Here is a 288,358-nt window from a genome sequence, read left to right on the forward strand (position 1 = left end):
CTGGGTTCACAGAAACTGTCCATGAAGGTTACTAGAAGAATATTTGTTAAAATAGATCTGATATCAGAGCAGTCTCATGTACCCAGCATTTGCTCTTAAAAATAAAGGACTTTTCAGAGATTTAAGGGATGATGATAAAGTTCAAGAGCAGTTAGGTCAGAAGACTTCAGGCTGTTGGAGATGCTACCAAGGAAACAAGACCAATATTAAGTGTCCATTCTCATGAACTGGGCAATAGTATTGAAAAAGAAAAGAAAAATAAAAGGTTTAACTGAGTAATTGAAGAACTGTCTCTGAAACCAGATGGTTTCCCAGAGATGTTTTGGAAGTTGAATTCAGCAACAGATTAACTTCCATGTAAGTGGTTTAATAACCAGCTGAGACCTATCTCTCCCAGGATGACCCTTCCCTGACAGTATAGCATAGATAACACACTTCTGCACACAGGGAGAATGAAGAGGGGGAAAAAAGAAAGAAAAAAATCAACTTGCAAGAGCTGGTTAAGCCTTTAGGCTGACTGAGATCCTTAGGCATAACTGAAAAGTCATGACAGATCTCACAGTGTGGAGACTCACACCTGCACTTTGCTACACTTGTGAGGAAGGAATTTAGGAGCCAGCATAAACAAACAAAACCCAAACGATTTGTGGGCAAAGAATGAAATCTCTGGGAGCTAGTCTATGATGAAACCAACATTTTCTAGCTAATGACAGCCTTTGGAGCACCTCAGCAACTATAAAATGGCCATATTATTCACATCCACATCCCATCTGTGCTACAGCTCACCTTCAGGTTGTTGTCTTTAATCACAAGGTCCAAAGGCCAAGTGAACCCAGGACATCCTCAAGCGGGGCATTCTCTGGACTCAGCCAGCCCATTTGAACCAGGCAAGAGGAGCTCTGGCTCCAGGCAGGAGAGGGGTAGAGGCCAGGACAGTGTATGAGCATCCTGCCTATTGCTGAACACCCACCACCTTCAGCTGCCTGCCTCTGCTCACTCCCATGGGCAGGACCTGGCTGCCAAGAACAGGCATAAAATTATGCTGGATGAAAATCCCATTTTTCAGACGAAATTTAAGGCAAATCCATCTTGTTGGCTATCTGCAGAGGGCGCCAGACAGTTTCAGATCTGCTGGTGGAGCCAGAGGTGGGGATGCTGTACCTGGTGTTTGCAGCTGTCAGTCAGAAAGGTGCTTGCTCTCTAATGGCCAATGCTCTGCACGGAGGATTAAGTAGGAGTTGTTTTTTTCTTTCATGCATGTATAAATCCCTTAGTTCTCTTTTCTTTTCTTGACACTGAAATAGCAAGAGATACTTCACTGAGCTGCAACATACTGGCAACAAACCTGCACTGGCCCCAGCAGACAATAGCAGATGAGAAAACTCCCTGCTTTTAATCATCAGTAGAGCTAGAACCAGCAATGTACTGATGCCGATTTTTCCTTTCAGAAAAAACTGCTTGATGTCTGCAAGACTTGGAGCTCACTTTCTCATAAAGAAGAGCAGCCTGTGACTGACAAAAAACTCACTATAAATGCAGACTTTCTTATGTTTCTACTTGTAAAAGTGACTAAAAGTCCTGCTTGATTCCAACCCATGTGCACAGCAACAACTTGGAAGGACTTTTTCTTTTCTTTTTCCTCTTCTTTTTTCTTCTGTTTTTTGTTTTGTTTCGGTTTTTATCCTGTGCTCTGTCAGGTCTGTAATCTCTTGTGAATTCAAGTCCTTTGCTGACAATGAATACCACACACTTTGCATTTTCATTTCAGCCTGCGCTGCTTAATGCCACCGAAGACTTCAATGACACGATGCTGAACAACAGAAGTGGCGATGGATTTTGTGAGCAGGTCTTCATAAAAGCTGAGGTCTTCTTGACTTTAGGGATCATCAGCCTCATGGAAAACGTCCTTGTCATTCTTGCAGTGCTGAAGAATGGAAACCTACATTCTCCCATGTATTTCTTCCTTTGTAGCTTGGCTGTGGCAGATATGTTAGTGAGCATGTCAAATGCCTTGGAGACTATCATGATTGCAATCCTGAGCAACGGCTATTTAATCATTGATGACCACTTTATTCAGCATATGGACAATGTTTTTGACTCAATGATTTGTATTTCTTTGGTAGCCTCAATTTGCAACCTGTTGGTTATAGCCATTGACAGGTATATAACTATTTTCTATGCTCTCCGTTACCACAGCATCATGACTGTGAAGAAAGCTTTAACCCTGATTGTGGTCATTTGGATTGCTTGCATCATCTGTGGCATCATATTCATTGCCTACTCAGAAAGCAAAACTGTCATTGTCTGTCTCATCACCATGTTCTTTACCATGCTCTTTCTCATGGCCTCCCTTTATGTTCACATGTTCTTGTTTGCACGCCTGCATGTTAAGCGGATTGCAGCCCTCCCCGTGGATGGGGTGCCCTACCAGCGCACCTGCATGAAGGGAGCTGTCACCATCACTATATTACTTGGTGTCTTCATTGTTTGCTGGGCACCTTTCTTCCTTCACCTCATTCTCATCATTTCTTGCCCAATGAATCCATACTGCGTCTGCTACACTTCACACTTCAATACCTATCTGGTCTTGATAATGTGTAACTCAGTAATTGATCCACTCATTTATGCTTTCCGGAGTCTGGAGATGAGAAAGACTTTCAAAGAAATAGTGTGTTGCTGTTACGGCATGAGCGTGGGACAGTGCATGCTGTAAACATCTAGCTTTGTGTCGAGAATAGAGAAAGGATACACACAATAGGTGTGTAAATATATATATGTATCTAGATACATAGCAGCTCCACTTTAAAAGCAGTGCTTGAAGGAAGGGCACGGGAAAGAAAATACAACCTTCTACTTGGTGTCTTGATTCATACTTTTCAAAATGAAAATCAGATTCAACTAAATTATTTGGAATTATTTAAATAGTTGCAACAGAAGGAAATCCAGAGTGGCTTGCACAGCAGCTTAAGAAACTTAATGGAAAAATGAATCCGGAAAGGGAATGCTACCTTACAGAAACTGAAATGATCTCTCTACCATTCATTGCTACCTGTTGCTTTATCTCTATGCCACTATCAACAAGTCAGTGTTTTCTAAAAGATTCCATTAGTAACTTCTGTGGAAAGCTATTCTCTTGCATGACAAATGAAAACACTAACAGTTAACAGCATTGCTCTACACTTACTCCCATGCCTCCACCTTCTTTTAAAAGAATAGATTGACATTTATGCTGCTTGCTATAAAGCACCCTGAATAAAGTTTTTGAAGGGTGAAAGTAAACATTCCTCTTACACTGAAATATTCTTTCAGTAGAAATCTGTTAAGTGAAAAGGAACAGCTACTGTATCAGTGATAGTGTGACTTAGCTGTCTGATAGAAGTGATTCATATGAAGAAGGCATTTACATTACTTATTGTGATATAAGAGTATATCCTCAAATTTTTATTTTATTTTTTAAAAGTTGGAATGCACTGATCAATGTACTATTTGGTATGTTAACAAAATAAGCCACAGAAATCTCCTTTTGATAAATTGTCACCAATGAGACCCATTCCTAGAAAATTTGAAAGATTACACAGATCTGAACATAAGGAATAACCAAAATGCAAAATAGTTATATCCTTGTGTAAAAGCTGCATGGAGTTTTTAAAGATATCCATTTGGCTAAGTTAGGTACCTGGAAGAAATAAGATGTATATGGCAAATATGACTTCTATGCATTGAGAAATATGTGTCATGGGTCAGTCTCTTTTTACTTAAAGAGCTATACACTGAGTTTAGTGGATGTACACTCCTGAACTGGAAACAAGAAAGCAACCTGCTGTTCGCAATCATTTTCAAAGCCTGTGTGCAAGTTAGTGGCATGTAAAGCACGCAACTTCAGCTACAATAATTCAGTCTTTGCCTCTGCTTTTTATAGGACTAAACCATGTAAGTGGCCTTCGAATAGCATACTGTGAGCAAAGGCTGCTGCAATGTGTATATAATACAGCATACAGGCAGTATCACAGACAGTGCCAGACTAAGAAAATGCTAAGCCATTCTGAAGTCTACTTAGCACCTTTCTGGTACCTTACTGTTAGGAGGAGCAGTAACCTGAAACCCGCTGGGTTGTCTGTTGCTTTCAAACATCTAAAAGATCTCATTGGATTTAAGACTTTTTTTTTTTTTTTTTTCTCATTTGAGTGGAGTTGCTAGGTTGTTGTTATTTCTGGGGCTCTCCCCTGTCAGATTAGGAACAGTTATAGAGACGAGACCTTCCCAATCTACTTTGTCTCCAGTTCTGCATTCACACACTAGTCCTGGTACAACACAGACTGATGGTGTTTCACTGCTACTGGCTCCAGAACCCAGCTCTGTCTGTCCATGAGGAAGACATGTCCCAGAGTTTGCAAATACTGGCCCATGTTTGACTGTATTTTATTTTCAACATCCTACAAGTTATATAGGGAGCAACCTAACTTCCCAATCCTATGGAATGTATAAATTTCATGGGGCCAAGAACCATCTCTCCCTGTGCTCTGGCTATACTCTGCCCAACAGCTCAAACCAACCTCATGTTCCCTGTTTCCCTTGCCCTCTGATCACTCCAGAAAGTCCCTAATCAAGTTCTGATTTCCTCCTATAATCCTATCCACCAGACTTCCACCTTCCCAACACACCCACTGTTTCAACACTTACCTAATCTCATAATCCTTAATTTTAAGAGAAACTAAACTAAAAAAAATCCAATATTACTGTGGAGCACATGGCAGAACAGGCAAAAATGAAAATTCTCCCACATTTCGGGTAGAGACTAGAGAAAATACCAAAAACTAGCAAGTAAGCTAAACTTGAATGCTTTCAGCCTTATTTGTGTTTCACAAATTACAGCTCAGAAGTATTAAGATCTGTTCTGTTATCTCAGCCTGTCTTACTTCTGCAACACCTGAAGTGGCACATTAAGATTAACTGAAACAAATCAGCATAGGAAACCACATAACTGGCCTTTCATGGTATAGAAAGACTGTTCCTACCTGTAAAAAACTCTACTTGCTGTCAGTGTTATGTACTTTTATACTCCGGAGCACGGTTTGCCATGACATTCTGCCTCAGGTTATTGTGTATTTAGTTTTTATTGCAGCCGATGTCCTACTTATTTCTCTTTTTAAAAGCAATTTTAGATGAGACTGACTCATACTGCGCTTTGCCTTTAAGCAAAACATACATCTGTTAAATAAAACAATCAGAAGACATCACTTAGAATTGTGTTTGCTTCTATCAAACCACAGTCCTGGTGGTCTGGTTCACAGAACTAGAAATAGAGTCCAACACTGGGCAAAAATCTCCTAATTCTACACGTTGTCCACAAAGCTACACAAAAACAGGCAAAATAAACCAGACTTCTCCATCCTACCTGCAAACATGATGGAAAGAGAATCCATAAAATCCCTCAAAGATCTCTCACACTTTCTCCATCCATGGAGAATAGATGGTGGGTTCGTTCAGCCCCAGTTCCAGATTCCCAGCTCTAACTCATACTTTTGAAATCTATGGTGCAATCTTCTGCACGGATCCAGGATGGTAGCCATCACAAGCCTGTTTGAGATAGGAAAGGAAAGAAAGAAACAGCCTCCATGGGACTGAACCCCACAATAGGAGGCAGTGAATGAATACAGCTATAGCTCCAGGTGGGAAATGGAAGCTAAGGGAAGAACAGGACTGCACTCTAAGGAAATACCACTGCAATCGGTTGCTGTGGGACAGATCTTAATGCTTCAGTGAGAGGGGAGTCCTGGAACTGGTGTGCAGCCATCCTCAGCAACAGAGCTGAGGCTCAAGTCAGGACTCATCTAAGAGACACACAAGGAATGGAACATCAGCAGAAGCCCCCCAAAACAGTATAATTTCCCAGCAGTGCACCCTATAGCTATGTACATACAGCAGAACAAATACACCACAGCAACACATGCTAGTACAGGGCAGCAGTCCTTAACATGTGCTAGCAACCAGAGCAACATTTCTATTTGCTGAGAATCTGCCAGTTTATAATGGCAGTGAAATTTGAACACTTCCACAGCTGTTACTATTAAGACTAATGTATAATCTGTTCATAAGAAGAAATGTTTCTTCCTTGGTAAGAGTGCTGGGCTGAAGAAAACATAGACAGGTTCTCCCTAGATGGTATGAAAAATGGCAGACTGGGCAAATATCCTTTTCATCTAAAGGTGCCACTTATATGGATTTATTGATTCAGTTTTTCTGCAAGAAAATCAGGCAGTTCACAAGCACTGTAGGATTATCATTTGCCCAAAGACTGGTTAGAAAACCCTCATATATTCAGACAAATATTTGAATTCACAGGAGCATGAGTTACCCCACTAAGTCAACTCAACACAGCATATTCTACAAATTACAGAGAGACTTGCTTCTTTCATATAAAATTCCACATTATGCATGCAATTTTCCCATCAATAAGTGTCTAAATATTTTATAATTTAAAGCATTTCGCCTAATGGATAAATAACAAAGCCCAGGCACAGAATTATGCAGTCAGTCAAGGTCATCAGTAGGGCCATTAGTACAAATACCTTGATTACCTCTTCACTGAAATAAGATGCTTCCATTTACTGAAGCCTGGTTTGGGAGCAGGGTTAGCTGTTTGCTTTGGCAGCCATACCTAAACCATTAAGGTGATTTTAATGCTCGTTCACAAAGGAATACTGGTTCACAACATACCCTTTGCTGAGCAACCCAGCCCAACCTCAGTTCCTTTCCTGGGTTTGAGTGAGTGGTGTGTTTTTTGGTAGCACCTCTGAGATAGTATGAGAACCAGGTAACCCGGGCACTGAGACACCCAGCATGGGTACAGCAGATACAACTGTTCCAGAACAGCTTGCTCCTTCCTGTCCCCACCATCCAAGAGCAGAGGCGAGCTGCACTCAAACCAATTGATATAAGATGATCCCTTCTGACTAAGGCATAGAAATTTGGACAGCATTCAGTGGGCTACAGGTGAAGGGCAGGGGCAGGAGGATTTGCATAGCTTCTATTAGCAATCTGAATGTCAGGTCCAGATATCACTGTAAATGTTTCTATCAAGTCACAACAGGGCTCTCTGGTGTTCCCTCTTCAGAAGAGCTCTGGGTACAGGCATGGATCTAACCTTTTATCACAACTATAACACAATGTCCTTGTTCAGGACACTTTCAGGTAGAAGGCAGAGGAAAGCAACAACTTTCAAAGAACACTACTGTCTATACATATCTCTGTGAAGAACACTCATATGGCACTGTTCTGCTCAATTTTGAAGGTTAAAACTTAAAGGGTTCAAATGCAGCCTTGTTTTTAAGTGGTTCAATTATTAATGTATATTAAGTGGACAGAGGCATTGAAGAAGGAAAATAAAGCAGATTCTTATGGCCAAAGTTATGGATGAAGCCTGTTTGCACAGGGGAAGCTCACTGAACTGGGAGCCTTGCAGCATCAGCTGCACATTTCATTGTGTTCTTTCCTAGGCTGCCACGTAATGAGGTCACAGCTCGTCTGACTCTACACTGATGAATGAAAACAAGCTCTATCAGATTCACTGCAAAGACAAAAAAAAACAGCTTTTGAGGCTTTAAATCTGCTTGAAATATAAGCATTTTTTATTCTTCTTGTTTACAGTTAATTTTTCCATAAATAACATAGGGAAGCTTGCTCCAAATCTACTTTTCATAACAATCCACCATCTTAACATCATCATAAACATTATATATTTCATAAGCAATTTAAATTGTAGCACAGGACTATGCTCATTCACCACTCTCATAATATATACCTGTTAGAGTCAACCTAAATTCACTGGGTAAGGTACCAAGACAGGACCTTGCTGCTGACACCAGTGCTGATTTGAGCAAAAGGCCTATTTCCATCACACTCATTGATTCAGTGCTATGCAATATAGCCCTAAACCTGACTGATATGGGGAAGTTTGTATATCACAGACAAGTTAGCAATGTCTCTGAAACAGAAACCATAAAAATTGAAACACAGTAAATCTGGTGTTTGTGCAATGTTGTATTGGTCAATGGGCCAGAAGTACATACTTTATCAGGAAGACTTAAACCAGGACTTTTAAGAGTTAAAATAAATTTACATAATACTCTCATCATTCTGAAAACACTAATAGCAAAAGTAGGTCTCACTATTCATACCCATTTAAATGAGTGTGAACAAGAAGAGGACATACCTCCTTGTTCTTGGGGTGATGATGGAAATCTATTTATCTGCTATTTTGCTGGTATGAATGTTCATAGTACCACAGCTAAGTCTCTGCTCTAAGCAGTTATGAATTTCCAAGGGTTTTTTTTCTTGTTTTACAGTTTTTATTTCTTTGTTTATGGAAAAACACAAGGCTTTTATTTCAGTCTATTCCTCTCTTGGGATTACAAACAAAGAAGGCACTGCTGAAGTAAGATTTACTTAGAAAATCCATAAATCTACAATTCTATTGCTCAAGTTGTCTCCGTTAGTAATAAACACAGTCAGTATCCATCTTTGAACCTAGCTGATGCAATTTTGGTTTGTTCTATATCTATTACTGATTCAAGGTCAGAAATGAACATTCTAGAAAAAAAAAAAAAAAAAAAAAAAAGAGAGCAATCCTCATTCACTGTAATGGGTATAATAAGCAGCACAACAAACACTTTCAACGCATTACCAGTATAATCACTACAGTTGTAAGGACAGACATTGGGGGTAAGCTGCAACTGAACTACAAAGCCAGAGGCCAAACATGATGAACTTGAGACTACTCTGTATTAACTTATAAACATTATAACCAGGTATTAATTGATATAACAATGAATATAGTTTCAATGAACAGGATGAAGTCTTGGGCTCTTAGAATATTCGCCCACACAATGAATCGAAAACACTTCCAGCTATTCAAGTTCACTAACTTAACTTGAATTAATATTTAAGCACAGATAAACCTACAAACATCCTGAAAAATTAACATTTCTTTAGACTTATATATTCACAGAAGTACAAGAAACCGTGGGTGAAGCAAAACAACTGCAAGCCTCCTACCTATGCACACCTACTCTTATACACGTTCCAATTCAAGTTTGCTCATTCAACACAATCCCATTTTACACAAGCAGCCGGGTAGCAATTGCAGTGCCTCTCAACCTTCAAAAGCTGCACTGCTGAAACAACCTATCCCAAAGGGGCCATTATACCGAATGAGTTAATAATCAAAGCAGTGAAAAGGTGCAGCTGGGAGAATCAGTGTAAAGAGTTATTTCCTGTGATGAGAAAAGGCAGTGAGGGCCTATTAGGGCTCATTTCATTAAGGGTTCATATTACACCTTAACAGAGTTTTTCATGAGTGTTGGTATGTATGGCTTAAAGCTGCTCGAGTACGCTCTAAGAAAAGCACCCAAGTGTGATTCAGAATAAGTGCATTAAGAAAGAGCACTTCCCCTTCCATTAGCATACAGCTGTGTGAGGGTCGTCTCAGGACTTCTTCAGCTCTAAGTGTATTTAACTCTTTTTTTTCCTTTTTATAATATCTTATTGCACGGTGGCAAGTATTCCCAAAGGCTAATGTTGCAGGTAAGGAAGTTCCTCTTCAGCAGTCACTAAAGAGGATAAGACTCTTTTACTCACTGTGTAGAAAAGTCAAAGTAGGCCATTGCTTCATCATATCTATGCTAGGAACAACTTTCTTCTTTGGCTGCAGGGAGCTGACAGGGACTGTTAAGACTTAGCACACTAAAGGTTTTTACCTAATTGCTAGTTTTGTCAAGTTAAGCAGTCACACAAGACTCTGTATTCAGGAAAAAACACAGGAGCATGATTTTTAAAAATAACTTGCTTGGGGAACTAAGGAGTCTTCTTATCTCTACCTCAGTGAAAGATGGTGAATTTCCATCCAACCCTGTAGATCTTGGCCTTCCCAAATTTGAAATGAAATAGTGAAAAATTTACAAAGTTGCATTTTTATGAAATGTCTATACGATGGAAACAGTCAGGCAGAGACATCTCTGTCCCTTCCAGCTATGCCATCACCTCTGAGATCATAGAGAAAATCTAGTCCTGAGGTTGCCCAAGCACTGGGAGACCTGGAGCTGTAGCATTGCCAGCAGGCAGGAGTCCCACCATGCAATGAGCTAATTCCATGAGTCACTGTAATTCAGACTTTCATCACCACTGGATCAACACCCCTAAGAAAATATTAGGCAAAAAAGAGAGGCAAGAGAAAGCTGGATGAGAAATTAAAGTGTGAACAGCTGTGCAAAACAGCTACTGGAGTCATGTAGTAACATTCAAGATGCGGGAGAGGGCAAGATCTGAGGATGGATGTCTTTGGTGCCTATCAGCAGATAAGAACCATTAACTGTGAGATCAAGAGTCTGCAGCTAATTAGTACAGACTTCATCTGTATCATTGTTACTGTCTTAATTCACAAAGCCTACATGCTATTCCTGTCTTCAGCCTTTAAGAACAAAACACCTCTTCACAAAACATTTGTCTCACAAAATGAGGCTGAACTTATTCTTCATTTTGGCAAAAGACCAGACCAGCCCTTGTAGCCTTTTATTGCCTGCTTCTTCATTGCAGTCAATTACGTGACACCTGTGAAAAGATCTGGCTTTGGTAATCTTAAAATTGTACAGCATGTACTTGGAAATGTGCTCTAACTCAAGGACTTGTAATTTAAAGCCCTTAAGTGGTATAAGGACGGTAAATAAAGATAATCTTTTGTTTTCAGATTTCTCTGCATGAAAGCAATTTAGGTAGACTTGGGAATTCAAAACTTCTGGTAAGACAAATCAGAAGGCAGGACTAAAGATGAGGCATGCAGTAAACTTATCTTCATACATAAGAAAACAATGGATTTGCATATACAACTTGATATATAAAAATTAAACCAAACACTGTACTACTGTCATAGTAAAGTAATTCATTTATTAAAAAAATATATAATAGACAATCTATTTAATCAGAAAGGCACGTTATTTAACACAAAGATTGTTTTTTAACATATAAAGATGCTCCTAAACTTAAAAGAGAGTGTTGTTACATAGACTCTGTTATTGTTTGTAAGTTTGCAGCCAGGTATGAGGCGAGCCTTACCTCTTGCCTTTGTGACTATACAGCTTTTCATTTCCTTCTGAGTCAAGAATGTGTAATCAGTATCTGAGACCATGTATTCCACAAAAGCTATCACAGGCACCATTAACCACCTCCATATCCCTCATTTGAGAAACCAGCTTTCACAACTCTAGTACAGTTCCAGTAATGAAAAGCATTTGCATAAAGTTATGAAGGTCTAATGCTTAAACAAGCTTTAAAAGATATTAATCATCCAGTTTTTCTAAAAGATCATGGGCAAAGTAAATCAATGTATGATTTAATTTATGGTGATGAGACGTGTAAATTGCATAAAGTTGTGCGGGTGTAAAGAAGAAAGTTTGGGTAGGCCTGGCACAAGATTTTGAAAGTCCAAACAGATTGGGTATGTGTTAATAGGTGATTGGGTTTTATTTTTTTTTTTTTTTCTGAGGTGGGAAGTGTTTGGGTTTTGGTGGTGGTGGTTAGTTTCGTTTTGATTCACAAGCAAAAACTGTTTATCTTAGAAAAAGATAGGGGTTTTAAGAAAAAGGTATTCCCTGACCTCGTTGGTCATGGCATTTTTCATTCAGGAGTCAGGGTATACCACAAAGATAGTCATGGGACAGAGGGCAGAGGTCTTCCCATTTTAAACAGATATCCATGAGCCTAGCCTGTTTCTTCTGAAAGACACAAGTGCCTTCCTCGGTACCAAATCATGATCGCAGGTGCTACTTAAAAGCACAAAACAAGGGAGAATACCAACTTCTGCATTATGCAATGACCTGGACATTCAGTTCCAGGGGAGCAGAATAGCAAAGAGGGGCAGAACATTCATTATCAGGCACCAGAGCAGTCTTAAAATGGATCTTTTTTAAGCAGAATCAACTAAAATTCTCTAAAATCAACTTTCCTCTCACAAGTTTGTTTAAGCTTATGAGAACACTACACTGCTCCCTGTAACATCTATCTCAGCAGGCAGCCACAAACAAAATCTGACTAGAAGATGCTCTTTTGGTTATTTGATTGCTGTTCTGTGCCTCCTTGCCAGCCATGCCACAGTGTTTTCAGCGCCGTGCATCCAAAGCCGTCTCTCAGCTATTACCCTTCTCCTCTGTACTGATGTCTATTGTTACTCAAATGATAGTTCAACAGGTAAATAATTCACCCTATTTCCTAAGTACTATTTGACACTACTTCCCCTTTTAATGCCATGCGTAACAAATGAGAACTTCACAGGATAAGGTCTAAACAAAAAAAGACAATAATCCACATATACAACTGGTGCAAACCTGCCATTTCTATAAATAAACCTATGACTGTGTGACTAGAATTCATATGCTGGTGTGTCATTACTATTCATGCAAAAAAAAAAGCAGGTGTGTGCACAGGAGTAACTCTGAGAAACTTCATAGAGGCTAATATACCTTGGAGAGTACAAAAGTAAACATTTAAAATCAACTTAGGTAAATGCAATCAGTCAATAAAACACCATATTGGATTATTTATGAAATCAAAGCAGTTTCCATTGATTAAAATCAGACTAGATGAAGCATAAAGAAGTGAACAGAGAATGTTAAATTTGGAACCATGTGTGTATTTGTATACAAAGTGACAGTTGGATATTTCAATATTAAAATGTTTTACTAACGAGCAATTGTTCTTTTCTGCTAACCGCATTTAGATCAGAAAACATGGGCTTTTTTCTTTCAACTATGCAAACTAAGTTGAAACTGAAATCATATACAACTGAGAGCATAAACAAGTTGACTTGTGGCTGTAACAACAACACAAACATTGTTTCCACCATTGATTCATATAACTTAGCCTCATTATGGGTGATCTGGCATGCGATTTGATAATTCTATCATATTATTATTGCCTAAAATGCATGTATTCTGTTGTTACAAAACATATCTTCAAATTATAAACCATATATGTCATAATTTCTATTACAAAATTAATAACTATGAAAACCTAAATTTTAAATCAGAGGCTAGAAGAAATGGGAATGACATTGAAAACAAAGGCAAATTTTCATAGGGCAGTGACTTTCTATGAAGAGAAAAAATATTGTATTTCTCTTCTTTTTTTCAGAATTTCTACAAGTAGGTAGTAATTAGTTACAAAATCTATTGAAATGAAATCACACATACATGGAATCAGATGGTGCACACATAAGTTAATAAATATTCTTTTAAAAAATTAATTCACCAAGTAAAAAAACATAATATTCCCAGAGTGTCAATTTATTGTTTTCTTAAACTGGTTAAGGTTAGATTTCTAGCACCTCTGATTATTGTGTAGTGTCTCTAGGAGCTGACATGTCACTATGACTTCATGTTGTAAAGATTTTTATTTCTTGTATTAAAATACCTTCTCTGCTGGCTTCCAAAAAAAGCCATGCCAGATGCACTTAGCAGGTTCATATATTTCCAAAGGCAATCATATAAATGAGACAAGGGAACACTTGCCTCCACCCAGCTCTGCTAGCAATAAAACTTTTAGATTATTTTATCCAGGAACAAGAGGTTATAGCTGGTTTGATGGGAATTAGTCCTAACCTCTGCTGACTCCCAAAGTGACAGAAGGAGAAAACCTCCAAGACACATGGGAAAATTTTGCCCTGCAGCTTTAGCCCCTATACAGCTGTTCTTAATCTGTGTTAGCTAAAAACATACTGTACTTGTAAGGTCTAAATCACAATTAAGCTAATAAAATACTTTAAAACTTAAAGCATACAAAATACAGACATTTAAGGCAACCAAGACCAAATAACAATGTTACTTAGAGTGCAAGATCCACAATCTAAATTCCGTATGATAACAGAAGTACATTGAAAATCAATGCTCTCTCTGTTAATGAGACAGGATAATCAAAATGGAACTAATTATTTCTCAGATATGCTGGATTTTAAATATCATTTTTTGACCTAAGTGCAGCTCCTTACCAGAATCTAAGAGTAGTGAAATTACAGACAGTCAGAATGTACGAGAAATAACCCAAACCAGCTCAATTATTATCTGTAAAGCAATATGTGAAGAGGTACTGAATATTGCACTGGACACTTCTGGTTTGCTTTGTTTAAGGAAAACTAGAGTACGAGGCTTTGTTTTTCCCTTGTTTCTGGCTTACAGACCAGAATACTACTTAATTAGTACCATGGGCAGGAGCATCTTTCGCATTCTTCCCTGCTGTTGCCCCCTCCTAAATGAACAGGATTTCTTATTTAGCCACCAAAACATGCTGCTTGTAAGTTTTCATCTTTGAAGGTTCTGTAAATCTTAGGGAAGAGATCAGAAAAGATGCAGGGGACCATTTCTTAATGTCAAAGACTGAAGCTACCAAAATTGGCAGGGAGGATATTTAGTTCAGGGAATGGTATTTTCCAGATTGAAACAGCCAAGAGACAGCTCAGGGAACAGAATTTTCTGGGATAGCTGGTGTTATGCGACAGTTTTGTGTTTTGTTTTCTTAAATACTGCCCCTCTGGTAGTTCTCCTTAATTATAAATTATTCTGATGTACTGAAGTAATACTTTACTTCTAATGTGACAGTTACTCCTAATTTTGTTGTATAATTACTAATCAGAAAATGCAGATAGCTTCCTAGGCATATGCACAAATATTGCTATTTAGAAAATTAATTCACTTATATACTACCCAATTTCTTGGGGTTTTGGAAGCTGTTAAGAGCAGAACATGTAACACGTGGTTTTAACATTACGCTTCCTGAAGAGATAAGTACATTAAGACAGCTCTGTAAATGGTGAGTGAAAGCTCTCCATGATCAAAACCACCACATCAAAGAACTTCGAGCAATCAGGTTTTCTGAATAAAGGGAAAAACAGAATTAGCTAAGAATACAGTTCCCACATTGATATAGCAATGAATACAAGATCATTAAGCCATCTACATAATGAGTGAGCATGTGTTAAAAGCAAAAAGTAATTTCTGTAGGGGAGGGAAAGCCTAGAAACAAGCCATATCTTAAAGAAAAATTATCATTACAAAATATATATTTGTTTAAAAAATATTGCTTAGCATGATCATGTTAATGTTGTAATAAATTCATTTTCAAAAATATTTTGTTTACATTGTGAATCCAACAGCGCTTTGCTCATTGTGTCAGCACCTATGTAATCAGACCCACATTGGCTGTACATTCATGGTGTCTAAGTAGCTACAATGTGTACTTTCACATCCTACAGTTAGTAGCTCACAGTAAAAAATAGCAGTTTGTTAAGAACTTTCCCATCATCATGAATTATATATGCATATTATCTCTGCATTTATACTTGTATATGTACAAGCCACAGATTAATTTTCCTTATAAAGGCACACTTGGAATCATTCAATGACAATTCATAAACAATCTGGAATTAACTGGGTTTTGCAGTCACATTTGTTATTTGCATGTATGAAAGTGCTGTGTTAATTCAGTAAGAATTTAAGCATCCCCAGTTCTGATGCCTGTCTTACATCTAGCTAGTTTGAATTAAAATGTGAAAAACAAATGAGATCCACAGAGTTACAATGGTCATTTTAAGACAAACTGGCACAAAGCAATCTACAATTTACTTTGAAAGATTAACACTACCTACTTCTTGTAGGAAGCTTAAATCTCAACAATTCTCTTCTAGATCCTCTGTCAACTTAATCCAAATGCTGTTTCAATTTTTATTCTTATTTTGTGGAACTACAAAGTACTACAAAACACAATGGAGAAATTAGAAAACAAAAGAAATTGCTTTTTTTATCTTTTCTCCCTTTTAGTTCCTCAGTGTATTTAAAGGCATGCTGGGGCCAAATTTGTCTAGAGAGCTGGGAACACTGAATTCTGGAAGAGCATAGGACCATAAACACCACAAAATCTGAACTGCTGAGTGTCCCCTGTGCAAATCCAGCTGAAGTTTGATTGCAAATCTAACTCAGCAGGTCAGCATTTCTGAAGAGCTCAACATCCTGCTTTGGAATAACAAAAAAAGTGACAAGCCTTTCGAGCTGCTTGGCACTGCTCCACGGCAGAGCACGAACCTGCAGTTTAAGCTCAGCAGGGTGACTTGTGCAAGCCAGAGAAGGATGATCTGGCTTTCTGTACGCACTACATCTGCAGAAGGTTTGCACATCTTTTCCCCAGATTGTCACAAATCAGGCCATTCACAGATGGCCACCACAAGCAGGCTGATGCTGTGAGCAGCTTGCTGTGCCACACCACGGGCAGGATCAGAGGCACTCAGCAAAAGCGCTATCTTGCAGGAGTGCCTGAATTCAAACAGATCTAATCAGCAGTTCAGGCAGGGCTGCCTTCTCCACCTGGCCAGAAGTGTTTACAGACAAAAAAACAATATGCTAGTGTTTCCCTGGCATTCATGCTAATAAACTGTGGATGGAAATCAGCATTAGGAAGCAAAACAACATATAATTGCCATAGACAAGTACTACAAAACAGTCAATTTGTCTGTGATTCAAATGAAAAATTACTATTACTCTGCCTTCATTTGCCATGTTCTGTATCAGAACCTGTTATTAATCATATTCCCAGTCCAGACTCAAGGAATAATACAGTTTAATACCCAGCAGGAAGTGAGTATGTTGACATAATAACCAAAGTGTATATATTTTGATTGAATAATTACTTTCTTACAAGGGAGGAAGGTTATGAAGCCATCATGCATGAATCTAGCTTTGACAAAAAATTGAGTTTTAAACAGTTAGACACCACCACGGAAAGAGTCACTCAAGTGGAAAAAGATAATCATTGGATGCAACAGTGTACATTAACCGACAATTAGAGAAGTTTCTTATTAAAAAAAAATAATAATCCAATACAAATTACAAATCAATTACCTCTTACTGTCAAGCACGTGAAAACTAAGGCTTTCTTGACATTGTATTGTGAGACACTGGCAGGGTTTTCTTCTATTCTGTATAAGCAAATGCTTCAAGCCCTGACTCATTACACTGGCCAGCTTCTGCCCTCCAAATAACCTTCAACAACAGTAACAAAAATGCTTGTGAATGTCACCTAATCCCAATAGGTTGAATAATCCATCAAGGGGAAAATAATAATGATCAAAAACCCTCTCCAGAACAATTATCATGGTCAATACTCTTGTACCTCACTGTCAGGGACCTTTCCATCCAGTTGCCAAAGAATCTTGTTCAAGAAGGTGTTTCTGCAAATTCAATCTGTTGCTGCTCTTTTGCCTGAATTTGGGAATGACCTGCACTGCTACAGAGCGAGGCAGGCAGCTGCCTGCCTTCTCACTCTGCCCTCACAGAGCAGCACAGCGAGTTCCATGGAGAAAAGGAATCTCTACCTACGAACAAGTTAGAGTCTAGTGGTGACATGGACTTACATCATTTAACCACCCGTGACTGTCAAACTCTCAGAGAGCAAAAGACTGGAGCAAGAGTTTAGAGAGACACATAAAACTAGGCTGCCATGGTTCAAACCTGGTGACACTCCAGTATCGGGAGTCTTGCCATTTAGACTTTGCTGAGCCAGATTTTTCAAAAGAGATCAGTTCCCATCTAAGCATCTAAACAGCAAGTTCACTACGGAAAATGCCACCACTCCCAAAAACTGTCAGTATGCTTTCCAGAGGACTCAGTCTGCTGAGTGCTTCTGGAAACCTCACTGGGAAAAGAGCCCTCTCAGAAACACTGACCAGTGGGAGTAGGACCAGCTAGAAGACACTACAGCAGTACAGGTGGCCCATTTCCCTATAGACTCTCCTGAATTTGGCTGATAAAATGCAGGTATCTACAACTGCTTTCTCAGAATAAAACTAAACTGCTTGCAGTTGATTGCCAAGTATGTTGAAGGAATTGTCCATTGAGAATGAATGAGAGCAAAGACATTTTCAGTGCATCAGCATTTCTTATACTCATCAGTAATTTGTTTTCGTGAATCTTTTACTCTCTTGGTTGATACCAATTGTACCTTTCATGTACTTTCTTCAGGAAGCAAAGATTTGTGCATTGGTTGTCTCTTGGCTGCTCTTGTTTATAACATGCTGCCGTAATTCCAGATTCGTGCTTCTAATTCTACTGTTCTTGTTAGAAAAAGGTGTTACTTTTTGACAACAGATGATCATCTTCTCTCTGGGGTGCTCCTGCAAAGCAAAAAAACAGATGCTGTGAGGCTCACGGTGTTGTTTCTGAACAACAGGGAGAGGTCATCCAAGCACACTCCAATTTATTCAAACTGTGCCAACCTTATAACACTCTCATCTCAGAGATGCTGTCACTGAAAGGTTTGCCATAATGCACCTGAAAGGGAGTTTTTTCTCCAGATAATTAAAGGAAGAAAGACTGGAAAAATATTGCCATTTCTGTAGGCAAAAGCAGACTTTGTATACTGTTTCCTAAATTATACGACACTTTTAAAAATAAACAAGCAGAAGGACTTTGTGATTACTGCAACCAATCAGTAATGTCTGAGAACAGTGCAGAATGGGGAGACCAGCAGAACTGTCAAGTGGACATGCAGGATCTGACCTTCAGGAAACTGCTAATTTAAAAGAGGAAAGCCTGTGTCATAGACGGTGAATATTTCATGCTGAATTTGTTCTGAGACCTGTTTTCCTCAATATCTTGTTCCAACTGCCATTACAGAACAAAGGCAAGAGCTACAATGCATTTAGGGGTTTGGAGGGGGGAGGTGGTTTTTATGGTTTTTGTGGTTTTGGTCGGTTGGTTGGTTGCACATGTCAAAGACCAGCAGTTTCATATCAGGACTGAATACAGTTATAACATAGGTAGGGACAGTAGCAGGCCACAGTGAGCATGAGAAGCACATACACACTCTTGTAATAGAATTTTTAATGCTTTCCTTTCTTCTCATTCTGTTTCTTCTCACCCAGAAGATAAATTAATGTTTTATGAAGATATTTCTATGCTACAGGGATAAGGACATAACTACAGAGTAAAATAGTCAAGAGAGGCCAAAAATTCAAAGAATCGTGAAGACGTGATTACCTTCTTTTCTAGGACCTATAGAAACAAAATCCTGGAGCATCTGTTTGATTTTAGCACCTCTACTATCAGTGGCAAAGATCTTTCTCCCAGTGGTTTCAGCAGTAGGAGGTAATTGAAGGACATAATACAGCACAGAGTTTTCACGGAAAACTTGTTTTCAGATACCTGCTGAGCACCATAAATACATTCATACTCGTTACGCTGAGGCAGTCTGTCAAGCACAGACCTCCAACAGGGACTGCTCTGCTCACTGACAGGTGCTGAGGATGCTTTTATCATCTGAATATAACTCACTAGCAAATATTTCTGGTTTGCTGCTGCAGTCCCAGAAAAACTTGGTTTGGAGCGTCCACCTGGTGCCACATTATGTAGTTCATTACCACAATGTAGGAAATAGAAACAAGTGAAGAAAAATCATTTGGATCGATTGTTTTTCATTACAGTGAAAACGTGATTATTCATGGCAGCTTCAATTCAAGCACTACTTAAATAATCATGGAAAATTAAAGAGGGGTAAATATTTGCAGCCATTTAGTTCTGTTGCACAGCACAAATAATTGACCTCCACAATAAGAAAATCAGGTGGGTACTTATGGTGTCAGGCACAAGTAAAATGTATTGAAGATATTCCAGCCTGACCGACTCTGGCTGACCTCATTCAGACTGTTCCAGAGCTCGGTTTTGGTGGAGCTTTGGAATGTGTCCAGACCTATTTTGTCGATTGCACCTAGGCTGTATGTGTGTCATTCTCTACCAAAGAAAAGGAGAGATGGTTATATGTTTCCTATTGCTCTGCAAACCTTCCAGTTTCTCTTGCATCAGCAGAGACCTCAACATAAAAATACCTTTGTGACTTTATCACTTACGTGAGTCCCCTCCTTTGAGGACTTAGGGAGGGGCAGAAAGGAGTCCTTGTCCTTGTACTCTTCCAGTGACAAGCCTTTTCTCCATGAAGTGACACTATAGTGTATCACTTTACTGTATCAAGACATAGCCATCAAAACTGAGGAGTTTTTGTTATTTTGCTCAGGCTTTTACTATCTAACCTACAATCATTAAGTACAGCTTTCTGATGTCTTTCAGAATGACAAGTACATTCTAAGAAAATTCCCTTTTTCTGTTTTGTAACATCTAAAGATAAAGAATTTTTCATTTAAAAGTCAAGTGCTAGGCCTTCCCGATGTCTTTTAGATGAATGGAAACATTTCAGGCAATAACACTTTTTGTTTCCTGTGCAGATGACGTAGATGTTATGGCAGACTGCAATCTAGGCCACTTGTAGTAACCATTTAATGCTTTAATTTTTTCCATTATATGTAATTTGGGACTCCTGGGCAGGGAAGTAGGGAGTGTATGGACAACCAACACAGCTAAAAGCTTTGCAATTAGCCCACTACGTAGTTCAGTGCAATTAACATTAGAATGAGTTGGGATTTATAGTTTTTTAAGGCAGCTTCTGAAACAGCATGCAGTATTTCACTTTTTAAATAATTTAAGCATTACAATAGTCCCAAAATTCCCATTGCAATGGGGAAAATCTGAAGTAGGTTTCTTTCCACTAGCATCAGTGCAATTATAGTTGCCCTGATACTGCCACAGAAAGTGTGGGGAGAAGAATATGGACCTTTGATTTTCTATTTGAAACCAAAGTCAAGTTATGAAGTCCTTTCTCCCTTTAAAAGCCTCAGGGAATTAGGAAGTTTTATAAGAGAAGTGAAGTAATAAAATGGAGACTTGTTAATCCTCTGACCCACTACCTTCTGCCACACACAGAGATAAAAATCTTAAGAAGAAAAGAGGTTAATACATGCCAAGGTGGAACATATGTACACAACTTCTGGGCACTCCTACCTGAGGTTTCCTTCAAGGTAGCTCTGCATCCAGGATGCTGGACACTGCTGGCAAGATTATGAAAGCTCCTTGTACAACATCTTGGAAAATTAGGTCCCTAAACAGGACTGTTGGTTCTTCTGCAGGAACCCTGCAGTTTCTAAACTCACATAAAAATGATCAGACCATCCATTTTCTCCTACTGAGGCTAACCAGTCCTGCAACGAGCAACAAAAGTTATCAGAAAAGCCTCTAAAAACAATGCTAGACACTGTTCAAATATTTCGCATTATTAATTAGGGGAAAAAAAGCCACGGGTTCATTAAATGTCATAGCCCAATTAGAAAAACTGAAGCAATACACAAAGATACAACACTTACACTGTCTGCTGCAATAGCTCATAAAAAATATGTCGTCTCCTGATCCTGAGCATAACATGGAATCCATGTGAGTTTGTATAAACTGCCTTTTTTCTAACTTGTCACAGTATCTGTTATTCTTTTTGCAATAGAATTGATCATTTAGCTGCAGCTGATGCTCTACTTTTATGTTCTGTCCCCTGGCTGCCGCAGCCTTCTCTTTTCCCCACGGAGCATCCTTAATTAAATTACTCTGCAAAGTGACGGTGAGCTAGAGCTAGTGCACAGCTTGCATTCAAACAAGGAGGAAGCCAGAAATAAAGACTGGCTTGTCTGGAGAAAGGTGCAACCCCCGTGCAGTAGACACAGGCCTTCCTGCGGGAGAAGATAGCCTACAGCCACAGAATACCTGACTATAACTAACCTGGGAGCAGGAGTAACTCGAGATATCCAGACAAACCAAAAAACTCTTTGCTTATCTGAAACATTTTTTTCATAGACAAGCAGTGCAGTATTCAATCCATGTATTGGTTATTTAACATGTTATTGTTGCTGGTAGTTAACGCTTAAGCTAGTGGTTCACTGAGAATGGAGAAGTTAATTGCTAAACACATTTCTCCTTCTTTTCTCCTACTTCATGTGAAACAGTTAGACATGGAGTGTAGAAGGGAAAGCCAGTGTAGCTGTGTCACTTTTCTGTAGTATGTTTCTAGTGGGTGCTCCAGACATCACAGCCAGAAAGAAAAGAGCTCTGGCAAAGCTCAGAAGCTATCAGCAACGTTTGAAGCATTTTGTTGGTGTTACGAAGCAGAGTAGCAACAACCTGGTACAACAGTAACACATAAAGCCCCTGTCCTTTAAATCTGCAGTACTATCACAGGTTGACCACCCAGCATCATCTCTGGTGACCTGCATCCAGTTAATAACACTCAAAGCTCTATATGGCCCAAACAGCAGTTATGTACAAGACCTGTCCTTTACCCATAACTATGTCTGCAAAGCTTTAGTTTAACAACTACAATCATAGTACTTACAGTCTAACTAGATGTGCAATATGGGGAAGTGATTTGGTACAGTCCAAGCAAGTGACCAAGTGAGCTCTAATGCTCAGCCACAATTCTCATAATTCCTTATTTGTCCTTTTGATTGTTGTACTTCCATGGTTTTATTATTATTGAGTAAACACAGTGTTAATGAGCCTTATAAATGGATCTGGAAATTAAAAGCCAAGTCACCCCTTTAGATAAAACAAACACACTATGTGTTGGATTGGAGAGTCTACTGGCACTTAGCTTCATTCTTTGATCCCTACTGATCAGATGGAGCCCTTATTCCTGTGATGGGGAGAGAATAAGAACCAGCAGGAGAGCTCTGTCAGCCACGCTGCTTCTGTGGCAAGAGCCCACCACTCAGAGCTCTAGTTAATTCTGAAAGAACTTGTGCAATCTTTCCCATTATTTAGGAAATGGCCTCGCGAGTATGTCAGGTGCCTCCTTCAGGCAAGACAGCGGTTACCAACTAACAGAACATCAGCCTCAGGAAATGACACACATGATGGAAAACAAAAATCCTTGGAAAATAATTTTTCCAAACTTGCTAAGTACATGCTGGAAAAAGACAGCTAATCAGTGACTGTTAACATAAGTAAGTTCAAGTCTGCTAGTTCAACCCATTTATTTGGCTTCTAGATACAAAGCTGAACTGATTTGTATTGATTTGCATTAATTTAAACATCTTGAGTTGCCCAGATTAACTCAGGAAGTTTCAGTCCTATGACTTAAAATATCCTATTCCATTTTCCTCCTTCCAGTTTCCAATAACTCTGCCCTTGTGAAGAATAGCACTGTATTACTTAAACTTTAGTGGAAGGCTTCTCAGAGTGGGGCAGCTATGTAGATTTAAAAGGTTTCTGAATGAAATCAGTCAGAATGAAGGAGATAAATGAGAATGAACTCATCAGCTTAATCAGAATAATAATTTAGCCATATTACGATTCAGACAGAAATAATGCCCAATATGTGAAGCAGTATACAATTAGGTCTATGTGCAACTAATATTGATGTTTCTAACCAACTGTTTAACATAACTGCTTAGTCATCAATGCATGTAAATTTAATGGTTCTATTCTCATTAATGAATTTTTAGAGGAAATGACAAAATATGTTAAAATTAATGATATACAAGGTAAAATATATAGCATTGGCTGCAATTCTACCAGCATAAATCAGAGCAGACACACAGATTCGAGCAAGATCAGTCAACTTTTGCACATCTCAGCAGCAGAGCTTTAGGACTCTTGTCTAACCTAGGAAAATTAATGGGGTTTAGCCCTCCTCTGCAGAGTGGTGTCTGAACTACATGTTAATGGTTTAAGATTCCTGCTGAATCCTGAATAGGGTCACCAAACAACCCTTGCTTGTTTTCAGGGAAAATGGGATTAGATCCACAGAATATGATGTTTACAGAAGGTGTTCTAAAAAATAATAAAAGAAATCCTGCATATTTTTAAAGAGCACGAGAGACTAGAGGAGAAATAAATTAATCAGGACTCAAATGACTTTATCATACACATAAAATAAACTGCACAATCTGATCATCATATAAGAGTCATCACAATGGGAAAAAAAAAAAAAAACACATAAAAAATAATTAAGCCGATGCGCATATCAGATCAAGCAATTTTGCTGGACTAAGCCTAGAATTGAAATGATCTTGTCTGTGTATGACTAACGGTTACTGCTCTTATAATTCAAATGGAAAAATGTATTCATCAAAAATATATCTATTAGCTGCACAATAGTAAGCACTCTGTGAATCCGAAGAAGTTTCTTAGGAATAGGTAATACTGAAGGCTTACACAGAAACTAGATAGCTGCCAATTTTCAGAAACAATTACTCAATTTGCTAGCAAACATCTCTTCCTTCAGTGCTTTGGAAGGAGAGGCTTGGTTGCACTCACACACTAATGTTTATGTTTGTAACTCTATATACTTAGGTATTTTTAATTTTCTGGTAACTTGTCTTGATATAATTTTAGAGATTCTATTAAATATTTTATATAACAACCCATTGTAAGTCAACCTCTAACATAATGTACTATTATTCCACATACATATTTTTCTTCAGCTCAAAAGCATTTCAATAAAGCTCTAAAAGCACTGGCAATGACAATACACTGTGTTGTGCATCACCATGGTAATGCTTCAGAAAATAGCTTTGATTTGGGATCAGAAAGATCAAACATTATAATAGATTGAAAGTACAGAGTTCATCTTGATACAGCCTAAAACTATCGTGCTCTATCATGTTCTCAGTTCTTGAGATTTGCACAGAACGTAAAATTCAGACAAGAAGAATGCTGATAGATACTAAAGGGATTCAGACCTTCAGTAAACAGGACACATTCTGAAAGTCTAGGAGTAGGGTTAAGGTCCAGTTTCCCAGAGCCAGGCTTTCAAAGTTTGAGTCAGCCTATATCAAAAGGCAGGATTATACTTCAAAATAATAAATTCTTATGGATCATCTGTTGCTTCATGTATCTCTTAATCCTTCACTTAAGCCTTAGACTGTCCAGCTGGACTATAGTAAGTGGTTATATTAAAGTCTATCCTACAGCTAAGTAAACTGAGATAACTGAGGTCAAGCTTTTCTCTCCAGACAGTGAAACCTGGAAGAGAATTTTGATTCATAAACCTGTAAACTCCCTGTGGAGAGCACGGCCCTGAGCCCTGAGGATCTGCCATACTGCAAGGGGGCAACTCACAGAGATGCTGTATGTATGGAACTGGCACAGCAGTCTCACTAGCTTCATGCTGTGTTTTAGCTAATAAGACCTGACCCTGGGCTAGGATACCTCAGTCACCCAGCATTCAGGCAGCTTCATGTCCTGCCAGCTCAGAACAGCCTGTGCAAATGATCCTGCACTTGCAATTGGAGGGTTAACATAACCAGAGATACCTCACATCTGTCTGCTCCTGCCAAAGTTGATATGTCTTCAGTCAAGCTTCCAGAAACCCACACTTGCACATGCAGAATAGCTTTAGGATTGGATCTTCTGTAAGGCTGCCCTGTCCAACACACAGCCTCAACAACATAGACAAGCCTTTTTCCCTTAATTTTAATAAGCTTTCAGCCCCCACCTGGTTTATCAGACAACTTGACAAAGTTTTCAGAGAATGTTCTTTCAGTGGGTACAATCTCTGCCCACAATTCAAACATCAAGAGCAAATATGTACTGTCACCTAATTAGGGATCAAATTAGGCATCTCAGTTCGAGGAGTGCTCATGACACATATTTTCACTCACTGTAAATCCATACAGGATTATGATTTATTTTGTCAGTTTTCTTGTGCTGGTGTTTCCAGTCTCATTAGCTGCAACTCGAAATGGGGTGATTCACTGTCTTTACTACAGATCTATAGTGTATCTCAAGACAGCTGCTTAGCCTTTATTTGCTTCTCTGTCTATAAAAGAGGGTTAAAGATTTTACTGGTCTTTGAAAAGTGCTTTCAGAATTATATGTGGGAAAGGCTATTCAGTGTTGGTAATAAGCAATGCTACTTTGGGAGAGGGCTGCAAAATGGTGCTTGCTTTGGATGTGAAAGTCATCTTCCTACTTTAGAAAATAACATGTTATATTTGAAACTTTTGTTGATCAATTCATTTTTCTTTTTTAAAAGAAAAAAAAAAGGGCAGGTTTGGGATCAAAATAAAATAAAGGGTTTCTTCATCAGGAGAAGTCTTGTTTTGCACAGTTTGCTTAGCACCTGTCTCCCTTTCCTCTCAGTTGCACTGGTGAGCTTCTCCACCTGCTGGAACAGTAGAGAGTGACGACTGTGTCTGGCTGCAGTACAGGAAAGCTGGGCTCTTTCTTCCTAGTATTCAAGATCTGATGGAGAACAATTACACCATTATTATCACACCTTGCTTATCTGGCTACCTTTCAGATTAATTGAGGGAAACACAACATAAAAGACTAGTGTATCTTGCAGACCTCTACATTAAGGAATTAATTTCATCTTGTTGCCAAATTAGCTATGCAATATATGGTAATACATCATACTATTAGAGGACTGATGAGTTATTTGTATGACTGAAATGACACGGTGCCCGATGTTCTGTGCGCACACTGATGGCAGCACTGCCATTTAGCAGCGATATTTTCATTCCCCCCTACCCGCTCCTGTCACCTCTTGACTCAAACCTCTCTGGGTAGCCCCTGGCTGCTGTAAACAGCCCTGGTGTGGCCTGGGCAGAGACTGAATGTGGTTTCTGGTCCCTCGAGTGCACTCTCCAGAGCAGATTCCGGTCTGAATGCTGCTTCAATTCAGCCCTCCAAATTCCCAAACCCACACAGATGTCCCTCAAATTTTCAGCTGCACCATTAATCTCAGCCCTAGAAAGGCATAAGTGCAAGAAAGTAGGTGTTTTAGTAATAAGGGTTAGTTGAGAAGTTTGGTATGTTGTTTCATTGTGGGTTGTTGGAGTTTTTTTAATCACTGATACTTTCTATAAAAGAAAATACCAAAAAAAACTCTGTTGGTGGGGTCAGGATGGGTGGAAGAAATCCAGACTTTATTTCTTTTTTCTTTCCTCCTCTTCTCTTAGGGTAAATTCATCCCTTGATTCAAAGACACAGTCATCATTTCAAGTTTAGTGAAATTCCTTCCTGCCTTCTCTCCCCATGGCCATAGACTTGACTCTCTTCAGGAGAAGGATCCCTCTTCAAAATCTCTTCTGATTCTTCCCTGCCACATCCAGGGCACCAAACCTCAGCGTGCCCGACTATTAGGAGGTTGTTGTTCTGTGCAGACAGGCCAGTAATCAAGGAGTCACTGGCGTAAATTTCTCTCCAGTTACACACAAGTGATTTTTAAGCACTTTTCCAGAACTAGCAACCTGCTGAGGTCAGTTCTGTCATCACAGGGTACAAAAGTACAGGCAGCACAGAAAATGGAGGAAGGGTACAAAAAATGGTTGTGAAGGAGGCAGGTAGTCATCATTTGACAGTTATATCCCACTTGTGTGTTCTTTTACAGCTGCTAAAATTTAAAAAATGGCGAATCTGTGGAGTGAGAAGAATTCTTTGTTTGTGTTAGTTTGGTACTGGGGTAAACACCCTTAGAGAGCTAGTGCAAGTTTTCACCAATGCAAGATGAAAATCAAACACTATAGACAAAGAAACAAATGATCTACCAGTGATACAAAGGAGAATTCTTCAGTAATATTTAACTTCAGACTGAGGGTGATTCATATCCAGAATACGTAAAAGAGAGATGTCAAGTTCCTGGAAAAAGACATTACATTAAAATAATCACTTTGGTTTTTCCAAAAGCTTATAAAGTTCCTCATCAATGTATTCCTTTATAAATACAAAACTAACAAAGATTATAAGAATTACCTTCAGCAGTATGTAAAGCTAGAAAGTATAAATAGTTTTGAGGGTACTTTCCAGGCTACATTCTCATACAGATACATCAGGTGAGACACGAAACTTCTCATCCATTAATGTCAGCTCTGTAAGACAGAGATGATTTATTTATTAATACTCTGTAAGACTATGACTTCTTTATGGAACAGCTAGGACTTAATACGAGCTTTGCTGTGAAGAGAGTTGCAGGATCAGACACTCGTTTCCTCTCTCAAGATATTTTAGGTGCACAGAATATCAATACATAAACCATTTCTTCACCTTACTTTTTCCATTATAAATGAGTGGCTGTTTGTCTGATTTCTGACAGGATGGGAAAGCTGGAAAATCCATTAAAGAAAACATCTCTATCTAAAGACAAAAGGGAAAGAAAGGAAAAACCTTATTAGTGAGAAATCCTTGAAAATAAATGTTAGGGTCGAAAGCCACGTATAGTCTAGTTATTTCCAATTAAAGCTGTTGCGCCAGTCCACAGATTGTGCAAACTGATCTCAGCACTCAGGCTACTAGCTCTTTCTGCTTTTTGGTTTACTGGATGTTAAAACCCAAGAGATTTTCCAAAACTTAAGTTCTAACATCAAACATCAGAAGATGGTCCATGACATTTTAATCAGGATACAACTGGTGAATCAGAAACAAAATTTAAAATCAATAGATATCAAGCCATATTAAGTGAGCGTCTGCTCACTTTAAACACTAAAACAAGTCCAAGAAATGCTCATTGCATAATTATTATTTTTGAAGACAAAAAAGAGGAAAAGTTAGGTTAAAACTAATGGCCAGATATACCAGCCTCAGCCTGCTACTTTGCACTCTGTTAATAAAGCAGATGGAAAGCCCATCTAAATGCATGGTAAATCAGATTTCCTTCTGCTTTGCTTCCACTGAGCAGTTCAAAGCAGACAGATTTTTTTAATTTTGGAAGTGTTCAATTAACTTAAAATACTTTTATCTTTTCTACGTGAAGTTCTTTCTGTTCTAGGAGATTTTTGTCTTCAACTCACTGTACTTAAATAATTTCAGCTAAAGGCAGATTATCTGATAATGGATGAATCACTTCTAGGACATTAGCAACTGTATCTCCTAAAGTTCACATTGAACTCCAACTGAATTTTAAAGGAAATTGATGTTTTTCTTCACCTTCTGGGCCTGGTGGTAACAAGAGAGTGCATGTACTAAGCCAGGACCTCAACAGGTAAAACACAGCATGAAAGCGACAGCTGCTTTCCACGGAGGTTTGAGTCAAAAGCCTAAAGGTACAGTCAGGCTTCTGATGCTCAGCCACTACCAGATAATTAGTCTTTCATTAAAGTTCAGGATCTGCATATTGAATTAATTCTCTGAAGCAGCTGGCCAGCAAGAAACTGTCCCACATCTCAGTGTTAAAGCAGCAGGTTGGAAGTAACTCAGCATTATAAACAACCCAGAGTGCACATGATAAACCCAACTTGTTTTTTTTAAATAAGAATAAAACTTCATATGAATGAGGAAGCAATTTAGTTCAAAATATTTTACAATGGTGGACAAGTGTTATTTTTTTACAGAGCCCCAAATACTGCTATAAAGTATTGCTCACCAATATTCTTCTTTTGTCTTACACTCTCTAAGAAATGTGCAAAAAGGCACTAAATTCTTCTGAGCTACAATGAAATATCTGACTGAGAGCACACAGTAGTCTTACACTATAGTTTAAGAAAGAAAGTGAATAAGAAATCTGAATCCTTTTGAAATCAGAAGGGAAATCTGTTAATCAGACTTTTTCCCATAGTCACAAAACAAAACAAACAAACAAAAAAATAGCATTCCTTACAGGCTATTGATCTAGTTTTGCTTTCTAGTTGACAAGGATCCTAACCTTTGAGCATGAAAATGTTCAGCCTTCAGGTCCTTCCATATTAAGGCAGATAGGGGAATGGTAATGTTACAAATTCTCTAATATTTATTAAATGCACAAATATATGTTTAGAAGAGAAAAATATTTGGCAGTGTTCCGTGATCTGCAACAAATTTCCAGAAAGTTGAAGATCTTCCCTGCTGGACATTCTTGTACCCTACTAATATACAAATGTTCCAACTGCAGAAGAAAAATATGAAGAGCTGGTAGTCTACAGCAGGAAATAACAAGCTGGACAAGGTGGGGTTTATTAATTATCATTAAGTATTTTTCCTAATAACAAAGGTTCCTTCCTTCATTTGGAGCATTTCTAACTACTAAAATAAAAGCATGCAATACAGGTCCTAATTCGTGAGCATATGTGGCTGCTGCCTCAGAAATGTAATTCATATGTTGATAACAACAAGTGAAAAGTAATGTAGGTTTTGGGGGAAATTATTTCAAATTTTATCTTCAGTCAGTTCCATTTAGAAGATTTCAGGAAATTATTTTTAAGCAGGTTTTTAAGCTCCAGTGGCTTATGCAAGAGCTCCTATTGTTAGCCTAGATGGAAACCATTTTTCTAGCTAGCATTTTACATAATTTGGAAAAAAAAAAATCTACTGCCAAGCATGAATGTACAGCTTAGAATTTCAATTTGATTGGTATTATCCACTGATTATCTCATCATTCCTCTAAATGAAGATCTGAAAAGCCCCAATGTTTTTTAAGCATCTCTTGCAGTAGATGCTGAGTTTGCCACACGGTCAGGCCCTCTTTGGCAACCCATACCGAGGCAAACGCTAGCATGTGCTTCAAGGGTCACATTTTTATATCTCTTCCATTGTAAAAGGGAAACTTTCTGGAAGGAGTGTGTTTTCCCTGGCCCAGTTCCAGCCCGACGGGGGGTGCTCGCTGCAGAGCGGTTCAAAGGATCGGGCGGGAGATACCCTGGGTGGCTGGGCCCGGGGAAGCTGGGCCCAGCCCAAGCTGCTCCCCTGCACAGGCGGTCCCGGACCTGCACCCTCCAATGCCCACGGAGAACATCCTATTCCCGGGGAAATAGCCCTGTGACAGTGGGGTATCATAAACTCAAGACTATTTTTTTCCAATCTCACATGTGTAAAATTCCTTGTAGGTGGCTCAGAAAATGTATGAGGTAAATTATTGATCTGGGGTCTATCAGTTCCTAAAAATCAGTGTCTGCCAGTAGCGTGTGAGGAAGTCTATTCAGGTATCGCAGCTGGATGACACTGTCACTAATAGTAAAAGATGGCTGACCTGATTCATAATTAACAGTTTCTATTGGTTTCATCATATCCAGCACTGATGACGATACTGCACTGGAGCAACAGTGACCCAATTCAAAATGACACTGACAAGGCATTTTTCAGATCTTGTTGAATTAATCATTTACATTTTCTGTTAGTCCCTGTTCCCTGGCAGCCTGTAACGAAATTCTGCTTCTCTGATTGATTCTGCGCCCTGTTCCCACCCTCTTCTTTCCCTTCCTTGCACCCCACGGTCACCCACTGTAAAAGCAGAGTTACTCAAGGACTGCACAGGTTGCTTTTCCCCCTTTTTGTTCACTGTCAGTTTACATGCTGGTTTATTATTCTAGGGTACCTGTGAGTGCTGAATGCCCTGGTTTGTTACTCCAGTGCCATCTCCTCAACTTCTTTTCTTTTCCTCCTAAATTCCTGACTTTATTCTGATAACAAAAAAAGAAGGAAATAATCTGAACTAAGCCCGAGTTCTTTCTGTTCACTGAGGATTAAATAATAATATTAAACATTGGCTTAGGAATCACTACAGTGTTCATCAATACAGTTCTTCTGCACATAAAGTGAAGATAGAGCAGAATTATAAATGTTCATATAACTTCTGTCTGCATAGTGTTCACCTGTCAGAAGTACTTGTGAATACCTCACCCCTAACAAAAGGAGAATTAAACATCTCTGTGAACCATTGTGTCAATGTGTGTACTGCTTCACACTAGCTTTTAGGATAAATTATTTTGGCATAAAAATCTAAAAAAGATATGTTAATTTTTCTTTCATTCTTGAAATAGCTTTTAATGCTATTCCCATGGAAACCGCTTACAACCACATGCCTAATGTTTGTGGGTTCAAGCATTATCCAGGAACAACTCCAAATCCTAAAGGCTGCATTAAAAAGTTTAATTCATATGGACCATTACCAGCAATTGATAAACACTGATGTTTATTTACTTCATGAGTCAGTGCAAAACAACTGCTTAACCTAGTGAAGTTCTTAGCAGACAATGTATATTGTTAGATCTTTCTCTCCATTACAATTACTTTACTTGCAGTCCTCTCACAGGCAGCTGAAGGCTTTTCTGGTAATAGGCAAAATATTTTTTAACCCCAAAGATGAGAAATACCTTATTTTCAAGGCAGCAAATTTCAGTTTCACCTTGGAAGCAGAGCTGCTTCCCCAAAACCACTTTCTTGGCTATGTCTGGTGCATGTTGCTTCCATTAAAAATCTGACACTTCACAACTAAGAACAAAGCAGGTAGCACCATGGAATGCTGATTGTTTCTGATTGTTAGCAAAACCTTCAGATTTTCAAGGGTTCAATATGTCTGACCCTCAATTAGAAGCAAAATCATCTACCAATTCATCAAATATCTATTTTTCTTAATTATCTTTAAAGTATTTCTAGAAGGCAAGTGACCTATTAGTATGTGGGGGATGATGTACCATGGAAAACATTTGGGGTTTCCATAGGACTGAATCTGCTGTTATGGCAGACTGGTAATTAAGACATAGATCACTCTTTGATTTATGTCAGTCTTATACTATTGCAACACTACTAATTTCACTTTACAGCATCCAGCTAAACAAAGAGTGTTATCAAGCTGAGTTTCTTTAGGAGGTTTTGGAATCAGGTTATTTTTTAAAACTCATCCAGACTTCTGGAGTAGAGGATCTGTTCATAGACAGCTCTTCTTCTAACCATCCCTTTTCATTTTTTTTCTGTTTCTTCTTTTCTTTGAATGCTTAATAACCTTTGTACCACATCCAAGATGCATATTGTTTTCCATTTTTCAGCTCTCCTTTCTGATTCCCCATTTAAATTCACGTTGCTGTGTCTCCTTGTTCTTCTCTCCCATTTTACAAACTTGGGGTTTACAACACTGTAGTGAAGATTTTGCCTCAGTAAGCTCAACTGAGAAGTAGCCCATAATAAATAGATAAATTTGCTAAATCCATGAATAATAAGTGAATTCTCAAGCACTATCCCACAGGATAACAACTAATGAAGAATGTTTTATTCATTATTAATAAGAGATAATGAATAATGGGAAGTAATACAGCAGAATGGCTTTCCTCCCTCTTTCCCTAGTGCTGAGAATACATTCTAAACCCTCCTTACTCCAGACTTGCTAGTGTAGATTTTATACAATGATTGTTCAAAGCATATTTTGGCAACCAAGTGCACATCTGAAGAACAAGTAAAGAACCTTCTGCAGCACTAAAAAAAACATTCAGCAATTTTGTCGGTATCTGTCCATATTCACAGATATGCTCATACTTGGCAGCAGCTCCAAGTTTTATTAGAAGTCAGGTAAACACATTAGTATGGCATCAGGCCTGAAATAATACAGCTTTTTCTCAGCAGAGGTCATTACCTCAGCACAGCACAGAACAATTAGATGACTTCTGGTGATCTCAAATCTTAAGCAGATTGAGCTCCTATCAGTAAAAGTGCTGTAGGCCTTCTCAATAAAAAAAAAGTCCTGCTCTGTTTTCTATACCCACACAGGATTAAGCACAGCAAGCCTTTTTCCTAATGAGAACTAGGGAGTGATAAATGAAAACTGGCTGGGGACTCAGTTACGTTTCCCTAATAGAGCTCCTCAATGGCCCACAACATCTACTCCCTCTTCGTTCCAGGGGAGTTGACTGCATGACTACTATTGAAGTAAACACTTTGCAATAGCAACTTTTCAGACATGGTTTAAACTGAACAATGAGTCATAAATGTATTGCACAAGCCAGCTCCCAAAACTAGTCCAGCTGTGAAAAGTCAGCAGTGCCATCCATTGACTAAATTTTGTAAGGCATGTGCTTGGCAGGGGAGAAATGTCTATCAGTGAACAAGCAACATCCCTCCATTCTGCCTTCTTGCTATTGAAGATATTTAGCTGAAGAAAGTCTTTATACATTGGACGCTGGTCCCAAACAAGTTCCTACAGTGCCTGCTCTCAATCAACAGCTGCCAGACATGTTAAAAGACTTCACTCATACAGACAGAATATCTGCATTCACACTCATTGACTCGTGATGGATGGGTGTTTGTGCCAGCTAACTAGTGTCACAAGAAGAACGTGACAAGTTACAGGGTGATCACATGCCCAGAGTCAAAGAACAGGCTCTTTTCTCCTATTGAGACCATATAACAAGCACCATCATAACACAAGATCAGAACCAGGTACAGTAACACAACATTAGTAATATAGCTTGTAACAGGGTGATCACATGCCCAGAGCCCAAGAAGAGGATCCTTATTTTGTCAGAACTCAAAGCTGACAACCCTATCCAAAATGACTCTTCATTTACCAGATCACACTTGAAAATACGATGTAAATCTTTTATAAGTGATTGGATAGATGCTTTAAAATAATATTCCTCATTGTTATGGAGTGTTAGAAACGTCACCAGACCTGCTTAAAACCGTGATTTGTAATCTACAATGCTCTCTCGCTATGGGCTCATATTATAAGCTACTTGCATCTTGTACCAATGCAAGTAATACTATTATTATTTAAGGTCTGGTCATTCAAAGTAGTTATAATTTCAGGTGTATGTCAAATTCTGGCTGAAAAAAAAAAGAGCAGAAGACATCAAATGAAGGCACACTATCCTCCTGCACCTGCTCCTCTTATGATCTCAGGAAACTTGTTAATGCAATTCTTCCTATGCAAGAACAGAGATAAAGTTCAAGCATGGGGACCCACCCTTCTGCAGAAGGCTCTCTTGTTGCGCTGCTCTTGAGTGCTGGCTCTGTAGGGCAGGCAGGAGTTAAGGACCACCTTGGCTCCTTTACCCATGCCTTTAAGGAGAATCACAAATGTTTTTTTTTTCCTTATGGCGAGTCACATCAGAATCTCGTCAGCAAACTAAGGGTGTATATTCAAAAGTTGCAAGATAAACTAGCATATATTAGAGTACAAACCAGTGCATCACTCACTTTGCAAGGATGTGTCCCAGTGCAGCAACATAACCAGCTGAAAGATGTGGGAACAATTTCCAGTAACCTCATACAAATAGGGGCTAATGACTGTGTTTAGTAATTCACATCAGCCTTTTCTGAGTACGTTTCAGATTGAATATTGCATTGCACTGAGTTGTTTGGCCAGAATTTCATTATAGCACTATGCAGTGAAAGGTAGAAAAGAAGGAATCTGGCCTTGACTGTTACTTGTTTCATCTAAATAGGCTGACAATTTGCTTTATAACAATATTGGTAGGGAGTAAAGGGCAGGAAAATTTGCACTTGAGAATCTGAATCATGGGCGGCTACAACAGAATGTTATCAACTATTTACATAGCTTTTAAACCTGTAGGGGAAGAGGACAACTGGCTTTTTTATTTGTGTAAACTATTTGAAAGTGCTGAACATTTAGAAAAACAAACACAAAGCAGGTCTCTTGCCTAATTTTTCCTAAATTCTCGTGAAGTTAAATTGTGATCAGTACAGTATTGAGACAGAACAAAAATAAATCTAAAGGATTCTGTACAGATTTCAAAGTCCATGGGAATCAGAAGAGGTATAAAACAGCTTGAGGAGGCAAAGCAGTTTGAACATTCAGCTTCCAAATTTGGCCCCACAATTTTTCAGTTCACAAAATACTTTACCCATTTTAATAGCAGTTGGCATTTATAAGAATTCACTAAACAGCATCATTTTGCATCTCTCTCTGTGTTATATTCATCAGCACAAGACACTGCACATTCACTGGGCAGACTGACTTCATCTGTGTTAAAAGTTTGATAGCTCTTTTCCAGAGGTACAAGTCTAAAGCAGACACCTTTCCTCAGAGTGGGTTGCACTGAATGATAAATTAAACAGTCATCTTAAATCCTATCAAAATGCCATACTCCAGGTATCTGAATGAACTGTTTGCACTTTGCTGCAAAATAAATATCAGTCTAAGGGTAGAAGATGGTAACTTCTTCACGGACATGAGAAATGGAAACTTTGCAGGATACCAAAAAAGGTGACGAGTTAAATGTTAGAGCCTGTCTTCCAAACTGTGAATAGGTACATGATAATCTGTCTCAAGGAACTAGCAGTGGGTACAGCAGGTATTGCTGCTTCAAATGTAAGCCAGTTTATTAGTTACTGAAAAGTGAGAACAGCTGGTGACTTCTATGAAGTTGTGTGTGTCCTCAGTGCAGCATTATTACACAGAGATTAGGCAAAAAGGCCAAGAGCAGTTTGGACATGGAGACTAAGTTACCCTCCACATTAGGGTGAAACACATTAGAGGGTGCCAAGGAAGTTGCTTCTGCTGCCACTCCCTTTAGTTCATCTGTTCTGTGAAAAAATAACTTTCTTGTTTTGCTAGGGCTATCAATCCCGCACCTAGCAGGAGACATTGGATGTGATTCTCACTCACACATCCAAATGGCTATACATCACACCATCCAAATGGAAAAACACTTCATCAGAAGATTACTGAAGAGGACTCTTGTGGAGACTAGAATTAATGCTGCTGACTTGTTGTATCAACTAAGGCACAAAGATCCTGAAAAAATTTTGCTTCTTCCATGACAGAGGGACCTTCACAGCCCAACAGTGACAGTCTGCTCACTCGCATGCCAAGCATGGGCACATGAAATCAGCAGCAGGTCACATAAATACAAGCAATACGGATGTTTTCACTTCTATTTTCTTCTATTTTTATGTTACACCCCTTTTTGCTCAACAGGACTAGGGGGCCAAAGAGCAAGATCTGCTTAGTAGGTGAAATTAATCTTTGTGCAGAGGCTCCCACAAGTCATCACATAAATTGCCAGATTGGCTTTTAGAAGGATTTGGGCTGAAGCCATAGTTCCTCTTGCTTGGACAACCAGAGCCCTGCAGTGGGAGTTCCCACATATCTCCAGAGCACTGAAATGAAACACAGCCACACAGCCCCATTCTTCAAGGAACAGCAGGTAAATAAAGCAAATAATTCCTTCTTTGCTGTCCTGTTTGGAGATTTTTCTCACTCTAAATTCCTCCCACAGGCAAAATATCGGTGCTTGCTCTGTTTGGATTTAGCTATCCTAGTAGTGCGGTATTCTCCCATTTGAACAGGAGATACCAAGTTTTAATCATTTTCCACTGTTCTTGCTTGAGAAGGAATATGTCCCTGAAAGCTAACTGTATGTACTCGAGCATTCATGACACAGAAATTTCCTACTAAATATGTTTATAAACTGCATATGGATTCCTCAAATAATAAACAGGCACTGTGTTATACTTTACACAGATATAAATTTTAATTTCAAGGAAATAGCATTTCCCTCTATTCCTTTCCTGATATCATTTTAATTCATGTTCATCTCATCAACTACACACATTATCTCATCTTCATAATTTAAGTACCCTTGGAACATGATGTGAAAAAGCCAATATACTAACAAACTAGACCACTTAAACCTAGTTCACATGACCAGCCCTTAATTTACTATAATATTAAAAAAAAAATTACCTTAGCTTCTTTTCTGAATGAGGTTCATGATCAGTTCCCAGTTTCTCTCATTATAACTATGTAAATGGCATTACTACATTTGTAATAATACTAAGTAATACAGTGTGATGGTGTGCTCCCCCCACAACCTGACTTTTATTTCCCATAACCCTGCTCAAGTGATAACCACCAGTGGCGGTCGTAATGGCTGTGTCTGGTTGTGATAGCTACAGCTGGCTCAAAGTGGACAGATAACAACACGATAGCTGAGGGCTAGTTGAACATGTGCCAATCGAAATACGGCTGGTATGCAAATATGACTATAAGTCAGTCATCTTATTCCATTAATAGTGGACAGCCCAGGGACCGCTGCACTCTCCTGCACAGCAGCGGGCTGCACACCAGGATCACCCCTTGAGTAGGGATGCCTCTCAAGGTTACTCCTCGAGGTTGAGAGAATCCTTATCACATCAGACACTCAGTAAATGAATTGGGAATAAGAGCACTGAAACTTTGAAATCTTAGCTAAGTGATATATAGGATTAATTACATATATACAATCCTTTAGACATAAACGATTGACCAAGTCTAGGACTAAGTCTGGATCCAGCTGTACCTGAACTCCCCTTTGAGAAGCAGTTCTGAATGCAAGGTCTTTTCTGAACCCCATGACTCAACTAGAGGGTCTCCCTGACAGTTTTGTCTGACCCTGTCCTCTGTGCAGTAAATAATCAAGTGTACCTTGCCATCAAATGTTGCTAAACCACTGTCACATTTAGCACTGAACTTTGTTAACTCACTAGTTTATATTAATAAACTGTATTGTTGCTTCTCTGTTGTAAGTGAAATTAACGACTCCATCCATGACTTCCATCAAACATAAGCAATTGCTTCCCACTCTCATACAGGAACCAATTCCTGCTTGCCCATTAGAAGGCACCATACTCTGGCATTACTACATTCACAATCCATGAATTATTTGTAGCTTAAATGATTTGAAAAACATGCAATGAATTTGCTCTCATGCAATTTATAAAACTTAGAAGACTTCTAAGATTCCTTCATCATCAAAACATCGTCATTTGACTAAGAAATTACTAAAAGTAATCTGTAACTGAATTACTAATCACATCTATCCTTATAAATTAACTTAGCTCCTGAGCTAGCTCATTGCAGGGTCCCACAAGCATCCATGGCAGTACTAAGCTTGCACAGTTGGGCAAACCACATATTGAACAATTCTGCAACATGGATTCCTAGTTACAGAAACTGCATGTTACAGCATACTTTTCAGTTCTATCAGTGCTCCTGCAACGCTGTAAAACCAAGAGAGATTTTGACTTCAAAACATTGAATTATGGAAGGAAAAGTGTTATGTAAGGGGTTTATAATAAATATTTTGATGAAGGGTATCCCCTATGCTACTTTATTATAAATGTTTTGATAAAAGCATGACAAACATTTCTGATAAATGAAACAAGAATGGTCATTTTGGAAAAGTATTTGCCTCACGGGAATCCAAATGCATCTTCTGGTGACATTTTACTTACTGCCTCCTTGGCAATCTCTCATCTTAATTCCTGGGTTTACTCTTGCTGACAATAAACAGTAACTATGCAATAATAACATGAATAACACAAAACCAGAGCAGCACTATCTGGCTGTTGGAAAATTACAAAAGGAAAATAACAGTAAATCTGCATAGCAACAGGCTGAGAGATAAAGCAGTGATTCAGACGGGACACAAATGCAGTAGATCAAATGCATCATCAATCTTAAGTCTATTTTAAAATAATAGATCCCTAAGCCACCTTGATTTGGGGTTCACATCTCAACACAATGTGCTCTTGTTTCAAGACTGCTGAACACACTTTTGAGATCTGTGAATATTTTAGTTTCTTGTAGCATCAATTTTTTCAGTTTATCTTATATTTAGTATAAATAACAAAACATTTTGATACGTGTGATTTTGAGAAAATGAATGACAGAGAAAGACACACATTTATATAAGATAAATTATTAAAGTATTGCTTGAATAATGGACATATTGTAAAGACTGATTTTCTGATTATCAAAGACCAGTAGAACAATTTGAGTTAATTTTAGAAAAATGGAAATGTCTAGGCAGTCCTGCTCACTAACAGTAACAATCATCTCCATTTACATGAAAGATAAATGCACTGTATGAATGTAATAGAGAAATTTAGTAACCAAAAAGTGAATCTCTCCTTCACATTGAACTGCTATTGCGCTAACTCTGGTGGACACATTGTCACATCCTCCCATGGGATCTAGCATGTTAACAGCTAGTAAATACAAGTTCAAGGCAGCACTTTGTTAGGCCTAAAGTTTTGTTCTCCCACTCAACCCGCAAATTAGGTTAGCAAATGTGATGTCCATCTACAAGGAGGGCCGGAAGCAGGATCCAGGGAACAACAGGCCTGCCAGCCTGACCTTGGTGCTGGGGAAGGTTTTGGAGCCGGTCATCCTGAGTGCCATCATGTAGCACATACTAGACAACCAGGTGATCGGGCCCACTCAACATGGGTTTATGAAAGGCAGGTCCTGCTTGACTAACCTGATCTCCTGTTATGACAAGGTGACCCGTTTAGTGGATGAGGGAAAGGCTGTGGATGTTGTCTACCTGGACTTTAGTAAAGATTTTGACACCGTTTCCCACAGCATTCTCCTGGAAAAACTAGCTGCTCATGGCTTGCATGGGTGTACTGTTTGCTGAGTGAAAAATTAGCTGGATGTCTGGGCCCAAAGAGTTCAATGGAAGTTCAGTCCAGTCCAACCAAAAAAAGAGTGAATGGAGTTCAATCCAGTTGGTGTCCAGTCACAAGTGGTGTTCCCCATGGATCAGTACCAGAGTCAGATGTTTAATGTCTTTATCAATGATCTAGACAAGGGGATTGAGTGCACCCTCAGTAAGTTTGCTGATGACACCAAGTTGGGTAGGAGTGTTGATCTGCTTGAGGGTAGAAGGGGTCTACAGGGGGATCTGGACAGGCTGGATCAATGGGCTGAGGCCAACTGTATGAGGTTCAACAAGGCTGAGTGCCGGGTCTTGCATGTGGGTCACAACAACCCCATACAGTGTTATAGGCTTGGGGCAGAGTGGCTGGAAAGCTGCCCAGAGGAAAAGGACCTGGGGGTGGTGGTCGACAGCCAGATGAATAGGAGCCAGCAGTGTGCCCAGGTGGCCAAGGAGGCCAATGGCATCCTGGCTTGTATCAGAAATAGTGTGGCCAGCAGTACTAGGGGAGGGAGTGTCCCCCTGTACCCGGCACTGGTGAGGCTGCACCTCGAATACTGTGTTCAGTTTTGGGCCCCTCGCTGCAAGAAAGACATTGAGGTGCTGGAGCGTGTCCAGAGAAGGGCAATGGAGCTGGTGAAGGGTCTGGAGCACAAGTCTGATGAGGAGCAGCTGAGGGAACTGGGGGTGCTTAGCCTGGAGAAAAGGAGGCTCAGGGGAGACCTAATCGCTCTCTACAACTACTTGAGGAGGGTGTAGCGAGGTGGGGGTCAGTCTCTTCTCCCAAGTAACAAGCAATAGGACAAGAGGAAATGGCATCAAGCTGTGCCAGGGGAAAGTTTAGGTTGGATATTAGGAAAAATTTCGTCACCAAAAGGGTTATCAAATGTTGGAACAGGCTGCCCAGGGAGGTGGTTGAGTCATCATCCCTGGAGGTATTTAAAAGACCTGTAAATGTGGTGCTTAGGGGTGTGGTTCAGTTGTGGAATTAGTAGTTGTAAGCTAATACTTGGACTCAATGATCTTAAGGGTCTTTTCCAAACTAAACAATTTTATGATTCTATGAATTACAAGTGAATTCTCAGGCTCATCAGTCTTCCATTTAATTTCTTACTTGTCAAATTGCCTTTCAGCTGTACCATCAGGATTACTTGTACTTCCAGGTTTATAGGTAAGATTCTAGATGTCCTGGCAACACCTGAAGATTTCAGGCAGTAAATAACAACTTGCTAGAACCTGCAAATGGAAGATGGCCCCAAATCCTACTACTGCAGGCAGAGAGAAGTGAATATAGTGACATGGAAGGAGTAAATGTTGTTGTCCATATTGCAGAGGGACCTGCATATCCAGGATAACACAAATGTGTGTCCATGCGGAAGCATTTCTTGAGCTGTCTTTGAAAAATGTACCTTTGCCTTAGTTACAGTGAGCAGGATAGAGCTAATGTGTTTTTCCCTGCACTTGTAAACTATCTTCACATTAAAGTATCTTAAGCCTGGGTGTTTGCTTGTTTTTCAATGAGCATATATCATCATTTGATGTTTATCATATTGTTCCTTCCTGCTTCTCAGCAAAATCTCCCTCTGAGATTTTGGAGACAACAGACAGCCAGACTGTACACAAAAAACTGCCAACCCTAATGCTTTCATGCCTCATTAACTGACCTCCTGCTCTTTTCTTCACTTGCCCAGGATTTCTAGATGTCCAGCAGCAGCATAACACATATGCCACAGGAGAGCACCAATGTGTTCTCTACCGTGCAGTGGCTCGAATGGGTCTGCCAGACAAACAAATGGAAGCGTCCAGTGTTTGTGTGCAGAGCCCAGTGATGGTCCACACCAGTGGAACTTGACTGACATCTCCTTTACTGAGATCAGAATTAACTCCTGGGTTTTTTCATAATTCAGGAAAAAAAATGACAAAATTGTAGTGTGCTATGATTAGAACACTGCCATGTTAATATCATCTGACCACTCAGGTGGTGCTGGTGTATAAATAGTCACAGAAAACACATTAGCAAATTGCTTTGGAACAGTAATAAACATAATAAATACTTCAACATAATAGATATGTGAAATTGTGTTCCAATAAATTATTTTTCTACAAAGCATCCAGAGAGAGACTAGATTTATGAAGTAAGAACAAAAGGAAGTGTAAAACTCTAGAATGGGCAGTGCTGCTTATTATGCCCAGAGCAGACTCTATTTTAATGCATGCAAAGCTCCCTCCCACTCTTCCTCCAAGATGCTCCTTGAAACCCATCTGTTCTGTGGTGCATTGCACTTAACAAGAGCCACCCAACATGCCGTTTCAGCATTGTACCATTCACTGTTGTCCTGTGCAGTTCCAGCTTGTGCTCCTAAACTGCAAGCTCTTCTGGAAGGAAAACCTCCTATTTATCTGACACAGTTCTCCTATTGTACTCAGCCCTGTATGCTTACATCACTGGAGAAAAACAACAATATGCCTGAAGAGGAAAGACTTTGCAATTAGGAAGAGAGAAGCATTTTATTGCTGGAGCTTAGCATTCAGATGCATTGTTTCAGTACATTAATATAGTTATGCAATATTTACCCATTCGGGCAATAAGCAGCCTTGTCTGTAATGGCAAGAAGCCACCATTTCAGAAAACCACAGTGACTGCAGTTATGAAAAGCCTTGGCACTATCCAGAATAGTGGTCAACTTGCAGATATTAAACGATGTTCGGTAACATTAGCATTGAATGGTTGAAACACAACAAAAGGTCTGGAAATCACCACGGTTATGCACTGATCCTGAAAATTATCCAATGTGGACAGATTTTTCCCATCAACCAAAGCCCTTCTGGTGGAAATAGAGTTCCCCAAGGCACTGGGATTCACCTGCCAGGAGTAACTCCCCACTTCCACAGCATCTACAATTCTCCCACAGTGACGTTATACTTCAATGGCATTTTTAATGCCTACTTTTTCTATTGTGGTTTTAATATAAAAACAAGGCTGTAAATGTGAGACCTTCTCACTGTTTGAAGGCTTCTTGTCTCAGAGATGCTATGAACCTTTTGGGTCTGGAAAAGCTCTGCATTTGCACTCTGCCCTGCACCATGAAGTATTGGCAAATTACTAGAGCTCTTCAAGGTGAAGTCAGGAATTACGTAAACCACCTGCACTGCAAGCCCATGCACCAGAACTGCAGCGGTGATAACACTTTAACCACCTCTCCACTCTAACATACGTGCAGACTTTGGGAGCACACTTGTATTAGGTTTGTACGGCAAGGTTTTGGCAGTGGGGGCTACAGGGGGGCTTTTGTGAGAAGCTGCTAGAAGCTTCCCCTAAGTCCGATAGAATCAATGCCAGACAGCTCCAAGACAGACCTGTTGCTGGCCAAGGCCAAGCCCGTCAACAATGGCCGTAGCACCTCTACAATAACATATTTAAGAAGGGGGGAAAAAAAACCCTGCACAATGGAAACTGCAGCCAGAGGAGTGACAATACATGAGAGAAACAATTCTGCAGTCACCACAGTCAGTGAAGAAGGAGGAATGCTCCAGGCACCAGAGCAGATTCCCCTGCAGCCCATGGTGAAGATCATGTTGAGGCAGGCTGTGCCCTGCAGCCCGTGGAGGTTAATGGTGGAGCAGATCTCCACCTGCAGCCCGTGGAGGACCCCATGCTGGAGCAGGTGGGTGCCTGAAGGAGGTTGTCACCCTGTGCTGGAGCAGGGTCCTGGCAGGACCTGTGGCCCTGGAGAGAGAGGAGCCCACACTGCAGCAGGTTTGCTGGCAGGATTTGTGACCCTGCAGAAGACCAGCGCTGGAGCAGACTATTCCTGAAGGATTGCACCCTGTGGGAGGGAACCATGCTGGAACCATTCGTGAAGAGCTGCAGTCTGGGAAGGACCCACGTTGGAGAAGTTCATGGTGAACTGTCTCCTATGGGAGAGACCCCATGGTGAAGCAGAGAAAGTGTGAGCCATCATCCCTTTGAGGAGGAAGGAGCAGCATAAACAGGTGGCGAACATCCTGTACCCTCCATCCCCTGTCCCCTTGTGCCGCTGGCAGGGAGGAGGTAGGGAAAGTCAGTACATTTGAACCCAGAAAGAAGAGAGGTTATGCTTTAAGATTTGGGTTTATTTCTCATTATCCTACCCTGATTTGACTAGTAATAAATGACTATTTTTTTTTTTTTTTTAATCCCCTCAAGTCAAGTCTGTCTTGCCCATCATGGTAATTGTGATCTCCTTATCCTTATCTCAACCCATGTTACATTTTCTCTCCCTTGTCCAGCTTCGGAGGAGGAGTGATATAGTGGCTTTGATGGACACCTGGAATCCAACCAGGGTTAACCCACAACTCTGAAAAACGATAGGCATCACTTTCCCTCCAGCTTAAGAAACACCGCCGAGGGGACTGAAAAGACAATTCTCCCCTTTAACGAGCTACTCGGAAGGCCCCATCGGAGAGCTGCTGTGCTCACGCTCCCACAGCTCCCTCCAGAAGGGCGCTGAAGGGGGTTTACCCAGCCAAGACGGGGCCGGGAGCGGCCTCACACCGCCCTCAGAAACTTTCCCCCCTCAGAGACTTCTTCCCCTCAGCCCACAAGCGCGCAGCGCTCGCTGGCTTCCCGCCGGCGGGCGGCACCACCCGCGACCGCCCGGCGGCGGGCGCCCTCCTCCTTAAAGGGGCCGCTCACCCCCTGCAGCTGCCGTCTTGCAGCTCACCCCTGGCAGCTCCTGTCTTGCCCCTTTAAGAAGGAGGGCGCCCGCCGCTGGCGGGCGGGGGCGGGGTTCGCCAGGCCTGGCCGCACAGAGCCGGGGCCGCGCCGTTGCAATGTTCCGGCTGGGCCCGCTCGCCGTGCGCTGCGGTCCCCGCCTGGCCCGGGCCGGCCTCGGCCCGCCGCGCCCCCTGCTAACGCTGCGATCCGCCGCCGGCAGCTCTGCCAAGGTACGTGCGGGGGGGGCGGAGAACGGTCTGGAAACAACACACACACACAGACACACAGACACAAACACACACACACACACACACACACGGGGGGGGGGGGGGGGGGGGGGTGAGGGGGCAGCGCGGCCGCAGGGCCCGCCTCTGGAGGGAGAGATCTAGGTGTGGGGAGCGGGTCGTAGCTATGATTAAAGCACAAGCTGTCCTGGCCTGGAAGTGTTTTCCAGCTTGTGGGGGTGTCCTCAAGATTAGGAATTTAGCCGACACCTCGGGGGGGCGTGTGTGTGTTTTTCCATGGGGGCTGCAGGTTTAAGCACTTCAGATGAGTCATGAAGGATGAAAAAAAAAAAAAAAAAAAAAAGGGGGGGAGAGGGGGTGTGTTCAGTAATTCGCACAAATACAGAAGCCCAGGTGAGCGTGGTGGTGATGGCTGAAAGGGTTTTCTGAAAGTGCCTTGTGTTGCAGCCCCAAGAATGGCAGTGGGGGGCGAGGGGGCGGCCCGTGCCCGGCTGCGCCTTGTGCTTAGCTGGGAGAGAAAACACGGACGTGCACCCGGTTAATTAATGTGTTTCACTGCTTTCACCGTTCAGTTGGTTTTTTTTTTTTTGGAGATGACGGGGAGGGGGAGTTTTTATGAATTTGTAACATTCATTGTTCCGTTTCTAAATTTTAATTGACTCGGGGAGCAAAGCAAATGAAGGCCTCGTGTGTAACTGTTTTTTTACACTGCAGTAGACTTTTAAATCATGTTTATGCTGGGCTTCTGCAGGAGATGGGGATCTGCTTTAAACCAGTTTGTGCCGAAATTGTGAATGTGAGCTTTCCATACAAAGCTTCGTTTACAGTTTTATTTCTATAGCTTAAATTTCAGGTTAATTTCTGTAGTCTCATTACAAAACATAACATGATGTTTCAGATTTGTTGTCATGCCTTAGTTCATCAAGAAGCTGAATCTTTGCCTAAATGATGAGAATAAAATTGGCTTTCTAGCAGAAATATTGTAGCAGAATTATATGGAAAATAGGTAGCTTTGCTTGCTAAGTTGTGCCTTATTCAGGACATGACCATACTGTGTAGTCCCAATAATATGTGTTGAAGTGGTACTTTTCTAACATCTAGCATCAATGCCATTCAGAAATTGTCTGGCATGTGAGCCTGAGAACATGAGTGGATGATGAGAACAAGCTATTTCTCAGTCCTTATGATCCATCTTGCAAGCATGTAGCTGTAATACCTAGAGTTCCTCTGAGGCTTATGTATCTCTGTAGATTCTTAGCTCCTGTTTTCACTGCAGCTATCTGAAGAAACTCTTCATGTTTGGCTCCTTAAATAGATAATGATCGTATTTGGATGAAAAAATCAATATAAACTATTAAATCTTAAATTACCATTCAAACCGTGCTTGGCTTTTAAGAAAATTATGGTTGAATAAATAAGTATTCTTGACTAAGCATGTGATGTTGATTGAATTGTTAGGACAGTTTTTGGCAGAAGGTATTAATGGACTATTTTGTTCAGTTTATTCAGCCAGTTCTATTCAATAACTCAGTATTTCAGTTTTACAGACTGAGAGATAAAACAGCATTCTTCCCTCCTCCCCCCAGTCCCCCTTTTCCTATAAGAAAACTAAAGAGTAAAAGAATGAGTTCTGAAACATGGTGAGGTAGTAGCCATGTACAGAATCTAATTATTTTCAGTGGCTGAAAGTAATTAGATTATCTAACAATGAATCCATTCTTTTGCTTAATGAGGTTGCTTAAAAAAATACATATTTGAACATTTTTTTTCCTTATTTACCTTCTGGTAGTAAAACTGCTTGCTTTAAGCACTAAAGGATTTATTTTTCTACTGGGCATTTTTCTTTCTTAGTCAAGTTTCAGATTGTAGTCAAATATCGCTTTGGCTCATGAGCCAAAAAAAAAAAATCTAAAATTATCCATTACATTTGAAATTTTTTTAAATATAAGAATCAGAATAAGTTGAGCTACACTAGTGCCTAAGTATATCTTTATGGATAAATGTGATTTCCTGTTGAAATGAAATACAAAGTAACACAAATTACAATTGAAAAAACAGCAACAAACAGTCTCTTGGGGAGTTGGGAGGAGATGGTGTGGTTGGTATGGCTAAAATCACTGATTAAAGCGAGTTCATCATACCATAAGTGTTGTAAGAGGAGCCTGTCTTGTATCCTAATTTACAATCTCGCCAAATCCAAGGATTAATCAAAAGTGTTCTACTTTGTGTGCCTTGAAACTGATCTATGGTAGGACAGAGTGGTGCCAGGCACTTAGTAGCTGTACCTGTCCTGTGGGCAGCACTGGCCTTTAGTCTGGCTGTTATATTGTCATGACTGCTATTGAATTCAGCTGAAAAGAAAGGGCTCTTCTAATCTTTCCTGACAATTGCTCGCTAATTAGAGAAAAATCCTGAGGTCTTTGTGGAAACGTTTTTTTTTTTTCTCCAGTTAGTATTTCTTCTATGGCAAGTATGAGGAGGTATCCAAGGGCTGTCTTACTACTAGCAGCATATCTGCCCTTCTTTGTCTGCATCGCGCTATCATATTGCTTTGGGGTATTTTAGTATGAAGTTCTGCACTTTACATTTACTCAAATAAAAAGCTATCAATAAATTTACTATGACAAACATTTTCAGCTAACTTCTGCTACTTACACCAGCACTGGCAGGTGTGTGTAGCTATTCTCTACATCATGGCAACAGTATTACTTGTTGCTGTCAACAGTAGCAGTTCCCTGGTTCTTCCTTTTTTCAGCTGATCTACAGAGCTTGATTTATAGGAACTTAAATGTTGGACCTCTTCTGTCAGTAAGTTGTTAGTAAGCCAGCATCAGAGTGGTATCATGTCGTCTTCCAGTGCCATCAGCTGCTTAGCCCTTTAACAAAAAGCTTTGTGACAAGAATTCACTGCACAAAGCCGAGCAGTGGATGTAAGCAAAGATCTCTTTGGCACCTCAGTCTCATCTCAAGCAGCTGTGTCTGCGTGCCTTGGCACACATTTGGATCAAGTGGAAGACTGGGATTATAATAACTTTTTAATTATGAAACTTGCACTGTGTAAGAATTTACACCAAGATCGGTGCAGCCCTTTGATATGAACAGATGGGAAGAGGGAGCTTGCGTGGGTGCTGCCACAGGCATCTGCCATCCTGATGTGAAAGAGCAAAAGTGTGTTACTATCTTCCCAAAGCATTCTGAACAGCACTGTATGCAAGCCACTTCCTTCATTATTTCAGACTAGTTCAACTGACTGGAATATATATATGGTGCTTAATCCTAATCAGTACTCCTGGTTGTTTTCTTTTTAGCATGCAGGTGGATCCCCTGAAAAGACAGCCACAGATCCCAGTGGTGAAAATAAGAAACTCAACAAAACCCAGCAGCTGAAACAAGTTTTTAAAGAATATGGTGCTATAGGGGTTTCATTCCATGTTGGAATTTCATTAGTATCTCTAGGAATCTTCTACCTGGCTGTGTCAAGGTGAGGTTTGTACAGTTGTCTGTAGCCTCTAGGTGTTGTTTTAGCCAAGGAAAGTATCTTACAGTCGTGCTTATTTCTGGAAGGAGACATGTACTCTATGCCTATTTGGTCTATACACAGTAATCTTCGGAATTTTGACTATAGATTGATCCATAAATGTGTCATCTCCTACCAGGCATGAAGGAAGATAGATGTACACGGTCTTTTTGCATATGTTCATGATCCATGGTGGGCAAGTGAAAACAACAGAGTAGAGACTGCACTAGAGTGAGTCACCAGTTGAGAGAATTTATTTTTATTCTGCAGAAATATCTTTTGTTCTCAAACAGTAGTATGGTCTGTAGAGATAAAGCGATACAAAAGTGCTGGAGCCTAGAGATACATTTATCATGCTGGGTGTTGAACTCAGTTTCTGCAGTCGAACTGCAGAAGGCAACGGCCACTAAAACAGGATTAGACTGAAAAAGAGAATACTAGATAACCATACGGGAGTCAGGTGGGAAATTGTATATGTGGCTTCTGGTGGGAATGCATCATTTATAAATATGTCTGTTGAGCATGAGGTATTTCAACTGAGGAGTTAGGGAAACACATTGTTTCTCAAAACATTCCCTGCCACTTACTCTCGACTTCAGTGGGAATATGTGAATGCCTGATTTCTCTTGTTTACTATGTCGTGGCACAGGTGACATTGAAAATTTTTTCCTTCAGTTATGATTTAACTCCCAGTTACAAGATACTATACTGGCAAGTGAAGGGAGGAAAAAACTACAGTAACAACTTCTTTTGGAAAATTGCTCCAAATGTAGGAACTTTGAAAGCTGTTATGTCTGTAGAGAATTAATATATTAATGGATTTAGTGGATAATGCTTATTTGAGATCTGTAATGCTTCCTTCACTTGATAGATTTTTAGATACTTGTCTTTTTAACAGCTTTGTACTCTGTTAGAACACTGAGCCTAGCAATGGGTACCTTATTTGGTTTGGGTTGATCTATATTTAGGTGATACATTTTATCAAGACACAGAATAGGATTTATTGGAAATTCATCTTCCCAACATTTACAGCAGATTCACAAATTTCTAACTTTTTTAAAATTCAAAAGTAGAGATACAGATTATTTTATCTCTGAAGGCTGAGCATGTGGCAGAGTATTCTCCATGTACATGTTGTAGCTATGCAGTTGTAAAACTAAGAACATACTTGATTTCACAGGGAACTTCTCAATTTAAGAAAAATGCATCTGAAAATACTGCACGTGTTGTTGCTACAGAAGTAACTTAAGCTGTTACTGATGAAATAATTAATTGTTTTTATTATTTAACAACATACAATTTGAACATAATTTCCAGAGTTGGAAGTGTGCTAGGTTAAATTCCCTGAAAAAATAGCACTTTATTTTTTAGCGTGCAACCTTAAAATAAACTACAGAAATCTTGTTTTCTTTTTCCCTAGTGGTGTCGATATGACTGCAGTTCTCCTCAAACTTGGTTTCAGTGAATCATCGTTGCAATCTAAAATGGCTGCTGGTACAAGCACATTTGTGCTGGCATATGCTATTCACAAATTGTTTGCTCCAGTACGAATCAGCATTACTATAGTTTCTGTGCCATTTATTGTCCGATACTGCCGGAAGATTGGTTTCTTCAAACCTCCTGCCTCAAATCCATGATGAGGATTCTTCACTGGTTTTTACTGTTTTTTTGAAATGCTCTATATCCATGTAGCTTTTTAGATTGCTAAATTTCTTTAAAAGACTTATTTGGATTCATGTTAATGCTGACCTCCTCTTGAATTTCTTACTTGTTCTTTCAGGTAAATGTTACACTGTGAAAAGTGCTGTCCTTACCTTCTTTCCCTTCTGCCACCTCTTCTCTAGAAAAACCTGTTAAAATGGTATCTGATTTGCACTGCAAATGGTAATATAAATGCTTGATGATGAGCAGTCTCTTTAGAACACACAGTTCTGGGTCTTTATAATCTAGCTTTTTGGGCCTTAATTTTTTCTTGTCAAAATAGACTGGCAGCATTAGTTTATTACTGTGTAGCTGAGAAGCAGATAATCTCTTGCTAATAGTCTGTGGAATAAACAATATCCTACTATATGAATAGTTCTTTTGGTAAATGTATATATTGGAATCTAAGGTGGTAGGTGGGTATGTCTTTTATAACAAAAGGCGTATATTATGACCCCAATCTTGCAGTACAACACACATGCTGAACTAACTTAAGTGGGAATACCCAGATGCTTAAGTATTGCACAGTGATAATTGTTTTAGCCAGAATAGGTGTTGCACTGTTCTGAAACTACAGCTCCTTTGTGGTGCTTCCATGTTTCAAGATTTTATTTTTTGAAAATGTGCTTTATTTATAGGTTAGGAACTGACTTTACTGAAGTCTTTTTTTTGTGTGTTTTATACTTGTAGACTCAGAAGGAATCCTGAGCCTACTGAAATCAGTGTAACCAGAATTACCTCTTATTTGAACAAATTCCAAAGATAATCAAGTCAGAGGCAAGGTATCTGTGGGTTTTTAATGTATTGCTTTGTACTGGATAAACTTTTTTTTTCTGAAAACTAACCCTAGCAGCTTTCTGCTTCTGTGGATGAAAGTCAAATCTGCACCTGAAATCTGGACATTACAATTCATAACTTCTCAAGAGCAATTCCTGTGCCTCTGGCAGACTGTTGAATGTACCAGCTAAAGGTGCTTTTCATTTCTTTATTGGGACACTATTCCTATTAGAATGTAGTTGCACATGCATATATATGCATACCACCTTTCAGTTAACCTTAAGACTGGATCCCAAAACTAGGTAGTCAGTGTGACATTCTGTGCCAAACCTGGGTTTCAGGCTTAAGAATGTGCTTCTGCAAGGCAGCTCAAGCCAGATTTATCAGTCTTTTGGACCTAGTTCTCATTCCAGGCCTGTTCTTTTTACATTACCTTTCTCTGCTTACACTTACCCCAAGGTGTCTCAGACAGATCTGTTCATACAGGAATTTGATTAATTTAAATAGCAGGAAGGTACCCTGCTGATCAGTTGGGTGTTTGTTTTGGTGGGTTGGTTTATTCGTTTTTTTTTGCTAAAATTTAGTGAATTGAGGAAGGACTCATGGGGTTAGGTTGAAAGTTGGCTGAGGGAGGGAAGGAAGAGCAATTAATTTCTTTTTGTTATGAGCAACCTATGAACTCCATTCAGCCATAACATTAAATTGTACCCTAACTCCTTTCCCAGTCAGACAGTCCAACCCATAGGCTGAGGGGGAGGCACTGAGGATTCTCAGGCTCACAAGTGAGCAAGCAGCATTTGTGCTCTAGGAATAGGAGTCATGGCCACATCTGTTCTTATACCTCTGTTATTGCTACCTCTTGGTTAATCAGAGGTTTTCTCTCAGAGGGAAGACTGGGAGAGGTATTTTCCTTCATCTGCCCTGTGCAAGGAAGCTGATATTAGAGACTGCCACCTGGAAACCTTGACAAGGGCTTGGTCTCAGCAGGGCTGTGCTGTTAGCCTAAGTGAGGGTTTGGCATCTTCAGCTGGAAACAGTTGCAGCAGTGAGCAGGTACCCCTGCTAGAGGGTTGATGTACAATACAAATGTAACCATACATGACATATGTAAAGATGCATTACATAGTTAAACAGTGCCCGAAATACCAGCCTTAGGAGCAGGGTGTACAGAGAACTTGCCTTGCTGTAAGCTGTTACTGACAGAACTTACCATGCACAGCTGCTTGGCTTGCTTGTAAGAACATGGAGCCAATGGTCTCCTGTTCCCTGTACCCATGAGTGCTACAAGAATGGCTGTCAAGTTCATTTTGACTAGCTGCTTATTTAAAAAAAAGACTGGATTTTTTCCTGTTTCATGCTTGCTTTGCAGTATGGCTGGAGAAGCTGGCAGTTTGTCCAACTTGCTGCTATCTGAGCCAGCTCTAGAGCTTAAGTTTCAATGAAGCTCTGCCTTTCCCATTGCCTAACCTGTGTGATTATTATACCTGTTATGTAGATGGAAGCTTACTACCCACTGTTTAACAGGTAACAACTGTACTATTGTCACAGCAGTTGAAGGGTTACTATGGTATGACAACATAGAACCAGCACTGCTGGAGCTTTCTATGAACTACTACATTCCAGAACAGCTAGAGTTAATTTCAAGTGAGCAGTCAATATTTCTTAAGCTTTATTTCAGCTTTCTTTCCTGTTCAGAGAAGCATGTGTTTTTTTATTACATGCCCTCTCCATAGCAGTTCAGGTCAATGCTCTATTACTACAGATAATAGAAGAGTTCCAGAATAGTTATTTTCTTCATTTAAACATCAGTTCTGATAATTAAGTTCTATCCTTAAATTGCTAAAAAAAAAAAAGGAATATTCAAGCTTTTTCTTTCAAAAAAACTTTTCATAAAGCAGGAATAATTTAAAGCTAATGCACCTAAAAGTTAATAAAAGTCACCAGCACTAACTAGACATTTTCTTGCAGTAAAGAAACACAGCTTCATTTAAATTATGACCAGAAATCAGATTACCTATTAAGATAAATATGGTTGTATAAACTACTGGCAATGTTAGATGAAGTTTTTTTGCAAGGTACATTTTGAGAATATATTTTGAATTCTAGAATCCTTGACTTGTAAAATGATCATTTTTTTAAATGGTTTGTAAAATAGTAAAGATGACCTTAAAGTCTTATAATGAAAATATAATAAATTGCTTTCTCTTAGTTTGCTTGAAGTGTTTTATTGGAAAAGAGTTGGCTTGGATTTTCGATGCTACATTTTGGGGAATAACATCTTATAACACAAGATGTTAAGATTAGTCCCTGTTACACATCTTATTTGATAACAATACTTTCCCGACTTCTATCTTAGAAGTGCTTTCAGACCACTTTCCCGACTTCTATCTTAGAAGTGCTTTCAGACCATGTTGTCTTTGAATAACTGCATTAAAAAAGGAATAAGCAGACCTCTTTCAATGGTTGTAGAAAACCCACAAGGTCAATAGCAACACATTTGGTACTTACCTTGTAAACTTGTGCTGTGATTGTAGAATAGTAAATAATCACACTTAGTTTGTGGTACCAGCACTTTGAGCAGGAACTTTATACCAACTTCCTTTGACAGAAGTGGGAAATAAACTTATTTTGTTATCATAGACAAGGAGTCAAGCTGTACCAGTGGTAAAGATAAGCAGTTAGAGACAGCCAGTGGAAGTGATAATGCCATAAGGAACCTTACCATGCTGGTGGCAATATATAACAAGTCTTTATTTTAAAAGTATTTAAGACAAAATTGAGACAAAAATAATGCACACATCATTTTTAGGACACATGGAGAAATTCACCTCACTCAGTTCAGATTACACCACAGTTATGATACCCTCAGCAGCCCAATAAATTAGGGGGCAGGTATCTCCAGGATATTGCACTGTGTAGCACGCTAGAACAACCACCACCTTGTTGTTGGCACACGAACCATTACCAGGACAGACCACATCATAGGAGCCTTGAACAGCTTAATACTTACATCAACAATGTAACTGTATTTCAAGTATATGAAGTATTCCCCAACTTCCAGCTAAAACAGCCATTAATTTTACATTGCAATTAGAGTTTAGGACAGCAGACCCCAAGATTTGCATTCCAATTGCCATTAGATTCCACGAACTGCTTTTTCTATTGTAAGCATTACAGTAGTCACAGTACAAGACTCCTCTTGTTGATCCTATGAGGTTAGCCCCTGCTAAGACTATGTTCTGGATGGGGCAGCAACATCACTCTTTCTGCTGTTGGGCATCTTTGTTGAGTTTGCTGTGATCCAGGGATGAAGAAGTACATCCTTCAGAGGCAGTCGTTGGAATGGGTTATGCTTCAGAAGCTTTGAAATTAAATCTCTTGCACCTTCTGTTACAAATGGAGGAAACCTGAATTCCACCTAAGGAAAACAAAGGACACTAAAGATGATGCAAAAGTTCTTCCACAATAACCAAACTAGAGACAAAAGGCTCTACCCTCCAAGGTAGATCTAGAAAGGAGAGCTGTATGAGCCTTATGCCTGTTGAGATGAAGTAAATGCATCCTAATCCTGAAGAAAACAAGGTTCTCACTGCTTGTAGAAGTTAAGCTAGTGTATTTTTCAATGTACTTCAAACAAGATTAGTTTGCTGGAACCTTTCTAGGGTATGCAACAGGAAAAGTTAAGCTTACGTGTTTTTAGTAAAATCTTAAATGTTAAATATTCATTTTATAAATTAGAAAAGGAGAGATGTGGAAAAGATTAGTTATTTTATGAAGAGGTAGAAGTTCAGATGCAGGCAGAAACAGGGTAGACCCAAGGAAATAAGGCAAGGTATCTCACAGTCTCTTCTAGTCATTCTACTGAAGACAGTTTTAGTGATCTAGTTTTATGCATATCATTATGTCTTGCTACAGTTCTAGATATAATACATGCCCTTCAAAATGACCATTTGTTAAGCTTCAATAAGACAATAAGAACTGAAAGGCAACACATTCCAGCTAGTCTAAAGTGTTGGCACATACCCTGGAAATAGCTCTGTAGGTTTCCTGGTATGTTGCTGCTTCAAAAGGTGGTTTCCCTACAAGGAATTCATAGCACAGAACTCCCAGACTCCAAATATCCACTTTTTCATCATGTGTTCTTCCCTCAATCATTTCAGGAGGCAGATAGTCAAGTGTCCCACAGAGAGTTGTTCTCCTGAAATAGTCCAAGTTAATCATTTACTGATTATGGCAATTACAAGATCCATTACAAGATCCATTTCAAGCTGGCAATCATCTGTACCTTGGTGCAGTCAGACCTGGATAGACTCAGCAGCACCAGAATACCTGGTAAAGAACAGCCAGCAGTAAATTTTCTATTTGTGCTTTAAAGCATCTCAGTCAACTGCCTTCAGTCTCATATTTCCATTTCATCCCACTTGCTAGGCCAAATAGAGTCTTTTGTCAGGTGCAATTCAGACTAACTGAAGAAATGTCTCAAGTATATTGCTAGCGTGATATTTGAACACAAGTGCTGGTCTGTCATCTCAGGGACCACTATAACCTTACAAACTTCAAACTTCACTTGTTTCAGGTTGAGCAAGTTTTCAACTATACAAAGTTAAAAAAAAAAGGGATAACAACATTCCTCTCCACCATACCAGTTGCCTATTAAGACCTTTGCTGCAGTGGCCCAGTGCTTAAATAATTTTTTTTTCCACAGTATTTTAGGTAGTTCACATTTACTTCCATTCCACAACTATAAGTGTGACAAGAAAGATAACATTTTGACTACAGAATTATTTCATTGCATAAGATATATATTGCATTCTTACCTAGAAGATGGAGCATGTACAGACCATCCAAAGTCAGCAATTTTTAATTCTCCATTTGAGCCAAGCAGCAAATTTTCTGGCTTGATGTCTCGGTGAATCACACTCTTTGAATGACAGTATGATAAGGCATCTGCTAGTTCTGTGATATACTGTATTGAGAAAGAAAACAAATCTTTAAAGTATAAAGACATTGTTGCTTTATCTTAACCTGGCTACAGTATAGCCTTTTCTAGGCATAATTGGTAGTTTTAAGTTAGAGCAATTATTTCTTAAACCCTTGAAGTCTGGCAATACAGGCTCCGCCTGAAGTGACCAAGCACTTCCAGTATTAAGCAATGCTGAACGTAGTAGCATCTGAAGAATCTCAGTTTCACACAACAGAACACAGAACTTTATCTGAAGATCTAGCTTTATGCTGCACGTATTCCAGATATGAGGAACAAGTAATGTATAAGAAGCTAGAACAACCTACAGTAGCAGTTCTTTGTTCATCAAACTTGGTAAGCTTCTGAAGTTCTTTGTAGACTTCTCCACGAGGTGCATACTCTAGAATAAGGTAGACTCTTGTAACATCATGGAAGTAGCCATATAATCTGAGAATGTTGGGGTGCCTGCAAAGAGATTTAAGTATTCTTCTGAACAAGGTATTTGTCCATATAACTAGTTTCCCTTTACTGCCTCCCCGCTTTCAAGGCAAGCATAGGAACTTCAACATCTTTTAAGCGTTCCTTCATCTCATACAACATATCCATTAAGAGAACTTCATACCAGATAGATGGTGTTTTAATCAAAGCAGCAGTTTAGACTCCCTACCAGCAAGCAGCTAGCCAAGACTTTGGCTAATTCCTATCTTCTTGAACATACTTTTCTACAGCAGCTGGAAGAGTAGATCACCATTGAAGGTGCCAGTTCCTATGAGTTTGGGAAGTTAAGCTTAAACACTTTAAACACTTTCTGTGAAAACTAATTTCTTCAGCAAATTTGGCTTATTTTCCAGGAAGCAAAATACCAGAAACAAGTTCTGACTCTTGAGAAATTGCCGTTACCCACCAAGCAGCAGACAAGAGGTTGTTGTTGTGCTTTTTTTGTAATAGGAAGATTTGTCACTGGAGGTTACCTCATCGCAAGGTAGACAAAGGTAAATCTTGGTGCAAAAAGACAAGAATTCTAACTAGCAATTTCAAGGTACTGTGTTTAAAAAGAAACTTCCATTTTCTTCAACAGGGTACGTTATCATAAACAAGGTTATTTTGTTTATTTGCACACAAAGCAAAGAGTGTAACTGGTCACTAAACTTTACCTAAGGTGAGACTGGATTTCAACTTCTCTTCGTAGTTGATGTTCTACACCAGCTTCCTCAAGTTGTGTTTTAAAGAGCACTTTCAATGCAAGGATAAATTTACTCTGCTTTTCACGTGCCAGGTACACATTTCCAAATTTTCCTTTCCCCAGAGGACGACCAATTTCAAAGTCATCAAGAGACCATTGCCTTCTGCAAGAGGAAAGAGAAAGTTACAAGAGCTAGATATTTGTGTGGGCTTTGACTCCTAGGTTTACAATCTGTAATGTTCCTGTTCAGTAGATACTTAGTAGTGATCCAAACTAGATTTTTTTAGTCTTTAAGATAAGATCAAGAGGATAAAATATTCATTGAAGCTTTCTTTTCAAAAGTTCTGAAAGCTCTTCTCTTCCTTCCTAGAGCTTAGGCACAGAAATACTAACATCAACCACACTACTACAAAATCAAGACTATACATACCAAGCCAGGCTCGTTTCAATACACTTAAAGACATATCACTAGCGCATGTCAGAATTGTTTAAGGTAGCCATACTATAAGTCTAACTTCATCCTTAGGCTCATCTCTTATACATATGAAGGAGGCTTTGTTTTCAACTGCACACCTTGTGATTGAAGCAGTGCCTACCAGTGTTCTCTCATGGAAAGAACTATTACTCATTTAGCCAAATGTTTTCTTTAGATTACAGGAAGTCCCTGTTCCTGAGAATTATCAGGTCAAGGGAAGCTTTCCTAGAGTTTTATGTTGTCTTTGTGAAGCATAGGGCCACTACACAGACAAGGGGCTCAAGTAGCCTTCAGCTTAGCTGTAACTTAGTTTCAGCATGAAGTCCTAGAAGAACAAGCCTAATCCAACAAGAGTCAGTTAGCTAGAACAATGTAGGCATAAAACTCACTTTTTAGTCTCTTCATTTTTCTTTTTAGTAGTCTCTTCAGTTTTCTGTTTAGAGGTGCTTTCTGCTTCAGAATTTTTGGCTACATATAGAGAAGTAGATCAACTTTATGAACCAGGCCCATGAACACAATACAAAAATTCACAAGGGAACAAATTTAACCTCTGTGCAGTATCTGAAACAGTTCTTTGAATATATTCAATGACGTTTTAAATAGCCTAACAACTTATTGGCAAAGCAGCATAGCAGTCAGTGTTATCAAAATGAGATTTTATAAGCTTCCTTAAAATAAAAAAATACCAAGATTCCCCCGCCCCCCCCCGCCCCCCAAAATACAGTATTCTTGTGTATATGAGATTAACATGAATACTGAAAAAACTGATGTACAGGTGCTGATTACATTAGCTCACAGCTGAGTGGTGAGCATCTTGAAATTTTTAAATACCGATATTGGCTCTAGATGGGTAATCCTGTCAACAAGGATAGTGCAGTAACATCAAAGCTGAAATATGTGCTGCTATTCTGTTGCAGGGCACAACCAATTACTTCCTGACAGGATCAGCTTTAGGTTTTCTGCACTGCACTCTGCCCCACAGAAGTATCTCAAGTGTCACAACTGTATAAATACAGGTACATCATCTTCAGAATTACCAGGTACTGGAGCCTGCTGAGGTTTTTCATTGTTCTTGCTTGCAGCTTGAGGCCTAGCATTTGGTTGGACCAGAAATTTTGGTCGGGGCTGCTGCGTTGTCTGGTTATTAGACAGTTTTTGGTTTGACAGTACAGATTTTTGTGATTGCACAAGAACTCGCTGGGTAGAGTTTGAAGGACACAGAACACGTTGTGCTTGAACTCCACTGTTCAGTAACCGGCTCTGGGCAGAATGCTGAGACACAGGGACACGTTTCGGGCCATCCCCAATGGGATTACTGATCTTCAGAAAGAAAAGATTGTGTATTAATTGTAGAAGAGCATACTATAACCTTCCTGGCCCCATTTAGCAGAGAAGGAAGAAACACAGAACACATTAGCAGGAGATGTCAGGGTAGTCTGATCTTATGTTCTATGAATTAAAACATTCTTAAATTTCTACATTGACAATAAAAAGTTAGCAGTTTTCTACAACAGCATACTTCTTTACAGCTAGCAGAAGAACTTTTCCACACACATCTGAAAAGCATCAGCCAAAGGTATTAAGATGGCAGATCCTTACTAAAAAAACATACACTGCTTTGAGTCTTTGCTTCCTTTAATACTGTTCATCTTAATATACCTTGCTTTGTTTTGATGAACCCCTATTGCAGTGCAAGTTTATTTAGTAAGGTTCAGCTATCTGCTTTTAATATTTTATTTCCATTAAGGGAAGGTTGCTTAGGCTTATATTTAAGAAATTCTTAGTTACTCTAGGATACTTTGACTACAGTTAAGTTCAAATGCTAATGATTAGCTTCTCACATTTTTGACCCTCTAATGATACCTATGTGACAATCTGTACTTTTTTTCCCCTAGATAACATTTAGTCTTCTGGTTCAGTTCACTAAAGAATATGTTGTCAGCTTGATTGAAAAGAAGCTTTGCATATGCTATTCTGAAACCTTACCAGGACCTACTTGGTTTTAAGTTAAAACAGTGAGAAAGTGCCTGTGTTTCTATAGAGAAAAAAGTATGTAATCAGGGTGATCTTGAGTACTGCTGCACAGGCATACCAATAGTGACGTTAACACAGGGCTTGCTTTCGGAAGCCATATCTGGAATAAGTTGACTACACACCTACGCACTCTCTTTAAAGGATCTTATATTATACTTAAAATATGAATATGATTCCCCAAGTCAAGTATGACATACCAATATTAACGTTAGAAAGAAAAAAAAAAAGCCAGCCCTGGGCATTGTTCTCTCCAAGAGAGAGGTACTGAAAGACCAAAGTGGCAGTTTTTTCCAGCACATTAAAAACATTGTTTCAAGAGTTTTTCCCCTTCTTTTTGCTATTTAGTACCGCTAATAAGTACCACAGACGGTTTGAAACCTGCAGTTCAGCTAGCAGACAGTTTGCAACCTGTAGCTCTTGTGTGATCTGGAGAAACGCACCCACCAGCCCAGTGACTCTTTTACCTTTGTAGCACGACCGGGGTACCCAGAATGGTTCTCTTTCATATTCTTCTCCATAGCACCCGGAAAGAGGAACCTCATATAGCTCAGCCTACAGACGAGATGTGGCGGCCAACAGCGGTCAGTTCCACAGGAAACACCACTCCTGGGGTCCCTTGGCCAAAACACCCCCCCCACACACACACACGCCCCCCAGAGGTCCCGGGCGGCCCAGCTCGCCGCAGCCCCCACTCGCAGCCTCCCACCTCCCAGGCCCGGCACCTCCACCGGGCAAGACCCCCGCCGCCCCGCCAAGCGAGCCTGCCCGCCCGCTCACCGCCGAGCCCCGCTCCCTCCGGCCGCCGCGGCTGTTTGAATTCAAACCGCCCTCCCTTAAATACCCTTTAAACTACCGCCGCTCGCCATTGGCCCCTCTCCCGCCGCCCCGCGCCCGCTGATTGGCTCCTTTTCAATCGGCCCGGTCGCCCATTGGCTCTCCGCACGCTCCACTCGTTGCGCGGCCGAGCCTCGCCGCCGCGAGTCCCTGGGGCGCATGCGCAACGGCGGCCCGCTGCGTATCCCGAGCCGGTCCAGCCCGCCCGCCCCCAGGGCGGTGTTTGCGCTACATGCGTATTTTACGTACCGTCGCTCCGCCGCTGGCTCCTCCCGTACTCTAACTGCGTGGATCGGCGCCCCGCTTACACACTTTTCTCCGCAAAGTCTCTGCCTGGCCGGGTCCTCCGCTACGCAAACCGCGTACGCCCAGACCACCCACCTGTGGCAACGCTACAACTCCCGTCCCCGCCGCGCAGCCACCGAGGCCTGGGAGCCGCCGCCGCCGCCGGTGGGGGGAAGGGCGCCAGGTTAGTCCCGCACCCTGCGAGGAACCAGCCGCTTCCCCTCCCTTCCACGCGCGCACCCACCGACCCGGGCCGGTGCTGCCACCTCGCGTGGGGCCGGGGGCCATTGTGTCCAGCCGGGCGAGGTAAGGTGCCCCGGGTGGGGCGGCTCGCAGCCCCGAGCGGCGGGAGGACGGGGCGGAGGGGGTGAAGCAGGCCTCGGCCTCGCCGGGACGCGTGGCCCAGGGCAGCGCTCCACGTGCCGTCACCTCTTGAGGACAAGCGCGAAGGGGACGCCTCGTCTCGCCTCACCGCGGGACGCCTGGCCTGAGGGACCCCCGCCAGCCCGCACACCCCTCGCCTCACACCGGCGGCGACCCCAGCCCCTTGGCAGCTGCCAAAACCGCCCGGGTGTTCTTGAGGAGACGCTGAGCGGCGGCAAACGGGCGGTGAGCGTGGTTGGCGAGTGGCAGCGTAAAAGGAGCGCGGGGCTGCGGTGGTGTCTCGGCGGCCCGGGCGGTCCTGCTCACGCCTGTGAGGGGGGTCTCGGCCGCTGCGCGACCAGCAGCAGCCAAAACTCGGTTCAGTACTTCGGGCCTTTGAAGAACTGTGATTGAAGGCAACTTTTAGCTGTCTCTGCGGTGCTGAAAAGAAGTGCAAAGGCGACCCTGGTGTGTGTGTTGGTGTTTACAAGCGGTACAGGATAGGTAAAAAGAAGATGTCAGGTCGTCGTGTCGCTGCAGCGTGTGATAGACGTCAGCTGCCACGGGGCATGGGTAGCATGGCATCCCCCCTCCTTGACCCGCGCCCGCTTCGACTGCCGTTTCTCGAGGCTGACGTGAGTAGGGCTTTGGGGAGGGTGGCGGGGCGCTCTCGGGACAGGCTCTCTGCCGGCGGCGGGACCGTGCCGCTTGTCAGCGGGGGTGCCGGCGGCTGCACTGCCCGAGTGGCCGAAAGCACAGCAGAGGCCTGCGGAGCTGAGCAGCAGCAGCGCCCGCCGCTTGATATTTCACAGCCAGTTCGCTTCCCGGCGCCCCGGCGGAAGCAGCGTTGGGGAGCTTTGCAGCCGGGACACAAAACAACCCCGGGCCCCCCCCTCTGACCCCCCCGCCTCACCCTCCGGTTAGGAGCCGGTGTTTCCCACCCCCCCGCCCCTCCCGCAGTTTCCCGGGCCGCCTGCCCTCAGCGCGGCTCTGCCGGGCCCGGCCAAGGCCGCGGCCGCCCCGGAAGGGTGCAGAGGGACCCCCGGAGGCCGCGGCGGGCGGGCGGCCATACCGCACCGGGGGCCCCCCCATCATCCCCCCCCCCCCCCATCCCCCCCCTCCCCCGGCGCTCGGGGGCTCCCTGGGCGCGTCGCCCGTCACGTGACAAGCAGCGGGGGGGCCTGCCCGGGCGCGCGTGCGTGACGTCACGGTCACGTGACTCCGCCATCTCTTCCCTTCCAAGAGTCGCCTACAATCGATTTGCGGGCGCTCGATGCAGCAGCCTTCGCGGAGGAGCATCCTGCGGTCCCGGCCGCCGCCGCCGCCTCCTCCCCTGCCGCCGCCGCCGATCGATGCGCTCAGGGCTCCGGTCGCCATTTTAGGGGGAGAGCGAGGGAGGCAGAAGGAAGGGTCGGTAGGTACCGGGGCCGCTCCGCGCTGTCCCCTCGCTTTCGGCCCCGCAGCTGGCACCGAGTCTCGCCCACCGCAGCTCCCGCCCGAAGCCGCCTGTTCCCCCCTCCCCGCCCCCGGCGCGGGAAGCCCGCTTTCTGTGGCCGCGGTGCGCCGGCTAAGCACTCCCCGCCCTCATTCAGCCCCTTTCCCCCACGCCCCCTCCCTGCCCGGGTATTGGTCCCCAGACCCGGCTGCTGGCCTCGCAGCCCGCGGCTGGGAGAGGGTGTGCGGGCGGGTGACCGGCATCTGCGGGGCGGGAGGAGGTGCGGGGAGGATGCGGTATCCCGGGATGAAAGGGAGGGAGCGGGTCGGGGCTGGGTGAGGGTGGCCAGCCGCTTGACTTCCCCGCACCTTTTATGTTAAATCGCCTCCCTGGTGCCCAGGTCCGCCGGTGCTAGCGAGGCTGAGAGAGAAATACTGACAGAAATAATTTTGCTAACTAATGCCGCATTATTTCTGTCTTCTCTGTTGCTCCTTAATACTGCTCATGTTCTGTTTATCAGCAAGATTTCAATTTCTGCACCAAACAAGTGCAACAGGTTTTTCCTTCAGGGTTTGTTTTTTGTTCTGTTTTTTTTTGGTGGTTTTTTGTTTGTTTGGGTTTTTTTTGCCTTTCATTTCTATGTGTCTGATTCTTACTTAATATATGGTAATATTTGGTGTTTGCACTGAAATTCAGCAGGATGTGCTTTATTTAAAGGTTGTGGTTGTTTCGTGCAACTCTCTTGTATCTGATTTTTCTTCTTTATTTATTTCAGGCCCCTCCAAGGCATTCCTTGCTCACAATGTATAGAACAAAAGTCAGTTTGAAAGACCGTCAGCAACTTTATAAACTGATAATTAGTCAGCTGCTATATGATGGATACATAAATATTGCCAATGGCTTGATAAATGAGATAAAACCACAATCAGTCTGTGCACCATCTGAACAACTGCTGCACCTAATTAAGTTAGGTAAGCTGGAATAAAAGGCTAACATAAAAATCCAGTTTCTAGATCCCTAGTTTAAATCCTTGTGAATTAAGAGGTTAGTGTTACTGAAAAGACATCTTTTATGCAAAGGTTATGTCTACTAATAGCATAACACTTCGTATATTTAGATACAGCCTTTGCCTCTGTGGCTTTTCTTAAAGGGCATTCTATCTCCATGTTTCATCCTTTAGTATGCATTAAAAGCAAAACAGATCACTGAGTGTTGCCAAAATCTGTTTGTTTGAATTTCTGTAACACATAAGAATACCTGCTCAGGGTCTTGGGTGACTGGCAGCCTTCTAAAAATACGCTCCAGTAAATGGGATCACTGAGTCCACAGGCCTAATAGAAAATTGACCCACACTGTTCTCTGCCAACTTTGGAAATATTTTCTATATGATTCTTACTGACAGCATTGGAAAGGGAGCAAGCAGTTCCGTTGGCAATCTTTGCTAGCATTTATATATCAGTCTCAAGAAAATAAGCTTCAGAGTCTAGGGTCTCAGCAACGGTATTGCCTATTCTCTGTATATCTTTCTCTCTGAAAGTACATCTGTGCTGCAGCGTGTAGTCAAAATACCTGAGCTGCTGTTGAAACAAGCCGACTAAGTTACTGGAAGAGGTCTAGCCATAACATCATGTCTTCTCTGTATTGCAACTGAACTGGTTCTGCTGCCTGAACTAGTTGAGTTCCAAGGCTATAAATATGTGAAGCCTTGTGTCTGTCTGAAATAAGAATACTGGATTCGCAATTTACAGATGAAAGCAACAGAAACTTCTCTAGTGCATTTGATCGGTTCATGGTCACAGTTGAGCACATAGCTGAAAAATTCTTGTGTCTGCCCTGTTACCACTTCTAGTGCTGAACTGTCTTTGTTCTGTAGATGCATCCTGGAAATAAAAATAAATAAATAAAAATGGAAATCTGTAGCGTGGGTGTGATGAGAAGTCTAAAATTTTATTTGCAATGCTGGGATAGTTGTTTGTGGACTAGTTTTTTTTCCTTCAATGCAATAAAACAGAAAAGAAAAGAATTGGTAAATTCTTCAGTTAAATATCATGTAATAGTGTTGGGGCTTGTTTCTCCCTTTGTGAAAAGCTGACTAGAGGCCTGTCAGTGGCTTCAGTGATTGTCAGTGCATTTATCAGTACTTAACATTCTACAATATTTGCTGGTTGTATTTCCACAGTTAATTTTGAGCACTGTGTTCTGCTCTAGTGTAGCCAATGTACCTCTCATTTCTCATGAGAAGTACTGCTGTATAGCTAAACCTGCTCTGCTAGCTTAGCTTTGTTCCACAGGGGCTGCCTCTCTTAAAACCTGACTCGTAGCTGCTACAAAAGTCTGTAGCATAGATCTAACCACAGCCTATCTGTCTAAGGAGAAGGTTAACCTGGTTTAAGTGCATCAACTTCTCTCTTTTCAGGGATGGAGAATGATGACAGTGCTGTTCAATATGCAATTGGACGGTCAGATACAGTAGCTCCAGGCACAGGAATTGACTTGGAATTTGATGCAGATGTACAGACCATGTCTCCTGAGGCTTCTGAATATGAGACTTGTTATGTCACATCTCATAAAGGACCGTGTCGTGTAGCTACATATAGCAGAGATGGACAGTTAATAGCTACAGGATCTGCTGATGCCTCAATAAAAATTCTTGATACAGAGAGAATGTTGGCCAAAAGTGCTATGCCTATTGAGGTAAAATATGACTTGAATCGTAACCACTTTGTGAATTCTTGAGGTGCTGTCTGTTTCATGCCATGGCTGTGCCTTGTGGCTGGCTCAGTCGTTTGGACTAAATATCTGTCTCACCATATTTCCTACTCCAACAGCAGCTCATAAAGTACCCTTGAAGAAAAGGAAGAAGAAATAGGGCAAGTATACCTGTATAACTTCTGGCAGCAGTCTAGAGAACTGAGCCAGAAATTCCTTCAAGTAGTTACTGATAATTCTATATTGTATGAACACAGTTAATTTGTGAACTCACCTATGTCTCTGGCTTCTACAGCCTCCAGTGGCTGTGTGTTTCAGAACTGTTTCACAGAATACATATTTATTTGCTTAATTTTCTTCGATACGGTTATCAGGTAGCAATTTAAAAGTGGTGGGTTTTTTTGCACAGATTGCACACCAAAATCTCAGCAATATCCTGCATGAGTAAATGTTGCAGTTGGTACAGCTTCCTCTAAGCCTTATGGCAATACATTATTTAGATTTGAACTGTTTATGAAGGTGGTATGTTTTCTTGCACCAGTTCTCTGCTATGGAAACTTGTTTGTCCTTGAGCAAGTCAGCTGACCTTTGTAAAGATACTGGGATCTTATAACAATATATAATGGGCTTTCAAATAATTACGATAATAGTGACTGTGTGCCTAGTCATGTGTCAGAAACATAGCTGTTGTTTGGCTGCTCTGGCAAGCATAAAACCTACTTTTCCTGTCAAAAGCATGTTCTGCTTTCTAATACTAATTTGTTGAATGTTCTTTGTAGGTCATGATGAATGAGACAGCACAACAAAACATGGAAAACCATCCCGTTATTCGGACTCTCTATGATCATGTGGATGAAGTTACATGTTTAGCTTTTCATCCAACAGAACAGATCCTAGCATCTGGTTCAAGGGACTACACACTTAAATTGTTTGATTATTCAAAACCTTCTGCCAAAAGAGCCTTCAAATATATACAGGTTAGATACAATACCAGTTCGGAGCAACTAAAGCTTGAATGTAAAAGTACTGAGGCATCAGTGAGCTGAATTGTGTCTGAGTTCATAAGTGATTAGGTTTGTAGGAGTATGCAGCTGCAAAATTTGCAGACATTATGGTAACTACATGTTAAGAGTTTGTACAGAATGGTTACCTATATTCTTTAAATCCAGTGCCTGTCTGCTTTTTGTTAGTCTAGACCAAATCTAATGGGGGTGACTTTGAAGTCAATTACATTATCTTTGTTTTGGAGGAGAGTTTGGGATTATGTGGTGGTGGGCTTTGGGGTGTGTGACTGGCTGACAAAGCCTCCTGTCACTTTTGTGCAATATTCCAAAAATGAGTGGGCACTGCAGACTGCTTTAGGACAAAAACTGCAATACATTTAAAGGTAGTCTGTTACTTTAATCCTATAGGAAGCATTTTCTATTTTGCAAAAACAACATTGTGCTAACTGACAATTTAACTAGTTTTTTAGCACTATAATGCCACCAGAATTGACACTTCCATTTCAGATTTTTTTTTTTCTTTCTTACACCAATTATGTATTTTTGATCAAACAGGAAGCAGAGATGTTGCGCTCAATTTCTTTTCACCCTTCTGGAGATTTCATACTTGTTGGTACCCAGCACCCTACTTTACGACTGTATGATATCAATACTTTCCAGTGTTTTGTGTCTTGCAATCCTCAAGATCAGCACACTGATGCTATATGTTCAGTAAATTACAACGCAAGTGCAAACATGTATGTGACAGGAAGTAAGGATGGATGCATCAAACTATGGGATGGTGTTTCAAATCGCTGTATCACTACTTTTGAGAAGGCACACGATGGAGCTGAAGTCTGTTCTGCTATTTTTTCCAAAAATTCAAAGTATATCTTGTCAAGTGGAAAAGACTCTGTAGCTAAACTATGGGAGATATCCACTGGTCGAACACTGGTCAAGTACACAGGTATGTGGCAGGTGACCTTCCGAGTACCAGCTTTAGCAGGTATCAACCCATGGCAGAGGTGGTAATATTGACAGAATAGTGGTTCATAAAGGCAATGGGAGACTACTGCTTTGAGGGTAAATTGCCCCAAATTTTTGAAAACAATGTGGACTAATTCCAGAAGAGAAGCTGTGATTCTTGTGTCAGTGTAAATGCGTATAGTCAGAGTAGTTTTTTGGAGTCTTTTCACATCATTACTCCATTGCTTTGGAGGGAAGTTATGACTAAATTAGGGAAAAGTAAAATGGAACACTGTCCTAAGGACTAGGACATTTGTGCAGAGGGTTTTGTTCTCTAGTTTTTCTTCAGTGTGTTTTAGAAACAGTAATTATTACAACAGCATCACCAGTTTTCTTGCTGGTGATCATTTTGATTTTGTGACTTTTATTGCTAGACATGGGTCACAGTTTAAACTGGAAGGGTCAAAATTAACACCTAAGCCATTTCTGGCTAGAGTCAGTTGCTTTCCAGCAGAGTACCCACCCAGACAGGGGGAACTGAACCTGCTTTGGGCCAGTTGTTTTAACCATTAGACTCTCATGCAAAAGATGGCTCTAGTAAACCATGACAGTACTCTGAAAAATAGCTACAGCTGGTTTGTTTCTTTTTTTAAAATATTTTTTTCAAGGATGCGGTTGTGTGCAAGGTAGTCATATTTGGAGCATGCTGACAATACCATGCTTTGATCTCAGCAGGACTTAAGGTGAAGGATCTAGAAGCTTTGCGTATGATAGCAGCTATGTGACAGGGGAAGCTTTGGCATCAAGCAGTGATGTGCTTAAGCATTAGGAGTCGTAGTATAAAAGTGGAGAGGATGTTGAAAATTTTGTATATTGGCTTTTGGGATGTGTGTGGTCCTTTTTTGTATGCTAGCTCTATTTTGCTGTCAACCAGCAGGGTGCAGCACCTTCTTGATAAACTGCAGAATATCAGGTAAGATGCAGGTTGGTGCATTGCAATGTAAATGTCTATATACGAAACACACGTTTTATTTGAAGGGTATGGAGAGAAGGTATGGCAAAGGTGGGCCATACAATGTGCCATACGATATGTACATTAAAACCAGAAATGGTCATTGACAATGAGAATCCGTATGCTACTATCTGTGGTCTTTCCCCTCAGATACAGCTGTAAGCCTCATACAAGAAAGTAGAAGGCAAAAGCGCCCTTAAAGTTAAGTAGTTGCACTCTTACTGGGTGGTTGGACTTGACTGACACAGTTGGAGTAGTTAATCTTTGTCCTCTAAGAATATTTAGAATATACCATGTATATGACTACAAAAGAACATTCATTATTGATTCACCTGTTGTACATAGAAGTGGTAGACTAACTGAGAAAATAAGGCTCTTTTGTAGACTGCATAAACTTACGGGAGGTGTATTCTTTAGAAACTTCCTAAAACTGATCCTATTTCGGTTAATATTTTGCTGCATATTTTTAGGAGCTGGTCTGAGCGGACGACAAGTGCACAGGACACAAGCTGTCTTCAACCACACAGAAGATTATGTGCTGCTTCCAGATGAAAGGACCATCAGTCTCTGCTGCTGGGATTCAAGAACTGCTGAACGGAGAAATCTTCTTTCTCTTGGGCACAACAGCATTGTCCGTTGTATTGTCCATTCTCCTACCAATCCCGGCTTCATGACCTGCAGCGACGACTACAGGGCTAGATTTTGGTACAGAAGGTCAACAACAGACTAAGGACAGCTTTATAAAACAGTGATTATCCAGATTCACTATATCATCTCGTATTGATTGTACTGCCAACAGATGCCTAGATGAAAGCTGTGCTGTGTCTGTTTTTTAATTCTGTCAAACATGGCAGGTAAATATCAAAATACTAAGACTAAGTTTTGCCCCATGCTAATTTTTTTATTAGTGTGTGTGGCATTAATTTTTGTAAGTCCTCTCTAATTGTACTCCAGGAGTGAGGAGGGAGGGAGAATAAAATGATCCTTGCAGGAAGGATTACACTTTTTCTCCTGTCTTTCTAAATCCTGTGAAAGATAATGTGACTGTATCTTGCTCAAACTGGGCAGTATGAGCCAGTTTTGTTCTGCATTGTATCTGTGCAATCCCACTGAAGAGTGTTTAAAGAATGGATTACACAAGTAACAGCAGAACTTGGCAAATACTTTAATGAAGCCTTAAGCTGCCTTCAGTTCTGATTTATTCTTTGTAAAGCTCTGTTTTGTATCTTCTAGTCTTCTGGGGGGGTTTGGGTGGATTTTTTTTTTTTTTATTGGCCAAGTGGACCTTCAGTTCTGAGCCAGTCTTGTGCCATAAGAATTTGAAACAGGATTTTAAACTGTTTAGATGAATTCAAGAAATGGTGTTCTAGTTCTGGTATTAAAGCTCAGACTTGAAATCTTGTCTTCTTTTGAATTTATCTTAACGAGTGAGACCTCAAAGTAAATTCATAGTATTTTCAAGGAATATCCACATTGCAACTGTAAAACATGACAGTGCTGCATCATGTGAATATGAGAATAATTTTGTCATAGAGACCCTTAGTATACCCTCAAAGAAAGAAACTGTTGTGCATATTAATTTACATATATGTACCTCAGAAATGTCACTTTGTTTCTTTTTATGGAGAAATTTTCATTGTCTGTCTGTTACACAGCACTTGAATTACATTCTTTCTTTTAATTATTCAAAAATCCAGACTCACTGTTTCTTCCTGTTCTCTCTAATAATCCAAGTTTCCCAGGCCTCATCCCATTCAACAGAAGTACAGATCATAAAGAAACTCTGTGCTTAAGCCTCCTGTAAGTTTGAAAATTCACTGCTTATTTTTACAGATAGTTGCCTGTGTATCATTCAAACATCCCTGTACAGTGCTCTTGGGCTTCACATTTGGGAGGCTTCATTTAGCCAAAAATTCAGCACTTGCTTTCATGAGGATTTTTAAATGTAAGATTGTTCTTACTTCTGGATTAACTTTCTGCTACCACTGATGAAGTGTCTTGTGAAGGGCTCATGAGGGTGCGGGTTTTGTCTGTATTTAAATAAAGGTTACCTTTTAAAGAGTTATTTAATACATAAAGAAGGAAATTTATTAGTTTTCTATATAGCAAAGGAGAAATTAATTGAATATTGGAAGGCTGTGTCTTTGGGGTCATGTTAAAGCTGGATGAATTTGTTTATTGTGTCACATCTGAATCAGATACAACTATAGATTTACAGTACAGAATGTGGGATTTTTTTTTTTTAAAGAGGTAGAGAATGCGTTTTATTTTCTCTTAAAAGCTACTGCTATGCAAAGCATTTCTTAGGCTTAGCAATCCTCTTCTGCCTCCCTTTAGGTTTCTAGAGCTTCAGAAACATGGGAGGTATGAGGTAGCAGTTCTGGTGACTTTTTTGGTGCAGAAATGAGGAGAACCAGAGCTTGGTGGGGGTGAAAAGGGAAGTCCTGACACTCAGTTGTTAATGCATGCTGTACTCTGGGCAACAGCAGCCCTCTGCTGTTACAGCCAGCTTGCTAAACTGATAGTGGCAATTTTTTTTGGAGTGCCATAATTGTTTCAATTCTGTTAAGGAAGCTGTAAGTTAACACATTTGCTCCTGGTATTTAGACTCTTGTATTTTTAAGACACTATTTTGGTGTTTTATCTGTTAAGCCACTGCTGTGGTTGACAAGTTCACACCATGCTGGCCTCACTTCAAGCTTCCTTAATTCTGTGGTCTTTTAACTTGCAGTGTAGAAATAGAGTTTTATTGTGTTAACACAAAAACATCCTGACATTGGCACCTTTCTTTCTTTTCATGCTGTGTATTATCTTGCTTGAGGCCAGAAGTTTGGGAGGGTTCTGTTTAAGAAATAGGAGCTGGAAGAAAAGTAACTCATCCTATTTAGGGAGATAATGGAACCCTGGAGTGAAATAGTTTAGTTTAGTACTACACCATCCCAGTGGTACTCTGGTAGCTGAAGGTGGGCGGTTGGGGATGAGAATGAGAGAGGGCAAGGCTGCTACACAGCCTTCAGAGCGGGCAGGCATGGAAGTACAGTGGTGAGAAGCCAGAGCTGCGTCCGCCAGAACACGGTTGTGCACACATACAGTCATCCTGTTAGATCTGTGTTTGACTGGAGGGGAATATGTCTTCTCACTGTGCAAGTCTGGAAGTACCTAAGCAAATATTCCACATGATCACGCTTACTGCTACAGTCAGAGAAGCTTCACACCTAGAAGCTGTATTTGATCAATCAAAATTCTCGTGCAGTTTTGCAGTCTCTACCTCTTGGTAGCTACATGTCAGCAAGCTGTTCCACTCCGAGAAGCACTGTCATGCTCAGGATTTACCACCTCCTCAGGAAAGTCCATCGGTCCGTCACCTGTCTACAGGTCCATTGTATCCATCTGGCATGTAACCTACTCCTGCCTCTCGGAAGCAGCTATCATAGAACCACGGCAAGGTGATGCCACAGCTAACGCATGAGGCCGACCAGCCATGCTGACATGAAAGCAAAAACATGAAATTGGAGACAACTCATAATTACGATTTTGTATCTTTTGGCCTTCAGCATTCCTCGGCACGCTGACTTGGTAGCCAGTAACTGGCACGTGGCTCTAGGGAAAGCTTCCTAAAAGGCTACTTACAGAATTAGGCTTGCTTGCCACCCATTGAAACAAATTTAAAACTTTCTACTTAAGAGGGAGTACTGGCCTGGGATAAGTATTTCTTATTTTCTGGACAGCAAGGCTGTCTTTCTGCCAGAGCTGCCCTGTGAGACAATCCTAGGGAAAAACTGAAGTACAATAAAGGAAAATAAGATAATAGTAGTTCAGGTTAGGAATTTCTCAGCGTGGCTGTAGGGGACCTTTCAAACATGCTGCCGCACAGCTGTTCTACTCGTGGAGCAGGATACTGCGGGACAGGAGCAGAAGCCCACGCATCTCCTTGTGTACGCGCTTAAGCCTTGGTGCAGCCAGGAGTCCTCTTTCACAGAGCATTCACCCCCAGGTATGGATGGTAACACGTAAGGTTTTTGCAAAGCCCCTTTTTAACAAGAAATTGTATTGGCGCCTTAAAAGTTGAGACAACTTTGAAAGGCATGAAAAACATAAAACATTGGTGTCGAAATCCTGAATTGATATGATTGTGGCAGTCTTCTGTCAAGCACTGTGCAGCCCCTTGTGGTACGTAGTATTCTTGTATTCATTGCATTTCTAAAAGAGGAAATACAGGAACATGTAGCAAAACAGAAGGGTAAGACTTATGACTGTGGTTAATTGCGACAAGTTGGTGACAGAGAGATCAAGGAAAATTCCACTTGCAGGCAGACTTTGTTCTCCTCACTTTCAGACGCTAACAGGGTTTTTCTGTTTTCCATTCTGTTCTTTTTAATCCTACCTGTTACAGAAATTACCTTTCATGAGAATCTCTTCTACAAATTCCTAAATGCTTTTAGGGGTAGAGCTGTCGACGTGCTTTCTTGAGACATAGTTCCTAGCACACAGAGAGTGTGCAAAGCTGAAGTCTCTTCATCCTGCCATAATCATCTATTGCTCAAAGCGACGTTGCTGGTGAATGGCAACAATGGATAAAAACGGAAGAATCAACAGAACCACCAAGGTATGTCTGTTTTTTTGAGTACAGCATATAAACAATTAAGAAAAAAGGGTCCTAGAGTAGATTTTAATGTTTGAATTCTGCACGATGCTTGATGACGTTGCAAACGTTTGGTGTTCTCATCTCGAGATAGACAGAAGGCTCTTCACAATGCTCGTGTACCTAATGTCTCTCTGTGCTTTTTGTTGTGACAAAACTATTAACTGGAAGAAATTACTTCTTTGGGAGGACTTTGAACAAAGCAGGATTCCCAATAGCAAATACCTGTGACTAAACACATTTGTGAAATAATAATATATAACGTCGAGGTTCCACCTGTCTTACTGCTATCCTGTAGTAACATTAGAGACATGGTTATATTGTCAGAGACTCAGTGACAGACCAGATGATCAGCCGCATGACAGATCTAATTCCCCCGTGTTAAACACAAAACAGAAGAATGTTTGAAGTGCTGTATTTGTTTATTTTGAAAGGCTGGAACTAGTTTATAAGGGTTTTTACATTTGTTTGTGTATTCATATTGCATCTAGTATAATTTTATATATTTACATAGATAAAATATCCTGCTGTAGCTATAAGGTTAGAGAATGCTGAAATCTTGATTCCAAGTCAGTGCCTTAATTGTCCTACTGTCTGCAAGTCTAATAAGCAGTGTAATGGGATTATTATTTTCATTGTGGATTATGATCTTGGTGTTTACTGTAAATAAACTGCCTCCTGGAAATTTGATACAAAATATAGTGGGGGAAATAAGTTTAGTACTAGCTTGATTAGTCATTCTTTTGCATTCAAAATTTTCCAGGCATGTAAAGATAAGAGGACTATTTTTCATGTTAAGTCATCAGAAATTGATGCAGACATTTCTAATTTAATTTCTAAGAGAAATTTAATGTATAAGATACTTTCTATTTCTAGGTAAGGTATTTTCAGTTTTTTTAAATGGATTGCCAGTGGCTAAATAAATGTAATGGTAGCAAGCTGATTCCCTGTTCTACTGTGAGATCACTAGGCACGGCCATAGCACACCCAGTCAAATTCAGCTGAGTAACAACCGAAAGTCAAATTTATCTCTGCTATATAATTTATGAACTGTTTATAAGGTTCCTATTACCTTAGCAGTACTGTTTATTGTAATATTTGGATGTTATACTAATACAGAAATACTAAGAGCGTGTTTTTTCTACTATCTGGACTTCTTGAAGCACCGTGTGCCAACCACCAGCAGCTTTACTGTGACAGGTAACGCTCTGCAGTTACAGCTGTGCCCCAACTATTCCACCCTGACAAGACAAACTTTCTGAAAATGAATGCAGAATACGAGCACAGCCAGAGAAATGATGTTATTTCTTTCTTGTTGCATATACACCTGTGACATCGTCTGCACAGGAAATGTTGCACCTCTTGGTGCAATTTAAAACACGGTTAGCATGACAGGCTGCACTTGGGAAATAGTTCTCATACTGTTTCACAGCGTTTTCTGTGCTGTTGCCACAGGAAAAGTAAGACTGTTTTTTAAACACACATTAAGTTGATCTGAAGTTTATCTCTCCTCCAGAAATGCCCAGTTCACATATTCCCATCTTGTCCACAAACAAGCGCGGGGAGAACGATGTGAGTTTTGTTCCTGTGAGCTCCTCCGCACCCGGGATGCGTGCACCTACAGCCCCGGGGCTTGAGGGTGCCTGCTGACACACCCCCGTCGCCATCTCAAACACCGGAGCAGACGTGTTTCAAAATTTGCCAGAGCTAATATATCAGGCAAGGAGTTACTTAAATAGCCAAGAGGAAATACTGGAGAGAATGGTGAAGTCTCTGTTTTCCTGGGCTTCAAAGAATAAATTTGGGGCTATTCTCAGGGCTGCAGTTGGGTGGAAGTGAACTCGATGCCCAGCTTTCCTGGGGAAATACCAGAGGTAGAACTTTAGTTCTGTCATGGACAAAGCAGTCTTGACCCAGGGAATTTTCATCTGATCTAATTTATTGCTAGTTAACACAAACTTATGATCACCGATTCAGGTGACTGTGAAAGGAATAAACTAAGCAAACACTTAAGTAAACAGCTTCTCTCCTCCTTCCTAGTCTCAGCTTGCTTTATTTCTGTGCAGGGTAGACCCAGTCTGCCTCAGTTCCTTCAAGGAGGTGATGATGGCACAGGAGGTTGGGGCTGGGGGAAAAGCTCTCTGGCTGCTGCTGCTTCGCGATTATTGCCCATTTTCTTCCACTCCTCCCCGCCTCTGTCCCTGTCCCGGTGTGGGACACCAGTGGCCACAGTCTCTTGGGGTGTCCCTGCCGCAGCGTGGGTCACCCGGGGCCTGCGAGGGCGCCCCTGCCGCAGCAGAGCAGGGATCCTGTCTGGGATTCATTTAAGAGAACATTTAATTGTATTTGAAAGTAGTTTTATGGCCACAAGTTGTGGCTTTGTTACTCGTGTTTCTGGATCATTTCAAATGCTGGTAGCACCTGAGAAATTCCAGGGTAGTAAGCGAATGGCTGCTCTTTATCTTCTGCGTGGAGTGTTTCATCTAATAAAACTGGTTTTATTATTAAAAAAATAATAATAATAAACACAAACCCCGAAGGCATTCAAATGAGCTGCTTTGTGCCAGGAATTCTTTCCCATTTAGAGAACTGCATTAGCTGCTTGTCTGCTCCTAGTCCCAGCCCAGAGGTGTAGATTTTGTTGAGAAAGCACTTTCAATTCAGCATTTTATATTCAAAATGCATTGCTTTTCTAGTTACATGATTGTGGGTTTGGGAGTGAGTGTCTAATTTCGTCTTAAAGCTACCGTGGAAAGAGGAAGGAAAAGACTTTTGCCAGAGAAAAGGCAGAGCTTACAAAGAAGTTTTCAAACCCCAAGATATTCACAAGTACAAAGCTGTAAAACCTGTGCATTTGCATAAGCATAACCTGGGCAGAGCTGTTGCTGAGCAAATAGCAACTATTAATAATTTCAAATAACACAATTATTTAATAATACTAAAGATTTTTTTTTTAAATAATATAAGAAACAGAACCCTTCAGCTGCAGTTAATGTTTAACTTTCCTCCTCAGGTTTTCTGCCTCTGAAGAGTGAAATTATTTTGCAGGGATTACTGTAACTACAAAGGAGAGCTCTTTCTAGAGACCTGAACGTGAAAATTTCAAATAATACCAAATCACCTTTAAGTACACCAAAAAAAAAAAAATCAATATTAAAAGATGATGCTGCAAAAGGTGAAAAAGCACTTCAAAATCCAATCCTCACTTTCTGGTTCAGCCCCACTGCCCGGTGTTTTCCTGTTACGAGGCAGTTGCACAGCAGAAAAGGCATTTCCCTGGGGGTGTCTGCAGGAGGGACATCTGTGTGTCCTGCACCAGGCCCTCATTAGCATCAGCAGCTGCAGGCCAATTGCACCCTGGAGATAATTTTGCTATGTAATTAGCTCTCTTCGCTCCCAATAGCTGCTCTGGGGCTCCCAGCAAAGGCAGAGGGAGGTGGGGGCAGGCTGGGCGTTTGGCTTGCAGGCTTCCAGCCAGCCCCTCCAGTGCTCTTGCCTCATCTGCTGTGCGGGGCTGGGAGAGATCACATCCTCCTCCTTAGGTGATGGAGTAACAGGGAAACAGGAGGCAACAAAATGAAGGTCAATGTAAGTAGTAGGTCATTTTATTTCTGTTGCAGTTTATTTAATGGCTTTACGTTTTTCATTTGTAGTGGAAGTGTGGGTAGTGTAAAAATCTGTATCTGTCAGGATCTCTTTTTAAAGCATGCTGTTGATCTTATTTGCATATTACTAACAGAACGCGTGGTCTTAATTTTTAAAATACAATCCAAGTTAAGCTGAAAAGAATTACTTTATCAAGGACAATAGTGTGGTTAAGAAGGGTAAGGTTTTGTACCATGTGTATTAGGCAGTAACATGCCTTATTAAAAAAGTTACCATAAATGGTCCTGACGGGCCCTTAGGATACCCCTTGCTTTCCACATTTTCTTGGAAATAAAGAGCTTAAATGATTAAACAGCTGAGCTATACATTATCTCAAAAAAGATGATGTTTTTTGCACTGACTACTAGAAAATGAGTAATGGAAATGTTTCAACATCTTGAGTCACTCTTTGAAGAAAATGTTAAGTAATGTCAGTATGAGTTACATGAGCCTGGGAAAGTCCATGCACTCTAGGATAACGATTGACCACGTCCTGCAGTGCTCCTTGCAAAGAGAACTGTCATTCAGAAGAGGAAAGGAATGGTGGCAGTGGTCATTTTTAGGAAATACAGCTCTGCTCTGGGAGGAGGAGGGAGGAATAAGCAGATGGATCAAATATATTGTATAGTCATATGTTAATGTTTCTGCACAGGCAGACACCTAATATTAATTTGCTTTGTGCTAAGTAGAATTTCTTTGGCTGTGAAATTAGCTGAATCTTTCAGCCTGACATTACAGCTGATCTCTGGCAGCTGGGACGCGGGGCTGGGTCTCTGTGGTCACCGTGGGCCCTGATTTAATGATGGGAAGGGGCCACGCACAGCCACCCCACGGGAGCGGTGATGCTCGCTAGCGATTAGGGTGGGTGAAAAACCATCCCCTGCTCTTCCCAGAGAAATATGAACATTTCAGATGAATGCAACTTGGGCCAAAAGGGTGATCTTAAAAAAGAATTAGTGTTTGGGGGCAGGTAACTGCAGTGAGAGAGCTGGAAGAGGCAGCAGGCTTTGGGAGTCGTGGTGCCAATTCCTTGTGAATCAGAGCGCACCCACGGCCGAGCCTCTGCCGGGGCACCGGCCGGCACGCGGCTGCGGGTCGGATGGGATGCAGGGACAGCATCTTCTCACACTCGTGCACCCGGGAGGATGAGTATGCAGAAGTCACTGCAAGTGAAAAATTTGCTATCTGCTCCTGACAACCTGTCCTTGGAATTTCTTGCCTGTTCCCCAGGCTGGCGGAGGGAGGAGGGCAAGGACCCTGCCCTCATGACTCACTGTGAGGCGTCTATTGTTTAGGATGCATAAGGAGAATGATTGTTCTCATCACATTTTTATGTATCTTTAAATCCATGTTTGGAAATAAATGTTGTAGTAAAATACAGGTAAGATACTAAAACTTTCAGAAAAAACAAAAAAATAATTTGCATACGGGGAAAAAACCTTTGGATAGTAGGAGGAACCAAACCCCAGAAATACATACATATTCATTTTTAAATATCAAGAAATGGCAGTTTATTTTTCCTTTAACTTGGGCATGAGACCACACATGTGAAAATGTTATGAATGGGAGTAAAATCCTGATCACACTGAAAACAGTGGGGGGTTCTGTTGGTTTTATCACAGCGAGAATTTGATTAACTACATTTGTGGATAAAAGAGAGTTTGGAGAAAAATAACAGAACCAGGTTGTAATTCCCACCGCTACATCACTGACTAATGTGAAGCAGCACAATTTCTATCTAAGTGGTTCTGCCTGAAGTTTAAAAACTGGTTGTTCATTATTTTATCAAAACCTGATTTGACCATTCAGAATTTAAAACCTAAATGATTAGCACCCAGTTCCACCTTCCAAAAATCAATTAACCTTTTGAATAGACAATAAAAGCAAGTCCTGATATCCATTCCTTGTTGAAGCTTGTACAAAAAGATCTGAAACTTCTGTGTGACCAGAACACTTATTTTCCAAAATATTCAAACAAAAAATACAGTAGCAGGACCTTCTGCAAGTCACAGAAAATGTTGCACATGAAGTGGGATGTGCAAGCCCCATGGCTAGAAGGAGCTCATATGCATGTAGATGAAAGATCTGAACATTTAAGGTAAATTCTTTCTTCTGTGTATGTTGACCATGTGAACTGTGTCTACAATTAACTGAATTGGGCAAAACTTAAATTGACTCAACTTGGTCTTCTATTTAAAAGGGACTTCTCTGGGAAGTGTGTTCCCAGCTAATGGGGCAATGGTGAATGTTTATTTCTTCAGCTTTGTTCAGAGGTGAAGAGATTAACTGGAAACAGTTCTGTAAACATGTCAGAGGGTGTCACTGATGCATGAACGTAACTGTTTAGCAAACACAACCCACTGCCTTTAGTTATATCTTTTCCTTCTCAAATACTTTGTCTCATTTTCCTGCAGTAATAGTAGTGCTTACAGATATTTATGTGCAAAATGCAGCTGAGAAATATTTATCTTAAAAACTCCTATCATTAAAACTATTTTTTAAATTATTTCAGTAGGTTTTTTTAAGAAGTAAATTTAAGACAAAAGATTTTTTAATTTGAAATGCTGTGAAATACTACAGTACCTATGTATCATGTGCAATAGTATGTAGTAGTGAAATGACATTTACAAATACAAACTGAGTGGGAAGGGAGGGTAGAGAAATGATTTTGTCAGACTTGCAGACAAGATGGTCAACTTGTCACTTGAAAATTGTGAATCATTTTTCTAGCAACATTTAAATATATTTTTTAAGTCAGGGTTTTTCGTGTTCCATAGTACTATAGGCTGAGGATAGGCGTTGGGATAGGAGAGGGATCAGGAGATCTTAGTAATAGTTGGGAGTGTTTTGCCTTAGCACAGATATTTATTGAGTGTATAGAGCACAGATGTCAGTCTGAGTACTCCCATTATGAGGTTATAGACTCTTATATTATAGAATTGTGCAAGTATCAGCTTTACTGACTCTTAATTAAAATTTTCCCTCACTTCATTAATAAACATGAGTTAACAGCTTTCATTCTGAAGACTCCCAAGGGCTGTTAGGTTTTATAGTGGGAGTGTTGCTGGAAAAACATACGCAAACAGTAAAGATGTAAAAAGTCCAATTTGCAGGGAGAGTTACTATCTTAACATCTGATCTACAATCCAATATAAGGAGGCACGCTTCCAGCTACACAAGAACTTGTCTTCATACCTATATTAACTGAACCTGTGTCACCAGAGGTTTTAGACTGTAAATCCATTCAGTATGGTTGTCTTGGTATATGCAAGTAATTTGCATTGCTCTAATGAGGTCATGGACTCAAGGTATGAGGGAAAACTGTCTCTGGAAGAGGTTGCAGACGATGCAACCTCTGTTTTCTAGGTCTGTGCTCTGTCATCATCTTTTCAAAAATCTGCTCAGTGAGAGAGGAGCAACAGCATTAGCTGCCAAGGTGCTTTCTCATGGAGCGATGAACTAGCTTTTAAGATGTTCTCTTCCTTGGGAGATTTTTTTTCAGGGCTGCTGGTGAGGAAGAAGCAACAAATGTCAAAGAAGAAAAAACACTTTGTTACATGTTGGTTATTGTAAGGATGCATTAACGAGATTGCATGAAACAACAAAGAACTATACACAGCTGGCCCTAGATGGCATTTTGTGGATGATAGTGTTAGACAGCCAGTTTCCGCTCCTCTGGTAATAAAGAAAAAATGCAGATCCCATTAGCCCCAAAGCACAGCTTCCTCCCAGCAAAGCATCCCGTAAGGTCTCTGCGATCCTGGGAATGCAGTACTTGTTTATAGTTAATGCCAGGTCAGAAATGCTTCTGCTTACATGATAGGAAGGGGCTGCCACAGTGATTCTTTACATATGTCCTAGACAGCTGAAAGTGCAGATAGGGCCCGATTTCTGACAAACAGCCCCATGTCAGATGAGCCACATCTAATTGTTCATCTACAGATGCACTACAAATAACCTCACTCCATGTAACTGGAGATAGACTTGGTAGACCTTAGCTATCTGTGCTGTCGGATCAAGCACTCACCTGCCATAAACCTCCTGTAACTTTTATCTGTAAAATTGCTCCAACTGTTATTGGGATCACAAGATCAAATGGCTGGGATGAGTTCTCTTAAAGGGTCTCAAAAAATGAGATTTCTCTGGAAAGCAAATTGGAACAGATTTGGCATCCAGTGGCTTCTCAGGAGCCGTTGTTTCTTAACGCGAGCAGATGGAGCCTGTGGGATGCTGAGCTGTGGAGCTGGCTGGGGGCTGGATGTCAGTGCGGGAGAGTGGCGGTTCCTTACCCAGCCTCACAGTGTTTACTCAGCACGGCCATACCCTCCTCATGGGTGCTTTGCTAGGGGTTTCATTTCAGTAGGATGTGGATATAACCGATCTAGCTTTGACCCAGCTCAGTGGCTCCAGCAGGTTTTTTTCTAGGGCCGTGGGATTCAGTACCACCCCAAACTCTACTAGAAAACCAGCTACCCTATAGCAAGCTCTCTGCTGCCAGAACTACGGCACCTTCCAGTTCCAAAGCTAGCTAGCTCAACACTTGCTTGTGTGTATATCCTATAAAACAGCTAAACACGTCAGCACCTGCGATGCTAGGCCTTGCTGTGAGTTTGTTACGATTTATCAGCATTAAACCGGTCTTCATCTGCTTCAGCATCCTGGGCTGATACTGAATCCACAGCTGGGACTCCTAAAAGCTAATGAAGCGTATACAAACAGTGTTGCCTACATTCCTGTGGCAATAACACTGCAAAATTAAATGCTTCATAGTTTCTTCTGCACCAGCCCTGGTGCTGCCAAGTCCTGAGAGGCTGGGTGAGCAGCCAGAATGCTTGGAAAGGAAGCATGAAATAAAGGGGACACTAGTTCTGTAAATAGAGGAGCAAAGGAGAACACAGAATAAAATATAAAGGCAGGCCTGTTTGACCTTTTGTTTTTATGCCTTGTGAAAATGTTTCTTCTGTGTTTTTGGGGAGATTAGATTGAGCAGAAATTGGTTACTTTGGTAACTTTTTTTTTTTTTTTTTTGTCCTCATACTGCAGTGCAGAAAGAGTTTTGCCTGGGACCTTCCTGTAGCTTGCTAGTTACAAATTACTGATATAGTCTGTTACATGTTTCTACCTCTTACAAATTCCTTCAGAGACTATTTCCAAGTCAAAAGGATGAGGAATCTTCATTAAAACACCTTCCTAAGTTTCTCTACCTTTTTTAAAATGCACTGAAAAATGCCACCAAGCCAGTTAGATCACTAATACCTTTCTGTCACCTGGAACTGTGTCTGTACCAGTGGCTGGCCTGTTGCGACAGTGATGGGCTGGTACTCCTGAAAAACAATCATGAAGAATGGAATTATGTTCCTGTGCAGTTAGGCAATATTGAAACAAAAAGTGGATGGAAAAGATTTGCTCTCCAACTCTATAGTACTGACCATGTGTCCTGAAATTTGAAATTTAATTTTGCACTGCATTAGATGGAAGAACCTTTTATTTTCTTTCTTTTTTTTTCTTTTTTTCCTTCTCCTGTTTGAGAGCTCTGCTGACTTGCAGAGATCTGACATCTTTTAATTCATTCATGTTTCTAGTTTGGATGTTAGGGTCTGTCTCCATCACTTCTCTATTTAAGGTCTTAAATTTTTCAGTTTCAGCCCTGTGGATAGGATATAAGATGATCTATGAGCAGGTTTGTTCTAGCTGGGTCAGGTTTCCCGAAGTGTCTTTTTTTTTTTTTTTTTTTTTTTTTTTTAATCCCCTGCTTGGCTTGCAATTGAGATAATTTCAGAGGTTCCAGAGGTTCCTGGGTATTGTTGTTGCCTACAGATGTGAGTCCACATGCCCTAATCTGAGCTTCACAAATTGGAGACCACCTTTCAGAATCTGAACCACTGTGTTTTGTTTCGAATTGGTATCTTGCTGTAGGGTACTTGCCCTTGGATGTTTGCACAGATTTATTGGCAAAACCAAAAGAATGTGTGCTGTGCTTCAAGCAAAGAGACCCCTCTGTTGAAAAGGTTTGTGACTTTAATGGTGTAAGTTTAAATTTTAACTTTTGATTCAGTGTGAGTGTCCGTGAACATATTCATCTGACTTTGCCAAATGAAGCATTGGTCAGTTGAGTTTTGAAAACCTTCCTGTGGAATAGTTTGGCTATTGAATTGAGCTTAGATGTCCCTGTTGCTTTCAATGGCCTGGCTGTTCTCTCGCTTCAGTCATTTTGCAGCAAAACAGATCTAGCAATATCTAAGAAAAGAGATGAAAGAATAGTTAGAATTATTTCTCCTGCTAATACCTGCTGCAGTCATGTTTGAATTTTGCTGAATGGGAAGAGTAGCTCCTCACTCTGCATAACTTTGGTTGTAGTCTGCAGTTATGATTTGCAGAAATTCTCACTGATGTGTACAGGACAAATTCTGACTGAGTGAAAATCAGCATATTTACTCTAAAACAAATGAGATTTGAAAATAGATTTGTGTAGCTTTGTACATTGGTTGATTAAAGAATTGGGTCCAACCATGTGTTTGATTTCCACAAGAAATGCTTAGGTGGGGAAATGCTGACATTTAGATGACTTTTAAAACCATACTGTGAACCAAATTTTCCTCTTATTTGTGTTTGTGCAACTAGGAAGGACAGTCATCTTGTCTAATGCACTAGGCAGGGGCTCAGTTCCGGAGTTCAGGCTTCCTGGCTCTGCCACCAATTTCCTGCATGTGCCTGGATAAGGCTCTTCACATTTCAGTTGCCTGCTTACAAAACGGAGAGAGTGTTCCTCTGCCCATCCTCTTCAGGTCTGAAGAAGAGGGTTTGTCCTTCAGTGTGTCTGTACAGCATCCAGCAACAAGGGATCAAATGTAAAGTCAGACCCAGAAGTGTTGCTGGTAAATAACTGGAAGAGTTGGCTGCTGTTTTTTGTGGGTGTGGGTTTTGTTTTTGTTTTTGTTTTTTTTACAATTGCAACAACATGTGAAGCCCATGCCCATTCCAGGCTGCACTCTGTGGTGGGATTCCTGAAGATCTGCCTTCAACACAGGTGGTTTGGAGCATTTGGCATTGTCTGAATAGAAAGTGGACTCCCATGTTCAAGGCAAGGAGACTATTTTAACCAGGCTAGGACATGAGGTAAATGGGACTGTTGTCAGTCTCTGACAGCTGCTGATAGACAAGCCCGTGTATCATAAAAAGGCCATTGTTCATGGCCACCCTGACAAAGAAATGCATGCTGCTAACAACAGGCCATTTTCATCAGCTGAGCTGACAAATTGGTTTTCTTCTGCTGCAACTTCAAGCCAGCTGTTGCTTTACAGCAAATGTTCTGGGCCAAAATACAGGGCATCATGTTTCCTATTTGGGTACTATCTCTTTGGACATTACTTGTACTTTCTGATAAGAAACTAATGCTAAAGCACAGCCAGTGTCCCCCTGAATGGGAAGTAGTCAGTCTCATTTTAAAGCTGAAAGCAAATTGTATCTTGTACTGAGAAACACTACGTGCACAGCACACTACCTTTGTACAAATGATGAATAAAGCTACCTGCTGCCACTACTTTTCATTCTTTTGACAGTCATCTTTTAATGAGTAAGCAAATACCCAAAATAAATATGCAAAAAATAAAATGTGGCAACCTATACACTCCTGATTGCCAGAAATTTACAGACTTCAGCCAACACGGGTAGGACTGCCCTGTGGTGAGGAAGCTGGCAAATATGAATATTTGCTACCTCACAGATTTTCTGTGATCTTAGCAAAGTCGCTTGTTCTGTTCTTCTTGGTTTCCTGCCTAAAAAAAAAAAAAAATACAATAAGGGCATTCTATGAAAATGCTGAAAGATATACTGGACACAGAAGTATTTGGATACAGGTGATGTCTGTGATGGAGAGAAACAGACACTGTTGCAGGTGTGCTTACCTGAAGATAAGCTCACGAATGAACTGACTGGCTGTGAAGGCTTACCAGCCAGGGGAGCTATTTGTTTGGTGTCACTGTGCACATAATTAGATTTCCCACCCCCGAGCTAATGCGTCACATATATCATTAACCTGGGATGATCTGAATCAGTAGGATCCAGCTCTCCAGTTTGGGGTAGACGTGGACACAGCTAGCTGGACTTTGAGTCTTCACAAGCACTGCTGCTCCTCAGCAGTATTTCTGCCACTGGTGCTACCACTGGGTACTTACTAATTCCCTTAGCATTGACATTACTGAGAGGTTTGTCTTCATAAGGCTCTGAGACAGGAAAATAAGCAAGGTCGGATGGATTGGTTGTGTTTTTTTTCTGATAAGAAATAGCCTTTTTCGTGTGCATTTGAAGTCCTCTGATAAATTGGGTAGCAGGCAGAAAGACCTGAGTTTTATTTTTAGATGGTTGATGCATTTTCTCTGCAGCTTCCGACAAAGAATTCACAGAATGCCAATGGGAAAAACACCTATTTTTCATATAGGGGTGTTCATAAGTAATAAGTCTAAGTAATGAATGTTAGCAGTGCTCTTCAAGAGCCTCAGGAGGAAAAGGTGGTGAAGAAATATATTGCAGTACTATTATTATCTATTTCTTTACTGCACTGAACATAGATCCAGGCTGCAAACGTTTAACTCTCTGAAACCAATGCTCATAAGTGTTGCTTAATATGAAAATGGATAGACTTGAATGAAACTGAAATTAAGGTGGAGATAAATACCACCCTGGAAACGAATTAATGCTTTTGTTGGTGTAACAGTGCAATGCCGGTGTGTTTTCTCTCTCCAGAATACCTTGGCGAAGGCACTATACGACAACAAGGCAGAGTGCTCAGATGAGCTGGCCTTCCGCAAAGGAGACATCCTGACGGTTCTGGACCAAAACGTCATTGGCAGCGAGGGCTGGTGGAAATGCTCCCTCCACGGCAGGCAGGGCCTGGCCCCCGCTAACCGCCTCCAGCTCCTCTCCGCCTCTCAGGCTGTCCTGCTGCCTCCTTCCACCCAGAGCGACCCCCCAGAGTCCCCAGCAGGCCCACAAAGCATCTACCAGGTTCCCTCTACCCCCAAGCCTACTGTGTCGTCGTCTACCTACGAGAAGATGGAGGGGTGGGTTAAATCTCCAGCCAGGGTCTCTACCCTGCCTGCCCAAAGAATGTATCAGGTACCAGCCTTGGCTGCACAGCTGCTCAGTGAAAGGACCCAAAGCTCAACAAACCAGGTAAGAATATAAGCAGCTGTAAAAGTAACAAATGGTATTATTAAAACAGTGATTTGGAGCAGGAAAATAATAAAGGCCATTGGCCTGAGTATTCCGGCGGAGTTTGCAGCAAAGCCATTCAAATAAATGGTGTTTAGGAAACTCCCATCAATTCTTCAACAGTTTATAGCACTGTGTGAGAAATGCTGCTCTGGGCAACAGATGAGAGTCTCTATATTCTGTAGTCCCTCACTGGCTTTGACATTTTAAAGCAGCTGTAAAATAGAGCAGGAAGTAAAGAATATACCATTTGTTTAGAAGAATCTAGAAATGATTTACAAACCTACCCCAAAGTTAAAATAACAAGACACAGAACTTTCTCCTCTGATGGTCTACAGCATACGTCTATCCAGAGTCCTCTGGGCACATGTGGGGTCTTTACATCCATATGCACAGGAATATGATTCATAATTTTTAAAAATTTATAAAAAACCCACCGTTTGCCATGTGATTTCTGCCTTTGGTCTAGTATCTATTATTTCCAGCCCCTCAGCAAGCTCAGAGTGCTGCTGCTTCTCTCTTCTGCTACTCGGGGTTATCACTACGCTTGCACAGATTAGTAGCACATACTTTAGACATGCTGGAGGGCACAGGGTTTGGGTGTGTGGACTGAATCAACTTCTCTCCCAGCCTGTTGCCGCTGCTGCGACAGTGACCAGGGTGTGTAGGATAAGAGCAGTCACCAGTCCCCCCAGTTATGGAGGGGAGTTGCAAACCTGGCTTGCTAGGGGTTTCATTGCAGCTGCCTGGCCTGGCCTCTTCTTTCTCCCCGCTCCTTGCATTGGGTGTTCAAATGGACCATGTATGTGAAAGGTATAATTTGACTAAAGGTTGCACCAAATCCCTTAACATCAAAAACTTGTGCTTTCTTCAGCATAAAATGAATGGGGAATCTTCTTATTATAAAGGGTAAACCAGGTAAAGAGGGAGTTCAAGTGCAAGTTTTGTTCAGTCCCATGAGCTCTTCAGCCCTGGGTGGCTCTTTATTCCGTGTATGAAAATCATGTTAGAAATGTTAATTGGAAAAGGAAAAAGAAAGAAATTCAGCCCTGATCTATGTAGCCTTTTAGGCTGACTTAATGGCCCTTTGATTTATGGGGCTCAGTCAGCCACCTTTCCTCTCACTGTGTTGAAAGGCAAGTTATGGAAACTGAGGTGCTGATTCCTCCTGTGTGGCAAACAGATGCTGGAAAACAAACTTGGTGCATCTCTGGTGACTGAAACCTAATTTTCAGCACTGCAGCTGCACATTCAGCCTTTGTGAACAGTTACCATAACTGCAAGCTCAAACTGAGTAACACCTACAAAAGACCCTTTTGCATTTGCTGTGGTCTGATTTCTCCATATTCCTAACCCTAACGAAGGCGTTTGCAAATTGAATATGAGATTGATACAAATTTTCTATGTTATGCCAGCAAATCAGGCTGACAATGTCATCTGTTATTCTTTATGTGAATGAATGGCCCAACAGAAATGCTCCTTGGATATTCCTGTGTCTCTGTTATTTCATGAGTTTATATACCTAAGCCTTGCTTACTCTAACGGAGAAAGAAAAACAAATGTCCTAGCCTGCTCCTGTTATTTAGAAGTTGAGATTTGCCTGAGCTGCCTCTTGCACGTCACAGCTGTTACTGCACCAACTGTACCGTGGCGGTCGCCGGCCGTACGCAGGTGCACGGGGAGGCTGGGGGGAGCAGCCTGTGCGAGTGCAGAACAGCCCCCAGTGCGCCCGACCGCCCCGTGTAGATCCTGTGGGACAACTGGCAGGGATCCGGGCATACTCAGCTGTCCTCTGAGCAGCTGGGTAAAGCCACTGTAAGTCTTTGAGGGAGCGGATTGAAAGCAATAAAACAAAACGAAATCCCTCAAAACCTGTGTGCTTTCACCCTGTAGAAAAGCCTCGTCAATTCTGCCTAACATACAGGGCACGTTCTTGCTGTACTGTGACTGAAAGTGCTTTAAAAAACAGTGAGATGTAATGTTCAGTGAGTTTCCTTTTTGCTATATACTAAGTAAGATTTGTCTCTCTGAAAACAGACCTGGGCTAAGCATGGCTTTCTTGATACCACTTGTCTTTTACCCTTTCTGCTCAGGAAGGTCTCCTCTGCCTCTGTTAGCGAGCAAGATGGCTCATCACAGAGCGCTGAGGGGATTTCTGTCCACTTCTTATTCTCTTTCTTCAGATGAGAGCTAAAAGCTTTCACAAAGAGTCGTTGTAAAGCTGAAGTCTTGCTCCTCTACCGTATTTCCCCTGAATTTAGTCACTACAACACTCGTATGATGGAGAACACTATCTCCAATTTTAAATAATTTACTCTAATACAGTGGTGTTTCTGTGGGTCAGTAGTTTACAATATTCCATTTATAAACCAGCTGTGGAGAGCCAGGCTGAAACCATGCTAAATGAACAAAGCTCCATGTTTTTGCAGTTGCCTTTAAAGAAGTCCTTTCCCAACATTCATATTTTGGTATCTTAACAAATTGTTCCACAGATCTGGTCATAGCTCTTAAAATGATGTTTTAAGAAAACAGGAGGATTAGTTTATAATTAACCTAAATAATGTAATTCCCATATCAGTTTTCTCTGTTTACAGACCAGGACTGTTTACTCCTTTTACCAAATGAGTCAGTCTTTCATAGCTACAGAATAATGCACCTCAGCCTGTACCTTTTTGCTGCTCTTATACCTACTAAATATGGCTTGATCTAATTGCTCTATTAGACTGCAGAAGTAGAAATTCCCCTGCTCTCATTTTTTAGTGGTTCTGCTTTTGGGTAGTCTAAAGATTTAAGTGATAACTGAAGCTGGATTTTCTCCAAATCTTTTTCCCTCCCTTGGTTAGTAAGGCAGATCATTTTTGATTTGTATGTGCCAATTCTTATCTGAAATAAAGCAGAAATGCAGGTGAGGGAGAATTACAGGGAAAAAATACCATGCCTGCTTGTAAGGTTAGTTCCAGTCTCTCACCATCAGTGAAAAGCTGAAAGGTTTTTCATCACTTGAGTGATTACTCTAACAGTGGCCTATTCAGCTAACTGAGTTTTCAAAGACGTTCTGAGCTTACTGCTCACTGCAGCTTTCTCATTACTGTTTTTTTTCCTCTCCCTATAAGCACCTCTTTACTCTCCCAAGAGCATGCCGGGCTTCAGTCCCAAATATCAGGAGTGAGGTGTACGATGTCCCATCCACACAGCGCCGGGAGTCCTTGCTCACACAGGTGAGTCCTGCCATGGTCCACCCCCCTGCAGCTGGGACCCTGTGGGGCTTCAAAATAGATTCTAAGGTAAATTCTAGTGTTTCCTTCTTTGCTTTTTGTATGATTTGGCAGAAAATAATATCTTTTTAGGGAAGTTCAAAACCTAAGGTAGTTCTCTTTTGAATTTGTTAGACATTTAGAGAACTGTGTCTAAAATTTAGTACGTTTCTAATACACATTTTCAGTTTTACCATTACTGAGTTCCAGGGCATAGATGACCTCTTAGTATCAGAGTGTCAACAACTCTGCCTTGGTTTATCCATGAGGAAATGCGCTTTGTCTCTGTGTCATTTGATCATGAAGATTTCAAGATGTTTACAGAAGAGTTGCTACTGCATGTACAAAAAGAAACTTAAATGTCACCCACACCACCTGCCTCCTGGGCAACAAAATGCAAGGGATTAGATCATGTAGCCATGACGCACTCCGGGTCAGGGCAACATGTGGATTGCATCTCCTGCTGAAGCGTCCTGTTACATGATCTTGCTCTTGATACCATGCTTCCCTGGGGAAAGTGAATGTCACCAACTTTCCTCTACGTCTCACTGCAGCCTGTGCAGGTCACCAGGGTGGGACAGACACCAAGCCCCAGCCTGTCACCTAACACACAACGGAGCGCATGGGATGGGAGCACGTCCATGGAGCCTCCTGCACACCTTACGCTCCCTGGCAGTGCTGGGTTGAGCCCACTCTAATTAATTTATTACCAAGTTATCTACAAACATCTTTTTGTTACCCGCTTTATCCCAGATCCCTGCTTAGACCACAGCCAGGCATGTAGGCAGCAGCTGCCTCCCCTTGCCTAGTGCCCACCGCCCCCCTGCAGCACTGCGGGCAGGCACTCAGCAGTTCTCAGCAGGTTGAGTTTGACCCAACACTGTCCAAACTAGGACCTACACAGTCTGTGACCCAAAAGCCTTTGATTCCACCACTGTCTTCAGTGGGCTCTAAAAAAGATTGAAGTTGACCTGTTTTTTCTTCCCTTTGACCAGAGCGGTGCCACTCCACCCACTGCAAGAAAGGGCTCTGTGCTGGTCAGATCCACCGAGTGTTTGCAGGGAGAGCAGAAGCAGCTTTACAACATCCCATCCAGCTCAGAAAAAGCAGGAGCTGTTATCCATAAAGACTCACCAGTAGGCAATGTAAGTAAGATTTGGTGGATAGAAGAGAATAATCTCTCATTACTGTGATGTTGGGCATGTGTGCTGAGCCTCCCTCCAGGTGGTTGTGGGGATAAGACCAGTACATCTTCAGTGCAGTACTCTGTCCTTCACATTAAAGAGACAAATACTACTTGGCTTCTGGATAGTCAGGGTACTGACTAGGACTAGGACTACCACTGTGTTTGCATTTGCTTTTGAGACTGCAGGCAACAAGATCTCTTGCTTTAACTTGTTATGACAGTGTGAAAAGCAAATTCAATACTCTATGTTCTTGAATGTCTGTGTGTAATATTTAAGCAGATAGAAACTAACTGTCCCCATTCCATGCAGCAGCACTCCTGCTGCCTTTTTTTGGAAGTGAAGCACACCTGGCTTTGGCGGGGGGTTCAGGCTTCCCATCTCTTCCCCACTGTTTGACAAGTACCATCCTTGAAGAAAGGGTTGATCTGAAATTTCACACCAAAGAAAATGCCTTGGTGGAAACTCTTTATTAGTTGAGTGCCAGATATTTCAGATTTCTTGAATGGTTTTAGGATTCAGGAGACTTTTGACAGGCTCCTTGGCACACATGCCCAGGACTGAGGTTCAGGATCTCAGAGCAGGCCATCCCAGCACAGGCAATCTGAGGCTTCCTGATTTTGTGGATTTAAAGAAAAGTGCTGTAGGTTCACGACTGCCTCATGACTGGGAAGGCAGACTTGCGCAGAGCCTGTTCAGCAGTGACAGTAGGACTGGTGCTACCCAGAACTGGGATGCTGGCATATGAGCAATTGCTCATTGAAGCCGGCATTCCTGACATTGCCATGGCTGTTAGCAATTGTACCGACCAGCTGCAACAGCCTGGGAGCAGATTTCCTTTCAGAGACATGGTTTATCGTTGCTTCCAAAATCAAACGTTCTTAGAATTCTTTGTTCTTGGGCAATTTGGAAAATTCTGGCTTTGGTCTGAAACACCCTTGTCTGGGCCCCCTTCTCATGCACACTTTCTGCAAATGAGGAGCCTGACCTGCCCAGTTCTTTCTCAAATATTTATTACGTAGCAGCACCTTCAGTTGTTTCTTGTTGCTGCACACTCCTGTAGTTCCTTGCACTCCCTTGTGCTTGTGCTTTGAGCTTGTAAGGCATCCAGAGACAATCTCTCCTGAAGTGCCTATTGGTATTATTCTGCATTTTCTTACACAAGAAGTGATCCTTCCTGCCTTCACATTTTCCAGCTTAGACTTCAGCTGTACACAAAAATATTTTTAAGGCATTGGGCAAGATCTGTATCCATCTTAGCAAACCTGTATCAAGTAAAAATTTAATCTCATTGCAGTTATTTGAGAAAAGTCAGTGGTGTTTGCTGGTGATTTTTTTTTTTTCAGGGGTCATTTTGTCATATGAATGGGGGTGGAGATAATGGAAAATCAAGTGTTTTCTTATGCAGAGGCTAATAAAATCTTATCTCCTTCATTCTGTAAAACTGAATGTGTTTAATGTTGTCTCCTAATAAACTGGCATTTCACTTTTCTTGTAGCCATACCAGAAAACTATGAGTTTCCCACCCCAAAGGAGCCAGGGAAGGGCCTACAGGTTTCACTCACTGGCTGGGGACACTGCTGTATGATTTAATCACCTGTGCTCAAATTATTTTAACCTTCATATGTGCAGCTTGTGCATTTTAGAAAGAAAATAAAAAATACAGGCTTTTTGTGGTGTTGCTGGAGTAGTATGCATTTACACACTGAGAATTCAGTTTTATTTCTCATTTCTTGTTTAAAAACACAGTTTATAAATCCTGTGTGCTCTGTTGCAGTTATATGATGTCCCTCCCAAGAGAGGAATTGATGTTTTGGAAAATGAATCTCAGAAAAAGTGCTGGGGCCATTACAATACCTTACCAAATCCTCGAAAGTCAGAATGGATTTATGATATTCCAGTATCACCTGAAAAAACAGGACTAAAACAAAACCCTTCTGGCCATTCCTTGGAGAACCAGGTGCTGTACGATGTACCACCAGCCAGGTACAAGGCGCTAACAACAAATACTGAAGCCAAAGTTGCAAATCCACAATTATATGATACTCCACCAACACAACGGAAATTAACTTTTCCAGATATCCATCTTTATGATGTTCCATCCTCCCGGGACATGCTCCTTTTGCCACAAAACGGTAGCTGTGATATACCCTCAAGTCTCCTGGCTCCAAAGGCTGAGACTCAGATTTCTGAGGAGAATGTGTATGATATTCCAAAAGGTTTGCCCACTGCTGTGCCATCCAAGAAAGAGATGGAAAAAAACAGTGATATTTCTGGAGAACAAGCATACAGTGCTCCTCCACAGATCTCAAAAGATGCCAAATTAGAGCAAGACAGATTATCTGTTTCTAGTGTGGATAGCAGAAGCAGCACGCTCTCTACATCCTCAAACTCTTCTGCTGAGTCTTTTTCTTTGTTGTCATCAGAAGAGCCTGTCAAAGAAATTAAACTGGACCTTGGTGTGGCCATAGAGACGCTGACTAGATTGCAGCACAGTGTATCCAGCTCGGTTGCAAGTTTAATGATCTTTGTGAGTAGTAAATGGAGATTACAAGAACACCTAGAGAGAAGCATTGAAGAAATCCATAGAGCAGTCGATCACATAAAAGTATCACTGGGAGAATTCTTGGCCTTTTCTCAAGGCATAAAAGTAAATGCCTCTTACCTCACTGATAACAACCTTCAGACTAGAATTAAAAAACAGCTAGAAATCCTCCTGAACTCATTCAAAATTTTAACAGAAACAAGAGAAGCTCTAAACAGCAGCAACTGGTCACTAGAGGCTTTGGTCCTTAGGAAACCTCAGAACAACCCAGATGATCTTGATCGCTTTGTTATGGTAGCCCGCACGATTCCAGATGATATTAAGAGGTTTGTATCCATCATCATTGCCAACGGAAAGCTTCTCTTCAGAAAGAATGAGAAGGAACAAGAAATGAACCAATCCAAAGTGAACCCAGAATACAAAATGACAAAACAAATCACAGTGCCAAGAAGAACAGAAATAGATTCACTTCAGAGAAATACTCCTGATAAACCCAACCAAACTCAGGTCACTTCTGAGAAACCAAAAGAAAATGCCACCGAGGACAGTGATTACGTTCAGTTACAGGTTAGTATAACTGGATTTTACTATCTATAGTCTTGATTGTTTGCAGATATTAAGCTATTAGCACTATTTTATCTTTGCACTAGTGCCAAATTCAGTTTGCGCTACTGCTTGTTTTCCAGACTTTATGCGAATTCAAGATCTTGTTAAAGAGAGCTAGGTGGTACATGTAGAATGATCAGTGATTTTAAGTAACAGAGAGAACTGGCATTTGAGAATTTATCCAGGCAGCTAGCCAGCACTGAGGAAAAAAAAAAAACTTTAGCTTGCCAGTTTAAATTCATTTGAGACACAGCTTTTAGCTGGAAGTTAGCAATTTGTTTCTTCTCTTTTGACTAGTAGCTCTCTTCTTGCCAGTATATTTTATTTGTTTGACTCTGGCACAACTATTCAAGGAATGTTAACTTTCTAACTTGAGGTGTATTGGAAAGCGTGCTTTCATAGAAAATTTTGATTTAACAAACTCTTAATGTGAATGATCAAATTTATTTGTTAAAATAATTTTGGATGTTTGTTTGATTCACTCTCCTTAGAATTACTGAAAAGTCTACCAAGAATATAACTCCTGGTTTCACAAAGAAATGCTGGCTTGTCCTTAGGATTTAGGAAATGTTACGTTTTTTTGATGTTGGTTTCAGTCTTAGATCTTGCAGGATCAGACAGTAAATTTCTAGTAGGTAAAAACTACAGTTGTTTTTACTAAATATATCATTGTTGCCTGTAACATGAAGGCTGCATAGCAAGGAGTTGTTTCCCCCTGAAATAAGAGAAAACACATTTATATTTAAATATTTTATGTAAATCGTTTCAGCTTTGTTTTCATTTTGATTTGTAACAGTCACAGAAAATCATTTCAGGTAAAGAAGTAGCAAAGAAGAGTACAGATTCAAATTCAAAGGTATTTCTGATTTTGAAAACTATTACTTATGAGGACTTCTAATACTTGATTTCTGTGCTTGCTAAAATTCAAAATAATTTGCATTTGGACACACATATCTATACTTAGAAATCTATTTGTTTTCTCATAGTTCATTTTCCCAGAACTAGTTCTTAGAATTACTGCTGAAAACCTGTGCAAAACATTTATTTTCCTCAAATGTATCGAACCACTCTAGTTTAAAGTCATACTACTTATTTGCTTGCCTTAGCTTATCATTTGGAATCATTTGTGAGAGTTAGTATTTCAAAATATCTTGTCATGCACTGGTATAAGGATTGACTCTCTTGTTACTGTACAGTTTTAATCATTTATAACCCTCATGAAGTCAGCACCATTAAAGATCAAGCCTGAATGTTTTGTACTATCTGAAAGCTTGAAGTCCAGCCTGTATAAATGATTGATGTTGAGCTACAGCACTTTGTGTGCTATCCATTATTGAAATTGTGTTCAGAGAAATTTGTTTAGGGAAAAAGGCAAACAGGAGAAAATACCATTTTGAAGCCCAGTACTTTATGGAAGGAGAAATGACTGTAAAAGACTCAGGGGTTGAGGCAATTTGGAGACTATTAACTAACAAAACTCAAGAATATAGGGTAGAGCAAATAAAGAAACAATCAGTGTGCCACCAACCCAAGTCTATTTTTTTTAACCTTTTTACAGGTTCTGCCATCTGCAAAAAAGACTGTAATTCAAAGCAAGCAGGACTCTGCAAAGAAAATCACTCTCCCAGAACACTGTAAGCTGTGTTTTAGTGCACTTCACAAGGCAATTGGTGTATTCACTAATAGTCTGAGCAACAACCAGCCACCGGAAGTCTTCATATCCCACAGCAAATTGATCATTATGGTGGGGCAAAAGTTAGTGGATTCTCTCTGCCAGGAAACTCAAGAGAGGGATGCTCGGAACGACATTCTCCACAGCAGCAGCCGCTTTTGCAGCCTCTTGAAGAATCTGGCTCTCGCCACCAAAAATGCTGCAATCCAGTATCCAAACGCAGATGCCATGAGGGAACTTCAGGATCAAACTGAGGAGCTGTCTAAGTACACACAGCAGTTTAGAGCAATGATGGAATGAAAGACATTTTGCTGTTTTTACAAATACTCTGTTGTTGCTCCTTTGGCACGTGGCAGCCAAGGAGGACAAAATCAGCTCCGTGACACCAGTCAGTCACCTCTAAGAACTTCCAGGCAGTTCCCTGAGTGCTGGAGCACTTTCAGCAGATGAAGATCCATACAACAGCAGATGCAGAAGACAATTTGTAGAATTAAATCAGTACTACTTCATTGTTCAGATCCTGCCTGGAAATGTTGTCATCTTAGTGGCTGGGAAGGAATGTTTGCTGTGTATTAGAGCAAAATTATTTTATTATCTGGCTGATTTCTTATTTTTTAATTTCTATATAGGTCCGATTATTTTTTTTCCCCCTATTCAGCTATGTAAAGTCTGTCTTTAAATTTTGCTGCACAGTGTTCTGTAACTTATGATATCCCATCATCGTTTCCTGAGGACTTTACTCAAAATTTGTAATAATTTTTTTTAAACAGCTACAAAGCTTTTTTTTATATATATATACAAATGTGATGAATATTATGGGACAAAATTTAGCAGGTACTGCATGTAGCCTGGATGTTAATGGGAAATGCTCCAGCTGGTATCTGAGCACAGAGGAAAACTGACTTGGCAGAGTCCTGGCTCACGATAAATCTACGGGGAGCATGCCTCAGTCATCCTCTGTCACAGCCTGAAGCTGTCAGAGCATTGCTCCAACTGAAACAGACTTTATTTTAGTCACTCACTCCGCAGAGGCTTTGGACAAGCTCTTCCTACAAACCAGAAAGGTGACGTTATTTCTTGCTGGGCACTCAGAGCACCAGCGCTGGTGAGGCTGCCCAGGGCTTCTCAGAGTGGCCCTTACTGTGTTGGTCTGTGTAGCTCATTAACTTATCCCCCAATTTGCTGGATCTGAAATACAATGATGAAGGCCCTGTAACCATGCAGGTAGATTGTTTGTGTGCCTGTGTTACTTGTATTTTTCCTAATTAATTTATTTTAGAGTTTTTGTCTGAAATTTCAAAGACTGGCCTTTCTTGGCAATGCTGTACCCGTGCCTTTGCCCTGAAAATGGACAATTAGCTTCATGAGTAGTTACAGCTAATTCGCACTGCACCAGTGCACATGCTCATGTTGCCTGTGATAAAACCAGCCCCTTCATCTTCCTCAGTTTTATTTTGACTCGTCGGTCACCACGTTTTATATTGTTATTTAAGCGTCGGCATTTGTAAATATTATTGTTTGCACGGTTAAATGCAGTAATTGCATTTCAGGTTGGCTTTGTACGTTTTGTATTAAACTCACTCCTGGCACTGCCCAGTGTTTGCCGCTCGCCCCCGCCGCCTCCTGCCTCAGCTGCTCGGGGAAGGGCGGGAGGCGTCGCCTCCGCGGGGGACAGCCCGCGGCCCAGACTCTGCCAACCCGGGAACACCTCCTTTGGCCATAAATCCCTCCAAAGTGGGTGTCCTGTCGGGGGGGGTGCTCACATAATAAAAGAGGAGGTCGGGTGGAGGTGCACCGGGGCCGGGGGCGGTGCAGGGGAGGGGAGGTACCGGCTGCCCCCCGCTCCCCCCCACACGCACACACCCGCCGCCGGAAGGGGGCGCTGCGGAGCCGCCTGCGCTCAGTGGTACGTTCCGCGCCCCTCCGGCACCGGCCCGATGGATGCGCCCGCTTCGCCCCGCCCAAGGGTTGTAGCCACGCCCCCAGCCCTGTGGTTGCTAGGGAGCAGCTATGACGCGCGAGGGCGCCGCCGGAAGTGCTTCCTGACCCCGGAGTCGCGTAACCCGCGACGGCAGCGGACCCGGAAGCGCAGCGCGGAGGGGAGAGAGATGGGGTGCGATGGCGGCACCATCCCCAAGCGGCACGAGCTGGTGAAGGGGCCCCGCAAAGTCGAGAAGGTCGGAGGGGGCGGCGGGAGGCTCGGCCGCGGGCTGGGGGACCGGCTTTGGGAGCCTGGGCCCCCCGCCCCGTGAGGCCGCGGCCCGGCGGGAGGCACCGAGGGAGGGACGCGCGCGGGGAGGCCCGACGGAGGGAGGGAGGCCGGCCCCACGGGGGTCTGGGTCGTGATGCCCGTCCCCGAGCGCCTGAGAGCCGGGCACGGGGTGACTGTATCTGTGGCGCTGGTGGCAGCTACAGGGGAGGTGCCTTTGCCTTCTGGAGGGCTTCTTGGACATAAGTCGTTCTCCTGAACGCGTGAGGTGTGGGGGCTCCTTCACCTCGGGATAAGGTGTCTGCCCGCAACGCTTTTCGTGGGTTGTTTTAGTAGGGTGACCAAACAGTGGTCCGTTTCTGCGTTCCATCTGCTTGCATTCTGGATGTTGCTTGGGCTCTCTTTTTAGGATGTTTTAGGGTAATGGATGTACAGTGGCATCCCACGTGTGGATAGGTGGATGAAGGTTGGGAAAAATCTCATGGAAATTGGCAGGAAACTTAAGCAAATTACACTTGCTGATGTAAAATAAGTAAATAAAATCATTTTCTTCTCCACATCTGACTATCAAAGTAATTGCAAATCTCAGCCTTTCTTTTATAGCCTAATGTGTCATAAAATTAATGTTTTTAGACTGGAAGTTCAGACAGCATCCTGTTATCCCCAGATTTGCTTTTCTTGTTATCTTGTTCGTTACAGGGAGTGGAACTGGTAGTTGACCCAGGCAGGGGTGAGATGTAGAGCCAGAGAGGAGAGGTTCATGGAGAACATATAAAGAGAAAAAAAAAAAAAAAGAATAAAGAATGGATGGGCACAGGTGGAAGTGGCAAAAACTAAGAAAACTGAGTTAGAGATGGGAAGGCAGGTCCCATGTCCAGTGATGTAGAAATCTGTTCAATAGATAGAGATAGACCCTGGAAAACTGGTCATGAATTTTGCTAAAAGGTTTTGCTAAAGTGGGTGTGATGCAGAAAGTAGGTTTGGTAAGATATCTGGGGATTTGATTAATGTTCAAGGATTACTTTATTTTATGTTTAAATAATTTGTAAATATAAAAGCTATTTTTAAATGAGTATTTTTTTTCTTCAGGTTGACAGAAATGCTGAGTTGGTGGCAAGATGGTACTACTGTGCTCTGAGTCAAGAGAAGTTGTGTCGGCCAATTGTGGCCTGTGAATTAGGCAGGTATGAATACTCCCACATAGACCACTATGTTAAAAGGTACTAATGTATAAAAGAATGTTACGAGAATCAAAGATGGCTACTAAAAATTTTATGTTACAGGTTGTACAATAAAGATGCCATCATTGAATTTTTGCTGGACAAGTCAGCTGATAAAACTCCCATGGAAGCTGCATCACATATCAAGAGCATTAAGGTAACTAGGTTGTGTCTAATGTTAAAAAGTGCCATGAAAGTTAAAACATGTTACAAAACCTCAATTGACTTCTGCTCTCAGTATATACTAAAAATGTTAAAAATAATAAACCACAGTGAAAAAAATATTAGGGAATGTTGTGTGGATCAAAAATCATTAGTAAACAGCTTCAGGCTTGCATTTTTATTTTGCAGAACGTAACAGAACTAAACCTTGCAGATAATCCAGCTTGGAGTGGTGATAAAGAGAGTATAAAAGGTGACAAATATGATGACCTCCAGTCTGCACGTTTTATATGCCCTGTGGTGGGACTGGAAATGAATGGAAGACATAGGTCAGTATGTTTCTGGATTTTGTTTTTTGAAGTGAGTACTATGCTAAACTGAACATAGAGCAGGTAAAAATGTTTGAATCAATGGTGTTGCAATTCATGTGCTTACTCAAGCTTTTGTGCGGAACATTTGTCCTGTCAGAAGGAGGGAGTTCGGGAGGCTACTAAGTGTCCTTTCATTTCATGGTTCAAGAGGAAAGATAAAAAGTTAATCCTTTCCTAAATGAATTTATAGCTATAATAAAGGAGGAGAGGGCAATGTTTGCAGAGAAAAGTGACTAAAAATTGTTTGGGTGCTAAACCATGGGAGTTTGATATGGGTAAGCAGAGGGAGATTGAATTAGACCTCCCTTTGTATCACGTCAAACAATTCTACCTCTCCCTGTGTTAGGATCAGAATTGAGTTGGATTGTATGTCTGTTCTAATCCTGCAATAGTATCTGTATTTATTGGGCTGAGGAAGGACATTTCTTTTCATTCTGGTTTGAGCAAATTAGCAATTTCTTTTTCTGTACATGTTAACCATGATGAGTGAGAAGAGGCCGGGTTCACAGCTTGATAGTTGCAAAGTATTTCTTCCTCCAGAGAGTGATTAGCCAGGAGATGCTCAGGTGGAATTAAAGAGAGAACCTGAAAAGTAAATCCATTTTTACTAGAGCCACCTTAGTATTTTTTAATTCAGTTGAGGGTGATAGAGAGGAAGGGTTTAACAGTGGCTCTCAGGAAAGGGAGATCACATGAACCACATGCATAATTGCTTCACATAGTCTTGCAAGAATCTGCCCTGTGGACAGCAGAGACAAGGGAGACCAGACCCTGGCTAGCAACACGTTACAGCTTTGCTGGAGAGCTTGAGCCAGAGTAAAGTGAAACCAGTGAGCTTGGTGGAAGACGGAACCATTCAAATAATATAACTTTGTACAAAAACAGATTGTGGTGGTGATTCCAGAGAAGCCTGTGTAGACCTATAGCAGATGTACAAAAACATCTCAAGAGCTTCTGTTTTGCTCAGGTCCCCTTGAAACATTGTCAAAAACCTATCCTGAATTATACGGAGAACGAAGTAACGAGATATACATTGTGGTTTAGTGTACCCAATATTTTTCATTCAATTCTTACGTTGTACAAATTAATGTGTCTACTTAAAGGTGCTGATATCTTGCTTAGCTTCAAGAATTATAAAGAGAAAGTTAGCTGTGCCCTGCTAGCCCATGGCAGTGTTGCTTCTGTGTTAAATCAGAACTGCAAATATATCCTTTAGACACAGGGTTTCTTAAAAATGATTGTATGTCTTGTCTTTTCTGTTAAGGTTTTGCTTCTTGAGAAACTGTGGCTGTGTGTTCTCTGAACGTGCTCTCAAAGAAATTAAATCAGAAGTTTGTCACAAGGTGAGTTTTTCTTCAGCTTTAGTAGCAGTGGGGTCATATATGACCTCCACAGATAGATATAGGTACATCCCTGTGTGTATATATATACAATTGCATTCACATCCACTATCGTGAAGTGGTTTTTAATCCAAATGTGCAGATTGAAATGGAACTTGTAGAAGTTATGTTTTATGATGGCCTGAAGTATTTCTATATGGCCTATTTTAATAAAAATGTGTTTCTAAGTAGTTGTAAAAATGAACATTTTTGTTCTCAGAGACAATTTGATTTTTGCAGTAACTACTTTAGAAATTTCGTTTTATTCAAATATTTAGTTATTAAAAAGGGTGATTGTTTTTGGTTTGGGCTTTTGAGGTTTTGGTTTCGTTGGGGTTTTTTTCTTGATTGCATGTTGTTTATGTTTCCTCAGTGCCCACTTTATGTGTTTGAACTGATTACGTTTTCAGGTTAAGTTTTGATCACTGTATTTTTAAAGGACATTTACTGTTGTCTTTTTGGGCAACTCTTCATAGAATTTTCAGCAATTACATGAATTATTGTACAAAATACTGACTGCATTTCATTTTACAGACCTGGTTTGAGCTCATTATATCAGTCTCTTTGTAGCTAGGGGCAATGATAAAAGTTGCACATGCTCTTATTTTTCCTATCACTACTTTTATTATCAGTGATATTTGTGGCGATAGTTGCCACATTTAGACAGGGTTATGTTTCAGCAAACACCCTGATATTTGATAAAACATACTGTATATTTGTATTAAACAAGATCTGTAAAGGAAAAACTTTCTTGGTAAGTTGTTGCAGCTGATGTGGAATATTGTTTCTTAGGTTTAGTGTCGTTTTGCTGCATTCAGTGCTAATTTTGTTCTATAAAATACTGCTTCAGTCCTAATGGCTCTGCTTTCCTGTTGGCAGATACTAATTTATTTTTAATGAAGTTTTTTGTTTGCGTCTAAATTTTTGTTGATAGATGGATGTAACTTGATAATTAAGTGCAGGAATGAGATGTTTTGTCCATGGTTTGACCAGTCTCATAATCTTATAAAAACTAAATGAATCCTACTTTTTCTGGATTTTTTTATTAATCAGTATTTATCATAGCCTCATATTTACATGCAACTGTTTTCACATACATCTGAATTCTTCACGATATTCAGAAGGATGCTTCTAGAAATAATGAAGTGAATATAATATAATCTAGTCTGTCATCTTTTCGTTGTTGGATTTTAGTGCACAAAGACAATGGTAACCAGCTGGGAGGACGTGTTTTAGTCCACATGTCATTTGATTAAGGTGAAAGAGCGATTGGGTATATTTTTGGTTATATACTGATCATGTTCTCATTCTATATTCAGAATCAAGAAGGGGACCAGAGCTCTTCTAAATAAGATCATAGAGAACTGGTTGCCATGCTTTCTGGTAGCTAACAGTTTGTTTATATCCAGAGCATTAATTAGCAGCATTCCCCCAGCACATTCTGTCTTTATGCAGCAATGGCACATATAGTAAAATGAACTAGAACTAATGAAGGAAGAATAAAATTGTGTTGTGTATTGTACATATGCTATGATTAGAAATTGTTTATTAATAAATAGAATCCTCTTATGGTACGCATTATTTCAAAATGCAAAAAATTTTCTGAAGTACAGAATGTTTGAATGTTGTGGATTGCAATACGTATGTTTCTACTGGTACTAACTGCTGCATTTTAAGAATTAAAATATGCTTTTTGAACCTAAATCCAACTGATGGGATCCAAGTGGGCCACAGCATTTTTTTTTTTCATGGCATTGCCACCTTCTGTCTGCCAGTATGTGCCCAGATGCCCAACCCTGTGTGCCCCTGCCACATCTGTGCAGGGGCATTGTAATGTGACTTTGGAGAATGACATGATGAGAGTAGTTAAAAAAGAATAATCCTGTATTTACTTGTTTACACTGTGTATTTAGTCTCTCTTTTCAGCTAGAAGAAACTGTGTTTCCACTTCATCCCAGGGAACTAGGTTTATGGCACAGATGTAAACTGGAGAAGTGTCCATCTAGGAGCTGTGTGGCAGTTCTCTTTTCCCCTACTGTGAAATTCAAGAAAGCTCTTTCAAAACAAGCTATTCTTATCCATTAATTTTGCCTGTGAGCCTACAGAGCATTCTTGATAGTCTGCTAAATTGTAAACAGCAGCAGTTTCCCAAAGGATTTTGTCAAACAGATGCTGTAATGATGCAGTGAAAACATTCACCAGAGAGTAGATACCCAGCAGACCAAACAACAGTTCTGCAGTCCTCACTTTCATGCTCATATACTTTAAACTAGATCATCTGAACTAGATAATGAATGTGTATTTACATGCTACAAGATGCATATCACAAAATGTTGTGCTTCATGAAACTGTAGGAAATTACTCTGCTGTGCTCAGAGCAGAGGTTTGCTTCCTTTCCAGGCCTTCTAGCATGGCTCATGGGAGTGCTTACCACTTAGTGGTAAGTCCCACAGACAGTTGCCTCACTGCTCAGTTTTCTTCTCAGGTTTTTCTGTGGCAGCTCATACAATAAATAGAGCAGCTTGCCCAATGATATGCAGATCATGAAATAAGTGTTTTGGAAAAAAACAAATGCATATGCAGATTTTGTCTAATTTGGGGAAATGGAGAACACAGAGATGAGGAATTCAGCGTTCCTTGGTTTATCTCAACAGTGTTTGCTGTAGTACTAGATTCAAAAGGCTTTATGGAGTCTATGTACAGGGAGGAGGAAGCAAAATGTATTTTGCTTCAATAGAAACTTTACATGAAGAGCTGACAATATTAAACACACGTATTTATATGCTTTTACTAAAATTGTTAAAAAGACTGTATTGGTGCTAGGGAAGGGCACAAGAATGTGAGAGGAAACTGTCATGGATGGAGGACTAGTAAGGCAACTGTAAAGTGACTTACCTCAGAAGTAAAATGTTGTTTCTTGCTTCACATCTTAAGTAGCAGTACACTGAAGGATGCAAGTTAAAAAATAACATTAAAATGTGAAAACTCTTAAGGCAAACAGTCAGACACTGTAGCAGTGTTGAGAGAGAGAGAGAGAGAGAGATTGTCTCTTACTGCCTGAATGGTAAATGCTTTGAACTGTCTTGCCAAAATATAAAACTCCCTGGCCAAAGATGTTTTTTGAAAGAGCAATGAGAATTATTAAGTGGTGGTTTATGATGGAGAGCAGGCTTGTTAGATGAAGTGCTTGGGACAAATTTTGAATATTCTAACTATTTAGACTGAAAAGAATTGAAAACCAGCTTTGTCTAAAAGAGAGCAATTTAGGAATACAAATAAAACTTACAGTACCTTTTTACACTAAAGTGCATTTGTTTGAGCCATATTTTTGAGGTTTTATAAACTGAGAAGAGAAAATTTAAACTATCAGTACTAAGCCACATGCTAAAATGTTCAGGATAGGACTCAAATCAGCAGGAAAAGAAACAACTTTGCTTTCGGTTAATGAGGTTTGGTGATTTGTGTTCTGTAGCAGAAGCCCTGAAGATCTGGAGGTTTCTGCTGCCTTCTGCTTCCTGTTCTTCAGGAAGAATTATATGTGACATGGAAATTGTCAATTTAAAATTTGCACTTTTGAATAGGATGTTCTTGCCCATTGTTATGTTTGATTCTTCAACAGACAACTAAAATTAAAAGAACAAACAAGACTGTTTCTACTCACTCTTCTTGTATTTGATGGGATCTTGAAGATTGTAAATTAGTGCTAATCTGTGTTGGTCAGTAGATTTCGGTGGGGCCCAAAGTGATTAAGTGTTTTGAAGCTTCTGTTCTGGCTTCCCGATTCTTGCATGAGCAATCTTTGGTGCCTACTTGTTCGGAAGTCTGATAAAGATGATACTTTTCAAAATGATGGAATAAAATAGTTGCCTAGCAGTGTATAGGATCTCTTTAACCTCACTTTTGGGGGATTGGAGAAGGCACCATTACCAATTTTTGATGTTGGCTCTCCTGTCTAAGAAGTTACTATTGGTGTAATAGTATGCTAGAGGTAGTTTGGAGATAGAGTAGTGGTTATTGAATCTGTGGCGGAAGTCCTTCTGGGAGTTCAGGTAGTCACTCTGGAAGTTGAGGACAAGATTACATTTTAAAATGTAATTTCTTGTATTCCTTTAAACTTTATTTTGCAGTTGTTTTCAGTCAACAGATTCCAGTACACCCTAGAAATAGTACCTAATTAGTGTAGTCTGCACCATATAAAACACTTAATCAAATGTTTAACTTAGATATAGAGCTATTGAACAAGTGCCTCAGGCTTTTTGAAACAGAAATTATGCATACATCTTTCAGATACAGAGTTAATGTGTATGCAGTGTGTTACAGAGCAAAGTGTGTTCTTGAACAAGGTCACATTGACACTATATGCTCTTAGATCAGCAGTCACCAAAAGCTGGTAAACTGGTTGCTGAGACCTAAAAGTTGTGCTCAATCTACTCAAAACATGATAATGCATACAGAATTTAACAAATGCTTTTTATGTATGTTTAAATGCTCTCAGGCTTTTTATTACTTATTTTTTTACCATTGTTAGAAGTAAAAAAAAAAAAGTCAAGAATATAATGTGGTTATGGTCACTCAGAATAATGGCTAGAATACTGTTTCTTAATGATTGAGAATGGGATGATTTAATTACAATTTTCCTGGGAGTTTTATATATGTAACATTTTGTTTAAAATACAAAATCCTTTAAGGAAGGAGGATCACACTTAAATGATTTTCCTGGATTGACATGGGTAAAGTCATACCCAGATTATATTTTAAGAGGGCTTTTTGTGCAAATACTTTTTTTCCCATTTTGACTAGTTCAGTTTCTGTAAAACAAACCGATGTTATATACTGCCTTGCTAATAAATATATTGGTTTAATTCAATTCAGAAATGATACACAACAATTACTCTGTGTGATGGTGTCAAAAAATGAAAGCTAGATACTGGATTTGCTGCAGTGAGGGTAATGAGATATATTCCATTTACGTTTTAAAAAACAACATGGAGTGGATAAGTGCTGGCAGTGCCCTACAGTGGATTGGGCATGGTTAGGAGAGAAATTAATTATGAATTTTGCAATGATTAATACATGCCAGAGACCCATTAGCTTCAGTAATGGTTTTCAGAGGGTCTCTCAACAAGCTCAGTGTGAACATGCTGCATGGCTGCTTTTTTTTTGTTGCTTTTGTCTATGTTTACCTCCATAAAAAAACATCTCCAGCAATATTTAGCCACAAGATAAATCCTTGATTATACATGAAACTGAGTACAGATCTTCAGGTTGAGTCTGTAAGTTTCTGTAAATAAATAGGGACCAGATGTTTTTTCTTTAGGTTAAAGTTCATTTGAAAGAAATTATGTTTCCAAGAAACTTCTGTGGGAAAATGGGCGGTACAGTTTCAGGAACTTGGGAATAAGTTTGTAATAAGAAACTTTCATGTTCTATTGTTGGGTCATTTTGTTGATTCATTTGATTTTTTGGAAAAACACTTAATCTTTAAATCATTTTTCTTATAAAAAATGAGTGATAATTTGGGTGCATATTGAAGCTTAAATCTATATTACTCCTAGACATTTATTTATAATTTGTAGTTACTAAACAAGTGATCTTATAAATTTAAGAGTCCTAAAGAGGAAGGAGCAACTCTTGCCTGGAAAAGGGCTGGATCCTTGTTCTTATTTTATTACTGTTCCCTGGTTTTGCCTGTGGTATGTGTCGAAAGCCACTTCCCTACCATAGACCAACGAGTGCTGCATTTGGTCTGCAAAGGGTTTGGGAAATGAGGTGCTTGTCCTGGTTGCTGCTAGGTGTTATCTCCAACTGCTGCACACTGTTGCAAGGTTCAGGGAAGTTTTGTTTCCCTCGGTCAGATACACTGGGATTGAAAGATAGCTTTTCACTCAGTTTTCCTTTGGTCCCTGGCCTCAAATTTCCCACATGTCCTTGCCCTAAACTCCTGCAGAGACTCAGAAACAGGGACTTAAAGGTAAACATGCATTGTAGGATCTCTACTACTATTACTGGCACAGACACCCTTTTCATTAGGAGCAAAGCCTGAGTTGTGCACGAGTGATGTTGCCATGCTACACGTTGAAATTAGAGATGCAGATGGCCATGGGGGAAAAAAAAAAAAAAAAAAAAAAAACAACCAAACAAACCGATAAAATGGACTGTATCTGAAACTGGGTTTCACTTGCTTATCTACAAGCTCTGAAATTTTAGGGTGAACCTCATTATTCAATATAATCTATTTCATAAGACAGCAGACATGACTTTAACTCGTGCTCTTCGTATTTTATCTTTGTTCAATCATTGCTTCCATTTTATTATTTTCATACCAGTCAGTACTTTTTTTGGCTGCAGATATGAGTATGTATTTTTCCAGTTAACTAAGTCACTTAAAGGGTTATGAACTTCCCCCTTATCTTTAGTAAGTTATAGGTTTAAATGTGTAATTTTCTTTGAGAATTAACCCATTAGCAGTTGTTGCTCTTTATTTTACTGTAATAAATAAAAACTGTTTATTTCACTGGCAGACTGGTAGTACAGTATTGTGCTTACCCTCATGCTGTAATGCACAGAGTGAAGTCTATAGCTAGAAATGTTAATGGCTTCCATCAGTATTTTGACCATTTGTTTAGATGTTAGTTAAGCTCAAATATTCAGCTTCATGTTGAAGTAGTTATCTTCCTGAAAACGCCAGTGGTCTTCAATTGGGACTTCTGCCTGGTGCAGTACTTTGAGCCTGTAGCGTCTCTCTAGGCAGTCCATAACAAGTGGATATGTTGCAGGCTCAAATTTGTTGGCAAACAAATGAGGTGACTCAATAATCCACTGCAAATCCCCTAGTCCATAGACACAAATGTCTCTGATGTAATGACCTGCAAAGACAAATTGAAGGTATCTGAAAACAGCAGAAAGCTGAGCTGGCTAATTTTAAAAAAATTGTTTCATTCTGTAGCGTTACTAATAAAAATTACCTTTTGATTTCACCTAGAGCATCACTGAAATACATCTGGAGGATAATGCTAGATTTTAAACATAGAAGCGAGGATTTTGTTTTTGTAGTTTACACAAATGCATACATGTTGCCTTCAGTTGCTTCATTGATATGATCTGGTTCATATTGTGACTTGTAGTTGGGCATGCTGAAGTTCTGATCTCCTGCTTGTACTTTGGATACCAGTTTAATCAGGCAGTACTTCACACTGCTGAGTTTACACAGTTACATATTTTAATTTTTTTTTGCATGCTTTCCATGTGATCACCATTATTCTCCTTTTTTATTATTGTTCAAATTGGAGAGATTTAACCCAGTGTTGATTAAAGTATCTGACGAACATGCTTGTCAAGTAATGCCCCCCCGCCACTCTTCACTGAAAACTGATCACTGAAGTTAATGCATTGGTAATGAGAGGTTGAAAGAACAGTTGTCAGTGTATGGATACTGTGATGATCTTTGCAAGAATATATCAGAAGATTTTTAGATGGGATACAGAGGAGTAATTTAGTAGGGTGGCTTTCTGTTTTATTTGATGCTTCCAAAATAAAATATATTTGACCACTGAGGCACAATTAATAGCTAGTTTAAAGTATCATACATAATTTGCAATGAATGCTAGTCAGTGAATCAAATTGGAGTTCATGTTCAAAATTCACATTACCCTTGCAGCCTTTGTGTATGGTTCCATCTTGATCTTTCCATTTAATGGCTCGTATGTTTCCTTCCCAGTCAGCATTGGGTGTAGCCCCTGGAGCATCTTTAAAAACATAAGTAGAAAGAAGTCTTATCAGAACCTTATTACAGGAAAAATTTTCACTGCTGAAGGCTTTTTAAATGTAGCCACATTAAGTATTTATTTACAGATATTTACATCATAAGAACAGACATCATTCTCAGTTTTATTGCTTTTTTTTATTCCTTGAGAGCATGAGCTTTCTTTCATGTAGCAAAAAAAAATTACTCTTTTAATTTAATCACCATTTTTCTGGCCTTGTAGCTAGTGGTCTGTACTGTAAGTAGTACTTTTCTGGGACCAAGCTTTTCTTTCTCAGCCATCAGGAGATGTGACTTTTTGAAAGGGCAACATCAAGGCTGAAGAAATTTCCATATTTATGCAATGCAACTCAAATGGTATTTTTAGGCTCTGAATTGGAAATCACTAGATCTCCATGCCATACTTTGCAATGCTGTTGGTCAAGGGCTTATTCATAGTAGAAATAACATACATCTTACCATTTAAACGGTTCAGTGTGACCCAGTAGTGTTCATCCGGACTGTACGTGTCTCTTGACCATTCAAGCAAATCTTTTGCACGTGCATCAGTCAATGTAAACTCTACAAATTCTTTAGTAAGTATGTAATAGGCACTACCAAAATATATTGTCAAATTATATGGAGGTTTAGCTTTTATATTCTTTGTTGGATACACGTAAGACATTCCAGAATGTGCATATTCTCTGTAACTAACCTGTGTCCTGTGTTTCATATGGAGTGGTTGGACTACCCCAGGAGTCATATTTTTACCATTCCATTTACTTTTGATGTATTGGATAATATCTTTGTTTGTTTTAATGGGATAATCTTGACCACATAGATTAATAACATAATTCCACTGAATTTTGGAATGAACTAGATCTCTCATGCAATTAATATCAGCTTGTAATCTTGAAAATCCTGCATAAACAACATTTTCTCTTTTTGATGAAATAAAAATATTTTCAAAGCAATTAACGATGTTTTGTACAGCAGCTTTATAATCTTTCGGTGACTTTTCATCAACATGTATGCAGTAAATATTCTGAGGCATATAAATAGCTCTTAGCAGCTTTACAAACATTTCTAGCTCCTTGTGAATTGTGATAATGTATGCCAATGAGAAATTTCCTTCTTCATCTGACAGTGGTCTTGTGATAAAATGCAGAGTCTTCAAAACCGTGGAGCAGTTGCATGAAGTCTGAATGCAGCTGAGTGTTTTAGGTTGGTAGGTATTCTGACAAAAGTTTCCAATTTTAAAGGCAGCAGTTTTCCCCACAAAAAGAGCTGAGCAAAGTTCATCTGGGTAAAAACCACACTCTATTATATTTTCATTAAATTTCTGTTCATTTGGCTCTTCAGAAAGCGTCTCCTTTAGGTAGATCAAAGTGTAGATGAACATACAGATGGCAATGCACACTAAAAATCCCGATCTAGTTGCATCAAGTGGGTTCATCTTTTATTTTCCAGATACTGTCATCTCATCATAGTTTAATTAAGCATTCAGATTATCTGAAAGGAAAAAGAGACAGGGAGGCAACCTTTTTTACTTTTTTTTTAATAGGTGACATGCTAGTGATGCATTTATAAATGTTGAGTACTCTCTTTCCAGTTTCTAGGAGGAACTCCATGTGTGCCCATGCTCATGCTGCAGTGTACTTAGCCACTGAAAGTGGTACTTGCAGAGCCACAAAGCAGGCTTTCCACAACAAACAAAATTATCCGAAGAGCCCAAAATGGCTTTGTACACTTCATTGCTTTGAGCAAGAGGGGGCCTAGCCCATCGAATAGAAGTTTCTTCTACTTTGAGGCAATGTACGTGTCAGTAAGGGGTCTGGTGCCATACGTTGGTCAAGGTCTAGCTTTGGAATAGGAAAGGGGTGAGCACTGTGTGCTAAGGGACAGCTGCTGCTGAGATTTTCTAAAACCCTGGGAAACCTTAACTTCTGCCAGAGGACCGGACTTCAGTAAATTAAATCACCAGAAAAATTATTAAATGAGCAAAAGGAAGAGACTAAAACATAATCCACAAAATACACCGTTTTTTATCCTTTTAAAGTCAGCAAATGTTTCTAAGTCTGAGAGATTTTTTTTTTTTTTTCCTCTCTGACATCTTTGTGTTAGTGCTTTGGAAAACAGAACATGCGGACAACACTCATTTCTTATTTTTAGCATATGTGCACATCCTGAGATAAGTACACTACTGCCAGTATTAGGATTCAGAGATAACCGTGTAATTTACATCAGTACTGGCACAGGAGTTTAATTTTTTTTCTTATGTATACCCTGTTGAAAAGCCAGAAGAATGAGAGTGCAGCAGTCCTGAATCCCACAGCAATTACATTAAGTCTTTATGCGTGAAACATATGGTATATAACTTCCTAGAGAAAATACTGGGTGTGGGGGAAGGGTCCATCAACTGCCATTAAGCTTAATAGTTAAATTAGGACAGGTTTTATTTTACAGAGGATTAATTTTTCTCTTAGAAAATTAATTTGTTTTTAACAAAATTTGTATTTCACCTGTAAATAGTTCATGCTTTGCAGCTGTCAACATCACAACATGTTTGCATTTAGATAGGAACAGAGAACAAGCATATTTTTGTAACGGTAGTTTCTTTGTAGGAATGCTATTGTGGTTAGAAGGCTCTAGGTTTTCATTAGAAAGAAGTGGAGAATATTTTTTTTAATGAAAACTCATATATGTGCCTTAGAAGCTTGAAAATAAAGACAGCATTATAGTTAAAGTAGAAATGAGGCATAGAATTTAAAAAGCATTAAGAATACAGAATTTGAACCAAGAGAATGGACACTCTATATTACCACAATTTAAAAATCTTATTAGGCTGTTGGAAAAGAATGTATTTATCTTACTGTCCTTACTGGTATGCACTGGATTTCATTCTGGAAGAATGCCTCTTTTCCACTTAGCATTCCAAAAAGTGGAGTTGTATGTTAGGTGGAGGGTTCATCCATTTTGCTTGTGTTCTGTCAGCAGTGTTCTTCAGTCTGCATTGAATGCATAGGCCAAAGAAAAACATTAAGAAATCAGGTCCCAGAAGAGTATTTTTTCTTCACAGCTCCTGAGGGATACTTTTACTGGGTAAACAAGCTTGATGTGAGTCTTTCATCCATTTGAATGAAAAACTTCAGCAAATCAAATCCACATCAACCTTTCAGTGTTGTGCAAAAAGGAGGAGAAAAGGAACACCGCTGAAAGGTGAAAGCCAGGATTTTTGCACTGAAAAAGAAATATGCCAGTGCTGTAGCCTGCTACCAGGGCTGAGAATAGATTTGCATAAGGGCCATTATGAGCCCAGTGGCAGAAGCTAGGGAGAGGGAGTGTCTGTTAGGGAAGCACTAATTTTTGTGGCTCTAAAGTCAGAAAAACTTTTATTCTGAGTGAATAATTACAAGAGGAGCATTGAGGTTGTTCTGAATCAGTGAATGCGATGAGATCTCTATGGTATGTAACAGGGAAGGGTCATTCTGGACATAAGAATTACACTGAAGACACTGGGCAGCTATAGAAATATTTGGGACTTTATACCTGCTTAGAATAGAGAACATCTGTACAAAATGAGTGTGCTTGTTGGGTTTTTCCCTCAAATACATCTTTGTGAACAGGTTGCAAAGAATAGTTCACTAGGGAACCAAGTTATTACATGTTTGTTTCATATACTTACATTTTTATTACCCTTCAAATAATAGCTTCCAGGGCTGTTTCAGGTTAAGTATTTACTATGGATTTTTCCTATTGAACTGTGTGGCATCTAGAAGCTATATTTTATATGATAGCATAAAAGTACACAAACACCCCATTATCAGGTAAGATAAAACATTTCCTTCTCCCCTGTTGATGTGTTTCTGGGGAATGACTAAATGATGAAGCCTTGTCTAGAAGAAGAGAATTTGACATCATTCAGCCTCGGGGTATATTATAGAATGAAAGCATTGACTTTTGGTTAGTGTTTTACCAGATTTAGAGCTAGAATTGCAGCTGTTAGTCCCATCCGGTATGAAATTTGCCACGTAGAAGAATCCTCTATTCTCTATGCAATTATCTGCTGCCAAAGACTATGCTATCATAGTCTCTTCTGCCCTTGAAGAGCAGGATGTCATACTGTTGAGAAGATCCACTGTCCAGGCATACCCCAGTCTGTAACTATCTTGGCTTTTGGTTTTATGATGCAAGAGTGCCATTACAGGTATTTATTGTTACCAGAATGTCTCTCTGGAACTCAACCTTTTCTATGGGTAGGTTTTCTAAATTTGGAGGATGAAGTTGTCTTAATTTTTAGAAGTGCTGAAAGTAGTGTTTGACATTCTTCAAAAAACATCCTGTTTGCAGGGATTTTCAAGCACCTTTGTGGCTTCTTTTATGGATATTACTTAACAGAAAATTGTTGTTGTAAGCCTGGGCTCCTCCATCTTAATTAAAAAGGTAAACTTGAGAAAAATTGAATTGTGTTTATTCCTGAAAATAAGCTTGTGAAATACCATCTCAGTTCATGAAGACCCCATTAGCTATATACTTTGCTGTGCATTTCATAGTAACAACTCATTTTACAATTCACTGTTCTTTCCTTCTGTGAGGTTTTGGAATGCATCATTGCACCTCTGAATATTCTATTTTGTCTGTGCTCTTTGTATTTGCTTAATATTAAAGTTTAGATAAAATGTACTGTATTTTGTATGACTTCATAAATCAGTGAGACAAATGACTAGAGTACTTCATATTCTAATAAAATGGTTAAAAGGCATTAATTCCTTATTTTCAAATCTTATGTCTGTTTTTTGTCTGAAAGGTGTTTATGCAGGCATTAGTATAGACATTCTATAAACAAGTGAATACTAATTCAGTCTTTTAAAAACTTAATATTAAAATCGGCACTTTTAACTGCATTTTACTTTGCTTTGCTTTTTCCTTAAGCCTGGGTAAGTATGCTGATTCTGCTTCTGTGTTGACACACATAAAGTAAAAGAAAACAATCTTCATCAAACCCAGTTAATACTGCCTTAGAAATTTTAAGTCATTCTTACTTTAAAATATTGCATTGGCATTTGTTGATACATATTCAACAATTTTTTGGAAATTTAGCTGTTCATATTTGCTATTTTTTCTGTTTTCCTGTTATGTTGTTTTCCTTGTGTATTTGACCTCGTAACAATTTACAACAAATACTATGAAAGCTATTTAAATCCTTAAGTTATAGGGCTATAAAAAAATTAAGTTGCTTGCAACAGAGCATAACACATATTCTTAAGTATTGTAATTTTTATAATAAAAACAACAGTAGTAGTAATGACCTCCATTCTACTGTACATCAGTAACAAGGTAAAAAAGAAAAAAAACATTAACCTTATTGCAGATTTGAGTATTTTTTTAAGGTAAATGGTCTTTCCGAAGTTAAAATATTTTGTCACTTTACAAAAATGAAAACATGTTGTGCTTTAATAAAGGAAAAGCAAAAACCTGAGAATCCTACAATCTAATTTATTCAGTCTTACCTTGTACAAAATTAGCCAGGAGACGGCGGCATAATAAAAATAAATAGAGAGTCCCATTGTCCTTCAGCCGTATTCAGTCAGCATTCTTCATTCTGTTGCTAGTGTGGAGATCTTGTGTAAGTGAAAGGGGTTAAACATTAACGTGAATGTTTTCATTTAAGACTTCATCTGACTTCCCGCAATGCTTAGCATATTTATCCTGCAGTAATGCTGTTTGGCTTCAGAAATGTCCTCTGCTTCACAATAATGAGAGAAAACTTGAGCTTTTCCAAATTCTGTTCCCACTCTTTCTGAGACAGCCTTTAAAGGACTGAAATCAGACTTTCAAATATGTAGAGTACATTGCTGATTATAAATAGTATTGCTTTACCTCAGAGGCTTTAACCTCTGCACTGCTAAGGGAGCATGCTGGATGATGAGAACTGGAAAGGAAACTAACCCTCTCCTCCTCCTTCAATTCTTAACTGTTTGCCTGCTGAAACTTTCCAATTTGCAGCAAATAAATATAGCAAAGAATTGCCTCTGGTCATTTCTAGTAGCTGGAAATTTTAAAGAGAGTAAATTAAATATCTCCTTCCAAAACTGAATATTTACTGTGTTACTACTTTTATAAAGGTTCTTGGGTGTTTTAATAAATGGAAAGTTAGCATCTTAAATTTACTGGAATTAGGAAGCTTTGGGGTTCAAAAAATGAGTAAGAAGGCTGGTGTATTTTGGACATGTTTGGATAAAAATAGTATGTTGGTCTGAAATACATAGAAAATCTCAAATTAAATTAAGGCACAGATGCAGGTATGGCAGATACAAAATTATCGCTGACTTTAAGGGAAGCTCTGTAAATAGAGGCTTCTGCTTGGACAGTATTTTTGTAGTAGACACTACAACTTCTGAGTGAAAGTTCACATTCTGTGAAGTAGTATGTAGGAGACTTTTCACTCTTCCCAAGTTAACGTTTACTTTTTGATCCATTGTATATCTGAGTAGGGTGGCAATGTTAAAAATTTTGTTCATCGAATCTTACACTACTGAATAATGAATAAACCTCTGGAAGAGTATCTCTCTTAAAACATGTTTTTAGTTAACTGTTACAAGAGACAATAATCTTTAATATATGAGTTTGTGTGGTTGGTAAATGAACAGTGATATGGTCCTTGGTTGAAGAGGATGTCTGTTTAATCCTCCTTCTAAGTTCTACCCTGTTTGAAGAGGGGCACTCTGGTTGTGGTCATATATGTTCCACAATCCAATGGGAATCACTTTGGAAAAGTATTCATATCTATGAATTTCCTCGTAATGGTCATATTTAGGAGGACTGCAGGAGTTAGGTTACTATTTATAATTTGGAAAAGAGGTTTCAAGTTTCTCATAAGACATTAAACTAACACTGACGTAAACATTTAGATATGAAAACATATTTGCCTGTTGTTTATTTGTATTATGTTAAGGCTGGAGTAGTCATGGATGGAACTACATCTTAGATGCTGTACAAAAAATCACTGTTAAAAGCCATTTATAGTAAGAAATAAGGTACAACCATTGTCTTATATAGCTGAAATTTAAGAAGAAACTGTAAACTTTAGAATTAAGGCAATCACAGTAAACTAAGACTTCATTATTACTAAAAAAAAAAACCCAAACCCTCTTGTATTTTATTCTCCAAGAAAGATAAGAAAATATCCTAACATCTTAAAATGACTTGAAATTTAGAAGGTCTTTATGATTTGAAAAAGTAATTTCACTATTTCTTTTTCTAGTTTAAGTTTAAAATATATTTAGGCCTAAACTACTACATCTTTTACAGCTCATAATACCTTTATTGTTCTTATCATTTTAAGTCTTCAGATTGGTTTTGGTTTTTTGTAAAGTTGCTTTGTGTGTGTGTGTGTGTGTCTATGTGTATGTATGTACACTTGGGATATGTAGGTGTAGGGTATGTAAATTTACAATTATCAGACTTGTTTGATCATACCTGCACACCGTTTAAATAATTCCTTCACACAAGCATGTTAAGCCATTCAGATATAAACAGTTTTAAATATGCTTTTATAATTGGACCCTGAAAGGGCTTTTAGACAAAAATCATGCTGCTTGTCCAGCATCTTCTTCAGTTAATGTCTCACTGTTCTTCAGTTACAGATTGATTCTTGCATTCAGATCTGCAAGCTGCTGTCCTAATGCTTTTGTCCATTCCAGAATAGTTTTCAAGTTCAATCTCATTTAGGAATGTCTTTTATTCAGGGTTCTGCAAAAACATCAAGAAGCTGCAGCAAGTACCTTCATATGTATTTAAAGTCACAATATAAACACAGTACAGCAAGGGAGACCCTGTGATTTCATAAAACAAACATCTGCTCCAGAAGACCTTAATCTGAAGGAACAATAGTTCTGAATTTGCAAGGCTGAAGTTTCTTTCTGCTTTTTATCTCAGCATTTCAAAATTTTTCCCTTTTTTGCATGAAGGGATAGTGAGCTTTTTAAAAAAATCAGACTTAAAGCTGTGCATCCAGTGGTACTAACAATTAAAAAATGTTTGATGCACATGTATGATGCAATAACCGTACCTACTGGAGTTAGTAAAACCTGGGAAGGTGGAGTTGGTTCTGTGCCTATAACTTGCTGTACTTAAAGTATGTTTGGAAGGGTATGGTCTCTGTAATATAATCTGGCTGTTGTCATGGCTAAAAATTATGTTTCAGTGAATGGAAAGAGGACGCTGTATTTTGTTTCCCCATTTCTTCTAAATACTTTTCATTTTACAGCAGTTCCACCTATGTTTTCCAGATGGGAACCTGGATTTGCTTGCTTTTTCAAATTCAACAATTTATTGAAATTAGAGTCCTTTGAAATTAACTTTTACTTGGAAGAAATATCCACTTATTTTTGTATGCTTAACAGAATATGTTTTTTAAAATTATTGCAGAAATTACTTTTTAAATCACTAACCTGTAGGAGGGTGTTGGTCTTTCATGCTGTATTCAGAAAACACTCCACTAAAAATTAATGCACAGGGCTTCTTTAGAATCAAGACAGCTGCCAGTCGCTCCTACCTCAATATGAAGACTGATTGTCCTGGTTTTCTAGACTTCTCACTCCCAAGTGTCTGAGATCATACTGAGCTGGTATTTCTAACACTAGCTCATTGAGTAGCAATGGAAAAATTTGGGCTGCTCACCCATTTCTTGTGTGTGACTTCTTATTCTGCCTGATTTACTTAATATGCATCTCTCTAACCCTTGCTTCTCCTTCGTAATCTCTCTGACCACTTGTGTTCAGATTCATTTTTAAACTGCGTTCATCACTTAAGCAGACTCTAGTCAAAGTACTGTCCTGTAGGTCCTTTAATTTCTTTAATTCCTACTGCAAATACGTCAGTAGCCTTTCTAAACCTTTGTTTAGAAAACAAGAGCAATGACAGAGGCAGGATTATAAATGAATCTTGCAGATTAACAGAAAGGCTCTGGATTTAACAAAATAACAAAAAAAATGGAAATTGAGATCTTAGAAAAGAAAATATCATAGTCAGTGTGCTGGCTTCACCAAATGATTGAAAAAGTACACAGTGAAACATCTGTGTCTTCAACCAGAAAACAAATGTGGAATTACATGAAGCACATTCCATGCATTATCCAGATTAATTTATAAATATACTTTTAAACTTTAGTAAATCAGATGAAGGACAATGAGACGGCAAGTCTGGGTTAGTGAATAATGCTGCTTTTATGACCCCTTTTTATCCCTATAGTAATGTACAAAAAATAAAAACCAAAACATTTTCCTGTCTAGCTGTTGGAGAGAAATTTCCTGATGCTGTCTGTTCTGCATGTAGAGGAATAACACCTTTGGTGGTGTGCCTAGTTAGTGTAAAGGAACTGCTCCTATCAATTGTTTCTTGTATTATTAAGTTGAAAGACAGATTCTAGAGCAGAATGACATAATGCTTCGATCTTAATCAAGTGCATTCATAACTAACAAAAAAAAAAATCAGTACTTTAATGTTTTGGGTTTTAGCTGTGGAGTTCAGAAAAATTAGTAAATTCTAGCTAGGACTACTTTGTTTAATCTAGTCACTGTACATTTTATGCTAGTAAAACAAGGAACCCAAAACAGAAAATATACAATGGGACTTTAAAGAAAAAAAAAAAATTAGTTAAGAGTGTTGTTTATAAGGGACTGACAGTGAAATAAATATGCAACTTCCATAGCCCCGTTGCATGGAGTAGGGCTTTGAAGAAGAACAAAATATTTTAATGTTTCTGAAATTCTTTTAGAATTTGCTGTGCAGATTGATATGGGAAGTGCTTTCAAATGTGGTTATCAAAAGTTCATGATTCACTTGTAAAATGAAAATTTATTCTTTTCATTAAGATGAATGCTGTCAATCAGTATTATGTTGCTCTGTAGTAAAATCAGCTGAGATTTTCCCTTTGACATTTTAAGTGAGAATATGTATTAGACTGTATTAAAACAGAAAGAAAAGATGCAATAGCAAGAGGAAGGATTGGAGAGCTCCTTGGAGAGCTTAAACACGGTATTAATTCTACCAAATGTTTACCAACATAAAGATTTTGAAAAAAACACTACTTCTGTCTTTTTTTTTTTTTTTTCTCTTGAAGTGTGGTGTTCCCTTTCAAGAGGAAGATGTGATTATCATTAATGGAAATAAAGAAGACGTGGAAGTATTGAAGAAAAGGATGGAAGATAGAAGACTTAAAAGTAAATTAGAAAAGGTAATATTTTATACACTGTATAAAACAAAACTGAAAGAATTCTTGTCTGTAATGTAATCTGCTCTTAGATTGCATAGCTTTGTCTGCTAATCTTTATGCAGACAGAAGGATTTACTCAGTAGGCTGTGTTGTACTTCAGTGCTGCTTTTAAATGTAGTGAGATTGTGTGCTATTTTGCTAATAGCATACTGAAGTTGTACGTACTGAAAATTTCTTTTGACTAGCTGGCAGTGCATACTGCTCTGAAAACCACGGAATTCAATACTATGGGTAAAATGGACAGTGTACCAGCTATGCTTTAGGTTTTTCTTAAAAGAAAGAGCTTGTATTATTTAATTCTAGTAATGAGCAGAATCTTTCCTGTATTTCATATGATAGTTTCTGATGGCAGGTTATTAGTTTTTTGATCTCCAAGTATCTTCTACTGGCCACTGTCAGGGACACAATATTGGGATATATAGATTCCTGGTCTCATGCTGTAAGAACATTGTACGGAAACTTTGTCAAAATTTGTGGTTCTTCTAGTCCTGAGTGATCGTTGGTGGTACTAATTCCCACCATATTGTCAAGGTCTTCGCTTTTTTTGCCTTTTTTTTTTGCTTTTTTTCCCTTTTTTTTTTTTTTTTTTTAATCTGACCAGGCAAAATGCCATGGAAATAAAGTCATTGCAGCTCTACTATATACTGTATTGTATACTACTATGTGAAGAAGCAGTAATTCTGTGGTACTGTACTGTCAAATGACAATTCTGCACATGGGACTTTTTTCACAATTGCTATTTTTTTCCAAACTGCCATTGCTATTCTGGAGAATGACAAAGCAAGCAAAAACTTTAGTGTTGAGTCAGTCCAGAGTGCAGACAGATTTAGCTGAATCTCAAGAGCATAAATCATCATTGACACTGAGCAACTGAGACTTTAGATGGAGGTTGATCACCTCACCCCTATTACTGCACTTGATTTTGTCTGCCTGTAGGATTAGATGGTATACAAATGTTTTCCTAGACTGTTTTGAAACAAATACTTGTTTACTTACCAGTAAGCACATGATTTCTTCTCATCATAGGGTCTTTATGCATCAGTGACAATACAGCATCAGTGGGCCAGGGCAATACAATAAAAGGATGGTTATCCATAGAAGTCCTGCTGTTGTGTTTCCTCTCTGATTATATCCTCTGCGCTTAGTGTCCTATAGCTTCTGGCATAAGAGCTATAGAAGTGCTATACTGTAAATCTCATGCTCTTTCTTCAGATGTTTGGGGGGGGAAGAGGTTCAGTACTTTGTAATTAAATGTTTGAAAGAATTGTAGGTAATTTTATGAGTATCTCAGATCTCAGTAGATGAGTCATCAGCCCCAAAAGCGGTGGTTGGTTGCACTCAATTTTCATTGGGAGGGTGGCCCTAACAAAGCATCTATAGCTTTGGTTCAAATAATTTGAAAGAGTCTGAAAGCTGGTGCTGTCCCCAACTTCTGCACAACAGAGAGGTAGTACCTAAGTGTGCTGGGCAATTCTGTCTCTTGTGGTGTCGGCAGAGTCACTCAGGATGGCAGACAGAAGGAAATCATGCTTTGGTCTTTGGGGGTCTATATGCCTTGGATGAATATACAAATATTTATTGTTTGTTTAGAGAAGACTTATATTACAGGCAGGTACAATATTTGCAGATCTCTCAGCAGGCATCTTGCCTTTCATCCTCAAGTTCTGATGTGGTTTTGCAATACTGCCCTGCCCTTCTGAACCAACTGATCTTTTTGAAGCTAGAACCAGACTTCTCTGCTGTCCCTGGCACCATTCACTCCGCTCTGAGATCTGTGATCTCCAGTCTCAGTATCAGAAGACAGTTTCTAGTTTGAGGTCTGTTGGCGCTGGTGTTCAGACCTCTGCCTCAGTTCTTTCTTTCAGCTAGGAGGGCAGTCTAAGTGATCTACTGTATTTGGAGCAGGAAGCACAAATTCCTTTTCTTTATACCCATGAGACAAAACATAAAGACACAGCTAGCACTAGTATAAAAAAATGATTCAAGCTCAACTATGTTGTCTGTGACCATAATGAAATATGTATAATATATATTCATTATGTATAATATATATGCATGCATATATTTATAAACATCTCATAATTCAGGTGCCAGATACTGGGAGGCAACTTTGCTTTGTAAATCTATCCATAATAACAAAAGTGGAAGCACACTGGAAAGTGTTTTTTCATGTACACTGACGGACACCAGGAGAGCCACGTTTGCCTTTAGAATAGTAACCCTCTGCCACCACCTTCTGGCTAAGCTTTGTAGCAACATGTGATATAGCATTTTTTTCTTCAAGCATTAATCATATGCTTGATAGCATGAGTTCTCCTAATTTCTATAACACATTTAAATATATTTATTTTCTTCGAGTTTGTGTAGCTTTCTTGAAATACATACACCATTCTCAATGTATACAGAGTCATCTGTTGTGATAACAACACCAATGACTGTTTTAATATACCTTTCTTTTTCAGCTTGGCATTTATATAATCAAAGCCAGTAGTGGGATTCTTGTTGCTGTTTGTCTTTTTCTGGTTTTTAATCTGGACAAACATAAATTAACTTGGAAAATCTGGTCCACAGATGCTTTTAAAAAATGTAGATTAACTATTTGCATCTTTTCTTCCCAAGCAATCCTGCAACAAAGGGCCCAGTTATTTAAAGTTACCCAGGAGGGATTTTTTATTAACTAAATAAAATTAAGCGGATATGAGGCAGGATTTTTCTGAAATTTTTATTGAAAAATGTCTTTATTGATTACAGTTAACTGTTAAGGTTAAGGTTACCTTAATGATGATAATATATATCCCCCCCTGCAAAGTATGCAAACCAAAATACTGATACTGTATCCATACAGTTTGGTTTTGGCTTGCACAATTTTCTTTAAGGTAACTTCAAGGTTCCCAAGGTTATTTTTCCATATAGAAATAGTACCAAAATTGTGGATCAATATTGTGGAAGGAAGAGTTCTACTGTGTAAGGCATTAAAATGTACTAAATGCAATTGTGTGTCTATCAAATACAAGTTGTGAACTCCATATCCTTTCAGTACATTACCAGATTTCTGCTTGTCTTGTTTCAGAAATCAAAGAAATGTAAATCAGCAGAATCAGCTTCTCAGCAAGATACCGCTGAAGGTAATGTCACAGCTACAAATTGTGTGTAGTCTTCTGAGTCATGAAGCAGACGCGTGATTTCATTTCTTTTTGTCTTTCATAGATTCTCCAGGTCCATCAAAGGCTAAGAATGGAAATGACTGTATGAATTCCAGTTCTGGGGAAAAGAGGCAGATTATCTTCACCAAAAGTTCAGGTTGGTGTTTAGCCTAAATGTGAAAAACGAACAAATATTTCTGCTTTGAAAGATATTGTAGGGGAAATATCTTCTTGGGCTATTTTATACCATAGTTTTCAGAAGCTACCATCTCACTTTTTTTTTACCTTAGTAATAAAAGGTCAACTCATGTCTTCAAGGGAGCCATAATGTCATGGCTCACTTTTTCAAAGAACCCCCCTCTTTCAAAAGTCTGTCCTGAAAGGCTGCCTTTACGAGCTGGAGTAGGAAGCTGCCTCATGAACATGCACAAATCTCATTGTTCAATGGAAACCATAGTCTTCTCAATTTTTTCTTAAGACAGAGCTTTACTTTACAATCTGCAAAATTTACAAAACTGATTCTACTGAAAGTGTGTGAGGGCTTCTGTTTGTCTGTTCATCCTTATTCTGCCCAGTTTGTCTTTGTCCCATCTGCTATCTATTATCCTATTCTCTGAGTAAGAAGTCCATAGAGTAGGGACTGACTTCTTGTTATACTTTAACAAAATATCTAAAACAACAGGGTCTCTGCTCGCGCTTATGACTGGCAAGTGCTGTAGTGGTGCAAATAACTAATAAAAATAAAAAACACTTTTCACCACACTGCATTTTTTTTCATTGTGAAACAAGCCAGGTTTGCTTGGTTATGTAACTCCAATATTGCTTTAAGATGGTGGGAACCACCCTGAACGAATGAGATTAGAGATTATTATTCACACAGTGATATAGTTGAGGGTTTGGTGTATCAGTTTTATTGACCAGGAGGTAGCGTGAGGAGAATTAGTAGTTTTCCTTAAGTACAAGTGGTCAAGAAATCTGTTATGGCAGTTTATTTCAGTGAAGTATATTAAAATATCCCAAGCTGATGACTTGACTTTTAGTCCTCCATTTTAGCTGCTAATTTGCTGTATGTCACTGGGAGCAGTGGAATATAACTTCAGGATGAGCTGATGTACCTACAGTAGTCATGCAGCTATGAGTAAATTTGGCAGTCCTTTAGTCCAAAGGACGGTGCGCTTTCTTTATGTGATATATATTATTTTATTTAATGTCTCCAATTCATACTGATATTTTCATACCAAACTACAATAATAGGTACATTTTTAAAGTCAGTCTCAGGTTTCTGTGTGAAGTATCAATTGTGTACATTACACAGAAAAAGTCAATATAATTTGTTTGAAGAATTTGAGAATAGTTAAATGATGAACTGTTGATAAACCGTGTGAGGAGTCGAGAGAATTTCCATCAGAAATGCCTTACGTGCCCCCTACTGTCTGTTTTTATAAAGGATAGACTTCTAAAAATATTTAATTCCAGATTATTTTAATTGCTCTTGGATGTTTGGGAACCTTGTAATTCTAGTAATGTTTGATGTATTTTTCTTTTCCAAGAGCGTAAAAGAAAAAATATGCCTTTTGAAATGTTGTGTCACTGGTTTCTGTTTCTGGCAGCAGTTATATTGACCAACAAGAGATTAAGAGAGGGAAAATAAAGGAAAATCCATGGACTGAGGAATGCCAGTAGCATAGGAATTAATTTGTGAACATGGCACCCTAAGGTTTCTGGACTTGCAGCATACATATTAATTCTTTCAAATACAGTGTCTGGTAATTCTTTCCAGACGGCTATTGGTGCCATTAAAAGCAGCATTCTCTAAATATAAAAAAGGTCTTATCTATGATGATTTAGGATTGCACATATAATTCCTATGACTACATGCAGAAATCAGTTAAGTACATTTTCAGGCAGGCCCTCTACTAGCTATTTACATGCCATTGTGCTGGAGTTAAATCTAAATATGTAGTTTCTGCAGACTTATATGTATTCATTTATTTGCACAGGAGACTTGGCACATGCTTTTTAAAATACTTTGCTTCAACTTTCGAGAAGATTAAATAGTTGTTAAGAAAGGGGAAGGGGGGTGTTTTGTAGCAGTAGATATAATATACTGAGAGAGATGGTATCAGAAACAGAGGGATGGGCGTTTTCCTGTCCCAAATAGAAAATTATGCAGACTGTTGTTATTGGTCATAAATGATTTTGCAAAGGATAAAGGGAAGAGATAGATTCCCTGGGGACAGAATGTCACAAGTTTAGCTTTTGTCATTTAGTAGCTAATTTCTAAACAATACTTCAGGGTGGTAGAATACTTTCATGATTCTTTCTTAAGGCTGGAGTTCAGAGCCATTTTTCACTTAGAGGAATAAATGTTGTCAATACTGAATTACAGTGCAAGGGATTTACACAAATAGGAAAGAATGCTTCTCTCTCAAGATTTCTAAATGCATTTTGAGCATAAATTCTAAAAGCTAGGAACATGTTTGCTGTTGAGTACAATCATGGGATATATTTGCAATAGCCCTGAAAATATGTATATACTTCATCTCTGTGCACGTTATTTTTTAAATACTTTTTTCTGTCTTTATTTAAATACTTTCATTGATTGTGAACTGTTATGCATGCTTCATTCTATTCCTTTTTCACAATCAGATAACGGAAATTCATCTGTACCAAGAAAAGTCAATAAGGCTTCTTCTGCTACTACGAAGAGATCCATTGCAGACAGTGAGGAGAAATCTGAGGCATACAAATCTATTTTTACATCACACAGCTCAGCAAAACGTTCAAAGGAAGAGTGTTCCAATTGGATTACTCACACAGCATACTATTTCTGAAACAATGATGAGCCTGATTGTAACATTAATTTCTGCTTTCCTTGCCTAAGGCTTTTTCTGTACAACTCTGATACAGAACTTTTATTGTAATCTGATGTTATCTGGAATTATTCAGTTTGTAAGTTGTTTATAAACTTGTGAATAACTAATGAACTTGTGTTAGTTGCAACTTCTGTTAAATGGGAAATAGATCACCAGAAACCATGTTGTATCAGCAGACCTCATTCTAAAATGATGAATTATTTGCACAAAAAGTTTTCTTTTCTTCCAGTTGGATGCTGTCATTCTTAGTCACACTAGCTGGTGTCCTCAGTAGTAGGAGTCAGGGTAGAAGGATCTGCCTGCTGGCCTCTTCTATTCAATTTCAGTTGTCACAACTGTAATTTTAGTTTTCAATGTATTAGTACAGAAATTCAAGCTTTTTGAAACTTTTTGACAGTAAAAAGAGCAATAATGCTTTTATTTTGTACTAGCTAACTAGGCCCTTGGTAGAACTATGTTTCTTTAAAGGTTCTGTAGGTATTTTCAAGTAATTTACCTTTTGATGGAATATATGAAAGCATAATCATGAAAATGTTTGTACAACATTCTTCGTGTACATATTGTTGTAGCCTGGTTTTAATAACAGCGTATTCATTTGTAAGTCATTATCTATAAAGATGAGCCTGTAATTTTAAGGCTGTTTTTTTCCCAAAAAGTTTATGGGGATTTTCTTTGTGGGTATGTGTTTTAAAGTTAGAAGTATCAGGTCTGAGCTTTCTTTCTTTTCTCATAGGATCAGAATACAGTGGAACGAAAGTACAGGTTTCCTTACCTTTCAGTTAAACAGTAAAGTTCTGTGTACATCTCTGAGGAGCAGTTTGCCATTTTGAATTCAGCAGCTTACATGAAAATGCAAGCGTTTGCACAGGGTGAGAAAAAAATGGGTGGTGACAGAATAGGAGCAAGCAGATCTTAACTGGCTTTTTAGGGAGAAAAAATTGGGCACCCAGTGTCCTGGGAGTCAAACCCATTGGTGGCTGATAGAGGGAACCCTGCAAGGCTGGAGTTGGCTTCCGAGAATATTTCTCTTTTACTTTGCAAGCAACTGAATTATGCTGCTTTCACAACATCTGTAGTACACATTGTTTTATTTTCTGACATAAAATTCTTAACAGCATACAACTATTTCACTGTTAGTTGCTTGTTACAGAATGATGCTAAGCATAGTATGTTACTCAGTTTTGCTTTTATATTTATGCTTTTTATCCCTGTGACCTGTGATGTTGATTTAAATAAAACTTGATCTTGTCATATGACCATAACACTTCATGTTCACTTGAACAAATATAAAAGTGCTTATTTTGTCAGTATTGGAACAGAATAACTTTTTATGGGCCTTCCTTTGGCCCCTTTATTCTTAGCTTTTTTCCAAACGTAGGAATCCTTTTAAAAAGTTAACATTCCATAGCAGTGATTTAGTGGCTGAATATTTGAATCCAATAATATCTACATGAAATGACCAGAGGGAGGGATAGAAGCTTTTCACCTTCCTTTCCTCCTCTTTTAAAATTAAAATACACTTTTATAATCTTGGCACAAACTAACTAGAATAGAAATACAGAAAGTAGGAGGCTTTTAAAACCACTGCACGATGTTACATTGTTACCTTTGTATGTGAAAATGATTAATTATCCTCATGACTTATTTTTAAAAGTGTCCCCATTTATAATTGGCAATAGTTAATTTGGGATTCAGATGCTGTGTTTATATTTGCATACGTAGTCTCCATGATTTAAGCATGTTGAATGAAACTGCTAGGGATTTACTATTATTTTGATAGGTATAATTTAAAATTTTCTTCTTGTAGAATTTATATGGTGGTAAGTATTTTTGTTTTCCAAAGATGTGAATGCATATATGCATCACATCAAACTGTTTGAGGTTTACTTGAGCTTCCAGGAAGCACCCAGCCACATTTTGTATGCATGTCTAGTAATCAGCTTTGTTCTCCCTGTTCTGTATTCTTTCCCTCTTCATTATTATCCTTTATTATTTGTTAGTTACAGATAATGAAATTACTGCACTAAAAGATACACTATAATAGGCCCTTTATTTGCAGTCTAATTCTGTTTTGACAGTACATGTTAAAGTCCCATTAGTGTTTTATAGGAGTGCATTTTTCTTCTGTTTAAATCAGTTATAAATCCTAAGGGGAATTAACTTAATGCTTTTGATTTAGCTATTACTTTGCTAAAGAATATGAGAAAACACGAGATGCAGGTTTGCTTCCCTTTTCTTGATCATATGTTGGGTAAAGTCCAGCCTGCTGACTTGCTAACAGGCTTTCCTGCTCATTGGGGCATAACAGTGACATTTTTTTTTTTCAATCTGACACGTTCATCTATTAAAATAAGTTCATAACTACTGTGATTTGGTTAATGTACAGATTCTTCCTATACACTTGGGTTTATTATCTGGAATTGATAGTTCATGCTATGCCACTTTGTTAGGATTTTGTTTGGTAGTTGACCATCCCAACTTTGTGGATGGAGTTCTTTAAATGTTTATGACTTATAGAAGTGTTGTCAGTGACTGGTGAAGTCTTTTCCTTCCCTTTACAAAAAACAGCTGTGAAGGAATGTGATATATTGTTGGCATGTGATGCAATTCATCACCACAATTGACTTTTGTTAATGTAAAATAGAGGAGCAAAAAACTGAGACTTCTGTTGTTGGCAGGCTGGGTTAGGCAGTTGGGACTGGAACGTTGACTTGGCAGGTTTTAATAGATTCAAGCGAATAGTTTGCTGGAGGATGTTTGCTTTGTTGTGGTTTTCTTTTTGTGGGGGAGGGCAATTTAATTTTCCTTTAATGTAGGTGAATTTGAATGTTGGTGAAAGTTGAAGACTGCAGAAGTCTTAGAATCTGAAACCTATATTTTTTGAGATGCCACATAAGTCTCCCACAGCATTGCATCCATGTGTCTCTTCTCGGGAGTTCACAGAACAGTTAGTTCTGTTTCCATGATGTTCAAGCCTTGGCCTCTCTTCTCAAGAGCTTAAAAAAGGATCCAATTAGTGTCAATTGTATAATACAGGGATTTTTTTTTTTTTTTTGGTGATGTGGAACCTGCCCACTGGGAACTGGACTGAAATTCAACAACTTCCTTCACATAGCCCAATAGTCAAATGCTGGTCATGAAACATGGCCCAGAATGCACTAGTGAAAGGGGACTGTAAAGCTGTATATCCTGATTTACAGTCCTGTGAACTGTGTCTTTCCTTGGAGCATTCCATCGTTTTGGTCCCGGCACCTCTGAAACGGAAAACCTGAGGGTGGTCACAGATTCAGACTCAGCAGAGATCAGCCTGGTATCAGTGTTCCATACTGCAGCTTTATTCCCTTGTCACACCAGATTGGATTTGATACTTCATGCTGTTTCCCCTTGTCCCCAGTGATCCGTAACAGCACCGTAGCCTCCGGCGCTTGGAGCAGCTATGATGTGCCGCTGCCGCTGACAAACTGACTTGTGCCCACCCGTGCCACGTGCTGCTCTGAGAGGACCAGGGGTGCTGACGCTGCAGCTTTTTGTCTTTGCAGAGGAGAGTGAACCTTGCACGCCCTGAGCCTTGCACACCTAACATCCTGGAGCTGACAAAGGTGGGTTTGGGGTGGATTGCTCTTTCCTTGCTCCTGCACACCACAGTGTAGAAGGTGACTTCCCTCCTTTACTCCCGAACCTCTAGTACCACCATTCTTTGCACATCTCCTGACCTCACCATATTGCTGGTACCGTTGGCTCCTTCCTGTGTGTTTTTGCCAGCAGTTAGGCTGGAGGTATGTGCTGACCAGCCTCCTGGCAGGTAGCGGCCGAGCTCTGCAGCTTGTTCCTCTGTAAGGGCACTGCTGTTGGAGGTCCTGTCTCTCCAGCCATTTTTTCCACCAGACCCCCCAAGCCAGTGTGTATTCAAGGGTTTTATATCTCTATGAATCTTAGTTGAAATTAAACAATATTTTGTAATGTTACTGGTACAAGTGAGGGTGTAGAAGTCTTGAATCCCTATCAAATTAGACTAAAATCCTTCAGACAAACAGCAGTATCCCCAACAGCCATTGGGAAGGCAGAGTTGAAGAGGAGGAACATGTAGTACCTGTTCTGGGAAGACTGGAATTTAGTGACCTCCTGCTGGTAAATCTAGTTAGTGAATAGAAAGCTTCAAGGGACACAGTTCATTCAGTAAGGGTATGTTAAATTTTATTTCCCTTGACTATTTTTTTAAGAAGTAATTGTAGAATTAGATTCTCTCTATTGGGACTAAAGTTTGAGAGGTGCACAGTGGAAAAAATCATGCAGTTTGCCAAGATGGTTGGGAGATTTTATTGGAATCTTAGAACCTCTCTGCTTCAGTCTCCAACTTCCATGCCATGAGATCATCACATGCCTGTCAAATTGACCAGAAAAAGTTTAAAGTTCCCTTTAAAACATGATGCTTGTTAGATTAAAATATTTCCTATTAATGTCCTATTCTTAGCTAAACTGAACGAACACAATTGTCTTTAAGTGTCCTGTCTTGCTTGCTTTGCAGCCTAGACGCCAGTTGCAGTTGGTATATTTTGCTCCAGATTCAGAACTGCAGTGACCCTGCCAAATAGTTTCTTAGTTGCATTTAAAAATAAAAGGGCTGTTTATACATTACAATTCACAGAGGGTCTGAAATCAGTATGTCCTAAAATGAATACAAATCAGACAAAAAGTGTTTTGTTGGAAGGCTTCACAAATATGGAACTGATTACTGCTAGACAGCGCAGATTTCCTTCTGTAAGATGGAACTGATATAATTCCTTCCTGACAGCTAGAAATTATAATCGAGTTGGGTTTCTTTCTGTGTTTTTTAAACTTCACCAACTTTCAAAATGAGCATGAAGGATGGAATCCTAATCCATCTGCAATTGATGGGAATTCTGCCTCTAAACCAGAATTTTAATCTAAATATCCATCCAACTGCCCAGTTACTCTGGAGGTATTGTTAGCAATTTCAGAGCTGTGTTTTTGCCAAGCGTTTAACTTCATGTGGACTAAGATATCTCTTACAGGTCACTAACAGTATTCAATTTGCAGTTTGCCCGTAGATCTTTTTGGGGGAAGAACCAAATGCATCATGACACTGACTAAAATTAAATTCTCTTTTTAAAATGTTGCCCTACCAGCTCTTTATAGCACATCCAGCAGAACTCAACTTTTGTGTAGCATTCATGACATCTCTAAGAGGTTTTCTCAAAAGTTAAGGGCGTGAGTTGGTGAAAAACAACCCTTCCCCTTGTAGAAGCATTCATGTCAGACTGCACTACCACTTTTTCCACCCACTTCCCTTGTTCCTTCTCATTTGCCTCCTTCTTTCTGCTGCCTATAGAAGTCAGACAGTGCTTTACGTGATGATGATCAGAATGCAGGGAATAGGAGATGATCGGGGTGAACAATGCTCTGGTTTTGCAGCCCTGTTTGCTCTTTAGGGCTGATTTGCATTTGTTGTGCAGCCAAGATAAGCTGCCTCACCCAGCTGAACTTTCTCCACCTTCCAGGCCGTGTCTTGAATTTGATGGCAGTTTGAGTCAGGACAGGTTCATAACTTGTCACTGTACGGATTACTTATTTTGCTCTCTGTGTGGCAATTTTGAAAGACCAAAGTTGTATCCACAGGAGAGAACATCAAGATGTTCAATCACTTTTCCATTTTACTGGTAGGAAGGTGTTTCCCTCTTCCTTCTCTGATCTCGGATGGATGTTCAATCTTTCAAGTCCCTTTTCTCCCATGTAAATTACTTCCTCACTGTATGATGATGTCTTAAGACCTGGTTATTAGGTTTGGAGGATGGAAGATGTCCATATCAGGGTACAGTGTAATTAGTAAACAGAAGACAAGGAATGCTTTTCCGTGGGCTGTCAAAGGCTCGCTTGACTCTGGAAAGAAATATGTTGTTAGCCTAGAATAGAAACAATTTGACAGTGTAAGTTTTCCTAACAGTCATGAATGTCACATTTTTATGCCATGAGTTTCCTCTTTTTTAATTAAAAGTAATTCTGAGGAATCACTTAGTATCCACTTCTATTGGATTAGCATTGAAAGGGCTGCATTGAACGGGATGGGTGTAGCTTTCTTCAACTTGCCTACAAAGCTAAAGAAATGCAAAGCAGCTTATTGCTCAATTATGCTGACTTTAGCAACTATGTAGGACAAATTAAAAAAAGAAAAAGGGAATATCTAGTCTCAACCTAGGTATTTAATGTGTCCCAAAATGTGCTGAACTCTTTAGTCTAAATGGGCTCTTTAGTGTGGTGTCAAATAAGTTAAAAAGCAAGGGAGCTTTACAAAGCTTCCTTCATTGTTTAAACTTGTTTAACTCATGTTAAGGCTAATGTACATTTATTCAGACTGACAAAGTGCTGAATTTACACAACAGGGATAGTAATAATTAGGTCAGATACTTTTTAAATGGCAGTGGGGGGGTGGGAATACTTGACTCTTTTATGCTTATGAATGGAATGATTATTAGCACTGACTGAGGCCAACCACAATACCTGCACATGCTCTTCTCACCCCACAACGATTCCCCTTCCACGTCCAGTGCTGAGAATGCTGTGTCCCAGCTCCCATCCTGTCTGACCGAGCAGTGGCTGCCAGTTAGGTTTTGCATCACGTTACTTGTGAGAACAGGGTATTCCTAATGTCATTACATGTCTTTATAGTGAGCCCATAACAGTCCTTTGAAGCTGGCTTTCCTCTTCCCTGCTGGGATCTGACTGAGATCAATAAATTATACTAACGAAGATAAAAACTCAGTCATTAAAACTGCATTGTCTGTTCAAGACCTAAGACTACCTAGCTCTTACATCTTTATTGTAAATGTTTCTCTTAACTATTAACATCCCTACAGTTCAGCGATGCGATGAGGTGTCTGTATTTTGCACTTTTACCAGAGATATTTGGTGTTAGTGGCTCCTAGGACAGAATCCCGGATTAGTTAGTCCATGGAGCTGATCCAGCACAGCAGGATTTGTTTCTCCAAGGACGTTTTTTCTCGGCTTTCCTAATATTTGAACAAGCACTCTTGTTTAATTCAGTGAAACAGAATCTGCTTGCATTTGAATTGTGGTCAGCAGCGGGCATGCTGGGCTGGTTGGATCTCTTAAACTGTAGCCATTTACTTCCCTATTGAGATTTAAGCTACTCATAGCTCATTTGGTTTGCCTGTTTCCATTCTTTACGGAATCATTAAACAGTCTCAAACGTACCCGTCGGACCGGCTGCAGCGGCTGCCGTCAGCCGCGCCAAGCAAGGTCCATCGGCAGAACCCCGCCAGCGCTCCAAAACCGCCGGGAAGAGCTGGAATTTGGCCGAACGGGCGAAGACTCGGCGTCGCACGCACCAGCTGCCCGCGAACAAGTCGCGGTAACCGGCCAGGAGGGCGAACGCGGGCTCCGAAGCAGCGGCCGTAGCCGCATCCGCAGCGTCCCCGGGCGGGGGCTCCGCTGCTGTAACAGGCACCCGCCGCCCGGGCTGCAGCGCGAGCTGAAGCCGCGGGAGGCTGGGCCGCTTAAACCCTTTTCCTTTCCCGCACCCCTCCCTCCCTCGCCGCGTTCCGCCGCCGCCCGGGCGCACGGCAGCGGCGGCCTCCGGCTGCACTTGGCCGCCGTCTCCATGTGGTGGCACCAGAGGCCCGGCCCAGAGCGGCGGGGCCCGGCCCGCGGCCTGCGGCCCAGCCAGGCCCGGCCCAGCCAGGCCCGGCCCGCAGCCCCCGCTGACACCGTGGCAAAGCCAAAGCTGAGCTTCTTCCCCTCCAAACATTCGCTTTCTCTGCTGCCCAGAGTCTCTAAAACTCCCTAGCTGTGCTGTGTGTCACCTTCAGTTTCCAAGATTAATAACAGGCTGTAGATAGCAACAGCATTGCTAAAGCTTTCCCTTCTGTCACCTACAGAAATGCGCACTAATTCCCCTGTGCAACAGTGAGTAGATGATGCTACAGCATTGCGCAGGGGTCCAGAGTGCAGAAAGAGCTGCTGCACATGATCCGGGTAACGCAGATGTTCGCTGTAGTGTCTGCCCTGAAGACTCTCTGGTCCCAGGATAAATCGGTCATCTCCATTGCCCGTTCCTTCTCTCTTAGTTGTTTTCATACGTATGTAGCTTGTTTGCACTTAATATCAGCAAATGCATCACAATTATGAGTGGAGAATAGTAACAAAGAGATGGACTGCAAAACGAGGGAAAACATCTCTAGAGGGAGAAGACAGTGGAGAGATGGTGCCAGCCTTTTAATAGGATGACTCTCAAGTGAAAACAACAGGATTTATTTGACTGTTTAATCACTGTTTTTTCAAAGAGAGTTGGTCAGAAACTAGAGGTTTCATTCCACAGAAAATTCCAGTGCTTCAGAACTTGTTTCCGTTCCAGATCAGAATGAAAAGTGCAAACTATTCCCCAAAGTAATGTTCTGTAAAATGTTGATTTGCCATACTTGAGCTGGGCCCTTTGCTTGAGTTGTTCCAGCTATGTTCAAATATTTTCTTTCTTAAACACAAGCTACTCACAAAATTAACATTTAATATACCTTAAATTTGAAACGAAATAAAATATTTGGTTCCATCACCCCAAAAAACACTGCAGATAGCTGCACATTTGTGATTTAAATGCTATTTTTCTGGCATCTGTATTACATTGAAACTTTTTTCAGCAACTCTCCTTGCAATGTTTAGTACTCAACATTTGATTTGGAGAGATCCCCAAGTCAAGTTGCCCGTAGTTGGAATTTTAAAAACAAAAGAGGGAAAGAAAAACTTGTCTTCTATTTTAGGGTCTTGCAGTACTGGAAATGCAAACACTGCAGAGTGAATATTTAACTAGTGCATGAGAATCTAAAAAAGTGTAAATCAAATGCAATGCAGCAGTTTATTTGCCTTGTTCAACTAGAGTAGCATTAAGAAATTAAAAATAGATTTACAGATTTCATAATGTGATTGCAACATTCACACAGGTTGGGATTTTTAATTTAACTTTGAACTGGATGATGCAGATTGCATAGAGACCAGAATGGACTATATTCTAATGGGAGAATTTGCCTTATGCAGGATTAACATATCAAAGGCAGAGAAGGATTTTTTGAGAAGATGGCACAATGATTTGGCTTGCTTACTAGATTGACATCCTACTGAAGCTGTTGGCATCAGCGTGTGGTTTCAGACCATTCCTGGCAGTAGGGCATTAGGGAGGCACTTGCTCTGCTTTTATCATGTTCTGTCGTGTTGACCACATGTGATATAACCCGTCATGGTACAATCTGGTAAATATTGCTTCTATTTTCTCTTGGCGTTAGAGATGTGAGCAAACAGGCTTCTGCTAAGCAGCAGCACAACGCAACCCTGTAAGGGCTGCAGTCTAGCAGCATGCTCTCCTGATGGAAGTCTCATTGCCACTGAAAAGTAGATTGCATTTTTGCTGGGCCTGCCCTTACCTCTCTCAAAGTCAGTGGTGATTAGCTCCCATTCCCATAGTTGTAGGTTGTTTTGTGTTCACTCAAACTACAGACATTTGCATCTGGAAGCCATGCTTGATGTGAACCCTCCTGTATTTGAGTACATGTTATCAGTCTGCTTCTGAAATGGGCTTCAGGTGCATTGATTTAGCAGTAAAGTAGGAGTGTGTGTATCTCTTGGAGATGAGGAGCACTTGCACCTCTGGTAGAGGTGCTGCACAGTCAGGGCAGTTCCAGGTCAAATTTGGGGAAGTTTGTAGAATTTGCTGTTATCAGAAGCTGGATTATGTCTGTGAGAGATTCCATCACTCAGCACTGAGTTACTTTAAAAAAATTATATCAAAAAACTAAGAAAAGACTGTGTTCTAGCACTGTTGGCTGGGCAAGTGAGTAGATGTCATCCTCTCATGTTTCTTTCCTAACTGCTGCCATTGTGCTCTGACTCAGGTGTAGTTGATAATGTTGGCTTGAATGCTAATCCAGATAATATTGCTAGAAAAGGAATTCAAGGCAGGCAGGTATTCAAATAATTTGTATCACTAACAAGAGTAGATAGTTGCAGTACATATTTTGGAAGTACAGTGGAAAAGATGAATAGCAGAAAGGATGCAGGCAAGTCCTTAGGAGCAACTGCTGGTGTGATGGAAACAGCCTGTGTTGCTGTCACCTTACCACTGCACTGGACACTTCTCTTGGGGATAACCTTGTCAGTGCAGCTGTGCCAGAGACAGACTGTTTCGCCACTGCCAAACAACCAGAATAATTAAATCTTCTGCTCTTTCACTCCAAAAGGATCAGACAAACTACCACTATGTGTACTTAGGAAGGCAGGACACAAATTCGAACCCCCTACACATGCAAATATGTCATTTTGAAGGTGCTGTATCTGTTACACACTATTTTGCACCCCAGTGCAATGACATCAGATGAGGTTATGCCACCTGCTACCTCCTAGGACAGTATATTAATTGACCCAGCCCCTATCCATGTTGTAGCAGTATGTTTCATTGTGAAAATCCCCCTCTGAGATTTATCTCTTTGATAAAAGGTTCTCCTTGATAGCTGAACTCTCGGTATCACATTAGCTTTTTCCTAGTAGAAGTGGAAGCAGTGTATTTGCAAGCGTCAACAGCTCTATAGCCTTCTGCACAAAGCCACTGCAACCCTCCACTGGTGTGGTAAGCTTTGTGTGCTTTTCTAGGATGGTGGCATTTCATGATCACAAGGATTATCCTTGTTCTTCAACAATGTCAGAAAATGGTCCATATGAAAACAACTGAGTGATGGGATGAACAAAAGAATTATGAAAACTATATAATTTCGTCTGAGAACTCTGATGCCTTCTGGGAAGTATCATATAATACCCAGCATGAAATATCCCATCAAACACGGACAGCACAGACATGGAGTGATGTTGAGCAAGAAGTTTGACCAGAGCACCGATTATTGATTTCAAAACATCCCAGTGCTATGTGGCCACAACAATCCGAGGCAAAATTGGAGTAGTCAGAGAGAATCAAAGTGGTGCAGACATGCTGCTCACACAATGACTGTTGAAGATCACTTAATGCAGATATGCAACAGCTGCAACAAGTTTCATGCAGAGACATGCCTTTATATTTAATTTAAGTACAGGCATCGGCACTCACAGGGGAGGGAATGCTGTCTGAAATAGTGAACTTTCTGCATCTGGAACAAGAATTTGTATGTGTATTGAATCATATCAAAAGTGAAGCAGCTTCAGTACAGCGACTCGTGTTAAAGGTTGCCTATAAACTGGGCTATCTCCTTAGATCTTCAGAAATTAAAAATGAGATTATTTGTAAACTTTCATTGCTGCTGTTGGTGTGATAGTTATCCTGAGGATAAGGATGCCGCAATTTGCCAGAGCACAAATTAAGCCATTGCTTTTGCACTTAGCCTTTTTTTAATCTATGCTGCTGCTTTCCAGCCAGCTGCAGCAGCCTCCGGGGTTCGTGGGCTATTTCCAAGTGACCTGTGCATGATAACAAAGAAAAATAAACTTTTATTCGCTATATGGAGATCCCTAGCATCTGCTGGAAAGTGTCTGGAGATCACCAAATTTAAACATGCTGACTGGCTACCATTAGTAGTTAGATACGCCAAAACCAGCAAATACCTCTGTGTATTCTAGATGGAGTTTGAATGGTTGTTGTCCAAAGGGCACAGATGATTTTCTGGTGTGGCAATTTTTAACACCAAAATGTTGGATTTTGATAGCACAGCAAAACTGTCAAGAAACAGATTATGCCACAAAATACATCTGAAATGTCACTTTGAAAGTCGCTGTGGTTTTATGTGATCTCTTTGCCTTGTTTCTTCTAAACCAGAAGCCATCTGTCTGAGGAATCTGGTCTGTCTTCCTGTGATATTAACTGGGGTTGAGGTCCACCAGTATGTTGGGTAAAATTCCTGGTAATATTTACAACTAAAACTCGCTGATTTTATCTGCTCATCTTTTAAAGTTACACTGTATTTAATGACAGGTCTTTTTTTCTGAAATGAAGTTTCAAGTTTATCTGAAACAAAGCAGCAAGTGCTTGAGAAATAGGTTCATTTCTCTCTATTAGCTCTGGGTTCAAGATTTGGAGATTATTGAGACTATCTTCACTAATTCAGCTTGGAGCATTCCTGTAGGTTTTTTTAACTTCTGAGGATGTTTCCTTTCATCAGCAGGTATTGCAATAGTCTGCAATGATGTTTTCTCCTTTTGGGCAAAAGTTAAATATGAATTTATAACATGATTGCATTCAGTTTTCAGAACTGTGGTGCAAAAAATAATCAATGTTCCTGTGATCTTACTTGCCTTGAGATTACAGGCAAATAACACCCCACTGATATAGTTAAACTTCCCGTAGCAATGATATACTGAGCTCCAGTGTATTTTTATTAAGTTTCTCTGAAATGATTTTCAAAGGATGAAAACCTAGTCTTAGCTAGCTACAGAGTTTAATGGAGCCAAACTGTTACCCATAGTCTTTAAAGAACAAGCTGTAACCTTTTTGCTAAACAATCTGCTCTGCTGTTACCAAGTTTTACCCAATATTCAAATGAAACTTATTCCTTTTCAACCCTTGCCAAGCTGAGGTTATTAAGAAAGAGATACAAATTAAAAGGATTAAAAATGCAGCTCTAATTAAACACATATGAGCAGTTAAGAGTCGGCTCTGCCCTGGTTATCTGTGCACATAGAAATATCACACACAACTTAAAACAGCCATAGTCTCCATTAAGTGCTTGCTAAAGGCACCACCAAACAATGTAATAATATGTTGTGCCTTTCTCTAGAGCTTTTTCTATGTAGGTCCTAAAATGTTTTAAAAAATTAGATGAGCCATTGCTCACTTGCAAAGGAGAAGAAGTTGAAGCAGAGAGCAAGGAGAGGAGTGTTTCTCTGCTTGCATCTTCAACAAACTTGAAGTATGTGGCCTCCTCCATTTAGAAGAGCTCCTGGTTGTCCCCAAAAACTGTGGCAGTGGCATGAGACAGGAGGGGGATGACTTGCCTTTCCAAGCAGACTTGATGTTTCTTTTCAGAAGAATGCAAAGTGCAATGAAAACATATCAAGTGATTTTGGCTTTCTATGACAGAAGTGAGTTGGTATCTCTTAATAAGTATCTAAACAAGCCCTTGAAGACCCATAATCACAAAACAGCATGTGCAATCACAGTTTGGCATTTTAAAGGATTAGAGGGGGATTAGGACGTTTGTAAATTCCTCACCAACCTTTTGTAGAGACAGGATGGAATATTTTTTAAAGAATTCACAAGCAGCAACTGTCTGTTAAAAGCCTTTATTCCTCTGATTTGTGTTGGGTGTGGATCGCTTTGTGATTTTTTTTTTTTTTAAAGGTAGTATAACATAACTCATCAATCTAGGTTGCATATAAATCCTGCTTTGTATGATTTGGAATAGGCTTCAAGGGCTTTATGCTCCTCGTGAAGAATGGGAAAACCTCCTTGCACCAGAATATAACAGGTCCTTTCATTCTCCTGCTGGTGTTGCTGGTTTAACACACCCACCCAAGGGAATAATATCACCCCGTGAAAAAGAATGAATTTTGATCCCCGAGAAGTGTTCCAGAAAAGCCACTCATATTCTAGTACTTCTGAGGCCAACATATCACGATTGGCTTGAAAAATCACAGGAAATAATCAGGGTTCACCAGACAGGATAACAGGACTTACCTGCTTTTTCTAGGAATGGGAGACAAAGCTGGACAGGAAAGGAGAGGAACACCCTGACTCGCGCCTGCATCCAGGTGAGATGATCTGATAAATCATTTGGATATGGTGTGTATTAAACAGGGCATCCCTCAGGCAAAAAGGAATAGGAAATACTATGTAAAAAAAAAAAAAAAAAAAAAGGAATCTGTTTGTCTGTTTGCTTGAATGAGTTAATTTTTCAATATTATTTTTGGCTACTAGTTGATGGGAAATGTTCTAGGGAGAGTTCTCCACTTGTCCACAGGTAAGGAGCAGCTACATTACCCAGTGCTAACCTGCTTGTTTTGTAATGGAGGTGAGACTTTCTCTGTGTTCATCTCTCTTTCTTTGTCCAAGACTGTAGCTTTGTTTGGGAGCATGAAGCTGCAGGCCAAAGCTGACAGTGTTGCAGGATTCACGGGTTGTCATCATCTCACCAAGGCTGCTGAGGAGGAGTTTCTGTGCTGCCCTGTGCTACCTGCTTCTAGCAAGGTGCAGTAATCCTTGCCTATTTGCAGATCTGCCAAGGGTAGGTCAACCAAAAGAAACCTGCAAACTTTGGGCTGATCTTTTAGGTAATTTTACTTTTTTTCCCAAAAAAGTCTGAATGTTCAAATCTCTGAACCTGACAATTTCCTCTATATTATTATCTTACTGCTATTTCTTTAGCCAAAAGCTAATCTGTACCATGAAAGTTACTTTGGGTTAAGGATGTGAATATAAAATATCCTATCTAGTCCCTAATAGCCTGTGTATGACCACTTACTACTACTACTCTGAAGAGGTCTCAGAGCAATCACCCGTGGAGGTCCTCAGGAACGGGCAAACCTTTCTGGCCAACTCCATACGTGAGCAAACAGATGCAGCTGCTCTGCTTTTAACAATTGCACACATTCCCATAAACTTTTCTTACTTCTTTTCTTTTTACTGTCTGCATTTACCAAGGTACAATCATAAGGGGATTTGTTTAGAGAAGTTTGAAGAAATATATGCAGGATTTGGAGGAGGGAGGGAGGGTCACCCAACTGCAGCCTCAGGCTTCTGGCCCTTTGCTGTTGTATGAGCTGGTGACTTGGGTATCGATACAAGCAACTGGGCAACCACCCAGGCAGCAGCATCCTCCTCCCTGCAAGGAAAAGAGGGGGGCTCCCACCCTGTGCCAGTTTGACTGGTTCTTTGCTCTCTTCTGGCTCTTCATCTGCTTCTCAGTATATTTGGAGTGGTATTCATTTGCCAAATTCTGCGTGGATAAGTAGGGCATGGGGATGTTAATTTTTGTTGCTACTTGTCCTTCAGACCTGGCCCAGGGCCAGGCTGAAGAGGTTAATGGTTTGCTGGCAACCCTCTAACCATAGGTAGTTTGCACTTGGGTGCTTCTCTCTGTAGAAACACACACATAATATTTCATATGGTCACCCCTTAGGAAATACAGTAATTCACATTAGTTTAATTAACCCGGAGAAGCCATTGTACTGAAATGCAGCCACCTGTAAGGGAGAGCAGAGAAAGCACCAAGGTTAACTGGGAGAAAGGTCCCAATTTTAAACCAGAAGAGTAGGTGTAAACCTTCCCTTTAGAAGTGGGGAGGGATTAGTACACACAGGCCCAGAAGGAGCCCCAGTTTTATTGCTAATCGTGTCTTCACATTTTAGCTGTATTAAAAAAAAAATAATAATCCTTGAATATTTAATGTCCCATTTCTTCATGACCACGGAGATTAATTGGGAAATGAGAGTGACTGGAAGAGAGGGGCAGAGACCAGAACACCACTGGGAGCTGCAGCCTGAGCCTGGGTGCAGGTAAGGCACAAGTACCTGCCCTTTCCCTGATGGGTTGTGCAATGGAGAAGCACTCACCACCTTAAAAGAAGAAATTTTTGCTCCTCTTGGCCTGCTTTTCTCCTCCTCCTCCGTGTTTTAATAATTCCTGAGTGACTGATACTGACCTCGAGGTCAGGAGTCTCCAGTTAACAGCCAGGAAATGCCCTTCCCATTGGTCATTATTGTCTAATTAACAACTTGAAATATTTCACAATCAATGTCAATGACACAAGATGGCCATTTCGAGGGGCAGGGGCTGCAGCACTTGGCATCATCTGCATATGAAAGCCCTGCAGTGAGATGCAGAGGCCAGTGTGTGCCTGGGCCCCCCTGTCCCGCCAGGCGGCTCTGAGCAGGGCCTCCAGTCCCAGCCACACCGAGAAGAAAGTTTTTTTCACAAACGCAATAGCTAGAAACGGCTGGCTTTAAGGACGGATCTTTCCAAACAGTGCCACGGTGTCAGAAGGAGCTTATAAAAGCTGGGAATGGTGAAAAGGGCTCGGGACAGCCCATTCCCTCCCTGTGACTGGTTCTGGCCTCAAACACTGAATCCTTGGCTTGAATCAACACCAGGCTGGGCCGAGCCAATGTGTCTTCTTGGCCTGGCAGGGGCTGTGAGACAGCAGGAGCAATCCCCAGTCCTTCACCCACCCTCATCTGCCCGTCAGAACAGCCTGCCACCAGTTATGTGCCCTGTATGTGTAAAAATATATACATGTTTTACATGAGGGACACTCCCTATTCCAAGGGGGTTTGCAGTGCTTGTGGCATGTTTGTTAAAAAAGCTGAGTTTTAGAAACAGCCTCCCTCTACCTAAGAAGCAGAAAGTGCATTTTAATGTCCTGGGTGGCTGACTTGGAAAAGCAGTGGAGAAATGCTCTGGAGTAAGAAGACTTGAAGGCTGGAGCTAGCTGCTGGGTGTCTGTTCTCCATGAAAGTCCCCCCCCCCGGCCACTTTAAATCACTAATCTGGCAGAAAATTCACACAACAGAAGCAATGCATGGAGGGGTCCAACAAGTGCCAGGAGCTGGATCATACTGCTGGGAGCCCAAAAAAAGGAGAAGGAAGAGATGAAAGAGAAAGCCCCGGTCTCTTGGCATTGGTGAGCTGTGCTGGTGCATCCTGAGGCCACATTCACTGTGAGCGAATCCAGACACTGCCCCAGCATCATGCACCTGATGAGCATTGGCAGTGCAAGGACACGCTTATCTCTGCTGAGATGGAGCACATGGTGTAACATGATGCTTTGTCCTGCTCCGGTGTGCGCCTCACCACTACTCCAGCCAATTCACCCCTTAAAATTTATAACAAAATTGAACCAACAGAGGGAATTTGCTTCAATGTGGATACAGAATTGCTCATCTGGCACCCAGATGCCTTCAGACTGGACTTGGCATCTTCTGGCAACACAGCCTTCTACAGAGAATTAATATGGAGCAACTAACTTCATAGCATTGTAATTTAAAGTTAACTTCCATCTGCAGGCTCTGAGAGTGTGGTGATGATGTATTAATGGCAGTATAAACGTATCTCATGTGCCTATATAATGACTACAGCTTCTACAGCTGCTCCTCGTGAAACTATTGTGGAGGGACCAGAGCAGATGAGCCCGGTCTGAGAGCTCGATAACTGGCCTGTTCCTTTCTGAGCTGGATGATGAGATGCATAGATGTTCACCACCAAATTAAAGGGGTCAAGCCAAACATGAATACACTGAAAAAGCACTTACTACTATAATTTATGCAAAAAATTAATATGGATGAAATACAGCTGAAGATTTTTTAATGCACTTTGTCATTTTAATTTGGTGCTCTGGGGATGCTTGGGCTGCAGTCAATGTCACCGTTTCCTTTAGAGAACCATAGTCCTTTTATTTATGTTAATCATGCACCTGCAAGAAGAGCAAAAATAAAAGAAATACAGGTAGCCTGTCACTGTAGTGTGGTTAAAGACAGGAAGAACGGTGCAAGGTATCTGAAGTTTTTCTGTTGAGCCTGTGCTTTTAAAGAGTCACAGAGCTGATGAGTGAGGAGCATAACTCGAGTATCCCAACACCCCCGTTCCTGCTCTAGCCATCACAGTGATACCCAAATCCTGAATAAATCCTTGGGTATTCCTGGGTCATGTTTGCTTTTTCTTAGACTAGTTTCCCAGCTAATGCTTTCAGAAACAGCTTTGAAATTACCATTTCCATATTTATGTTCCTATTAACATAGATACATTAAAAAACTTAATAAGCTTATGTAACAAATTGCTACATGACATTGTTAACAATTCAAGAGAGGATCTGTACTTAGGTAGATAAGAATGGCATTTGCAATGGCACCAGCTCTGGTAAAATTACAAGGAGCATCAATTGCATGCTTCAGGTAGACTGTCCTGAGACTGGAGCCTAAAGGTCTCTGGCCTGGTCCAGTCCCGCCGGCGAAGTGTGTGCGTGGGGAGCCGTGTGCCACAACCCACTTGCAGAGCTTAAACAGGGTGATACAGCCAGCAAGCCTCTGTCCAAGGACTTTCCCCGTCCCAGGGATGAGATGAGGTTGTGGTCCTCTGATGCAGAGCCGGCAGCACCTCTTTGCCATCACAGCCTTCCTGTGTTGAGCAAGACCCTTTGGGCATGTCTGCAGAGGCCGGAGCTTTCTCCGTGCCTCCTCTGAGCTGGCTGGATGTGTCAGCGGGTTTGGGAGGCCGCCAGCCGTTGCTCTGCCGGAGCCAGTGTGCCTGCTGCAGTAGGGAATGGGTGTCTCAGGAGCTTCTGGAGCTCCCAGATCACATCTGGCCAGCCTGGGGCAGGGGCAGGGTGAGCTGGAGGTGTTTGTAGCTTGTAGATATGCTTTACATTTCCCTGTTTCCTGCTTCCTCACTATAAACAAGGAAATACTGAGTCCCCAAAGCTTTGGGACAGGAAGACAGCAGGCTGTGTGCGTGTGTAGGTAGTGCAGAGCTGGTGAAGGCCAGCAGAGCATGGCAAATGTTCAGCTCATCTGAAACTGCTGAAGATGTAAATTCTCCCCTGCTGGTGTGCAGACATAGTCCTTACTACTGACCAGGCTCACCGGCACAGCACACTCTCCATAGAAGCTGAGGCATGTTTTTTAGGAAGGCAGGGCTCAGAATTTAAAAACACAAGTGCTCAGATGCTTCCCCTTCCCAGTTAGTGCTAACAGTTTTATATAGACAGGTCAATAGACCGGGCTCTTTTGCCCAGTCTCCTAAGAAGCCACCACTGGCCAACAGCTGTGTCAGCAGAAGCGTGAACTCATCCCCCCCTCCCATTTCTTGTAAAGCCTCCCTGGGATTATTTACATGCCACCCTTACTAAGCAGGGCCAGGTTTGGGCTCCAGAAGGCACTGTGGGCTTGATGAGGTTTGGCTTGATTTGCTGAAAGAAGCCACAGGCATCAGTGGCAACTGGTGCCCTGGGCGTGGACAGGAGCCTGGGCTCTCCAGGGGTGGCTTGGGGGGGCTTTGGCCTCGTGGCCGTGTTCTGCTGGCCACCATAGTGGCTGCGGTGGCTTTATGTGCTGTCTGGGAAAGGGCAGACAATACCTAACCTACCAGAACAACACTGCGCCTCAGAAACGGGGGAACAAACTTGAGCTGGTGAAGAGATTTGTGCTGTTTGTGGTGATGTTGCTCTGAGCGTCTCCTAACCACACTACAACAGATTTACAGTCTCGCTGAAACGCAAGCGAGGATTCCTTTGGCAAAACTATGCTGGGATAAGCTCCGCTGACAGAAGAGCACTTTAGCTGGTGTATTCTGTGTTTACACAAGAGGAGCGCTTTATCGGTCTAGCTATACTGGCAAATCTCCCCTCGGGCTAGTTAGTCTTCTCTCTGCAGCTTTGCTGTGTAGCTGTACGGGCAGAGTCTCCACGGAGAGGTGCATCTGGCACTCGGCGAGGGGACTTGCGAGAGCCTCGCTGTGCCGGCGCGGGGCAGCTTGCCAGGCTCCCCCCGGGGCGAGCATTGCCCGCCAGCCCGGGCCCAGGCCGGGGTTCAGGTCATTCTGGCGGCACACCAGCACACACCCTCGGTGTGGACACGGCAGCTCTGGGGTAACCTGTAATTTGCATGGGTGCAGCTTGACCTGATTTGAGCTCGTGTCTGCCGCTGGATTTGCATCTGTTCAGCTGAGCTGGTTTTGTTTTGCTGCTGTGATTGTTTTCAATTCTAATGCAACCCAGCACAAGGAAGTGGTGGCCTTGTTCCTCTCTTCGCAGCATCAGGGCTGGCTTTGAAAGGCAACCATCCATCTTGCACCAATATGACTCTTGGTTGTAAAAACTGTCTTCCCTGTCCTCCAAGTTCCTTCTCATTCCTCAACAGCCCCTTGCCCCATGGATCCCCAAAGCACAACTTTACTCCCCCAAGTCCTAGAGGGAGGGAACAGCTCTTCTTACATCCCCTCCAAGGCTGTGCTCCCAGGGTCATTAGTCTCAGCTCTCTGGACCACTAAGCTATCTAAAGTAAATTTCATCTGGATCAGGCATGGGCCCACAGTTGCCTTTCTGCTGAGTTACCCAAAGCACATAGTTAGGGTCAGCTTTGGAGTCATCATTTTTGTAAGTTTGTTTTGGTGATGGGATGATGAACCACATCTGGCTACAACGGTCTGTGCAACAGACATCTTATGCAGCATAAAACTGCTGGTACCAAGTTATTGTCAACCTCTGTTTTAATATATCTGCATTGTTAGAGTGAATTATACTGACTTAGTACTTTCCAGTGTCAGATTTTTATACTAGTAGTAGGAGATTTAAAGCTAGTTGAACTGTATTGCCTGGTGCTGCTCTTCCATGAGGCAGGAACTCTGGGCTCTTCCCTGAGACAGCTGTGTCAGAGGTTGGAAATCCAGCAAATACCTTTGATGCACCACTTAAACGTCTCCAGACTGATACGTACTGGACACTTTTCACTGCTCTGGCAGGTAGAAATGTAGCACAGGCAAAGAGAGCTGGGGGTCGGGCGTAGAGAGCTGTAGCTGATGATCACAGTAGTATTCCTGTGCAAAACTGTTAATAACAGCAGTGATGAGAAATTTTGGTGCATAGGTGCATGTGTGCAGGTAGAGGGGGAAAGGGATGATGGAGGACAAGTTGGAAGCCCAAAAATGAAGATTCCTGAAAGGCTGCCTGAATTCAGATTTGAACTGAAGCACCCTGAATCATATTGCCTCAATTTTATTTCTGAATAGTGAAGAGTGCAGGGTTTTAGTAGAAGAAAAATCATCTGCATATCCCAAGTCTGCATTCTTCTGCAATTGTACCTTCATGCCATTAGCTCAACATAGACAAGAGGTTTCTAAGTAGTGTGAATTCTTATACCTCAGAGTATCTCCTTTGTACCTTTGCAGCAGCAGTGCTGCATGAAGTTCTGAAAAAAATTTTTGCATGAAAAAAATAGAGCTATAAAATGAAAAAATCTGACCCTGCATATACTGGGTCCAGTAACCATGCAACATCATGCTGGACTCCTGTCTCTGCAGATACATCTGCAAAATCAAGTCCTTAAGAATGCAGCTTGGAGCAGGTTTGGAATAATTCAAAGGTATTTGCTGGCACCTGATATTTTATAATGCTGACAGCCCCTCACTGATGCCTTATTAGTGTGATTATAAATGACAGAGTGCATTAGGTGTAGAGGTTTGACTGATGTAATTTTTGCCAGCAGTTTAATTCTGCCCCTCCCCCTCACCCCAGCTCTGCTTCATCTTGCCAGGTAATGGTGCTGCAGCTCACCAGCTGTAGTTTCCAGTGCCTCACAATTAAACAAACACCTGTGGGAATATATTAACAGGGACATGGAAGGGAAGAGAGTGTCCTTGGTACTCTTCTCTGCTGCTAAGTGATGCAAAGGCCAAAGAATTTGGCAGTTTTGTATCTGTCTTTAAAGTTGTTGTCCCTCCAAGATTTTCCCCCATCCATGATACATTTCAGATTTTGTCCAACTGAGTTCTAATGGAGGACTCCAGGAAAGACTTAATTTAGAGAGATTAGGAGTTTTCAAGAAATGGACTATGGAACTAAAAGAGTAACTGAATTTGTTTTCTTTACTTATTTAAATTGCCTACAGGGAAAACGCTCAGTTTCAACTCAGGTGACCCATTTCCTTGACTTTGAGGTCAGTTTACTGATTTCATCACCCCTTTAAGATGACTGAAGAGTGAAAGGTAACTACAAATAAGGCATCTGACTCTTCTGTAAATTCGTACTGCATAGGTACTGTCTGCATCCCTTTTGAACTCCTTTATATTCTACAGTGCTTGGATAATTTATCTATTAGGATTTTAAACTCGTGCATGTGTGTGTGTATGTATGTATGTACATGGAGAAGTGGATATTTTAAAAAGCACACTTAACAGACCTGATGAATCCTGAAGGTGCACAGGCTGCAGGACCCCAGGCTGGGGCTGTAAAACACCTTTGGTACCCGGTGTCCATCTCTGCCAGCGGAAGAACCTTCCGCCAACCATCACCATTGTGCCCCAGCAGTTGTTTTATTACAACATGGTGCATCATTTACAGTGTCATATAGTCTGCATATACCATGAGAGCAGAGGAAAGGATAAAGAGAGCATCTCATGGCAGATGTTTCTGCAATGCACATATAGCTCAGTGACAATGCCCATTCCTTTTTCTAAAAGGCCAAAAGGAATGGGAGGCTCATATTGAAGGATATATATTAGCTACAGCCTGAATTGGGCTGAGCAATGTTTTTTCAGCTCATATCGGTATCTGTATTTGAAATATTTGCTCTTCTGCTGTTTTAGTCTGAGATTCTTCCTTTTTGTGGTACTTGGTCTTATTTATTTTTTATGATCATTTTATTGTAGTATAAGCAGTTAGCTGTAGGAATATATGATTCACCAAGGCTTTGTTTTTTAAAGTATGAATTACATATATTGTACCAAGAGCCTGTTTATCTTTTTGCTTTCAGAAAAGAACCTAACTAAATATATGAATCCTAATTTTATGTTTAACATTGCGGTGTTTTGACTGTTTTCTGGTTTTGATCTTTGTTGAGTTTTTTTGTTGTTGTTGTTTTGGAGTCTTCTTCCTGCACTAACGAACTGAGTTCAATTACTCACAGTCCAGCAATGACATCCTTCAGAGCAACACTAGCTAACAGCAATGAAGTTCATGGCACTGCTGCTCCTAATGGACATAAAATGGAGGGAATAAAAAAAAATCAGAGCATCTCTCCAGAATAGAGTGGTCACACCACTGCAGGCAAAATGTCAGAGACCTGAGGAGGTACCTCAGGATCACTGGACAGAGCTGCATGGGTCTTGGGGATCGTGGCTTCCACTTCTCCCTTGATCCCACCTGGTAAGAATTCAGCTCTCGCCAGAACTGAGATTATTACCCTTGTTTTATGAAGGAGGAGACTGAGATAAATGCAGCTGCAGTCACATCTGTGGTCATCCCCTGCCTCAAAAACAGGGACAGGCTGGGAATTTGGGTCTTCTGAGCTGCAGGCAGGCTCTTATGAGTTCCCTCCCTCCCAGGTATCTGTCTCCTGCTGCGAACCATCCAGCTCGACAAAACTTCTTGTGTACAAAAGCCAGAGAAACTCCTTGTAGGAGCCCGAGGCAGCTGCTGAACCTCTGCCACATGCCATGCAGCATCTAACCCAGGGCCCGAAAGCTCCTGGTGTCAAAGTCTGACACTTCTGCCTGCGAATTGCTAAGCACATCGTCTCTGCTGCAGGCTCACGGCAGGCTATGGCCAGGGGACTCGGCTCCTCCAGCCCCATCGGGAAAGAGCAGGAAGAAAACATAGCTGGGATCGTGTTTATTAAGCAAATTAATAGGTTGGAAAAAAACTAGCCGCGGTGTGGGCACACTTTCTTCCCTCCTGCAGAAGCAAGGTCTGGGAGCCGGGCAGGTGATGAGTCCTCGACGGTGCGTCCCCTCTCCGCCCCCGCCCCCTTTGCTTTCTCTGCTGGGGGGCGAGGGCTGGGGCCGGCACACTCCCAGCCCCCGACGGGGCGCCGGCTGCCCCGCAGCACCTCAAGTACTGGTGCAATACTGGTGTGGGTGCCCAGAGCTCCGCCGGAGCCCGGCCTTGCCGGTGCCCGGGAGCCTCGGGGGAGGGGGTGGCAGCCCAGACCGCCGCCGGGGCCGTTCAATTGAGCCGGAGCCTCCCGAGCGGCCGCTGCCCTCCCCGGGGGAGGCAGAGGGCGAGGAAAAGGCTCACGTCGGTCAGGGATGCTCCCGAGGCGAGCAACCACGGGGAAACACGCGCACACACACACCCACACCCCCCTCCCCATATTCCCCAGGGCGCCGTAAAGGGAAGGGAAACAGCGGATCAGCGGCAAAAATCTCCTTAAAATGTCCCGGCTCTGCCGCGGCTCGGTGGGATCCGTCCGGCAGCGGGGAGGATAAAACCGGCGGGGGAAGCCCCGCGGTGGTGGGATCGTCTTTTCGTGTGTGTGTGTGTGGGGGGGGGGGGGGTGCTGCCGGGGCCAGGGTTTGGGAAGGGGGAGGACGGGGCGGGGGGGGGTCGCGGATGCGGTGCGCAGGCGCGGTGCTGCGCGCCCAGGTGTCGGAGGCAGCTGCCGGCGCCGCTCGCCCCATGGCTCTGCCGGGGAGGATCGACTGGCAAGTACGTACCTCCGCACTTGTCCCGGCCCCCCCTCCCCGGCCGAGCAGGGACCCCCTCTGCACCCCGGCTGGGCGGGGAGGGGGGCAGCTCTGCCCTCCCCGGCTTTGGGTTGGTGTGGGGGGGGGGGGTGGAGGGGGGGGGATTCCTGCCCCTCCTCCGGGCTCCGGCAGCCCGGGTGGGCTCCGCTGCGGTGGGGCGAGGGGGTGTGCGTGGCGGGGGGACGACGACGACGACGACGACGACGACGGACGGGACACCCCGCTTTCGGCTCCTCTCCGCGGACTCGGAGTGGAAGTCACACGGAAAGTCTCCCGGAGCCGCGGGGCAGCAGCTCCCTTTGTAAAGCTCTGTGGGAGCCGAGGCGACAATCCGGACAGGTTGCTGCAGTCTCGTTAATGATACAGATATGTGTGTGTTTAAATAATTTTTAGAGGAAGAAGGATGGAACTAATTAGCATCCCCACGCTCTCTTTTAATTGCTGCCAAATAGGAAAACTACTGGATGTGACAGAGGCTCAGCAGTGAGTGGGCTCTGGCTCCCCTCCCGAGAGCGTGTTCACACCTGGGGGGGGTGCTTTATGGTCCCCTATGGGAAACTGCATCCTCGTAAAAAGGGAGGTGTGCCGGGGAACTAAGCCCTAGAAAGCAAGAAACCATTTCTTCTTGGAGACAGGGAATGTCCCCAAAGTAAGAGCACCATTTTTTTTTAATTTATTTAAAAATAAGTAAATAAAGCTGCCACCTGTCAGGAGCCGCCTCCCTGGCTGCTCCTCGGTTCCTGCACAGCTCTGCCCCGTGTCTCGCAGGGAGTGTCCCGGGAGGTACCGTGTCTTTGCGGCAGCCCTGGCTGCCTGCGCCTTTCCCCTGCCCGGGAGTTGCCTGGAAAGGGAGAGTTTCGCCGGGCGTGGGAGGGCACGGCTGGGGGGGGACACACGCGTCCGCGGGTGGGCTCTGCAGGTGGCCCCGGCCCGCCGCCCGCTTCTCTGTCGGTTTGCGTATAAACGGCGGGGCTTGCGGAACGCCACGCTTGGGAGAGGGAGAGTCTCAAAAAGCATTATCCCCCCCCTGCCCCCCCCCCCCCCCCCCCCGAAAAGGCCCGAGCTGCCCAGATGTCGGGGCTGTTTAGTTTAATCAAAGCATCCCTCGACAGAAGCGCCCGGGGCAGGAGCCGCGCTCGGCCCCGCGGGCGGCATCACCTGCGCAGAGGGAGCCGCGCTCGGGTCGGGCATCCCACGCGAGGCGGCGGGCACCCCCCGCCCTCCCCTCGCCCGGCTCTCGGCTCCCCGCGGAGCCCTTGGCCGGTCCCTGGCAGCCGCCGCTGCTGCGAACAGGGACCGAGGAGCGAGGGGGTGTACGGGAAAGTGTCTCAAACTTGCCTCTTCTCTGCTTGGTTTGTTTTCTAGGAAGCCAAGTGTTTTTTTTTTTGGTCGCCTTGTTTAGGTAATTTCTTATAAATCCCCCATCGTCTTCCACGTTTCTATTTGTAAATATTCTTTATGTACATACAACAAATAATAAGAGACTGAATTAACCTTCGTGATTTTGGCCACCAAAAGAAACAAAACGAAGGTATTCAGAGCTTGACAATTCTCAAGAATGAGAAAATCATGATCGCCTCTCAGCGTGACACTTCTGAGAAGAAAATCTGGCTTCTGAGTTTATGGTAAAAATTACCAACGTTGCTACAAGGGTCTCTGGAAGGAAGAAGAACTGATCCCAAACTTGGGAAGCTCGACGGTTCCTTTCCTCGTTTCTTTCTAAATCCATCTTGTCCCTTTAATACAAATGAATTTTAAGCTCCCCCTGTCTTTTATTATTTAGATTCCTAGTCTTAATGACGCCAGGAGCAGCGCAAGCACACTCGCTAATAATCGTCGCGAACTGCATTTCAAAGAAACATCCCTGGAAGAAAAACACCACCGTTTAAAAAAAATAAATAGAGACTCCACCAAAAATGATAATGCGGAGTCCCTGATGATGATGGGCTTAATGCAACTGCTGCAAATCAGCACCTGCGTGCTAGATAAGACAGATAACACCTCCAACAGTTACTTCCAGCACCCCCGTACTCGTCGGTTTTATTTTTAGATCATTCGTTTCGTCGGATGGAGGTTTTTTTGGTTGGTTTTGTGGTGTTTGTTTGGTTTTCTTTGTTGCTTCATTTATTTTTTTTTTAATTATAATTATTGTTATTTTTATTTCCTGATCTTTAGGAAAAAATGGGATGGAAGCCTGAACTGGTTTAAATCTCGAGACGTGGGTCTATCTCGGGCCTTTAATAACAACTCTCAGGCTGCTCATCCCCGGGCACAGAGATAGCCGAGATCTCCCCAGCCAGCACTGTCCAGGGTCATCTTTTGTCCCTGCCACAATAAACAAACACTTGCTCCTCTCATGTAAATGAGCAGTGATCCGGATGCACCTTAAAACACTGGGAGAAGTCGTTGCTTTTGAAAACGATGTTCATTTTGTCTGACACACATAACTGCATGGATCAAATGGCTGCAGAAAGGTAGCAATTTGGCAGGGAAGTATTTTCTAAGCTTAGATGAAAGTACGCTCACGGCGTCCGAAAATGCCTGTCTCGCCTCCCACCTGCTTCCCCAGCCCCAAGTTTGCGCGGAAAGATTAGACAGGCGGGATTTTCGTTAAAAAAAAAATAAAAATAAAAATAAAAATAATAATGCTGCGAGGAACCAGTGTCACAATTCACAGAGCGCCGAATCGGGGACGCTGAATCAGTGCTGCTTTACCTACTAGGGATTCAACACAACTGCAATAATCTTGTCGGATAATTAAGTAAATTATACCTTAAACAGTGGTAGCTTACAAGTTGTAATCAGTAATTCAAACTCTTGACAATTATGCAAATTGAGCTCAGGCTGGCGCTCGGACTTTCTCGCGTTTGCAACGAGGACTTTTTCCGAGTTTACTTCGCCCAGAAGCCGCCGAGTGGGGGGGGGCACCGGCCCTGAACCATCCCACGCGGATTTTAGCAAAATCCTTCCACGCGCGTGCGTGGGGAACACCCGACACTGGTCGCCCCCTTTCCCCCCTCCCCAATCCAACACGTGTGGGGGGGCTTTTGGGGGCAGCCTCGTTGCAGCGTGGGTGCGGGGGGGGGATGTCTCCGCGTGACCCCTTCCCCGCGGGCCACGGCTGCCCCCCCGTGCCCTCAGCGCTCCGTGGGGGGGGTCCGGCACTGCGCTGCCTCCCCACCCCTCCGCGGGCGCGGAAGGAGTGGCCTGAAGCTGCGCGCTCCCTCCTGAATGGCTGGCGGCCGCGGCTCCCAAACCATCCCTGGGGAGGAGTTATGATAATCCTATTGCCATTAAGGGCGTCTGGGCAGGGAAAAAAACCCGAGTGACCATAAGCGCGGAGGTTTAGTCCGTCATCCGCCTTCATGCCTGCCAACTGAGCTCCGTCCGGGGGGCAGCTCCTCTTCCCCAGCGCCGACGTGGATTTACCGCCCGTGGGGGGGGGCTGAGCTCTCGTCTGGTTTCGGCACCACACACCTGGTTTGGACGCTGGACGCCATGTTGTGGAAACTAGCCGATAATGTCAAGTACGAAGAGGACTGCGAGGTGAGAAGCGCGGGGAGGGGGCGCGAGTGGGGAAGGGGGTTCCGGCGTTGGGGCAGCCCCCAGCTCGGCCGCCCCCCGAGCCGCGCTGCCCGCCCTCCCTCCCCGCTCGCTTCCCGGCTCTCCCGCCTCCCCGGATTTGTCCCTTCCTGAAGACCCCCGGGTTACTTTTTTTTTTTTTTTTCCCTCCCTTTGGAGGTGCGATTTTTTTTATTTTTTTTTTTTCCCACGAGTTTTTCGAACTTTTAAATAAAGGACTGCAAGCCCCGGCTGGGAGAAACGAGATCGTACCCCGCTTCTCCCCCCCCCCCCCCCCATCGCTTCCCAGTCCGGCGGAGCCCCACCTTACGGCACCGAGGCGAAGCAAGAGCCGGGGCCGAGGTCGGGCAGCCCCCAGCCCGCCGGCGGAGTGGGAGGGGGGGGGGGGAGCCCCCAGAGGGGCTGCAGCCTCTGCGGGCCCGGCCCGGGTGGGCGAGGGGCGGGGGGGGGGGGGGGGGCGGCCGGCAGGTAGCGGCTGCTGCGGGGACGAGCCGGGCACTGCCCTCCCTCCCCACCTTCCCCTCCTCCGCCGGAGCTTCTCCCACCCTGCCGTGAGGGGCTCCGGGTTTCGATCTCTCTAAAAGGGCTGTGTGTCCCCCCCGTTCTCCCCCCGGCTCCACTGGTCTCGGTCCGCCTGCTTGGCTCCTACAGATTAGCTGCAGTCCCCGCTTCACGCTCCATTGGGACCCCATTCACCTCTTATTAAGTAGCCCTGTTATTTTAATGACCGTGAAGCCAGAAGCTGCTAAATCCCTGGATCAGCTCAATGTAGACATTTAAGCTTTGACTGCTGAGTACTGCAATGGGGGGGGGGGGGGGGGGTGTGGGGTGGGGAAGAAGCCGAGATGGGACGGTTGGAGGGAGAAATGCTGTCCTTCCCTGCCGCGGCAGCAGCCGTCGGGCGAGAGCTGGGCGGCTGCGGGGGGGACACGGGGTGCCGGCGGGTTTGGCCTGCTTAGCCCGGGGGGGACCTTCTCTCCAGGAGTCCCCCGGCCCCGGAGTCTCCTCCCCAGCCGGCGCAGCGCGGCGGAAACGGGGCCGCGTCGCTGATTTGAATTATTTTCTTATTTTAATGATTCTTCTCAATGAGCTGTACGCGCGCGCGGGTTGGCCTGTTGTAGGAGCGCGGTGAGAACTGGTTGGGAAGCTCTTCTCTGGGAGCGGGGCTGGCTTCTCACGCGAAGCGCCTTAAAAAAAGAGAAGACCCCCTGGGCAGGAGCGGGGCGGCTCTCTCCTCTCCTCTCCTTTCCTCTCCTCTCCCCCCGGTGCCAGCGAGTGCCGCCGCTGCCCGCCAGCCCCCCGCTGACGGCCGCCTCCCTTGCCCCCCCCCCCCCTCTGTGCTTTCCAGGACCGGCACGATGGGAGCAGCAACGGGAACCCGCGGCTCCCCCACCTCTCGGCCGTCAGCCAGCACCTCTACAGCCCGGCCCCGCCGCTCTCCCACTCGGGCGCCTCCGACTTCCAGCCCCCCTACTTCCCCCCCCCGTACCAGCCGCTGCCTTACTCCCAGTCCAGCGACCCCTACTCCCACCTCGGGGACCCCTTCTCCATCAACCCCCTCCACCAGCCGCCGCCGCCTCCCCCCAGCCAGCAGCAGAGCGCCTGGCCCAACCGGCAAAGCCAGGACCCGGCCGGGCTCGCCCCCCACGCCCGCCCCGGTCTCGTCCCGCACCTCTCGGCGCTGGAAAGCGGCTCCGCCGGCGGCCGCAGGGAAACGTACCGCCGCTCCGAGCTCCTGCTGCCCCACGGCCACGGGCTGGACGCCTCCGCGCTGGCCGATAACCTGGGTCTCCACGACATGACCCATCAGATGGAGGAGGTGCAGGTAAGCTCCCCCCGGGCCGCCCCACGCATCGTGGGAGGCGGGGGACGGGGGCGCCGCTGCGTCCCTTTCTGCACATCCCGTCTTTCCCGGCCCCATCCCCGGCTTTGAGGCGAAACCCGCCTTTTTTCCCCTTCTGACCTTAAAATGGGGACGCGCGGGGAGAGGGAGGGGTGGTGTCCTAAAAGCCCCCGGCTCGCTCCCTCTCGGCTTTTCAAGGTGCGAAACTTTCTCCCCTTTCTCTTTCCAGAATGTGGAAGATCAACATTTATTAATGCATGACCAGACAGTCATTAGAAAAGGTCAGTAAGGTGGCACTGCAGTTTACTTTCCCTTGTCAATAGTTAAAGTTTAATGATGCACCGGTGGATTGACACCTTATTATCTTTTAAAAGACCGATCCTTTGGGATCGGGAGGGCGGAGGAGTTGTTCTTACATTCTCTCCGCCGCTGGATTTTCCCAACGCCATCCGAGGGCCGAACCCCCGGGACTTATCGGGGGGCTCTCATCGAAACCAGGACCTTGGAATTAATGCCCTAGAATACACGGGTATAAAGTGACACGGGGCTTTTTGTTTTGGTTTGTTTTTTAGTGTTTTTTTTTTTTTTTTTTTTTTGATTATTTTTTGGTTGGGTTTAGTTGTTTGTTGCTAGCACTCGAAGAACAGTTTGGGTTTGTTTTGTTTTGTTTTTTTTTTTTTCCCTCGTTCAACTTCTTTACAAGACTTGAGAACGGAATGAGTTCACTGTCGTAAGCCTGCTCCACTTTATCTTAATCGAAATGGTTTTGTAGCAGAGGTTTTAAGGAAGGAGAAAGCCGTATTGACTCAATTTACAGTCATTTAGGTTTTTTTCCTCCTGCTTTTGTTTTTAAACAAATTTGTGCTTGAAAAAAAAAATCAGTGGAAGTTTCCTCTGAAGACTTCAAACAAATACCTAACTGAGGAAAAGCAGAAGTGTTTGTCAGAGCGCTGATTGCTGCCTGTAGCTCATGGGAGAATAATTTCGCTGTCAGATGCACCACTGAAAAATCTTTCCCCCTCGGGGGAGCGGGGCCGACCTCGGCTCTTTAACCCTTTCTGATCGGTGCTGTGAGCCAGCAGCACACCACTGGGGGTTAACTGGGTGGATTCTCAAGGGGATGGAAAAGCTGGATCTGCTGCTTGCTCCTTGCAAAGCCTTTGTTGTCCCTTTTCACCTAAAGGCTGAAGCCATTAATGAGCAACGTTTTACTTTCAGTTCTCTTCTGGGTTGCATCCCTCTTTGTGTTGTACTGTCTGAATTTGTTGGGATTAAATTCCAAAGGCGGTTTTGTAAATCCACGTGTGCAAGGTGGCAGATGAACCCCCAGGAGGAGCTGGGAGGCTTTTCCCTGCCCTGGCTCGGAAAGGGTTTTTGGCAGTGGCTGAAGGATGCTAATTTGGAGTCTGTAGTTGTATCGGGCTTTTTGTAAGCATGGATTTGCTAATTTGCAGCATGCTGCTTCAGAGATGCGTTTTTTGAGCGTTTTTAAAAAGTATTCCTAGTTGTGTTCAGCAGTTCCTTGAAATTTAGTGTGGCAAAATAAAGTTGTTCAGGAATAGTTGTGGGGACCTTTGGATTGTAGTCGAGCCCCGTGGAGTGAATAGATGCTGGGGAACAGGGGTCAGTGGTATGAGCATTTAAGGCAAAACGAAATCCTCTCTCCTGGGCTTTTTTTGTAGAAAGGAAATTCACTTGCCACTTCCTATTTATTTTTCCCTTTTATAAAATACCTGCTTTCCCTCCTCCTCCTGCAGGTCCCATTTCCTTAACGAAAAACAGTGCTCTGAGTCTCCCCTGCCAAAAGGATGGATTAATTGGAGTGGTCATAAACCCCAATGAAGTATTTTGTTCGGTTCCGGGGAGACTTTCCCTCCTGAGCTCCACGTCGAAATACAAAGTGACAGTAGCAGAGGTGCAGAGGCGGCTCTCGCCCCCCGAGTGCCTCAATGCCTCTTTGCTAGGAGGAGTGCTCAGAAGGTAGGCTCTGACTCCCCTTGCAATCATCCCCATCGGGTCTATTGTTTGTGATTCCCCCCCCCCCCCCCCCCCCTTGTGCTTGTGTGTGTGTATATGTGTGAGCAGCCAGATTAGCATAACGAGAAGCTAAGAAAGTCTTTTAGCAAATTTCTGATTTTTAAGAAGCCCAACAACACTGAATCCTAATAGGCTTTGGAAATAAAAACTTTGCACTTCTGCTACTTCAAGAGAAGTGCAATTAACAGCTCTGACAGCAATTCTCAATCTGTTTAAAGTTGGATTTTTGTTTCAAAAACAGCTCACGGAGCTTTCTTATTCCTGTGACAAACTGTTTCCCCATGGAATGATTTTCGGATTAAATCTTGTGGTCTTGATTAAACATTACAAGGACACTTTATATATCTTTCTTTGCATACACTTAATTCAGCTTGTGATTGTTCTACAGCTGTTGGTTTCAGTGGTGCAGTTGAAACATTTTGATTTTGACTTCTGCTGTGTTTCATCCTGGCTGGTTTGTAGTGGAGCATTTAAAAAGTAGGTCACTTGAAAAGAGCCTGTTTTTTATCTTCCCCCCAGTAGAACCCTATTGAATGTCAGTAACTGGAATTTCTCATCCTTAAAAAGAAGTGTTCTCTGAAGATAAATAAGGCCATTTTTTTTTTTTTTTTCCGTTTAATTACAGAGCCAAATCTAAAAATGGTGGCAGATCATTAAGGGAAAAACTGGATAAAATTGGCTTGAATCTTCCCGCTGGTAGAAGGAAAGCTGCAAATGTGACGCTATTGACATCTCTGGTGGAAGGTCAGTCTTGAATGTGTTTTAACAATAAAGTTTTTTTCCTTTTGCGTACAAGCTTTTAGCCTCTAGGCAAAGCATGGAAAAGCTAGAAAGTCAATGAACATAATAGAGAGGTTTTTTGTTTATTTTAAAGTGAATATGATGGGGACATTGCAGCAACTAACAGCTGTGTTGCCTTTGAGGGACCTCTCTCCTCTTCTCCCTTCAAATTTGGTCACTAAGCCCTTGGCCTCAGAGCCCTGCCCACACAAACCCAGCTAATACTCCTCTTCCTCACGGCTGCATCGCAGGGATGCTGGCAGGGATGCAGCAACTCCTGCGTGCTACAATGTTCAAAATGCACGGTCATCCAGTCTGGGTTTCTTGAGGGAGGTGGGTTGTTTTGGGTTTTGTGAGGTTGTGTGCAGGGACAGGCAGGGAAAGCAAAAGGGCTGAAAGTCACCACATGAGTGGGTTTGGTTCCTTATTGGGAAACTTTAAAAGGCTGGGGCAGCTGATTCCAATGCCTGGCCCTACCTCAGCGGTATCCTCAGAAGCTGTTCTAATAAACAAGCATATAAAGTGAGATTTATAGCTTTTGACTTCCTGATAGGAAACTGGAGGCCCTTTAATCTGTAACATGTTCTGTGGACCCTCTGTCAGTTAAGCTGACTTGAAGGGTGTATATATATATGTATGTGTGTGGTTATGTTTTGCGTTTCTGTTTAGAGCAGCTCCTGGTAGTGGTACAATTTAATAGGAATAGAAGCGGCAATTGAAAAGTGAAAAATGATCTAACAAAATGACCTTGCTGCTATTTCACTTCTACATCAGCTCAAATAATAACAGCCATTTAAAACCTTTCTTTGGGAGTGGGGTTTAAAAGAGTTTATGTGTGTGCACATGCACACTGATTCCGCCAATACATTTTTTTTTTAAAGCCTAATCAAATTACCTTAGTGCAGAAAAAGTGGCCCAGTTACACACAATACAATTTTATTTTCTATATGAAAATGCTTATTAGAAAGTATTTAGAAAATACACTAAACTCAAACCCTTTATTATAGAAGTGGAATTTGGTTGCCAGTTTTTTTTTAAACATCATTGGACAATTTGATTTAGATGGAATTCTAGTCTTTGCTGCACACTTAATCTGGATAGAGATGGGAGTTTTTCTTTCTGCTGTAAAGGCAAGAGAATTATTTTTTGTAGCAGTCATCATGTAGGTCTTTTTGTGATGCAAACTTGTAAAGAAGCACTGATCTATTAGAAAATGGTAATAAACTGGTATAGTGGTGACATAGCAGTGTCTTTTCTAAAACAGGAATACACTTTAAAAATTCACAGCTCTTTCCTTAATATCCCTGATCTCCTAATAAATAGATGTTACTACATTGAATAAGCATTCCCTTTTACCCATGCCAGGTGAAGCTGTACATCTTGCTCGTGACTTTGGTTATGTGTGCGAGACAGAGTTTCCTTCCAAAGCAGTGGCTGAATATTTAACTAGACCACACATGGGCCGCAATGAAATGGCAAACAGGAAGAATATGCTTCTTGCTGCAAAGTAAGTTGTGGGCTTTTTTTTTTTTTTTTCTTCTTTCTTTTTAAAGATGCTTTTGTCTGACCATGAGTATCTGTGACTGTGAACAGTTTGGTATGTTTTCATGTGTACTTTTAATCGGGGAGATGAAGCAATTCTTTTTATTTGGTTTTGGTTTGAATTCAACTATGGCAGCAGTTATTTTAGTCTGAACCAATAATAATAATAATAACAACCACCCTGTATGATAACTCTAAAGCAGTTTGGACCAGTTCTGTTCCTTTTTCATTTAACTGTAGTAAAAACTTCAGAAAAAAGTCCTATACTGGCACAGCTATCTCTTAAGAAAATGCTGTCCCTAGGTCTGACAGGGTTGAGGACCTGGAGGGCAGGTGTGGCTGGGGAATGTGAACCAGTGTTGGGACTGAGAGCAGGAGGGGGTTCACCCGGAGAGGCATCTCCAAGGAGAGTTACTGGGGGGCGTGCAGGGCGCGAGGGAACCTCCGCTGCCCCGTCCTCTGAACCGCTTTTGGCAACAGCGGCACACAGGTTTCCCCCCATGGGACACTAGGAGTCAAGAACTGTGGATAGTCCCTTTTCACAATTATGGCTGAAGATTTTTATAGTTCAGTGAAAGCCAACCTTTGGTAGATGTGAGAAGTCCCCATACTTAACTAAATTCCTATTAAAATACAAACCTTGATGACCAGGGGAAGGAAGGGTAAAGGAGAGGAGCTTTGTTATGGCTGTTCTGCAGACACTTGCACATACTGAACAGGTCTCTGGTAGGAAATACCTGTGTATTTATTGTCTTAAACTGATGGCTGGAGTTCTCGCTGTCCCCTTCCCCCGCCCTGCCCTTTAACAAAGCCTTCAGTTCATGATCCGTTCTGGTCCGAGATGTATTCTGGTTTGGGGTCTGTGTAATTCCTTGCTTTTGAAAGCACTCTTGCTGTGCAGAGGATCTGGGAAAACCCTGCTTAAACTGCTGAGAAGAGTTGCTCTGACTTTGGGCTCAGATCAGGCATGCAAAACACACCCCTCCTGTTGCCGAATTAATCCAGCCTTCCCAAAAAAGAGACTTTCTTTTACAAGAATGTCTCTCTTAGAAATTCATAAATATAGTCACTCTCTCCTACAGCTTGAACTTTGTGCTTTTAAATGAGTGCTACTCCTTCTGCTCTTCAGTATTTTCATTATTGGTATTGTTATTGGCACTAATAACAATAATGGTTTGGAAAATGTTTGTGATTGAGAAACTCCGATAAAGTGATGATTCTGTTGAGATTGCTCAGCTCCTGTGAAATCCCATCAAGGGGACAGATTTGCAAGTAGCAAACAACATATGCTTGACTATTATTAACCATTCATGTTTTGCCAGGCATATGTGTTAACGTTTGCAGGATCAGGGTCTAGGCCTCTCTTTAAAGAGGGCATGTACATATAATGCACAACTAAACTGAGTCTCCTAGTCAGCTGCTTTAGTATTTCTAAATCACTTAACTGCAGCTGTGAAAGTTCTCATGGAAACTAACCCTAAATTCCCACTCCCCCCTTAAAATCTAGAGCAAATGATGCAGAGCCAGCCAGATACCAGAGGTGGAGAGATTATTTTGCAGAGTGTTTGTGTTTTTGTGACAGATATGACAGAAGGTTCATCAGAAACTGGTGCTAAGAAATAGGTTTTAATTTTAGACACTGCTGCTGCTGGAGTAATGAATTTCTGTAAACTCCAGTTCCCACATAACCACCAAATATTTGATGCAGACCTTCTCATTTATTTATTTGCTTTTGCATAAATTCCCACCGTGGTATAAAGTGTGATCACTTTGTGTCTTGCAGGCAGATTTGTAAGGAATTCACAGACCTCCTCACTCAGGACAGAACTCCTCTTGGAAACACGAGACCTAGTCCCATCTTGGACCCTGGCATCCAAGGCTGTTTGACTCATTTTAGCCTGATCACACATGGCTTTGGGAGTGCTGCCATCTGTGCTGCCATGACATCCGTCCAGAACTACCTAAATGAAGCATTAAAAATAGCAGACAAAACATACATGAACGCTGGCGACCAGAGCCCTGCAGAAACCAACAAAACCATTGATAAAATGGATAAGCACAGGAAATAAAAGGAGAAAAAACAGACTTTAAACTTCCTCCTGAACACAGACTGGGATCTTCTTGCCGGGGGGAACACAGAGATTTGGGTTATTTGCTGTTTTTTTTTTTGTTTTGTTTTGTTTTGTTTGTTTTTGTGTTGTTTTTTTCTTTTTGTTTGTTTTGTTTTGTTTGTTTGTTTGTTTTGTTTTTTAAAGAAAGGAGGGGAAAAAATGAAAAAAAAAAGTCATCTTATTCAGGATCTTCACTCCCCCTGGATCCACGAAACAAGTCTTTCTAAAAGCTGCAGTATCCCTTATCTGTGGAAGCAATTGCCAGAAGATAAGTACTTGGTACAAGTGTATTGAAATCCTTTGCTGTAAAAGTGGTGCTATAAGGGGGTTTTGATGGAAATATACAAAGAGATATATTTATATTTCTTTTCAACATCAGAGTATCTAGGGGTGACCAGCTTCATGTATAGTTTTTAAAATGCAGATTATAGATGGAAGCCTATTTGTTATCTGATACACTTCAGGGTTTTATTCTCTCTAAATGCAACGGTAACAATAAAGCAGTATTAAATAATGGTATATAGATTTATGTACATTAAAATTTTTTATAAACACCTGAAAAGAGATTATTCTGTGGGATTTTTTTTTTTGTTTTTTTTTTTTGTTGTTTTTTCCAAATTACCATAGGAGAGTACTAAAATCCTGCTAGATTTAAAGTTATCTAATGGCATTTGACATGCTTATTTTTATGGAAATATTCAGGCTTTTAAAAACTGCAGTAATGTTGGCTGCAGTGAATATTGTCTTGATATTTTTTTAACAGGGACTAGTTCAAAATGAAAATACTATTAGAAATTTCACTTTTTGTGTCTAAGGATATTGCAGCTTTATTCACATATTTATATTGTTTTTAAATTGGGGGGGGTAACTTGAAAGAATAGGCACATAAATTTTTTTTTTTTTTTTTTTTGCCTATTGAGGCCAAAAAATATTTCCAGGGAGGCTTTATGTGTATTAAGGGAAGCAGTGTGTTTGAATGTAAATATTTATTTATGTGTAATTTAATCGGATTTGTAAATAATGGTGAACTTTTTAATACTTTTTTTTTATAAATGGGGTTCAAATTTTAATTTTGGTAAGTATTTCAAAGGTAATGGGTAAGCTAAACATATCTTTAGGTTTATGCACAGGTATGTTATACAGGGTATTTAAGACTTTGTTTTTTGTTTTGTTTTTTGTTTTTTTTATCTCAATTCTTGCCACTGAAGATTAAATTTAATCTGAGGTGTATGTTCACAAAGCAATAATTTTGTGCATCATTCACCTGATAACTGACTAGACATGCAAAATGAGTGTGTGAGTTAGTGTGTATGTGAATAATGGAGGTTCTGAACTATCTTTACATATTTGTAAATGTTCCCAATATAATTCTGATGTATATGATAACCATATAATAAAAGTATTCTGGATAGAAGCATGGAATGTTTTGTTAACTGAAAACAGTTTTGTTTTCTTTCTATACTTGGGAATGTGGGGCAAGTAGCACTAGAGGACATTATGTATTGAGTCATAATTGCAGCACTTTGTTCGGATTAACAGAACAGAAATATGAAGCTGTTCGCCAGTAAAACTAATGGTTTCAATTAAACACATTATGTATCTCCAAGAATCTTTTTGCTTTGTGAGATGTCATTATCAGTCTAGATGCCTATTTAAACAGGCAGCTTAAATACAAACTGCAAGGCTTCCTCTAAATAAAAATCAATCCTACCAGTTTTGTCTTCTAGTGAATCTGACTTTATTAGAATAATCTGTCTCTGATGACAAATATTTGCAAAATCCTGGCCTGTGAAATCTGATAGGTCTACCATCTGGTTTCAGCCTAATTTTACTGATTTGAGGAAGTTTACGGCATTTTGCAGAAAGTCCCCAAAGTACTCTGCAGTAGTGGTGAGGCGGGATCTGAGGCTTTCAGTGGCATTCAGTGTCTCGGACACAAAATAGAGAAACAAACCTTCCTGAAGAGAAACTTTTTTTTTTTTTTTTTTTTTTTTTTTTTTTCCCCAGTGCTATCTGAAAAAGGAACAACAATGGGAACCTGGGCTTTAGTCTGTCCTTGGCATTTCAACACCTGATAAATCCATCAGGCATGTGGCTGGGACAAACATTGTGAGTGATGGCACTGGGCAGAATTGGTTCATACCAGGGCAGTGTGTTTCTTTCACAGATGTAGTGAAGAGGCAATATGTACAATCTCTGAATACTTCATTTATATATTTTTTTTTGTTTGTGTTATTTTTCCTCTAAAAGGGTAAAGGCAAAGTACTGAAGGTCTGCAGGGAGAAGAAAGGAAAGGGGAATGAATGTATCAGTGGTGAGCTGGGAGAAAGCTATTTTTTGAGTTACATTCCAGTCCCCTTCTAAAGAGGTGTGAAATTGCAGTCTTTTCATTTGTTACTCACTGTAGTATTTGAGAAATAAGCATTTTGGACCACCTGTAGACACAAGTGTTGCCAGGACGTGATGATTAACACAACTTCTAAAATATACAAACAATATACCATTCTGATACATTTTTACAGATTATATATACACACAGAAATTTGCTAAGTATGGTAAGAACTCGTTGAAGGAAAATGAGGCTAGACTTCTGGGGTTTTCTTCTGTTTCTGCTGCTGGACTGCTTATACAGCACATACAGTAAGATATTTTAGCTACCAGATGATGGAATCTTGCTTTTTACTAATGCACGAAACCAGGCTCTGAAATAATTGCCCCTTGGGATAGGAAATAAGGATGTTTCCATTTATTCCTGCGTGCAGTCAAGCTAAAGCCAGTCAATTGTTTAATGTACTGTCTTGGGTTCTATTTATATGTTTGGAACATTAGAAATGTTGGGTTTCCACTACCTTAATGCTTTTCCTCTACTGTATGTTTTAGACGGTACGTTATTTTGAGGCTCAACTACCTTATAAGCTGTGCAAATAGTATGAAACGAGCAGTGTCTTCTGCTCCATTCACTGAAAAGAGCAGTCAAACTCTGACCTGAACTTGTCTGTCATCTGAAATTATTCATCTTAAGGAGAATGTAATAGGTTATAACTTATTGCGAAATCTAAAAAGCACAGTTATCTGAACACACAGGAAGGTATTTGCTTTTTACTGATTCTCAAAAGTTCATGCTTTTTACTGCTTTTACATAGGCTATTCCCAGGATGGCTAGAAGAAAAAGTTCTAATGTAAGACTCCTCTGAATTTCTACTTGTCCTTTAAAAATGGAATATTCAGATGACTGTCCCATCTTGTCCCTTACTTCTCCCAGAAAAATAATGGATTTGGCCTTCATATAAGGGAAAATGTTTTTAAATGACTAGGATTTAAAAGTGAAAATTCTGAATCTGAAATGGTCCATTTTAATTATTGCCCTTCTGCAAAAATGTTATATGATATGTACCCTCAAAATAGTTGAATTCATGTCACTCAGTATAAAAATGGCTTGGGAAAAAAGAGTATTTCAACCATGTCTCGCTTGGCGGGCAGCAGGGGATGCCGGGGTCCTCCCAGGCCGCAGTGCTGCTTCCTTCCAGCTGAGGCAGCCCAGGGCATGGCCTTTGCAACCCTCTCACCTGCCAGGCAATCTGATTGTTACAGATTATTAATTGCAAACCTGATGATTATTCAAGACCCTGGCTCATGAAATCACCTGATTTCATGGCAGTGTTACTTCCAGTTTAAAAAGAATTTTTTTTTTACTGTTCGCAGCTTGAGAAATAATGATGCAAAACTAGTAATATATAAGAAAACAAGGAAAATGAATGAACATCTGTCTTAATTTAGTAACTGATTTCAGTTAACTTCACGTTTGACTCTGTTTTTGCTTTACCATTCACTTGTTTCACATTTACAAAGGGTTCATCTCGCCCTGTCTCTTGGCTACAGCCCTACTGCTGTCTGCTCCTCTGCTCCCACAGGCTTTTGCAGTAGGAATAAACCCAGCAATGCAGCTTGAAACAGGTCTAGCTGTGGTGGCCTGGTGTGCTTATTTATTTTAGCCCTTTCCTCTCTTATTTTCTTCCACATGTGATGTTTAGGTACATCCTTGTAGTTATTTTGGCCTAATGATGGGCAGCCTCAGTCCTGGCAGTGGGCTTGGGCTGCCTTGTGGGACACATTCTGCAATAGCATTTGATTTTTAATTTTTATTTTTAAAGAAAAAAAAATAGGGTGCTGTTAAGATTTTGTCCCAAAACTGTTATTTCACTAAAAGAACATTACAAGGTTAGGGACAAAAATGCTTCCCACTCACTAAAAGAAATCCCTGAAGTATAACATGTTTCTGTTCATTGATATTTGCAGGTTTTTGTATGGGGAACCTGGAGCCCATTTTGCCAAGCGCTTTGGGGTCCTGGTGGGATTGTGACCCGAGGCCTGATGGTGAGCCCCAGGAAATGCATACAGAACCGTGCAAATGAGAATTCATTCCTAAACGCTGGCCACAGCCAGAGATACCGTGCCTTTACAAAACCTGTGTGTTATTCAAACCACTTGTGGTCTATCATAACATTTCTATGGTGCCTGGCTATTGCTGCTGCCTATTGCCCAATGTCACATTATCCACATAGCTGCGTGGATGACCATCTGTAGAAATTACATGGGTCCTACACTGGAACCATATTTTAAAACAAATTGCTAAATTCTGTTCTGTATCATTTTCTGCTTTCTCCCTCTTTCATTTTCACTTTCACAGGATTATATAAATAAGATTTCTCTCAGTTTCAGATGCCATTTTGCATTCATTGAATGTTCTTGCATGTCATTGTTGTGTAGGGGCTGGCCACAAATTTTCCATTTTTCCTCTTTTTTGGCTAAGCAGCACTTTTTAACTGGTTCTTGTGAAGGCCTTGGGCACAGGCTACTACTATTCCATGACACATTCCCTGACAAATACTCCATTTGATCTACAGTGTTAACCATAATTTAAAATTAAAAACATGTAATTATACAGACACTTGTTCGTTCTGCCACGAAACTCAAACACATTAATAAATATAGGAGAAAGTTCAGAGGTCTACAACAAACAAAATAACAAAAGTCATCTTTTAGATTAGCTTTAGAGCTTATATTTCCATGTCAACTGGCATAGAACTGAGGAAAAAGTAGCAGTTTAAGAGGAACTGGAAGGTATTGTTCTTCACCTGATCACAGCAATAAAAAATGATTTTTAGTTAATTGAAAGGGGTTTTCAGTAACAAAGTGATTTAAAATGATGTCAGCTTGATTGTTACAGACAGGGATGATAAAGCACAGAGAAGGGAAAATGTTTGATTGCAGCCCTCTGGCAGGATGGTGCCTATCTGGGAGTGAAAACCACCTCTGCCAGGTCACCATCCTGTCCTTTGCATCACATCAACTCCATAGAGAAAGAAAAAAAACCCCAAACCACATCAACGGTGCAGGTTTTGAGGAATGTTAAGTGAAATGCATTATTTTGCCTTCGTAAGGTAGTAAGATGCTCTTTACGTTGCCAGGCTGCTGCACCTCTGCTTGTTGCTGGAAGACCACGGACCTGCAAAAACCACGAGGGATGAAGGAAAAGGCCCGTAGCCGTGAGCTGGGCTGCAAGGGGTGCATCGCCTGCCGGAGGTGGAGGGGCAGCCCCTGCCCTGGTGCAGCCTGGATGATGCTGGAGCTGAGCTGGGTGCTGGACTGTGAGCCGGAGCAGCTGGGATGGAGGCACATGTGGTTTTGGCTGTGCAAGAGGAACAGTAATTAACCTCCAGCAGAGGGGTAGGGCAGGTACCTGGGACCAGTAATTTTCTCCAACTCTTGCAGCAAAATTTACCTGAGCTCATTTGTCAGGCTTTGAATCCTTAAATCTATAAGTCTAATTAATTAAGAATCTCTAATTACCCCAAAACGGTGCTCTATATTTAAGGCAAAGGTGTGGTGAAATCCAGAGAAAACATGAGAGAAGCTGGAGGATGTTCAGAGCTGGAGATGCCAGGAAATTGTGCGTTTTCAGAGATCAAGGTGCATGGAGGTGCAAAGGAAGCCAGATGGCTCAATGTGTCAGTGACACCTAGGGCTGGTCCCAAACTGTCAGAAACTGTCCAGTATTTAGACATCTATCCTTGCATGTCCAAAGAAAGCAATGACCACGAAACCTCTCAGCAGGGGGCTTTCACATTGGAGACCCAGAGACAAGTAACCTTTAGGATTTAAGCCCAAATCTGGATGTTTTCTGTACCAGAAGCACATTGGACAAGGTTCTGGTTCTTTACAACGTTGAACAAGAAAGCCCAGTGGGGACAGTATTGAAAACAGCAGTACACAGATTCTGGCTTTGTCTTCATAAGAGGAAAATTCACAGTTGAGGTCTTATTATATTAAGTTAAAAATTTATAGCTTTTAAATAGGCTGTAACCAGTTAATGCGACTCAGACGAAGATGTAATGTGGACAGAGGCATTACCTAGGCTATTTTTGCCTTACTGCAGAGGTTACTGTTTTCTAGACCTCACACAAGTTTCTCTAGAAGCCCAGCCTAAAGCACATTTAGGAATTAAGCTATGAGGTCATCTGATTAAGTGAGGGGGATCAGCTGGGTTTTTGGCTGATTGACCTCAGCAGTGCAGCAGATATAAGTCTGAAACATTTAATTCTGAACACTGGTGGGTTGGAGCTTTATCCCTGGGGCTGGTCAGCACCCTTGCTGCAGTGACGGTAAGGCATGGTGTAAGGCTGCTTCTTCACCTGCGGTGGGTGTCTGATAACAGTGTGTACAGGGCCTGTAGACAGGGGACATCTGCATCTGTATGAGGTCGTTGTGAAGATGTTAAAGGAGGAGAAAAATTATGCATGCTTCTACGTGAAAGGTAGGGTCTCCACTTCAGAGCCTCAAGTACTGTTTTCTAGCTCCAATAGTAGGAAATCTTTGTATTGTCTGGCAAATAAACACCTGTACTTAGTGGCTTTGTCTGGTGGAAGATAAGAGTTGATAAGATCCTGGTAAGGCTGTTGTGAAGCACTCTTGTTAACTTCCCTGCAGAGTGTTTCCAGAGATTCACTCCAGAAAAACTGCTAGACTGGGGGAAGAATTCAGAGTGATCAGTGATCTTTATTAACGTTTGAAGTAAAAATGACCTCTGTCTGGTATTCTTCAGGACTTTTGTGATTGCAGTGTTAAAAAGAAACATAAATGTAACAGAAATCAATCCTTTTTTTTTTTTTTTTTTTTCATATTTGCTGGCAAAGTATGGCATAGCAAATTGCATCAGAAAGGTAAAGATGAGAATGAGTCGTTGGATGCTAGCTAAAAAGGTGAGAGAAATGTGTTAAATCAATTATGGGATTTCCTTTCCATTAATTTTTCTCAGGTAGCTCAAGATACAGGGTGAGGCGGGGGGGGAAGCATGGTGCCTTGTTTGGATTGCTTCAAGCAGCACGGTTTGTCTGGGTTGGTCAGGACATGACAAATGTTTTCCCTTGCCACCCTCTTGAGAACCCTGAGGTTTTTCCCTTGGAAGCCTTCTCCGCCCTGCGCTGTGCCGTACAGGTGGTGATGCTGCAGGGACGCCCCGACGCCGCTGCCCGTGGGGACCCGGGCTGTAACTCGGCCCCTTCGTGCAGTGCCGCGGGTGGGTCGTGCCCGGGCACCCCGTGGGTGCTGACTCAGAGCGGTGGGGGCCACCTCCGGAACCACCACCCAGCTCTGGCAGCACCTGGCTCCATCCGGAGGTCTCGCAGCCAGCGCCGAGCAGGCCCTGGCCTGTTGGGGCTGGGAGATCTGAGGAGATCACAGCCGGGGCCAGGGGTGATATGGCCCTAGGCCATCATCTTACATAAAACCCACAAATTTGCATAATGTGTTTTACAGGATTAAAACTGAGGAAACTTTTTTTTTTTTTTTCCCTTTTGCATAAAAGGATAGAAAATAGGTGAAAGAGCTTTACAAAAAATGGGATGTCAGAAACCTGTGGTTTCCAAAATGACACTGTCAGTAATTTGGGTTTGAAATTATTTCAAGGGTGACTGTCTAATTTGGAAATCTGTTATAGTGTACTTGGGGAAAACAATCCATAGTATGGTAGGACCATAAACAGAAAGCGAATATTGTACCAGTGATGGGGAAACTCATCCCTTTTGAAGGAGCTGTTTCTCCAAACCTGTTGGATGCTGCACGTAGGAGAAACCCCTCCTTCCACAGCAGGGCTGTGGCGTGGAGAGAGTTGCCAAAGCTTGTCGAGTCACAAAACCAAGGCGTTCTTACATTGCTTAATTACAGTGGGTGACTCGAATGCTAATGTAGAGGTCAGTAAATGGTCTATGATCTCCAGAAATGCACCTTACTGGCAGACTTGGCCAATGTTGGCTTGCTGGGAGTGAGTGGATTTCATGCAAAGGCCACTGTGAGGATCAGGCTGCTGATGACTTGTTGCTCAGCTGTACGTGCCTCCTGCACCACGCTTAGTGCTTCCCATAGGGGCTAATTCTGCAAAAGCTCTTTAGTGAAAAAATATGTGGAAGTGAGGGAAAAAAATTCCAGGAAATTGCAAAGCTTGGATGTTGTCTCTGCTGCGATGCATTAGGAAATACTGGCTGGTGCTTGTGAAAGTCTGATAAATATCCCAGAGTGTAGCTACAGCCATGGACCTCATTAGCTACAGCTGCTTCATCAAAAAAAAAAAAAAAAAAAAAAGAGTAAGCTGAGAAATTTGCTGCTTTGGGGAGAGCAGAAGGCAAAAAATGCCCCTGCTGGCTGGATGTAAATGTGGGCTTGGAAATTCAGTCATCTGCTCCTGTAAAATGTGAATCGTGGGGCACATGGGGCTCCTGGGCCTGTGGTAGGACAGGTGCCCAGCTCCCTCTCTGGGAACGGGGTGGCTGGGCTGGACAGCAGAGCTGGCTGGAAGCTGTTTTCAGCTGTTGCTTAAGGACCTGACTAGGATTTTAATAGCTGGTTTAACTGAACCAACCAAAACGCTTCCTGCACAGCCCTGTACTTGTAGGTGATGAAGAGACTTGAATGAGAGGCAGTATTGGATTTCCTGAGAGGTTTTGTTTTAGCAGGGTTTGGTTTACTAATCCATCGCTCAACCACTCCCTGCGGGACTTCCAAAGTTGTGGTCTACAGCTTTTTCCCCAGGATTTGGCAATGGTCTCCACAGCTGTGCCCATGTCCATGTCTGCATTCATCTGTTTGTGCAGAGGGAAAGGCAGTGGCAGCTGTTTGCTCTGGTAGCAGGAGATGTAAATTTGTGTCTTGTTACATCTGAAGTATCTATGGTCAGATTAGACACGTATTTAGGGCCCCTAACTGTTACTGAAATAAATAGAAGTGAAATACCTAAGTGCTTTGCAGATCAAGGAGAGATGTCTAAAAGGCAAATAGCTGACTGCCATAGGAGAGTTGTGAGGGGTGTGAATGGGCTTGCACTGTGGTCCTGGGGCAAAAAGTACTACAGACAGGAAATCTATACTGTCAGCCCGGCCAATATAAAGTGGTTGTACAAGGAACCAGACTTGTGCCAGGTGAAAAATTTAAAATTTTACAATTTTTTGTTATGTTTCTTTTCCTCCCACTTGCCCTTTCACATCTCTTATGAAGTAGGCCTCATAAAATTAGTAATTGGGAAGGGGAAAATACCCTGCCTTGTACTAGGGTGCAAACTTAAAAATGGGAAAAATGAAATAAACCTGTTGAAAGAGAATTGCATGGAGGAGTAGCTCCATGGAAATATGGCTCATTGAACTTGTAATACTCAGTATCTCTGTATGTTTTTCTGCTTCTTTCCTCCTGTCCTTCCCTTCTTCCCTGGGGTTTATATCCCTGCGTTTTCAAGTGTGTCCTTGCACAGATTCAGGATGGATGACACAGGAAAAGATGACTTTTGTCGCGGTTCCTACACGCAGTTCCCCAACCTCTAAATATGGCCTGGATCAGTGTGTGTTTAGGGGTGTCAACACACCTTCCACTCAGGAAAGGTGGAAATGGTTATTACATGATACATTGGAGCTGGGATGTTGTGGAATATCCTCTCTTGGGAGTTTAATGAGCCACATTACAATAACAAGTCAAGCAAACTAGTCTGTGCTGCTGCTGCTGGATGTGAGAGCTGATTCCTGGAGCTGGTGATTTGATGCCTGGCTGCCAAGAATCTCTTTAGTTGACTCTTGTGTCCTGTACTTATTTCTGAAGCTTGAAAGACCATCATATGCAGGCAACTTTGGGACTGTGTCCCAAGTCCTTTATAGACAACAAAAGTTGTGGCTCCCAGCTTACCCAAAAGAGCAGTTTGAAGGAAAGAAGGGTCTTGTTTCTGAGGAAGAAACCTGAAAACTTATGAAGCCTGAACTGGGCAAATAATAGAAAGAACTAAACTTCTGTCTCTCTTTTTTTCTGTTGTTGCTTTTAGTTACTGCCAAAGGAGAGTGTTCCCTTTGACCTGTGTTAGCTGACCTTTACAATACAAGGGAAAGGTGTTAAAGAATGTATACGCTTCTCAAAGATGTGCACCTTAAAAAACGCCTGAGGCCCAGAGTCTTCCATCAGGGTTAAAATCCAGAGCTAGGAGGCAAGTAGGAAATTGCATCCCTGGGGAAGGAAGAAGCTGAGGGTAAAATGCACCACTTCTCTTCCAGGCTGTGTTGACTGTAGCCTGGCCACAGTGGCAATGTTGCAGGACTTGCTGATGGGAGACTTCTGCAGATTTTTCCAACACGAGGAGCATGTGAGCATTTATGGTGAATCACTGCTGGGCTGAAACACTGCCTAGTGATGTCGCTGTGTTGAACCATTTTGTAAGCCTCTGTAGTATAGAGGTTATTCTTCATGTTACTTCTCTTGGCAGCACTAACTTGTTGTGACAGCAATGTTGTTGGCTGCTGCTGTTAATCCAGCCTTCTTGGAGATGCAAAAATCATACTGCATCTGGGGCGAGATGCACAGTCAGATTAATTCCCATTCTGTAGTTAGCTGTTCTGAGTCATGTCTAAATATGATAGTCCTTGTGTGCAAGGGTTATTAACTGGTGAGGGATGTGACTGGGAGCCCTTCTTCCATTGCATTCCAGTGCTGGACCACATCACCTTATTATACAAGAGGGTCGCTTGTCTCAGTACACCTCTGATTTTTCCATGCAGTCATGCATTTCTGATCCATGCTTCAACTTCCTGCCTCATCAATGCAGCCCTTATCCAACCCTTAGCATCTATGCAGATTTACTAAAACACAGCTTCTCATCCTCAGAGAAATGTGTTGGGTGAAATGCTGGGTTTCTTGGGGTGCTTTGTGTTAAGGGGTAGGGCGAACCAGCCGGAAGCTCATGCCTTGTTCTTGCTCGCCCAGCAATGGTGGAACTGGGGCACTGTTCTCTCTGAACCACACCACTCCGTGCTCTGTCCTCGGCTGAATTTATTCCCTGCCTTTGTTGGGAGAAAGTGGCCATATGTGCAGCAGGCAGGTGTCCTGCCTCTTCTCCTCGAAGCACCGGTGGAGTTTCTCATGTGCCACGATAGGGAGCTCGTTAACGATGGCCCGCATGAGGTCTGTGGAGCAGGGGTATGGGCTGCCTTGCACAGATTGCTCTGCATGGGGTTATTTCCACACACTCCCCGTCAAAACAGCCATGTTTTCCGCATGAACTCCTCTTGCAACTCTCAGCACCAAGGGCAGTCAGGATGGGCACAGGGAGGGGGAAGAACCTCTCCCGTTGCAAGTCTGCATGTATGTACAGCCATGTAGGTGCAGTCTGGTCGTCGGAGTAAAGAGTGGGGAGGAAGTTTTGATAGGTTTCAGCTATAATTTTTCCTTCCAGTTTGAGAGATTTCCTCATTGGAGAGAGCCAGGCTTCCTTTATGGCTTCTCAAAGTCTGTGTTTCGCTCGCTGTATGGGGTGTTTGTGCCCAGGCGCTGGTGGTGGGGCTGCAGAGGCCTCTGTGGGGAGAGGTGAGGAGCTGCCCTGTGCTGGTTCCTCAGTAGCCCCATGCAGCCAGAGCTGAGCCTGGGAGTGAGTCCTTGCAAAAACAGGTGTAAAAAAGGGCAAAATGCTGCCTGAGAATGAAGGGGAAAAGTGTGAGAAACAGCCCTGCCATCCCTGAGGAAGTGCTCAAGGTGCTGGAGCAGAGATCGCCTGTGGAGGCCTCAGCCTAGAGCGGGGGAAAGAGTCGCTGGGAGGAATCCCTGTTCCCCATGCCCTCCCCGCCACTCAGGGAGGGCGGTGGGAGGTAGAGGAAGTGGAAATAAAGGACTGAGGTTGTGGTTTGTCTTTGTTTCTCACCATCCAAATGTATTTGAGTTGGCAATACATCAAATTAGTTTTGCCCAAGTCAAGTCTGTTTTGCTTGTGACAGTAATTGGTAAGGGATCTCTGTTTTATATCTTGACCCGTGAGCTTTTAAATCTTATTTTCTCTCCTGTTGAAGAGGGGGGTGAGAGAGAGCAGCTGGGTGGGTGGCTGGCTGCAGTCCAAGGTCAACCCACCACACTTGCACAACACTCTTCACTCAACGCTTATGCTATATCCTTGTTTCTTTTTATCACAAACTTTCATTCTTTCTCAACCTGATCTGCACAGATCTCTAATTCAGCAGGAACACACTTGATCGATTCCTCAGTCAGTGGGGAGTACCACAGCTGAAATGGGCCAGGTTTCAGGCTCTGGTAATCCCTGTGTGATGAGGATTACAAAGTCTCGTTGTCATCTCTTACGGCCTGACTACTGATTTTCCTCAAAGTTGTGAGTAACGTACTTAGAAATTTTAACAATGGCGAGAATTCTGTGCTTAAAAATATTAATGTTAACTAGGACTTGCGTATGTACTTATGGCTCCATAAGTAACTGCAAAAAACTGTGCAATGAATGCACACTGGACCCCCAGCTCTGTGTGCACAGATCTGAATACTTGGATTCATTCTTAAGATGTGCATAAAACTCCTTCCCATTCGTTTGGTTTTACTGTAACTGACAAAGCTGCCTGACTCAAGCAGTTCTGAGAAGCATTTCAGAAATCTAATGCTTAAGATTTCACTGAGGATTTTTGGCTTCAAAGTGATTTTTGTTATGTCCCCAGAGCCTGGTTAAATCCTTAGTTATAATGATTGCACACTGAAGGGTGCTGTTACATAGAAATGCTGTCCCATAATGGCTTCGTTGCTGTGGAAAATCCGATGTTATTTGGTCATTCGCTATGAGTTCCCTAAGCCATCAAGACATTTGCCTCAAGGCTACAAACACAAAGCTACAGGCAAAACCCTCTGGACATAATGAGTGGGCATTTATGCAGAACTAAAAACTGGAACAGCTGAGCAGTAGATCTATGAATAGCAAGCATGCCTCTAAGCACAAAAGACATCATTCTGGAATAAAGGGGTTTATAATGGTTCTGACATCTTGTATGTCAAGATCATGCTACGTTGTTGTAACTTTTTTTTTTATGTTTGTTTGTTTGAACCACGTTCCTTAAGTAAGGTTTGAGTAATTAAAGGGTGCAAAGGAAACCCTATAGCTTTGGTAAGAACAAAAATTAGGCAACTGACACTTTTGGCAAGATCCATCATCTTGATCATGTTTGCTAGGGAATAAGCTTATTGCTCCTGTGCTGTTAGTATCTCCAGTTCCACCCTTCAGAATTTCTTAGGGGTTTGTCTTGTATCAGCAGTGCTAAACGTCTCAAATCTAACGTTACCTGAGAAGTGTCTTCTGATGGAAAAATGAGGGTTGAACTAACCATAAACTACCGGGTCAGGGAGTCGGGCAATACAAAGTAGGGTAATAAAATTCTGAGTGATTTGGATCAACAGGGAGCTGGGGGAGCTTAATGTTGAGAAATGTACTGCAGCAAATCATCTATAGGTACTTCTAAGTACATGGCAAGAGCAAGATGGAAAGGGATGTGTGGCTCTTACACCAGGAACGTAATGAAAGCCCAAACAGAGCAGAAATTAGAGCCAGAATTAGAATATGGAAACAGCCTAGAGGAAAAACAACAGGGAAAAGGGAATGTAAGAATACCCAATGATGATAAATTGACATTTTATGTGTCTGCATCCACATGTATCTGATCAGTTTTTGAGACACTATTGATTTCCAAGATGGTCTGGCATTTATGGGGGTTCTTTTGGGCTTATTTCCCAGCCCTTGTGCCAACATGCTGTGGGACTGGGGGAGGGGCTGAGCAACCCTTTGTGACTGGGAAAATGTACCAGTTCAAGCGTGTTTTGCAATTCTTGAAAAGTCGTTTGGGCATTGCAAAACTATTGGTTGTAGAGATGAGCAAAACCCTAGTACTGTGAAGTTCCTACAGGGAAACGTGACAAAGGGATTAGGTGCTAATCTCTGACCTGAGATGATGTGTTGAATGTCTACACTGCAGACTCTAATGCAGAACAGAGATACCTGAGCTGGTTGTGACTAGCTTATTTGGCAGAATAACCTAGCTCTGCACTTTGGGGTATGGGAAGCAAATTTCCCTTCTAGCAGGGGAGTAAGTTAACCCATTCAGAGATCAATGCTAGAGAGTCAAGAAAGTATCTTGGCAGAAAACTGTAGCCTGCAATACAGCTGTGTGTCTCACTTCATGTCCAAATGTCTTGCATAGCCACAAGCACGTTATTTCTCCTCTTGGCATGTACCCTTCTCATCATTGAAAACAAGGTACTGTGCCTATTTTGCATGCTCACCCTGAAGAGAGGTAGACTCTGAACTGCAAAATGCTCAGATATGGTTATTTCGTTTGCTTAGAAAGGCAAAGGGATTAATTCTGTTATCCCTCCATCTTCTTCCTCGCAGCTACTGGTGACAGCTTTCCCTGCTTGGGAACAGACTCCTGAGACCCTGTTGAGAGAATGACAGCTCTGCCCTGCCACTAATTGATGGCTCTGTAGCCGCTCTTGGGAGACTAATTGATAGAGCAGCATAGAAGAACAGAGATGGGATGGAACTATTCCCTTTATAAAATGCTAGGTTAAAAGCAAGGAGTTCTACTTGGTCATAGTGATATTGGATGAAGTTGTATGAAGGCAAGACCGTGTTGGAAACATGTCCCTGATGTTTACTGCTGTGAATGGTCCTGCCACACCAAGTATGGCAGTCTGGTCACTGAGTCAGATTTTGTTTTTGTCTGTGTGAGTGCCAATTGCATTTCAGGCAAAGATTTTTTTTTTTTATTTTATTTTTTTTTTTTTTTTTGGCCTGGAAAGTATCTTCTACCCTTGCATATTTTAGTATCATCTCTCTCTCTCTTCTCCCCTGCTCTGTGTGACTGAGTGTTTGGCAGAGAAGAGGTGACTTGGCAAAGAGGAGTCTTGGCTGATGGGAGACTGAAATATACTTGAGTTATTAGGATGTTCAGTCTTTTGTTTGTTTGACTGGAATGTGTATTTTTGGCTGTTAAACATATATGCAGTTATAAAGTGAAAATAGGGCATTAAAATACCTGTGGTTTTGCATGCCAGCAAGTGAATGCTACGACATGAGATGCATAGTGATAGCAAAACTAGAAAAACTGAGACTTGTGCATGCCAGAGGTCCTTCTGTTTCCACCATTGGTCTCCTAATGCACAGAAGAGACACAGAGAGGCTGGTAGTCATCTCCTGCTGTGGGTCCATCACTAGAGGCCCCTTAAAAGCAACTGAAGAAAATGCATGAGCAAGAAGAAATCCCTTCAGGCTTGTGAACTAAGAGACCCTGTAGTCTGGTCTCTGGTTCCACATCTACACCACATTTCTCTTGTCTTCCTGAGACCTGAATCTGCTTTTACCCCTTCAAGCTGGTTTATGTGTAAGAGCTGCTAGAAGCTGCTATCTCCATTGCTTAGAAGGGTATGGGATTTACTCCCTTATCATGTAATGAAACTCTTCCAAGTAGTCAAAGAATTCTCCTGTTCACAAAACATCTCCCTTATCAACTAATTTCTGAAGAAACTGCATAATAACAATGTAGCTTGAACAGCACTACAAGCTTATTTGCTTTGTGATTTGTGGTCGGATCATTGCATTTCAGTGTTTACCAATGAAAGGAAATTACTAACAAGACACTGGTATTTATATTAATTGTGGCTTTGGGGAGATAGTCCAAAGAAAATTATGTTAAAGCCAGTTATTATGTGTCTCCCTAACAATTAGAATGAAACACAAAGTTTATAAAACAAAAGTTGATCTCAAACAGATTTTAGCTGCCACTTGATATTTTCCCTTTCTAGAGGCTGGCGGGGTGGAAAAAGGGGGTTCCCCCCCCTTTTTTTTTTTTCCCCTTCTTTCCTTTTTCTTTCATCTACCTTTTAAAAACAGTGTAAAGAATATGGCATTAAAGATAGCATATATGCTACTGCAAGAGCAACTCGTTATTTACACTTATCAGGATCTCAGCTTCCATGGAGGCCTAGTGGAGTGGGTCAGTTTTCACATTACATGTACGAAATGGCAGGGTTTCCTCAGTTAAAGCTATCGATTTTCATTGTTGTTGTTTCACTTCGATGTAGGTTTGTGTGGCTCTGTAGGTTAAACAGAGGTTTGGCTCCAAAATCTTCAAGCACCTGTCATGTATGTACTACTAGATAGTCTTGTGTGTGTCCTAAGACCATACTTATATTTCAGTTTGAACTATTTCTGGACACTAATTCAATGCTTTTAATAGTGTTATATGTGTGATGAAAAGTAATTGAAGGTTTCTTTGGATGATTCACTTGCCAGCATAGTAGATCCATAGTAAATCACAGATGTGAGATTTAAATTCTTCCTTGGCATAAAATGCTGCCAGGATTCTTCATGCTATAAACCACAAACAATGCCCAGTGGAGACTAGTAACAGTATTCTCTTTTTTTAGCTTCAACTAATCAGGTAGCTTCTGACTTCACAGGTGAGCAGGGATTCATACACCTTGTTCCTTCACTAGATGTCGGTGCTGTTTGTACATCCCCACTAATGGTGGGATTTGTTTCATCAAACTCTAGATGTCCAACCCAAGCTTTTGTGGAGGCTTTATTCATATTGAAGAAATACAAGCACTGCTGAAGTATGATTCATCTGACTTGCTGTCAATGTCTATTTTAGGGACATGCCTAAAGTAAGGTGAAATTAAGTCCTTCTCCAAAAATTCTTCTGTAAGAAGGGGGATTTTGGATGCTGTGGGGAGGCAGTCTGGACTCCCTTTCCTTGGATGACCCTGTTAACAGACTTTACCCTTACATCACTCCACAAGTCCTCATCACATCCAGGCACAGGAATGTGTGTTCTGGCACACACCTGCACGGGGCGGGCACATAGGCATGTTCATGCTGACCTTCTTATGAGGTTATTCCACTCAGCTCTCTGCTCATCAGAGTCAGTGGACAGCATTGTTTGATATGTCTGGCCACCAAAAGGCTGCAGACTAAAAGTGTAGCTCATTTTAATTATTAAGGCATAATTTAGGTCTTCATGTTTATAGGATAATTGTTTCTTTTTTAATATAATTTAAACTTCGCAATTCAAGAAACAGGCCTGAACCTGTGATGGAGTGCTGGAAACTGTCTAAGAAGATTAAGGTCTCTTAATTGATTTAACATAAACAGGTGTGACTGAATTCATCAGAAGAAGGTTAAGACTAAATGTATGCTGCTAATTATGCAAAAATTGCCACAGTGCGTGCTTAGTTGAGCAATTGCCTGCCCTTTGCAAGTGGGATCATTCCTCAACTGTAAGTCAAATGGGAAAATTGACATTTCCTAAGCAAATGAACCAACCTGTCATGCGTTGTGTTTTATTTTGAAAATTTTTTCGCTTGTAGATATGTTGGCAGTGATGGATTTGGCAACAGGACATGGGAATGTCCCTTGTGTGCTGTACTGTAACTGGTAGTGTGGGAGGACAGGTGTCAAAGCAAGGCTGTGTTGTTTTATAAACTTCAGGAATCTGCACTGATGAAAATTCCTGTTTTGGAGAACTGAAGAACTCTGTTTAAAACACTCACTACTTTCTGTGAATGCTTATGTGACCTCTTCAGTCAATTTTTTTCTTGTTTAAACTTAACTCCAGGCTTTGTAGATGTGTAGCATGGGCATTGCAGCAGCACACAGGACACTTTTGTCTTGGGTTTCAAAATAGTAAGTGGAGTATATAACTCTTCATGCAGCTGACAAACATGATTATTTGTTCTGCTTACTCTGCACTCTTTACCATCTGTATTCCAAATCTTACATCTTAAGTGAAAGAGAAAGAATTGACAATGTTGATTGTAGTCGTAGAAAGGACAAAAGTTCTGCTTTTGAGATGTCCATCTCCAAGACCACCTAGGTGTGATAGTAAATTATATGACAAAATACAAGTATCACACCACAGCACCATGAAGGCCCTGCAATTACTCAGTGGTGCTCTTAACAAAACCATGTGCTGATGAAATAGTTCTTTGAGTCTCCAAATTGAAGGATGACTAGTATTTAAGGTGTGCTTTCAGAGGCAAATTTGCATGTACGTGGTCATCTAAAATTAGTTTGGTTGCTTAAATCACTGTTTTGTAATAGCACAGATATTGTAACACTGAAGATTAATCTAGAAAATCATATCCCACTTGTACTACTGTTTTAGGTTTTTTTTAAGTTTGAGATCCAAATGTAGACTTAAATCAACGAACAGTGACTGATGACTTAGTAGCACTCTGTCCATGTGTTTTACTCAAGTTAATGTGAGCAACTGCCAGGTAATGAGGAACGAAATGTTAGTAGTTATGTTCTATATTTAAAACAAAAAAATACCCTTGATTGCATCTATATAGAACACTGGAAACCATCTTTCAAGTGCAGATGTACAGTTTTATTAGTAAAGACACTCACCATCCATTCAGAGTTTCAGCTAAATTTTTGGAGACAAGGCTCAATGAAGCTCAATCTTATTCTTAGGGGATCCCAGCAGGAAAACCTGTCTGTGTCTGCATTTTGAAAAAAGGATGCGGTGGCTGAACCTGCACCTGCTGAACAGAAATTGATGTTATGCTCTTACCAAAAGAAAGAGTTAAACATTATAAATGGACTAAATCATGCACAAGCGATCAGAGGTAATCTTCTGCTCTTCTGAGTACTGGTAAAGCCTTAATAGGAAGATTATATCCAGATTTAGGCATTGCACTTTGGGAAAGATGTGGACCAGGTGAAGAGTGTCTAGAGAGGAAGGAAAAAAGATAAGAAATTTGGGAAAAAGTTTATGAAATAAAGTTTGAACCTTGGGGTTGCTTTGATTGCAGACAAGGCCAGGATGGTATCACAAACCTTCAAAAAGAAGGAAGAGAATTTGTTCTCTATCCATTTATCCACAAGAAGCAATTTCTTGAATATAAAGCTAGACATCAGAAAAAACGTTTTTAGCAGTAATAGATTTGTAAATAGATTTATAATAGATTGAGTTTCAGCTGAAGAGAAATTTAGACAAACATCAGTCTGGAATGAGGAAGGGAATCATCACTGGAAGATTCCTTAAGATTCCTTCCAGCCCTGTTGTTCCAATTTTATGATTATATATGCAATTTTTTTTTAATAACTCCTGTAAGCACTCTTACACCATGAGTTAGGATATGCAATTCTAAAAAGTTGTAACTTCAGTTACTGAAAAATCATTCCGTATTCTAAGCAAGCCTGGCAGCTTAATTTTCCTGTCTCAGATTGCAAGTTTTTCTTCTACAGAAGTGTCTTCCTTTATGAAACATGGTCAAGAAATTCTTTGGCATTTCCCTGCTAACTTCTCCAGAAAACCATCTGTTGGTGAAACAAAAAACATCTAACAGAACATATAGTCCTGAAGGAGAGAAGAAAAAAAAATTAGTTCTTGAATTATGCTGATACAGAAAATAATCATAGTGTCTGTGTCTCACTCAAACTTTATTTTGTAAATGTAAAATCTCTGTCCATCTCCGTTTCAAACATCTCTTTTAGGCTGACTTTTGGCTGCTCTTCATAGAAACTCTTTTCTGTACATCCAGACTTTGTTTGATTTCTGAAGCATATGAATGCTCCAGTGCCTTTGCTTCTCTGAAAACCCAAGCTGTACGTTAATCAAGACAGTCAAGAGCTGGCTGAAAAGGCATTGGAACTGGTAGGATTTAAGCACATGCCTTAATCTTTAGATAAATTAGGCACTTCATGTTTATCTGCTGCCTAACATGAAACTCATTCGATTTTGTCAAAACAAGATAATTTAGGCTCCCACCTCCCTGCTTTTGTGCTGACAGTTATTCAAACTCTAAAATTAGAAACTGCTACATGTTCGTTTTAAGCAGGAAAGCAGTTGTATGAAGGCCGTTTGGAGTGGTAGGCGCCTTTTGTCAAACTGAAGCATGCTGCTGCATGGTGGTGTATGCAAAAGGAATACATGCTTACTCATTTGAATGCAAACCAGTTGTAGGCAAAACATCTTCAGGGCATGGCTGGAAAGGGGGAAATGATTGATTGAAATAGGTTTCCAAGTGATTTATCTAATCCAAGGTTATTTTCCACATCCTCTTCAATTGATGAAAAAACAACACAATACACTGAAACCATTTTGCTCTCCAAGGTGTGAGGTTATACAGGAATTACTGGTACTTTTCAGTGGTTGGAAGCACTTAGCTCTTGGCCCCCTGCCTCATAATACAGCCCAGGCTGGTACAAGCAGTTCTGCAAAACATATAATTTTACTTCACTTGTTTTAATGATCAGAAAACATATACTTTTAAACTGATCTCTACTGTGCAATTACATGTGTTTTGATGGAAATACTTTTTTTTTAATTAGTTTCATTCCCATAATGGCGTTAGCTAGACTGTTCTATTAGTAAGCAAAAGCATTGCATACTTTCGTCAGGCTGCTTAGCTTTCAAAATCCAATTTTGTTTCTATTAAGAAACAAGATCAGAACTGATTATTTTAAAAAGGAGAAAAAAAAAAAAAGAAGTTCCTCAACTTTGGAGAAATTAGATCTATAACCAAGCTCTGTTTTCAGGTCACTTACAATTTGATTGATAAATATATACAAATGTTTCTGTTTAAAACAAAAGAGGTCTGAATCCTGAGTCTGTGGCTTCATATTTATTTTCCCGTGCTGGTATGGTGATGGTGAAAGGAATAAAAATCTCTTTTCCATGTGTGTGGCAGATAAGACTAGAAATAATAGGTTAAAATTGTAGGTGAGACAGGATATTCTTGATACTTAATAAAACTTGATTTATTCCAAATACCTTGTGAAAGAATAGGATAAATCAGGCTGGATTTTGAAACTTTAGGGTCATAAATATTATCACAAACTCTTTTGTTTTTTGTTGGAATCTTTGCTGTAAGGAACATGCAAAGTATTGAGGTTTTGGGGGGAGCTGGCTGTTAAATTGCAGGAATTTAGAGGTGGGATACGTGTTAGTTGTTCCGTGGGAATGTCGCTGGCTGTCTCTGGGACTCCAGATTGAGATATTATTGTGTAAATGAAACATTAAGTATTCAGTTTCCACATAGGAGATTCAGTAATTACTGCACTCACACAGTAGATGACAGCTGTTATCATTCTGATGAAAAGAGCCCTAAATTAAAACCCTGTTGCTTTGCATAGATCCCTGTCAGAAAGAAATGTTAATTTTCTTGGTTGGTCAGCCTCCTTCCTTGAGTCCTCTGACAGGTACAAATAAGGACCAGATCTTTGTTTCTCCTTTCTTTGGTGTTCACTGGTGTGCTGATAGTTTTGCAGCCAAGAGAATAAATCCATGATTAAATCTTAACTAGACTTGTGCATATACCTGGTTTCATACTTCTGATACTGGGGCATTTTGCATATGTGCAAAGACTACCTAGATTTTTTTGTTTTGTTTTGTTTGATTTGTAAAATGTGGTGCACTTGGAAAAGAAAAATGGTTAAATGAATAGGATGTGCTCTTAGCACAGATGTCCACATGGATAGACAGAGCGGGGTCTGTCTGAGAAGCAGACAACTTTGCCCTGCTTTCTGACTGCAGAACAACGGAGTGGCTCACATGGATTAACTTGGTGACATCTGTTTGGGTAATACACATTCAAGATGGGGAGGTGCTATTTGTACACCTTTCTTTTCTTTGGAAACCTTTGCCAATTATAGGAGATTAAAACCTTTAATATGTCATTATTTCAGGCCGGATGTCAACTGCCAAGCACTACTGCACTCTTCAGATAAAGAGTCAAAAAAAGGAGTTAGCTGAAAAGGCATGCTTGACATACAGAATAACTGCTGCCTATTAGCTCCTTATGCAGGAGGGGTTTAAGATATATGGGAAAGTCCTGACATGTGAAGCTAAGGACTTTTTTGTGTTGGTTTAACCACCAATCCACAAGCATCCCACTACTGTTAGAGACTTTAAAATGCCATGTGAATTGTACAGTAAATATATCTAATGCTACATAGCAGTCACTATTGATTTCTGCTACAATTAATAATACCCAGTGGTATGACCTACAGCAGCATCAGTCTGACTGTTACACTTACTTGGAATGATCTTTGTTTTACAAGAACAAAAATCAGGTCTCTAAGAACACAGTCTTTTTGTGTTTTGGTTTGTTTGTTTGTTTGTTGTTTTTTTTTTTTTTTTTTGTGTGTGCAGGGTTTTTTTTTTCTGTGTTTTGTTTTGTTTTTTTTCTTTATTTTTAAAGAGATACAGAATGGAGTTTGTTGTTGTTGTTGATTTCCTTCCAAAGGTGCAAGATAAAAAGAACTTGGATGGGGAAGGACAGATGCAGGTTGAAGCCCTGGATTACATGTGCATTTTGAGGGCCCTTGTTCACTGCAAACTAAGTAGGACACTGCTTGAAGGGCAGAGTAGAGACTTGAAACACTTGAAGATCCTGGGGCTTGTTGGGGAAAATTTGGATTGGCTTTGAGTTCCTAACTTCATTCCCATAATGGAAATTGTCCATACAGCCAATAAAAATCACTGCATTGTCCCCCAGAAACAAAGCAATCTGATCAATTTAAGAATAATAACAAAGGTTCTTTATTTTTTGAAGGCAATGATAAATCATCTCTTCAGAAAAATACAGTACATGTCCCAAAGCAGAACAGCAACAATAAAAGCTCTTTTGAGCAAACATTGCAAAAGAAACTTTTAATGTAGTCAAGCCCTCTATCTGTTTAAGATGGTTTGCTGCGAACTGTACTTTTTCTGCAGTGTAAGTGGCCCACTAGTAAGTGAACCAGACTTCTGGTTTTCCAAGGCAGAGAAATGCCTCCCTCGGATTTTATAGATGAGAATGTTTTGGCACTTAAGAACATTATGATCTTTTTGTTTTTGTTGTTTGTTTGTTTGTTTGGTTCTTTTTTGTTGTTCCCCCCCCCCCCCCCTTCTGTCTAAAGCCGCATGTATAGTGTGAATATTGCCTGTGGATGTCATTATTCCACTGCCTGTATCATTTGCACGCACAAACTCTTTGGATTTTTCCATGTTTTATAGATTCTCCTTGACTACCTGGCCAAGAAAAGAAATGTGAGTATAACAGTTTTTATATGTTTAAAAGCTGGCTGGGCTGGAGATAAATGTCTTGGCTCTGAGGACTTGCAGCTTGTGAGAATCTCACACATCCCTCCTGTGAGGGAGACACGATGGCGTGTTGGTGCCTTTTAACTCAAATGCAGGTCTGAAGCTAACTTGGGTTTCTAAGATTGAAAATTGCCAGAAGCCTTTTTTTTTTTTTTTTTTTTTCATTGTCCTCTTTGGGCGTATGAAACAAGTTAGAACTCTCTCCAAATAGACATGCGTGCAACTTTTCTTAATCAGGCAGCTGTCTTTATTTTATTTAGTTTCTCTTCATGGCTGAGTAGTTTGCATGCTTTTTGAGACTGGTGGTGGGGAGAGAGGAGGCCTGTGCTCACTCAAGGAATCGGCCGTTCACATTGCTGGCCTGGCTGTGATGGGGAGATTTTGTGGAGAAGCAGTACACATTGAGCTGCTGCTTCTCATTGCTGGGCTGTGCCTCGGGCCCTTGTGCAAGCAGTTACAATTTTGTTTTTTGTGAATATTCTAACTTCACAATTTCCTGAATAACTCTGCCATTTATTTATTCCTGCCTTTTATTTATATTAATAGAAGCACATGCAGACACAGAACTGAGGCTTAAAAAATGTTCAAGCCAATGCTTGTAATTTTTTCAGAGATATTTTCACAGCTCTAATATTCAAACACTGCTTTTACTAATTAAATTTTCTTAATTATATGATTTGCAAGATTAAAAGGCCACTGCCAATATAAACCACATATTGCCCCTAAACTGTTAGATTATTAAATTGATTTTTAAAATTAATTTTTACTTGCCATGATTTGTGTTCTGTTTGTTCTGTGCTATTTTAAGCTTGGATAATAAATATCATGTCAGTCTCATATTCATTTGTGGACAATTCCAAGTTTTCAGTGCTACAGGGTAAGGGTTTGAAAGGCAACAGCACAATTTTTTTGTTTTGCTTTAAAGAATTGTTTTCTTAATTCTATTCATCTTATGCTTTACAGAAGACTTTTCTTTTTAAACAAAATAGAAAACTGGGCTAAATATAAGTTGACAGCATCTTTTGAAATTATATTCTTGTTTATGACAGTGTAGAGGAGAGGCACAAAAAGTCAGAGGTCATTTTTTATATGCACTAGATTCTCATATGCAAGAATGTCTGGATGTGTAAAGTGTTTGTATGAGACTGAGTCATCTCTTCTCTGCTGGGATTTCTCAGGGCTATTGCTGTAAAAACTGCTTGTGATAAGAACATTTCCCTGGTAATGTGTTTTGCAACCCTGGCATATCCTATCTGAACCACCTAGCGCCCTGGCGATGGCCACAGCTCATCACAGACTACAGGTGGGTGACTGCACATAGTGAATAAGATCAGTGGGCAAAAGCAGGAGCTAAGTCCCCCTCCATGGGTTGGCAGGGGGCGAGGGGGAGATGGCAGAATTGTACTGGTTTAGGAATAGCACCTGTGTGGCTCAGGCTGCCGCTGGTGAGCTGCTGCGCTGGGCAGGGACTGGGGCGCTCGATGGAGGGCACGTTTGGATGGAGCGGGTGGGAGCAATGGAGTTAGAGCCACACCATGGGAGTCTGACAGAGCATAACGAGGATAACGCAATTTGGTAGTTCTAGTTCATTGGGTTGGCCCTTAAGTCAGTTCTGCCCATTTCTACTGGAAATAAACCCCAGGGAAAGAGCTTAAATAAGGAATTGTGCTTGGGGATTCATTTTTTTGGGGGTAATGGGCTCTACAGGTGGCATGCCAGTATGGTTTGAGAGCAGCTGGAGATTTGGTCCTGAGTGCCTTTATCCCAGTAATGCCACGAGCAGTCGTGCAGGGCCAGGGTGCAGGCAGAGCCTGCTGCAGGTGTTATGGCTCAGGCCTGGCCTTCTCCATGCTGAATGTTAAAGTGCTTGGTTGGTGTGATGTGGAAGCAAAATCCATGGATAAATGCAGGGGTAAAGCAAAGTGTTATCCGCAGATGTAAAGTAGTTTCTCCGATGATACAAAATTCATGTTGAAAGCAGTGGTGATCAGCATAGGGAGCTCAGCCTTTACGTCAAGAGCACAATGTATTAATATAATTTCAGTTTTGGCTTCTGCATGCTTGCAATTTTAGGCAAATTGAAAGCAGCGTACACATCACGGTGAGAAGAAACCTGCCTAACAACTAATTGTTAGTTTGTTGGGCAACGGAGGAAGTTGCTTGTTATATAATTTTTTTGACCTAAATTTCAAATGTTGTGGGTCAAAAGTATGAAGTGCTATAAAGAGTTATATCAGATTTTCAAGTTGTTAAACTGATATAATAAAGTCTGCTGCTCCTACACTACAAAATTATCTTCCTCACAGAAAGGGCAATAAGAAAATATTTGTTGCATGATCTAATAAATAGCTTATGTGATTATTAATTGCATATACTTTTTTGTGATCCACAAAATGTCAACCTTGTTCTGCACCCAGGTTAGAACAGATAGCCTTCAACACCCTCTGACTTTCATGCATACTCAACCAGGTGCAAAGGGCTACTTGCACAAATAAATTGCACAAGAACAATATATACCGCTTTTTTGAAATGCAGATGCCTTTCCTCTCTCCTCAAAAGCTGAAATCTGTTTAAAAGGGAACAGTAGTGCTGAAGAAGTAAAACTGTGAAAAGGGCGAAGTAAATCCTAACAACAGTTGATTGGGGGGAAAGGGATAGGCATGTAAGTATCTTGAATACAGAGTTCACGGAGGAAAACTAAGATTCTGGAAGTTTACTGCTGTGGATGGATTTTTGAGAGAACACAAGGTTCTTGATTATTTGTCTCCTATATAAAATAAAACTGAATGTCTCAAAATGTGTTGAGCATATGCATGTAGCCTTAGGTATTGAGGAAGGAAGGTTTTTCCTTGAAAGAATACAGTCAGTATTTTTGGCATCTGTCAGAAACAAGATGTATTTAACAAAGCTTGAAATGGTGGGATTAGAGGGCATGGAGATAAGCTTTTTTTTAGTTCATGACTTCCTGAAAAATCACACTGAAAAAACCCCTCACATCATGTGTGAACACATGCAGAGGGATGATGGTGCAGACATACCACTGGCTTTAGACACTGTCTTGATAAGGACCTTTTTCAGAGCCAAGACCGAGTCCCTTTCAGAAAGCTGCCTCTGTTATGCTGCTGTCCCAGTTTATGACTTTTTTTTTTTTTTTCCACTGCAAAGTATCTTGGATTGAGGGATTGTCCTGATGATCTGTTCAGTGTTCCAAAGAGGCTGATTAATCTGAAAAACCCAACAAGACAGCTGAAACTGCTGCCAAAAACTGTCATCCGTTCTGCTTTCTCAACTGCCAGCTTTTGCTGCAGAGATGGGTCCACTCTTAAAGATGTAGCTTGACATTTCCTAATACAGTAGCAACAGTGTAAATGATGGAGGTGTGATTTAGGGGTCTATGAGTTTTCCCTTTATTCTGTCACTTCCAAATAGTTGTGTTTACCTCCTGAGGTAGCACAAAGTTTGGTACTGCTATTAATTATTGTCTGTTGAAGGCAAATAATCCAGTGTCAGAGAGGATGGAAATCTTCTGGAGGGGAAGGTAGCCTGTGAAGGTCAACGTGACAAAGTTTGTGTGGCTGCTTGTCTGTGTATCTCACATCACCATTGGTTCACGTCAGTAAGAATGGTGAATTACTCCTGAAGTGGATTTCCTGTGCAGTCACTTAAAGCAATTAATAAGAATGCTTTATTCCTGCTGTGGATGGGAGTGTGAATGGTGATGGTAAGCAAGAGAGAAAGAGGCTCCTTGGTCTTTGAAGGGAGACATTTTGGATCTCTGGAAGGAGGAGGGTGGCCTAACTATCCCTTGTCTGACCCACTTATTGTGTTTATGTAGGGCAGGGTGAGCCTCTGTCCCCCTCTTGTGGCTGGTGCACACTGGGGCTGAAGGCAGGTGAGCAGATGGCCTCCAGCCCCGCAGTAGAGTTGACACCTCCACACCAACGTCCTGGGTTTAGGGCTTTTCAGATGCCAGACCTGGGTGCCTTGCTGTGACTCCCTAAGGATACTCTTAAGCTGTGGAAGCATAAGTCAAAAAAAAAAAAAAAATAAAAGAAAACTGGATAACTGCAATCGAAAGCTTGAGGGAGTGTTTAATGGGGCCATTAATAAATGACTCAGGCAGCCAATGGGACATAGCCTTTGGTCTCATGCCTTGCAGTACTTCAGAGACACACTGTAATGAACCCATAAAACGTGCCCCATCAGGCCTTAGTGCTTTAGTACAAAACACTCCTGAATTTAATGTATGGTGGATGGCAAAGTTGTGCCTCTAGTAAACATCTATGACAGCCAGTGTCAAGAGCCTTATTAGGGGATGGATTTTTTTAATAGGGAAATCTTCAACTAGTCAGAGCTTTTAGGAATACTGAAGTGTTCTGGGTAAAGGAGAGGAACAGCCTTCTGAACTTTAACTTGTCAGCAAACCTCTGTGTTAACCCCTACCACATATGCAAATGGTGAAGAGTATAAATGTCTCCAAGAATGGTTTGCTGTGTTAGCAATATGTTTTGATCCTGGTTACAGCTACAGAAAACAGTGCATTGTAATAGCAATCATTACTGTTCTAGATCCTCAGATAGTATAGTGCAGGGTGCTACAGGAGCCCCTAACTAAAGATTAAATTTGATTAAATACACTCCCAGCAAACTGGCTTGCTTGTGCCAATTAACTTGGAAATGCAGCAGTGTTTTATTGCTTTAGGAATGAATGGTACTTGTTGGCTTCTTATATAACAGTTTGACTTCCTCATCGAGTCAGAAAATTGAGCATCTGTCAGACCATCAACCCATAAATGTCTTCATTAGATCTGATAAACAGACCATGGCAAGCCAGAAAACTGGAAGGTACCACCCTTCTGCCTGGGGGGCTGGACTCACTTAACAGGCTTAAAACGAGGGAGCTATGTAAAACAGGGAGAAACACTCTGGGTGAGCGATACAGAAGAGCTGCTCTGAGACGTGCCCAGGTGCAGCACTGAAATAACCTCTCTTAGGGCCATAAGGGACTCTTCCCCATCCCTGTTACCAAACAAACAAAACCTTGGCAAGTAACCGGTTGAGGAAGCTGTCCCCAGACAAATTGTTGGGTGTGATCCCAATGTAGTTGGACTTGAGCCTGCTGACAGCTGAGATCCCTCTGGAAAGCGCAGGTTGTCATTGATTTGAAGGAACTCTGTGACCCAAAGACTGGGTTTTGTACCAGATTGAGTGGTGTTTGCTATAGGCTCTTTCTGAGCCCTCCTGTTGCCTTGCCTCTGAGTTCTGCTTCTGCTTTTGTGGTCCTGCACAAAGAATCTGTACAAGCAGCCAGAAGCATCATCTACAAAATGTTGCTTCTCTTACCTGAGTTTTGAGACTGTCAGAGCAGCCCTCACCTCAAGTGGTTGCACAGGTTTTCCACCTGACCTCAACACAATAATGTCTGTGTCTGTCTGCAACAGAGATGTTGACAATATTACAGTAGAAGATGGAAGTCCTTAATCACACAGGGATGCGTGGATGTTTTATTATTTCCACTAAAAGCACTAACAAGAATGAAGATGTGGGCATATGAGCTTTTAAATGCTGTACCACCAAGTCTTCCTTCAAAGTGAGAAATTCTTTTTCATCTTCCACAGTGTCATACCTTATGCTCTGCTCTGATAAATCTTTCCCTTTAAACAAAGCTGCTGCTGTTGCACAACCTTTGGTCTTGCAAAATGCAAAGCCATCTGTTACAACCTCAATTATAGGTTAGAGGACACAGAAACTTATTTGATGGACTGCAACAGCAGGATTTACCTTCACTGTATGTCTGAGTGAAAAGAGCCAACCTTTATGACAGAGGCCACATCAAGCATGAAGGATTTTGTCTATCGAAGTAAATTAAAGAGTGGGAAAACCCTAAAAGACAGATTTTTAGGTCATACCTAACTTCTAAATGAAGTCAGAACTGATAATGTATAGCTAGATGTCTCTGTGTAGATAGTGGAACATACAGGCATTTTTTTTCCCACAGTATGCAAATATCACTTAACTGCTGCTCTGCATTTTGAGAATCCATACCCTTGTGAAAGAAAAATCAAAGCAGTGATAGCCAATTGAATTGCTACATATATGTTGCTACTGAGACAAAATAATTTAGTTTCTGTTGCGTTCATTCTTTGCAAACTCAACCTAAACAAAATAAACTTGGTGCCATATGAGATAAAATCAGTAGCCTGTCAACTTCTTTGATTATTACTGGGAGATTGATATTTTGGAGATTTTAATCTTTGTAAAGCTGTAATCACATGATTACCTAAAAAAAAATGCTTTTAATTCAAAAGAGTTTATAAATGTTGTAGTTTGATATTTTTTTTTTTTTTTTTTTTTTTCTTCCCCCCCTGCAAAGAGTGTATGGAAAAAACCTATAAGAAACTCCAAAATGTAGCTTAAAAGTATATCCTCTTTGTTTTAATTTCCTTATGGGTAATTCATGGGATCCTCAGAATGCACAACCAAGATTTATTTTTGATGCTTGGGGTTGTCATTAATGAAGCAGTCACCCTGCCAATTAAACCAAAGTAGTTCTTTTAACATGTGATTTATTTTTCCCTTCCCCCCCTTATGTTGTTGCAATTCCATTGGGAAAAGGAAGACCAGGTGCCCATACTGGCTGTTTCTTGGTTGAGTTCTTGGCTCCAAGGCCTTTTGCTCAGGGGATACACGTTGGCTAGGCTCTGGATCACCTGGGAAACTTTGGACAGTATGTCCTAACCAGAGTAATGCAGCCACGGTTGGGATTCTCTCCTCTTCAAAGTGAGACTAAGCCTAGATCATCAGTAAAGTTTCCCTTCCCCCATCCTGTCCAGCAGACTGTTTGATTTATCTCTGCCCAAGTCTGTTAGAGCAGAGGGAGGTTATTGCTTTGTGTGGGGAAAGAATCTGTGACAAACCCAAATGTGCTCAGTTTAAAAAAAAATAACTAGGTGAAAGCAGTAAATATGGTAACTATGCCAGTCTTTCCTAGTCTGCTTTTCTGTTACATTCTTGTTATACAATAGTAAGAGCTATTGCAGTGAGCACTGTTGAAAGATGGGGGATTTAAGAGAGAGCTGTGATGGTTGTGTTGGATTGCTGCCTATATTTGGACTGTATTTATTATTCTACTTCTATTAAGGTGCTTAAGTTATTCAGAGTTGGGTTTAGACAAGAAATAAATATCTGAGCAGCTGTGACTACATGTCTTTTAGTGATTAGTCATCACTACAACCCTCAGAGTTGGATTTACCAGCAAATTGTTAAAATTCTCACAAATGGAGTGAAAAAAGTGGAGTTTTGTTGTGTTTGGCTGGAAATTTAACCTGAAGCTATTCATCAGGCCAAGAGAAGAGAGATCCTGGCCTGGCATATGAGAATAAGCTGTTAGGATTTTCCTTACTTGCAGGTGCTGTTTCCTGTAGCTCACCTGTCAGGATCCAGGGGAAAATACACAGATAGCAGGAAAAAATATATCAATGGTACTTACTAGTGAGAGCAAAGAGAATTGCTAAAGTCTTGGGAGAGGGGAGCCTGATTCCACCTGCACTGCAGTGACTGGAGTCTGTAAGTGTTCTGCACGTCTTGGGTTTGGCTGTCCATTAACAGAGGCAAGGAAGGATTGAATACTGTCTGATTTCAACCTCAGACAGATACTGCAAGGGAGGCTTCTGCATGTACTGCTTTATTTTCCTTAAACTATTAAGAAAAAAGATCTCAGTATATTCAGTGTTTGATGCAATATATCACAATACAGTTACAACTTCTGTAATACTTGGCTTGGTTTTGTTTTTAAATGCATAAAACACCAACATTTTCTCCCTCTCCTAAAACTGAAGGAAGGATGCTCACAGTTACAGTAGAAAAAATGCCACATTTTTTTTGTCAAAAAAAAAAATAGAAGTTTCAGTGGAAAGCAGAAAGAGAACTCTTAACATCTCTCCTGACCCTTGTTGAAGGAGAGAAGAGGATTATTTTTCTTTTCAAACAAATCCTGCGGCAAGTTTTTGCTTTAGTTCAGGACAGCATTGCTCACTGGGTAGGGGAGGAGGGAAGAAAACACTACAATGAACTGTGGTTCTTGAAATCCATCTCTGATCAGCAAGTAAGTGTTCCCTGAAAACAGTTTGGTGAGGGAAGGTCCATCCAGCAAGGAAGATGCTAATTGGGAGCATGTGGAAATTGGGGTTAGATTTCCTGCCCTGCCCCACACAAACTGGGTAACCTGGGGCATTTTGCTTGCAGGCGGGGCTATTCATGTCCCTTGAGTATCTAGGTTAAGTGCTAAAATTATGTTCCTGGGGAGCCACTCTCCACCAACTGTTGCTCTGATGTTGAAGTTAGACACCTGGAGCTATTAATGGGAATAGCTCTTCCCCTTACCTTGTCTTACGCTCATGCAGAGGTGTTTAAATACATCACCACATACAGAAATTTGACTTGTGTTCAGTGCCCAATTAGAAGAATGCTTATCTGAGAGAACTTGTCTTCATTAGAAATACAGGTTCAGTTAGGCTAGAGGATTAGTAATTGGGGCTGCAGCTAACAGGTGTTGGGGATAGTAAATTCTCAAGTCATGGGAAAAAAAGCTTTGACTGAACCATGTTGTCTGCTATTGCTAATGAACTACCTAGATGAAAACTCTGATTACCTTTTGCATGGTTCTGGATATCATGTAAATCATCTGGATGTTATTCTTCAGTGCTTAGAGCACTGCAGCCAGATGAAGTGAACGGGTGCTAAGTTTTGTGCCATTGACTAGTACAACCTAATTTGATGATGAAATGGGTAAACTCAGTCATTTCTTCAGGTAAAGAAAGGTCCTGTGGAGAAGCTTGTGTAACAGTTGTTGATGCCTTTGTAATTTTTAGATGGGGTGGTGTTACCAAATAATTTATACTATTATTTAATGTTAGGAATAATTTTGACTTCTAAGTTTCATTTCCAGTCTAGTCTTATCACCCACCAGAACTTGCCAAATGAACATAGTGTGATAGGTTACTGGTAAAGCCCCACATTTTTTTTTAGTGCAAATGATAAATCACATTTTTTATTTATAAAGTTGTGATACCCAATTTGTCTATTAGGGAGACTTGTTTGTAAGACATATTTCTTGGTCCAGTTAATCTGCTGTTTCTAATAACACTGTATGAAGGTTAGGAAATACTTTCTGGCCAAAAATTCCATGGATCATAATTTTCCAGGCTTGAACCATTGGGATGAATTTCCCATACCAAGTATCTGCCCTTCTTGTTTAACCCAAAAGTCTCTGTTTTTGACTGTCTCATTTGAGGTCTTGACTTCTCATTTGGGAATTATTGTGTAGGCATGTCTCTGAGTGAAGCCTGCGGAATTACTCACTGGATATATTATATGCCATAAAAATACTGAATGTTCTTTTAAGTAAACTAGGTTTTGGGCATTTCCAGCAGGCCATCCAGAAGATTTCTTGAGAATTTTAGTCTCTTTCTTTGTATTCCAGCTACTATAGAAAAAAAAACAAAAAAACCAAAAAACCAAAACAAAAACAAAAAAAAAAAACCACAAAACAAAACAAAAAAACCCAAAACAACAAAAAAAAACAAAACAACAACAACAAAAAAAAACAAAAAAAACCAAACAAACAAAAAAAAAAAAACAAAAAAAACACCAAAAGGACCCCAGGGAGGAAAAAAAACAAAACAAAACAAAAAAACCCAAAAGATCCAAAAAGCAACTCATCTTATCAAGGTAGTAAAGATAAAGATAAATTTGTTGAAGCCTGTTTTGCCAATACTTTTTTTATGATGGGTGGTAAGCAAGGCTTGGGGCACTCCAAATATGGAGAGGATTCCTGTTTTGCAAACACTATCTGCCCCATGCATTGAGCAGTGAGGTCCCATGGGGACAAAATAACAGTATTTAAGAGGTGGTAGGCTGAATTTCTTCACTCAAGCTTCTTAAAATTAAAAAAATGTTTTAATTCAAGCATCTCCAAGCTTCTGGAGTCCTGATCATGCAACCATAGAACATATTTTTTTTTTTTCCTCTTTTGGTAAATAACTAAATATTTGCACTGTAGTACTCGTGAGGAGGCACAAGGTGCGTTCCAAACACAAAGCAAGGTGTAGTTCCTGCCCTGACTTGTACGTGTTTTTCTGATGAAATCTTTTGCTGATGATAAGACTTCTGCATTCACGTTGTAATTTTTGTTCTTCCGATCAGTCTTAATAGAATTACTATAATTTAAAAAAAAAGAAAAAGTGAATTTGAATCTGTGCAACAGAGTGTTTCAGTGGCCTAGGGAAAGGAAACCCCCAGTTTTGCCTGTATTCTGTGAGTGATATGAGGCAGAGCCGCAGGTAAACTAACTGGACCCAGCAGCAGTCCAGCCTGGCCTTTCTGCAGGGAAAAACGTGGACTGTATTTAAAGTGTTTATGCTTGCCTGAGCTGGTTTGTCAGTACGTAGTACTGTGCTGATATGTCTCAAGAGACTGAATTCTCCAAAGGCAGAAAATGCTACTCAACTTTGAAATATCGTCTGCTATTCCCTGTGATTCTTTAGGAATTGCTTCATCAGTCAAAACACACTCCTCAGTGTGATATCCCAGGTTGGTTTGTTTTTCCTTTTCTGCCCCACTGGAAGCTAGATGGGTGCAGTTATGAATGGGGTGTGGATAAATGCTGCAACCCCATGATCTCACGCCATCACTTGTGGTTTAGCATATACTGGCAAGGCGGTACAACATGCAGCTTGCCTTGTGTCTTGATGAGTTCTCCCAAATTAAGCAACATAGCATCTTAAACTTGTGCAATCCTTCTAATCCACGCATGAAGACATCCTTGGTGTTTACATAACATTTACTGTGCAGCAAGCCTGGAACAGGCATGGTTCAGCTCATGCTGTCATGCAGAAGAGTCACCTTTGAGTGACAGCCTGGTAGATAAGCATTTTTATTCCAGTGGAGAAAACTCAATACAGGAGATCTCCATTGTTGATTTCCTCTTTGAGCGTCCTGGTTTCAGCTGGGTTAGGGTTAGTTTTCTTCCTAGTAACTGGTACAGTGCTGTGTTTGGGATTTAGTGTGAGAATAAGCTTGATAACACACTGATTTATATGTGATGGTAACACACATCTTAGTTGTTGCTAAGAAGTGTTTATCCTAAGTTCAGGATTTTTCAGTTTCCCATGCTCTGCCAGTGCTGGGCTGCCCAAGAATCTGGGAGGGAGTATGGGCAGGAGAGCTGACCTGAACTAGCCAAAGGGCTATTCCACACCGTAGAACATCATGCTCAGTATATAAACTGGTGGGAGTGGGCTGGGAGGGGCAGATCACGGCCTGGGTATCGGTCAGCAGGTGGTGAGCAATTGCACTGTGCATCACTTGTTTTCTCTTGGGTTTTATTTCTTTTTCTTTGTTATATTACTTTTCATTACAAATTTGATTATATTTTATTATTGTTGTTGTTATTTTATTTTAGTTATTAAACTGTTCTTATCTCAATACATGTGTTTTACTTTCCCAGTTCTCCTCCCCATCCCACTGGGAGCAGGGAGGAGCAAGCAAGCGGCTGCATGGTCCTTAGTTGCTGGCTAAGGTTAAACCATGACACCAAGGCTCCGTTCTCCCTCTTCTACCCCAACTTAAACTGGATTTCCTAGGAAAAAACATGAGCAAAGGGCATTTGGGGTATGAATCATGCTTCTTTCAATTTTGCAGACCTGAGAACAAGTTGAGGATTCAGCTGACCCTTGTTAATGCTGAATCTTTCCATTGACCCTTGCAGGGAGCTGAAATGAGGTCTGACCACTGCTATATGGCCTTGATATTCCACCCCCCCCCCCCCTCTTGTTGAGATTCATAGTATTTGCAGCTCCCTATGAAGTCTGGGAGTAAATAAAGGGGTTACAGAAGTCTAAAGGTGACGGCTTTTCTTGAAGCTAAAATTTTAATCTTTCTTTTATCAAAATATCCAGTGTCCTTTCATAATTAATAAAAAATAACACAACAGAGAGGAGGGTTTGGTGTCATTGGATTTACTTTCTCTTGATTTCCCTTTATATAAAATTAACTATAACTAAACAAATACTTAAAGTTACAATAAATTTGTTGGGTTACCATGGTTTTTAAATACAGCATAGAACAGTTTTTGAAACTGTAATATGAACAAAAAGCACTGAACTTTCAAGTGCACAACATGTAAGACCTATCTTCTTTCATTTATTTTGGTAGAAAAAGATCTTTCTCACTTTTCTGAAGACAGATTTGCTCTGCTGTTCAACATGATGGCTGGAAAAATGCTTAGAAGTTCAACACCTATCAAATCCTTGGAACTGACACCTCAGGACAGGGAGGTGTATCTCAGCACAATGAGCGTGACGGGAACTGTAAACATGTATGTAGTCCAGGGAAGGACTGAACTATCTTTGCTCTTTTACTACTATACTTATTGATTTTTCTAGTAAGGATATGCGTGGTTGTGCCTGAATAGATTCTCATATCAGAAGTAAGAGCCACATTCTGTGTTTTCACTGAGTTAGATGCATCTCTGAATATTTTAAAACTCTCTTGTTTTAAACTGTTGAAATAGTTTCCCAACAACATGGTACAAAAATGAATAAGAAGGAAAGTGCTCATTGACAAGGTGTTCTAATACATGTGTGTTGTTTCTGTCTTTGTTAGTTTTTTTTATCATTTTATGACAAGCTGGTATGCAAGATTTTAGCAAGTTCATCTGTGATTTGGGTACCTAGCAGTTTCTGGCTCTGCAGATATTTACTATTGGAAATGACCTTTGGATTTGCCTTACTGGCTTCCCAAGACTGTTGAAACCAGCAGTGATGGCAGGACCTGGCTCTGCTAAATGTACATGAAACAAACATTGTAAGATCATGAAACGTTTTTCAAGCTATAGGATTGCCAATATGCTTTAATCCATATCTCTGCAATGGTCCTCTGGATACTGTAAGTGATCATATTTGTCACATTAAAAATTAACCAAAAAAGGGGAACTTCCTCCTAACAAACCAGTTGGTTTTGTGGAGGGATGTAAATCTTCATGCTCTAGGGCAGAAGTAAAACTTTCCTTAACTGATGAGAATTATTATTTTTTTAATTATTATTTTTTATTTCCCCCTCCTCCCCCCTTTCCCCTGTTGTGGAGAAGTGATTCTGTAGTTAAGTACAGTGAGGTGTCTTTCTGTGCGTAGCCAGAGTTGGGCTGCGTGGGTGTCAGGATACAGAACTGCTGTGATCGCCAGCTGAACTGGTCTGGCAGTTCCTCTATCGGCTAAACTGCAAGGTTAATGTGCTGAACACTGCAAAGGGAGAATTCTGAATCTCTGGTGCTTTGTTTGATTTTTTTTTTTGTTTTGTTTTTGTTCTTTTTTTTTTTTTTTTTTTAATTTTTATTTCCACTCCATCTTGTCCATTAAATGCAGCGTTTGGTAGTGCATGAGCAGTTTTTGCCCTAGATCTAATATTTTTTTTTATTATTATTAAAAAAAAAAAAATAAAAAACAAACCAAAGAAATCCTCAATTTAAGAGAACCACCTCTCTTGTAAGTCTAGCAAGCAAAAATATTTTTGCGGCATCCTCTACAAAGCAAGTGAACTTTCACAAGACTGCATGACTTTAGGCTATGCAGAAGGTATATGTATAACCCTGAGAAAGGAATTTGTAAATGTTGTTGTGAGCAGATGAAAAGCCTGGTAGACATTGGGCATCATATAGGATTGTGATAAAGTAATGGCAGGGTGGTTGGGTTTGACAACTAACAACATTGTAAAGCTTTGACAGAATAAGAACTTACATGTGGTGTCAATCATCCTCCACATGCCACTTCCAATTTGTCTTGCTGCAAGAGGACATCTGTCCCCATTGGCACCTGAAATACAGCTGTCAATGTCACTGTGCCAAGGACGGCGGGCACCAAAGGAGCAGAGCGTGGGGCGGTACACGCGGTGGTTTTGGTGGTGTCTATGAAAAGTGTAAGGCTGAAATTGAGGAGAGAGAGCTCTGAGATGTGTCCTCTACTCTGAAGGATAATCTTCAGGAAAGTGGACTAAGGGGAGAGCACTAGGTGGGAGAGTGGCTGAAGCCATGGCTTGGCTGAGTGAAGAACAAGAGTTTGTCTGAAGCACAATGGTTAGGACATTTGGAATGGGCTTGAGTTTTATTCGTGTTCATGGCTGCTGACTGGGCTCTTATATACTGCTTCTAGCTTAACTTCAGGAGGATGAATATTTCTTCCTCTAAATTTTAATTAAATTTCACTGTCTTAAGAGTAGGATAAATATTTTTACTATTTTTTTTTAAGCTGTAGAAGGTATAGCATTAAGGCTTAGTATTTTCCTGCTTCAACCTTGATGTGTTTTTCCTGTAAATCAATCCTGGAGCCAGATAGAAACTTTGTGTGGTTTGTTTTTGTTTGTTTATTTTGTGTTTAAAACACCTCCATGACACTAGCAAAGTTTGGTTCAACAGGGGTCCTGTGGCTGATGAGCTTTGGTGTTGGAGAAACTCAGAGGTTTAGCTGATTTTCTCTTGTGGCTGAACACTGATCAGGTGTCCGTCTCCCTGTTGATTTTCTGGTACCTTTTAAAGTGTGAGATTGCACTTTGTTTTTTCTCTCTGAGTTAGTTTAACTTGGTCAATAGATTCAAATGATGTTGAAGCAGCAAGGGAACACACACATATGTCCCATGTATTCACAAACCTGGTTTTTATGTGAAATCAAACTAAAAGTAAGTCAGACATACCATTCAGAGGTGGGCTGGCTCATGTACTCTCCTGTCCTGCCCTCACCCACACAGTCATGGGAGAGAAAAGTCTTGATGTGGAACAATGCTTTCAGTATTTCACTGGACAAAATTTTCAGTGTTAAAATCATAAAGAAGAAATGTATTATTGCTTTTGAAGTTACAAGGCAAATTCCCATTTCAGTTTGTTTTTAAGCTGCTTTATGTAATTTTCTGTCCCTATAAGGCTTAATTTTTAAAAACTTTCCACACATTTTCCTTTAATTTTAGTTTCTTGTCTCTTTTTCTTGAAAGAAACAAGGTAAGCAGGATGATATATTTTGTTTCTTTAAAAATAAACTATTCCAAAAGAAAATTTGTTTGAAGTCGGGAAGTTAAAGAGGACCACTCAACACTTTGACCAAAACTGAAGCATATATGATTTATCAACCAACCAGCCTATCCTGTATGCTTGACATGAGAACATTTTAAACAGAAAGATGATGAGAAATATATGAAGAAAGGAGTGAATTTGCTTGGACAAATGTTTATCTTCTAAATGTGCTACTTAAGTTTGGGACAGCTTCCTCCATCAGCTGACCGTGCTGCAGCACAAATGTACTCCTGCTGCGATCTCCTTCTCAGAGAAAAATGAGGATATCTTTGTTTGGTTCCTTCCCACATTAGAAAGTTACAGTTTTTTTTTTTTTTTTTCTTTCTGCAAATCTTTATTAAATGGAATTTTAGATCAAAGCAAACTTTAATAAAGGATTAAGGATGTATTTTGAAGCAGAAATCACTTGAAAGGTGATGGCAAGACCAAAACTCTTGGCTGACATATCTTCATGATAGCTGCTAAACAGAAAATCCAAGGGATCTTTTAGAGTACTGTGGTCCCTGATTTTTATTTATTTTGGTTGGTTGGTTGGTTTTGAGTCATTCTAGACTAATTAACAAATTGTGAGGAGGCTGGTAGTTTGGAGTACACCTGCACAGAGGCTGGGAGGGAGCTCTGTTGGGCTGCTCAGGCGCCCACTGTGCCAGCGACAGGGACGAGAGTGGTGTTGCCAAACCTGCCTGAGACGCCAGCAAAACTAAAGAGCTGAAGTCCACAGTCTGAGGCTGCCGTGACTGTGTCCCCTCCAGCTGCAGTGGCTCGATGCTCTCATTTGTTTGCACAACTGTTTTCAGTGCATGCAAAGTCCTATCTTGCAGCTCTAACTGCATATGGTAGCTTCTGTAATGAAGTTCGAGTTGGGTGCCTATGCTGTCTGTATGTATATGCTCTTAGTGGTGTTTTGATTAAAAAGTTGCACGTGGTGGGGAAGGAAAGCTATTTTTGCAAATCTGCCTAAGCTATAGTTGTATTTCATTTCCATTTTAATCTTCTGAGAAGCATATATACCACTATCTGAATGCCAGTGCAGTCCAGACTAATTCTCCATGTGTATCTTATTTATATTGGGGGGATACACAAGTTGTTCTCTGTCTGCTCTGGCTGTGTCTGTTTGAAGTAAGAGAGTTAGTTACACTGGGGCAGCATCTGAGTGTGTGTGTGGTAGTGACAACTGTTAGTGGAAAGAATGACAGTGCATATGGGGCCAGCATGCCACAATGCAGGAGGCTGTGCTACTGCATGACTCCCACAAATGCAGCCAGTGATCAGAAAAATGAGGGAGGAATTTACAGGTTGGAATTGTAAATCAATTCCACATAGTTTTGGATTGCTGTGAGAAAGAAGCCTTGACATCCACTGATGCTCTTCTACCTCTTCTAAAATGTTCTATTACAAATTTACTGTTTACGATCCTGTTCTGGTGAGAGAAATAGATATATAAGGCCATTTAGGGTTGCCAGTATATACAACACTGTAACTTTATTTAACATGATCTAAATGTACTTGAGGGAAAGGTGGGTGTAGCAGTATAAGACTACTCCAAAATGCATGTCTCCAGTGTATCCTCATAGTTGTGTACTTCTCACTTTACCCTCAGTTATGTGAACAGCAGTAGTAAAAACATGTTCAAGCTGTGTCATCTCTGTGTGTGGATGAGCACAACTGCAAATTCATAGCTGTGAAATTTTGCTATTTTGATCCTTTTTGCTTTGTTTTGAATATTTAGTGATGCAATCAGAACCCTATTGTTGCACAGGCAAAGCTCCAAAAAACCAATCGGCTTGCCTCCTATTTTTATTTGGAGCTTTACAAACTGTAATAAAAGAGCACCCAGACAATGCTCTGGGCACTGTGGATGATCTTATTTTAAAAAGATACTCATAAACAAATGGCTTCATCAACTACCTCAGATCAGATCAAATAAAACTGGCTATATTTATGCTGTTACTAAGTTAAGAGCCATCTGTTGCTATCTATTAACAGACTATTTACATATATACAGATCCAAAATACTCTGGTAATAGGAATTGTCTTTTCTGTCAGCATCCCACATTACTTAGCAACTCTCTCCACCTCCCAGATCCTCACAGTGAAAGGTGAAAAGAGGCTCTGTGGTGAGCTAGGACTAAACTCCTGGTTTGAATTGACTCGGTGTGCAGATATTCCAGAGGTTGGGAGCTCTAAGGGAATTTGTTATGAAAATGTGGTTACCAGGGAGAGAACTATGTGCTGGGCTGGAATAGACTGCGTGAAACCTCTGAATCTAACAAATTGCTTTTTTGTCTTGTTTATGGAACAATAGAGTGAAAAGACATGAATTCTAGTAAGAATAGGCACAAGAGCTATATTTGTTCTTCTAAGATTGCTGAAGAAACTAAGGCTGCCTAAGAAACGGCACTCAACCAAAATTTTTAACCTGATCATCCAGAAACACAAAAATCCCTAAAGTGCAGGGTATACTTGTGACTATTGCTTTTCTCTGACATTGCCTGCTGTTGGTAGGTATGTTGTCTCACATACATCTGGGGTCTGCACCTTACAGAGAATTTCTGGAACGCTCTTAATTTTTTTCTGCCTAGGGAATGCTAGAATAAAATAAAATGAGAGAAGTCAGAAGTGACATGTAGTCCATGTCTGTTATGTCCACTGCTAACAATTGTCAGACATGCATTTTGCAGGGGTTTAATAATGTTGGGGAAACGAAATATATTCAGTCAGAAGTTAAAACCAAGAACCAATAGTCATATCTGTGGAATGGTCACATACAAAATTTTTCTCCAGATATAGTAAATCAGGGGTAAGGTTTTATCTGCTTTTTGATCTGGCCCCTTTTGCATCACTCCCTCCTGAGCAGCTAATTTAATATTTTGCTCAGGTGATGAGATCTTGTAGATCCAAGCTTCGATATCAAAAATGATAGTCTATTTTAAAGGAAAAAATAACAACAATAAATAGGTTCTTAAACTGAGCTCTGGAAGTGACCATGGAGACTTCCAAGGAATATGCCTGTCTGCAGCCGGAGTTCGTGGCCACCTTGGGACCAAGATTTCTATCTAGTTAGCTGCCTGTGGAATAGTAACTTCTCAGTAAGTTGCTGGAGAGCTCTCGGGACCGTTTGGCCAGGAAGATCATTGCAGCCTCCTGCTCGTGCAGGAAAAGCCACTATTAGAAACCCAGCTAACGCTGTTCCCTTCCTGACGGCGTCACGGTCCCTGCAGGTTCTCCCGTGCGCTGGTGGGTGCCTGGGTGCCCCCCACCCCCCCGTGCCCTGCTGCTCCCGCGGTGCTGCAGCACTGGCCCGGGGCCAGGGCGAGCTGCGAGGGCCGTGCTGGCCTCCCCGCCTCCGAGTGCTGGTTTGGGCAGAGTCCCTCTGCCCGGCCGAGGGCTAGTCTGCACACGCACACCTGCACCGACGGAGCAGAAGTTGTGAATGGAAACCAGCGGAGTCGTCTTAGCTTAAGTTTCCATCAGGGTGGTTTTGTCCTGGAGTCAAAATGGTTGAAATTGCTCTTGGCTAAGCATAGTAACTGCTTTGGGTGGCCGAGGAGGTCGCATCTGTGGGAGCCCCTGGCCCCAGTGGAAGGGGAGAATACTGGGTGAAGTGTTTTAGGGAGGACAGAGACAATCATACAGACGCACAGGCCCCCGGCAGGTGCGGTGGGCCTGGAGCTCCTTGAGCTGCCCAGCAGCCTAAGGGTTTCAGTAGCTGTCATTGCTTTGCTTTTCTTTCTTTTTTTTTTTTTTTTTTTTTTTTTTTTTTTTTTTTTTTTCCCCTAAAGTGTTTGCAAAATGTAGAAAAATGCAGCAGGTCCAGAAAAACTGGAACTAATTGGTGCAATTATTCAGGGCAACAGCTTCACATAGACAAACCTACCCTACTAAACCTCTGCCTAAAAAGTGCTGCAAATGCAACAATTAAATAGTAGGAAAAAAATGTGTTTGTATTTCTTAATAACTGTAATCCTCCTTTAAGAGAAACCAGAGCTCAAATATAAGCCTGATTTAAGGTAAGCATGGTATGCGGTTTCTTCATGAAAACTGCAGAGATCCATAGAGAACACACTTCCACTGAATGCAGAGAAATCAGAGGAGACGAGCTAAGTGAGATGCTCCTCCAGGATCACATATATTGTCTGGAAAATTTATAATTGTGCTCTGTACAGCTGAGGTTGGTGTTTGCGTTATTGCCATGCGATGCACTATAACGTAGCACCAGTGTCTGGAAATATCTTTAAGAACACCACGAGTGCAATACCACCCTTTTGAAATTTCCTAAAATTCTTGAATAACGCAGTTTCCAGCCTTTCAGTCACTGTAGAATTGGTCACTCTTCTGCATGCTTTCTATCTTTAAAGCATCAGGCCTGGTATTCAAAAACCTGGTCAGACAATGGCACATACACCAGCAAAATGCACCAAGTTACTGGTTTTGTGTAAGACAGTCCTTAGACCACACAAAAATCTGATATTTGCATGTGTAGATGATCAGTCAGCGCCTCCTGCATTTGAGGGATAACCAGTTGGCAGTGCAGTGAGACACTCAGGAGACACTTTGACTTCCTGCAAACTTCAGATTTCTTGTCTCCCCCACAATAAGACACAAACTGCCTCCTGTATCCTCCTTATGTCAAGCCCACGTGCATTATTGGGGGAACCAGTTATAATATCCAGTTTATTGTAGAAAATTGTGTGCATGTGTGTGCATACTCTATTAACAATCATCATAACTTCTTTCAAGGTTCTTCTTAGCAAGGGCAACTGCTGCTGGCGTTTTGGCTCTCCTTCAAACCAGTCTTGTCAGCAAGAAAAACCATATGAACTTGGAGATTGAAATCAGTTGCCCCAGGGTACCAGGTCCGGTTTCATTTTAACAATAAAAGAATCTGATGCCTTTTAGCAGGCAGGTAGTTATTGCCTAGATGAAGGAAGAGTTGTAATAGTAAATCTAGAATTGCATTCAGATGTGACATCAGCTGATATATAAATACTGTGTGTCTTGCCATATCCACCCACTCTTTCTATATGCAGGGAAATCTGAACCAAGGGAAGAGTCAAATGCTGTGCTGGCTCCCCCAACTCCACAATTATGTGCTAGTAATCCTGACCTTCCTCTACATTTGCAGGTAGCTAGAGGGGCCTGAATCCTAATGCTGTGCTCGATTTCATACACTGTTTACATTAATCTACAAAAGCTTGAGCGTGTCTGTGTTTCCAGACACAGAAGACTTGAAGACAAAATAAATGTTTGAAAGTTCCTGGGAAATTACTGTCATGGAAAGGCTCTCCTTTGTAGACTGCATTGTAGTTGTTGTTATGCCCTGATTTCCTGTAGTCAGGGTGTTCACTGGAGCTAAACATTCAGTTGACTGATTCCTACTAAAATTGGAGATTGGAGGCTTAAATGAGGTATTGATCAATGGGTGCACATTACCTCTTACTCTGACCTATGCAGTAGTTGTAAACTTTGCCCCAGAAAAGAAATGAATTATGGATTATTAAATATTCAAACATCTTATCGTTGTGCCAGGTATACCATAATAGGTATAATGACTTCCAGAGTTTTAACCAGATAGTTCCTTAATGTCCTTGCCACGGCTAAACACTAATGAACTACCAGTAGGAACACCTGAAGGCAAAGGTGGTATCCTTGTCTTTAAAGAGAGTGTGCCAAGCCATTCTTTGCCAAGTACACTATTGCTTAGGCTCGCTGCAACTTATCTTTGTGGCTGTGAAAATGAACCTGTCCAGTGTCTTTTTCTGAGTGTGGCCATAGTTTGTTGATCTGGAAGGGAGCTGCTAGCAGTGTTTTAATTGCAATCTGAGAGCCGTGTTTCAGAGCCCCAGCAGGATGGTGGCTTCTCAATGGTCTGGGAGCAGCTGTTGACGGTGGCTCTAATTGCTGCCCAGCACTCTTGATAAAGTGGAGTGGGGGGGAAGCCCTGCTGGGCTACAGCTTAACAGCTCCCCTTATGAATAACCTTCCCGAAGGTGCCGCTCATTCTTCTAGTCAAGCATGATGGAATTATTCTCACCCATGCAGCTTAATCAGCAAGACGTGTAGTTGGCATGTTGTTGGGAAGGAAACTGCTCTCTGCCATTGAGCACTAACTGGGGTGTAGCTGCCAAGATAAATAGTCAGATTTGTAGATCTAGACATCTCCTTGGGTTGCTGTCTGTATCCCAAATTTAGTATCAGAAAGAATTGGAATTTTTGCTTTTCAGTCATATACCACCTCCAAATTGTAGTATGTCTCATTTTCCAACCAAGTAAGCTGAAAACTCAGGGCACAGATTCATGCAGTTGCTGACATGGTGCACCCCAACCTATGGGAAAGTCTTCTGCTTTTCTGTTAGGTTCTTTAGAGATGCATGTTGCTTTCTTCCATGGTCACAGAGGTAAAATAGCAATGCTTACACCTGCCCACATTGTCTGTTAGTGCAGCGTGGAATACTGTGAAGAACAATTTTGTTAAAAACAAACCACCTGAAAGTAGTTATTTTGACATAATTAAAATTCTTTAAGATACTGTTTCAGTTTCAACTGTTTCAAACTCAATTAAAAAAGCTTCAGAAAAAAAATCTGCTGCAAAAAGAAAAAGTTGTAAAAGTTTAGGTCTAGAAATTGCAAATTGTATTCTTTATTGTGGATATGTTTTAACTGGAAAAAAAAAAAAAAGTTGTCCAAATTCACTAAGAGATTTAATTTTATAGGCAATTTACCACTTTGAAGTAGCTTTATCAACATATCTTGAAACAGTTTCACCATCTATCTCTTATCTATGTGGGTTAATTTTTCTTGATGAAATTGCTTTGTCTTCCTTGTGTCTTCAAATTGATAGCAAGCTGATCCTTTACTCAACCTACTCCCTTTTGATCTGATGCTACATTTGTCTCAGTCATAGAAAATGTTGCTCAACAGGATATCAGTCCCTTTGACCTTTTCCTGGGATACACAGTCCCATGCGATGCAGTACCACACGTGCCTTAAAGTAGGAGTTTTCGATCTTGCAGATTGAGCAAGGTAGAACTGGGGTGCTTTAATCTTTGTACAGCTTTAAGCAATCCAGAGATGACATTACTTCAGTACTGGGTTGCATGTGTTTGCTTCACTGTAGTTGTCAGGATCTATTAAAAAAATGGTAAGTATGTGTTCTGTGCAAAATCTTCAAGAGGAAACATAAATTAAAAAACCCCAACCCAGAGTTGTTTTCTCCAGTGACACAAGAAAACGCATTTTGCATCCAAATAAATCAATCAATCACCTGGCATTTTTCAATAGAAAAATAGGTAGAAGGAGGGGAGGAAAAGGACAATTCTCTTTTGTTTACTCTTCTATTTTGACATAAAAATCTGTTTTGACTGCTTACAGAGCTAATTTTCTTTGCCTTTGGGAACCCCTCTTAAAAATAGTACATAAAAGCTTTGTTCTGTTTGCTTGAGGAATCAGGAAAATTCCCAGCCAGGAGTTTGCTGAGGGATGAAGCTGCCAGATCTTCCTGATATTTGTGTCAGGCCCATAGAAAGAAACGGAGCCCAGAAGCTGAAAGGAGACAGTTGGTCCACCTCTCAGTTTGCCAGTAATTTTGTGTGATCAAAACTTTTAATTTCTGTTATCACCAAGCATTCAGGAATTAATATTATAATATTTCTACCTTTATCATGTTGTTTAAGTAAAACTGCTGTCTCTTCAATTGACATTAAACTGCTTTGACAAAGAGTATATTCCACTGTGACCAATAGCGTACTTAAGTCTGGATTCAAGTTGTATTATATCTAGTGGCTGACACTGGCTACAGCAGTTTTGAAGGCATTTTTTCAGAGGTACTTCGAATTCCCCCCTCTTGGTACAGATTCAGCTGGCTGCAGGAAGTAATTTAGTATAGGATAGGTAAAAGTGCAGGCTGAGAATGCAATTTAATATACCTGACAGCTTTTTCTATTTTTTTTTTTTTTTTTTTTTTTACTTATTCATTTATCAACCTAAAAGCTAACGCAAATAGGGACGCAACCTGGAAAGTTGTTGAATAATTTTAGTGAGTTTAACCACATGTTTAGCCTGAGGAAGAAAGAGTAGTTAATTTTATATCTAAATTTTTTTTTTTTTTCATCCAAAGCAAAGGACCCTCCTTTTTCCTGAAGGCAATTTCAAGCTGTTATCCAAGAATGAAAATTGATAATTGTTATAGCTGTACTCAGTTGATCTTAATTTTAGTGAAGCTCCGGGCTAGCAAATATGAAAATACCATCTTTCTGGCTGATAAACTGGTTAAATGCATTGGTGCAGGATTTTGATGAGATAGCAATAGTTAATATTTGTTGCTTAGCAAAGAGCAGTTATAATCCTGGCTTTGGAACTAATCCAAATAGGGAGGGAGAAACAAAGTCATTCAGCAGCAGTATGAAGTTTTTTTTTTTATATATGCAGACACACACAAACAGTGTTAGACGGCATAAAATGATGTCATAGCAAATTGTTTGCTACAATCTGTTGACAAGCTGAACACAAGGAGGTTCTAGTGCCTGTGCCCATACACTTTCCCATAGAACAGACTTTTCAACCCATGACAATACAATTCTTACAGAAATTTATATAGAAAATACCTTTATCTCACCTGTACTAAGGGCAGGAAGCTGTATGGAAAAGCTCTTAAAGGTGGGTGAGCTGCCCTGTGTTCAAAACACAAACAGGCACCCAGGGCCCTGAGGTCTGTGCCTCATTCCAGTGCAAGTCATGGAAAAAAAGGCCCCATCTATAAACCAAGGATCGTGATATTTACCTGCTCACCATGATTTTACAAATTGTTGCTAATGCTTGTAAAGATTGTATATTCTTTTCACTGAGTATAGTTATAAAAATGCAGAGTAGTGGTACCAGTTTGGACAGCAGTGAGTCCTCTCAGTCCATGTATGAAAACTTAATTTGTAATTGTTAGTGTCTCATCTTTAGAGAGGTACTTTTCTCTTGCTTTCTCCCTCCCATACTTTCTATGGACAGAACAGTGTTCTCTGGGATACCTCGGGAAATGTTGGGTTTAGATCAGCTGAAGGCAGTTTTGACAAGCATTTGAGCTTTAGGCATCAAAAAAGCACTTTCCTGCTTTTCATTACTTGTAATTTTTGGTTCTTGCTGCCATCCGTGCTCCACTACTTAGTGTAAATAGGAGAACAAGGAGTTAGGTATTATATTGGGAAGTCAGAGACTGATGTAGGAGGCTTAGTTCGGGTGAAGAAAGAGGATTTGGCTACATCTTTGTATTTCTGATAATACAGTTTTTTAGTTCTAATGTATATTTTCCTGTGGTGTCAGGATTTACTGCATTTAAAGGTAGAGCAATAAGTAACAAGTCAGTATCTCTATTGTCAGATCTGCACATTGGATGTGAGGGACATTATGGATCATTGCATTCAGTCCTCTGATCTTGAAGGTATTGCATCATGTCAGGTTTCCCTAGAAAATGTAATTTTAAAATTAATTGGGACTTTTTTTTTTTTTTCCCCCTCTAAATGACTCTTTAGTACTCCCATCAGAAACATTGCAAAGATACTAGAAATTCTGCTTCACCACAAGATTAGGAGTATTGGCCAGATGGATGATGAGGAGTTAGAGTAATACCTCCTGAATTTGATCAAGCAGAGTACTGGATCCTTTGCAGGGATATTTAACCTTAAAAGTTATATCTTCTCAGGAGGCAACATAGCTTTCCAACTGTGTACACAACACTAATTCATAGAGATGGCTTCTTTCATTAAAATGAAAATATTTGTAATGTTATTTGCATCGGGATTTTAGATCATCTTAAAGTAGTCTGGTTGAAGTCTACAGTCTTCTTCCATTCCACAGGCAACTGTTTGTTCTGGTGTATACAAGTATTTCTGTTTTAATAAGATGAGAGAAAAAAAAGTAAGCAACTGTGACTATTTCAGCAACTTGAATACAGCTGTGATGAAAGAAACCAGGTATTATGGATTTATTCTAGGACATGAAAATATTTATGAAGTATGAAATTATTAAAAGGCTTAAGTACTTAAAACATCTGCTGTGCATCTTATAGCTACACATGTAAGTTCTATTTGAATATGTATAGCACTATTGCTAACAAAGATTGCAATCAGAAATTAACCTTGAAATGCAGCACAAAGTTCTCTAGAATAACAATATTCAGATAGTAAGTAGAGGGATATTAATTTAAAACACATTCAGTCCACACTCCCTACTCAGCCTGCAGGAAGTAAAAGCGGAAAATTAGGGACATGTTGAGATAATATGGTGATAACTCGATAGAGAGGCAAAGGTGCCAGTTCAGCAGTGTGTCACACTTTGACTGCGATTATGCACGATTATGCGAGCTCATGAGACTAGAAGTCATAGAAGAAGAGTGGGTGAGAAGATAAAATAAGGCCCTTAGAGGCAAAGCAATATAGACTTCTTTCGATGACTTTGCGATAAAGGAGCAATGTCAAATGCTAGAAGCAAGAGCTGAAACTTCACTCATTAAATGTCAATCCCATCATTCCACTCTCTACTTTTCTTTCTTCTAAACTGTAACCCAAAGATGCTTTTACTGCACTCAGTGCTGGTCTCTAACTTCTACGAGTTCACCGTTTTATCTGTGAGATTTCCTAAAAAACATAAAGGAAACAGAAAAGATAAGTAACTTGCCAAGGGCCAAACAAAGCACCTGAGGTGGTCAGGCACAGAACCCAGTTCTCCAGGCTCGTTTGTTTAACTGGTTTTCCTATTTTCCACCTCTTTTCTGTTCCCTGTCAGTCCCCCTATTCTTGTTTGAAGTATAGGGGACTTTATAACCCTGTAATTCTTACAACCATTTGAAAGCTCTACAAGAGTGCAACACTCTTGATTGTTTTTGTTCAAAGATGGGGGCGTTTCTAGACATGTCACATCTGAAAAGTGAATGACTTTTGGCATATAGTCCTTAGTTTTCAGACACAAGGGACACATGCAAGGAATATCAAATACATGGCTGAAGCCAGACTGTGTGTCTCTAAGCATACAAGGTTTTTTTCTATATTGAAGACCTAATATGGGAATTTTCTCTGCCTATCTAGACAGGCGAGCCTCCTTTTAGGTATTATCTGCAATACAAATATTGGCCTACTCCTAAAAGCTAGTTTCATAGAAAGTTGAAGGCAGTCTGAGGAGGAGAACATATCCTTTTATATGTGTTGGATAAGGTGAATGATATAAAATAAAATGAAGGATTAAAACATGCTTGAGCTTGAAGTAATAGATATAAAAAGGACAGGAATTATTGTTTACTTACATTTTTCAGCTGGGTGTGTGCAATCAGTTTTGCTGGGGATTTATGCATCACATCAGTTAATTTACAGTCTGTGCCAACTCCCATAGCGTGCACCACACCAGCAGCCTCTGTTGTGAGCTACTCCACAGCAACGTGCACTTGTCCAGGCACCAGCCACCCTATGCCGCCTTCTCTCTTTACACTTTTCTCTTTACACGCCTCCTCTTTCTCTGGTGCACCCTCCCTTTTTCTTGTCACTTCCCCAATTTTGTAACCTGCAGTGAGGAAAGACCCAAAAAGCTGGAATGCATACCCTGAAATCCAGGTGATTCCAGGCATGAGTCACCTTCAGCTTTGTAGTTGGGATCTACCTGGGGATGTGTTTTGTGGGTTTTTTTGAGTCCATGCCTCTTTCTCTAAAAAGGGCAAGAGCTGGATGACTTATCCATTAGCACAATCTTTTGCTTGTCCTGAAGTATGGATCTTGCCATGGCTTTTTGACTTTAAAATTTTTATGATATTTCACCATGATGCTTCTTCCCAAGATATGTTGTTCATTTCAGAAAAGTATGGCAAGTGTATTTATGTGCCACCTGTAGAAGCCTTTGTTATTTAAGCACATTTCACTAAAACTGAGGTACTCTTAAAAAGCACAAAACACGAAGTGGGAAAAAAAAAACGGCTTCCTGGATGTTTTCATCATGGCTTCTACTTTGTGAAATTGAAATCTAAGCTCTTTAATGAGGGTGGACCTTCATGCTAAGATAAGATAATGACTGAACACCTTGCTTTACATTTTTTAAAAATTTGTTGGGATTCAGAAGCTTTGTTTTCTGCATATCACAGTGTTTCGAAGCATAATACTGCTAAGATCTCTCCTGGAAATCATGTAGAAAGAGCTGGGGCTTTCACCTTTAATGAAGATGAAAGTACATATTGCAGTGATTTATGATCTGCACATGTTTTATACTCCATGTTCCTTATGAGCACTATGGCAGGGTCAAAATCAGTCTTATATACAATACAATAAAATTAATAAAACAAATGAAACAAAAAATTCAGAAAGGTCTTGAGACAAATTCATATAATTATACCTCATGTGAAAAAATGAAAAATTGTGCTTAAAGATCACCCAAAACTTTAGAAGAACAATGGAAAAGAGATAGTAACACAGTTGGAAATGCATATGTATTTACAACTGTTTAACCACAAGTATTTGAAACTATGTAAGAATTTCTATAAAGACTTTAAATAAACAGAAAAGATTTCAGTATATACACTATGCTATGAAGTAAGCTGGCTCAACAGTAGAATTGTTCACCTGCAATAAATCAAACCCTTACAAATTCATTCATGTACATCACTATTTTTAATGGCCAATAAGTAGGAATAACTCTACCAGGTCAAATTTCCTCTGTTTCATCAATAAAACCAGTAGTTGGGTTTGGCTCTTCAAGTGTTTTGTACATGATAGCTGGAAACTTTACGTAAGTTGCTCACGTAACAGGGATTACATTCAGGTTTCCATAGAGAATTCAGACCTCGGTGCTTTGTTTTTCAGAGTCCTTTTGAATTCCTACAGCAGCTGTGAAGCAGAGGTTGGGCTGGGGGTAGGATTAAGGGTACAGTTGGAGTGTGGGCAAGGTTCCAGATGATTTGGACCAGTGAATGGTGATCTCTGGGAACACTTGTCTGGCCTCAGTCTGGATTTGCTTGCCAGTAGCTAAAAGTAGTAATATGGCAGTCTGAGTGCACAGAGGCTAATGAGCAATTATTAAGACCAGAACTGAGGCTTTTTGAGACCTCATAATGCTAAAAGAAACATCCAGAATTATCTCTTCCCCCTAGTTTCTGCTTTGAGCCTGAAAACAAGGTTTTGCTTTAGAAACGGTTTCTGGATTTCCCAGGGTATCAGCTGGCCAAAGGGAAGATCTGCATCTCCTCCCAGGCATTGCTGTGTTTGTGTCCTTGCACGACCAGGGCTTCAGCAGTGACCATCAGCCTCAGGAGGGAGTTTTCCTTCAGCTTAAAACAGGGAGAAGGACAGGTCTCTTGCCTCCTGGCAAAGTGGAGCAGATAGTGCAGAGTCGTGGCCAAACACCGGGTATGTTAGGCTGTGTTGTACCAGTAGTGGTGTCAGGCGGCTTGTAGTGCAGGGCACTGATATCATGGGTAGAGAAGGGCCATAGGGCTGCTGTTTGTTCCACAATTTTTCACTGTAGAGGTGTAATTGCAATGAATCTCATTGGTCTTGCCTTGTATTGATCTTTCTAGAAAAATAAGCCCAAATAATGACAGCAGGCAAGTACACATAGAGGAAATCATGCGATTCACACAGATTTTTCTTAATGTCCTTTGTATTTACGCATGCAAGTAGCTAGCTTAATCCTCCTGTCCTGTGCTTAGGGTATGCAAGGCAGTTGCAGGAAGAGCAGGTGCCCCTGGAGTGCTTTGTGGCAGGAGCTTGGCTCCTTTAGAGGAGCAACAACATGAAGTCCAGAAGTAAAGGCACGCTTTGAGCATTTATTTTGCTTTGTTTCACACCCACTGTTCCTCCTCTTAATCAGATCAAACTTTAACAAGAATTATGCAGAGGCTTGATACACACAAAAATTCTTTCAGAATGAAAAATCTGTTTGCTGGTGGGAAAAGGGTAACATAGCAACTCTTGTGTACTTTGGTAAAAAAACCAATGCATAAAAATTGAATCTCTTTATGTTTCTCTGGGTGATTCAGGCTGTCTGGGTGTGGCAGCTGGAAATTTGATCCACCAACTATTTACATAAACCGAAAGTGTTTGTCTAAGCAGCAGGAGACAAGGGCCTAGCTGGATAGAGTAATGTAAAGAATTCTTTTTGCAGAACAATCCTTATTTGCCATCCAAAGAGGCAGGCAGATGCTTATATAGCAGGATATAAATTTTTGAGGACTAGTTAAAATCCTTCCTCTTACAGCACAGTCAACATTTCTGTTCTCTGCCCCCTGGAGAGATGGGTGCCTGGCTGGAGAAAGAATGGTGGAAGAGTGCCTCCCATCCTCCTCAAATTATCTCTTGATATCTTCCAAAAATAGAGGATACAAATACACTACAAAGTAAAAATTAAATTAGTTGTAAAAATTACTTCCAGTTTGTAGACTATTTACCAGAGCAACTGCAGAAATTTCATAATTACATAATTAACTATTTTGCTTGTCAAGTGGGTCTAGTTTCAGCTAATACTAGCCATGTAAAGCTCTAATATGTAAATGAACTGGCAGAAAGGAGTACAGAATTTAACATTAGGTGCTGATTTCAGTACTGATAAATTGCTTTGATCCATTGAGTCATGCCTTGTTGTCCTTCCAAATGAATGCAAGCACCTTCTCCTGGAAATGAGTCACCCCTGAGATGGGGGCCAGCCTGACCTAGCTGTTGTCCGTGTACAGTATGTATAGGCACATGCGTAACTGCTGTACTCAAGTGTTTTACAACCTGTGATATATTTATCCTCACAATATTACTGTGAGGTAGAGAAATGCTCTTCATTCCATTTTATAGCAATGGAGCCGAGGTGTGAAACTTTCAAATGTGTTGAGGCAGCCAAGTCTTGAAATTAGTGGGAGCTGAGATACCCAAGTGTGACGTAGAAGCCCAGCTCACATTAATTTTTATGGGAGCTAGATGATTTGCCCAAGGTAATTCAGGAAAACTGGAGCAGAGTTAATCCAGATGTGTGTCCTAGGCAGCAAGCTTTCTTGCTTTTGATGGAATTGAGTTTTCAATTATCATTGGTTATTTTAAAAGTCCTAGCCTTAAAATCTAATCAGAATGTATTTATACAATGGAGTTCATGCTTTCTGCATATGCATTTAGTGCGTTTGCAAGCATTTCACTGTAGAAGTCAGTATTTCTGAAGTTTCTGATACAGGAAAAAACAACCTTGAAGCAAAGTAGTGTAAACTTTTAATATTCACCTTGCATTATGAAAACCAGCTCCTCCTTAGCACTTACCCGCCTTGCTCTTTTTGACTTATGCTCTTATGGGTGAGTGGGAACAGGATGAAGGATGATTATTCACGCAGCAAAGACAGGGTTATTTTTAGCAAGGGAGGATCCACTTCTGCAAGAGTAGTGATATATGCACTTCAGCACTTCTGCTGTGATTGTGATGGTGAATCTTAGACTGCATTATCTCATGAAACAGTACATGTCTTGGTTTGTGCTTGCCCTCCAGAACAGACACATGGCAAAGCCAAATCTAAAAGTACAGCTTTTCTGTGAGAGGCTTTGCTAACCGTTAATGCTTTATTACATTCAAATGCATAAAAGAAATAATTTAAAGTAAGACATTTGACAGAGCAGAGGTCTGTGTGCGAGAGGACTGATTTGAAAGGTCAGTGTGTTCAATATAGCTGTACGTGTCTTCCCACAGGTGAGTCTGGGAAAGGATTGAGCACATTTTCCCCAGGACAGCTCCATGCATTTTCTATTCCTGATCAAGATCTATTCATTGGGCAAGTGCTGTTTAATCAAGCAGCAGGAAAAGGGTGTGTGCTGTCTTCAGAAGTACAAAGAAATCTCATTCAAAGACAGTCCCGTTCTTAAAAGGCTGGTGTTTAAATTAGACCTGCCCAGACAGGTCTGGCATGTTTAGTGTGACCCCCTTTTACTGTGGATGTTCCGGTTATAACTATCTTACTGCTTCCATTTTAAAATAAAAACACAACTGCCATAGAAAACCGATCAAACCAAGCTCCAAACAGTTGTCAGCCCCTGTTGTGAGCAATGTTTCATGATACACCACTGCTACTGAAAAGTAGCTACAAGCAAAAAGTTAGAAAACTGCATAAAAGATAAAATTCAGCAGACAAACTTAAGACATGATGTGCTAATTAACAAGGGCAGCATGGGAGAAATGACACGTCTTTTTGTTTTATTCCAGTATTTGGGCTTCATTGGTTTTGATGCCATTCAGACCTAAACGTAGGAATGGCTCTGCGACTACAATCTTTGGTCCTAGGAAACAAGCGGAATGTGTCTTTTTCAGCTGCATTATCATGAGAAGCTGCATACTATCTTTGATAGTAGAAGAGTGGTGTTTTCGGCTTCTCAAGATGTTTTTCCTCTTCTTGGTCCTTTGTGTAGTTCTACTTCACTCTTCCAATATTACATATGATGAAAATAGGTCTTAAAGGTGACCAAGGCTTACGTTAATCTTGTTGCCATGGTATGCTATAGCTTTGCAGGTTATAAACAAGTGAGATTGTGCTGTGATATGTGCAGCTTTTCATTTTTGGTGTGAGGGAAGACCACCCTGGTAGCTACTAGAGTCCATATGTTCAGTTTTTTTCCTGAAAGGCCTCTTGGTGGGTTACAGTCTGCCTCTGTCTTCTTCAATCTACTGGCAGAGGTAGCAGATGCTCAGCATAGGTCTTGCAGTGACTCATGGATGGAGAATGAATGATCCATCTGCACAGGGCACGAGGCGTATCCTCACTGAGGCTCCCTAGGAGCCACTCCCAGGCTGTGCTGCTTGTGAGGATGAGTGTAAGTCCAGCACTCCCTAATTTCACAAGGTATTCACTGTTCCTCTTCAGCCCTGCAGTGTAGAGGTGTCTGCAGATAGGAGCAAGTCATTTGTGGCCTGGGTGATAACTGCTGGCAATGAGGTGCCCCTTGAGGCAGCCTTGCAGAGTTTAGGGCTCCCTTTCTTCTTGTTTCATTGATGAAGTCTAGGAAGCTGTATTATACACAAGAACACCTTGCCTCTGCTTACAGAGCATGAGAGTGAAGGGGAATTTTCTTTTGATTGATGTGAGATGGGATAGGGCAGAAATATAAGTATGACGCTTTCTGGTGAAACCTCACCTCAGATTGTGCTTCCCTTCTTGAGTTATCATAATGAGCTGAAGCCATTTACCAGGATTCGTTACAAATAGGTTTAAGTCTGAATCCCTGTGGACAACAAGAAGATAAGTAGTAGGAGAAATAAGGAACTGTTCCAAAATAGCCATCTATCACAGTCAGTAAAGAGTAAATACTGCTTTATTGGTCAAAACAGTAGGGGTCTTTTGCCCAATTGCTGAGGGGACTGAACCTTGGTGAGATAAACAGTGTACGGGATAATAAGGGTTCTGTTTTCACCCTTTACTATGGATAAAAAAGGAAACAATCCTGTGCATGTGAAGTACTGCAGGGTACAAGTGAAATACCCTATTTATAAAAGGGAGTCTGGCATCACATCTGGAGATTTCAATACAGATCCCTTGCAAAGGAGAGGAGGTCAAAGATTTGTCTTTCCTTGCTTACGTGAACTTGGTGTTGAAATCTTTTGTCACGTGTAGAAATTGCTGCCTTGTGGTTAGATTTTTCCAGATTGCTGCCTTGCATTTGCATTCTGGGCCCTGTGTGTGTGTCTAAGGGACACCTCATTGTTGGGGAATATCTTTGTCACCATCTTTCCTTTATGCCAGTTCCTGCCAGCTTTGAGAGGAAGAAAGGAGGTGGGAGGTCTTGCAGGATACTGGATAGCTGAAGCTCTCAGGAATCTTGTTGCTTTCAGCAGAAAGACCCAAAGGAAGCCAGTTAGGAAGAATTGCTTAGTCTATAATAATTTGAAGATTTGCCACTATAACTCCTTCCTTATAATCCTCTTTAAAAGCTGTATTTGAATTAGATCAGGTGCAAGACAAGACAGTTTCTGTAACTATTGTTTTCTTACTGTTAAAAGTGCATGTAGTACTTTGGTAAGCATAAAAATGTCATGTAAAAATCACCACCTTCTGTTTGACATCCTCAGCTAGCAAAGGCTTCTATTGTAAATGTGAACTTACGCACAGGACTGTGCTGATTTTTTATTTTTGATTTTTTTTAAAAGTGGATTTTGGCAAAATCTGATGCATACTATTTCTTCATCCAAGCTGTAGTTCCTGAGCTGTGATCAGAGTAGAGGTCCTACAGTCATCTCTCAATCAGATCAAAATCTTCTGAAGGCAACAGTGATACTGCTTGGAGATCAAACCTGAGTCTAAGAACTAAATTACACCTTGGTACAATTCCTTTATTCATGCCTTTTTATTATTATTATTAAATACTTGATTATTTTTCCATCACTTATAATCTGTAAATGATGTAAAATGATTGCAGGTTTTCCATAGCACAGCTGGGGTGGGGATTGTAGGCTAAACAGAAGTCCTGGGTGCTAAATGCTGGAATATCTCTTTCTTATTCTGACATCTGAGGCACTTGTGTGTCTCTTTCCACTACTGTACTTCTGTCAGCAGCACAGTTTATGGGGCTTCCAAGGAAACGCTCTTGTCAGAGTGGGAAAAGACCTAATTGTACCTGTGTGGGGCATAAATGCATCCAAATGTTATGTAGGACTGTGAGCCTTTGTGAAGCACAAAAGAATTACTTAATACCATGGAATGGCTAGCTGGTTTTGTTTTGCCTAAAAATGTGTTAGGAATATTTCTGATGCTAAGACTTGTTCATTTCTTAGGGAGCTGTAAAACAGATACATTTACAAGTATGAGTAATGGGAAACAGAAAATTTCTGCACAATGCAGACAATCCTTTCATGTTACATCATTCAAAGCAGTGTATTCACATGGGGATATATTCAGGCAAAACTCCACAGCCAGAAGACCAGGCTCCTCTGCTTGGCTGTGCTTTTAATGTAGGAAACTTTTGGTTAAGATTTGTGGGTATCTTTCACACAATGCATCAAAGAGCTGAAAAGTTGAGGGTAATCATTCCCACACATGAATCTACGTGGGCTAAAGTACAAGCCCTTCTCTGCTTACTGCAATTTAAGCATTATCCCCTACATTTGCTCTTGAAGATCCCCTACTAACAGTGTAGACAGTTTAACAGAAACACTTCTGAGATTACTCTGAATCAAGCCAATGAAGAACTGTAATATCTTAAAATTTGCAGAAATAAATGTAGTACGGAAGTATGTTAAGAATTATATTTATTTCCTATGGATGAATTTCTTCATATCATGGAAGTTAAAACACGCTTTTATAATATAAACACATTTCAAAGCTAGAGGAACCAGGTGAATAGCTAGCTTTGCTGTTTGCATGTTGGAATCAATCCCAATAATTGATTGTTGAACTATATCATGTCACGAAGAGAAGCAGTTGAGACTTTATGATAAATGTTGTTTTGGAGGTGGAGGGAAGAAGAAAAATGCAGATTTCAAGACTTTTTTTTTACAATCGTGTGCTGTTTTAAATAAGGTGTCTGGTTTTGAAATATTAATAAGTCTCTTTGGATTTAACAGTGAGATCCCAAATACTTAGCATCAGGAACTATAGTTTTTAGAAAACATGTAGCACCATGTGAACATACAAATATCTGGAAGCATAAATGAATATGTAAATGTACATAGGGTTTATAGTTAGCCATGTAAACACCTAGCTGTAGACCCAGCTTGTGTATGATGTGTAAGCAGAGGTAAACGTGACGAAAACGTAGCCCTGTGCCTGTCTCTGCCCTGGCTGCTAGCAAGGTGTCTCCATCCTGACATGCAACAATCTTCGCATTCCTGTTCAACCTGAAGCCAGAGTAAATTTAATTAGGAAAACTTTATGCTAAACTGTCCCGCCTCAACACATGCATGCTGAGAGTGAGCTTCAGTTTTGTTAGGTGCTAGGCAAAGCATATAAAGATTATGGAAAGTATGTTTGGAGAAAATCCTTTCTTTGTCCTATTCCTGTTTGAGAGTGAAAGGGTTAGCAGTGAGAAGAGATTTTTGGTAGCTGCTTGGAGAGATGGCCTGACCCACCAGGCCCACAGCAGCTCAGCAGAGTGCTGGCCAGGCCCAGAGTCAGGACCCCCCCCCGTGAGTGCCAAGCGAGGAGCCAGCAATGCAACCAGATGCCACTGCTGGCAACACTGATAACAAAAAGCGTTCAGACTTTTGGCACTTGGATCTTGCATCTGCCAAGCTTTTCCCCTATAAATGGCCCCGTGTACCATTCCAGATAAGGGAGCGTGCTGAGAGAAAGGGTGCTAAGGGGAGTGAGCTCCATGCGGCTGGGAGGAGGAGGCTGTGTGATGTGCCTGAAGCTACCCTCACTCATGGAGTTTCCTTTCCAACCTTATTAGAGTTCAGGGGTTCCCAAATTTACACTCCTTTTGGTTTAATTTTTAAAAGCATAAGAAATTAAGCATTTCAGTGGTATGATTTTGATTTGCTCACTGCTTTACTGACATCTGGGTCCCATCTTGTTTAAATGTTGCCAGCCATCTGGGGCAGTTAGTCCTTACTTGCCAATACTGACTGATACGGCTGCCCATCCTGTTACAAGAACTATGAGTTGTGCCAATCTAGCTGGCAACTATTTTTTTTTAGCAAACAATTGACATTTACACATTTTTCTAGAGGTGCTGATCATTTCCAGGGTGAGAGGGTGTAGCTGAAATTATTTTTCTCTATGAGCTTAATCTGCATTCTGGTTACAGTAAGCAAAATGCCAGCATTCAATTTCATGCACTTAGTTATGAACAAATGCTCCTTTGCAACATCATGAGTTAGTAGATTACTTGATTTTTGAGCACAAAATACAGACTATCAGGAGGTAGCGTATTTTAATTTGCATTTTGTGTGTTGGCCCAGCAAAGCAGGATCATAATGTTGTCTTTGTCCAGCTGTGATTGACATCTGTACTGAACATTTAAAATAACAGATTCTTGCCCTGGCCTTTAGGAATAAGTACTGGTGCTAGCTGGTATGTATCTGATACTTCCCTTTTACTATGATCTATCTTTGCCATATTTACTTCAGCATGCTTCAAACTGAAGGAACTGCTGCTGTAGATAACAAGTGATGACCTGTGGAGGAGAGGTTGCTGAGGACACCGAGCTGTGTGGTGGGTGACACGCGGGAGGGCAGGGATGGCATCCAGAGGGACATGGGCAGGCTGGAGAGGTGGGTCCGTGCAAACCTCATGGAGTTCAGCAAGGCCAAGTGCAAGGTCTTACACATGGGTTGGAGCGACCCTAAGCACAAATCCAGGCTGGGCAAGGAGTGGATCGAGAGCAGCCCTGCAGAGGAGGACTTGGGGATATTAGTGGGTGGAAACGGCCTGTGAGCCAGCACCGTGCGCTCGCAGCCCAGAACCCACCCGTGCCCTGGGCTGCATCCAGAGCAGGGGGGGCAGCAGGGCCAGGGAGGGGATTCTCCCCCTCTGCTCCGCTCTGGGGAGACCCCCCTGCAGTGCTGGGGCCAGCTCGGGGGCCCCCAACAGCAGAAGGACCCGGAGCTGCTCGAGCGGGGCCAGAGGAGGCCACGAAGATGCTGGGGGGGCTGGAGCAGCTCCCCTGGGGGGCCGGGCTGAGAGAGTTGGGGGGGTTCAGCCTGGAGAGGAGAAGGCTCCAGGGAGCCCTTAGAGCGGCCTCCTAGTGCTTAAAGGAAGCCTAGAAGAAGGATAGGGAGGAACTTTTTACAAGGGCTTATAGTGTTAGAACAAGAGGTAATGTCTTTAAATAAAAAGGGTAGATTTAGATTGGATTAGATATAAGGAAGAAATTCTTTCCTGTGGGGCTGGTGAGACCCTGGCCCAGGGTGCCCAGAGCAGCTGTGGCTGCCCCCTCCCTGGAAGGGCTCAAGGCCAGGTTGGACGGGGCTGGGAGCATCCTGGGCTGGGGGAAGGGGGCCCTGCCCATGGCAGGAGGGTTTCAACTGTATGGTCTTTAAGGTGCCTTCCAACCCAAACCATTCTATGATTTGCAATAATTTATTTTCAGACCTATAAAGATACCACAGGGCATTGTGAATTACTTCCTTTTACTCCTTCTTGGCAAGTTTTATGATTAAAAATGTGGAACATTAAGTCAATTTTTGCTGAAAACTTATTGGAAGAGTCTAATTGAATAAATGGGATGCCAAAACTTTAACAAAAGCTTTTTTTCCTTCCCCCATCTGTTTAATCAGGTGTTTTAGTATAGAAGGTGTTTTAACAAAGGATTGTGCAGATGGTAGGGAAAACATTCGACTGTTTGACTAAAAATAATTTCCTCTCTCAAAGAGGGAGTGCTTTCACAGATCTCATTAGTTCAACTGCTATAACTTCCAGGAGCTGCCACAGGGTACAAAATGCCTGTATTCAGTGGCAAAAATTTATAAGCAAGAAAAATAAATGAACACCTAAATAGCTTTAGTTTTGGTGGACGCATCTAAAGGTATCACGTGCTGCCTCATTTTCTCTGCAGAAATTATGTATTCTTTTATTTGCTACACCGTATTAACTCCAATATTGTTTTACCACTTCTGTTGTATAAGCTGTGTGTTAATTGTGACTGTTGTAGCAATGCACAGAGCAAGTGCTGGTTCACAGGGCTCTGAACTGTTGCTCGCTAAGGGCTGCTCTCATTGCCTTGTTATTTTGCTGCAGTGGGCTCAGCTCTGTGATGGGAGCTGGGTGCTGTACAAGCAAAAAGACAGTCTCAGCCTTGAAGAGTTTTGCAGTCTCAGACAGCCTGTGTGTCTTACTCCAAACTGTAATGTCTGTCTGATTTTGTTGAATGAGTCACACAGTTTTGTTTTGCTATATTCAGATGACACCTCCTCCTCTTAGTGAAAACATTCTGGAATAGCCTCCCAGCATAACCAAACAACAAAAGAGTACTGCTGAGGGCTGACAGCTCTGACAGGTGCATTTTAAACTGGATTCAGTTTTGTCATCGTACATATAAAGGAGCATTGATGGTGAAAAAACAAGTAGATTTTTAAAATGTAATTTTGTAACTTTGCCAAATGTGGCTTCATTAAGAACTCCAAACATTGCAATCTTTCAAGCAGGGTGATTCAAATGTAGATATGTTTGTTTTGTGAGGGTGCTTAAATATTTAATACTTTAGCTGAGTTTGCAGAGAATTTGATGTGGCTGTTGGGGAAAGATTTGCCCATTCTGGTTTGAGGAGAACAGGATGACTCTGGGGTTCTTCAGCACTCCGAGCATGCTTCTGTTCCATCCCTGTAATTTTTCACCACAAATTGCCTTGACTGATTCAATGATTTTTGCCATTGTGCAGGTCACTAACATCCAGTCATAGTCCAAAGCAGAATACTTGTGTTAGCCTTTTGCAGACTTTGGGGGATCGTGTTTGTACTTTGGAAGGAAAACAGGAACCCAAAGTCCTGTTAAAAGCAAATGCCTTAGATGCCAATTACTTCATTTCTTTCCTTTTGCCATATCCTTTCTGTAAAAAGGCTTCAGGGTAAGCTCAGGTGGTGACATGAAAGAAATTTAGGAATTCTAAAGGATTAGGATTATGTTCAGAATTTATTCTCAGCAGTCCAGAAAGATTTGGTTAGTGAGGAAGACTTACAGGAACTTTAAGACCTCTTGATTGACTGGGTCTAAGGTGAGCCATCAAGAGACCATCTTTAAACATACATGTGGAAAAACAGAAATGGAGGAAGACCGATTTAGTGTGTTTCATCTGGTGTAATTCTGAGGGATTGGGTAAGTTTAAAACAAACACTGATTATGGAAGGGTCTGTCTGTTGGATTCCTTATGTGCTGAGAAAACATTAAAACATTTTTGGTAGAAAAAGTATCATGTTAGTTTGACAGTGGTTTGGTAGATTGATAACTTCTGTTTCTCCCACAATCAGACATATAAACCCTAGGATCTGTAAACCGTCTGGGTCTCCAAAAGACCCTAAATTTTCTGTTGTTGATAGCTTTCAATTAAGAGACTAAATTAAGAATATTAGCACCAATACGAAGCTTTAGTTGTCATTTTAGGGTGATGTCTTCAAGCATGCTGCCCTCCTCCTTGGAAGTTACATCCCTCCCTTTCTGTTTGTGAAATGGTGGAATTTTATATATATATAAATACATATTCCCCCCCAAGTGTGAATATCTTCTGAGCATGCAAACTAGTTAGCTAAATGCTTAAGGTAGGGACGATAGCATTTTTGTTTGGAAAATTACATCTAGTTCTTTATAACATTGGTTTCATATTTAAAGAAGTCTCTGTGTATATTTTTACATGCACAATTCACATCTGCAGACAGGCCTAACTAGCGTTTGGACTTGACTTTCCTCTTGAAAAAAATCTGACTCTCAAATACATTCTTTTCTTGTGAGTCTTAGGAATACTGATTTAATTTTTTTTTAAATGACTTATGTGTCAGACCACCCTTCATTTCTAGTACTGAAATGATGTGACAGTCTCTGGATGGCTGTGGAATAAGTGATGTCTTGGTAATGGCCCAACACAGATTTCAGGCGCAGCACTTCTGCCTCCATTGCCAGCCTCTGAGGCTAAAAGTCTGCCCCTGTCCCAGTATCTCATCTGCTTTCTCACTTGGACACAAAAAAAAAAGGTCAAGCCTTGACTTTACAGGTCAGTGCAATGAGTGGCAACAAACTGAAGAGTGAGGAGGGAAGTATCAAAAGAAAAAAGCCTTTAAATTTGTGTGTTCTGGACAGAACACAGCCCAAACACAGCTCTCGGTTTGTCCTTTGTGCTATCAGTACAGGGTTGGTTTACCTCCCTGGTCTCTATGCTGCAAGGTGCCCAGCACCTTTTGCTCCCAAATACTTCAGCAGAGCCAATTTCTAGCAGCTTTTCTGATCATCCATTGCCTGAAAACCTCCGCCATGGAGCAGCAGTGTCCTGTATGACAAGGGGCTGCAGAGCAGGTGTTTGTAAGGGAAGAGAATTTTATTCTAGAACATGGTATGATATTTTAAGACCTAGACATCAGTTTCACAGCTTGCTTTATGAAAGCTATGTGTCATTGTTTTACATTTATTTCCATTTGCTTAAAATTCTCTTACCCAGAGCTCTGGACACATATGCGTGTGTGTACTTATTAAAAAAAAAAAAAAATTATATGTACTATGTCAACATACAAAATTCTCATTTCTGTATTTTTAAACTCTGCCAAAAAAAGCAGCTTAAAACTGAACACAGACAAATACTTCATCTGAGCCCAAAAGCAACTGCAGACTCTGATTACACCTTTAATTCTGCTTGCTGGAGCTCAGTAAAATGAGGCACAGCTTGGCTAAATATGTGCTGAAGGTCCCAAAGCAAGTCTGGCAATGCTGAAAATCCCATGTAGGAGTTTAGATTCTCCATACATTCATGTGATAAACTGTTGTCTGTGTTGCTTTAAACTGAGGAAGATCTTTACAGACAAACACTATGAGAACAAACCCAGAATTTTAAACTGTGTTATGCAAAGGTATATCACAAAAAAGTAATATCTGAGAAAGGATACAGTGTTTCTGAGATTTCTCTGGGGAGTAATTCAGAAGCTTTAGTATTTCCTTCAAACTTTACATGGTTTTATCATCTAATTAGCATGGAAATGAACAGAGAAAAATGTCAAATAAGTGGGGAGAAAAAGATCAAGTGTGATCTGAGATGTAAGGAACTGGTTGAGATGGTAAGAGCATTGCCATATTCTTCTAGTTTGAATATTATTCCTCACAAAAATAAAAGGAGAGGGAAGCAGGTGTGAAAAGCACCATGTGATGATTGTCCTGTCCTGTCAAGCAACTAATGGAGACTGTTCTGAGCTGTTTGCTGCTATCCAACCTTGGGATTAGAGAATAAGCATGTCTGGAATTTAGCAGGACTAGTTCCCATACTCTGGTACAGGTGTGCAGTTTGTTGCTCTGGATTGTAACCTGCGAGTAGGGGGTGGGGTGGACAGTCCCTGTCCTGTCCCCTTGGGAAAGCACCGTGGCAGCAGTGCTGGGGTACAGCACTGGGAACCACAGCAGGGGATGGAGGGGACACTCACAAAAGTCCAAGTTACTGCCAAAAATGCCAGAGAAATAAACCCTCAAACATTAGTTCTCCATATTTATTTATCTATTGGTTGTGCACCTGAGTTCTCAGCACAATTTTACACCGGGATGCTGTTCCAGTGAGATATTTGCAATTGTCATTAAGACAGTGAGGAGAACTGATCTAAATTGTTTGGTGGCTCAGGAAGCTGTACTGTTTCCTAGATGCTATCTGTACATGCTGCTTTGGGGGGGTGGTATTAGAAGGTGCTTTCACAACAAAGGTAAAATACAGTTGCGCTATCTGTTTAGAAGAAAAAAAAACACAATCCTTTTTTTTTAGTACAGAAGGTTAATCCTGGAACAGAATGAGTTTAGTGGGGAAATGAGTTACAAGAGGATTTTCCCTACAATATATGGAGAACTTGAGGAAGGGAAATTCACTTTATGTGTCAAGGAAGGTGGGAGGCTGGGGAGTGAGGGCTGCCAGGGGTTGTTTGTCATGTTATTGTTGAGCCAATTTCAATCCCTCCGTGGCCAGATACCAGAAACCTGCATTGTCTTAACTTGCCAGGAGTTCATTCATATTTTGGTGGAGTTCAGGGAGGACTTGTAGGACTAGCAAAGCAGCTCTTTATTAAGCTTATGAAAACTAAGACTTATGATGTATTTTGTAACATCCATACACAGGATCCAAATCTCAGATATCCCATTAATTATAAATTTTTGCTATGAAGGCAGGCTGCAGTGACCTACTAGAGACTAGCACAGGGGCAGAATGTTGCAGTAATTATTTAGCCACAGATGAAGCTTTGGAAAAGGAATTGGGTGCATAACCAAACTTTTTTTTCTCTCAGTAAAGTGTCTAAATACCGAAATTTGAAGGGAATAAAAAAATGTGCTTGAATTAATATAGATTTGGCAGATAATTTATCCTTCAAAATAAGGGAAGGAGTTGGTAAATACCAAAGTGCTTTCTTTTTTTAAATTTAAGGTTTTGATTTTCATTTTAGAATGACAATTTTCTTTGTTAAATAATTGTCATAAATCAAAGTAGTAGATTTATGTAGTGATTAGAGTAAAAAAGAATGTTTGAATCAATTATACAGGCGTGTGTGTGTGTGTACAGATTTTTATTTCAGTAACCAAAAATTGCAATAATTATCTTTTTCAAGAGGCTGTTAATTCATATATAAAAGAAGGTCTTAAAAGAAAAGTAGTAATGTTTTGATTTTTACATATGTTTGTTCTTGTTATTTAGAACTTAATAACAAGAGGCAAATAAATAGTTTCCTGGAAAAAGGGGAAATTGTTTATGATGAAAAAAAAATCTCCATTATGTTGTCTTCTCTAAATGAACTGTCCATTTGGCAGAAAGACATATTAGGCAAACATGAAGGTTTTCTGGCTCTTTTTTTTGTTTGCTTTGTTGCCCCAAATATCTATAGAATGAGTAAACTGCAGGACTTTTTTCTTCTCTTCTGCAAATTACATGTGAGCATATAATTACCTGTTACAGTAATTACTTCGTTTCTACACAGAGGTAGCAACTATATGGAAATGAAGCACACAAATTCCTGAATATTTTGGTATTTGTGTTTCATGTGCATGAAAATATGCATCACAATTTCTATGTAAAGGTAACTGATGATCATCTCATTTCTACTGAAATGCAAATAAGTTCTGAATGGCATATCTCAAGATCTAAATTCAGTTAGACTCGTGTAATGATCTGTCAAGATGGTATTACATGCAAGGTTTTCCAGATATCAAAACCTTTATATCTTGTATCAAACATGAACAAAATAGTTGTGAATTAGGAGTATTAAATAAAGTCTGCCTCGGCATCGTGAGATTTCCTCTCAAGGATGCTCTCACAGATACTACAAAAGAACAACAGAGTATTTAGCATTCTACCAATGACTCCTTCCCCACATAAGGATTAGACAAGGGAAAGCTTAAAATTCACCTTCAGCAAGAGTCGGTGCTTGAATGGGGTTCCCTCTGACCTGGATTATTTAAGTCCTCAGTAATAAAAGTGTGCCTCTTGCTGTATTTTTAGAACAGTATCCCTAAACATTCTTACCTCTTACACCCCAGACAGAAAAGAATGTCACACTTTCTGAAACTCTGCAAGTTTTGATATACTTTATGCCATTTGGTCCAGATTAAATAAAACAAAGAGACCTCAGCCCTAATTGGTGTCACTGGAAGTGGTGGATGTTTAGGATTATTCCTTTTTCCCTGGAAATGCTGAAATCTCCCCAGAATGAAGCCATGGTACAAATATGGAGGGATTATGCACGTCTGATTCAGTCTAGATTGTTTATCTTTTAAACACCATTAACCACAAATTAACTGGCTCTTCTGCTGCCATAAATTAATAGACTCCATTAGTGAGTAGTCAATTACAGGATGATTATTTTTCCCTTCCACCTTGTGAGCTTGGCTATTTGCATCTGCAGTGTTTTTCCTTTGTCCAGGGGGCAGAACAGGCGACGAGGCAGCCAGCCCTGATCCCAGAGGTGCAGGACTCGCACCCCTTCCCAGAGCCTGGTGTGTGTGCAGCCTCTCCCGTCCTCACTTCTCTGATGTTTTTGACATAATCAGCCAGGTCCCTCTGCTTGAAATCTTTGTATTTTCGCTTTCCGGGGCTTCACTTGCTGTTGTTGCATTGCTCGCCACGTATGTGTTTCCTTGTAGATGTGTCTTTAGTTCTTTCCTCTCTTAGTTGCCTCCTCTGTGGTAAAGGCATCATTCACCTATATACAGATCTCTGTATATCGCAGAGACTGTGACAAAATTGTCTAATTCCTGCATGACAGATCTTTCATAGCAGGGCCTTTCATAAATAGCTATGTCTTTTGCAGGCTCTGAGGCATTTTACTGCAAATCCCCTTAGGTAAAGAAACTGTGTCTGTGTTCAGAAGACTGCTGAGAACTCTTGGCCCCAGCATGCTGCTTGGACCACAGCAGCTCTCAGGAGGCATCCCTCCGCTGCCTCCCTGTGCCGCATCTGTTACAACACATTTCCACCTCACGTTCATTGTCGCTGTGCATCAATTCTTGTATGCTTTTCAGAGGAAAGGGTCTGTTTCTTTACCCCTGTGTTTATATATCATCTAGTCCAGTGAAGTGCAGATCAACTGGTAGTCCTAAATGCTCTCTAGAAATACAAATAATAATATAGAGAAATAAATTCATTCAGGATTTCCTCTCCAGGCATAACACATTAAATATATCAGCACAAATTTAATGTGTAGTTAGATATAGAGAATATTTTGTCTGTTATGAAGTGTCCTAGACAGGAACGGGAAATATTAGTTCATTTCTCTAAACCAACGTTATTCCAGTTCTTTAATCCCTCCTTAATGATTTTCTAAATTAAATTCATAACATCTACAGAAAAAAAAGAGAATAATGGCATTGATTTTATGGTTTCATTTTTTTTAATTCTTTTTGGTATTGAACATGTAAATGAAAAGATAATAAAAAAAAAATCTTTTAATTTAGATGAAAGGATAGATAATAGGCAGATTTTAAAACACAGTAAGTTCTGTGCTTTCAGTCATTCATTTCAATAGTTTAGGTATTGCTAGATAGCTGAATTATGGTAAAATGGCCAAACACATCCTTGGAATTTAAGGGAATGACCCAGAGCTGGGGGCAATGCAGGTGAAGGAGGAGTCTCTTGCAAGCTCCTGGTCTCACTCCCCAGTGAAAACTGGTCCAACGGGAGGAATGGATGCTTTTAAAACACCCTATTTCTGGGAGGACTAGTCCCCTAAAGCACCTGCTTTTAGCAGTGCCTTTGAAGAATGCTTTGCAATCTTTGAGTACAATCTTATTCCTGTTCAAACTGCAGATTAGACTGAGGAATGAGATTGGTTGTTTGGTGGCAGTCTTTAAAAGAAATGATTTATAAACACAAACTGTAACTAAATTTTGAAGGGAACTGGATCTCCAGACATCAATGGCATGATTAGAAACACTGTGGGGAGTACATGCATAAAGGTTCTTTTAATTCTCGGCTTTTCAAGCATTTAATAGCTTGACAGCAACATTTTAATAACAGCCGAGTAGGCCCAGTTTTGGCATGCACCGCATACGGAAACAGCTTCTGGAACCTGTCCATGGAACAGTGAATTCCGTTTCTGCAGGCTAGAGCTCATGCGGAGATAGAGCGCTGAGATAGAGCACTTTGAATTCAGGACACTTTTCCATTGCTCGGTGCTTGGGAACGTTACACGTTCTACGTACCAACGCGTTACTCACCACCCCTCAGCAGGGGGTTGCGCTGAATTAATTTTTCAACGCACATTTTCTTTCTAAACTGACTTCACTGAGTAGTGCTGAAGAAAGCTGTCTTTTAGCAATGAAGTTTCAGTTCTGGAATTTTGTGGCGTGCTCTGGGCCTCCATCAGTGACAAGGCAGAATGGGTACCACGTTTGGACACTCTTTGAATAGGACGCCTGAATACTGGAGCTCCTGTCAGTAGTTACTGCCTTCAAAAAAAGAAAAAGATTTGACCCTTCTGTATCTTGGTTTTAACCTTTAGAAGGGAAAGTGCTTTAAAAAAAAAAAAAAAAAAAAAAACAAAACATTTTAAACTCAATTGAGTTTCAAAAGGTTCAATAAATTGTATTTCCTGATAATAGCATATCTTTGATTCTTTCTTGCTTTGCATTTTGTACAGTCCCCTATACCTCTGAATGAAAAATGTAAATATGGTTATGGTTATGCAAAATGGATGCTGATTGCTACAGGAACAGTATGTACCAATAAATATTTTATTCAAGGAAACTGAAAATTAGGGATGTTTACATGATTAAAACTGAACTGCTACTTAGGACTTTGCATGCAGTAAAGCTTCAGTCTTTCATCAGAATCAAGATGTAGGTTTAGACTAAAACAATTACCTTTATAGTACTTTGCTGCTTCTTTGGTTGGTGATTATCTTCGCTTTCTCTTTGTGGGATGTTGCTTTTCTGAAAAAAAAAAAAACAAAACCAAACAACACAAAAGTGGAAACAGAATTAAAAAAAAATTCTATTGGAAGAAACTTCTGTGACTCTTTAGATTTTATAAATTCAGAATCTTGATCAAATTTGATCTTGCTATATCCATTTCCAAAAGATGGAAAAAACCACTATTTGCTAATAAACAGCTAACAAAACACTGCACTGGGAGTTAGATTCACAAGGTATTTCTCAGTATTATATGTTTTTACATTTTAAGACAAAAAGAGAAATAAACTACTTTCATTCATCATGTTTGTATCTTAACGTCGCAGAAATTGCATACCACTCACCCAAATTTATCCACTGACCTTGTTAAATATATGTCGGCTTTTGCAGGCAAGTATCCTAAATACAGAAGCAAATTGCAAATGTTGTTTGACCAAATGGTCTTACAGTGGCTGGGAAATTCTGCTCATGCAGGATGCACCCAAGTGCTGGAAAATGAATTCATTTACCTGTTATTTGAGCGTATTAGCTCCTAATGTGAAGCAACACACACAAGCAGAGATACCCAAATACACAGGGTATTAAGCAATTCAAGTTTGGTCCAACCTATACCATGGCAATACTTGTATACTTTAATTTTGTTACGTAGATGTTTCTCATTCTTTTGGCTAGTTTCCTCCTCTGTCTGAGCCCAGACGTAGCTCATCTGTTTCCCAGGGCTGTTCTGGCTCGGGGGTGGCGCAGCTGCCGTGGGCGACGTTGCACCCCGGCAGCAAGCGGGCCCTGCCAGCTCGAATTCCCAGGGACTCAGCATGGCATTTCCTCAACAAGTTCAGTCACCAGGTTAGGCATCTTTTAATCTAAAACATCAGGAAGAGCAATTGGAGACAAAGAACGACACTGTCCCTGTAACCCTGTGTTGCCTCTCAAAGCAAGTAAAATAAATTGTTTGATAAACTTTAAAAAATATGGATGTGGTGAATAATTGCACAATAAAATGGCAGTGGAGAAAGGGAGGTTCCTTTCATTGGATTATGAGTTTTCTGAGCTGAATTTTTAAGGGAGGTGTTCCCCTCCTCAGTTCCTATATTACTGAAGAGTAGAAGGCAGGGACCCTCTGGATCCCTGTGCAAGCTATCAACCATAACATTTTCAGTATCAACAAATTCCAAAGCTTCAGTCATTTATCCATGTGCTTATTTTTAAGCATGTGAATAATCCCATTGCCATAAAATAAAAATCTCTTTTAGAGGTGCCTGAGTGGACTTTAGATATCCATTAGAAATCAGAGAAACTCAGGTATAAAAACCTAGCTTTTTCTCATGGCATTTTGGCCAAAATAAGCCATACAACAGAAAATGTATTGTAAGCCCAAGTCAACTGAATTAAAGCTTTTGAAACTCTGGCTTCAGAACCCATGTAGAAAGGGTAGCAACTTTAGGTCAGATGATGTTCTTGCTGATAAACTATATGCTTCTAGTATCAACACCACTTTCAAGATCATTTATAAATTCAGTTCCACTGCTCCACGCACGGGACATCCATCAGTGTTGGTGGCAGCTTCAGGCTGGGGTCATTCGCCTCCTGATAAGGGACAGCTGGAAATGCAGAAAGGCACAAAGGCAGCAGGTCTGCTCGCTTCTGAGCAGTTCTCCAAGGGAGCGACGGTGCTGCATCCTTTGCGGTAGGAGTGGCCTTAGGCCCTCTGAGTACAGCATATTGCTTGGTTTTGTTTGTCCTCTGTCAGGTGACAACACTGAGTGGAAATTGTACAAAAGCCTCCAAAATGTGCAGAAGAGAAGTACTACACTTGGGAAGACTTTTTTATTTCTAGCAGATATTAACATCCTCACAACTAGCCTTTGCCTTGCATTGGCAATAGTATATTTTAAAATATGGCTAGATTTAAAGAAATTTTTTCAACTGTTCCATTTGGATTTCTTCCGGGATTAAATGCATTAAGGTGCTACACTGATGATGGCAATGGTTATATTAGAGATCTAGCCAACTGGTTGGGAGATGAAAACATATAAAAGCAGGTTTTAGATGTTTTATACATTTCACTACTCCTTTTAAGGTAGTAAACCCCACATTTCAGTGTAAATATGTTTACTGCAGAAAAATCAGGACCAAAATAAACAGATAAGATTTGAACAAAACTTATCACTCAACAGCATCTATAAGATCCATAGACTTTAATCCCTCTTACTAGCAAATCTTTTTTGAGTTCAGTGGCATTGTTTGTTTTAGTTCCCTAAAAAATGCACATGATGGGAAGAGGTACGTTGATAATAATGTGCTGTGAATAGCATGAAGGCACTCTGTGCACAGCGTATCGTATCATCCATCATTAAGTTTTTCTTCTCCCTCTGTTGCTAATGGCAGTGAATCAAATATTTAAATGCATTTGTTAGTACTATGTGCAACTATAGGAGTATGTTGAGCAGGAAAGAAACAGATTGTGTAGTACAAAATTAGGATATAAAGTGCATTTTAAATTGGAGTTTTAGTAATGGACACAGAGCAAATGAACTCAGAAAATTAACATTAGAATTTGCACTTAAAATGCTTCCTAATTGGCATCTCTTGGGATACGTTTTGAACTCACCCAACACAATTTTTTTCTTTTTACTGAAAACAGTCAGTTTGGGCTGACAGCACCTGGGTCATAGTGAATGAGAGATGATGATGTATTTGGCAGCTTTTCTAGTTGAGCACTGACAAGTCTTGTTCTCTAAAGAAAAAAATCAAAACATATCAATCCACATGCTCACTGTACTGAGGAACTTCGTTGTCATATCTTTCAAATTGTTTTAATGTTTCAGCACTGCAGAAGTGAATACATAACAGAAGGAGACAACTATATGCAGTTTCACTTTGTCGAAAACAACCACATAAGGAAAGCAGAACATAACTAGCAGAGTCCTGATAAGGTCATGTCAAACAAATTAATAGGAGATGGAAAAGAAAAGCTTAAAAATCGTTCTTTCAAGATGATAGTCCTGCTGGATGGAAAACTAGTTGGGCCAGCCAATCCAGTCCTTCTCTTGACTTACCGCCTTTAATGTCCCTAGGATTCTATGCTGTCTAGATGATCTGAGTTTATTTACTAATCCTTTTCTAGGGTGTTTGTTTGTGTGTGCTGACCTGATCTGCCATCCAGACCTCATTAGAACTGTTTACTGACTTTGATCCAAAAAGCCACCTCCTGCCCCCTCTTCCAGAGGAGAGAAAGACAATATAAGAAAGACGTCATACTGGCTTAAAATTATTTTTCGGTGCAGAATGCCTGGGTTTCCAGAGCGAGTGCTCAGTGTGCACCATTTCCAGCGGCTCTGCATAGGCTTTAGCAGCCAGAAACCTGCCTCACTGTTGGTTGGATTTGCCAAGACATCAGACAACCTGGAGCTGATTTTTGGTAGCAGTTTTTGCATCACAGTGCTGTGTCACTGCTTAGTTACTGTTCATTGCTGCAGCCTCAGGTGGACTCCCTGTGATGCTGTCACAGGGTGACCCAAGCCTGCAGGTAGAAGAGCGAGAGGATGTGCAGGAGGGATTCTTGCCCTTGCTGCTGGGAGGAGAAGGGTTGATTCCAATATTAGTCTGGGGTTAAAATGCTAAGAGTATATAAAGACAATTTTCACTTCCGGGGAAGGGCAAGGTCACTTTGCTCTTATTGCAGGTCTATCTGCACCAAAAGAATAGACCTGCTAAAAGCTCCCACTGAAAGATGATTTCCAACCTTAGCTAAATGCTACAGACCTGGGCAGTTAAGTTCTGGTTTCTGGTTGGATCACCCAGTAAATACACAGGAGTTCTATATTCTTCTTGCCACAGAACTTTACAGTTATATTTGTGAATACTTAAATTCTCTGTTAGAGTGAAGAAAAATAGTTTTGAATACAAATGTGTAGCGTGGTTCTTACTGATTGAAACACAAGGGGCCAAATCTGCAAAAGGTATTAATGAATATGGCTGAGCTTTATTGAAGGACTTCATTACATAAAGAATAGGTTATTTTTTTTTTTCCTTTTACCACTGTTGTTTGTTGTGAAGAAGTTGAGAGTCAAGAGGAAAAAAGGATGAGTGAGTGACTGAAATGATATCCTGACATAAAATTCAGTTTAATTTCAAACAAAACAATTCAAGGACTTTGAATCCTTTCATTCTGCCTCCTTCTGTTAAATTGCCCAAGGATTACTTGGAAGTATATGAGCAGTTTTAAGAATATATATATATTTATTTTTTTCTGCATTGAAAATAATATAGTCAATAGGATTGTGTTTAAATATAGCCTTGTTTGCTTCCTTGTAACCTGTTGCTTAGTTCTACCAACTAAATGTCCCGAGGCACAGTCTTCTCATCCTTTTGTCGGTGGAATCTACTTAATTATTCACCTTAGAGCAAAGATGTTACAATTATAGCCTTCTCTTTGTATAAGTAACCAAGTATCTCTTTGACTGTTATGTTAACTGTTTAAGAATTAAAATATCAGGGTATAAATCTGGCCCCTTTATTCATCTGAATTCATGGGGTTGCATTGCTTAGCTGAGAAGTTGGAGTTTAATCTGATAGCTTCTATTTTACAGATCACATAAGGTGAATCTAAAATTCCTATTGAAGGAGTGTGGGAAAGCATCTACACATTTGGTTGGTGTTTTTTTTTTTGTTTGTTTGGGGTTTTTTTGTTTGTTTGTTTTTTTTGTTTGTTTGTTTTGTTTTGTTTTGTTTTGTTTTCCAAAGGATTTCTCTGGGCTTGGGATCTAGCACCCTCTTTTTCTTCCGTAATGATTTACAATTATCTCCCTCCTATCCTCAGCAACAAGTGTGAAAAGAGCTGCCGCTTCTAACAATTCCCAATCCTGAAACCTTCCTGCAAATTTCCCCGTGTTTCCTAGTCCTCTCCTTTCTAGCAAAGAAGGACCCCAGAGTGTGTTCCCCATTGTTTGCAGCAAATGTTTATTAACATATTTACCATCATATATCCCTGTTTGCTCAAGGTTGGAGGGGGCACTGCAGAGATCCTGCTCACACAGATCTATAATCAATCCTGGTTAAGTGAATTAGTGATAAAAATATTACTGTGTTTCTCCTGGAGTGCACTTTTGGCCATCAGTGGGTTCTTTTGTATGTGTGAATGCATGAAAACAAAGTTTTGGAGCTTTTTCTATATAAGACATACAAGTGTGATAAAGCATCTTAAGTTGGAAACTCTCAAAGTGAGTGTTCTCTAAGCGACTGCAGATATTAAATGCCTCATTTTCCAATTTTAATTGGGACAACTAGCTTTCAGGCACTACAAACTACAGTTTGGGATCTGCAGGAAATGAGTACTCAGCACCTTGGGAGGACTGGTCCCTGATCAAACAGTGCTGGATTCATTGAAATCATTCTCTGTGCTCATGACATCATGCCATGCTTTTCAATCTCAAGGTTGTTTTTTGTATTTAGTATAAAGGTCATGTTAGGATTAAAAACAATGAACAGCTCACAGCGTGTCTAGTGACCCTGTAAGAGAAATGGTAACGCATTTCACAGTAAAATATATGTGTGCTAAGCACAGCGCTGTGTCCAAGAAGTGGAATTTTCTAATTATGTGGTCATTTTGAGAAGGAATGTGCTTGTTAGAAGCAGGCCAGGTGTGCACTTGTGATGGGAGTTCGAAACACTGTGTAATTACACACCTTGCATAATATAAAGTTTACAATAGCCATACAATTGATGCAGCAAGATGTAAATACAACAACTTAAAGTGTCTAAAAGGACACCTGTAATCTAGCCTGCAGGTATTACAATTATGTTGGAAACACTGTCTTGCATTAGGATTTATTAGCACATTAAAGTTGCCCCTATTCTGAAACAAAAAAAAAAAAAATATGAGAAATACTTTGGAAAATTATTTGAACAACGTATTTTCAGTGGCAAATGGAAGTTCTTGAGGAATCCTTCTGTAGTTCCCTGAGGGGAGAAGTCACATAAAATCACATTTATTTAAATATTTTTCAATTCAGTAATTATACAGTAGTTTCCAGTAAATTGGTTTTATACTTTTACATTTGTGAGGACTTGCATGGTGTGTGCCTGTCCAAAAGATCACTAAACCTTTACCACATTGCAACAAATGAAAACCATCAGAGCAAATTTAAAGAGAGAGAGGAAGGGGAAAAGAAAAAGTTTTCTACCATAGTCCCTGCATAATCTAATGTGGTTTCCAAAGCGCTTTGTTTGCAGGGTGTAGAAATTTGAGTTGAAAGAGATCAGCAAGATTTCTCCAGTTTTACTGGAAAACGCTTCTTGTAAAGGTGGTGTCCTGCAGCACGACAGCGCAGCGCTGCCCGGTGACCCCTCGAAGCCGGGATAAAGAGGCAGGGCCACGCCTTGTGTTTCGCAGCCATTCTTGTCACAAGGCCACCGTGCTCAGCTGCAGTGTGATGCAGGAGGGCACAAGACCTCTTGATCCTGGTATCATCCCTTGCCTTATCCTTCTGCCCTGTACATTCTCTGCGGTGTTGCTAGTCCCGTCCTGGGCACGAGGACTGCCAGAGCCGCTGCAAACCCAATGCGGTGCAGGTACTTTGCTCTTTCCCGGCAGCTTAGGGCCGCTCTTCCTAAAGCCACCCCTGGGGCAGACACAGCTCCAGGACCGGGGTGTTGGATGGCTGCCCTGCACCCAGGGGACCTGCATGGCCCCGGGGAGCAGCGAGGCCGTGATTCGGAGCCAGGCGACCGTGTGGGCAGAGCCAGAGGGATGTGCCGGCGCCTGTGCGGGCTCTCCTGGCCGGGGTGCCCCCGCCTGCTCTGGCACAGCCTTGCCTAGGCAGGTCACCCGCTGCTCTGGGCCCCTCCGCACCTAGAGACGACGTGTATGTGCGTGCAGGTGTGTAATGCATCTACACGAGCGCCGTTTGCATGAGCAAGCACTGTCTGGGGAGAGGCTCCTGGGGCAGCCGTACTCTGCAGTGCACGGATAACTTTCTTACTCTGCATCTTTATAGCTAAAAGCCTTGTGCAGGTCTTGGGTCTGCATCAAGGACTTCACCTGCTCTTGTGGTCCTCCTCTATCATTGTGCCCAATTCGCTGTGATGCTCAGTTCATTTAAATTCTGTTACTGTTTAGGACATTCAGGCTATACCTGTCCCCCTTCAGTCATAAAATTATGGGCATTCTAACTATACTAAAGGGAAAAAGGAGTCTCTCTATTTGTCTGATTGAGGTGGGAGGTTATTGCACAGTTTTCCTGATTTATTTGCTGCTGCTCTGTGAATAATAGAACAAGCCTTCAGGACAGGAACTTAGACCAAGCAACGCTCACAGCACTATTTCCTTCCCTGGCTGTTTAAACCACCCACCAGCTTTCCATGCCTTGAGGTAGGAAAAGGAGTGTGCTGCTGGTGACCAATGTTCCTTGCACTGCCATCGAAAACACACAATTACCAGTGACAATATAAAGTGCTTGTGAAGAGGAAGGTGCATGCCAGAGGGGTGAAGTAATACAAATAAAGGCTCTGTACGTTACAGGCGGTGCTGACAGGTAACAGGTGGTTTGTGGAAAAGAAAAAGCACGTATCCTTGCACAGCACCCCCTCTCTGAAATACAGCATAGAGATGAGAAAGTAACTAATACCAGGTGTCTTCTGTTCACAGAGATACAGCCAAGATCTGTGAGTGACCCACATTTACTGCTAACCTGTTCACTTCCCTCAGGCGTTGGTGAATGATTTAACAATGGCAGGGGGAAAGGAGATGAGCAGCACAGAGCCCGGCAGGGTGTGATACCCGGCAGGTCTGGGAAATCCAGGCGCCCTGAGCTACCTGTGAGGGGCATTTTCCATGTATCCAGGAGCTGAGACTGCTGTGAGCAGGAGATGGGAACTTGGCTGCATGGTTTGATTATGATCCGTAGCCATCAAAGTGGAAAAATGATAAACAAAGGGTTCTTTTTACTCATACTTTAGAAGGAAGTGTAAAATCTGGTGTGACAAGTTTAGTAAAATAAAGGCACAGGAAAGAGCAATTTAGTGCTTGCATGCATCCCATAAAGAGGAACAGCTCTCCTTGGCTCTGACCACTGACTTGTAAATTTAGGAAAAAAAAAAAAAATCTGAAAAAGGGATTCTTTGTCTCTTCCTTTGCTCAATTATTATCATAATTAACTCATCTTTCCTTTCTTAATATTTGAGCACAGTTTTTGAATTGAATGCAACTGGACACATAGCCAAATAGCCTTCAAGAAAGGGCAAAAGAATTGTTGAGAAAGGTGAAAGGAAAGAAATATGAGAGAGAAATTATGACTTTGTACTGGAAATATGGAAACCTGCAATAGATAGGAGCTGATAGGAAGGTGGGATGCTAGTGACTTGCAGAGGATTTGCACAAAGCATTTCATACACTCCTTGCTCTTTTGACCTGCACTAAACACTGCTCATCAATTCTCATCATCATTTTGGCTCCATTTTACAAAACTGTGATTGAAAATTTAAAATGAAGAATTAGCACCATGTGGCAATCCCTTCAGTTGTACTAGAGGATATCACTAGTGATGTCCAAAATACCAACTGAAATGCTTCCCCACCACCAGCTGAACCCATGTGAAAATTGTGATTGCATTTTGTGTGAATTTATTTGCCTTCAGGGAAGGGGTCTTCACTGTGTCACAGTATGGATAGAAGAGAGCAAAGATGAATGAGATTTTTTTTTTGAGAAGAGCAAATAATTCACCAGTATTACTGTATTTGTGAAGAATATTATTTACTGTGTGAACTAAAGGGCTCAGTCTTAAATTTTTTAAACAGAGGAGTGACCTGGTTACCATGTATAATTGTCTCCAGGGCAAGGTATGAAATAATGTTCCTAATCTAGTGAAGAAAGACATAGGAAGAACCAAAGACTGGAAGTGAAACTAGTTAAGATCACCTTAGAAGTAAAGCATCTAGTAACAGGGCATTTAGCCTTGAGGGGAAAAAAATAAGAATTACTCCGTGAAATACTAGTTTCTCATCTTGGTCAAGTGAATGTCATTCTAAAAGAAGTGTTTTATTCAAACACAGAGTATTGTAGTTAAAGCAGATTACAGCAAATAAGGGGAATATCTTAAAATTCAAGGGTGGACTCATGGCCCAATGTAGTTATCTGTGTCTTTCTTAAATTGGTTATGGTCTTAAATAAATTAGAGACATGCCGAATTGAAATAGCAGACCTCTGACTCTCTTCCTTTGCCCACTCTGACTCATACAATCGCTGTGAAGCCATCTATATTTTGAGGGTGGGAAGGGAGTCCTGTGCCTTTAGTTTACCAAACATGTCACACCAGATTTTACACTTTCCTGTATATTGTAAGAAATCTAAATCTAGCAGTTGTGACCAGATTCCAGTCTCTTTATGTCATTTAGGTGGATAATTTCTTCCATTGTGTTTTTCTTTCTTCTCAGCTGTACTTTCTCCTTGAAGCCTCCAGCTACTGGATTGGGGAGGTAAATTATAGTCTTTCTTGGTCTTGAATTGTGCTTCTTGTTTCAATTTTTGGAAATCACTAAATTGATTCATTATAGGACTGCTTGCATAAGTATGATTAAATAACTGGAACCCCTTTTCACAGAAGCTATGGTGTGAAAGTTATGATACTTAAGAATGATCTTTTAGTACTTCCTTTCTTGGGGCTACAGGAGAAACAATGTTTTCTTGGTGACATTGAGTACAAAAAAAGGTAGTTACTTGGTTTTCAACATGTGTACTCACTGTCCTGGTGTTGCTTCTTTGGTGCACATGCAAGATTGTAAGGGTTGTTGTTCCTTTTTGCTCTGTATAGATGCAGACATAGGTAACTGTGTGGAGCTTTGCCTAGTGAGAATCTGGACCTAAATACTTGCTGTGGAATAATTGATATCTCTCTGTACCAGGAAATTATGCTGGTGGTAATGTCTCTGGTCAAAACAAGTCTGTAGTGAAGATGCTTTGTCAGATGCTACAGGGAATGTGTTGCTGGTAATTGCTGGGAGCGAGTATTGGTACAGCTCGGCTGTGCATTGGGTCCAGGCAGAGAAGCTCTGGAGTGCCAGCACCTGTGAAGGACAACTAGACTTTTTGTTTAGGGTCTTTTTTTTGGCTGTGTTTTGGTTGTTTTATCATATACACAGTCAAATCTCACTTAGTTTTCCAGCATCTGGAATCTTGCAAAGATCATTGACGTGATTATAGAGGAAAAAAGTGAGCTTTGAGAAGTGATGGGGATTTTCAGTCCCTGAACTGCACTGGTTTTCATATGCAGTTTAACCCTTATTTACAGCCACTGGCTAGCCACTGGTTTGGAAAACATGGCAATGTTTTTCACTCATCAGGTACCTCTGAGATACTCATCAAAAATGGAGACAATGAAAGTTGCTCTTTCTAATATTTTAAAAAGGGAAAACAAAAGGAAAATCTTCCCCTTTTCGGAACTGAGCTGGAAGGGTAAAACCCACTCAGGCTTTCTTTTAAAAGAAGGCGTCTTTTGCAGGTCACCCTCATATAAGCATTGGGAACTGCAGTGTGTCTTTCTCATCTGCTCAGTGTGAAAGTCTGCTTAATGCTAATTAATGCCAGTTTGTGATAGACACCTGCAAACTAAGGTCTGGATTTTGTAGACTGCATTATTGTATTATCTGTGTGTATTTCTAAGGAGCTGCTGTGGACAGATTTATGCCATTCATGCATTTTTTAATCTTACACATATTTAGATTCTTCTGTCCTAAACATAAATGTATTTAGAAGAAATAAAAATGCAAATTAATAACTGGTTTTATGGTTGGTTAGCGAACAGAGCAGGAAGTGTGGATGTGCAAATGCCCAGCAGGCTCAGGGGTTAAACCTCCTCCCTTTAATTTTTACAATGGGTTCTCAACATCCAGTATAAACAAAACTCAGCAAATTATTCCTTGTGCTCTGCTCAGTTGTCCAATCATCTGCTTCTTTATTCTTTATATACATACTGTTTGAAAAGTAATTTAGGCAACTGGGAAAGTGCCGTGTGAGATGCAGAGGAAGTCTTAACCACTAAGAATTAACTTAAAATGTAAAGCTGTATAGTATACAAGTCACATAACCAGGAAGTTATTAGTTTAATCAATTCAATGAAGTGTCCAAGACCTGAAGAAGAAAGTTAATGTAAAAGTTGTAAGAGAAGCCTCACAAAATCATTATTGGGAGTGAAACAAAAATAACTACATAATTAATTATGTATTTAATCTGTGGTGGAATTTGGTGTGTTTAAAGAGTCTGTGTAGAAATAGCCTTGAATATTGATCATATCATGATAGCTCCTGCACATGTAAAAAGAGATGGGTACCCCATTGGAGAAGCTATTAATGAAATATTGTCTCTGCTGTAAACATCCATTTCTGAAACCATCCATGATGCAATTGAAGGAACAACAGGAATCAGTTTAATCCGTTTTTTGTTAGAGGGATCTTTAGGCCTGCAGTGGGAGGCTGTCTTTTGCTGTGGAAGTGATGTGCATCATCGTCACACTTACTTTCTGCATGTGGTGTAACGTAGGATTGAAAGTTAATATATAAGCAACTGCTTTTTGTTGTATTTTCTATGGGATGTCCTCCTTCTTCCTACCCCAGCTCAGCATTAATTGATATCTTATTTCTCCAGCCAACTTACTGTAAGCAAATGATAACTCAAGCACATAGCATCCAGCAGAAATCTCAGACTTATGCAATCACCTGTAATCAATCATAGCTCATATCAAAGTGGCTGGAGCTACACTGTAGCTAGATTGGAGAGTGCATGTAATGCAAACACCTTCTGTGCATTTAATTAAAGGTTTGTATAATTTTTAAAAGGTACCTCTAAATTAAGGATTTTCAACAAACAAGTCCTGAAATGCATTACCATTTCTATGTCATGCAAGAGGAACATGTAATTCTTACTTGTTTAAGAGACCCCAAACATCTGGGATACCTTCCCAGTATTTTGAGGCATCTTCTGCTTATTTCTCAAGTTGATAGTGCTGTGGTAAGTTGAGATGTTGCAGTTATCCATGTCAGAGGTCAGACACAACTCACAAAAGCCTTGAGGGAAGCATGATGGGCATCAAAGTAGGTCTTGGAGGACCTCATGCAACCCTTGGGGCGACTCATTGTGCATCCATGCTTTAACAGGAAGCTTTCTTTGTTCTAAGATTTACATTTTGTTTTTCGAAGCAGGCTTTATTTCTGCTGGAAGAATTCTCCTCCTCCATGGTTGAAAAGTCTCTTCTTGCTTACTGCTGGCTGTGCAATGCCCAGTGAATGAGTTTTGATAATTTCTGTTGGGATGAATTAATTAATTGCAAATGTCTTCAGGCTAAATTGTGAGTTTGCATGTCAGGATGCTGTACATAATCAACAAAATCACTCAGGGGCTTGACATTATGGAGGTTATATGGATATTGTGAGAGGAGCACATTCAGTCCATATTAGTCAAAACTTTCTTTGTTGTTTCTAGACCAATTCCTATTTTATGAATTCTCAGTCAGAAGCACAGATTTAAGATGAAATGTTAGGATAAGAACAGAAGCAGGAAGTTAATTCCACTAATTGAGCCTATGTGATGAAATTGCAAAATCTTTTAATAGGATGACTTAAAACTGTAATTGGGAAGTAAGACTGTGAAAGAAGTAAAGAACTACAGTAATATTACAGGTAAGATGGAACACTGCTATCCCAAATGAATAAGCACTAATGAAGCGTTGTATGAACTTCTAGAAGCTGGCTACACCAGCTAAGTGAAGGGTACGGGGTACATTAATAAAGTCAGAGAAAGATCTTTAATGTGGATGTTATCATCATCAACTGACCCATGAGAATAAACAGTACATGAAGCATATAAAAAGTATTTTTTTCATTTATAAACCTGAAAGTTTTGGCTTCTGTCCTGATCCTAGATTATTGAGTTGTGTTTTTCTTTTCTTTTTTTTTTTTTTTTTTTAACTGACATGTTCTGTCTTATAAAAAGCCTATTCAGAAACTTCACTCTGTTAGTCCAGCAAAGCTGAGGCAAACTCAGCTACACAAAGGCTTTATGGTCTATAATGAAACAGGAGGCAGACTTTCTGAACGTCTTATATTTGCATTTTGAAATCAACAGTTTAAATCTCCTTGGCAGTGAAACATTATTGCTTCTGCTGGATTCACCAGTTTTCATGCACTCGGTAAAGGACTCTGATCTTGTTGCTTTGAGTAAGTGCTTATGGTTTTGATCTGTAGTATCTTGCCATCTCCATCCCACACTGAGTTTGTTGGGTTTTTGCCTGTTAATGAATGAAACTCATTGGACTTATTAAGTGAGCAACAGATCTAGACCCAGTATGTTGCCAGTCAGTCACCAGTTTTTCCTCAGTAGGGCCTGGGAGGAATACCCACCAGGCTGACTGCCTTTCCCTAAGGACCAATACTGTGTTTATACTATTTTCATTTCAGGAGCAAAGAATCCGAATAAAAAACCAAAGAGAGGGAATTTGCAAGAATGATACCTTTGCTGTTGTTGTCTGTGGTTTTATTTGTCACTAGTGTGTATGCTCAGGCTGGCATAGGCAGTTAGAGTTACTGGCAGAAGTCTTAGGAGCAACATAAATTGCAGCTACTTAACATGGCTGTTCAGAAACTTAACATCTATAGAAAAGTTATAGCTAAACAGTTTTCAAAAAGAGAAGAAAAAAACCCAGACCAACCAACTACCAAATATCACTAAGCTTTAAGTAAACCTGGAACAATAATATATCAGACTCTGGATTCCGTCAAGCTCCTATACAACCTTACTGTCTATAACCCACAAAATTGCAAAAGTAAGTTCTTGCATGAACTCCCCAAGCTCCTCCTTCCTTTCTGCTGTGGACCACAAGAACTGTCTTCATTGAACAATAAATTATTTAAGTGTTCATCAAAACAGATTCTGAATTTACACTTTTAAAGTCCAACGATATGTCTTAAATGAGGTTCAGACTTTGCATTATTTATGTTTCTGGCTGGATATTTTGGTTGCATAACCAGGTGCACATGGAAATCTGGCATCCAGCAAAAAGCTCTAAGCATGCGTGAAAATGCAACATATGGTTGTTGAGATTGGTCAGTATTTAAAGGTTATCTTTGCTGTCAACATTTAAGATTTTTAATGATGATGCTGTAAAAACAGCAAGAGCAAAACTCTGCTTGATTGACTTGAAAACTGTACTGTAAGAAACTAGCTTTTCTTGGCCTTTGATAACCACATTTTGTTAAAAATTATGTAAAATAGCAATGCAAAAGTGGTTTTTATACAACCTGTGAATGTTCTTTCTTTCCAAGCACTTGAATACAGACTTTTATAGGCATTATAGATAGATGGGAAAAATGCAGCTGTCACAGAAACTGTGTATGTCATTGACTAGAACTGGCCAGTTGTGCCTCCAGTTATTTGATTTATATGCACATTTGTCTTTCATACATGTGGAAATTAGACACGTACTACAAGTGTGTTGGAGCATATTTTTCACTAAATCAAAGAAGTGTATGTAAATAGATGCCAGAGTAAAATCCGCTGTTAAAATTCAGAGTTGAGACAATATTCCTAGATATTCTCCAGAGATACAAGAGCTCTGGAATGCAGCATCAGAGCTTGATCTCCCTTTCAGCTCTCTAAGACTTGTTTCCCAACTATCAGGGCTTGGTCAAGCAGAAATGGGAGGAAAGACCTTCTGAGTTCATGCAGCGTAAAAGGGCCAGAGCAGCCTAAGGGACTCCCGGGAAGGGGAGGATGCTTCCAACCCAACTTCTGCAAAAAGTGACCATAAAACTGCCTCCAGAAGGCTTGTGTTATACTCCCATGCATATTGAGATGTAGAGGCATGAGGTAGGTGTGATAGGGATAGCCCTGGTCTAAGTGGAGGTGAGGTTCAGCTAATGGCTGTACTGCGACAGGGCAGGGGCTGAAGGGTTTCTTCAGTGTAAAGAGGTGGAAAGAGCACTGCTGGTGCTTGAGCTGCCCAAGACCAGAGGATGAAAGGGCTAGTCAAAGCCGCCCTTGCATGCCCTCCTTTAGTGTGGGCTCAGTTCTCTGGAGTACAAAAATCTTCTCTTTGGTCATTGTTCTGTGAGGACATTGTCTGTGGGATAGGCACCCCTTGAGCATCCTTTGAAATCACAGTTATCCTGATAAGCACTGATTCCCAATGAATTTTTGGGATTGCTCTGTACTTTGTTACTGATTTAGAATTTTGGGGGCATAATGTTTTTTTTCTTCCTGATCCTTCATGTTTTCACTTAGCCCACAGTAACATGGAGCTCTCCACACTCGAGGAGTTGAAAAGTAATCTCTCTCTCTCAGTCCAAATCTGGATCACATTCACGGTTAAGCCCTCACCCTTTAATCAGTCCCTGTTTGCAAAATCCCATCTTTCACAGTATTTCACAGGGTGGGTTGTTGTTTTGTTTTGTTTTTTTGGTTGTTTTTTTTTTTTTTTTTTATTTATTGTTGGACTTCATCTGGTACAAAGGTTTAAACTACAGAAGTAATTTAAAATATTGTGGCATTTCCTTTCTTAATTAATCCCAACTGTTTTCCTTGGTAGTACAGAAAGTATCAGTATTTGATGAGGACATTATGCCTTCATCACTGGGGTAGTGGATTCTTCCTGCCGAGTCTGTAAACAGCAGACAAGCCACAGAGTTCAGCCTTCATGTTCTGGTTTTCATTAAGCCCAGACTAGAGGAGCACCCAGCTGTGTCTTCCTGTAAGGTCTGTCAGTCTTCCAAAGCTTGTTAACATGCTAATATAAAAGGAAATAGGGCTGACTTCAAGGAATTTACAACTAGTCTTAAACTTCAAAGACTGGAGCTACATCTCTTCAATTCAATAACAACAACAACAAAAATCCTATAATAAAAGTTCTGTTAGTCTACGAGAACAGATCTGTATGCATTGAGCACTTAAGCCATAATGTATGATGCCACATTTTTTTGTTGCAAGTTGCAACACAAAGGCTCCTGCAGTTGTGAAACTCTGTTCATAGCTGGTAGGTTTGATCAGAGACAAGATAAATTACTGTCCAGCCCACAAATAGAATATCAGGAATGATGTTGTCAATCTCTCCTTCCCTAAACCTGTTTTCTATGTAAATGTTTGCAGTGGGTAGGTGAATCGGGTTTGAACAGTAGGCAGCATTCTCAGGTGGCAGAAATTGGAAGAACTCCTATAACTTCAAGGGAATTATTCCCATTCTTAACATCTGAAGATTTGGCCCAGTTTGAGAAAACATCTGCTGTGTGCTTACCTAGTCATCTGAAGATGTTCAAACAAGGTTGGACATATTCGGTTGCTTTTCATGGAAAAAGGGAGCACTGTTGTGTGGAAGTAGGGTGAGGCACCTTTTCGAGTTGAAGAGTGACTCACCATTCTTGTTGAGTAAATGGATGTGCAGGAAGGATTATATAAATGGTGCAAACACTTAGTGATACCCCCCCAGTTTCCAGTGATTTGAGGATCAGGGATTTCCTGAATCAGAATCAGTCATTTATATCAAGAAACAATCAGTGATTTTTTCCCCATCTGCATACTACATCTCTTTAGTTAAATGGATAACATGAAAGATTAATTGCAAGTGCCTCTCTCACCCATTGGAATGTTCTGCTCCTGTTGGAGTCTATAGGAGCTTTCAGGTCTTGCAGGAACACAGCAGGAAGAGATCACACATCCACAAAGTTCTCATAGAGGTATTTTTCATCAGTGCTGAGAGTAAGTTGCCATTTTTATCATCAGATCTCTGATAAACATCTCAGACATCCAATAACATACCATTATTTTGATGTTAGAATAGATTTCCATTAAAATTCTCCTGGAGAAATCTGAAGAATTTAAATGCATAGAAAGAAGTGTTGTTGCACAGTTGAGATAATTATATATTGAAGAGCTTTGGCAGGAACTCTGAGCAATAAATGTGTCAGATGACACATCCTGAGTCATTTGAGGAGATTTCTTCATGGGCTTATTATTTATTGCAATTGAACATTTTGTGTTAAGGAACTATAAGAATTTGTGTATTCAGTTGACCTCAAAATTGGTCAGAAATATTAAAAGCAACTTAATGCAAAAAAAAAAAAATTCTAAGTAGCATATTAAACTCAGCAGTTATTCACACTGTTCCTTTTCCAACAGCTTGTTAAAAATGTTGGTAGAATAGGTGCTGCTGTTATACTTTCGTTATTCGGTGCTAATTAGAACAAACTTACACAGAATCAAAAGCGATTTTTAAAGGGAGCTGATTGTTTTAATAGGAACTAATTGAAAATCCAGACCACTGTGGCGAAGGCCATAGGGAGCAATGGCCTACGTTGAGATTCACTTACCAGTCTGTTTTGTGCATATTGCAAATGGAGTTGTTATGACTACGTCCACACTGTGAAAGTACAGGGAGTGAGAAGACTGTAGGCCAGGGATGGCTGGGCTGGTGCCAGAAACAAGCAGGACAGCTGTGTCCAGGTCACATTTTCCAACTTTCTTTTGCCTTGGAAGAGATAAAGCAGAGATGTGAAAGGTAACAGTTATGTATCTACTCTGCTTCTGTGTCTAGAAATACTGTATTTGCGAAGTGACAGAAACTGGCCAGATATCCTATATATTAAGCTTTGCAGGTTGTTTCCTTTGTGCATTTATACCATACATGACTGCAGTTTCCATCATCAGTTCAACTGGCTGAGTCCTCCCATGCGTAGCAATTTCTCTTCTTTCTCCTGGCTTGTGTTGGTCTTATCAAGGGTCATTGGAAAATAAACCCTCCCAAAACAAATGAAAGAGTTCTTCAGTAAACAAACTGTCCCATAAAGCCTTTGTTTTCTTGACAGTAAAGCTAGCCATGTAGGCAGTGATGTGCCACTTTCTAAAATGTTCTTGAAAATCCTATTTTAAGAGGAAAAATGACAGGAAAGGCTGCATCAGTCGTCTTAAATTTCTGGGAATGGATCATAAATGGTATGTTATGTATCTATTGTCTTCTGCCAAAAGCACCTCAATTTTGTCAGAGAAAAATGGTAGGAGACACTGTGCCATAAGCTGATAAGGTCATATTAAATCAGCTGTCTATTGTGTCTCACATAATTTATATGTAGTCATCCCCTGAGAGTGTTTTGTATTCAGAGCCTTGGACAGCTAGCACATAGGTGATGGCTGACAAGCGCAGCAAATCAGCTAGAAGGGAACCACACATTTTTTTGGGGAAAAATGTGAAATTTTCAAAAATTGAAATTCGAGAGAGTGTCATGTTGGAATGATGATTATATTGCCTAATGAAAATTTGTAACAACAACAGAGAACTTTGCACCTAAGCCTTTGAGGTGAGGAGTCCATAGCCCAGCCAAGCCTCTGGAGCACTGACAGCAATTTGGGAACAGCCCCCCTCCCTGCAGGAGTAGTAATGAGGAATGGCAGGAAAATAGGAAATTAATGTTGAAAAGGAAGTCAAGTTCCACAGCAAAGTTATTAAAATTATCATAGAATTTGCTTTGGAAAAAAATTGTTGCTTAATATAGCCTTAAGAATCTGGCACATTCTCGATGATGTTAATCCATCTGCTGACATTTCATCTTATTCTTATTGGTTTTGTTTCCAGTTTTTTGATACCTCAAGCATTTTAGATGTTATGTTATTGAAGTCATGGGTCTTATAGAAAACAAATTACCCCATAGAGTTAATTGCACCCATCTCACTCTTTATCTTGTTGAGGTGAACTTCTTATCTGCATTTCATTGTGAAGGAAAAAAATCTTTGATAGGAAATAAACATACAAAATGGGAGCAGAAGTTGATCACCTCTTGCTGTTTTCCCAAGAGCAAATCAACGAGATAAGCTATTATTACTTGTTATTTTAAATTAAATTATTACCTTATTTGAAACCCAAATAATCTGTTCCCTGGGTAGACATGAGGAAACCTAGTGCTTTTGTGGCAAAATGCAAAAAAATTTTCTTAGTTGTATTATTAATTTGGAAGATACGGTTTGAGATTTTCTGTCTGGCCAGCCTCCTTGGTGGAGAAAGATGAAATTGGAGAAAGCATGATAAATTTATCACTCTGAAATGTAGAGGTAGGAAGGAATACACCTGAACTGATCTAAAATTCCACTTTCACTGCTGCAATTTCAAATTTTGACTGAAAGCATCTTGTTTTTCCAGACTTTTCCCTTTTTCCTTACAGTTATCTCTGTACTAGATTTCATATAGAATTTCCAGATTTATTTTTCTGGTGCAATACTTTAAAAGTTGGGTTTGGGGTTTTTGTTTTCATTTTCCTTCCTTTTTTTTTTTTTTTTTTTTTTTTTTTTTTTCCCGAGGTGTTTTTTTGCTTTGTCTTGTTTTGGGTTTTTTTGTAAGTATTGCATTGTTGTGGACAGAATAATTCAAGCAACCAGAGATTAACGGAGTGTGTTGAACATATTTCTCAAGGTGGATCAGATTCCCTCTTTAAAACAAGCATGTGCTTGTGTGTAGTTATGCTCATGTAGCTTTGTGGTTAATGCCTATAAGTTATTTCACTTGATTGTGAATATATAGATTCACTGTTGGATTTAGTGGAGTGCGTGGATTGGGGAAGTCAAGGCAGTAGGGGAATCTGTGGGGAAAACCCAATTGACTGGCTTACCCGAGACTTCTGAAGACTTGTTCCTTAATTTCTTTGTGTTTTCTCTTTTGCTTCAAGGTTTTTCTTTGTTTGTACGTGTTTAATTAGTATCTCAAAAACATATGCAAACTAGCTGTCTGGCTAAAGATTTTGAAGCACACGGGAGTGGATGAAAGTGGTTGAAGAATACAAAGGAGCACCTACAGGGAAAACGTGCTCTTACCTCCTGTCCCTTGATTGCCAACAAGACAAACTAGAATCTGTGTCTGTTGAAGCCAAATGCAAAACCTCTCTCTGTGGTCAGGATTCCACCTCAGGTGAATATATATATTTGACAAAGGTCTGACTCTTTTATTGGTTGTAGGGGTGTCCCGCATAGATTGTTGGGCTGCTTGGTGGGATGCATCCATAACCTAGATTACACTGTGGATTGATTTCCATCAGTAGGATGGCCAAGAGGCACTTATAAATCTGGGCCTTAGAAAGACTGACTCTTTGCATGTTTGATGTAGGTTCTCCCTCTTCCTTACGGTCAGAAAATGTTAAATTAGAAAGCAATTATAAGATCCAGCTTTGTTAGGGAAACATATTCAGATAAGGAGGAATTCAATGATTTATTCACCGGATGATAGTGAATGAATGGTGTCTGTTTTCTGTGTATGAATCATAATTGACTTTATTATGATGTTCTCAATGTATTCATTATTTGAACTGATTTCCTGATTCATTATTTGTCAGTAGATTGGATGCCAGCAGTTCATTGTGGGTTTCCAACGTTTAAAATTTAAGCTCTTTGTAATGGGTATCCAAGTCAAATGATGCACTGCTTTTTCCTGACTGAAAAAATGTGTTGGGGGAAGGGTTGGTGCAAATAATAAAAATGTACATGAATTTAAAATTCACTTTTTTCACACTTTTAAAACACTTTAAAAATGCATTGTTTCTAGGCAAAATTCACCTCAGTGCAACAAACTCAAAACCTGTTCCCTTCCCATGTCCTGATCAAGCAACATACCAAAATTTTAAATGACACATTGGTTTTTGCTCTCATATTTGCACAGACATTAATGTGTAGAAACTCACTTGAAGAATTGGGTTGGAAAGCAAATTGAATGCAGTGAAACAGAATATTCACAGACTTATTTACAGCTTTCTCTCAGTTCTAATAATAAGTGTAAGTGTGGATCACTTGAGCTGTCTCACTCTGTTTCCAGCTCTGCAAATTCTTCAGAGATTTATTTATTTTTCTATAGGGCTGTGCATTGGAAAAGAGGACCCTATCAGGCTAAATTCGCCTTGCCACATGTATAGCATTGATCTTTTGTCATGTAATTAAGTTGTGACTCAAGACTACCTTCAACCCATGCACCAGTTATTTGACCCTCTGGAATTCTGCCTTTCTTCAAGCAGCGTGGTTATGTGGGCTGACGATGTGCTAGGTGTTTCTAAGACATTCTCTTTGGCTCAGGTTTCTGTTCTGTTTACTCTGTACATTTATGCATAGGTAGAACTTTTAGGGCATTGGGTACAACATATGAATGTGAAACAGAAGTTGATCTTTTTGACTTCCTGGCATATACATCAGCATCCTGAGACATGAACCATGGTTCGACTTAATTTTTCTAGTCCTATCTTTCAGGGCCTGATCAGCTACTAATTCCGTGTATTGACACATGTAGAGAAAGGTCTTGCCATTTGAAAACCTTCTGAGCAAATCAGTATCTTCCCCCAATCTTTCATTTCTTCATTTGTGAGTCAGGAATAATATGCAAGTGGTGTTTTGTGAAGTAGGATGCATAACCCTTTGTCTAGCTCTTTGTGATTCTTGCGTGGAAACAGAAATACAATGAAACCTTAATAGAATTTAAAAGCTGGTAATATTTTTCTGCCATATATATGTAAGTGGCAGCTGAAATGGATTAAATGTTTTGGTATTCAGAGCCATAAAAACAGTAGTATCTGCTGCTGTGATAGTATCTTTATATTTGAGTCATGTTTAATTTTTGCAGGAAGATTTCCACAAAGCCTTCACTGAGCGGACAAAAAGCTGTTGCTGCAGCTCTTTTGAGTATTTCCGACTCCAAATAGTAGCAGTGTCTGACTGAGGAAGCAAGTTCACATATCTGGTGTCTCACTGTCTTTTCAGGGTCATGCTACTTTAGAAAATTCTTAACTAGAGAACAGGTTGAGGCTCTGAAAATGATTGTGATAGTAAGTGATACCATGAAGCACAATCTTAATGCTCTGGGCATTACCCATTCATATGAATTCTAGGATCTCTTACCCCATGAGTAATTAGTGGAATGTCAGCATGTCCTGTGGGGTAGGTAATAACTCTATTCCCAGTTATAGTGGTGACTAAATATAGCAAAGCTTTTGTGCCTGCATTTCATGAGGGGTCAGCCACTGACCATTTTCATTAACGGTCAAAACTCTTTTATTAACAGATGTTAACCAAGCAACTTTTGATTAGAAAAGTCATCAGAAGATAAAAAGGATAAGTTAAAATAATTTAGAATTAATGTTCAAGAGGGGGTTTCCTTGACATGTTAGAACAACCATTGCTATTTTTGTCTTGGTATCCAAGATGTTGGAGAGGAAAGGAAGAGATGAGGTGGACAAAGCCACTAACAGGGGTTTCACATCCTAAGTGTAGAATATCATTATCCCAATTTTAAGAGATGCCCCTCAGTGTTAGTTTCTGAAGGACCCAGGATGTTATTAGATCCTGTCTCCAGTAATCTCTGTCCTTGCAACACCCTAATAATAAGATTTATTTATTGAAATAGAGTTAATATTCCTTTTCATGGACTAGATGAGTGCTGTGTTTTGGATTTAGTTTTGGGTTTGGTATGGGAAAAATGCTGATAGCACACTGATGTTTTCAGCTGCTACCGAGACTGCAAGGACTCTCCGACTCCCCATGTCCTGCCCATGTGCAAGGGCACAGGGAGCAGGGAGGGAGCACGGACAGAGCACCGGACCCAAATTGGCCAGTGAAATATTCCATATCATGGAACGTCATGCTCACTATATAAAGAAGGGGTGGTGGGGAAGGAGCTCTCTCTCTCTCTCTCGCTTCCGGGATTGCGATTGTGGGATCTTGGTATCTCGGGGTCGCTGGCCGGGAACGGGCTGGGGATTGGTCAGCGGGTGGTGAGCAATTACGCTGTACATCACCTGTTTATATATCTCTTTTTGTTTTCCCCCCATCATCGTTATTGTTCTGGTTTTATTGCCATTATTAAACTGTCCTTATCTCAGCCTGCGAGTCTCCCTTCACCCCTCTAATCCCCTCCCCCATTCCCAGGTGGGGAGGGGAAGGGAGGGTGATTAGCTGCGGGGGTTGGTTGCCCATCAGGCCCAAACCACAACACATATACAGATGCATTGTGAGAGTTCAGGAAGCTTTAAAATTCCCTCCTGCACAAGCTCTTACTGTTGTGATGCATGTCTTAATTTCAAACAGAGTAATCCCAGGTGCAGGATCCTCTTCCCTGTTGAAGATTTTCTTCTCTTGCTACTGTAACTGGTCCTACTTGTCTTTGCGTACATATTCAACTGAACTCTTTCTATAAATGAAGGAAAGAAATTCATGACGAAGCGCTCTCAGCACTTTTTTTTTTTTTTTAATAACAATATGGTTAGCTATCTTTAAAATCTGCTGAACAATTAAAGACATTCACATAAACAGCAAAGGCATTCGTCCAGCCCCCATACAGTAGCAGCATCACGCAATACGTTCTGAAACCAACACTGCTCCCAAAAAAGAGCTACATAGATCAATAGACCAATTGGTAAAAATCCTACAGATTCTACTTTTTGCTGAAAATGGCTTTCTAAGCAATTTCAGAGAGCAGACCATTTGCTAAAGCAGCTTGTGAAATGGCTTTCAAATACAAGAAAATCTCTACATTTGCTAGATAAAACAAGGACTAATTCAGCCAGTCCTGTCCACTTTTGCAGATCAAGAATGTGAGGCACAAAAGAGGAGACTTTCTTCAAGTTCTGACAGTGAACTGGTGACAGAGGAGGGCATGAAACCCAGGTGCATGGGCTGGGAGCCATATGCTCCAGTCTCTTCTCTATAGTCCATTTGCATTATTTTGCTTCAGCCAGGAAATGTTGGTCCTACAATGCCACATTTTATAATATACATAGAAAGTGTTTATATTTATATATATAACTTTAAAGGCAGGTGGATTTTTTCATGTTAAATTTACAGGTAATTTACATAACTAATTTGTAAATCAAAGTGTAAATGACGCTCAACTGAAGTGACCATTTTGACAAGCAAGTGCAAACATTGTCAGAACATCGGCAGATCTGCTTTGGACAAGACTGTGCTTAACAGCTTTTTCTGTGTGCATCTGGGTTTTCTTTGGGGGGTAGTAAGTGGGGAGTGTGTGTTTGGTTTGGTTTGGTTTTTTTTTTTTTTTTAAAGCTACTTAAAAATACTGCATTATAATAATCTGATTTTTAAATATTCTATCTAGCTGTGTCATTTAAGATATATATAAAAAAAAAATCATGCAAACCAGAAAGCTGTTTTTTCTGTGCCCAATATTGTTTAAATAAATACAAAATTACTGTGAAGCATGCAATGTTCTTAACCATTTGACATAATAATTCAGCTCCAGTTAAAGATGATGACTTAAAGAAAGCTTGCAAGATGCCTTACACCAATGTTAGATATGGGTGACATGCATGATAGGGATTGGGAGTGAGGAGATTAACATTTTAAAATCAATGAAATATGCAAGGTTTTGTGTTTTTTTTTTTTTTTTCCCTCCTCATCTTAGAATAATAAAATTGAGAATTTGCATGGCTTAATGTTTTGGAAATTTTAGAAGCCTACAATTTAGTATAAAGTCCAAGGAATCTTATGGTGTTCCTAATTTCTAATTTTTTTAAGCCAGCCCATAGATCCTTTTCTCCCATCCTTCTCACGTGTCACTCAGTTTGGACAGTCTCTTCTTGTCAGCTTTGTCTTTAACTCTCATCTAGCCAAGTGCTCCCAAGAGGTGGTGGGAATCTCTCCTGTAGCTTTGAAGTGAGCTCTGGAAGCTGGGGTTTCAGAATGTGGGTCCTAGCACACGTCTGCTTACACTGATATAAAACAATCCAGAAGATTATTATTTTATTTCTGTCTGAAGAACATATGTAGTTTTTTGATAGAATTCAAGTTAGCTTTGGACACTTGGTGGTAAGTAGCAAGTTGGGGATACCCAGGGTCACAAAAACATGATTTTCCCATTCTTGTATTGCCCAATTAGTGTGATGTCTCCAGGTTTAGTGGCTCTTTAAGGCCAAAATATACAAAAGGGAGACAGATTATAATTTTGATTGTGGACCATTATTTATCATTGCTGCTCTTGATGATCTGAATCTGTTTTAATAAAAAGAATATTTAAGAAACCATAAAGAAAGCTAACCCAATTCTCTTTTAATGCATTATGTAATTAAATCATTATTGAGATTTGAGAGCTGTGCAACCACAAAAGAAAAAAACGCAAACAAAACCAGGAGTGATTGTATCTTTAGATCTAGACACATATTGGGAAAAATCTGCACATAGAAAGAAAACATACAATCTGTCATGTATAAGGTCAGGTAAAAGATTTTGACTGACACTTAGGCCTGTCCTGTAAATATTAACACATGCGGTAGGATTACGGAAGTGAATAGTGCCCTTATGTACAATAGATTTCTCTGCCATGTAGTTCAGACATACACACCTGCATAATTAAGGCATGTATATTCCAACTCTACTTTAGCCACTGTGAAAATGAGAAAAGTAATGGAGCTAAATTTTGTGTGGATAACCTGGGACTGTTTCAGGACATTATCAGTGGACATTACCTGGTTCCAACTGGATGAGCTTTCTAGTTTATTTCTTAATGATGCATTTTGAGGATAGCCAAACTGTGGTTCGGGAGACTCATGCAGTTCACAAGCGGTTCAGGTTGTGGCTGGAGCACGTGAACAGCCTCATCCCACGGGCACCAGTGGGAGTTGTGGGAGTCTGTAGCTTCATCTCCCTCTAGCTCTCCACTGTAACTCCCGCCCCTATGAAAATCCTAGTGAGTGGTTCAGGGTCAGAAAGACCGGCTTTTGTATTTTAACACCAGGTTTTGCTGGTATGCATACATGAATATGACCTACCAATTAACCTGCACTTACAAATGTGTAAAATCTCACCACTGGCTCTGCCAATTTGCACCAAACTATGTGGACTGTTAATCCTCTTCACACTGAATAAGGTGTCCAGAACTGAAAAATACTAAATCGTTAGTTTTGTCACAGAGGTGTAATGTATGATAAATGTTTTGGATAATGGCTCTATGTTTCAATACATAGAGACAGTCTTGGATTTTCAGTAATAATTTTTTACAGTTATGAAGCTGGTAGAATAGAAGTCTTCCCCTTTACTGCCCTAAGAGTTCACTGAGAAATGGGGGAAACCCCCCTATCCAGAATACAAGTTATCTTGTATTTTTGCTAACGTATATAATTACTGATGTGGGTGTTCCCACATCTTAGAATGGAGAAAGTGCTTGCCAAGATTGAAAAAACGTAGTAAGCAATATAAATGATTTCTCTCACACACCAGCATTTCTTGCTGAGACAAGTGAACTGGAACTGTGTTTAAAACCATATAATTACACTCCTATATATCATTTATTAAATCAGATTTCCCCCACCCTCTTTTCTTTCAAGTCACTTCTGAAAATGCTTTTCTTCCAAGAGCCCTGCTAGCTGGGGTCCTCCTCTTTGGAAAGAGGAACTCTTTCCAAACAATGGAAACAACCAAAAATGTAAACAGCACATCAAGACGCATGTGACATGTCCCTATAGCATTATTGTTTTTTGCTCTAGCTTCAGTGTCACTGAAGTCTGCTTGGGCCACATATGAGGTATTCCCTGTCTGGGGTCTACCCCAGACATCCATGGGTTGTATGGAGCATTTTGACCATCCAGCCTGGGTTTCTCCATGACACAGGCCATACAGTTTTGTCTCTCTGTTCCTCAATCAGGGCCAGAATTGCCCATTCAGATAGTGCATGGGCTATAGAAAGATGTTTGTGGGTTTCCTTATTTCACACTCATTTCTATGCTTTTTAAAATATAAAGAAGCTGACCCAGTGTTTTCACACCCATGAAATAGAAGGACTAATAAACAATTTTCCAAAGCACACAGATCATATATGCAAAGGTCCAGTACGCAAATCCTGACTTGTTTATGCCTCAGGTTGTGCATACAAAAAGCTATTTAACTTTGAGCCAATATATCTTTCTTTCCAGCACCCACACCTCACTCAACTCACCTCCTCTGAGAAAGCCTAGGGAAAAGACTTTATACCATGCTCCAAAAGGCTGGGGAGTAAGGCTGTGTTGGACAAACAGACCATCTGAGTATGAATTGGTACCAGCAATGAAATTCTTTGCAATTATAATGAAAGAAGAGATTCCAGCTGTTGGTTTATTAGCAGGGTCCTGTCTGCCATGAAGCTTGTAGTTGGTGTAACCATGTGGGGATTGGGACCGTTGCTATTGTATTTGTTGTGTAGGTGGTACCACTTGCATTCTTAGAATAGCTTTCCCCAGTTCATACTGGTGATGGATGGTGTGCTAAGGTGTGGTGGCACCTTTTGTGACTTTCACTATGCAGTTTGAGACTAAGGACTTCTCAGGATTGCGCTGCAGACCAGAGATTCTGTACAGGTTTAAATATTAATTCACATGAGCAAGAGTTGTCAGTGTGGCTCATTTTTCCCTTTGGTCATTCTGTTAGTAACTGTTGCTGAGAAAGTTGTACATTAAGGGTTTGATATATCAAGGGAAGAAATTCTTTTGCAACTCATTGATATGTGCGCACGACAAAGATGGATTATATTTCAGTCTAAAATTCCCATTAATTTTTTTTTTTCTGTTTTGCTTCTTCAATCTATTCTTCCCTCCTATCCTAGGTTTTGTTTGTGGTTTGGGTTTTTTTTTGTCACTCTTTGTTTTTACTACTTTTCTGTTCAATCCTTCTGAATGGTTGTCAAGCAATGCTCCAGTTCTGGTTGAACTCTTGGGTCCTGTAGTATGAGAACAGAGCTCCAGCAGTTCTTGTGGGGTGCTGCTGTATCCAAGATGCCTAACTTCTAACTCAAGTATTTAAGGAGATGTACTTCAGAATGTTTTCCTTGGGGTTTAATTAATTTTTTTCAAAGTTCTTTTTTATACTAACCAGTTTACCACGTGTTTTAACAAAATACAACATGAAATAGAACAAAACACCATTATTTGAAGGAAGACGCTGAGAAGTATGAGAATTATTTAAACTGATTGTTATTTAGTGAATACTTGAAAACTGTCATGCTCAGGACCTTCCATGTCAAGGAAGTATTCATTCTCATGAAAAAAGGTACAAACCATGCAAAATACAAAGAAAACAAACCCAGTTATAAGAAAAACAAACATGTACTGGGTACCTACTATGATCAGAATCTGCTGAATTTACAGCAATGTCTGTCATAGGAAAAGTTATAACATATTGTTCTTTTATTGTGTTTTATGCCTTTTATTAGCTTGCAAATCTAATTAGGAAACCAGTTGGCACACAGTATGTAATGACGGAAGCAGTACCACCTATTCTTGTGGCAGCTTTGGTTTTGCTTTATGGGTGGTCTTTGTTCCTAAAGGCTTATGTGAATACCACATATTAGCTGAGCTGGTTCTCCCTTGATGTCTGTGTTGTATTGTACACATGTTGTCACTGTTTGACACTTAAACAATCCAGATTCTTACCCAGCCCATATTTAGTGCCATAATAAACTTCTGAGCATATGTTTTTGAGAGCAACAGTAACATTCATCACTGCAATGTGACATATAAATAAGCACTACTGGAGAGTGTACATGTCTTTGGAGGGCAGAGCTAGACTAGAAGGTGTGCGCCAAAGGGATGTGGTCATCTGCCTTGCCCTTAATAGGCTTTTTTCTTCTTTGCCTTATTTCAGTAAATCAAAATGGTTATTGAAGTGACCTACAAAATTCACCCTGTACATGTGAAAAACACACGTCGTTATAAAACTTCTAGTGAAACATTTCCTGTTTGGGGCTTTGGCTTGACAAACAGTAGATGTAAGGCATAAACCGTTTTTCCTCTCTCTTCATCTCACTTGTTCTTTCTTTCAGCAGGGAGCTCCGTCGAGGCCTGCTCTGAAGCACTGGTCTGGCAGATGTGATGTACCAACGATTTCTGCTCCCGTGAGTCTCCTCCTGTTGTTTCTGCAAAATTCCTGTGCTTGAATGGTTTTGTTTCAGCAGAGGTGGGGGTTTTTTGGTGTGTTTTGTTTTTTTTTTTGTTTTGGTTTTGTTTTGAGGTGGCTTTGGTAGAAATGAAGAGAGAATCATATATGAAGGGCTTCAGGATTTGACTTGTCCCTTGTTCTCTCCGAGCAACACCAGAGGTTTACAAAGACTAATGGCAGTACAACAAATTTAAAGTGTGGTCATATCCTGTCTTAGTTGGATAAAGGCATTCTGATTCAACAAGAGCTTTGTCTGAACAAGGACAGAAAAGTTGAGCCTTGAACAAGGAAATAAGTTATATAAGTCTTAATGAATATTTAATGTGGAACGTTAATTATAAAAAGAGGGTATGTATTTTGATGTCCTGCCTTTAAGTAACAGATCATCTAGTGTCTCCTTGGCCTGAGGAGGACCATCATCTTTCTACTTACTAATGTATATCAATCCAGTGAGAGTATCCTCCCATTATACCAATACCTTTTTAAAGAAATGAGTTGGATAGATGAAAAAGAGAAAATATGTTTAAAACGGAAATTATATAAGAACCATCTGCCTTTATTGCTTTGATTAATGCTTGAATTTTCTATTGATCAATATTGCTGAACACAAGAAAATATAGTTATTGATCAACTAGAGTAGGAAACAAATATCTATATGCTCGTTGTTTGTTATATAAACATAATTATTAAGATAATATTATGTGTAAATGTAAAAATCCTTGAAGTTCCTTGCACCAAAGTACTATTTCTTTGAAGATAAGTAGCTTCCCTGAGGTAGCCTTTCTGCTCTCCACCTGTACATCCTTCCACCCTCTTGGACCATATGAAAAGAATCTCCCTCCAAACTGCTCACATCTCCCATGAAGGGCCAGTAGGGTGGCTCTGCAGGTAAGAGGCAGGAGATGTAGTGCAAGCTTCTACTTCAGTGAAAATTAAAAAATGCAGCATATTCCAGTGCTCAACAACAGCTCATACTATGAACTGAAACAAAAATAAGGTGAAGCTACTGGTGCTGTCACAGTGCCAACAATGCGTATGTCTATTTTAAGACTGACTCTTAGTTTCTCATGGCAAAATACATGTGTGCATCAGCAATGGGTCCTATTTGGAAAGTGAGATTCATTCATATCTGACCTTGGTTTGAATTTTACCCTGTCCTCATTAGGAAAATGAAGCCCTGCACCATTCACCCTTCTTTACCCAATGCACAAACACTTGAAGCTGCATCTTTGCCTGAACTCTCTGCCCTGATGTCATGCTCTGCATATGTGTAGTGTGCGAGAGAGCAGAGAATGCATTTGAGAATAAACTGCATTAGCTCTCAAAGAGAGATTTTAAAGTTTTAATATTATGGTTGTCTAGTTTGATCTAGTATCTGGTCATTGAATAGTATCATTGCAAGAAACATGAGAACAGCAGCATGACCATGAGGTATATTGTATTACAGAATGAGGTTACACAGCACCAAAGCACCGCCATATTTCAGTAACAAATGCAGCTTCTGGGGAGTTTTGTTATCATTGCATAAGCTTCACTGCTCCCTAGAAGATGACACTGATTCAGACAGAAAACACTAATTCAGTTCTTGCCAGCAGAGCCAATTGTCTCTTTGATTACATTAGACTGACAACTGGTTTTCAATGTCATTGTCAGCCACAACTTCTCATACATGGTGCAGTGGAGCATGAACTGGGCTTCCTTTATTTAATTATTTCTGCCCGTTTCTGTAGTTGTGAATAAGGCAAATGTGAGGCTCCCATCTAGTAGACAGGAGAAAAATGTCAGATGTTTAGATTTTGAAACTCAGGCTTCAACAGTAGTGTCTGGCATTCTTTTTAAAGGCAGATCCTGAATGAGTGTGTCACTCCAAGGAATGAATCTTTTTTGTGTGTTCATTGTCTAGAAGTGACCTAAGATTTTCTTGATTGCATAATTGTTGCATTAAATTATCAGCTGAGTATCTTTACATTTTTTCTTAATTAAGTTGTAATGGGAAGGCTTTATGTGAGCTGCCCATTACAGGTACTTGCTATTTAAAAATTGCCTTGTGTTGGTTGGTGTTGTTTGGGCACGCAAGCTTTTGTGGTCCATTCTGTGCCCGGGTCTGGATGAGCGTGAAGCTCGGAGGATGTGTCTCCAGTGCAATGGAGGTCTGCCTGTGGCCTGTGCTGGCACTCCTGCACGGGGCTCATGCAGCCACGGTGGGGGTGAGGCTATGGCAGTGCAGGGTACACAGGTAGGCTTCAGCCCGTGCTCGCTTCAGCCAGCACGTGCAGCACACGGGGATCGCTGTGAAGTCAAACCCTGCTTGGTCCTACCACCGTGCTGTCTAACAGGAGCGTTGCCCTTTCCCCTTTCCATGTGTCACAACAGTGATGGGCTGACACCAGTTTTGTCCTTTGTGAGTAGGTCACAGACAGCTGATACACAGCCTGGTCACAAGTCACAGTTTTGCCCAGGCTGTGGCTTGTTGTGTTACCTGGAGCACGGGACTCCCAATGCAGCTCTGAGCGCTATACTTACATGCTCATGTCCAAAGCCACTAGAGATGATCAGCCTCTTCCCCTCCCCTCTGCCTCTCCCACGTGTCATTCCATGAAAGGGGGATTGTGCAACCAGAAGGTTGCTGTGGGGCTTCAACAGCACACTGCAGAGACGTTACCCTTCTGTGCAAGTTTTTCCTATACTCTGTTGGTCCTTGCTGTTCACTCTCAGCAGAAAAGGGATAAAGTGGGGGTGGGAAGGCAACATTTTTACTTTTTAAAAATATTTTTATCCACATTTTCTCGAATAGTGTCAGGAAAACTTTTTTTTTTTCCCCCTTTTAATATTTTTTTCTCTGTTAGGTTTATAAATGTATTTTCAAAAAAAGTCACTGATGTTTTTCAGCAGATCTTATTTCTTGAAGAGCTGTGGGCTTAAGAAAAGCAAGAGATTGACAATAAAATTGGGAAGTATCAGCAATGAAGATTGCTCTTCCAAATCATATGCTGTTAAAATCGTATTTTTGCATTAGGTTTATATGTTTATTAAAAATACACCAGAATGTCTTAGAAGAGTATGTAGTCAGGGAGGAAGCTCCACAAGCTCACAACAGCTCTGTGAAATGTAGCTCCATGAAATGGTTGTTGCCAACTTTCTGTGATTCTTCCATGTCTGCAGAGTAAGAGATTTATGTTCTTCATAAACTTGTATCCTCCTATTTCTGAATTCTCTTCTACTGCTTCCATTGCCCAAAAGCCAAACAAAGCTAACCTCCTCCAGGTCCTAGAGTGAAAAAATGCAAACACACTGCATTTAAAAGTAGATTTAGCAACTCCAAAGTGGGCGATTTGGTTCCACCCATCAAACCTGAGTTCTCTGATCTAAAGTCAGATGGGTGCTACTCCTAGCAAGATGTGTGCCAAATCTAATTAAGCTTTGCATAATGTGCATCTTGGGTGATTTGATTTATTAGCTTTGTTTGAAGAAAGTAATAATAAAAAAAGAAAATGGCTTTGGTAATAAGCTGCTTGAATTCCCTGTGCAAGTAGGCACAGTCCCTCCTGGATCTCCCTGAAATGCTCTTGAAGTGTGCAGGTTACCTATCAACAGACGGATGCAATTTTGGGAGTAAGGCAAAGAGAGTGTTTGTTCTGGGGTCCTAATTCCATTGTTTTACTGGCTTTTGGTTCAGCATAGGTATGCAAGTACTCCCCACTGTGTATAATGATTTCCATTCTCACAACCACCATAAAACCCAGGAATTTTTCATTTATCTCCATTTATACCAATGGAACCTAGTGCACAGAGAGACTATAGATGGCTGTAGTGTAGTGCAGCAGATACACCTGCATTAGCACTAAACAGTGGGGTTCACAAATGGAAAAATAGTCCCAGATCCCATGCTAGTGTAGCAAGTTTGCTTTTTGATATCTAAGCTAGCTCTTATGTATCTATGTTAATTTGAAGTGGGCAGGGCAGACATGTCCAGTGGTCTTGATCCTCAACACTTCAAGTCCTGTTGATTCTGGTGGGCCAAGTTATGGTGGTTGGCCATGGCACTGTCTCATATCCAGTAACGTTCCCAAAGCTGGATTCTCACTTGCCATCCTGGTACCAACTCTCTGTCTTGTCTTTGATGTCTTGTGCTTCGTGGGTTACAGAGGAGGATTTCCTGCAGGGCTCCTGATAAGGCTAGCTCTTATTCTGGCAAGGTTCCTTTTTCTCCTCCATCCCTCAAAGCACCTACTCATAGGTCTATTGCAGCATGACCCAAGATGAATCTGTATCTGTAAACATCAACACTGCAGTGCTGGTGTTCGTCGCACAGCATGGAAAAATGTACTGGAAAATGGCATGCACTGAAAACTTATAAGTACTGCTAGACAGGCTTCAATAACTGCCCTGGAATCAGTTGTAAAGGCAGTTGCCATGGGGCCAGATCAACAGTGATATTTCAGTATATAACTTCTGGTAATATGAATGTGAATAAGGGGCAATAGGTCTGAGGACCTCTTTTCTCAATCATACTCCTTAGCTGTAGTAGGCACAAAAACATGACCAAGCATTGAGCATCTGCAACTTCTATTCAGTGGCTTTTAATTATTTCCAGGGAAAATGTCTGAAACTTTTACTTTGCATTTACAGTGAAAACAAGAGCCTTGAGGACTAGCATTTCACAGTGCTGTTGTGTTATCCTGGGGTAGAATAATTAATTTAAGACATCCTATTCTAGGAATGTTCCTATTAGAACATGAAGGGAAGTCTTGTGTGTCGATCTTCACTCTTTCCAGGATGATCTCTTCTAAAAACTTTCAAGGGTTATTGCTGTTTACAACTTGGACAATGGGAATTAGGTGTAGGGTCAGATTTGCTCTTAGTTCGTCACAGAATCTTGTGCTATTTTATATGGACATTGAAGATAATTAGGATATACATCCTGTGTGTAAGTGCCAGCCTGTCTCTTCAACAATGCTATTTTGTGTTACTGAAACTAGGCAAATGATACAAACATATGTCTGCATGATTTGACAAACCATCACTTTTTTGTTTGTGGCTTGTTGGTTTGGTTTTTTTGTTGTTGTTGTTGTTTTATTTTTTTTTTTTTATTTATGTTAAACATATGTGAAAAATCATTTATTTTGGAGAATATTCATGGAGTAAAATGATTAAATACAAATAATTCTTGCAGTTTAGTTTTTTCTGTTAGAAGAATTAGACATGACTATTCTGAAAAATCGAGCTTTGAAATGTTTCACTAGCTTTAATGAGAATAACCTCTTTTCTCCTTAATGCTAAAACAAATCCATTTTCTTTCCACTGAGATACTAGAGGAATGAAGGAAAATATATGGATTAACAAAAATTTTAAGTGAGTTAAAATTAACACAAATTTAAGTGAGTTCCTAAGATGCTGCCTGAATTTTTAATCATGATATTTGCTTTGTTGGGATGTTTTCGGTTTTTAGTTTTTGGTCAAACATACAGCTGAACATTGTGGCAGAAACACACACCTAAAATACTGATATTAAGCAGATATCAGTAAATATCCATAAAAACATTGAATACATACACTTTCTTACCAGAAAACTTTTCATAGCGTTTCACTACAGCCAGGCAGCAAAAACAAGCCATGCAGCCCATTGTATGTAATCAGCATGGTTTGAATTTTAAATATTAAAATATTCAAAATTTACTTACAGACCTTTAATACCCACAGAACTTACCTGACAACTAATTTCAAATGCCATATCAGGGGGAGAGGGGATTTAGTATGTTTTGCCAATAATCTTTTTGTCTGAGAGAGATATAAAATTGTTCATTATGAAAGATTCACATTTCTGTGCATCTAGATATGAAATGGATGTTTGAAGAATAAATAAAAAAAGTTATTTATGCTTTCCACAATATCACTACTTTGTGACAGTGTCCATTTAGCCATTCCATCTGTACAATGACTCTGGCATATGGAGGAAAATCACAGGGGGAACTTTGCGGGAGTGTGAAATTTTTCTGTGGTTGTGGTGATGAGCAGAAGGGTCTTGCAATACCCATCTTTGCAGTTATGGACCCTCCTTTGTCCTTAGAAAACATTCAACACGGTGAAAGATCTTGTCCTCACCTCCTTGATTTAACCCCAAGACAGAAAATTGGATTTTCAAAGGCACCTGAGTGCGCAAGAGCTCCACTCCCATTGAATTTTAATGGGTTTTGAATGCTTGACTCCTTCAGGCTTCTCTGAAAACCTCAGCTTTGGTTCATCTGCCTGCTCAGGGGCTTGACTAACAAGGTTTAACCCAAGGGCCAAAAGCTCTTTCATGCAAGTAAGGCACTCTCTTCCAAAAAGCTGCATGTATGGCGGGAAACTGCAGTGTTTGTGTGTACAGAGAGGGGCCTATAGAGGGGCCAAGGGAAGACAAGTTTATTTTTAAACTGGTTTGACTGAATTACAGGCACAATGCAGCATACTGCCTCTGCTGACTCTGCAGACTGCTCTGTGCTGGGCTCTGTCTGACAGTGACTCAGAGGCAGCAAGAGCGCGATTACAGCTCCTGGCTCAAACACCGAGTCTGTTGGGAGGAGGAGAATAATTCATTAATTTATTTGGGACACTGGATGGTTTCCTCGCTGTCTGCAACAACAGGGTGTGAGCAGCCCCAGCTCCAGCTGCTGGCAGACGGGTTTTGCAAAAGCAAATGTTCCCTCCCCAGCACCCACCAGCCGGAGAGGCCCGGCGGCGAGTGCACGGGGCTGAGCCTCCTGGGCCGGTGGCCACGGCCTGTGGACCAGCAGCGGGGCTTGGGAGGGCTCGTCATTAAACTCTCACAGTGCTCACTTGTTCTGTAATTAGGGGGGCTTGGGTTTTTTTTTGTTTGTTTGGGGATTTTTTCGTTTTGTTTTGTTTTCCAAAACCTGTTAGGGGAATTTTCCATAGCATCAAGTCTTCGTGTTTTCACTGGAAATGATAGGACTTCGATGTCAGTGCCTTTTGGTAGGGCAGGAGTTTGCTTGGGAGCTGAAAGGGAAACCGGGTAGTAACGTCATGCTGATGGGTTTTACCAGCCTTGTACTGAGCTGGTGAAAGTTGGCGTGGCCAATGGATGTCCCTGAGACTACCTATTAAATCATGAGTCAAATACCCTCAGGAACTTGTAGGCCTACGTTCCTTCTCCTGCTAGTGCGAATCAGGAGCAACCCCATTAAAGTGCATGCTTTGGGAGGATTGCACAGTGGTGCAGGTGACAAAAAAAAAAAAAAAAAAAGCTTAATATTATCTTTTCCAATGAGCAAGATTTCCCCAGGAACCACAGTGTCAACTGTAATCAAATATTAAAGTAATTTTTAAATTCCATTTATGGTAATTGTATTTACCATAAATATGTGATCCTCTATCCTGACAACATTTTAATCTTTCCACTTCAGCTCAGTCTCGGGGAGCTGTGTGGCTGCCAATGCAGTGCCACAGGAGGAAAGTCCACCCTACAGTTTTGGATAAACAACTGCAGAAACAGCATTTGATTTCCTTATTTTGTGAGATGCAATTACCGTAAATTGAAGTCTACCAATATATGCATTGTTTAAAAGTAAATGTTACAGGGTAACTATCCTGACTGTGAATTTTGTGTACTTCCAGTCTTCTGTTTGGTTTCTGAATGTTTGCACTAATAAAAAACTGTATAATCTGCCTTCCTGTGCACTGCAAGGATTAAATATGAAACATTCATTCCAACCCTTATAGTTCTAAGTTGACAAATGATACTTAGCTAGAGTATTAAGAGACATTATTTCCAAAGACATCTATGGAGTTCATTTTGTCATTGGCAAGTTAAATGCATTTGGAATTTTAATGCTTCCAAAAAAAAATATTTCTTTGCAAAATCTATTGCAAATAGGCAAGCTGTTAAACCATTTTATTTACCAGAGACAATATTTTCCAGCACAGTTGATCTTGATATGTTTGATGCATGCCTATTACAACACAGACTATTTTCAAAGCACTCAGTAGCCCCAGATCAGAAGCGCAGTTTGGGTCTTGTGTTAATATTTTGGATATGATTGTGAATGAAGAACTGCAGCATTGTGCTACAGCAGGAAAACCAGCTAACAGAAAATGCAAATACAAAGACATGTGTGGGGTCCAAAGTCTATTTTTTAAGCTTGATTTCAAGAAGAACTGAATGGAAAATTACTTCAGAGCTATGTATTTTAAATATCAAGTAGGAATTTTTAAAAGCATCTGAGTAACATCTGAACATAATCCCACTCACTTTTAAATGAGACTTATCCAGAGGGTTTTTAGGAGACTCTTCAAATCTACTTTAGGAGGTTAAAAAACTTATTTTCATATCTTAAGGAGTAAGATACTAAATGTTAAGAAGTTAGCATGATGGATCAGTGGTAATTACTCCCATTAAGTGGATGATTTTTAGCATCTAAATAAAGAATTAGATTCTGTTAGCCCCTTGTTCAGTGAACCTACTTGTGGAACAAGCTCTTACTAAATGCAAGTTCAAAACTTGGCTTTAATTTTTGGTTTAACTTAAATGGAGCTTGTGAGAGGCATTTGCACTACTGCAGGTAGCTGAAGTACCAAGTCCCTCTCTGGTCTGCAACTATATTGAAGTTTCACTGGCTTATTCTATGGCTGATTTTTTGGGTCTGAAACACGGTGAAAGCAAACACAACGTAGTGTCTCAACTTTACTTGGCTTGGACAAGAATTACATAATTGCACTTTTTGCTAGGAGGAACTATTTTGAAGTGATAATGGTTTTCCTAAAGAGATGCTGTGAAGATATGTATCAAATATTTATTTCCATAAAAATATCCATTCTCAGTCATGAGATGAACACCACCTCCATTTATTAAAACTGAAAATGTCTTAGTGTGATTGACTAATGAATTGTATGACCCCGCAAAGGGAAGATGGCACCTACTCCCTGACTACTCTGTAATAACAATTTGAGATGAGGGATTTGATCTTGCCATCATGCAAAGGGAATTTTGTGCGTGTAACAAAGGTGGAGCAGGAATGAGGGTGGTTTAAGTTAGTAGTAGAATTTAGTCTTTTTTAAACTATAAACTGAAATTTAACATATCTAACCACAGGCCCCAAACCTGTAAGTGGGTATATGGCTGGTGCAGAGCATGAGTGTGGGTTTCCAATGACATGCCAGTGATTTTTCAAAAACTAGAGGCCTGTTGATATAGATTAATTTACTTTATTCACACCTTTATCATGGCATTTGTTCATATTTCAGAAAATCAGCATATTTCATAGGTGAGAAAGACCAGTGAGTCTCTCCACACTTCATTGCCTGTGACCGGGACTTTTTTGCCCTTTAAAACTGTTTACTTTAGACCATTTTAGTTATTCTCTGAAGTCTAACTATATGATGCAATCTGGTTTAGGAAGGTGACAGTCTTGCAAGTGAAATATCCATGTGTCTGACAATTAATTAATCACAGTTCCACTTCCTAAAATGAAGTTCTGGCTATGAGTGCATTGAAACAATTTCTGCATTATTGTCTTCAGATAGGCATGTCCTACTATTTATGAAACCCCACTGGAAAAAACATAAAAATGTGCCACCATTTTGAATGAATTTTCCTCTAGATTGGTGGCTTTCAATCTCTTCTAAAGGGGTAGGTGCACTTCTTTATAAAATGCTTAAGTTTTCTCATTATAGGCTTGCTTTTTTAAAACTATCAATCCAAGTCCTTGCACTCCTTCAGGTCTGTAGACCACAAGCTGAAAATCACTGGTTGGAACATCTTATCTGCAGAACTTTATAGACTTGCACACTGTATTTTCAGCATCCATTCATTCATTGATGCCAGGGGTTTGAAAACCTGATGAACTTCAGTGACTTTATTAGTGGGATCCAAGCTAGCTCACAGGTCTTTGGCACCTGAGTTAGAAGGAAGCACCTTTGCTTCACTCTTGTTTCATAACAAGATAACTGGTTTTATTTCCAAAGATCTGTAACAGGGAAATTCTCTTCAAAAAATTGCTGTCCATGACTGCAGTCACCCAGATGTACACTGTTTAAGGTAAAGTCACAGCTTAGCAAAAACTGAAGAAATCATGACATTTACTCCCTAAATTGAATTTGAAATGAAATTAAAATTGAATGTTGGTTTGGTTTGTTTTTTTTCGGTGGTTTTGTTTTTTTTCTTTTTTTAATTTATTACAGGGTCTTGGACCGTACATTGACTTGTATTAATTTGTGGATTTGTTTCTTCTGGACAATTTTAAATTTAGGAAAACAATTAGGCCTGGTAAATTAAAAAAAAAAAAATCTAAAATATTTTCATCCATTTAAAAGTTATGGAAAAGTTAAAAGAAATGTTTAGTTTGATCCAAAGTAAAACAGTTTATTTGTTTTGAACATTTAACACTTCCATATATGAAACCAAGGGAAGTATGAGAATGAAGTGTGAGATGAGATTAGAAAAGAAATAAATTATTTTAGCAAAAGCTGAAATGAGAAGTTCTAGTTTTCAGGGAAGTATTTCTGTTTGTTTTGGTCTCTGAAAGGAACGCTTGGCTGAAACTGGCACAAAGACATAGAGTGATTCAGGTTTGCTGAATTTGCAGTTTTAGTCTGAATACTGTGGAGAATTTTTCTCGCTGTTGGAGAACCATACAAGGTTCAGTAGTGTTTTCAAGTATGTTCATGCAAACACTTTATCACTTTATTTTTGCTTGTCCCCCCAGATAGAATACTTTCACTACCTTACCAAACCAACATCATTTACACATCAAAACAATAATTCATTTTCAGATTCAACCCTTCATTAAAAAGATAAGTAGGGCTTAATTGGCATCTAGTGCCTGTGTAGCTATTCTGTACTAGAGCAGAGTTAAGTGGGGTTTCTCAGACAAGAGCCTTGGGCAAGCCCTCTGTCTGGGATGAATTTCTCCCCAATTAAACTCATTTGTTTTCACATTCACATAATGGCACCTGAGATATGGAATGTCTCAACCACTTCCTTCAACTTTTTTCTGAGGGTGGGGAGTTGTTTAAATCTGAGCTGCAAACTCATTACTGTAGAATATACCGTGCAAATAAATGTCCAATGTGCTGGAGGATTATCTGATTAAAGAGGTTAAATTATCCTCTTATTACTTTAATAGTTTATCTTTTCTGAGGTTCAGGTAGAATGATGTTTTATTGAAGATATGCCAAGAGGTGGAGTTCTTTCTTGGATTATGTTTAGGATAGAAGCTGAGTTTGAAGCTGAATCAGAGGTGCCAAATCTTATGACTTGTTCCAAATCTTGCGACCTGTTCATGCCAGAGTTGGGTTAGGGTGATGGGAATTTTGGAAGATTTACCATCTCAAAGATTGTGAGAAATACTCCCTTTGCAAAGAGCTCTGCTGCATCTAAGTTGGAACTGGTCGGCCTCAGAAAAGGAATCCCAGACAGTTTAGAACAAAATTCAAAGGGTTTTCACTAAGCAAAACCTACACAGTAATCTATCTCACTGCATTGCCTAGAACCAAGCAAAAAACAGCTCTGCCGTATCATCTGAACTTTTACTTTTCTCTTTTCTGTATTTTGGATTCCTGTAATTAAAACTGAAGGGAGGAGAAACTGGGCTGATCTACACTGAAACTGCTATGAATTTTCAGTCTGATCTATGGACACTTAGGGCCAAACTAAATTTTAGAGGCCCTTGATTGCCTAAAGGTGCAAATAGATGCCCACGGGCATTATTTTCCCATTAGAAGCACAGTGATTTTGGAAATCCCAGGAAGAGATTGGGGTAGAAATCAAATATCTTTTCAAGGTCTTTCTTCTGCCTTTATTTTTGAGCAGCTGCCTCTTTGTTGAGAAAGACAGCATACTCTATTGAAAGCAGAGGATGACAGATCCTGATATTGCCTCTCTTACCACCTGTCTGTGAACTTCTGAGATTAGGTATGGAGTCCAATTTAGGGGATCATCTGCTCGGTGGGAATGCAGACCAGTGCTCAGGTACAGGCTAAAGCAAGTCTGGAGCATGTCAAGAGGAGGAAAGGAACTTCAACTTGCAGTATCCCTTTGCAAGGGTCCAACAATGTGGCTCCCATGTGCATGGTTGGGGACAGCAGCTCCTGCTGCTGTGCTGGGGGTTGCATGAGTGTCAGGGATGCAAGGAACATCACCCAAGCTCCTCTCATATCTGCTCAGTTTGCTGTCACCACAAAGCCAAAAAAGGATAATTCTGAGTCATGTTTGTATTGTGCTTTGTGACTTCTGGCTGAAAAAAAATTTAGAAGTATTTATATTATTATTCTCATGAAAAAATATCTTGATGGGACTCATGATCTTTTTGCCCTTCTTCTGCTGAAATCCTGCACATCAGGAAGTGTAATACAAGCCTCTGTTCCATTAGGACAAAGATGTCCACATGGAACGAGCGAAATAATTAGATATACTCAAATACTGTGTCAAGAAGTTAATCTTTCTTCAACTTTGGCACTCCTCTGCATGGTCATAACCACAAGAATTAGAGATGGAAAGATCTAATGTTGCAAGAGCAGTAACATGGGTAGCTATGGAAAATCATCTCTGTCTCCATCTGGCATCAGTAACAAGCAAAGAGGATGCGACACAGCAGAAGTTAAGCCTGCAGCTTCTGCGATCAGAGCAAATAAACAGCAGTATTTTCTGTATACCTTTGAAATGTTCTGGTTGCACAGAGAACAATGAGTGTTTAAAACCACAGTGCTGGATCTATATGGTCCAAATCTGTGCTCCAGCAAACTGAATCAAGCACTATGTCTTTTCTGTAGTGTTGCATCTATAGTGGCTGCAACTTAATGTATTATAACAAACTGCACCTTAAAAAAAAAAAAAAAAAAAAAAAAATTAAAAAGAGCAGCCATGCAGGAAAGAAGAAGCATCTGCATTTGCTTTACTGGATCTTTTTGTCAGGCATTGTGATCAGGCTGACAGTTAGCCCTGAGGAAAGTTATAAATTCTGCGCTGAATTGCGGTACAATCTTTCACCATGGCATTTCTGCCCTCTGGCCACGCTCTGGTTATCCATAATTGTGGCAGATAATGGTTTTTTATGGCTGGAAACATTCTTTGCAGGCACAGGGACAATAACCAGGGCTGAAAATGTAATTAAAGTGAATGGATGAACTTTCTTAAAGAAACAGTGTAGATTATTACTGGAGCTTAACACCTAAAAAGCCTGAGGCAAAATGGCAGCATCTGAAAAAACTTGTGTAAATTTTAAATGTAGGGCAAGCTTGAAGGTGGATATTAGATTACAGAAGGAAAACTGAGACATTTGATGTAACAGATAACTAAGGGCTTAGATCATCTCCAGAAATATAAACTAATGTAACACATCTTTCTCTGTCAGTTGGAATATGTTGTTTGTGTTCAGTGGCACCTTGTTTTCCTGAATCTATGGAGAAGTTTGTCGCAGATTTTGTCCACTTATGTAGCTGTAAAAGCATACTCCTTAAATAGTTACAGTAGCAAAGAGATGGTATGTCTTCTATTTGTAATACTTATTTCTTATTACGGAGTACAACAGATTTTATTTTTTTTTTCTGCATAGCACTGTTAAGGATCTGGAAATCAGGTTTTCATTGAACAGTTCCATAAAGGCACAAATGAATAGATAATAGCAGACTTCTATTTATTACAGCACTTCTGCTGTAACTCTAAAAGCCAAATGAAACATAGCACAACATTATCTATTTCTGTTTTACCCTTTTCTTGGGGCTACATTAGTTACCGGGGGTAGTTCCTTTTCCTGGATGGAGACATTTCCTCATGAGGCTGAAAGCTTCCTAACTTCTGAAGAACATCATAATTCTCTTATATCTGCTGAAAATCAAAATAAGATGATGCATGGATTAACAGGAGTTAATACTTCTGATAGTATTAATTGAACCATTCATGAGCTGATGCTTAACGGGCAGCCTAAATATGTCCAACTTGCACTTGGCTCCTATATTTTCTCTCATCCTGTGCGCAGAGGCATTGCTGGGGTGGGGCTGGAGAGCCTTCATTGTTCTGGGGCTGGCAAAGCAATATTTGTGTGCTGGCTCTGTTTGCAGCAGGGATTAGCTGCATGGCCTTTGAGACTACATTTCTGGGCTGCTCTCGGTTTGCATGCATGAAAACTAGTTGCAAAATTTAGAAGCAACTTGATTTCTTTCCCTCTTCTATTTTTAGTACACAGCTTTATTCCCACAGAAACATTCCCGCAGACACACCAGAATAGTAGAAGTACAAGTAACATGTAGCCTGTCATGGCACAGGTGTAACAGCTTACTTCCCCACTGACTACAAATTAAGACAACTTTCTGTGTGGGATAAAATGAGAACTGGCAAAGCTGCTTTTCTGTATTTTAAATAAGCTTTGCAGTTAAGGATACATTATGCTAATCTAGAACCACAAACACTACAGGCATCTGGGTTTTGCACACTTTGTACGTGGTAAATGAGCTTGGTCTTTCAGTTATGGGCTCATATGATCAAGCTGAATTTTGAAACCATGTGCATGTATCTGATGTTTCTCAGCAAATTATTTTCTGTTTGTCTGAGTTCATTGTGAAAAGGTGGGTCTTACGAAAAGCAACATGGACCAAAGGGATAGCTGGGGATGGTCTCACCTGAACAAGTGAAAACCATAGTGTGATGGAAGGGACATAAGAAAGAGATCTTAAAAGCATTATTTGAAGCTCTGCTAGAATACGTTATTGGCACAAACCCTGACCACTTGTGTTTCCTGGTTACCAGTACCAGAGACCTGCATCATGAAGTATACTTTCTTTCCTGAAGAACAAAGAAAAAAAAAAAAAGGTACGATAAAACGGAATTAATGTTTCATAGCACATTCAACACTTGGTGGGCCTTTTCCCTCTTACAGTGCCACCCCTCTTAGTGAATAACACTGAAAATCCATCTGGGATTACGGTTTTTGGGTGTCAATAGTGCCATACGCTCGTATCTCTGAGTCAGTGTCAACAGCCCGGGTATAGAATGGTCTGCATGTGGCCAGATTTCATCACTGAGCCATTCAGCACAGTGTGACGGGTATAGGTGGAAGCAGAATCTGGCCCCATACCTTTCCCCAGTGCACAGCAGACATTGCTGCTTCCCAGGTAGGTCTCCTCTGCTACCCATCGTGATGGTTTGGACTGCCAGGAGGCTTATTCCATGTCAGGGAGTCTGTGAAAGATCCTGTGTATTTGTGTATTTTCAACTTATTTATCTATTTTTCCTAGTCTTCAGATGAAAGATGATTTCAGATACTATTCCTCTTGTGTTTCAATGATATAATGAAGATGTAAAATTAGTCAGAGAAAGGAGATCCCCACCAACTGGGGGTCTGAATTTTGTTGGAGAAAAATGCTATAGCAACAGCTGAACCCAAAGAAAATGGTAGGAAAGCTCACTTTTGTTTTCATTTAATGGCTTTTCTGTTATTGGTGCTCTGATCCACCCACACAAAATGCAGGATCAGGAATTTGGGCTCGGTAGAAGGTTCTCTGGGATTTAGCTACTGCTTGTTACTCAGACTTTTTTTCTTCTTTAAAAAGAAGGTAAGAAAAAGGAGAAGTCAGCTAAGATACTGCTAAAAAGAAAAAAATCTATCTCCTTTTTCTGTATTAGTACAGTCAACTTGTACATGGCTGATTCACATTATGGCATAAATAGCTTTGACATGATCCCACCTGACAAGATCATGTGATATGGCATATTAAACTTAAAGAAAAGAATCTTTTAGATCAGATGTCCTCTATCAGTTTCAATTTCTGAATAATATAGTTTAAAGAATTTGGCATACGGAAGAAATTCTGGTGTCTCCTAGGGTAAATAACTTCCATTTATTATAGTTATTGCTCAGGGGAGGGATCAGCAAATTAATTTAAAACTTTATAAATTTTCAGTGGGGAATTATAAAAAACATTATTTTTTCCTACTAAATGCAAACCAATGCAACAGACACACCAGAACAAGCAAAATGCTGAGCAGAACATTTCTCTCAATTAACCGTGCTGTTTATCTACATGTATAGCGTGTTGCTACATGTTTTTGATTAATACAAACACACAGCTCTTGGTATGAATTTGTGCACGTATGAAGGTACTGTATAAATCCACTTAGCTCAGAAGTAGAAAAAAAAAGGACTTCAATATTAAGTAGATGGGGAAATGACATAATACCTGTCCAACAATGTTGAGTCTAGAGACTATTTATGCAGCATCTGTACATGTTTTTGTCTGTTGTGGTATACAGAAAGAGGACAGAAAAGGTGGACTATACTTGTCAGTGTACTGAAAACAGCAACAGTCTGTTATCAGGAGTGAGAGTGAAAAATAAAAACAATCAATTGTCTTCAGGAGGTGGGAAAATGTTGGTTTAGAGGAATGGACTACTAAGGACAATAGTAATGGACAATACTAATAATGTTCATGGTTAGGAATGTTTTATTTCTGTGTTTGCTGAGTTGTTTTGCTGTAGTTTCTAAGTGGGCATCCTCAATTAGTCACACAGGGTTTTGGATGTAAAAAGCTTATTCCATCTGCTTATAAGAACCAAGACTTGTAAGTAGAAACTTAGAGTACCAGTACCTGTATTTTAAAACATTCTTTAAAAATCTCTTCATATGTGCTAAAGGTTACTTTGCTCTTTATTCAAAAGTTTGTTCTCTGTTTGGCCACTTTTCCAAATGGAGCCTCCAGTTGGCTCCTCTGTCTGGTTGCTCCCTGCCCTGACGGCACTCCAGCTTTTACTCATGTCTGGGACTGTGTTTATTCACAAAGGTGGAACTTTTGACTGAAAAGCTCTGTTTGTCTGTAAAATTCTCTCTTTTTTGAATGGTGTTTTTGAGTGCTAATGAACGAATTTCTGCAAGAAATATATATGTATATATTTATCTTTTTTTAATGTCCTACTACTTTTCCTTTCATTTGCTCTCTGATAATAGTCATCTGCTGACAATTTAACTAATCCCCATGCTGCACACACAATTTAAAAAAAAAATAAAATACAACACCTACCTGAAAGTTCATCTTTATAAAAGAATTAAGATTCACAGACCCTGTATCTATGCTGGGGCATGTGTGCGGTGGACATTTCCTGCTGTGGTGAGAATGGCATAGTCCTTCCCACCATTACACAAATGCCCAGCAGCACAAACGTTGAGGTGTGAAAAAACCCAGTCTGGCAAAGAAAAGACCACACTGGAATGGCAAAACCACTGAAAGTAAAGTATTGCCTGCTGCTCCCATTTATTTTTTCATCTTTTCCAAAGCTGCTCCTCCAATGAGGAGACTATCTGATGGACGAGGGAGGGAAGCAAGGAGCAATTTTTCTGGGGTTGTTTAGGGCGGCTTAGCAGTGCTGATGACAAGTGTTGGTAAGGTGACTGGGCAGAGGGGTGGAAGTGGCCATCTGCCACCTCTGGGCTCACCACAGCTCACACTACACACATGGCTGGGGGCACCCTCTCTGCTGAGGCTGCTCCTCTGCTCTTTCTGCCTGAGGAAATACACACTAGGAAGCTGTTGAAATCGAGTGACAGACAAGGAGTAATAATGAAATTAACAGAAAGGAAAAGAATCTTAACAGGTACAAAATATCAACTCTGAAAACCGGGTTATCAATGGGTTATGGGCTGCACTGCTGTAGAGGTAGTGGTGCATGATACAGTAGAGATTTTTAAAAAGATACATGGTTATGAACATAGATATCCACAAGAAGAATATAAACCCTTCATTTAGCTTAGAGTAAAAAAAGAAACAAAACTGTGTCTTGATGCCATGTCACAAGAGATCATGTCTAATTCTGATGTGCTGCAAAAGAAGTTTTGCATGTGATAGAGCCCACAGTTCCTCCATTTCCTTCATACCTTCTAGGCATGGAGAGGGCCAGACAATTGAATTTAGTATATTGCCATGATGATGCTAGACAAGTATGGAGAGAGGGGAAAGTTCTTTTGCTCTGGACAGCTAGAAAGAAAACACAACTTTTTTACAGATTGGACTTGCAGTTTCTCTGTGGGAGGCAGCGGGTTGATTGTTCAGACAAGCATTATTTGTGCTAAAAGCCCAGGAGGCTGGTTCAGGGCTCTTGATGGACCATAGATGAGACCACACTTTTCTAGGAAAAGAAAATAGCATGTTTAGGGATTTAGAAAATAATATTCCATAACCCCTAATCTCTATAGATGACATGGGACTGAAAGGTAGACTTGTTACAAAGAGTAATGATTAGAGTAACTTCTCCCTATATATTTTGCACTAGCTGTTGTTAAAACAACCGTTAAACCCGGTATTGCTCCTTCATTCAGTTTAAGTACAGGGTTTGTGGCTTGACTTCCCTTTCTATGGTTTAGAAGAAAGTAGCTGCTTACCTGCCTCAGAAAGATGCTGCAAAATGGACCTTGGCAACTGTAAGGGGTTGTGCTTTGAGAGTGCTGAATAAGTAACAAAAAAATTGGCACAATTTTTTTGACCATGTTTCTATCTCCTCTGGCACTTCCTTTTAGAGAGTGAAAGCTTGCAATCAAAAGAGTTAAATGTTGCAAGAAATGCGTATTTCAACTTTACATGCCTTAATTTCACTGTTGGAAGTTTCTTTGATCTTTTTTTTCAGTTTAACATTAGTAGTAGAAACTTGTGCCTAACAACAACATTGCAGTGCGGCCAAGTCTTCAGGTAGTTTGTTCAAAGTAGAAAAGCAATGAGCAAGCGTGTAGAAATAACTCTAATAGGATCTGATCCAATGCGTATTGACATCATGGAAAGGTTTTTATTTGTTTAAATTGGTTTTGTGTTGGCAATACATAGATCTTAACAGAATCTTCCGAGAATTGTGCAGTCTGTGGGTGTTTCATCTGCAACAAATGATGCCAAATTTGTAGATAAAGTATATCTTGTTTTGTACAAAAGAAGAGTGAGTAATTTTAACAGCAGCAATTGTAAATGAATGGTCATGACAAAAGTTATTTTGAACTAGGATTATTTCAATCAACTTATCCATTAGAAAAATATTTGTGTGTCTTTTCAGATAGTTATACAATCCTTACAGTAATTTCTGGGGGGAGAAAAAAAATCTTTAATATTTGTTTTTAATGGTACTTAACAGTCTTTGTTTCAAGGGACTTGTTCGTTAGGTTTGATAGATGAAAAATCAAGTCTAGCAATATTTACAATAAGAAACAACTTCTCCCTAGTGCAAGTTCAAAACATTTCCAAGGAAGAGAGGACCAAGTGCTTGTCAGTATTTCAGCTCTTCATTGTTTTGATTTGTAGATTTTTGGGGAAGGGAGTGGGGAATGGAATTAAAAGGAAGATGTCAGAAACATTCCTGGTAGTTTTGTGTATCATTAGAAAAATTAACTGTCGCTCTCCTATGTTTGGAGTCTCAGGCATCCAGATGCTCTTCTCTCAGCACTAGAGAATCTATACTAACAAGCCTGATGCATGATGACATCCAGCAGATCTCATTCCTTCACTTCTGAAAATTCAGAAGGAGAAAGCTGCAGAAGTCCACAGGGAATTACCACCAAGCCCACTGTTTGGAAGAAAGGCAAGAAATATCCTATATGTAATTTTGAGTACCTAAGTCAGTGTCACACGTACACAGGCTTTATGAGGTCTAGACACTAGTAAAACTGGTGAAGTGAAAGATTTATAAATATATCTGATATTTTGTTCTGCTTTTCCTTGTGTAATCACAACATTGTATTTTTTTGGATGAGAGGAGATGCTAGGAGAAGTATCACTGTATGCCTGCCCTATCCAAGGACTTTTTCTAGGCAGCTGTTATAAGGCTGAAACAAGACACAGAGAGGAGTACCTTTGATGCAGAATATTCCGATATTCTCCTGGTGTTTAGGATTAGTGTGAAAGTGTTTAAAACTAAGGCTGAGTTTTTTTGAGAAAAAGACATCTGATGACATAAAAGGCAGAAAAAAATAATGTTCCATTTTCTTCAAAACAGCTTGGGCCAGAAAAGATCATGGAAAGGAGAAGATGAACTACATTAAAGAAAAAGAAAAAAGAAAGAAAGAAAGAAAGAAATCAACCCAAGACATTTGGATGCAGAATAAGCCTCCTAGAGTTGTAGCAGTAAATGCTGCAAAACTGAGGGGAATCAGAGAGATGTAAATCCTCACGTCATCCTTTGGCTCTTGGAAACTGTGCGATTTCCTGGAGGCAAATTCATTCCTATGCTCCTGGTTCAGGTCATCTCACACATCCTTCTAAGTCATCCAGTACTAAGAGCTGCTGCAGTTCGGGTGCTAGACAAGATAGGCAGTTGATTCACTCTGTTGTAGCAGCTCCTGGGTGCCAATATCTCTGGAAAAAAAGCATCTGAAACAAAACTTAATCTTCAGTCTGATGTCTGTTTGTGTTCCAAACTCCATTAAAAAAAATAATCTTCTAGTATTGTTTAAATATCTACCCTTCTACTCTATAATTTGTGTAGGCAGTTGTATATTTAAACAGAATTCAATTAAGATTGATAATGTAGAAAAATATCTATGACCAAAACCAAAGTAGTAATATTCCCTTTCATAATAGAATATTGCTTCTGAGATATTAAAGAAAATCAGCAATGACACTGCCATACTTTCCAAATGGTGTGTGAAATTCAACCATTGGTCCATGCAAGTTGCATAAAATTGTAATTTGACTAATTAGACAAAATGTGCAATTTCCCATTTTTAATAGAATGAGTCTGGAAAGCAGTTGTGGAAGGGTACAGGCAAAGAGGGGAAGGGGAAAAAAAAAAAAACGTAGTTGAAAGAAAAGTCTAACTTCTGCATAATTTTAAAAGTCCTTAATTGAATCCTATTAAGTGAAAAACCTCAAGATTAAAATATTTCATTAGTGTAATGATAACAGCAGCAGAAATTTAAAGCAAGAAATGAGAATACTGGGTCTGGATCCTATTTCTCTTAAGTGGTTTACATATTTGCTAGCTTAAATGATGTAATACCTTTTTAGGCTTGTTTGGAGAACCTAGAAACTAGAGCTCAAGGTGATTTGGACACTGTATTGTTTCTTAGACTTTCTCTGTGCTGAAAAAAGGAAAGTCTTGCTGTATTTGATTGTGCTTAAAGTCATCTGCAATATCTAGGTAAAACTACCACAGATTTCAGTTACAGCTGTTTATATAAATGCTCTTCTGAACTGGAGGAAAAGCTGGGAAGAAAAAAGGTTTGGTCTGAAATAGATTTTCATTTTTCTTGTGTTTCCTTCCCAAATATTTTACTTTGCAATGCTTTTCCCATTGCAACAAAACCAAAAAGCCTGAAAGACAAAATAGAAAAGAAAAGAAAAAAAAAAAAAAAAAAAAGGAAAATTAAATGGTATGTTGCAATGGATGAAAAGCTTTGTTTAACCTAAATGAAAGGCATTGTTGCCTTGTTGTTTTCAATCTTAATTATAATCTTTTAATTTGTCTTATTTTTAAATAAAATGTCATTTGTAAAAGTCAAAACATTTCAAAACTCAAAATGAAATGTTTCTTGTGAATAGAAAATATTTTATTTTTTCCTTGACAAGTAGCTGTGTTTTTCAGGGAATAAGCTGTCCACCCATCAGAAAATGTAATTTAGGTCTAAAAACAAATATTAAATTCTATCATAAATATATTTGTGAAAACTGAATAGGTAAAATCCGATTAATGGAGAGATGATAGGAAACACTGTCAGAGGTGCTTTATATCAAGTGGAGATTTAAGCTGAAGTAAATTAAGGGTCCTGTGATGTTTGTTCGATTGCATGCAGCATACCAATAAACCAGTTTTAAGAATCTGCTGAATACTCTCTGATGAAATGAATATCAGTTAAATAAAAATATTCATTAGCTAAATTGCAGCTGATTTGAACCAAATGATCAAGCACTGAAGTGAATTCCCCACACAAAACATCACGAGAAGTGCAATAGTGCTAGAAGCAGCCCTGCTATGGGCCACTGGAGTCGTTCAAGCCAGAGAGACCCTGGAGATGGATTTTGATAGACTCTTCCTACAAAGAACGGCCCTGACTGCTCTGCCTCTGGCCCGTGTAAAGCTAAACCTGCATCACAGACCGGGTGTGGGACCCCAGAGCAGTTGACTATCGCTGACCTGCAGTGCTGCTGGTACCCCAGGCACCGCCAGCAAGGGCCGGGGCCGCTGCAAATCCACAAACCACCTACATTCTTTACACTGCAAATTTTTGTGCCCTGTCAGCCTTAAGTTTATATAAAATTTACATCCTGCAAGATGCTAGTGCCCTCCACTCTCACTGATTTCTCTGATAACCAGAGGAGTCCAGTCATTGTAAAGTGGTCATTGAATATCAAAGGCACCTCAGCATTGCTCAGTCAATCAGGAATGGTGTCTGCAAGCCTGGCAGGTAGAAAGATGTCTGGATTAAAACTTAATTCTCTCAAACCAGGCTCAGTGGGGGCTGGAGGTTGCTGAAGACAGATGAAGAGGTTTACACCGAAGTAATCTGAAGAGCTCAAACTGTTCCCTCCCTCAGAAAACTTAAAAATCTCTAGAAACATTTCAAGGCACTGAACAGAAAACTGTCAGCAGCCATGGTGATCTCAAGCAGATAAGACTTCACCTGTAGCACCCAAATAGCGCATCAGCACAGCTGCTGCATGAGAACTGGAAAGGAGACAAAAGGACTCTGATAAATGCAAAAAGCTGCTTTTCTCGTTAGACTAGAAGAGACCTAAAAGTGTAGGGAAAAAAAAAATTAAAAGGAGATTACTTTTTTGCTTATGATTATCTAAGGTGTTCCTTTCTCTCCCAGGGAATTCAACATCTCATTAACAGTATCTCCCTAATGATGGTGATGGCCAACTTTTATTTCCCCTTGGGTGGATGGTCCTGCGCCCCAGTGGGGCTGGGCACAGGCAGGCTGGTGGCAGGAGTGGGCTGCCCACGGGTGGAACTGGGCAGCTGCTGGCAGGAGCATCTCCCCTCTGCTGGGGGGGGCCTCCGGTGGCTGCAGCCTTCTGCTCCCTTTGAGTTTAATGGAGAAGGTGGTTATAGTTATTGTATAAGGTGCGGCTTCGAGGATTTCTGTTTTCAGACTCTTTATTGAAATCCACTGGACCGTGCTGTCTTGTCTTTCATTTATGTTTTTTATTATGCTTACATACAAGGTCTCGTCACAGAGTATAGTTGCCAGGAGGCAAGTTGTATATGAAAAATGCTCTGGTTTCTTTATTTGAATAGCAGAGCATGTGTAGGATTCCAGGATTTAATAGGCTGCTAAGGTGTATTAAATAAGTTTTGAGTGTTGCAAATGCTTTGGGGAGGGAGCTGTACTGCTGTGTGAACAGTGCCTCACACAGCAGGGTCCTGGGCTGTGACTGGAGCTGTGGAAAAGTGCTGAGATGTAAAACCCAGCCTACTACTTGGGATATAAGGTCAGAGTCAGAGTTAGTTAACCAGAAAGTATGGGAAGGTTTGGTGAGTCAGAGCCCAGTGGGTTTGATTTTACACAAAGGGTAATACAGGTACAAGTTTTGCAATAGAATTCTGCCTTCTTCACAAAAAGCTAAATCTGTGCATGGGTACTACCCTGGAGCCCCCATCTCCATCCTTGCCTTCACAGATCTCTGGGATCGAGACTGTCAGACTTATCCCCAAAATGGGGCTTCCCTTTCAGAGGGGAAACTTGGTGAACTGACTCAATAAAAGTGAACTGCCCTACAGAAATTCTGTGAGGCTTTGTGGTGGATGATATGTCTTCCTTCAGCCCTGCTCTCCTCTGCTGGAGGTCTGCCTCAGCCTGACATGGATCCAACTGTAGTTACTATGTCAGTGCTGCTGGTGATCCTGCTGTGGAAGTGGGTAGTATACTCTGATCTTCTCTATTTTGTTTGTGAATGGTAACATTCTCATACATATAAACTTCTAGGTGACACCAATAGCCAATTTCTTTACTGATAAAACCGGAGTCGGATAGATAGCCAATGTGATTATATGAATTAATTACATACATTAATTCCGAATCTGTAAACACCAAGAGCTAGCAATGGTCTGATTCAAGCTCCTGGCTGAGGTCTGTCTTCATTAAAACTTCTGATTGGAAAGACCTTTGTGATGTCCATGCAGCTTAGGGGATATCACAAGCCATGGCTCCCAGCACCAGGTTCAAGAAAACCTGTTATTTTTAGAGCCAATTTTTTTGAAATACATTTGAGGTAATAGGAAAGAGAATAATACAGTTCTCTTTGAATGAAGTGGAGAACTCTGTAGTACATAAAGAAACTGGCAGGGATCCATGAAAATTAACATCAGAGATAAAAGGAATCTAACCATTGCTATGCTGGGAGGGTACAGTGAAACCCTGATGTTGGGCTTTTGGCAGGTCTAGGCACAAGGCAAATGCTTACTGATGCATAACTCAGGCAGACCTGGCATCATCTCCTCTGGAGCTGCCCTGCCAGCTGCCTCAGCCATAAATGGGATCCCACAAACATGTACAGTCAAGGATGAACAATGAGAAAGATGAAATATGTTACAGGGGTTAAGAAAGAAGAGTGGGACTGGCAAGCCTTGCTTTTAATCTCTTTTTAGTACTGGCTCTTCTGCATTAGGTCTACAATGCAGTGGAGGGAAAGAGAATTGTCTTGGCCAAATTGGAGATGCTAGGTGTTGTCTGTCCATGCTGTTGGTTGGTATCTAGATAACCTCTGCTCACATCGTGCCCCCTGGCTAGGAGACCTGAGCTCAGGGTATCTGCTAGCCGATGTGGGCATCCCCAGCTGTGTCTGGTCCACCCAAGGCAATGAGTGAGAGTGGAGGCTCACACAAAGGTGCTGACTGTGCACAATGGGTAACTCAGCCCAGTGGGCACCTGGGGACGTGCAGAGTGGGTGGTGCATTGGCTTGGACTTAAAAGACAGATATGGACTTGCTCTTATAGTGTACATATTGGTGTAGACAGACTGATGGGTGACCATAGACAAACACTATTACCTTGATCTCTGAGTACTTACTAGTCTATAAACTCAGAGGTGCTGTAAGGTGTAATTAATCTGAAATACCTCCAGGAAAACTTTAAACATGAAAAGTGTCACCTCAAATTTATTGTAAAATAAAGTGACAAATCACCTGAGCAAATGCTGCATACCTGTCATAAGACATCCTCTCATAAGAGTGAGAATCTTCTAATAATCATTAGCAGCTTATTTGCATTAATTTTTCCTGCATTTGATGTGAAATCTTGTTTGGCTAGATGCAAGGAAGGCTAAGTATGTGCTGAAAGACAGTAATTTGATTATCTACACTCTTTCTGTCTAGTTATATGATCCTTGCAAAGTCCTTTATTAAAACCTATTTAGAAAGAGTTGCTAAACCTTGGTGGAATGCCAACCATGCTAATACAATCTGGCCAGTGAAGAAGAGTAGGTGCTTATTGAACAGAAAACTTTAATCTTGTTAAGACTGGATGCAAGAGGAAACAGTAATAAGTGGGTTGTGCTGAAACTGTCGCTCAGACAATGAAGGTGGCACCTCCGTTGTGGTGTGGACACACCTGTCCTTTTTCATACTGGAAAACTCTTCTTTCATGTAGGATAATCCTAATGTATAGGATTCCAAAAGAGCTTTTCACAGGTCATAATTATCCTCCATGCCACCAGGCATCTTGGTCACTTCATTTGCATGTTCTGTAACTACCATTTGCTCTTCGAATGGGAGGGATTCCTTTGAGGTAAGTTTGGTTAGTCGTTTCTGTCTTTCAAAAATAATTTTTAGAATATCGATAGACATTGTGGAAACTCATAAATAGCAATAAAATGGCAGCTAAAGGAAGATATGCTCTTAGCATATTGTCTATATGTGTTTCTACAGTTGAGGAGACCATGTATCTTGATAACATTAGAAGAAGCTGTGCAGCTGTATGTCATAGCATATTGAAAAAATATTCCCCTTTAAGGAACCCTTGGTCCCGAATGTAAAAGGTATGTATTGGAGACATGTATCTCCAGAGCTGGACCACATTTCTTCTAGGACCATAAAATGTTTATAAAACTGCTCGAAAGCCACACAAAAGTATCTGGACTGAGACTCACTGAAATCTAGGGTGGTTTCAGTAAGAGGTTTAATTAGGATGGTGAATTTGGGCCAAGTAATAGCACAACAATGATGAGAAAAACCAGGAGATCTGCTATTCTTCCTTGAGTTTTATTTAAAGACTGAGTCAAGGCAAATACCACAGCTTCAAGTGGTACATGCAGGAGGGGGCCCTGTGCATGAATATCCAACATTGCATTTGCATGCACCCAGCTAGAAGAGCACACTGAGTTTGCATAGCTACACTTTCTGTTATTTCCCTAACACAAACGTGAGAGCTGTTCACACCCAGCGTCTACAGCATCAGAGAGTGTGTGAACTGAGTGAGGAGCAGAAGGGACTCATCTCCCCACTAGCAAAGCCCAGTGTGCACGCGATCACAGTCCTGCAGTAGGACAGAGGTGACTCCACTCCCCATCATTACTATGACTTCAGCCAGCCTTAAGACTCGTGGTTTGTTTAGTTTTGGAAAAGACCACAGTAATATTATAGTCTCATTTGCGCTTTTCTGGGATGTCCATCACAAGATCTAGTGAGTTGCTGTGGCTCTGCATTTTCTCTTCCAAGAACAATTGGCTGACATCTATGGCTAGGTCATGTTTGAGTGTAGACTGATTCGTTCTCATAATTATATTAAACAGTAATAGAAGTACAGGCTCTTGGTTAGTGGTGAAAATGAGCTTTCTCCTTGGAATGAGGAAAGAATAAATGCTCATAGTTGTCTATAAATACCATTAAGCGGAAGATTTGATAGAAACATAATTGTTGTGAAATTAGACTCTGCCAGTACCTTTTCTGGTCTCATTTTATAATTATGTGCATTGGCATCTGTTATTGCTAATTACTTCTTCAAACTTCATCAGCGATCTCTTGCACTTCCTGTAAGAAATGCTGAAAGCTTTTAACAAACAAATTAATTATGTATACTCTTTGATGCAAATTAGTCCAATTAGTTGTAGCATTGATACCTTCTTCATAGTAAAAAAAAAAAAAAAAAAAAAAAAGAAAGAAAGATCATATACATATTTATAAGTACATCTTTGACAGATGACGGTAGGTTAAGATGAGGAATTCATTTAAGTTTATAGAATGACTTTTAAAAAATGACAAACCAAAGTAACATTCTTGTAAAATGTTGTGTTGACTTCATCACAAAATCTTTGCATATTTAAAGATGGTCCCTGTGGGGAAAATCTTTGGTTTTGGCACCTGACAGTGTTTTCCTAATGTACTTCCAAACGTTGGGATGCCCAAACTGAAAGTAATGTTATAAATGGAAAGCTTCAGAGCCCAGTTCAGGAGTCTGTACCTGGAAGCTCAGCTATTCTTTCCTGTTATCTCATTTAGTGAGTGGTAATCCTCCCCTATAAAACTCTCTCCAGGAGCAGAAAAAACTCATGTAGGGGGTCTGGGACTACACGGCTTGGAGATGGTTTTCTGCTCTGAGCCTCACGCAGAGCCTGGTGCCTCAGGATAGAGAGCAGACTGGCAGAGGGCATGGCAGAGAGCCTTCGGGTCACCATTGCCGTAGCTGGTCAACTAGAATGAATGGTTGGGAAGGCATTTGTAGGACAAACTCCTGTGTGGCAGATAATGCCAGATTTTAACCTTTTCCTTTGTACTGCACTGATTTCTTCAAATCCTATCTCAGACCTTATCTTTTCTCTCTGTTTAAGAAGTTCTCCTGCCTAATAAAACAATTAAAAATTCCTCTGAGGCTCACGGTTCCCATGCTCAATCATTTGTCTGAAACTGTGCATTTGAACGCCACACATTTGGGGGGAAATGATCTACAACAGAAAGATTTAAAAAGTTGACTAATGAAATCTGTGACTGTGTTAGAAGAAGAGAGACTGTGCCATTTGTTTACTCCCTGATTTTCAGACAGGAAGGACAGTTTATGGCGCCTCAAACACCAAACTGCCTGGCTTCTCCTTTCAGTAAATTCACTTTCTGTCCATGGACTACAGTTTTAGCTCTTGCTAGGAAGAATAAATGTTATGCAATCAATGCATGTTTCTGTGGAGTTAGATTGCTCCATTATAGCTTCCCCTCTGAACACATGTAACTTATTGACTGAATCCTATTACTTTTTTTTTCCTGTTTTGACTGTTTCCTTTGTTTTGTTGCATGTTAAGAAATGCGAATGACAAATTTTCTGTGGTTGGCTTTTGAGGGTTAGTAATTGTCAAGAAAGGGTGTGGTGATAGTCACTGCTGGTATGTGTTGGGAACTTAATTCCCCTTCTGACTACTATGCCCAGGTATTTCATTAATTCTTACTAGCACAGATTTTAGAGAGTTACAAAACCAGGACTGCAAAGTTTGTAAAATGTCGATTCCAGGAAATAGCTGGTTTGTTTTCAATCTGCAACTTCCAAAAACTACAACATTAACCAAGTGCTGCTGTATGTACTCCTTTTGCATATATAATTTCTGAGATTAGATTAGAGAACAGTAATTTGCCTGCCATAGAGCTGTTTGAAATCAGGCATATCTTCTGTTTGAATATGTCAAAGGAGAAGAAAAAAATACTACTTGCTTTGAATATTTTTTCCCCTAATGGAACAGAGTCAAAATTGTGTTTACATGTTTTGTAACTCCAAGGCAAAACGTTTTCTCTAAGACTGTTTCAGCAGAGGGATCGGGAAGGACAAATCGCACTCCACACTTCTGTTTTTCAAAACTTCAGTGTTTGAGGTTTTCACACAACTTTAAATAAAAATGCAGCTTCTGTGATATTTGTGAGGAAAAATAAATTTCATTGGAAAAGCTACTTTTTTTACTGAGAATATTTCAATGAGAGATTTTGACAAATTCTCATCAGATGATAGCATTGTAAAGTAGGTTTTTCAAAGCTTCTTGGTCAGACAGTACCAATAGCGCTGGAGTAAAAGCATTCACTCCTATAATCATTCATTGGACAAAATGTTGGGTCATTAAGTCAAGATTTTCTTCTTTTATTTTCTAGTTGCTAGATGAAAATCCTTCTGTGTGTTCTTTTTAAGTAAATTTTAAAATATTTCTTATGATCCCTGCAATAGATTTTTATCATGCTGGTGATTAAAATATGGCTTGAAAGGATAGATGGATGAAGTGATAGATCAAAGTAAAGAAATTAAATAGGAATATAAAAAGTATAGCATATAATTTCACTGTTCTTTAGTGCTGCTTCACATCTACTGCATTTAGTTCTCGAACTCCCTACACTGTGAACACAAGATCTGGTCTAAATAGAGCCATTGCAATGAGCTTTGCTACAGCTGGTCTTCTGTAAAAGCTGTATCATACTGACTTTAAACTACCTCTGCTCATTTATATTGGATGTGAAAGGGTGCAGCTGTGAGCGATGTAGCATCAGCTTAACAAAAAAAATGTTTAAAATAATATTCTAAAGTGTAAATACTTACATAATTCAATGTAATAATTTGTCCAAAGTTACCTGGAAGATTAGAGTCAAACGTGAATAAGTACCGGTATTTC

At 40.6% G+C, this 288,358-nt stretch overlaps 8 protein-coding genes across 11 annotated transcripts; 6 read left to right on the forward strand and 2 right to left on the reverse strand.

Annotated features, from left to right (window-relative positions):
* Positions 1-1,570: 1,570 nt before the first annotated feature.
* On the forward strand, positions 1,571-2,947 carry MC3R (melanocortin 3 receptor). The gene has a single exon (XM_009969656.2). The coding sequence runs from the start codon at positions 1,736-1,738 to the stop codon at positions 2,711-2,713; it is 978 nt and encodes a 325-aa protein (XP_009967958.1). The 5' UTR covers positions 1,571-1,735; the 3' UTR covers positions 2,714-2,947.
* A 41,850-nt stretch (positions 2,948-44,797) lies between these two features.
* On the forward strand, positions 44,798-53,174 carry FAM210B (family with sequence similarity 210 member B). The gene is made up of 3 exons (XM_042800845.1): positions 44,798-44,953; positions 48,277-48,449; positions 49,906-53,174. The coding sequence occupies exons 1-3, from the start codon at positions 44,840-44,842 to the stop codon at positions 50,120-50,122; spliced, it is 504 nt and encodes a 167-aa protein (XP_042656779.1). The 5' UTR covers positions 44,798-44,839; the 3' UTR covers positions 50,123-53,174.
* A 519-nt stretch (positions 53,175-53,693) lies between these two features.
* On the reverse strand, positions 53,694-60,787 carry AURKA (aurora kinase A). 2 transcript variants are annotated; one of them, XM_032993577.2, is made up of 9 exons: positions 60,702-60,787; positions 60,083-60,170; positions 58,622-58,904; positions 57,974-58,052; positions 57,081-57,272; positions 56,253-56,391; positions 55,781-55,929; positions 54,987-55,161; positions 53,694-54,381 (listed from the first exon to the last, which is right to left on the reverse strand). In XM_032993577.2, exons 2-9 carry the CDS (start codon positions 60,158-60,160, stop codon positions 54,196-54,198), a joined length of 1,281 nt encoding a protein of 426 aa, XP_032849468.2. In that variant the 5' UTR covers positions 60,161-60,170; positions 60,702-60,787; the 3' UTR covers positions 53,694-54,195. The 2 variants fall into 2 exon arrangements, with proteins under 2 accessions (XP_032849468.2, XP_032849467.2); XM_032993576.2 differs by lacking the exon at positions 60,702-60,787 and adding an exon at positions 60,396-60,417.
* On the forward strand, positions 60,709-70,270 carry CSTF1 (cleavage stimulation factor subunit 1). Its single transcript, XM_032993575.2, has 7 exons — positions 60,709-61,735; positions 62,344-62,514; positions 63,311-63,506; positions 64,952-65,229; positions 66,024-66,221; positions 66,804-67,194; positions 68,676-70,270. The coding sequence occupies exons 1-7, from the start codon at positions 61,616-61,618 to the stop codon at positions 68,933-68,935; spliced, it is 1,614 nt and encodes a 537-aa protein (XP_032849466.2). The 5' UTR covers positions 60,709-61,615; the 3' UTR covers positions 68,936-70,270.
* Positions 70,271-72,497: 2,227 nt separating this feature from the next.
* CASS4 (Cas scaffold protein family member 4) lies at positions 72,498-96,557 on the forward strand. Of its 2 annotated transcripts, none has more exons than XM_042801302.1 (7): positions 72,498-72,811; positions 85,235-85,663; positions 88,816-88,920; positions 89,952-90,101; positions 91,918-93,252; positions 94,088-94,147; positions 94,850-96,557. In XM_042801302.1, exons 1-7 carry the CDS (start codon positions 72,767-72,769, stop codon positions 95,261-95,263), a joined length of 2,538 nt encoding a protein of 845 aa, XP_042657236.1. In that variant the 5' UTR covers positions 72,498-72,766; the 3' UTR covers positions 95,264-96,557. The 2 variants fall into 2 exon arrangements, with proteins under 2 accessions (XP_042657236.1, XP_042657237.1); XM_042801303.1 differs by lacking the exon at positions 72,498-72,811 and adding an exon at positions 76,360-76,435.
* Positions 96,558-97,003: 446 nt separating this feature from the next.
* On the forward strand, positions 97,004-126,705 carry RTF2 (replication termination factor 2). The gene is made up of 9 exons (XM_032993606.2): positions 97,004-97,140; positions 98,262-98,356; positions 98,456-98,549; positions 98,744-98,883; positions 100,190-100,268; positions 118,169-118,282; positions 121,392-121,446; positions 121,529-121,621; positions 124,114-126,705. Exons 1-9 carry the CDS (start codon positions 97,072-97,074, stop codon positions 124,296-124,298), a joined length of 924 nt encoding a protein of 307 aa, XP_032849497.1. The 5' UTR covers positions 97,004-97,071; the 3' UTR covers positions 124,299-126,705.
* LOC104365660 (beta-1,3-galactosyl-O-glycosyl-glycoprotein beta-1,6-N-acetylglucosaminyltransferase 7) lies at positions 106,786-113,971 on the reverse strand. Of its 2 annotated transcripts, XM_009972488.3 has the most exons (5): positions 113,556-113,971; positions 110,928-111,053; positions 108,526-109,557; positions 107,954-108,049; positions 106,786-107,170 (listed from the first exon to the last, which is right to left on the reverse strand). In XM_009972488.3, the coding sequence occupies exons 3-5, from the start codon at positions 109,499-109,501 to the stop codon at positions 106,944-106,946; spliced, it is 1,299 nt and encodes a 432-aa protein (XP_009970790.1). In that variant the 5' UTR covers positions 109,502-109,557; positions 110,928-111,053; positions 113,556-113,971; the 3' UTR covers positions 106,786-106,943. The 2 variants fall into 2 exon arrangements, with proteins under 2 accessions (XP_009970790.1, XP_032849495.1); XM_032993604.2 differs by lacking the exon at positions 110,928-111,053.
* A 25,126-nt stretch (positions 126,706-151,831) lies between the features above and the next one.
* On the forward strand, positions 151,832-162,010 carry TFAP2C (transcription factor AP-2 gamma). Its single transcript, XM_042801275.1, has 7 exons — positions 151,832-152,052; positions 153,437-153,913; positions 154,161-154,212; positions 155,689-155,911; positions 156,594-156,712; positions 158,114-158,255; positions 160,074-162,010. Exons 1-7 carry the CDS (start codon positions 152,005-152,007, stop codon positions 160,357-160,359), a joined length of 1,347 nt encoding a protein of 448 aa, XP_042657209.1. The 5' UTR covers positions 151,832-152,004; the 3' UTR covers positions 160,360-162,010.
* The last annotated feature ends 126,348 nt before the right edge of the window (positions 162,011-288,358 follow it).

Source organism: Tyto alba, unplaced genomic scaffold (genome assembly GCF_018691265.1).
Source record: "Tyto alba isolate M040663 unplaced genomic scaffold, T.alba_DEE_v4.0 Super-Scaffold_33, whole genome shotgun sequence".
Classification (NCBI taxonomy): domain Eukaryota; kingdom Metazoa; phylum Chordata; class Aves; order Strigiformes; family Tytonidae; genus Tyto; species Tyto alba.

Bases quoted from the DNA above. Each gene is read 5' to 3' on its own strand.
- MC3R (XM_009969656.2), top strand. From the start codon at position 1,736: ATGAATACCACACACTTTGCATTTTCATTTCAGCCTGCGCTGCTTAAT.
- FAM210B (XM_042800845.1), top strand. From the start codon at position 44,840: ATGTTCCGGCTGGGCCCGCTCGCCGTGCGCTGCGGTCCCCGCCTGGCC. The intron at 44,954-48,276 runs GTACGTGCGGGG...TTTTCTTTTTAG, and splicing joins CCGCCGGCAGCTCTGCCAAG to CATGCAGGTGGATCCCCTGA. The intron at 48,450-49,905 runs GTGAGGTTTGTA...CTTTTTCCCTAG, and splicing joins TTCTACCTGGCTGTGTCAAG to TGGTGTCGATATGACTGCAG.
- AURKA (XM_032993577.2), bottom strand. From the start codon at position 60,160: ATGAGGTTCCTCTTTCCGGGTGCTATGGAGAAGAATATGAAAGAGAAC. The intron at 58,053-58,621 runs GTAATTCTGAAG...CTCTATATGTAG, and splicing joins TCAGCAGGCTCCAGTACCTG to CCAAAAATTCTGAAGCAGAA. The intron at 54,382-54,986 runs GTATGTGCCAAC...TGTTTTCCTTAG, and splicing joins CCTACAGAGCTATTTCCAGG to GTGGAATTCAGGTTTCCTCC.
- CSTF1 (XM_032993575.2), top strand. From the start codon at position 61,616: ATGTCAGGTCGTCGTGTCGCTGCAGCGTGTGATAGACGTCAGCTGCCA. The intron at 66,222-66,803 runs GTTAGATACAAT...TTGATCAAACAG, and splicing joins GAGCCTTCAAATATATACAG to GAAGCAGAGATGTTGCGCTC. The intron at 67,195-68,675 runs GTATGTGGCAGG...GCATATTTTTAG, and splicing joins AACACTGGTCAAGTACACAG to GAGCTGGTCTGAGCGGACGA.
- CASS4 (XM_042801302.1), top strand. From the start codon at position 72,767: ATGGCAACAATGGATAAAAACGGAAGAATCAACAGAACCACCAAG. The intron at 72,812-85,234 runs GTATGTCTGTTT...TTCTCTCTCCAG, and splicing joins GAATCAACAGAACCACCAAG to AATACCTTGGCGAAGGCACT. The intron at 94,148-94,849 runs GTATTTCTGATT...ACCTTTTTACAG, and splicing joins GTACAGATTCAAATTCAAAG to GTTCTGCCATCTGCAAAAAA.
- RTF2 (XM_032993606.2), top strand. From the start codon at position 97,072: ATGGGGTGCGATGGCGGCACCATCCCCAAGCGGCACGAGCTGGTGAAG. The intron at 121,447-121,528 runs GTAATGTCACAG...TGTCTTTCATAG, and splicing joins TCAGCAAGATACCGCTGAAG to ATTCTCCAGGTCCATCAAAG. The intron at 121,622-124,113 runs GTTGGTGTTTAG...TTTCACAATCAG, and splicing joins TATCTTCACCAAAAGTTCAG to ATAACGGAAATTCATCTGTA.
- LOC104365660 (XM_032993604.2), bottom strand. From the start codon at position 109,501: ATGAACCCACTTGATGCAACTAGATCGGGATTTTTAGTGTGCATTGCC. The intron at 108,050-108,525 runs GTAAGATGTATG...ATGTTTTTAAAG, and splicing joins CACACTGAACCGTTTAAATG to ATGCTCCAGGGGCTACACCC. The intron at 107,171-107,953 runs GTAATGTGAATT...TTGTCTTTGCAG, and splicing joins CATACACAAAGGCTGCAAGG to GTCATTACATCAGAGACATT.
- TFAP2C (XM_042801275.1), top strand. From the start codon at position 152,005: ATGTTGTGGAAACTAGCCGATAATGTCAAGTACGAAGAGGACTGCGAG. The intron at 152,053-153,436 runs GTGAGAAGCGCG...TGTGCTTTCCAG, and splicing joins AGTACGAAGAGGACTGCGAG to GACCGGCACGATGGGAGCAG. The intron at 155,912-156,593 runs GTAGGCTCTGAC...GTTTAATTACAG, and splicing joins CTAGGAGGAGTGCTCAGAAG to AGCCAAATCTAAAAATGGTG.